Consider the following 288358-nt stretch of genomic DNA (forward strand, 5'->3'; position numbering starts at 1 on the left):
TTCCTTCTTTATCGCATTCACAAGATTTTTCAGAAAACTTCACCTCTAATATTGACATTTAGGTAGGGCTGCTCAATTAATCGAATTTTAATCACGATTACGATCTGGGCTTTCAACGATCATTAAAAATGACTGAGCCGATTATTAGCCCCTCCCTCGTGCTTTACTCTCGCGCTGCTCCGTGTGGCAAATCGAGCGCACCTCTCTGCATTTCGAACACGCGTCACAACAATTAAGAGGACCCGAGGGAAGCTCGGAAAGCTAAGCAGAAGTTATTTGGAGAGGAGAGTGACTGCCGCTGGTTGAAAAGAGAGGTTAAAAACAAAACAAACACAAAAAAAAAACCATTATGGGTTCGCAGAGTCAGATGTGGATCAAGTAGACATAGTGTGTAAACTCTGCTACAGTGTGGTAGCTGCACCACAGGCCAACACTGCAAAGTTCACTAAACATAGATGTTTACATTTTTCATTTATTTTTTATATTGCAAACATTTGCACTGTTATCAGTATTTGCACACTATTTTATATTATTTTTTAAAGTCATTATTCAATACATTGTTATTGTTAAATAAATATCGTCAAATAATCGAGATCTCGATTTCAGTGAAAATAATCGTGATTATCATTTTTGCCATAATCGAGCAGCCCTACATTTAGGTTGAGGTTAATGAAATTTGAACTTGCCCAAGATTCTTAGGAGATACACCTATAGTGTGAACTTTGCTTTGAGTTATCGCATTCACAAACTTGTGCATTCATGCCACCCATGCATCAGGCGGAGTGACGACAATACCACATCGGCTTTTTACGGCCGAGGGGTAAAAACTGCAACTTCTGTATTTACTCTGGTTATCCTTGTCTCATATTGAAAATCAGAATCAGAATACTTTATTAATCCCGAGGGAAATTAGGGATTGATGTTTGAAACGTGTGACAAATATGGAATTAAACTGTGCTCACAAACTGCTGGTTTAACTTGTCACTACTATCAGTTATTCATGCACTGAATGTTTGATCACTTGATGGAGAGCTATGTGCAGGATTTTGTTTTATTCAGAAAGACAGATGAAGGAGATGCTGAATGAGAGACTGCACTGAACAGAGAATGACATCACGCCGTGCATACCTCTACCAAACAGTCCCAGATCTCCACCATTCTTAGCGGAGCTGCAGTCGCTAAACTGAGATGCCAGGGACTCAAACTTCTCCTGTCCAGACTTGATCTGTTCTATGTACTCTGCACAGAAGACAGAAGATATTAAATGCATTCATCAGACTTCGTAAAATCTCCTCTCCATGCTGCCTTACTTACTCTGAATCAAATCCAAGGCCTCATCTTTAGATCGTGTAATGTTTTGTTCCCTCCAGGAAGATGGACGACGCGACTGATTATGCTTCACCAAGAGATGAGAGCAGCGTACCTGAATTTTAAAAAATATATACATATACAAATATATCAGTATTTGTGTGTTAACACTCCAGATGTTGGAGTATCAGAACCACTTTACAATTTGGATGGCAGAATTTCAACTTTACAGCAAGTCATGCAGCCCTACAACTACATTTGACTGGTTCTTCCTTTGACCTTCCACCAGATGTCATGAACATACAAGAACACCAAACATTATTACATAAGTCGCAAGTGTAAAAGAAAAAAAAAACAACTAAATTGCTTAGTCCTAGAATAATAAAATTAATTACTGTTTCAGTCCACCAGGTGGTGCTGTTGATGGTTTTTTCCCCCCTGTCTGCTTCATAACTAAGTATTGTGATAAGATAAGATACATACTGATCAGCAATGACGATAACCATTAGCTAAGTAAAAGCACACAGTTGTCCATCAGTCTTTATTAATAATTATGTGAAATATTAAATACTGTTAATGACTGGATTCCATTTCTCTGCACCGTTCCTCCTATCACTATTTAAATGCATACGTGTCATATTGCAGGCAGCTCCCTGATGTCTTACAGGAACATTTCAAATGTTATCCTGGAGAACGCTATCCCCCGGCCAAAATGATTTTTCACAATAGTTGTCGAATCATAAATAATTTGCAGGCATTACCAGTACCCTAGCTGGAATCTGAACATGCCATGTAAAACGTGTTTCAGTACCTCTTTAGGGAAAGTAGCACTGACTCATCACGTGCATAAAAAAAACAAACAAAAAAAACTAAACTAAACATTACACACAACCTTATCTGGCTCGCCACGTCCGTCTCCCACTGGACGTTCCCACTGGCTGGCATTAGTGATGTGGTTGAAGTAGTACACTTTGCCTGTTGAAGTAATGACAGAGAACCAGTAAATTCATTAAGCTTTATTAAGATCTTTTTAAACACATGTAAACACAACACGGACTCTGCAGCTACCCATTCACCCAGTACAGGATACTGTGCTACAGCAACTGGCCTCACTTCACACGAAAATGTCTAAGACTTGAGTTTTACACAGGGATGGCCGACGCTGAACCTAACAAGTTATCCTGGAGTACACCTGAGAGTTAGGCTACGTTCACACTGCAGGTCTTAATGCTCAATTCCGATTTTTTGATCAAATCCAATTTTTTTGTCTGCGTGTTCACACTACAAATAAAATGCGACAGCAAACGCGCTCTAGTGTGAACGCTCAAAGCGGCCCGCATGCGCAAAAGAAGACGTCACACACAACGCGCTCTGTTTCGACCCAGAGCAAACAGTATTGTTTGACTGATGGCCCTTAATATAAAGACTTCAGACTTTATTTTGTTATTTACATAATAATGTAGATAACTTAATAATGATCCTTATTGCTGTTTTAGAGAGGAGCGGTGCTTCAAAGGATAGCTGCAGATTTCTGTCAGAATCTGCAGATTATACAGTACAAATAAAATAATCACGTTTCTCCAACGTTGTCTTCCCAACAGTTTCACTGACATCTACACGGGATGGCCAGGAAGCGTTCGCGATGTCTTATTGGGCGCTTCTCCGGCGCTGATAATTGGCGTCTGTCTTGTGTCGGTGACGTAAAAGACGGATTTAATGCGACATGACCATTCAAACAGCAGTCGCTTTCTAAAACATCAGATATGTATCAGATTCAGTACCACATACGAAAGTGACCCAGATCGGATTTGCGCCGTTCACACTGTCATAGCATGATCGGATATGGGTCGCACAGGGTCAGAAAAATCGGATTTGATGCACTTTCGCCTGCAGTGTGAACGTAGCCTTAGAGCCATCATTTAAGCTGCTAAATGTCCACCTTTCTTTGACAGCTGATCACTGATGATGTGTGTAAGCCACTGTTGTGAGCTGCTAAAAAGACCAGTAACCCATGGCAACGGACAGTTAACCCATAACAACGCATGTTAACGCATGGCAACGGACAGATAACCCATAACAACGCATGTAAACGCATGGCAACGGACAGTTAACCAATAACAACACATGTAAACACATGGCAATGGACAGTTAACGCATGGCAACGGACAGTTAACCCATGGCAACGGTAAGGTAACCCATGGCAACGGACCGGTTACCATGGCAACGGACCGGTTACCATGGCAACGGACCGGTAACCCATGGCAACGGACCGGTTACCATGGCAACGGACCAGTAACCCACGGCAACGGACAGTTAACCCATAACAACGCATGTAAACGCATGGCAACGGACAGTTAACCCATAACAACGCATGTAAACGCATGGCAACGGACAGTTAACCCATAACAACGCATGTTAACCCATGGCAACGGACAGTTAACCCATAACAACGCATGTAAACGCATGGCAACGGACAGTTAACGCATGGCAACGGACAGTTAACCCATGGCAACGGTCATATAACCCATGGCAACGGACAGTTAACCCATAACAACGCATGTAAACGCATGGCAACGGACAGTTAACCCATAACAACGCATGTAAACGCATGGCAACGGACAGTTAACGCATGGCAACGGACAGTTAACCCATGGCAACGGACCAGTTACCATGGCAACGGACCGGTTACCATGGCAACGGACCGGTTACCATGGCAACGGACCAGTAACCCATGACAACGGACAGTTAACCCATAACAACGCATGTAAACGCATGGCAACGGACAGTTAACCCATAACAACACATGTAAACGCATGGCAACGGACAGTTAACGCATGGCAACGGACAGTTAACCCATGGCAACGGACCGGTTACCATGGCAACGGACCGGTTACCATGGCAACGGACCGGTAACCCATGACAACGGACAGTTAACCCATAACAACACATGTAAACGCATGGCAACGGACAGTTAACCCATGGCAACGGACCGGTTACCATGGCAACGGACCGGTAACCCATGGCAACGGACCGGTTACCATGGCAACGGACCAGTAACCCATGACAACGGACAGTTAACCCATAACAACGCATGTAAACGCATGGCAACGGACAGTTAACCCATAACAACGCATGTAAACGCATGGCAACGGACAGTTAACCCATAACAACGCATGTAAACGCATGGCAACGGACAGATAACCCATAACAACGCATGTAAACGCATGGCAATGGACAGTTAACGCATGGCAACGGACAGTTAACCCATGGCAACGGTCAGGTAACCCATGGCAACGGACCGGTTACCATGGCAACGGACCGGTAACCCATGGCAACGGACCGGTTACCATGGCAACGGACCGGTAACCCATGGCAACGGACCGGTTACCATGGCAACGGACCAGTAACCCATGACAACGGACAGTTAACCCATAACAACGCATGTAAACGCATGGCAACGGACAGTTAACCCATAACAACACATGTAAACGCATGGCAACGGACAGTTAACGCATGGCAACGGACAGTTAACCCATGGCAACGGACCGGTTACCATGGCAACGGACCGGTTACCATGGCAACGGACCGGTAACCCATGGCAACGGACCGGTTACCATGGCAACGGACCAGTAACCCATGGCAACGGACAGTTAACCCATAACAACGCATGTAAACGCATGGCAACGGACAGTTAACCCATAACAACGCATGTAAACGCATGGCAACGGACAGATAACCCATGGCAACGCATGTAAACGCATGGCAACGGACAGATAACCCATGGCAACGGACAGTTAACCCATAACAACGCATGTAAACGCATGGCAACGGACAGATAACCCATGGCAACGGACAGTTAACCCATAACAACGCATGTAAACGCATGGCAACGGACAGTTAACCCATAACAACACATGTAAACGCATGGCAACGGACAGTTAACGCATGGCAACGGACAGTTAACCCATGGCAACGGACCGGTTACCATGGCAACGGACCGGTTACCATGGCAACGGACCGGTAACCCATGGCAACGGACTGGTTACCATGGCAACGGACCAGTAACCCATGGCAACGGACAGTTAACCCATAACAACGCATGTAAACGCATGGCAACAGACAGTTAACCCATAACAACGCATGTAAACGCCTGGCAACGGACAGTTAACCCATAACAACGCATGTAAACGCATGGCAACGGACAGATAACCCATGGCAACGGACAGTTAACCCATAACAACGCATGTAAACGCATGGCAACAGACAGTTAACCCATAACAACGCATGTAAACGCATGGCAACGGACAGTTAACCCATAACAACGCATGTAAACGCATGGCAACGGACAGATAACCCATGGCAACGCATGTAAACGCATGGCAACGGACAGATAACCCATGGCAACGGACAGTTAACCCATAACAACACATGTAAACGCATGGCAACGGACAGTTAACCCATGGCAACGGTCATATAACCCATGGCAACGGACAGTTAACCCATAACAACGCATGTAAACGCATGGCAACGGACAGTTAACCCATAACAACACATGTAAACGCATGGCAACGGACAGTTAACGCATGGCAACAGACCGGTTACCATGGCAACGGACCGGTTACCATGGCAACGGACCGGTTACCATGGCAACGGACCGGTAACCCATGGCAACGGACCGGTTACCATGGCAACGGACCAGTAACCCATGGCAACGGACAGTTAACCCATAACAACGCATGTAAACGCATGGCAACGGACAGTTAACCCATAACAACGCATGTAAACGCATGGCAACGGACAGTTAACCCATAACAACGCATGTAAACGCATGGCAACGGACAGATAACCCATGGCAACGGACAGTTAACCCATAACAACGCATGTAAACGCATGGCAACGGACAGTTAACCCATAACAACACATGTAAACGCATGGCAACGGACAGTTAACGCATGGCAACGGACAGTTAACCCATGGCAACGGACCGGTTACCATGGCAACGGACCGGTTACCATGGCAACGGACCGGTAACCCATGGCAACGGACCGGTTACCATGGCAACGGACCAGTAACCCATGGCAACGGACAGTTAACCCATAACAACGCATGTAAACGCATGGCAACAGACAGTTAACCCATAACAACGCATGTAAACGCATGGCAACGGACAGTTAACCCATAACAACGCATGTAAACGCATGGCAACGGACAGATAACCCATGGCAACGGACAGTTAACCCATAACAACGCATGTAAACGCATGGCAACGGACAGTTAACGCATGGCAACGGACAGTTAACCCATGGCAATGGACAGTTAACCCATAACAACGCATGTAAACTCATGGCAACGGACAGTTAACCCATAACAACACATGTAAACGCATGGCAACGGACAGTTAACGCATGGCAACGGACAGTTAACCCATGGCAACGGTCAGGTAACCCATGGCAACGGACCGGTTACCATGGCAACGGACCGGTAACCCATGGCAACGGACCGGTTACCATGGCAACGGACCGTAACCCATGGCAACGGACAGTTAACCCATAACAACGCATGTTAACGCATGGCAACGGACAGATAACCCATGGCAACGGACAGTTAACCCATAACAACGCATGTAAACGCATGGCAACGGACAGTTAACCCATAACAACACATGTAAACGCATGGCAACGGACAGTTAACGCATGGCAACGGACAGTTAACCCATGGCAACGGTCAGGTAACCCATGGCAACGGACCGGTTACCATGGCAACGGACCAGTTACCATGGCAACAGACCGGTAACCCATGGCAACGGACGGTTACCATGGCAACGGACCGGTAACCCATGGCAACGGACAGTTAACCCTTAACAACGCATGTAAACGCATGGCAACGGACAGTTAACCCATAACAACGCATGTAAACGCATGGCAACGGACAGGTAACCCATGGCAACGGACCGGTTACCATGGCAACGGACCGGTAACCCATGGCATCCTCACCCCTTCCTGTTACGTGTTGCATGTTGTCCATTGTTTATTTACCTCTCACCAGTCGGCAGCGTCCGCCATGTTTGTCTGTGCTAAATGTCATCTGCGGTGTGCTCAACAGCTATTTGGTCAACAGGCTCTAGAAGAAAACAGAATCAAACTTACGTGAACACAGTCTGTATCCACACTTTTGTTTCCTCTGTGACAGCCATCCTGTTTGGTAATCTGCAAACTCAAGAGCTTGTTGACCACTGTATCATAACCAGAGTGGTTACTTTGTAACGTCCTCATTGTTTAGTGTTACTGATTTGCCAAAATCACCGTCTCAAAGCCTTGAATTTCTCCGTTTTGAAGCACAACTTCTAGCAGTTGAAATACAAGGCTATGGGAATGTGGCATTCCTGCCACATTTGCTAATTTTGTAGCTCTTATGGACAATTTCAGCTTTAACCCAAAGTTTTAACTGCACAAGTGTTTCCAGATTTTCTGGATTTGAAAATTATAACAATAAACACTCAGTTGTCAGTTTATTAGGGAGCTCAAACTAATGCAGACTAACAACAGTCCTGCAATAAAGGCAACTTTTCATAGTTTCATCTTCATTGTAAAAAAGAGGAAGTGTTTGTGGTGCTGTTTTCATGTACTGCATTATACAGTAAGGTGTTCCTATTTGCTTTTCTTTTTTTAGCTTAACCTCATTTACAGAAATGAGGGAACAACTGATATAAATTAGGTGTACCTAATAAAGTGAGAACTGAGTGTACATCCTCTGCTCTTCTTGCTTAAAAACACTCTTAAGAAATTGAGATGTAAACAGAAGCAAATGTCCAGATTGACCTCTTGGTCGTCTAACATGTGTGTCCCCCTGTCTCTCACCCCCCCTCTCCATGCCTACTCACAGATCTCCGAAACCAGCCTTTCCTGCGAGCGGACGCGTTGATCCGGAGCGGTTGGAAGAGACCCTAAACCACTTATTCGTCACTTATCCCTCCCTATTGTAACCCTTCCCTTTGTCCCAGTGGCGCATCTCAACCCTGAGGCTGCAGATCACAAAGACTGAAAAGCGAGGACAGGACAAAGCCCTTGTTTTAGCCCGGTAATTTATTTATTTATGGATGCCCTTTTACAACCACTTTAAATGAGCAGGCATGATTACAGAAGCACAACGCGCTACTACTCCTTCGTCACCGCGAGCAGAAGGCTTTCCCTGCTCTGTCGGCACTGACCTTTGGGAGGATGACCAGAGCACAGGTGAGGCCATCTGAGGACTGGAGGAGGAATTGTGCTTTCACTAACAAGTGCCTGCTAGCATGTGGATCTTAATGTGGACATTCCTAAAACCCATTAATATCCGAAGGTTACGCAGTCATAGCAGGATTTAAACTGGGAGGCAGCCAAGATAAATTGCCGACTCTTCTGCTGCTGCTGGGACGCCTGCCTTTAAGACACCTGCAAAAGCCTCCTGCAAATAACAGAGGAGGTGCGATGTTATAACAGACATTCGTGGACTGTTTCGCAGCGTTACGCCAAGTCTTCGAGACGCCTTCAATCAGACTTAATATTGTTTATTTTGATTGTATCTGGGAGCAAAGACCATCACTGTACTGGTTGTTCTTGTCAAGCTAGACAAACCAAATTACTCCAAAGTTTGATGTTCCGCTTAAGAAGTGCCTTTTTGTGTTATTTCTCGTCAGTCAGCCATAATTTGTTTATTTTACATCTTTCATTTGGTAAAGATTGTATTTTTTACCGCCTTGTAATATAACATTAGCCTTATAATCCTGACAACAATATGCAAGTTGAAGGCACAAAAAAAGCTTAAAGGTATGTTAGTTCCTTTTTACCTCTAGTACATCAGAACAGCTGACACGAGAGTCCCCAGAGTTTTGTGCCTTGACCAAGTGGTGGTTAAAAACAGAATATTACGTGCCTTGATAACACTTCCTGTCACACCATGCGTGACAGTTAGGAGGTGACAGACGCATGAAGGAGACTCCAGGTGGACTACTGTTTCAAAGGCACACTTGCTGTTTGGTTAGCCTGCTCTAAATGTATTAACAGATGAAGGATGAAGTGCATTTAAAGCTTCTTTTTCTTATCCGTTTTAATACAGATTATTCCTCCTAACAGCTTTAGAGACTTGCATGACATTGGCACAAAGGGAGCAATACATCTTAACACTACTTAAATTTGGCTCAAGATTGTATAAAACACTATTCTTGTGTGTACTGAAATCAAAAGAAACATACTTTTTTTTTTTAAGAAAAAGCTATTCTTGGGATTGTCTGTTGACTGAAAGACAACACTTCCTGTTTAATAAATATGATGATTTATGTAACAAGACCAAAGACTTTCATTACAATTCAGAAGCCTTTCCAGATTAAGCAACATCCAAACAAGTGCTTTCTACATGTTTGTGTTTTATTTCTTCATTCTTTAATGATAAGTGAGGCTATTTCCTAATGTACTGAAGTATGAAGTAGACTGCTTCTCCTCTCCATCTTTCCAAATGACAGACACGGCCATCGTACATTTCTACTATAAAAATCCATTTAATTCCTTATATCAAAAAGAAATCGAATTATAACAAAACAATCAGAACCACAAACGTGGGTTTTTGCCAGTTAAAGAAATTCTCCAAATGAAATATGATTGTTCCAACTTACATGGCGATTTAACAGAGCAGGATGTTAAAAGCAAATAAGCAAGAAAAAAAAACAGAATTTAAAGAAAAAATGTGATGAATACTGTTAACATTTGAGGACTAAAGCCAGAGTTTCCTCTTGGTTAAGTGTGTCTGTGTGTGTGTGAGCACCATGCAGTGATATGGTAGGTATGGCTGACAAGCTGAGGTGATTAAAAGCAATACGGTGAGCAGTGAGACATAGAGCCACACTTCCCAGACTAAAAATCCGGATGGTTAGCAGCAAAGCAAAGGAATGGAGAAAGGAATGCTTATCAGGAAGCCGATCAGTCTCCTTCCTGAGAATGCACTTAACAATGAGCATTAACCTAAATTACATGTCCATGTAATTACATACAGTGAAGGAAAGAAAAAAAAAATCCAACCTCCCACAGAAGTACGTACCATCAGACGGTCTCCCTGGCCTTTCCTGAAAGTATGTTTACAATCAAAAGACGAGGAACAAAAGTTGAAAGCAACCGTTCTCGGCTAATTACTGGTCGCAGGTTCTTTTTTTTTTTAGAGGATGACCGGAAATTCACAGAAGCTTGTCTCTACTCCAGAAGAGTTTCAGAACAAAGCCCCAGCTCCTGTCCAGGGTGTCCTGCAGTAGGCTAATCCAAGGCCACGGATATCATCCCAGGCTTTTTCATCCTGGAATGTGGACTTAATTACAATCATCTTCATCCAGCGCACACTAACACACTGCCATGATTCATTCATCGGTGACACAAAGTATGTCAATTATACAATGACTTAAAAAAACAAAAGAAAAACATTAAAAAGTACAGACTGCTATTTGTTACTGATGTTTGTATTCCTGGGTATATTTTCAAGACACTTTGTTAATAGGTTCATATATATGGAAATATATATATTTATAATATATATATATATATATGTAACTTTAGTCTGTGCAAGGAGGTAAAAGACAATCACTTGAATGTAGCTCTTTGCAACAACAGATCAGATGCCGAGTCTCTTGTGCATACACGTGCAGTTAAACATCACGTCGCCTTTCCCTCTAAGACCTCCAGTAGCAAACATACATATACACAAAATGTGAACCAGCATCCAGGAAGCATTCGTGGTGAGCACTGACGCATCTCCTCTCTTTCATGAACAACGAAGACTTGGCAACATTTTCTAGGATGGAACAAAAATGTTTTTTTTCTCTTTTCCCCTACACAATTTATACAAAAATAAAAAAATTAAAATTGTTCCACTGCCATTTGTATCTTTTACATTTGCACAGAGGTAGTGGCTGAATGCGTGAGAAAGGTGTGTGTGTGTGTGTGTGTGTGTGTGTGTGTGTGTGCGCGCGCGTGTCACACTGGCTCTTTCATTTGCACTAGTTAATTGGTCTTTCATTTAAGTTTTCTTTTCAAAATTGCCACCAGTAATCATAATAATGATTTTTTTTAATGTGAATAAACTTGTAATGTGAAAAAACATATTAATTAACTAAAATAAAAATAAGAACTAGACTAGACTTTTGACATTTCTGAAAATGTAATTAACTGAAACAATTTTGTAAGATTGGAGAACTAAAAAAGCAAAATAAAAAAAAAAATAAATATAGGGAATATTCTTAGTTTTACCATCTGTTAGTTTGGTAAGGATTTAATCACAACTTGCCTAATGAGGCTTTAAATGTGTTCATTGAGACTTTAGCTAAAAGACTGCAGTCAACTGTTTTCAAGACGTAATGGCTGTACTGAACTCTTCATCCAATAATAAAACTAATAATAAATAATAAATGATAAAGAACAAAATAAACACAGAAACTAATAAACTAATAAAGTAAAACAAAAACATTTCAAACAATAAAAACTAAACTGAAACAAGAAAATCCACTTTGGAAACAACCTAAAACTAAACTGACTTAAAGCAGAGTTAAGTCAGAATGACGTTTTACACAATCTAATTAGTAAATACAAAACTTTTTAACTCTGTATTTAACATTTCCAAGGAATTCCGTTACAATAGTTGATACAATATTTTGCATTATTGATACAATTTATAATCCTATTTACCTTTTAATACCCACCCAGTCTCTGACAACATATTTAGGGTAGAGTGACCGTATTGTATCAATTTATTATCACGCATGAACCATTGTGTGATCCAGTTTATATTACAGTGCTATGAATCAAAAGTAAGGAGAAATGACTCAACTTTCATCAGCTGTGATGTAACAGTTGATAGTTGCTAAACTGAGATGCTTGTGACTTTTTCAGTGTAAAAACCAGGATGAGTTTCACAGCACTGGCTTATTTATTGACCTGTTTCCCTAACATCACTGTGATGATGGTACTGGAGAAAATAGTCTCAGCCTGCTGAAGACCACAGGTGAAACATCTGTGCAATTCACAGACATGCCAAATCTGAAAGTGGATGACTGGACCATTTACATGCATTTACATCCCCCTCTATTTATATTTATATTCTAACTCTGTAACATGGAACTTCTCTCGATATTCTGCAACTGGAAACTGAATTTCCTGGAGGAACCCATCCGAGGGATTAATAAAGTTCTATAGAATCTAATCTAATCTAATCTAATCTAATCTAATCTAGAGGCCTTAATTCCCCCTTGATAGCAATACCTACACATTAAGGATCACTTTCTTTGATTTCTCAAGTGTATTTAACACAATTCAATTCAATTCAATTTTATTTATATAGCGCCAAATCACAACAGCAGTCACCTCAAGGCGGTTTATATTGTGCAGTAGATCGTACAATAATAGATACAGAGAAAAACCCAACGATCATATGACCCCCTATGAGCAAGAAATTCAGCTTCTGCTTGTCAGAGAGAAGCTACAGGAAACGTGTAGGAAAAATGTAAACCCTCCACCTACATGCAGAGGACAAAAACAAAAAAATGCAGATTTAGGACATTTTCAGTGGTTTCATGTTTCAGACCTGAAATCCATGTCCATCTTTTATATACAGTCTGATAAAACAAACCAAATCAGCCTCTAAACTGTTTCGCCTGTATAGAATAGTTTTTGATGGCCAAATTAGTTAGAAAAATACTATCTTTGGACCTTACCTTGGATTTTATGCTATGCTAATTAAAAGTAGTAAAGAAGATAACACTTTGTAATGCATACTTAACCCTGGAGAACCCATGGGGTCAAATTTGACCCCATGGTTTCCCTAGTAAACCAGTGGGGTCGGCTCTGACCCCATGGGTTCTCCAGGGTTAAACATGTAAAAGAAACAGTTATATTTTGTTATTTTCACTGCAGGAAACAGCTCGTGAAAGAGGTCAGGCCTGTTCACAAACAGCTGATTCTGAGAATGGGAAACATATAAAGGCAACTGGGAGGAATCCAAGTACACTGCGTACGAGAAGTGACAGGAGATGGGGTGAAACAAGGGGAAACAAACAGGGCAAAGATAGCAATGGTAAAAACATCTGCCTTTGGAGAACACAGACTTTAGATTAAATATTTACAAACTGCAGAACCAACAGTAAATATTTGTGGGTAAATAAACACACACACACACATTTGAAGAGTCAACCCACAGGTAACATTTAAATCTTTCTGGAGTTTGAGTAGAGAATACTATGAGACCTAACATGACAGACAAAATATAAAAAACAAACATTATATTGTACTGAAGGAGACTTTAAACTAGTAATTGAGACACATCAACAATAAGGTTCCTTACCGTGGTCACTATTCTAAGTCACTATACTAGGTCACTAGGTCACTATACTAAGTGCAATAATCCTTTCTGTCATCGTTGTATTTTTACTCAGTTGTATATAGTATTTGTATTTGTATTCTATTTTTATCTTATTGTATATTTATTTTATTTTATTCTACTGTATATAGTATTTTATTCTATTCTATACAGTTGTGTACTGTATTTATTCTTATTGTATTCTAATTTTTGCCTCATAACTTTTGCACTGTCCACTTCCTGCTGTGACAAAACAAATTTCCCACGTGTGGGACTAACAAAGGTTATCTTATCTTATCTTATCTTATCTTATTCAAGTGGTCATTTTCTCATAGATTTCCATAAAGTCAGGATTCATATTTAATCTAGAGCATCCTCTTTATAGCACGAGGCTGTGACCACTGAAAGCCTTTCATCTGTCCTTTACCATCCATTTCATTTTGTACAATCCACTCTTCCAAGTTTGTGTGGTTTATCCATCTGACCAGGTGAATCTTCGTGCACAATCTTTTTAATTTATCACCACACCGTGTTTATGTGCTGAAAGAGAAATTATTTCCTTATTAAAACCGATTCTGAAATACGATTTCACTAATAACTGTGGCAGTTTGTCTTGAAAGAACAAGTGTAATCTCCACATTTTGACTTTTATGTCAAAATTTTGAGTCTATTTTCAAAATGGTCAATAATATTTTTTTTCTTAAATTGTACCCTGAGCTGAATTTGTGGTTATATTAACAAAATTTCTGGGTGGTGTAGAGGTTTGTGCTTTATTTTGGGGAAATACTTATATTGTTATACATCTTAGTGTCATATTAGTCTAATCTTTAGCACTAAATAGCTTTTATGTGTGCCTGTTGCACTGACACCGTTTATGAAGACAGCTTGTGAATCAAGGTAACTAGAATGAGCTGCTAAATTAGCACTCCATCATGTTGTCCAAGTATGCAAACTTCTGGCTCCAAAACACTAACATGACCAAAACGACACAAGCTTATGCTTCAAACTGCATAGCATGAATCAAATTAGTGTTTTGTTGGAACTGATTTCTTTTACTCTATTTGTGCATTGTGCAGGGTGTGCAGCAGAATACACACTCGTGTGCAGACTGGAGTCAGGATGCCCTGGAAAAGTACTGGAGGCTGTAAATTCTGGTGTGTGTGTGTAGGGAGGAGTTTTCTCTCCATCTCTCCACAGGGAGATGCCCACTGCTGGAGATGTATGATGAGCGAGAGCCAGACCAAATCCCAAATAAGGGAAAAGCCAAGTATAAACCACAGCTACTCCCCAACTTTTTAACCAATCATATTAATATTCTGTTTGTGTGACTCATGATAAAAGTGTTTACTGCTTGGATGCAGTGACCTTTGTCCGTTTGGCTCACTAAACAGAGGAAGAGGCACAGCAGCCATCTTAATTTGAACCTTTACCCGCCTAATAAATTTCGAAAACTTATACTTTGACTTTACTCATCTTCTCTCAAAATAAAAGGACCCCACAGTTTTCTCTGTGGTTACTTACATATATTCTTTTATAACGTGATCTACAGGAGTTTTTCTCTGCTGGCCTTTAGAAAGAACACGGCAGTCGATAGTATCAATACCAATGCAGGTATTGGTATCGGATCAATAATAGCAACGTACGATCAATACTTTATTTCTATCCTCCAAGTTCAGTCTGTAGCCCACTGAATGAAAACACACTATGAAAACTGTCTGAACCTTTTTGTGTTGACTGTCACATGTTAATAGTCTTTTGCACATTTAAACAACAGAAATGGGTCAATTTCTGACTTTCAGGCATATTTACACGCCAGATCTCCAAAAAGGTGTTTTTTGTCTTGTTAACTAATTTAAGTGCAATGTAAAAATCCCAGTGAGTTAGGGATCATTAAAATATGTTCAGAATAATGATGATTAATAAGTCATGACACACTCCATAATCTCCCCAACAAAGCTGCCCTTCTTATGTTAAAAGTATGTGTATATGTGCACATGTGTATTGGCATCAGCAGTCCTGGGACTGTATTTGATATCAGATCAATACCAAAACTTGCTGTATCTCACAGCACTATAATGCATATGGTTTGAGGAACTTCCACACAGCCTTTATAACATTTTCTATAAGAGAAACGTTTTTTGTCCAGATGTGATGGTGTCAAATGGCCCAATCATGATTAGCATGATTATTTATAAAAATTCAGATTAAAGATTTAGACGTTAATTTTATGTACATGCCTCGTAGTGAAGTTGACACGCATGCTTAAGCAATAATTGACCAATAAAAACTTGTGATTTGTTATTTTCACTGCAGAAAACAGCTTGTGAAAGAGGTCAGGTGTGTTTACAAACAGAGCTGATTCTGAGAATGGGAAACACATAAAAGCATTGGGAGGAATCCAAGACAACTTACGTATGAAAAGTGAAAGGAGATAGTGGTGAAATGTTGAAAACATTTGCCAAGGGAGAACCAGGGCTTTACAGTCAAGACGTCTAGAGACTACAGAACCACCAGTACATGTCTGTGGGTACATTAAAAAGATACATTTAAAGATATGACTAAATTGCAACACTAAGGTTTATGTAGAACAGACTTGGGCACTGAACGAGGTCAAACATATGTGTGGTGTTAACCACTACACCAATCAATGGTTGACACCAAACAGTTTTTCATTTCTATAAATCAACTTGAAAACAAACCTAACATCCCAGAAATTAATGTCTATTATTGTGCTTTATGACAGCCTAAATATGAGTATTTGACAGCAGCTTTTACAGATTTTAATTACATCAGTTTTATGCGGTTTGTTTTTTCCATTTGTCCTTTAATATTTTTCACTTGGAACCTTTTTTCCCCTATAGATGTCCTTTGTTGGGATGAGAAGCAAGAAGTAGTTTTCCTTTAATGCGCTGCATTGCTCACATGTTTGAAAGGTCTTTATTTTTATAGGCTATGAAAAAGAAAAGCCTCGCATACAAAAACTAAGGATCTATACACACCTGTTTTGAAGACCCAACACATAACACCAGATCAGAGGTTTAAAACCGATATACAATCTACACTTTAGTCACTTCCTGTCTCTTCCTAAAGAGTTTCTAAACTGGAAACGCTTGAAGGTGGTTAAATCATGGAAATAACAAAAACCAGACTTACAAAAGGAGATTTTATTTTTGCCTCAATGACACAACAGTGTTAACAGTTCATCTGAACATTGATGGTTTTAAAAGCTGTGGAGATTATTGTTAAAACCTGCAAGCTTTCAGCGGTGCCATCAAGGCATATCCAAAGGCCAGAAATCATGCGTTTTCAGAGTGGATTGTGTAAAGAAATAATTCCATTTTTTGAATAATGGAAAACACAAAGATTAACTCTAGTAAACTCAGAACAACAGTGCTTTCTCCATCTGCAGGGATGCTGCTAATATTAGAAAGTATTTGAACCTATTTTCCAAAACAGTTAAGGAACTGCTTTGGCACACATACAGTGGAAATGGGAAATCTTATAGGGAAACATACAGTAAGTGGTCCTTTAGAAGTCATGCACATACTAAGTAGACTTTAAATAATCCTCACTCATATGAAAGTTTCCATAGGGCAGTCACTTCAACAGGCACTGTCATCGTTAATAAAAGATCTTAAAGAATAATAGTTTAATGGTGCTTGGAACAAACGGATCCTGCCTCAAATGATGCGATGCAGGCTTTAAGCTTTGTTTACTGGGGTGCTATGTGCCATTAAAATAATCTGCAGGATTGACTGGGTTAGACTTTGTATGTGTGCTTGATGATGGAAGAGGAAAGTACAACGTGTGGAGTCTTCTTGTCAACCAGTGCGTAAGATGATGTGGACTCCAGAGTCAGTAAAAACAGGGCCGCTCATGTCTCCCACTTTGAGAGCAAAGGAGGCGTCTTCAAAAGGCTTCTGCATCTGACCTAAAGCAGAAACACACACTGAGCCATTATCCAAATAAAAACTCATACAACATGATGCACATCAGCACGTGCATCTATAGGTAATCATTCATTTGTATGACTATTTCATATTAATGACATATTAGCTAATTTACATGATTAATTACATTAATTTCTTTTATTCAGTTCTACAGAGTTTGTGCAGCTAGATAACAGGCTTGTACAGGCTAAGCCTACACTTGAAGCCACTTAGGTGTTCGATGGCGGGGGTGACGCGGTGCCACTCTTATGAATGAAACTTGAGAAAATCCAATAAATCCAGCTGTGCTTATCTTGCCCATTTAACACCTTTAATGCTTTCAATTGGTTGCATTTGTTGTTCAACAGTTCTCTTAGTTTCCAGCGTGTCACAAACCGTTTGCTCCTTCCGAACAACAACACCCTCTGATAATTACCTGTGCATACCTTAAGTAAGACACCATAAACATTCAAAAAGTGACCCCTAGTGGCACACATAGGTAACAACACAAAAACAGCTCCTACAAGCCTAACGTACAGTTTCAGGTCAAACAAATACTAATAAATGCCAATAATCTTTTTCACTTCGCTGTGGACAAATTTGGGCCAACTCTTCTTTGCAAAATGTTTTAATTCAGCCACATTGGAGGGTTTTCAAGAACCAATGGCCAGATCAGCTCAACACAAAGCTACATTCAGAGGTGGACTTGCTGGTGTTTCAGATGATCATAATAAATGAGGTCATCACTTAAAATAACTGGCAGTCACCAGTGCTACCCCTAAAGCCTTAAAGCCTCATGGCTGATGCTCCTATGGTATAAATTTGAAAATTGAGACTTCCTTCTTTATCGCATTCACAAGATTTTTCAGAAAACTTCACCTCTAATATTGACATTTAGGTAGGGCTGCTCAATTAATCGAATTTTAATCACGATTACGATCTGGGCTTTCAACGATCATTAAAAATGACTGAGCCGATTATTAGCCCCTCCCTCGTGCTTTACTCTCGCGCTGCTCCGTGTGGCAAATCGAGCGCACCTCTCTGCATTTCGAACACGCGTCACAACAATTAAGAGGACCCGAGGGAAGCTCGGAAAGCTAAGCAGAAGTTATTTGGAGAGGAGAGTGACTGCCGCTGGTTGAAAAGAGAGGTTAAAAACAAAACAAACACAAAAAAAAAACCATTATGGGTTCGCAGAGTCAGATGTGGATCAAGTAGACATAGTGTGTAAACTCTGCTACAGTGTGGTAGCTGCACCACAGGCCAACACTGCAAAGTTCACTAAACATAGATGTTTACATTTTTCATTTATTTTTTATATTGCAAACATTTGCACTGTTATCAGTATTTGCACACTATTTTATATTATTTTTTAAAGTCATTATTCAATACATTGTTATTGTTAAATAAATATCGTCAAATAATCGAGATCTCGATTTCAGTGAAAATAATCGTGATTATCATTTTTGCCATAATCGAGCAGCCCTACATTTAGGTTGAGGTTAATGAAATTTGAACTTGCCCAAGATTCTTAGGAGATACACCTATAGTGTGAACTTTGCTTTGAGTTATCGCATTCACAAACTTGTGCATTCATGCCACCCATGCATCAGGCGGAGTGACGACAATACCACATCGGCTTTTTACGGCCGAGGGGTAAAAACTGCAACTTCTGTATTTACTCTGGTTATCCTTGTCTCATATTGAAAATCAGAATCAGAATACTTTATTAATCCCGAGGGAAATTAGGGATTGATGTTTGAAACGTGTGACAAATATGGAATTAAACTGTGCTCACAAACTGCTGGTTTAACTTGTCACTACTATCAGTTATTCATGCACTGAATGTTTGATCACTTGATGGAGAGCTATGTGCAGGATTTTGTTTTATTCAGAAAGACAGATGAAGGAGATGCTGAATGAGAGACTGCACTGAACAGAGAATGACATCACGCCGTGCATACCTCTACCAAACAGTCCCAGATCTCCACCATTCTTAGCGGAGCTGCAGTCGCTAAACTGAGATGCCAGGGACTCAAACTTCTCCTGTCCAGACTTGATCTGTTCTATGTACTCTGCACAGAAGACAGAAGATATTAAATGCATTCATCAGACTTCGTAAAATCTCCTCTCCATGCTGCCTTACTTACTCTGAATCAAATCCAAGGCCTCATCTTTAGATCGTGTAATGTTTTGTTCCCTCCAGGAAGATGGACGACGCGACTGATTATGCTTCACCAAGAGATGAGAGCAGCGTACCTGAATTTTAAAAAATATATACATATACAAATATATCAGTATTTGTGTGTTAACACTCCAGATGTTGGAGTATCAGAACCACTTTACAATTTGGATGGCAGAATTTCAACTTTACAGCAAGTCATGCAGCCCTACAACTACATTTGACTGGTTCTTCCTTTGACCTTCCACCAGATGTCATGAACATACAAGAACACCAATCAACATTACATAAGTCGCAAGTGTAAAAGAAAAAAAACAACAACAACTAAATTGCTTAGTCCTAGAATAATAAAATTAATTACTGTTTCAGTCCACCAGGTGGTGCTGTTGATGGTTTTTTCCCCCCTGTCTGCTTCATAACTAAGTATTGTGATAAGATAAGATACATACTGATCAGCAATGACGATAACCATTAGCTAAGTAAAAGCACACAGTTGTCCATCAGTCTTTATTAATAATTATGTGAAATATTAAATACTGTTAATGACTGGATTCCATTTCTCTGCACCGTTCCTCCTATCACTATTTAAATGCATACGTGTCATATTGCAGGCAGCTCCCTGATGTCTTACAGGAACATTTCAAATGTTATCCTGGAGAACGCTATCCCCCGGCCAAAATGATTTTTCACAATAGTTGTCGAATCATAAATAATTTGCAGGCATTACCAGTACCCTAGCTGGAATCTGAACATGCCATGTAAAACGTGTTTCAGTACCTCTTTAGGGAAAGTAGCACTGACTCATCACGTGCATAAAAAAAACAAACAAAAAAAACTAAACTAAACATTACACACAACCTTATCTGGCTCGCCACGTCCGTCTCCCACTGGACGTTCCCACTGGCTGGCATTAGTGATGTGGTTGAAGTAGTACACTTTGCCTGTTGAAGTAATGACAGAGAACCAGTAAATTCATTAAGCTTTATTAAGATCTTTTTAAACACATGTAAACACAACACGGACTCTGCAGCTACCCATTCACCCAGTACAGGATACTGTGCTACAGCAACTGGCCTCACTTCACACGAAAATGTCTAAGACTTGAGTTTTACACAGGGATGGCCGACGCTGAACCTAACAAGTTATCCTGGAGTACACCTGAGAGTTAGGCTACGTTCACACTGCAGGTCTTAATGCTCAATTCCGATTTTTTGATCAAATCCAATTTTTTTGTCTGCGTGTTCACACTACAAATAAAATGCGACAGCAAACGCGCTCTAGTGTGAACGCTCAAAGCGGCCCGCATGCGCAAAAGAAGACGTCACACACAACGCGCTCTGTTTCGACCCAGAGCAAACAGTATTGTTTGACTGATGGCCCTTAATATAAAGACTTCAGACTTTATTTTGTTATTTACATAATAATGTAGATAACTTAATAATGATCCTTATTGCTGTTTTAGAGAGGAGCGGTGCTTCAAAGGATAGCTGCAGATTTCTGTCAGAATCTGCAGATTATACAGTACAAATAAAATAATCACGTTTCTCCAACGTTGTCTTCCCAACAGTTTCACTGACATCTACACGGGATGGCCAGGAAGCGTTCGCGATGTCTTATTGGGCGCTTCTCCGGCGCTGATAATTGGCGTCTGTCTTGTGTCGGTGACGTAAAAGACGGATTTAATGCGACATGACCATTCAAACAGCAGTCGCTTTCTAAAACATCAGATATGTATCAGATTCAGTACCACATACGAAAGTGACCCAGATCGGATTTGCGCCGTTCACACTGTCATAGCATGATCGGATATGGGTCGCACAGGGTCAGAAAAATCGGATTTGATGCACTTTCGCCTGCAGTGTGAACGTAGCCTTAGAGCCATCATTTAAGCTGCTAAATGTCCACCTTTCTTTGACAGCTGATCACTGATGATGTGTGTAAGCCACTGTTGTGAGCTGCTAAAAAGACCAGTAACCCATGGCAACGGACAGTTAACCCATAACAACGCATGTTAACGCATGGCAACGGACAGATAACCCATAACAACGCATGTAAACGCATGGCAACGGACAGTTAACCAATAACAACACATGTAAACACATGGCAATGGACAGTTAACGCATGGCAACGGACAGTTAACCCATGGCAACGGTAAGGTAACCCATGGCAACGGACCGGTTACCATGGCAACGGACCGGTTACCATGGCAACGGACCGGTAACCCATGGCAACGGACCGGTTACCATGGCAACGGACCAGTAACCCACGGCAACGGACAGTTAACCCATAACAACGCATGTAAACGCATGGCAACGGACAGTTAACCCATAACAACGCATGTAAACGCATGGCAACGGACAGTTAACCCATAACAACGCATGTTAACCCATGGCAACGGACAGTTAACCCATAACAACGCATGTAAACGCATGGCAACGGACAGTTAACGCATGGCAACGGACAGTTAACCCATGGCAACGGTCATATAACCCATGGCAACGGACAGTTAACCCATAACAACGCATGTAAACGCATGGCAACGGACAGTTAACCCATAACAACGCATGTAAACGCATGGCAACGGACAGTTAACGCATGGCAACGGACAGTTAACCCATGGCAACGGACCAGTTACCATGGCAACGGACCGGTTACCATGGCAACGGACCGGTTACCATGGCAACGGACCAGTAACCCATGACAACGGACAGTTAACCCATAACAACGCATGTAAACGCATGGCAACGGACAGTTAACCCATAACAACACATGTAAACGCATGGCAACGGACAGTTAACGCATGGCAACGGACAGTTAACCCATGGCAACGGACCGGTTACCATGGCAACGGACCGGTTACCATGGCAACGGACCGGTAACCCATGACAACGGACAGTTAACCCATAACAACACATGTAAACGCATGGCAACGGACAGTTAACCCATGGCAACGGACCGGTTACCATGGCAACGGACCGGTAACCCATGGCAACGGACCGGTTACCATGGCAACGGACCAGTAACCCATGACAACGGACAGTTAACCCATAACAACGCATGTAAACGCATGGCAACGGACAGTTAACCCATAACAACGCATGTAAACGCATGGCAACGGACAGTTAACCCATAACAACGCATGTAAACGCATGGCAACGGACAGATAACCCATAACAACGCATGTAAACGCATGGCAATGGACAGTTAACGCATGGCAACGGACAGTTAACCCATGGCAACGGTCAGGTAACCCATGGCAACGGACCGGTTACCATGGCAACGGACCGGTAACCCATGGCAACGGACCGGTTACCATGGCAACGGACCGGTAACCCATGGCAACGGACCGGTTACCATGGCAACGGACCAGTAACCCATGACAACGGACAGTTAACCCATAACAACGCATGTAAACGCATGGCAACGGACAGTTAACCCATAACAACACATGTAAACGCATGGCAACGGACAGTTAACGCATGGCAACGGACAGTTAACCCATGGCAACGGACCGGTTACCATGGCAACGGACCGGTTACCATGGCAACGGACCGGTAACCCATGGCAACGGACCGGTTACCATGGCAACGGACCAGTAACCCATGGCAACGGACAGTTAACCCATAACAACGCATGTAAACGCATGGCAACGGACAGTTAACCCATAACAACGCATGTAAACGCATGGCAACGGACAGTTAACCCATAACAACGCATGTAAACGCATGGCAACGGACAGATAACCCATGGCAACGGACAGTTAACCCATAACAACGCATGTAAACGCATGGCAACGGACAGTTAACCCATAACAACACATGTAAACGCATGGCAACGGACAGTTAACGCATGGCAACGGACAGTTAACCCATGGCAACGGACCGGTTACCATGGCAACGGACCGGTTACCATGGCAACGGACCGGTAACCCATGGCAACGGACTGGTTACCATGGCAACGGACCAGTAACCCATGGCAACGGACAGTTAACCCATAACAACGCATGTAAACGCATGGCAACAGACAGTTAACCCATAACAACGCATGTAAACGCCTGGCAACGGACAGTTAACCCATAACAACGCATGTAAACGCATGGCAACGGACAGATAACCCATGGCAACGGACAGTTAACCCATAACAACGCATGTAAACGCATGGCAACAGACAGTTAACCCATAACAACGCATGTAAACGCATGGCAACGGACAGTTAACCCATAACAACGCATGTAAACGCATGGCAACGGACAGATAACCCATGGCAACGCATGTAAACGCATGGCAACGGACAGATAACCCATGGCAACGGACAGTTAACCCATAACAACACATGTAAACGCATGGCAACGGACAGTTAACCCATGGCAACGGTCATATAACCCATGGCAACGGACAGTTAACCCATAACAACGCATGTAAACGCATGGCAACGGACAGTTAACCCATAACAACACATGTAAACGCATGGCAACGGACAGTTAACGCATGGCAACAGACCGGTTACCATGGCAACGGACCGGTTACCATGGCAACGGACCGGTTACCATGGCAACGGACCGGTAACCCATGGCAACGGACCGGTTACCATGGCAACGGACCAGTAACCCATGGCAACGGACAGTTAACCCATAACAACGCATGTAAACGCATGGCAACGGACAGTTAACCCATAACAACGCATGTAAACGCATGGCAACGGACAGTTAACCCATAACAACGCATGTAAACGCATGGCAACGGACAGATAACCCATGGCAACGGACAGTTAACCCATAACAACGCATGTAAACGCATGGCAACGGACAGTTAACCCATAACAACACATGTAAACGCATGGCAACGGACAGTTAACGCATGGCAACGGACAGTTAACCCATGGCAACGGACCGGTTACCATGGCAACGGACCGGTTACCATGGCAACGGACCGGTAACCCATGGCAACGGACCGGTTACCATGGCAACGGACCAGTAACCCATGGCAACGGACAGTTAACCCATAACAACGCATGTAAACGCATGGCAACAGACAGTTAACCCATAACAACGCATGTAAACGCATGGCAACGGACAGTTAACCCATAACAACGCATGTAAACGCATGGCAACGGACAGATAACCCATGGCAACGGACAGTTAACCCATAACAACGCATGTAAACGCATGGCAACGGACAGTTAACGCATGGCAACGGACAGTTAACCCATGGCAATGGACAGTTAACCCATAACAACGCATGTAAACTCATGGCAACGGACAGTTAACCCATAACAACACATGTAAACGCATGGCAACGGACAGTTAACGCATGGCAACGGACAGTTAACCCATGGCAACGGTCAGGTAACCCATGGCAACGGACCGGTTACCATGGCAACGGACCGGTAACCCATGGCAACGGACCGGTTACCATGGCAACGGACCGTAACCCATGGCAACGGACAGTTAACCCATAACAACGCATGTTAACGCATGGCAACGGACAGATAACCCATGGCAACGGACAGTTAACCCATAACAACGCATGTAAACGCATGGCAACGGACAGTTAACCCATAACAACACATGTAAACGCATGGCAACGGACAGTTAACGCATGGCAACGGACAGTTAACCCATGGCAACGGTCAGGTAACCCATGGCAACGGACCGGTTACCATGGCAACGGACCAGTTACCATGGCAACAGACCGGTAACCCATGGCAACGGACGGTTACCATGGCAACGGACCGGTAACCCATGGCAACGGACAGTTAACCCTTAACAACGCATGTAAACGCATGGCAACGGACAGTTAACCCATAACAACGCATGTAAACGCATGGCAACGGACAGGTAACCCATGGCAACGGACCGGTTACCATGGCAACGGACCGGTAACCCATGGCATCCTCACCCCTTCCTGTTACGTGTTGCATGTTGTCCATTGTTTATTTACCTCTCACCAGTCGGCAGCGTCCGCCATGTTTGTCTGTGCTAAATGTCATCTGCGGTGTGCTCAACAGCTATTTGGTCAACAGGCTCTAGAAGAAAACAGAATCAAACTTACGTGAACACAGTCTGTATCCACACTTTTGTTTCCTCTGTGACAGCCATCCTGTTTGGTAATCTGCAAACTCAAGAGCTTGTTGACCACTGTATCATAACCAGAGTGGTTACTTTGTAACGTCCTCATTGTTTAGTGTTACTGATTTGCCAAAATCACCGTCTCAAAGCCTTGAATTTCTCCGTTTTGAAGCACAACTTCTAGCAGTTGAAATACAAGGCTATGGGAATGTGGCATTCCTGCCACATTTGCTAATTTTGTAGCTCTTATGGACAATTTCAGCTTTAACCCAAAGTTTTAACTGCACAAGTGTTTCCAGATTTTCTGGATTTGAAAATTATAACAATAAACACTCAGTTGTCAGTTTATTAGGGAGCTCAAACTAATGCAGACTAACAACAGTCCTGCAATAAAGGCAACTTTTCATAGTTTCATCTTCATTGTAAAAAAGAGGAAGTGTTTGTGGTGCTGTTTTCATGTACTGCATTATACAGTAAGGTGTTCCTATTTGCTTTTCTTTTTTTAGCTTAACCTCATTTACAGAAATGAGGGAACAACTGATATAAATTAGGTGTACCTAATAAAGTGAGAACTGAGTGTACATCCTCTGCTCTTCTTGCTTAAAAACACTCTTAAGAAATTGAGATGTAAACAGAAGCAAATGTCCAGATTGACCTCTTGGTCGTCTAACATGTGTGTCCCCCTGTCTCTCACCCCCCCTCTCCATGCCTACTCACAGATCTCCGAAACCAGCCTTTCCTGCGAGCGGACGCGTTGATCCGGAGCGGTTGGAAGAGACCCTAAACCACTTATTCGTCACTTATCCCTCCCTATTGTAACCCTTCCCTTTGTCCCAGTGGCGCATCTCAACCCTGAGGCTGCAGATCACAAAGACTGAAAAGCGAGGACAGGACAAAGCCCTTGTTTTAGCCCGGTAATTTATTTATTTATGGATGCCCTTTTACAACCACTTTAAATGAGCAGGCATGATTACAGAAGCACAACGCGCTACTACTCCTTCGTCACCGCGAGCAGAAGGCTTTCCCTGCTCTGTCGGCACTGACCTTTGGGAGGATGACCAGAGCACAGGTGAGGCCATCTGAGGACTGGAGGAGGAATTGTGCTTTCACTAACAAGTGCCTGCTAGCATGTGGATCTTAATGTGGACATTCCTAAAACCCATTAATATCCGAAGGTTACGCAGTCATAGCAGGATTTAAACTGGGAGGCAGCCAAGATAAATTGCCGACTCTTCTGCTGCTGCTGGGACGCCTGCCTTTAAGACACCTGCAAAAGCCTCCTGCAAATAACAGAGGAGGTGCGATGTTATAACAGACATTCGTGGACTGTTTCGCAGCGTTACGCCAAGTCTTCGAGACGCCTTCAATCAGACTTAATATTGTTTATTTTGATTGTATCTGGGAGCAAAGACCATCACTGTACTGGTTGTTCTTGTCAAGCTAGACAAACCAAATTACTCCAAAGTTTGATGTTCCGCTTAAGAAGTGCCTTTTTGTGTTATTTCTCGTCAGTCAGCCATAATTTGTTTATTTTACATCTTTCATTTGGTAAAGATTGTATTTTTTACCGCCTTGTAATATAACATTAGCCTTATAATCCTGACAACAATATGCAAGTTGAAGGCACAAAAAAAGCTTAAAGGTATGTTAGTTCCTTTTTACCTCTAGTACATCAGAACAGCTGACACGAGAGTCCCCAGAGTTTTGTGCCTTGACCAAGTGGTGGTTAAAAACAGAATATTACGTGCCTTGATAACACTTCCTGTCACACCATGCGTGACAGTTAGGAGGTGACAGACGCATGAAGGAGACTCCAGGTGGACTACTGTTTCAAAGGCACACTTGCTGTTTGGTTAGCCTGCTCTAAATGTATTAACAGATGAAGGATGAAGTGCATTTAAAGCTTCTTTTTCTTATCCGTTTTAATACAGATTATTCCTCCTAACAGCTTTAGAGACTTGCATGACATTGGCACAAAGGGAGCAATACATCTTAACACTACTTAAATTTGGCTCAAGATTGTATAAAACACTATTCTTGTGTGTACTGAAATCAAAAGAAACATACTTTTTTTTTTTAAGAAAAAGCTATTCTTGGGATTGTCTGTTGACTGAAAGACAACACTTCCTGTTTAATAAATATGATGATTTATGTAACAAGACCAAAGACTTTCATTACAATTCAGAAGCCTTTCCAGATTAAGCAACATCCAAACAAGTGCTTTCTACATGTTTGTGTTTTATTTCTTCATTCTTTAATGATAAGTGAGGCTATTTCCTAATGTACTGAAGTATGAAGTAGACTGCTTCTCCTCTCCATCTTTCCAAATGACAGACACGGCCATCGTACATTTCTACTATAAAAATCCATTTAATTCCTTATATCAAAAAGAAATCGAATTATAACAAAACAATCAGAACCACAAACGTGGGTTTTTGCCAGTTAAAGAAATTCTCCAAATGAAATATGATTGTTCCAACTTACATGGCGATTTAACAGAGCAGGATGTTAAAAGCAAATAAGCAAGAAAAAAAAACAGAATTTAAAGAAAAAATGTGATGAATACTGTTAACATTTGAGGACTAAAGCCAGAGTTTCCTCTTGGTTAAGTGTGTCTGTGTGTGTGTGAGCACCATGCAGTGATATGGTAGGTATGGCTGACAAGCTGAGGTGATTAAAAGCAATACGGTGAGCAGTGAGACATAGAGCCACACTTCCCAGACTAAAAATCCGGATGGTTAGCAGCAAAGCAAAGGAATGGAGAAAGGAATGCTTATCAGGAAGCCGATCAGTCTCCTTCCTGAGAATGCACTTAACAATGAGCATTAACCTAAATTACATGTCCATGTAATTACATACAGTGAAGGAAAGAAAAAAAAAATCCAACCTCCCACAGAAGTACGTACCATCAGACGGTCTCCCTGGCCTTTCCTGAAAGTATGTTTACAATCAAAAGACGAGGAACAAAAGTTGAAAGCAACCGTTCTCGGCTAATTACTGGTCGCAGGTTCTTTTTTTTTTTAGAGGATGACCGGAAATTCACAGAAGCTTGTCTCTACTCCAGAAGAGTTTCAGAACAAAGCCCCAGCTCCTGTCCAGGGTGTCCTGCAGTAGGCTAATCCAAGGCCACGGATATCATCCCAGGCTTTTTCATCCTGGAATGTGGACTTAATTACAATCATCTTCATCCAGCGCACACTAACACACTGCCATGATTCATTCATCGGTGACACAAAGTATGTCAATTATACAATGACTTAAAAAAACAAAAGAAAAACATTAAAAAGTACAGACTGCTATTTGTTACTGATGTTTGTATTCCTGGGTATATTTTCAAGACACTTTGTTAATAGGTTCATATATATGGAAATATATATATTTATAATATATATATATATATATGTAACTTTAGTCTGTGCAAGGAGGTAAAAGACAATCACTTGAATGTAGCTCTTTGCAACAACAGATCAGATGCCGAGTCTCTTGTGCATACACGTGCAGTTAAACATCACGTCGCCTTTCCCTCTAAGACCTCCAGTAGCAAACATACATATACACAAAATGTGAACCAGCATCCAGGAAGCATTCGTGGTGAGCACTGACGCATCTCCTCTCTTTCATGAACAACGAAGACTTGGCAACATTTTCTAGGATGGAACAAAAATGTTTTTTTTCTCTTTTCCCCTACACAATTTATACAAAAATAAAAAAATTAAAATTGTTCCACTGCCATTTGTATCTTTTACATTTGCACAGAGGTAGTGGCTGAATGCGTGAGAAAGGTGTGTGTGTGTGTGTGTGTGTGTGTGTGTGTGTGTGCGCGCGCGTGTCACACTGGCTCTTTCATTTGCACTAGTTAATTGGTCTTTCATTTAAGTTTTCTTTTCAAAATTGCCACCAGTAATCATAATAATGATTTTTTTTAATGTGAATAAACTTGTAATGTGAAAAAACATATTAATTAACTAAAATAAAAATAAGAACTAGACTAGACTTTTGACATTTCTGAAAATGTAATTAACTGAAACAATTTTGTAAGATTGGAGAACTAAAAAAGCAAAATAAAAAAAAAAATAAATATAGGGAATATTCTTAGTTTTACCATCTGTTAGTTTGGTAAGGATTTAATCACAACTTGCCTAATGAGGCTTTAAATGTGTTCATTGAGACTTTAGCTAAAAGACTGCAGTCAACTGTTTTCAAGACGTAATGGCTGTACTGAACTCTTCATCCAATAATAAAACTAATAATAAATAATAAATGATAAAGAACAAAATAAACACAGAAACTAATAAACTAATAAAGTAAAACAAAAACATTTCAAACAATAAAAACTAAACTGAAACAAGAAAATCCACTTTGGAAACAACCTAAAACTAAACTGACTTAAAGCAGAGTTAAGTCAGAATGACGTTTTACACAATCTAATTAGTAAATACAAAACTTTTTAACTCTGTATTTAACATTTCCAAGGAATTCCGTTACAATAGTTGATACAATATTTTGCATTATTGATACAATTTATAATCCTATTTACCTTTTAATACCCACCCAGTCTCTGACAACATATTTAGGGTAGAGTGACCGTATTGTATCAATTTATTATCACGCATGAACCATTGTGTGATCCAGTTTATATTACAGTGCTATGAATCAAAAGTAAGGAGAAATGACTCAACTTTCATCAGCTGTGATGTAACAGTTGATAGTTGCTAAACTGAGATGCTTGTGACTTTTTCAGTGTAAAAACCAGGATGAGTTTCACAGCACTGGCTTATTTATTGACCTGTTTCCCTAACATCACTGTGATGATGGTACTGGAGAAAATAGTCTCAGCCTGCTGAAGACCACAGGTGAAACATCTGTGCAATTCACAGACATGCCAAATCTGAAAGTGGATGACTGGACCATTTACATGCATTTACATCCCCCTCTATTTATATTTATATTCTAACTCTGTAACATGGAACTTCTCTCGATATTCTGCAACTGGAAACTGAATTTCCTGGAGGAACCCATCCGAGGGATTAATAAAGTTCTATAGAATCTAATCTAATCTAATCTAATCTAATCTAATCTAGAGGCCTTAATTCCCCCTTGATAGCAATACCTACACATTAAGGATCACTTTCTTTGATTTCTCAAGTGTATTTAACACAATTCAATTCAATTCAATTTTATTTATATAGCGCCAAATCACAACAGCAGTCACCTCAAGGCGGTTTATATTGTGCAGTAGATCGTACAATAATAGATACAGAGAAAAACCCAACGATCATATGACCCCCTATGAGCAAGAAATTCAGCTTCTGCTTGTCAGAGAGAAGCTACAGGAAACGTGTAGGAAAAATGTAAACCCTCCACCTACATGCAGAGGACAAAAACAAAAAAATGCAGATTTAGGACATTTTCAGTGGTTTCATGTTTCAGACCTGAAATCCATGTCCATCTTTTATATACAGTCTGATAAAACAAACCAAATCAGCCTCTAAACTGTTTCGCCTGTATAGAATAGTTTTTGATGGCCAAATTAGTTAGAAAAATACTATCTTTGGACCTTACCTTGGATTTTATGCTATGCTAATTAAAAGTAGTAAAGAAGATAACACTTTGTAATGCATACTTAACCCTGGAGAACCCATGGGGTCAAATTTGACCCCATGGTTTCCCTAGTAAACCAGTGGGGTCGGCTCTGACCCCATGGGTTCTCCAGGGTTAAACATGTAAAAGAAACAGTTATATTTTGTTATTTTCACTGCAGGAAACAGCTCGTGAAAGAGGTCAGGCCTGTTCACAAACAGCTGATTCTGAGAATGGGAAACATATAAAGGCAACTGGGAGGAATCCAAGTACACTGCGTACGAGAAGTGACAGGAGATGGGGTGAAACAAGGGGAAACAAACAGGGCAAAGATAGCAATGGTAAAAACATCTGCCTTTGGAGAACACAGACTTTAGATTAAATATTTACAAACTGCAGAACCAACAGTAAATATTTGTGGGTAAATAAACACACACACACACATTTGAAGAGTCAACCCACAGGTAACATTTAAATCTTTCTGGCGTTTGAGTAGAGAATACTATGAGACCTAACATGACAGACAAAATATAAAAAACAAACATTATATTGTACTGAAGGAGACTTTAAACTAGTAATTGAGACACATCAACAATAAGGTTCCTTACCGTGGTCACTATTCTAAGTCACTATACTAGGTCACTAGGTCACTATACTAAGTGCAATAATCCTTTCTGTCATCGTTGTATTTTTACTCAGTTGTATATAGTATTTGTATTTGTATTCTATTTTTATCTTATTGTATATTTATTTTATTTTATTCTACTGTATATAGTATTTTATTTTATTCTATTCTGTACAGTTGTGTACTGTATTTATTCTTATTGTATTCTAATTTTTGCCTCATAACTTTTGCACTGTCCACTTCCTGCTGTGACAAAACAAATTTCCCACGTGTGGGACTAACAAAGGTTATCTTATCTTATCTTATCTTATCTTATCTTATTCAAGTGGTCATTTTCTCATAGATTTCCATAAAGTCAGGATTCATATTTAATCTAGAGCATCCTCTTTATAGCACGAGGCTGTGACCACTGAAAGCCTTTCATCTGTCCTTTACCATCCATTTCATTTTGTACAATCCACTCTTCCAAGTTTGTGTGGTTTATCCATCTGACCAGGTGAATCTTCGTGCACAATCTTTTTAATTTATCACCACACCGTGTTTATGTGCTGAAAGAGAAATTATTTCCTTATTAAAACCGATTCTGAAATACGATTTCACTAATAACTGTGGCAGTTTGTCTTGAAAGAACAAGTGTAATCTCCACATTTTGACTTTTATGTCAAAATTTTGAGTCTATTTTCAAAATGGTCAATAATATTTTTTTTCTTAAATTGTACCCTGAGCTGAATTTGTGGTTATATTAACAAAATTTCTGGGTGGTGTAGAGGTTTGTGCTTTATTTTGGGGAAATACTTATATTGTTATACATCTTAGTGTCATATTAGTCTAATCTTTAGCACTAAATAGCTTTTATGTGTGCCTGTTGCACCGACACCGTTTATGAAGACAGCTTGTGAATCAAGGTAACTAGAATGAGCTGCTAAATTAGCACTCCATCATGTTGTCCAAGTATGCAAACTTCTGGCTCCAAAACACTAACATGACCAAAACGACACAAGCTTATGCTTCAAACTGCATAGCATGAATCAAATTAGTGTTTTGTTGGAATTGATTTCTTTTACTCTATTTGTGCATTGTGCAGGGTGTGCAGCAGAATACACACTCGTGTGCAGACTGGAGTCAGGATGCCCTGGAAAAGTACTGGAGGCTGTAAATTCTGGTGTGTGTGTGTAGGGAGGAGTTTTCTCTCCATCTCTCCACAGGGAGATGCCCACTGCAGGAGATGTATGATGAGCGAGAGCCAGACCAAATCCCAAATAAGGGAAAAGCCAAGTATAAACCACAGCTACACCCCAACTTTTTAACCAATCATATTAATATTCTGTTTGTGTGACTCATGATAAAAGTGTTTACTGCTTGGATGCAGTGACCTTTGTCCGTTTGGCTCACTAAACAGAGGAAGAGGCACAGCAGCCATCTTAATTTGAACCTTTACCCGCCTAATAAATTTCGAAAACTTATACTTTGACTTTACTCATCTTCTCTCAAAATAAAAGGACCCCACAGTTTTCTCTGTGGTTACTTACATATATTCTTTTATAATGTGATCTACAGGAGTTTTTCTCTGCTGGCCTTTAGAAAGAACACAGCAGTTGATAGTATCAATACCAATGCAGGTATTGGTATCAGATCAATAATAGCAACGTACGATCAATACTTTATTTCTATCCTCCAAGTTCAGTCTGTAGCCCACTGAATGAAAACACACTATGAAAACTGTCTGAACCTTTTTGTGTTGACTGTCACATGTTAATAGTCTTTTGCACATTTAAACAACAGAAATGGGTCAATTTCTGACTTTCAGGCATATTTACACGCCAGATCTCCAAAAAGGTGTTTTTTGTCTTGTTAACTAATTTAAGTGCAATGTAAAAATCCCAGTGAGTTAGGGATCATTAAAATATGTTCAGAATAATGATGATTAATAAGTCATGACACACTCCATAATCTCCCCAACAAAGCTGCCCTTCTTATGTTAAAAGTATGTGTATATGTGCACATGTGTATTGGCATCAGCAGTCCTGGGACTGTATTTGATATCAGATCAATACCAAAACTTGCTGTATCTCACAGCACTATAATGCATATGGTTTGAGGAACTTCCACACAGCCTTTATAACATTTTCTATAAGAGAAACTTTTTTTGTCCAGATGTGATGGTGTCAAATGGCCCAATCATGATTAGCATGATTATTTATAAAAATTCAGATTAAAGATTTAGACGTTAATTTTATGTACATGCCTCGTAGTGAAGTCGACACGCATGCTTAAGCAATAATTGACCAATAAAAACTTGTGATTTGTTATTTTCACTGCAGAAAACAGCTTGTGAAAGAGGTCAGGTGTGTTTACAAACAGAGCTGATTCTGAGAATGGGAAACACATAAAAGCATTGGGAGGAATCCAAGACAACTTACGTATGAAAAGTGAAAGGAGATAGTGGTGAAATGTTGAAAACATTTGCCAAGGGAGAACCAGGGCTTTACAGTCAAGACGTCTAGAGACTACAGAACCACCAGTACATGGCTGTGGGTACATTAAAAAGATACATTTAAAGATATGACTAAATTGCAACACTAAGGTTTATGTAGAACAGACTTGGGCACTGAACGAGGTCAAACATATGTGTGGTGTTAACCACTACACCAATCAATGGTTGACACCAAACAGTTTTTCATTTCTATAAATCAACTTGAAAACAAACCTAACATCCCAGAAATTAATGTCTATTATTGTGCTTTATGACAGCCTAAATATGAGTATTTGACAGCAGCTTTTACAGATTTTAATTACATCAGTTTTATGCGGTTTGTTTCTCCATTTGTCCTTTAATATTTTTCATATGGAACCTTTTTTCCCCTATAGATGTCCTTTGTTGGGATGAGAAGCAAGAAGTAGTTTTCCTTTAATGCGCTGCATTGCTCACACGTTTGAAAGGTCTTTATTTTTATAGGCTATGAAAAAGAAAAGCCTCGCATACAAAAACTAAGGATCTATACACACCTGTTTTGAAGACCCAACACATAACACCAGATCAGAGGTTTAAAACCGATATACAATCTACACTTTAGTCACTTCCTGTCTCTTCCTAAAGAGTTTCTAAACTGGAAACGCTTGAAGGTGGTTAAATCATGGAAATAACAAAAACCAGACTTACAAAAGGAGATTTTATTTTTGCCTCAATGACACAACAGTGTTAACAGTTCATCTGAACATTGATGGTTTTAAAAGCTGTGGAGATTATTGTTAAAACCTGCAAGCTTTCAGCGGTGCCATCAAGGCATATCCAAAGGCCAGAAATCATGCGTTTTCAGAGTGGATTGTGTAAAGAAATAATTCCATTTTTTGAATAATGGAAAACACAAAGATTAACTCTAGTAAACTCAGAACAACAGTGCTTTCTCCATCTGCAGGGATGCTGCTAATATTAGAAAGTATTTGAACCTATTTTCCAAAACAGTTAAGGAACTGCTTTGGCACACATACAGTGGAAATGGGAAATCTTATGGGGAAACATACAGTAAGTGGTCCTTTAGAAGTCATGCACATACCAAGTAGACTTTAAATAATCCTCACTTATATGAAAGTTTCCATAGGGCGGTCACGTCAACAGGCACTGTCATCGTTAATAAAAGATCTTAAAGAATAATCGTTTAATGGTGCTTGGAACAAACGGATCCTGCCTCAAATGATGCGATGCAGGCTTTAAGCTTTGTTTACTGGGGTGCTATGTGCCATTAAAATAATCTGCAGGATTGACTGGGTTAGACTTTGTATGTGTGCTTGATGATGGAAGAGGAAAGTACAACGTGTGGAGTCTTCTTGTCAACCAGTGCGTAAGATGATGTGGACTCCAGAGTCAGTAAAAACAGGGCCGCTCATGTCTCCCACTTTGAGAGCAAAGGAGGCGTCTTCAAAAGGCTTCTGCATCTGACCTAAAGCAGAAACACACACTGAGCCATTATCCAAATAAAAACTCATACAACATGATGCACATCAGCACGTGCATCTATAGGTAATCATTCATTTGTATGACTATTTCATATTAATGACATATTAGCTCATTTACATGATTAATTACATTAATTTCTTTTATTCAGTTCTACAGAGTTTGTGCAGCTAGATAACAGGCTTGTACAGGCTAAGCCTACACTTGAAGCCACTTAGGTGTTCGATGGCGGGGGTGACGCGGTGCCACTCTTATGAATGAAACTTGAGAAAATCCAATAAATCCAGCTGTGCTTATCTTGCCCATTTAACACCTTTAATGCTTTCAATTGGTTGCATTTGTTGTTCAACAGTTCTCTTAGTTTCCAGCGTGTCACAAACCGTTTGCTCCTTCCGAACAACAACACCCTCTGATAATTACCTGTGCATACCTTAAGTAAGACACCATAAACATTCAAAAAGTGACCCCTAGTGGCACACAAAGGTAACAACACAAAAACAGCTCCTACAAGCCTAACGTACAGTTTCAGGTCAAACAAATGCTAGTAATAACTGCCAATAATCTTTTTCACTTCGCTGTGGACAAATTTGGGCCAACTCTTCTTTGCAAAATGTTTTAATTCAGCCACATTGGAGGGTTTTCAAGAACCAATGGCCAGATCAGCTCAACACAAAGCTACATTCAGAGGTGGACTTGCTGGTGTTTCAGATGATCATAATAAATGAGGTCATCACTTAAAATAACTGGCAGTCACCAGTGCTACCCCTAAAGCCTTAAAGCCTCGTGGCTGATGCTCCTATGGTATAAATTTGAAAATTGAGACTTCCTTCTTTATCGCATTCACAAGATTTTTCAGAAAACTTCACCTCTAATATTGACATTTAGGTAGGGCTGCTCAATTAATCGAATTTTAATCACGATTACGATCTGGGCTTTCAACGATCATTAAAAATGACTGAGCCGATTATTAGCCCCTCCCTCGTGCTTTACTCTCGCGCTGCTCCGTGTGGCAAATCGAGCGCACCTCTCTGCATTTCGAACACGCGTCACAACAATTAAGAGGACCCGAGGGAAGCTCGGAAAGCTAAGCAGAAATTATTTGGAGAGGAGAGTGACTGCCGCTGGTTGAAAAGAGAGGTTAAAAACAAAACAAACACAAAAAAAAAACCATTATGGGTTCGCAGAGTCAGATGTGGATCAAGTAGACATAGTGTGTAAACTCTGCTACAGTGTGGTAGCTGCACCACAGGCCAACACTGCAAAGTTCACTAAACATAGATGTTTACATTTTTCATTTATTTTTTATATTGCAAACATTTGCACTGTTATCAGTATTTGCACACTATTTTATATTATTTTTTAAAGTCATTATTCAATACATTGTTATTGTTAAATAAATATCGTCAAATAATCGAGATCTTGATTTCAGTGAAAATAATCGTGATTATCATTTTTGCCATAATCGAGCAGCCCTACATTTAGGTTGAGGTTAATGAAATTTGAACTTGCCCAAGATTCTTAGGAGATACACCTATAGTGTGAACTTTGCTTTGAGTTATCGCATTCACAAACTTGTGCATTCATGCCACCCATGCATCAGGCGGAGTGACGACAATACCACATCGGCTTTTTACGGCCGAGGGGTAAAAACTGCAACTTCTGTATTTACTCTGGTTATCCTTGTCTCATATTGAAAATCAGAATCAGAATACTTTATTAATCCCGAGGGAAATTAGGGATAGATGTTTGAAACGTGTGACAAATATGGAATTAAACTGTGCTCACAAACTGCTGGTTTAACTTGTCACTACTATCAGTTATTCATGCACTGAATGTTTGATCACTTGATGGAGAGCTATGTGCAGGATTTTGTTTTATTCAGAAAGACAGATGAAGGAGATGCTGAATGAGAGACTGCACTGAACAGAGAATGACATCACGCCGTGCATACCTCTACCAAACAGTCCCAGATCTCCACCATTCTTAGCGGAGCTGCAGTCGCTAAACTGAGATGCCAGGGACTCAAACTTCTCCTGTCCAGACTTGATCTGTTCTATGTACTCTGCACAGAAGACAGAAGATATTAAATGCATTCATCAGACTTTGTAAAATCTCCTCTCCATGCTGCCTTACTTACTCTGAATCAAATCCAAGGCCTCATCTTTAGATCGTGTAATGTTTTGTTCCCTCCAGGAAGATGGACGACGCGACTGATTATGCTTCACCAAGAGATGAGAGCAGCGTACCTGAATTTTAAAAAATATATACATATACAAATATATCAGTATTTGTGTGTTAACACTCCAGATGTTGGAGTATCAGAACCACTTTACAATTTGGATGGCAGAATTTCAACTTTACAGCAAGTCATGCAGCCCTACAACTACATTTGACTGGTTCTTCCTTTGACCTTCCACCAGATGTCATGAACATACAAGAACACCAATCAACATTACATAAGTCGCAAGTGTAAAAGAAAAAAAACAACAACAACTAAATTGCTTAGTCCTAGAATAATAAAATTAATTACTGTTTCAGTCCACCAGGTGGTGCTGTTGATGGTTTTTTCCCCCCTGTCTGCTTCATAACTAAGTATTGTGATAAGATAAGATACATACTGATCAGCAATGACGATAACCATTAGCTAAGTAAAAGCACACAGTTGTCCATCAGTCTTTATTAATAATTATGTGAAATATTAAATACTGTTAATGACTGGATTCCATTTCTCTGCACCGTTCCTCCTATCACTATTTAAATGCATACGTGTCATATTGCAGGCAGCTCCCTGATGTCTTACAGGAACATTTCAAATGTTATCCTGGAGAACGCTATCCCCCGGCCAAAATGATTTTTCACAATAGTTGTCGAATCATAAATAATTTGCAGGCATTACCAGTACCCTAGCTGGAATCTGAACATGCCGTGTAAAACGTGTTTCAGTACCTCTTTAGGGAAAGTAGCACTGACTCATCACGTGCATAAAAAAAAAAAAAAAAAAAACTAAACTAAACATTACACACAACCTTATCTGGCTCGCCACGTCCGTCTCCCACTGGACGTTCCCACTGGCTGGCATTAGTGATGTGGTTGAAGTAGTACACTTTGCCTGTTGAAGTAATGACAGAGAACCAGTAAATTCATTAAGCTTTATTAAGATCTTTTTAAACACATGTAAACACAACACGGACTCTGCAGCTACCCATTCACCCAGTACAGGATACTGTGCTACAGCAACTGGCCTCACTTCACACGAAAATGTCTAAGACTTGAGTTTTACACAGGGATGGCCGACGCTGAACCTAACAAGTTATCCTGGAGTACACCTGAGAGTTAGGCTACGTTCACACTGCAGGTCTTAATGCTCAATTCCGATTTTTTGATCAAATCCAATTTTTTTGTCTGCGTGTTCACACTACAAATAAAATGCGACAGCAAACGCGCTCTAGTGTGAACGCTCAAAGCGGCCCGCATGCGCAAAAGAAGACGTCACACACAACGCGCTCTGTTTCGACCCAGAGCAAACAGTATTGTTTGACTGATGGCCCTTAATATAAAGACTTCAGACTTTATTTTGTTATTTACATAATAATGTAGATAACTTAATAATGATCCTTATTGCTGTTTTAGAGAGGAGCGGTGCTTCAAAGGATAGCTGCAGATTTCTGTCAGAATCTGCAGATTATACAGTACAAATAAAATAATCACGTTTCTCCAACGTTGTCTTCCCAACAGTTTCACTGACATCTACACGGGATGGCCAGGAAGCGTTCGCGATGTCTTATTGGGCGCTTCTCCGGCGCTGATAATTGGCGTCTGTCTTGTGTCGGTGACGTAAAAGACGGATTTAATGCGACATGACCATTCAAACAGCAGTCGCTTTCTAAAACATCAGATATGTATCAGATTCAGTACCACATACGAAAGTGACCCAGATCGGATTTGCGCCGTTCACACTGTCATAGCATGATCGGATATGGGTCGCACAGGGTCAGAAAAATCGGATTTGATGCACTTTCGCCTGCAGTGTGAACGTAGCCTTAGAGCCATCATTTAAGCTGCTAAATGTCCACCTTTCTTTGACAGCTGATCACTGATGATGTGTGTAAGCCACTGTTGTGAGCTGCTAAAAAGAAAAAAAACAAAAAACAAAAAAAAAAACAACCAAACTGCTTCCTGCCATGACTGTAAATAAAGGTAATGAGAGAAAAGCATCAGAGATGCTATCAAAAAGCCACAATAACCAAACTGACTAAAAAAAGCTTATTGTGTGAGTTTACAACTATGAGCAAAGCCTTTTATATTAGACATTAAAGGCCATCTGCACAGGAGAAAATAAATATCGCAGGATGTCTTCATAGAAGAACCACCTTTGAATCCTTCACGGCCTTTCAGCAAAAAGGTGTAAAAGGAAAAAAAATGCTGCTGAGGCCGTACACTTTTAAAAGAAGCACCTTTCTCTAGTTTAGGATTCGATTGTACTTAACAAACACTGAGTCAACTATACAGTTTCTTCTGTTTAAAAAGTAATTCTTATTTTAAGACTGTTTTCACGGACCACTGATTCATTTATTAGGCCAAATGTGACCTTAAAGCTGCAGTCCAACATCATGAAACCCGACTGTTTTTATCTTTGCAAATAAAGACTTCCAGGTAAACTGCTAAATGGTATACGCTCTGACACACAACCCTGCTACCGCTAATGTTCACTGATCGGCTCTTTTGCAGTGCTAACATTTTCATGTGTGGTTTCATAAGACCAAGATGGTGAAAGCCCAACTGCCACACTGCAAGTTTCAAAGCTGGTGCCCACAAACCACGGGGTGACATTAAAGTGGCTCTGCCCAGCTTTTATATGCTTTGGGTGCTTTCCATGACTCAAGCATGCCTCCTTTCTTCCTCTGGTCAGGCTCCATCTTCATATAAAGCAATTAGCTTGTTGTCCAGTACTAGTTGGCAACTAGTTGCTAGCACTGTCACTAGGAGACGGCTCTTCCTAGCCATCTCAGAGAGATGTGAAGGAGGTACGTGTCGATGGAGGAGCTGCTGTTGCTAAATGAGAACTTTGTGGTTTTATCGTCAGTGTAGAGTGAGTCACGGTGCACAGCTGGGCCACCTGTCCAACTCACAGACTCCCACACAAGCCCTCACTTAAGAACGATTTCAAAGCTTAAAGCAGCTTCTCCTTCACAGTCTGAAAGTCATTCAAATCTAACAGGCCAATTTAAAAAAAAAAAAAAAATAATAATAATCTCTCGAGCCATCTTTAGATATGCTAAAAAAAACAAAAACAAAATATTAGTATTTTTTATTTTATATCTTCCAAATATTTACCTTTGATTTATTTACTTGCGTTATTGCTACTTCCTTACTTATCTTTATTAGTCGTTGATATAACAGGCTACAAGGTAACAAGACAGGCAGCACTGTAACATATCACTGTACTAATTTCAGCAACTGTATTACATCATTTCACTATTTGCATTGAAAAGGTTCTTCAATTATCTCAGCAATGGGCAGATTGAACGAAAAGAGAGGAAAAAAAATCAAACCAGCAGTTTTCTTCCTGTGCTGCTGTCAGCTGAGTTCAGATTTTTGCAGGGAGGAGGAAAATGGTGGAGCAGTTTACAACATTTGAGAAGTGGTGATGTTGCCATTTCATTGAATGAAAGGATGAGATCACGAAGCGCAAACTGCATCCAGAGCAGAAACTGCTGCAGTATACTGTTAATGCAACATCTTTTTACAAACATCTTCACGGTGAAGAACCCAGAGTCGGTGTATCCTGACCCTTAGTCAGCAGCCAGAGCCCAACAGGTAATAAAGGAAGTGATGAGCCATCAGGCTCAGCCTCCATTTCTACCTGTACATGTTTCAACAGTAGAATCAGTGTGTGTCTGAAGGCTCCTTGAGTTGGTTTTCAACTTTGCCACGTGTTATCACTACAAAAAAAAAAAAAAAAAAAAAAAAAAATCTTACAGCCTCCGTTATGATAGGGGTTTTTGTCACTGTGTGGGATGTAGCCTAAGGCTTATAATGCATCACAACATGCTGTCAGTCATGTTGCGGTGGAGTAGCGCAAAGTATAACGAGAAATTACTTTCTCCAAGGAGTAACTAGGTAATGCAAAATTAAACAAAAACAAATTAAATAAAAGTGTTTTAAGACTTTGAGCAACGACCCCAGCAATTTTCACCTCACAGTAACTGTTTTGTTTTTCTTTCTTTTTTAACTAATTAGCTTCCTTGAGGGATGCTAAAATATTTAGGTTAACTGTATATTAAATATTACAGTGTTTCTCCGTGTAACTGTGCTGTATTAGAATTTACTGGTCCTTACAAAACACCACAGCACGAGAGCTATGACGATAAACTGTGTCACGTGAGGAGGGAGGAGAGAGGATGCATAAGTTTAGCATTCTGAAAAGCGTCCTACTGCTGGGACTCGTTCAGTCTGCAGGTGAGGTGCTGGGGCGGGCTGACGTCATGCAGGGCCCTGCCGCAGCCAGGTTGAATGAATCAGCTTTGGCGCGATAATGAAGCTAAAGTGCCTAAAACAAGCTGAGAAAACGCCACAATTAAATAAAGACAATGACAGCAGCGACTAACCCCTCGCTGCTTTTAGACTGCAATGATTAAACACGTCACTCCAACCTCGTTTCAGCACTAATGCACGATGCTGAGGTTGCTAGCTACTGAGCTAAGTTCACTATACACTGCAGTTTAGCTCACTATTTAGGACACTTAGCTTCTTTTGGCTCGTGTTTTATCACCTGAACTGCGGCTCATTCTTTTCTCCCATCCGGGCGGTAGGTTCTCCTCGTCTGCCATGTTGCTTTCTGCAGCAGCGTTTTCAAATTTGATTTCAATCTAGAAGCCGTGTGACGAACCAAGCTGCAGCTAGGCAGATTACGACAGTTGGCCTGACGTTTATGGTAAAAGTTGTTTCCAGTATTAGGTCCGCCATTGGTGGGGGTTTTTGTTCTCTGATAGGTCTAGTGAGAGCGCCAATCATCGTAGTCCTCATTTGATTGGTAGGAAGGCGAATTCGCAACTAAACCAGCTTTACGGTAAGCAGGACCGAGAGGTTTCCAGAAAATATCAGCGAAGGAAATAATTGTTTTTTCTGCTGCACGTTTCAAGGTAAGGATGACAGCTTCAACGTGCGGTTTTTATACGGTATCATAATGTTTCGAATTTTGAACACATAAAGCTGCCCATGAGTGTATTTAAATATAAGTCCCGTTTGTTACATTAACGTGGTGTTGTGAGCAACAGCTAACGTTAGCTAAACAAAACAACCTGGCTGATTTCAGTAGATTTCTGTGCCTGTGATTTCCAGCGCGTCTTCTATAAAACAAACTCACTATGGTTATCACCTACTTTATCATCTAATACCTTCATTTGTCTAACGTTGTCTCATCTCTTCCTTTTTTCTGCAGACGTAAAGATGATCGAAGTGGTTTGCAACGACCGTCTAGGCAAGAAAGTCCGGGTCAAGTGCAAGTATCCTTTGCTGAAACTCTGAAAATGATGCTGAATATTGTCTCTCAACATACACGTCAAAATAATGTTTTAGGTGCAGACATCTGGGATGTCTTGAGATGAGTTAACATAAGTCAGGATTTTTAACAGTACAGCATTCATCTGCATCTGCTTTCAACGCACCCCTGCTCTGAAAGTATGGACTTACTTTTAAGACGCAAGCAAAGCTCATTTATATTATAGAATGGTGTGGAGAATAGTTTTACAATGAATCTATTAACATATGAGTTTCTAGAGTATGTTATAAGACTAAAATTCAGTGTCACTGTTTATCTTGGCATTTCTTATGACTTATTTCATTCCGTTAATACAGAATCCCACAATTGCAAGTCTGTGGGTGATTATAATAGTCATATTTGAGATTTCAGCTTGTAAGTGAACTTTATTTAAAACGTCAGTGTCTTACATTTTGGTCTTTCATGTTCTTTTACCTTTTAATATATGACGCTATTTATGTTTATTATCATCAAATGATGCTTAAAAATGGTGCTTGCCCCCACTTGCCAACTCTTGACAGCAGATATAATACCACTTGAATGAACGCCACTTGACAATCAGCTAAAAGTCTGATGATTTTCAGTAACTTCTAGGTGTCGCAGCTTGAAGGGATCTTGTTTGATCAAGTGTTAGATGTGTTTTGCCTATAATGGGTTCAGGAGCAGTCTGTCACGGGGCTACAGAGAGAGTTGGACCAGTTTAGCTAGAACACTTTAGCCATCCTGCGTGTGTTTTGATTGAGGAAAGCAGAGCGTCCAAAGCTGCTGCGCCGTCCATCTGCAGATCAAAAGAAACAAAATGATATTAGCAGACAACGCTCAGATTTTTTTAACCACGCATTTGTTAACACTCTGGATGTTTTCCAAGCTGTTACACTGCCCTTCCTTAACTTTGGTGTTTCAGCTCTGAGGATACCATCGGAGATCTGAAGAAGCTCATAGCTGCCCAGACAGGAACACGGCATGATAAGATCGTGTTAAAGAAATGGTGAGCTGCTCAAATGGGATTTGATGTGCTTGATGACAAAAGCTCATCTATTTGGACCTAAATGTTGTCCTTTGTTTTCCACAGGTACACCATATTCAAGGACCACGTGTCTCTGGGTGACTGTATCCTTTAAAGGTTTTTTTTCCTGTAGTTATACTTATGTGGTTTTAGTTAGATTACCTTTAATTTAATAATGATAATGACCATGACATTATTACACCCTCACAGAACAACTGCAGTTCTTTTTATTGCACTCACAATGATCCATAACATAAATGTATCCATAAATTGTTTAAATCGGTTAAAAAAATTTTTTTTTTTTCTTGATTTAAAGATCAAGATTATTTTTGTTGTACTTAACCAAAAACTCTCCAGATGAAATCCACGATGGGATGAACCTTGAGCTGTACTACCAGTAAGCAAGAGGGGAACTACGAGTCAGATGTACAGATGTAAAGATGTTTCTTGCTACAAACACAAACACAGATGCGCCGCTGGAATTGAAGGTCTCACACAACATGATGGAGCGAGAGCGACTCTCACACAGCAACAAGTTTTAATTTTTCCTCTCAAATTACTTTGTGAAAGAGACGTTGAGGTTTTTTTTGTTTTGTTTTTTGATATTTTGGAAATAAAACTGATATTTACCTGACTGAGAGTGAGTGCTGGTCTTTGTTGTCCATTAATTATTTTCTCATACTGGGTGAGACTGGGAAACCTTATGTATCGCTAACTCTTCTCCAAATTACTCTTTGCTTTCCAGCTTGCTGGATGAAGGTAAAGTGTTGGGCAAAAGCATGTAAAAAAACATGGAGTTAGTTGCTTTTGATGTTGGTGGTAGAAAGTAGAAGGGATTAATTGGTGCCAATGGGACTTACAAACTTCTCAGTGGATCTTGGCAATGATATTTGCCTATGGCTGTGCATCCAACACCATTCACGTGGGGATGTATATGAATAATTTCAGTGGAGGCAAATAGAGACCATCAGGTTTTCTAGGGGCCTTCTGCTCCAACTCCTCCACAAACTTTTAATTAGACGTAGCTTTACCTCTGTACATAAGACCAGTATAGCTAATGAGTTTATCGCATATATGCGTTGCAGAAGCTCGATTTACACAAATGCTGTTTTCAACAAAAAAAAAAAAGTCCTTTGACTTAAAAAAGTGATACTAACTGATTAATCAGCTTTGGCAGCAGTTCTCAGACTGTGAGCTGGGGTTGGCAACCAGGGGGAATTGGTATGAGTGCTAAAACTCCCTGTACACTATATGTTTAACCTCGATATGTTAAACCATTCTTTACCACATTACTCTGGTACTGGACCACATTTCAGAGGAAATTATAAGACCTTTGTGCATCTAACATGTACTTTTATTTTAGAAACCTTTCTGTAGTGTACTGATCAGATAAGACAGCTATAGTACAAAAACCACCTGCTTGTATTCACTGCATCAGCGTGAATTCATAAAAGGTCTATTGTGTAAACTATTTTTGCAGTTCTACATGTCAGGAAGCCCGTGGCATTGATACTTTGACCTTTGTTGCAGCTAAATAAATGCTGCTACTACAAAGAAGTGCCATGGCCTGCAACTCTGTTTTAGATTTTAGATTTAGCATTACAACACCGATGTGGGCACAAAACCAGGCCCATAATCAAACATTTTCCTAGTTTGGTGTGTAAGAACATGTCTGCACTGAACAAAGCCATCCAACATGTTTGAAGTGGAAGCAGCACTTTTGGCAAAGTGAGAGCGAAGTCCTGCTGCCATGGAGACCTAAATCACTTACTTATAGACTCAGTCTTATTGGACATGGATAATATTGTCTGTCCCAACACTTCAGAGCTTTAGCCAACAGTCATTCTAGGTTAACTGACATTTCTGGCAATTGATGTAAACCTTTTACTAAAACTGCATCAAAGAAGGAAAAGAATGAGAGGACAGTCGTGCACAGCTGTGGAAAGACAAACAACAACTGCTGAATAAGGGAAGACGTCAAATGTGATAATTAGAATCCCTATATACTAGTATCATTTCCAAATTGTTGCCAATACAAGAATTTGAATCATTTTTAAAAATAAAAGGCAAGTTTTACCTTATTTGACGTTGAAGAAGAGATCAAAGTAACGTCCAAAGTAATGTGATAATTAGAATCCCCATTTATCATTCTCCATATGCTGTCAATACAAACAATAGCAGTAAGGTTTACAATAGCTCTTCATAGTATTATTATCACTTTGACCTTCACATGTATCTATTGAAGTTGAGGGAGAGGTCAGACGTGACACAATATTCTAAATCTTTATGCATTACTTTCTAACAATACACACTATATACAGCAAACCAAGCCTAAAATACTCTGTTGTAATACTATTACTACTAATACTACTACTAATAATTAATACTAACACAGCAGTTAGTTACATGCATGCACTGTAAAGAAAGAGTAAGGGCACTTGTTCACACATACTGTTCTTCACCTTTTCCCTACAATTGCAGAAACAAATCATCATGTACTCGTTTCTCTTGTAGTGGTTTTAGTGTCAGTCCTCCACACTGGCTAAACCTTTTAACCACTAAACACCTACTTTGCAACCCCCAACCTCCCACTATGTTTCTCTGTGTTTGGTGGTCTACTGATGTTCTTGGTCTCCTGGTTTCTTACGGGTTGCAGACTGCAGTCCAAATAAAGAAAACTGTCTTGTTCACGGCCTCTTTTTAAAACCTTTTTATTTGTTGTTGTTGCTCCCTGAGCCTGGTTCTGCTGGAGGTTTCTTCCTGTTAAAAATGAGTTTTGCCTTCTCACTGTCTCACTGTTATTTTTGGGTCTTTGCTTTGCATTATACAGCGCCTCGAGGCAAATGTTGGAACTTTATAAATAAAATCGAGCTGAACTGAATTGTCAGTTAGCTTTAGGTTTAGCTTTAACTTTAAGACTGCACCACATGAAGTCACATTTGCTGCTTTGGTAATCGGAAATCCGCTGCATACACGATGTACATTAAACACCCTTTTTTCAGTTTTTAATTTAATTTCACATGAGATCACACAAACACTTAAACGTGAGCTTAAAAACAACACAGAGGTGGTGTTGTAAACTGTAAATTTCGAGTAGATATAATGATATGGTTAAAATCCATACATGAACCAGACATCATCAAGCTGGCTGAACAGAGATTTTATTCACATCACTAGACACTCATCACATAATCACAAGTAGCTACTGGCATTCTCGTTCATACACACAGCCACACTCCTGCATGTTGGTTAATGCAGTCCCTCACACAGACCCCTACACATCGAGAACGAGTCTACATATCACATCCATAGGAACATCAGCAGTAGTCAGAGTAATCCTCCTCCACATAGTTGGCTGGAAAGAACCCCACCTGGAAACACAGGAGCAGTGCAGGTCAGACAAGAAAACAGCAAATAAAAAATATATATATTTTTTACATTTTTTCCGTGCTCTCACCCGGCCGTACACCTCTCCTTTCCACCAGCCACTGTGACCCTTCTTGGAAAGGATCTTGATGGTGTCTCCTTCCCGCAGCGAGAGCTCGGAGCGGTCCCTGGCCGAGAAGTCATACCTGGCCCTTGCGACGCCAAAGCTCCTCATGCTGCCCCCTGTGAGACAGAGCCCACATTGCAGCATGGAACAGCTTAAAGGAATAGTTTTGGGGAAACAGTCTTACCCCATTCCTCGCAGAGGAGTTTTCATGAGCGTTATCATCACCACTCATGTTAAACAGAGTTAAAGCAGATTTTAACTTACAATAAAGACTGGAGATGGCAAAAAGAACTCATGCGGCTATCATAAAGTCATTTCTAGACTCTTGCTTTTGTTCAAAATAAAGAAACGTGATAAAAATGAATATGAGAGCTCCATGATCTGTAGTGATCTGCACTTCCAAAACTAGGAGGTGGGTTGCTCTGTCATTTTGCACAGACATTTGCAAGTCACAGAGGACGACTTTGGTGATCACAGTGAGGACTGTAGGAGGTGATGGAGATCTTCTGTACCTGGTGTGAAATTGGGCATGTTGTCAGACAGGTTGCTTTGCTCCGGTTGTTTGAAAGGTATACAAAGTGTGGTGTCCAGGTCCTTAAAGTACTCCTTCAATGAGGTCTGCTGGTAATACTGAATCATCTCCTAATATGGGAGGGGGGCGGGAGGAGAAAAGAAGCGTGAGAAACGTAAGAGAGATGTTAGTTGTGGTTAGAGAGGAGGAGCTGAGGTCAGCAGCAATCCAGCACTAAAGATAATGTTCAGCGGTAGGTTTGGTTTCTCTTGCTCTGAGGCAGTGCTTCAGCTTTATGACTGTGTATGACTTACTACTAGCTCCTTGAAGGCCTTCTTGTCGTTGATGCGGTAGAGGCCTTCACTAGAGGTGATCTTAATGTGTCTGATGTCCATGTTGAACCTGAGGGAGGAGAGAGGTGAATATTAAAAGCCACAGTCTGGGAACTCAGTCCACGTGGAGGCTGAACGGCAAACATAGCGATGGCTCTCCAATGACAGAATCGAGAATTTTTCACTTCTGCAAAGATGAATGGATTTTGTTGGCTCATGAATTATAAACAGATCATGCATTAAATGCTTTGTCAGTCTGGATTGTTTCCCTTGGTTTTGAGAGGAAGTGATACTTCGTTTACTGCACATTTACACATTACACGTGTTTGGTGAAACAGCTCCAAATTTCCAAACCGTTTTATGGATGGGGAACTTTTTAAAGAGGAGGTTTATTTTACAAGAGGATGACAATGCAGTATATTTCCTGATGACGTTTTGTATGATTTTATTAAGTTAAATGCTCCTTTGATGCAAAAAGATGTTCATCCTTCCATCCATTTTCTTCCGCTTATCCGGGGGCCAGGTCGCGGGGGCAGCAGCCCAAGCAGAGCAGCCCAGACCTCCCTCTCCCCAGCCACCTCCTCTAGCTTGGCCAGTCGAGATATATAATCTCTCCAGCGTGTGCAAAAAAAAAGTGCTCTTTCTTATTGTTTTAGGGCAGATATGCAGCTTATCCTTTAACAATTAAGGTTTGAAATGCAATCGGACCAATAATAGAATATTTAAAAAAATTGCTTGTAATTTGGCCATCTTCAAATCAACAGATAGATAATCAAACAGTACTTTAACTGATATATGTCTTACTTAATGCTGATAGCATACTCTCCTCCATCTTTCTGCCGCACAAGGAAGGTACCATCAGAGCGGGACATTAATAGGTTTTTGGCGGCCGTGCGGTCCATGTTTCCCGCAAACCTTCAATCACACAGAGAGAACGAGAGCGTCAGTTTATTTTGAGTGAATACTGTAGCCTCTGCAACATTAATTCACACAGTTATTTTTTGACAACAGTCACAAGACCAATCAAGTTACACTGCTATCAAACACACACTTTGTCACTACAGCATTACTTGGCCTTCTTTGACAGTTATAGACATGAGAGCAGACAATGATTCAAATATGAGTGTCATTACAAAGAAACAATCATTTCACAAACAGCACCAAAGTGTTAAAAATTTAGGATCCAGACAAAATGTGAAAAATGGTCAGTATGGCAAGCTTTGAGCCAAATTTGAAGAAATCCCCTGAAGACATTTGTGAGATATTTCATTAAAGTGGGTAGCCCTAAAACAAAACACCTCTGGCTTCGCTCTTCGCTGACAGCTAGTGAAAGAAGCTTTGCCTTTAGGGGTTTTTACCAGAAAGACTGTATAAAGAAAAATAGTAGGCTACACTTAGTCCAATGCTTTAGTTGAAAGCCCATCAGTTCACACCTTAACCACATCTTAAAAAGCTATCAAATTAAATGTATCAGTTGCATTTCCCTGCACAAGCGTACATAATTTTGAAAAATACTTTCAAACGAGCTTTAAGCTGATGTTGTTCTCTACAAACTCTGATCCATTATTTTGATAATGGAAAGCTCTGTTTATAAGAAAAATTATGTTGTCTGACTGTACATGATCAGTCGTGTTCACTTTCCTGTCCTCAATGTCATACTTTTCATTACCACCAGGTGTCGCCAAACTGACACATTTTCTAACACGCTGTCCTTCAGGAGGGCAATGGTGTGATTAAAAAGCTGTTTATAATCACTACTTTAAGGGCTCAGAATGCCGTCGTCATCGTCATCAACACGAGCCTGGGGGTGAATCACATATCACCACAGTGTACGGTACATCCCATCAGTTTGAGCGTTACAGAGTGTTCCAAACGCTGCCATTAAAACGCCTGTAATTTTCAGTATCGGGTTCTGCTTTTGCGTCTGTTAACTAGTACTACTCTATGTGTCGGCTCAGTGGTGTTTCCCACTGAGTTTTGCAAACACTGCAGCACTGTAAAAAAAAAAAAAATCAGACCATGGTTAACCAAGGTAAGCAGAAGCTCGGCGAGCGAGCAATTGTGCCCCGTTCCTGTCAATACTCACCAGTTGAAGCCAGATAGGTCTTGGGGTGGCCTCTGGAAAGTAGTGAGATCACAGAAAAGTCACATATAAAAAGGCTGATAACAAGTTTTCATTTCCTTCTGCTTAATGTTTGTTTTCTTTACAGGAATATGCAAGCTGACAAAAACCACTTGGCTGTGCTAAATTTAGTCAGTTATTTGTTTGCTGTTCTGAGCTTATGCCTTTCTGGGAAATTAAATCTATTTGAAAATGTTGTTTTGTTTTCAAAATGGAAAAAGGTAGGGTGCTTACTGGCTGCTGGATTGTACTCACAGTGAGGTAGGGCTGAACCTTTTGGCAAGGGAACCATCCCATTAGACCACTGGTTAGATTTCTTCCCTATGTCACATAATAGAAAATAACATGATCAGACTGAGTCAACCGATCAGTCACTGAAGGGTAAATCAAGCAATCGACCCCAATTGTAAAAATATTTACTCATATACAAAAGATAGCAATCTGAGGTAAGTCACACATCAAAAATCTGTAAGCAGAGGTTTAATGAGGAAGTACTGTGAAGCATGAAAGAGCTGGCTGACACCTGATTTGTGAATCAATTTTTTTTGGTTAACTATTAACAAAATGTTAAAAACTATTTCACTACGACATGTTTTAAAGTCCTGATGGATAAAATCACAGACACTGTGTTGAGCCCATTTATGCAGCGCTGACAGTGAGACGGTTCAAACGCATGAAGGTTTTTCACTCTTCTCAGCGCATGCTTTCTTTCTCATGAATGAAACTTTCAGTAAACTGTGCCACAGTGAGCCAGCGGGAACAAAAAGCACGGCCGCGAAACCTGAGCGGCTCTGTGGATTTCTGCCGTCAGATTACGCTTATTTTCCAAATCAAAACTGTCACACAGCATCGCGACTGCATGCAGATACAAGTGCAGGTTTGGCACGAGGGAGGAAGTGGAAGACTGAGACGCAGAGAGGAAAATGTCAAAAGAGACTGAAAAAAGACAAAAGCCTCTCACACCTACACGGTAACCACAGGAAACGAGCCTTGAAAAGTCTAAAAAATAATGCATGACCCCCCCTCACCCCTCCCCTTCTTCAGTTTACTGAATGCAGAATGGAGTGCATGTATATGGCTATGTTTTTTAGGCCTACCTCCCACCAGGGCAGCTCTGCGTCAGCGCGGGTCAGCTCAATGACGTCCCCTCTGGAGAGATGAAGCGCTTGGCCGAAGCCCACAGGAGGCGGCGGCATGCCATAATACTCCTGATTTACCTCCATCTTAGGATATCCTGACAGCAGAAAGAGGAAAAAGGAGAGGTTGTGATATTTGGAAGAGCTGCAATAAGGCAAGTACTCCTGGAAAAACGAATCAAACTGGATCAAACTATTCTCTGCATATTTTTAAAAACTTTTAATTTCAGATAGACAAAGTTTACCAAAAACATCCCCTATCCCCGCCTACCATGATGCTCCGTTTAGATAAATTAAACTGGGCTACCATTAACCACACACGAGTGGGGTTCCCATCAACATGCATAAATTGGTTGAAAATAGTCCACAAACTAGTTAATGGTTGTCGCTCTGATATTTTCTACCTTAAAAGAGGGCTCAGAAAAGAAGACTGTGAGAACATCTCATTCGCTGCAAGTACTGAACTCACGGCTCAATCGGTAAGAATAAAAAAACGAAGGGAATGAGGGGAAAGCACTTTCATTCAGATGTAAGCGAACCATCCTCATTTATTTACCAGCCCTGTTATGCAACTTGAATAAATCGGGTTGGGGGTATAGTACACTGATATGTTTGACAGGTGAAGCTAAATCACTTGCTGTGATGTTTCTGGGCAGAACTGGAGGGAGATAAACCAAGATATTGACCTCAGGACTCTGATTGACAAAACAAAAAGAGTAAGAATGAAAATATTTACAAGAGTGTTGCTTTTATTCCAGTCATTACAACCAGTGAGTCACAGTTCAGTCATGACTTTTGAAATATTACATAAAATGAAACCTAAAAATCCGTTGGTCACTCCGTGGGCTTTCGTAAATTCCTAAAGTTGAGACATCGCATTACAAACATAAAAGAAAAAAAAAGAAAAAAAAAACAAAAAAAAAAACAAAAAAAAACAAACATAAATCTCTTTGAGGTTGCATCAGAAAGAAAAAATCTTCAGAATCAAAAAGGTGGAGCTATCTGCCATGCTTATGCCTTCTTAGTAAGGGAAATAATCTTCTTCTGGTCAAGAGGCAAAAAGATAAGGTATTAAAACGTGCATCTAGCGATAAGATTATCAGCGTCAAAGAAAATGAATCAGACAGGCTGCAAAGTTTAGTTCCGTCGCATTTCCAGAAGACCAGCTGATCTCTATGCCAGCTCACAACAACAGATGACTCAGCAGGCAAACCTCATAAAGTGGGGTTATTTAATCCTGCAGCTGCAGCAAGCCACTCTGCAACCCACCTCCACCCCACTCTTTTTCATTCTGTGTCTGACGATCTCTACTCTGTTCTGTGCTGAGCTTTTGTTGCTGTTCTTCCTGCTTTATGCTTTACTCTTATGCACATGTAAGAACAGAGACAGCCATACCCTCTAATATAAATCAGTGCTGATGTAAACAATAAGACCCCGTGCACACAGACACACTACAGTAAAAAAAATACCTTCTTTTGACGAGGAAAAAAATCAGGTTGCTCGGTCAACAGCCGCAAGCAGTTGGGGAGACCAGAGATTAAGTGTGCAACACTCTCAACCTTAACTGAATTAACCAGCCACCTGATGGCTCTCAAAAAAGTCACAGTCAAACTTATACTGACTGCAATCAGTCAGACAGATTAGTTACAGATTGTTAACACGCTGCGATCTATTTTAGTCAGCATGGTTGCCAAGCGCCTATGTCACTTTGCACTTAGTGTCTTATAGAAAATAGATCACCGTTAAACACATCACAATAAAATACAACCATACAGGCAGGAAAAGCAGACTGGGAATACTTGCTGATAATGTGATATATAACTATCTGAATTATTTATGGTGAACTCTGCTGCTAATAGAGGAGAAAATGATAATTGCCCTGCTGAAGTTCTAGCTGTCCGACATAATAGGGTATGGGTCTTTATCAGAGAAGATCACAGAGAGATTAAAGCTGATGGCAGAGAGGCTTTTAAAAATGGTCACTATATATAGATTTGGTTATAACTTTACAAACAAAGAAAGCACTTTTATGATAACACAACTCACAAGATATATGAATTGTATGTAGGTTATAACTAGGGAAGACACATCGCTACAGCTTTATATTTGAGTGTTGAACAAAAACATAACCTCAGAACCTGAAAGTCTTGTGCTGTATGCTTTCAACATGCTGGTAGAAGTAGGCTTTATAAGCTGATATATCATGAATTGCTTACCAATGCTGGAATGACCAGAGGACCTTTGAGCTTTATTCTGCAGGAGCAAAAGAAAGAAACGGTGAAGCAAAGTTTTGCGCAAGTCCCAAAGAACATCCATCCATTAAAACTGGCACGTACAATAGTGGGAATAAAAAGCCCAAAGAGGCTTTATCCACCAGCTGAGCTGGAAGTTTACAGTATGAAATATATGTAGACATACCTTTTTTGCAGAAACAGAATGATCTGTAATTTTAAAAGCAGAATTGATCATTAGACTAATTAGTAGCGGTGTTTAAACACATACATATGCATGTGTGCACGTATACAGACCTGAGTTTCGTCCACAGGCGGGTACTCTGCCTAAACATTCTTTATGTGCTGCCATCTTACAGCGAGTGCAGCGATAGCCCTGAAAAAATATCCCCCTGCAGACACATTGAGAAATTTTACCTTTAGAGGAGATTCCTTTTCTTTTTTTTTGTTAACTTGTTAATACAGTTCCACAGGAGCTAACTTGTTAACTAGTTGGAGGAATAATAGAATAACAGAAGTACCTTAACAACATTGAGCAAGCTTTACAGGAGGTGGTTTCCTCAAAGCAGTGCATCTGGAAGTCATGGTTATTTGCTGTGGAGTTCTCAGGACTCATATTTGACCTGTAAGCATAAAGCGAAACTGTTTTGACCTCAGCTGGGGGGAAGTAGGCATTCAAACAGCTGCTTTTCAGTGCCAGATACTTTGGTACTTTCACTCTGGTAAAAGTACAAATCATAAGGTATCCATTTAGAGAGACTGGCGATGAAAAAGCAGTCAAAGCCAGTGCAGTGAGACTGCAAATAATGTAACAAATAGCAGGTTGATGCGTTAAATCAACAACAGAAATCCATAAAACTAAACGTTTCCATGTCCAACCTTTTTCAGATCCGCTTCTTATTTTGTATGTTCGACAACACAAAAGTCCGTCATTACATAAATGTAATATTTTGGAGGAAAAAACAATTAACAACCTAAAACCTGCAGTAACTTATCCCAGCTCTGGTTTGCTGACATATTGAGGTGTTTTGAAAGAGCTCACTGTTTTTTTTTAGTCTATAAGTCTGAGTATAGTTTCTGGAACTTTAGCTGCTAAATATTCTTCATAGTTCTCTGATTGCTGTTTTTAGTGCTCAGCTGTACGTCCACATTTAATACTCACAGAGCCATCTCAAACTGTTCCAGCCATTTTTTCTTCAGTTCTCTGGTTTTGAAGAATAAATCATAGCCAGACCTTCCGTAGCAATCCAGCAAGAGGAACAAATAGGACCACTGTTCACATACAAAAACACACACACACAGTCAGTCCTATTGAGATGCCTTATGCCGATCTTGTTTTGTGTGTAACAGGTGTCTCAGTGCAGATTTGGAGACCTTTTTATTGTCCTTCTCTCCTGTGGTTTCATCTCGTATCTGGTAGCTGTGTAGTTCAATGATCTCTTTCAGCTCAAAAGTTTCTCCACTCTTTTTCTTACAAATAAACACGGCTTTATCAAAGAGGAACGCGTACCTGACAAACAGCAGAGCGCACACAAACGCAACGTCAAAAAACAGCTTGTAACATATCAGATGAGACATGCGTCAGCCACACACGCACCTGTCCTGTTTCGATCTTTTCTCTGAGCTGCAAATCTTTAGTTCTCCATCGATTTTGGGACGACCGTAGAGAGCTAGAGACTGAGTCTGAGGAAGGAGGACGAGAGGGAGGATGAGCAGAAAGGAAATACAAACAACAACCAAAGAGAGACTCATTAAAAATGAAATAGTGTAACCGCACCATGTTTTCTATGGAAAGCTGAAATGTGGTGATTTGCTTGATGATCTCATTGTCTCGTTTCACCTCATTAACACTCTGCGCCAGATCCTGGAAACACACACACATGCATGCACGAGGATTAAGTATCATACATTCAGGTTACATACAAGTAGAAATACACAAATACACACACTTACTCTCATGGCATCTAGAGCTGTTCGCAGGTTCTCCTTCTCTGTTGAGTCAGTGGTGTGTTTTACCAGCTCCTGCAGACACAAGCAAGCCACGGCAAATTAAAGCTGCTGGATAAAACCAACTGGAAACTGAAGATACAGTAAGTACCATGTATGAAGTATAAACACATGCCTGTAATAGCAGGTGGTATTTGAGGACTCTCTGCATGGGGACCATGAGTAAATCTCGTAGAGAAAAACGTCCACTGTTTGCTCTCTTTGAACACTCCTGAGAGAGAGACAGACAGAGCGAACTAGCATTAAACAACAAGAAATGATGATCAAATAAATTTGCATGAAGTTATTTAAATATGTCTAAAATGGAGCGTGTGTTTCCTCCTCACCTCCAGTTTCATCCTGATATCCTCCCTCGCATTTGAAAGCTTGTCAAGGTGTTTTGTTGCCGCCTCCACCTGACTGCAGTAACGACCGTACAGTAACAGCCTGGCGAGAGATGGGATACATAAACATATTTTTCATACATTTGTTTGTAAGATAAACAAGTGGATCTGTGTGTGTGTCTCTGCACGAGCGATATACCTCTCCTTGTAGTTCACAAACACCTGGAACAGATTCCTGGCTCCATTATTTAGGATAGAGTTCTGAACTTCTTCTAGCAATTCAGAATGGGTCTTATTCAAATCCTACACACACACACACACACACACACACACACACACACACACACACACACACACACACACACACACACACACACACACACACACACACACACACACACACACACACACACACTATGTAAACAAAGGTTTTCCATGAAGTGGGTATATCATGCAGGTGTAGAGGTAAACACCTTCTTTACCTGTACGTTGATGAAGATACTTTCAATGTCTTGTGGCTGGAGAAACCTTTGAAGAGGCTTCATAAAGTGCTGCACAGAAGAGCGAGTATGAGTGTTATTTTTAATTTGTTTTGTGCATGAGTTCTCTATACTTGTGTGCTTGTGATGTATGATGAAGGATTGAAAGAGGTGTGGAACAGGTGTATAAAAAGTGATGTTGTTACTTACGTAAAAATGTTTTTTGCAAATTTGTGATTTTAATTTCACAGAAATTCAGATTTCTTTTTTTTTTTTAAATGTGTGAGCTTTGAATTTCAGAAATATTAAAACATTTTTGTGTTAAGTTTAAAAGATCTCAGAAATTCACATTTTTTCTCCCCCAGCTCCTTTATGTTTTTTAAGATGGGCTCTGTCATCGTCATTATGAGTCGTTTTTTTTATTGCCATATGAATGCACCGATCTTCTTTGATCAGACTGTGGGTGTGTGCACACCTGTAGTATAGATTGCAGTGTTTCTGAGTATTTCTCTTCCGTCTGTCTGATCTCCTGCAGGCAGCACTCTCTCTTGTCCACACCAGTTTTCTGCTGCTAAAGGGCACAAAAAAAAGTCAAATGAGGGTTTTTTTGCTTTTGTTTGTACTTGCCTTATACAAAAGAAATGGGTTATGGTGTTTAAGTAGCAGTAGTTATTTAAACATTAACAGAGAAGTTTAAACAACCCCTATCAAAGTCAAACAGAAAACTTTGGCACATAGGCTCTGAGGCACTGCGGTTCCTTGACCCACAAAGACTTTCAAAAACCAAAGGAGGTTTTAAGAACATTAATAAGATTGGAAAGACAAAGAAAAATTATTATTCCTGCTACACAAAATTGTATTTAATATTTCAAACTGTCCTTCTTGCTCTTTTCTTACTGAATAATTCTGACTAAAAGGTTTCTAAAAAATCTAAAATAACATGCTTCGGGTGAAGGTGTATATATTAGACATCTGCAAGTAAAACTCTAATCTGATTAAGAGTCTTTGATATGCGGACTACTCTGCCTACCGAGTCATAGCCTCACATGAGGTGATAAGAAACACAGTGAAACCCAGATTTTAGTGCAGAAGTACTTTGTTGGAAGACCTGCAAAGTTTGCAGGTTGCAAGTGAAGGCTACACCCTCCTTTTTGTTGCAGGTTACAGGTCACATGGGAACCACTCACAGTTTCAGGCGGTTCATCTGTCCTCATCAAGTCTTCATAGATCTCATCTCCTTCGTTCTCCTCATCCTCCACAAAGTCGTACAAGTCATCATCTTCATCCACTGTATCACTAATACACAAAACACATGCAAAGTACTTACTGTTATCACCTTTGGCTTTTTTTCTTAAATATATCTGTGCTGTATACGGAGCGTCACTAACCTGTACACCACCTGTACACCACCTGTATAGCTGGTGGAATATAACATTTCTCCACTTGCAATAAACCATCACATCTCCCAGTTTGATTCAATTAAAATTCAAAATGTCCTGACAAGACTCTTAAATTTAATTCTTAAAAGTAAAATAATGCAGAATTTTTGCTGGTAGTTTTCTGTTTGAGTATTTTGAACTTTTCTACAGGTCAAAATGTGGCATTATGAAAGCATTTCCTTGTGAAGATGTTAAAGTTTTATAGGAAAATCCTCAAATCATACAGCCACACAACAAAAAGAGAGCGAAAAATTGGCAGCTATTTAAAACAATCTCTCTCCCTCCATTTAGACATTATAGAGAAAAAGGCTTACTCTATCTGGTCAGACAGGCCGCTGTAGATCTCCTCATCAAGAGTGCATCCCTCTAAAGGAAAAGGCCTGTTGAAGGGAAGGTGAGTGTGTTAAAGCAACAAAAAAAGAGAGTGAAAATTACAACTGAATAAAGGTTAATATAATATTAGTAATTAAGCATGAATTTAGGTTCCAGGCTGAAGGACAAAACCCCATTACTGTGGTGCTGACTTCCTGATGAGCCGGCGTATTTAATGGTAATGGAAAGGATTTAAATTTTTAAGTGCCCAGAAATCTAACAAAAACCTGTTGTGCTCAAAATATAAAGATTAAATGCCACTTAAATTAATGAGTTACAAAACTTGAAACTTTCGGGAACGTTCTGTCAAGTTAAGAAACAACAGTCTTATCTGGCACTGAGGAAGTGCTGTTATCTGCTACACCAACTTTCAGACTAAGAAAAAAAACAGCCACAAGTCTCTGGTCCATATAACCAATTTCAGTTGTATAAAAATTATATTCTCGCTTTTAGGGTGGCATGGCCACAGACCAACAAAAAAGTAATCCCAAGTAAGCACTTTCACATCCACGTGGTAGGATAAGGGTATAATTTCATGTTGTGCAATAAACCATTTGAGACTAGTTATTTAAAACTCCATAATTTCCACATTTCTACAGAAAACAGTTATGATTAGGACATTTATTATAAAAAAAAAAGTTGACCATCTTAAACAAGTTACTTCTCCCTTCTCTGCCAACGCATCTGTTTTCTTTCTGCCAGCAACGAAATCGTCTGTGTGATTTCTATAAACCCCAAATATTTCAAGGAAGCAAACAGACAAATAATAAATGCTTCACACTAACAGATAACACACACATCAGATAATTAATAAAATACTACAAATTTAAAAATGCAGATAAAGCTTTTTACAATTGCATTTAAAGGCATTTGTTGCTACGTTTGGCTCTGGATGATGTCAGTGAGATCGCATTAAAGGTAGGTCGATCCAGATATCGGCACCAACAATAGTATTGGTATCAAATCGATAGTAGCATGATAGAGCATAGAAACAATGTATCGATTCTAAGTCCAGTATGTAATCGACTGCTTTAAATTAATTCTTTTTTTGGGAAATGAGAGAATATACCTCAGACGTGCACCATGAAAAATGTCTGAAACTTTTTGTGTTGACTGTCACATCTATTTTATTTATAGCTTATAGCCCATTTACACAACAGAAGATGACCCAAAGTGCTTTGGAGACTGGCACATTTAAATACCCCAAAAGCTGAAAGTTGTGTTTTGTTGTGTTAACCCATTATTGTGGAAAGTAAAACTCACGGTGATTTGGTGGTCATTAAAATGTGTTCAGAATTTGCGAACTGATGATGATTCATCTAAAAATTCATGACACACTGCTCTCCCATACATGAGCTGCCTTTATAAGTTACGGGTATTGCTACTGGTATTGGCAGTACTGGCCCTGTATTTATTTGGCATGAGATCAAGACCAAAATTTCCAGTATTGCACAACACTGGATCAGATATCCTGAATATGATTAGGATATGAGGGCTTATCATAAGAAAGTCGCCTTAAAAGGAGAGCTGGATGGAAGGTGATAGTCTAAGAATACAAGCATGGACTTAGCAGTTAGCACAAGTGGTCCCTTTAAACTTCAATTTTAGTTACAGGCAGGAATGTACTTACTGAAATCCTCTTTGGACAGCAATGGACGAATGAGACAGGGTGGACAACGTATCTATGACCTTACACAGACAGAAACACACAAAGAAGTATAGTACACAATTAACAATCTTGTACAGAGTGTGGGAACACACACTGGCAGAGAAACTGTAAAACTGTTTAACACTTTAAATGTGAACACTAAATAATGGCCTAGTTTCACTCTCGCTCTGTTTGACAGTTCAATTAAAAAGAGCATAATCACGGTGGGTGTTGAAATTTCATGTGAAATGTGATCAGAAACATACAAAAACAGTGGTTAAAATGAAAGTGAACGCTCTTTGTTTAAAGGAAAGCATGTATTAGCGAGTTTAAATGTTGGTTTATAACTTACTAACCAAGTAAGTAAGGGGCAGTTTGTTTTTGTCACACATTTTGAGCTTCTTTGACACGCTTTTTCACTTTTCAGCATGTTTTCTTTCTGTGTGATGCCACTTGACTTGTTTCAGCTGAAACTTGTCTTCCAAAACTTCTGGTTAAGTAAAAAAAAAAAAAAAAGGACTAAGGAATACATTTCTCAGTCAGCATTTTTCGGTCTAATTTCTGCTTTCATTCAAGACAGAAAAAAAGAGAAAAGATGCAACAAGAAGTGAAAGTCTGTGGTTCTGAGAAGTCCTGTGGAAAAGAAATCAGTGAACTAATTCAAACTGCTATCTTAGTAGCAGAGAATTCAATAGAAAACACTAATTAGCTTTCTGATGAAGTGGTGGTTAAAAAAGATCCAAACAGCTGTGTGAGAGAACAGATGTTTCCCATACTAAAATGTTTTATGCTTAGCTAAGCCCATCGTCTGCTGTCTGCTTGCTTTCTGTTTAAATGCATCAACCCCTTCTTTCATCCTTATATCCACCATAGGTTATCAGAAGTTCCACTTAAGAGAAATGTCTATGTTAAATCTTGAGATGATGGCTAGAAACCACTGAACTAAGCTGTATCAAAAGCAATTTGTGATGCAAGCTCTGCTATAACAGCAAAGTAGAGCTCACACACCGACGGGTAAGCGTTAGCAGTTTAATAAAGCAATAGATTATAATAAGATATCTCTCGGAGCAGGTTTTGTGCCGATGGACTTTATTTACTTGTGTACAGGATCTACCACACCCATGTTTTCTACATTAAATTGTTATGGGTGACTGAGTGGAAGCTGCAAAGTGAAACGAGAAGCTTAGTGACAGTAACACACTGTAAAGTTGATGAAATGACCCCCCCCCCCCTCCAAAAATAAAATGTCCTGATGACTCATTTTGAGGACATGGCTTCATCTTAGCTTGCACAGACAAAAAAAAGTGCTCATTTCAAATCCACTCTTGGTTGCTTTAAATCGCTGCACTGCATAGAAAGTGAAAGAGAACTGTTGAGTACTGCATTCATGCCTTTGCTCTGACACTTCACATTAGAAAATCACCAAGCTACTTCCTGTTAGGGCTTTGTGGGTGTCTGCAAGCTGCAGTAAGGCGTTAGGACTTCATGCTTCACTTTAGACGTCTGCCGTAATGACTGAGCTACGAGTGCATCATGAGTTCCCCTTTCAGGTACAATTTTGGGTTCTTCAGATCTTTAAATTTTTATTCATCGTGTAACCATCAGGAAGAGATTTCATCCGTGCAAGATACAGCAAATAAACGACCGTAAAAAGACGATGACACAAAGTAATAAACACTTATCCTCTGGGACAAGAGAAGCAAGGAGTGCCACAAATGATGGCCTGGACCTGATCTCAAACTCAGTCAAACAGAGTCAGCCTGAGGCAGCATGATGGGACACTGAGGCAAGCTAAATCTACAGGAGAACTGTAGTGCGATTCTCCAAAGTGCAAGAGTGCCTGGAGAATTTGTTTCAAAAGCAAACGTAAAATGTGGTCACAACATGAATGTAGTTTTTCCTGTTTACTACATTTAGTGTAAAGCTAAAAGCTTTGGAGCTTTTAGCGTTCATCGTGATAGCGCAGTGGAGAGAAGAAAGGAAGGGTGAGGAGAGAGAAGACACGTGCTGGATGGTTCGGGGCAGATTCAAACCCAACTTTGTTTAAAGTTAATCAGTAATTAAAATTAACTCAGGGAATATGTCCGAAAGATAGATTTTTGCATGGTCATACCTTTCCAAAGTCCCGAACATCAAACAGATCAAAGGCTTCAAATAGTTCATTCTTCTTCAGATGAAACTTGTCTTGACAAACTCCCAGGAATGTCCGGATATTCTTTAAACACAGGAACTAAAAAAAACCAGAAACACAATCATCACTTTTTTTATAAGTTATATTATTCAATTCAGTTCAGCTGATCTATAAACCAAATAACCATAAATATACATGTGCAATTTTTACATGATAACAAATATGGGCATTGGGCCATACCTCTTGTATCTAGGCTTTAATATGTAGTAGTGCAATATTTAAACTCATACTTAGTTGTTTTTGTTTTAGATGCATTCTGCTTGTGCAGTGTGGATCAGAGTGAAGCTGCATTTCGATCGCGTGGATGTCCCGCACATATTGCACAACTGACAATAAAGTTGACTTTGACTTGAACATTTATGAAAGCATGGGTTGTTCTAAAGAGCTCGCTGAATGTGTTGGTATCGTAATAATTTGTGAGTTTTCTTCCCTCCTACATGCTGCAACTCGGCTACAAAGATTCGGTGCACATAAGGTTACAGAGCGAGGTCACAGAGTGCTGAGAGACACACGGATACATGGTGCACTAAAATTTCCAACACTCTGCTGACTCAATAACTGCAGCGCTCCAAACCACCTCTGGCATTAACATCAACACAAAAACTGTACGCTGGGAGCTTCATGTAATGGGTTTAAATGGCCGAGCAGCTCCTGTGGTCCAGTACATTTGTCCATACAGTGTATTCTAGCCTTACTCTGGATCCTGAGTAATCTGTTTTTCAATCAGTCAAGTTAAATAAATGTGTATAATTCAACAGACTTATTTCTCACTGATTTAAATATGTAAGTAAACACAGGTGTTGGTAATCACATTAATTAAGGCTCTGTACTTAATCTGAGAAGAACTCTTGATTAATATTATTAGTAAGATCTGAAAAGCTCCATACTTTGTGTCCGAATGGCAGCCATGAAACAGGTCTACTGGGTTTTTCCTGGTCTTCAGCGGTGTTGACTGTATTTCTTATCTTACTTATCAGAAATCTATATTTTCCTGTTTTATGTTTGACCAAACTTCCCCCAAAAACACTGTTATAGTGATTTTTCACTGGAAGGCCATCAAAACCTCCAATCTTTGTTAAACACAGATGGTTTAAGTTACGAAATGTCTCGTGTTTTTTAGAAGTGACAATCAAATGAAACGAGCAACTGATGATGCCACAATGGGCTCTGGGAACGTGTGATCAGCCTTTATGACTGTGCTCAAATACTTAGTATATATTTAGTGTAATATTTAGTAGTTCAAAATATTAACAGAAATGTTAATGAACAGATCCATGAAAACAGGAACTATATTAACAAGTTAAAAAAAAAAAAGATTTCTCTCAATAGTTAAAAATAATTTAGAAGCAAATCAAAAGCAGTCGAAAAGAAAACACGTCTTTTTTAGCTACAATTGTAACAAATCAATAAAAACTTGACAAGTTTAGAAAATTGAAAGATTACAAATTAATAATAAATATCTTCAAAGCCAACGAGCCTGTTTGAGAAGGAACAAGCTGCTGTCTTTCTTTCAACACTTAGATTCCACATACGCTTTGTTACAGCCCTGACCAGACTGTAAATACTCATCAGCAGCACGGACCACGTAACCATCAAGCACAATGAGCTAAAATGTGTGCCACTAAAAAGAAGCAGTTCGAAGGACATCTAAAATATGACTGCAGAAGAAACCACACGGAGCAGAGTGTGCAGTGCAACTGACATGGTGGTCAGACATATGCCGCTTTACATAACTTCCTGCTCTCTCTCTGTGTGTGTGTGTGTGTGTGTCTCTCTCTCTGTGTCTCTTCAGCAGTGGGAAATGCGGAACTCTAATTTGAGAAAAGGGGAAACGTTTAGTTCTGACTGATACTGCTGCACACATCATGTCGCCCTGCCAGGAGATCACATTAACATGCAATCAAGTATTTGTTTTTACACTACTAAAATAATCCTTATTGCAAGAGCACAGACAAGATTGTCTAATTGTGTAATTGTGTCAACAGGTGTGTGTGTGTGTGTGTGTGTGTGTGTATGCACATTTGTATACGCCTGTGAGTCTACGTCACAGTGTACACGTCCGGCCTTCTGTTAATCAGCGGATGTTTCTTAACCACTTTTGACCTCATAGGATTTCCCAGAGTTTCCCATGCATATGTCAAAGGCCATTAACTCCTGCACTGTTTGCAGATCTCCAGTAAGGAGGGCCTTCTTAAGATTTCAGCTTAAAAAGGCCCAACATGCTCTACTTTAGGTTATGATATTCTACCATCCTGTCTTTCAAATGTTTTTAACTCATATTTGCCACCCTTTTAATTATCTCATGCTGTTCAACCCTTTTGTTTTTTGTTTTGTTTTTTTAGCTAATGTGTTTTTTAGCTTGCATGCACTGTCAAAAACAATTTTTTGGACAAAGTTGAAAAGACGAGGAAATGTAGGCAGGAATCAACAGGACTTTTTGAGAGTTATATTTAAAAAATGCATAGCTTAAGTATGTATTAAAAATGAATATATTAGCAATATATAAGAAATCACGCCCTTATGTCTGTGTTGTAAATGTACTGGAGCTAACACCTGGCTAACGTAGTGTAGCAGAAAATGTAAGAAGATAGGAAAGTATTCTGCCTGCTACAATCCAGAAAAAAAAAGGTTCACCTAACCACATGCCATACCTCAAAAACATTGCTTGTAGTTTGTGAAATCTCTGCAAAAACTGAAGTCAGCTGTTTCTGCTCCCATTTCACACAAACAGCCTGTTTCTTATCTTTATGCTAAGCTAAGCTAACCATAGAATGGTATCAGTTTTCTCATTTGACTGTCTATAACAAAGGTATACACAAAATATTAGGCATATTCAAAGTGAGGAGAAACGATAAGAGGTGAAAGTATTTTTATCATATCCCTTGTGGAGTATACTCTGTAGAAATATGATCAAATTAAAGCACTTTCCAGCTGCCAGTGCGATTACGGTGCTTCGAAGTCGTTCATATGAGTCCAAAAGTTTCTAATTGTCAAATAAGAAAATAGTTGACATATCACAAAGAGTCTTGCTTCGAGCACAAATCCTGAATTTTCCTGAGCTGTGACTATTCTGGATTACAATGCAGCAATTTGGTATCATCAAATCCTATAAAAGTGAAGAATAAATTTTTAAATTGGAAAATGTTGACAAAACCCCTGTGTATAAAGAGATAATTAAATAACAAAAATTTAATTAGAGTTTTTTTTAAACATTTATTTATTATTTCTCTTTGTCTTCTAGTTGTCTCCTTTTGTTCTCCTTCATTATCATTATCCTGATCACTACATGCTCCCGGATGTACCGATAATGACTGAAGCATTTTCCTATCATGCAGCATCAGGGCCTCAGTAAGCCATGGTGGTAACAATAGCAATGTCCTATGGAAATGCATCAGGAAAAAGTCTGGGTGTGTGCGTATGTGTGTGTCTCTGGCATTGTGTCTTACCTGCGACATCTGTGGGCGTAGGTTGATCTCTCTCAGGTTGACAGCCTGAGGCAGCAGGTTGTTGAGCAACTGGCAGAGCAGCACGCCATCTCTCAGAGCCTGAGCCAGGTCGCACACCTGTCATAGCGCACACACAGAATTAATTTGAGGAACTGAAACGAGTTTGTGTATTCACACACAGGTGAATATGAATGTGTCGCTGCTTATTTACCTGTGCACCCTCCAGAGTGACCCTGTGGTTCTCTGGAAGAACTCGGCAGTCGATCAACCACATCGCGCACTGCCGCCACAGCTCCATCTTGGTTTTCTGAATGAAAAATAGAAAAAAGGGCAAACACACAGACAGAACTTAGACATGCGGCGTTCAATCAAATGGAGAGCAAAATGAATGTTCAATCAGAAAGGCGCACAGCAGACACTCAGCAATCCCTATCACGCCGTCATTCAGTGAAACACCTTTGTTGAAACTCAATGCAACAAAAAAAAAAGTTGCCGCTGTCTCAGTAAACCTGATCGTACGAGTCCAAATCAACACAGGACCATTTAACCATCGGTCCTTACCTTCACTGGTTCCTCCCGGCACTTCTATGTGTTCTTTCTGATGTTAACCTCCCTGTCTTCCTTTCATTATCTCATTTTCAGACTTCGGCGCTCTTGTTCTGTCGTTCTTCCGTGGTGGGTGTTCTGCAGAGCTGCACTGTGTTGAAGGCTTTTAACTTTTTTCCCGCAACTTCCTTTTTCCTCTGACGCACCCTCTCTCTCTCTCTCTCACTCACACACACACACACACACACACACACACACACACACATACACACTCAAAAAGCTGCTGCTGCTGCTGTTGTGACAACTGGCACAAGCTGATAAAAAAACAGAGTGAGACTTGATGAAAATGTATGTGAGACATGAGACAGAAAAGCAGCAAGTAAGCCGCTGGACTGTCAACAAAGAAACATTACTTGTCTAGTCATCTACGCACTGATATTTCGCCTCAATAAGGATTTTTTATCCACTTTTGTGGCAGTAAAACGCTGCAGGAACCAAACACACATCAATAAATCTGTGAAATTCAAAATTACACTGCAGAGTTCATATTTAATCTGTCCTAAAGCTCAACAGCAGAGAGACACACTGTCTATCAAAGGAAAATCCTCGAGCTGCCTAATGAATAATGAAACATCTCCTCAAACACTCTGACAGCACCCAGGGGTGATTTTACCCTCATGTTGGCACTTAAAAAAAAAAAATTCACAGCTGAGACGCCCCAAAATCAAAACTCATTCAGATGTAACATCTCAAACTAAATCTTTACGAATTTCTTTTTGTGCGACTAAAAACAGTGGAAGTACCGTCTAGTGATATCAGTAATTTAAGCCTTCACTCATTAACAACAAAGCAGGAGAGCAGTATTTAGTCAAGTACAATTTTGGGATATTGCTATCCATATAAGTACTTCCACTGGTACTTTGCATTTTTACTCCATCCAATATATGAGAAGGAAATGGAATGGCTTTTGCACATTTTACTTTCAAAACATACAACTGTTGATTTCAAATTTCAATGCCATCTATGTTTTTTTGACGGTTTGTCCAGTTCAGAGTGACAGGAAGCTGGTAAACCATGAAGAGCTTGCCAGTCTACAGGACGATTGACACAGAGAGTCAGACAACTGCTCACACTCGGCTTCACACTTACAGTGAATTTAGAATCACCACTTAACCTAACGTGCAAGCCCTTAAACTGTGGGAGGAAGTCAAAGTACCCAGACAGAGAGCCTATGCAGTCACAAGGATAATATGCAAAATCCACACATTGAATTTTCATGCAGTGTTGTGCACATGACTACAAATTTGTCACATAGTAAATAATAGATAGAGCCACATAAAAATGTAAACACTGTTGATTTTGGCAATTTGGGGGGCATTGTAGTTACTGTTACTTATCATAATAAAGATAAAATTAGATTACAATCCTTTCCTCAGAACTATAAAGTTGCAATATTAACAGGTCTATTCAAGTCCGGAACGCTTTCCACTGTGAGTTATCTGTATTTTTAAATATCAGATTTATCTTTCTAAATTTATGCTGGTGGTATGGCTTCTTGGAGACTGCTGAGCTTTTTTTCAAATATGCATTTATTTTTAAAATGGCCGATAACTTTTCACTCAAATCTCTGTTCTGAGGTGGCAGGAAATGTGTCAAAATGATCTGAGTGTCTAGGCTAGAGTTGGAAGGGGAAAAAAGAAAGAAGTATGGAAGAGCTGTTTTGCAAGAAAAGTCGGTTTAACTTATGGTGAACAGCAACCACTGTGGCCACAAGATGAAATTGCAGGATTACAGTAATAGCATTACTGATGATTGAGCAACATTAGGCGTTACACACATTTGACCCAAGCGTTCACAGAGGGAGGGTTTTATGGGTATTTCTTCTTATGGTGGCATAGTCTTGGTTTAAAATATATGGACGGGACAGTGAGCTGATTCATGTAGACCAGGAAACAGAAGAGAAGACGTGACTGATGAAGGGTATTGTGATGTAGCATAACTTAAGCAGCAAGGAAGGTGATAAGTAAATAGCATTAGCAGACAATTGAAGTTCTTTTTAAGCATACTTTATTGCTAGCATCTCCCTTTTACCATAAAACAATCAATCAGGCATGCAAAAATCCCACTGGCTTTATACAAGACTTTGCCCATACCTGACCTCGTTAGTCCCTACCATTGAAACAAAATAGGTCAAACCAAATAATACAATTCTAAACAAAGAACAGGAATAAAGTCATACATGAAACTGACAAACTCATTTACTCAACTAAATGGTTTGTAAAGTAAAACACTGCATACAATATAACTCAAAAGGCTACTTTAAAGAAAACAAACAATACTATACAAAATGAAAACCCTCCATTTGGTTACACCCAGTGATCCAATCATTGACCTCATGACCCTATATAAACAGGAAGTAGTGGGCGGCCCTTCCCATACACCCGTCTCACATACAGGACCTGAATGCACAACATGGACACCATGGTAAGTATAACCAAAGCAACATAAAGAAACATAATTTACTAGACATGTGCCTGTAAACAGAAGAAAATTCAGATGATCTGATGGTTAGTAGTGTTTGCTTTAAAACACATGCATGGATGTAAAGAATGTAACTACTGCTACCACAAACAAAACCCGGGAAATTGTGTGTTAAGAGAAGTTACACCAGCACTGTCTAAATTAAAGCATTATGGCTGACTGTAAAATAACAGAACACAGAATAACAATATACGCAAGTGACAAATGGCAAATGAATTCTGTCCTAGCCACTTTGTCACATTCCCCCCCCCCCCTTAAGTCCGTTACTCTTCATAGGAACGGGAAAGAAAGTCTGCCACAACATTCTTTTTCCCTGCCCTATATCGAATCTTAAAACAATATGGCTGCAATGAAAGATACCACCTCGTGATCCTTGCGTTGGTGTCTCTCATTCTGCTCATCCACTGTAAAGCTCGATGATCGGTTTCAAGCACAAATTCACCTCCCAGTAGATAGTATCTCAGAGTGTCCAAAGCCCATTTTATTGCCAAAGCTTCTTTTTCAATTGTGGAATACTTCATTTCTCTGGGGAAGAGCTTATGGCTTATGTACTGCACAGGTCTTTGGTCCTCTCCATCACCTTGCAGCAACACAGCTCCCAGCCCAACTCCTGAAGCATCAGTCTGTACAATAAACGGGCACGTAAAGTCTGGACACTGCAACACAGGCTCATTACACAAACAGTTTTTCAAATCCATGAATGCAGCCTCACACTCTGGAGTCCATTTAATTTTGTTGGGGCATGATTTACGAGTTAAATCACTAAGAATAGCTGATCTGGTAGAGAAATTAGGGATGAAACGACGATACCAGCCAGCTAAACCCAGGAAGGATCTCAACTTTTTCTTTGTAGTCGGAGGAGGACAAGAGGCAAGGTTCTCGACCTTACTCACCTGAGGGCGGATGACCCCACCCCCAATGACGTATCCCAGGTACTCCACCTCGGTCTGTGCAATGTGGCATTTCCCAGGGTTGATGACTAGTCCAGCTGTTCTGATGCGTTGCAGGACATCAGCCAGATGTTTCACATGGTCCTCCCATGTCTCGCTGAACACCACAATGTCGTCAATATACGCTGCTTTCAGAACCAAGTCCACCAGCCTCTGGAACGTGGCTGGAGCTCCATGTAGTCCGAAAGGCATAGTTCTGAAACGATAAAGTCCGCTGGGAACCCTGAATGTAGTTAAATCCCTTGAGGACTCTGTTAGGGGGACTTGCCAATAACCTTTACAAAGGTCGAGTGTTGTGAGGTACTTGGCATTACCCAAGCGCTCAATCAATTCATCCACTCTTGGCATAGGATATGCATCAAAAGCAGAGACAGCATTAAGTTTTGAGAAGTCAACACAAAATCTCTGTCTTGCATCATTTTTCTTGGGGACGAGTACCACAGGGCTACACCACTCACCTCTAGATGGCTCTATAATCCCTGTTGCAAGCATTTCTTCCACCTCCTGTTTCAATGCTGGCATTAGCTTTGCTGGAACTCTGGAGGTGGTATCCCTGATGGGTGGTTGATTCGAACAACGCAGGTGTATGTCATGCTGAATAAGATGGGTGTAGCCTGGCTTTGTGCTGAAAAGCTCCTGTGGCATTATGGCCGCGAGCTCCTCCTGCTGTTCTGGTGATAGATGGCTCAAATCCGGAAATAGCTTTTCTTCAGTACTGGTGGGAAAGAATTGCTCTTGAGGCTCTTCTTCCTGCAGTACAACACGAGCCCACAACTGAAGTGATTGCTCTGGCTTCTCAATCCACTCCCTCAACATGTTGACATGAAACACCTGTTGCTTTTTCCGACGATTCGGCATGTTGAGCTCATAAGTGACAGGACCTGCTTTCCTGTTTATCACAAATGGCCCCTGCCATTTGGCTAAGAGACTGCTTTCAGTGGTTGGCAAAAGGAGCAACACTTTTTGTCCTTCTTTAAAGGTCCTCCTGCGAGCTGTCTTATCATAGTTCTGTTTTTGACGTCGCTGGGCACTTACTAGGTGACAATGAGCCAGTTCCTGAAACTGTTCAAGCTTGTCCCTCATTTTCAACACATAAGAGAGGGAAGAGCACTGTTTTTCAGGGCTAGCTTCCTCCCAAGCTTCCCGAAGTACATCCAGTGGACCTCTGACATTATGGCCGTACAAGAGCTGAAACGGAGAAAATCCAGTTGATGCTTGTGGTACCTCTCTATAGGCGAAAAGCAAAAATGGAAGCCATTGGTCCCAGTCTTTTCCCGATTCTCTTACGAACCTCCTCAGCATTGATTTCAGGGTTTTATTAAACCTCTCAACAAGTCCATCAGTTTGTGGATGATAAGGGCTCGTTTTGATTCCGGTAATTCCCAGAAGTTTGTAGACTTCTTTCAACAGGTTGGAAGTGAAGTTTGAGCCTTGGTCTGTCAAGATTTCTTTGGGAATACCCACCCTTGAAAACATCTGTATCAGAAAATTAGCTATTTGGCGGGCTTTGACCCTTCTCAATGGGAAAGCTTCAGGATACCTTGTTGCATAGTCACAAATCACTAGAATGTACCTATGCCCTGAACCACTTCTCTCCAATGGGCCGACAATATCCATGGCAACACGAGAAAAGGGGACGTCTATTACAGGCATAGGAATGAGTGGGGCTCTGTCTCCTTTCCTACTTGGGGCTGTCAACTGACACTGTGGACATGATTTGCAAAACTGGGCAGTGTCTGAAAATTGCTGTGGCCAAAAAAAACGAGTTACCATTCTGGAAAAGGTTTTAAGATGTCCTAAGTGGCCTGCCCAAGGAACTGAATGAGCCAACTGCAAGACTACAGGCCTTAAGCTTTTGGGAACAACCAACTGGTCACCAACTTTGCTACGACGATATAGTCGTTCATTCTTAACAATGAATACTTCCCGTACTCTGTCTGTAATCTGTGCTGATTCTTGGGTGCTCTTAGCAAACAGAGGTGCTAAAGAGGGGTCCTCCCTTTGGAGTTGGACAATATTGCTCGGGACAACCAGGAGCTCATCGATCTCTGGTTCAGGAAGTGACTCAGCAATTTCTGTCCCCCTCACTTTTTCCTGTCTTCTCTGCATTTTACTTTTCTTTATATGCGGCCTACTTGGTCTGTCAATATCTGGAATTTCACTGTCTGCATAGGGCAACTCACTCAAACCTGGCTCTGACTGAGAAGCTTTATTACCAGACCTAGTGACTACTAGCAGACCTTCACATGCAACATGCAGATTCTTCTCTTCTCTGTCCTTCTCTGTCTTTGCTAATAACTCCCCAAGAATTGGCATGTCCCGGCCCAACACAATCTGGTAGGGAAGTTTATCCATTACTCCAACTGTAAGTACGTACTCCTTTTCATTAACTTGAAGGCAAACATTGGCAATAGGATAATCAACATTATCACCATGAACACACCAGACTTTAACTTTACCACAAAATGTGGTGTCGCTAGGGAGGCAATCTTGCCTGACAAGTGTGCGGCTACTGCCTGAATCCAAGAGGGCAACACACGGTTTTCCCTCAATGAAAACACAGATGGTGTGCTCCTGATCACTGGAGGGTACTAGAGACTCTGTTTCTTCCTCTAGCAAGTCAAAACACTGTGGTGAAAGACACATGTAAGTCTTACTGACTTGCTGACCTGGGCAATCTGCCTTAAAGTGACCTGCTTGACCACAGGCATGACACACCAACGGGCCTCTCTGCTTTACTTCTCTAGCGCGGCTACTGCTAGTGATTGGGGAACTTTGTTTAGGGCTTTTAGCTTTGTACCCATTCCCACCCCTGGACCTACCCACAAAAACATTGGCTGAACTGGGTTTTCCTACCATGTACCCTTTTTGTGGGCGTCGGGCTGCAAGAAAAGCCTCTGCCATCTCTGCAGCTTCTTTTGAAGTGGTGGGGTTGCGCTCTTTCACCCAGGTCCTCAGCTCTGGGTTAAGAACTCTGAGAAACTGTTCCATCACTATGACATCTCCTATTTGGTCCTTTGTCTTCTCCTTTGGAAGCATCCACTTTTCATATAGGTCTTTAAGGCGGGTTCGCAGCTCTTTGGGTGTCTCATCGTCCTTCACCGTCATGTTGCGAAATCTGGTTCGGTAAGTCTCAGCACTTATTTCAAATTTTTCAAGAACGGCGGTTTTTACCTTATCATAGTCCATTGTTTCTTCAGTGTCCATAGCAACATATGCCGCACGTGCTTTACCACTAAGAAGTGGAGCCAGATGCAGTGCCCATTCTTCTTGTGGCCACTGACATCCTGTTGCAATCCTCTCAAAAGTGGTTAAATAATGTTCAATATCTTCATCCTCACCATAGGGCTGCATCTTCGGGCCTTTCCAACCGCTTACTCTGCCCAGATTGGATGAATGTGGTGCTGCGGAAGATTCAGGGGGGTTTCCTCGCTGTTGAACAGGTTGCTGCACCTTTTGCCGCACTGAGGAACTCAGAGGCACTCCGGAATCAGCTACTGCACCTTCCCACAGCATCTGATGCTCCCGGTGCTCCGACTGGACCTCCTGCTGCAGTTGGCTGAACTGGTGTTGCATTCTATGCCACCGTTCATCCTGGCGTTGTCTGTCCTGCTCCCATTTTGCCTCACGGTCAGCCTGCTGTTGCATCAGGCCTTTTAATAAAGTTGAGAGCTCTGAGAGACTTTGTGCTTCCGTGCTGTGCTCACCCGTAGCTTCTGGCAGGTTGCCATCATCTTGGGCCTCCTCTGGGGGAAAATCTGTTGGCCCTTGAGGTTTCCTTGACTTGGCTGATTTCTGCATTGCTATAACCTATTGGCCTGGAGCCACTGCTGCCACCATTTGTGATGTAGCATAACTTAAGCAGCAAGGAAGGTGATAAGTAAATAGCATTAGCAGACAATTGAAGTTCTTTTTAAGCATACTTTATTGCTAGCATCTCCCTTTTACCATAAAACAATCAATCAGGCATGCAAAAATCCCACTGGCTTTATACAAGACTTTGCCCACACCTGACCTCGTTAGTCCCTACCATTGAACAAAATAGGTCAAACCAAATAATACAATTCTAAACAAAGAACAGGAATAAAGTCATGCATGAAACTGACAAACTCATTTACTCAACTAAATGGTTTGTAAAGTAAAACACTGCATACAATATAACTCAAAAGGCTACTTTAAAGAAAACAAACAATACTATACAAAATGAAAACCCTCCATTTGGTTACACCCAGTGATCCAATCATTGACCTCATGACCCTATATAAACAGGAAGTAGTGGGCGGCCCTTCCCATACACCCGTCTCACATACAGGACCTGAATGCACAACATGCACAACATGGACACCATGGTAAGTATAACCAAAGCAACATAAAGAAACATAATTTACTAGACATGTGCCTGTAAACAGAAGAAAATTCAGATGATCTGATGGTTAGTAGTAGTGATGGGCAGATGAAGCCCCATGAAACACTGAAGCTTTTCATCCAATTGGTTCACCCCAACGGGAAGCTTCATGAAGCTTCATTTGCTCTAGCAGGACACCTACTGGACGTAAAAATAATAGCTGGCATGAATTTGAAGAGTGTGGCATTTTGCACACAGCCTGTAAATGTCAACAACAAAAGGAGTGTGTAAAACATGTATATTGTAGTGATGGCAGTATACTGTGTATATTTATAGTGGCAGTATGGGAAATGATTATTTGGAAATGCTTGAAATGGAAATGATCATTTACTGTGAGGTGAGGTGTGGTTGGGGTGTGGACAGTAGTTGTGCTTTTGTAACGTTGAGGTATGGACAGCTACACACTGAGGCTTTGAGCCTCAGTCCTGCCTGTTCACATTTTATTCTGTAAAAACTAAATTTTCCACTGCTTTTACGTCCTTTTTAGTGGGGAGAACATAGCTGGGATTTAATGATTTAACAAATCTTTTGAATCCTTTGTCCTCCACAATGCTAAATGGCTGGGAGTCCTCGATCACCATGCTGACCAGGTCTTCATCTATTTGAGATTGTTCTCCTGAGGAAAGACAATAAAGACAAAGCACAAATATAAATATCACACACGTAACATATTACAGTTGTATAATATTGTTATATCATTTAGTAACATTACTGCATGCTATATTATCATTGCATTTGATGGCTCACCTGGTCTTGCTCCACAATCCTCTTATTCTCATGCAAAGCTCTGTAGTGCCTAAGCATGGATGAGGTGTTGTTGTTATATCCCAGCTCCCTGGCACATAGCAAACACTTCACCTTGTACAAAAGTCAAGACAGCTCAACATAAATTGTATTGCACCATCAGTATCATGACAATACATCTTCTGTAGAAATTTACATACCTTGTTGGGAGGAATAAAATCAAAATGTTCCCACACAGGGGAGGACATCCTCCTCTTCTTAGCTGGCTCCATTCTCTCCTGACTTTCTCTCCTCACTCTCATAAACCTCCAAACGGTCTCCAAACTCTCTCTAACCGCAGCTCTCCATCAAACACCCACATTTTGAATGAAGTCTGAGGGGTTTATATCTGTCATATCTCGCGGCAAAGTTCGAACCACTTCATGAACCAGTCACGTGGTACAGCCGGGCAGCGAGGCTTCGGACGTCATCATTTTCAGCTCCTCCCATAAATGAAGCAAGCCTCGATACGCGCTTCGCGGAAACGCCCCCTCCATTACTCGACACACGCTCCGAAGCCTCGATACAGAACGGCCCATCACTAGTTAGTAGTGTTTGCTTTAAAACACATGCATGGATGTAAAGAATGTAACTACTGCTACCACAAACAAAACCCGGGATATTGTGTGTTAAGAGAAGTTACACCAGCACTGTCTAAATTAAAGCATTATGGCTGACTGTAAAATAACAGAACACAGAATAACAATATACGCAAGTGACAAATGGCAAATGAATTCTGTCCTAGCCACTTTGTCACAGGTATGACGCACCACCCTCATGTTTTAGTCAAGGCTATTACATATCTTAAATTTCAAACGGGTGCTAATGATGTGATTATGATGGAACCCTAAAGCCCTGGGTTGAGAGCTAGATAAAAAAAAAGGCAGCAGATCTTCTGGAGGTTTGTAAGGCTGTTTCACAGCTCGTCCAAGAGGCTTCTTCAGCTCTAAAAAGCAATATGGAGAGTCCCAGGTATTTAACCCCTAGTGGGCGTTGTCCCCTTTGGAGGTGAACCAGGTCGTTGAGCCACTATTGATCATGTTAGTCATAACATGAGCTAAGGTGTGGAAAAAAAAGACATGGGCCATTACCATCACTAGTGGTTAAGGGCGAACCTACTGTGAGACCTTGTCCCCAAGCCATCATGAGACTTATTGAGGTCACCTGACACAAGGTGTGAGTGGGGGTGAAGCATCTGGGAAGACTGCATCATCGGGGGCTGATAGCTGGTGTCATAAATTACCACCTGTATTCAACGCTGGTTGTTCACAGTGGACATAGATCAGGGGTGTCAAACATAAGGCCCGATCCAGCCCACTGGATAGCTCTGGAAAATGTGAAGGACAGCATAAATTTTGGATTTTTAACTCTACTTTTTTTTAATGTTTTACAGTTTTTCCTACAGGTAAAGACTCTCCCATGGCCATTCATACTGCACCAAAGTAATCAAGTAACAGATAAACAGTTAAATTCAGAAATTTAAATGACAGAAAAGGTCTCGTTGTACAATAATTTTTGCTTGTTTTTTGTCAGTTAACAAAGACTTTCTCTTTTATAACTAAATGAATTGAGTGCATTGAGCTACCAGAGCTTTTTCTCTAGTTTTACACATTTATTTTATACAGCTGACAGATTTATTTCATTCACTGCAGCAGCATTTCTTTGTTGTGTAGAAAGACTGATGTGCATTCTTGAAATTGCTCTTCTTTATTTTTAATCTCACTGATTTAATGTATATTTAAAATTCTTTACACTGACAGAAAATAGACTACCACTGGTCCGGCTAACTTAAGTGGGCTGTATGTGGCATCCTCAAAAGTATCCTTTGTCCTTTAGGTGCGTTTGTACTGCGGAGTCCTCTCCTGTTGACGAGGCTATTCTATGTTGAACCTTGTGTTTATAGAGCAGGTGTTTCATCTACATAGAGGTCCGAGCACTCCTCACTGCCCTGCACAGCAAACACTATGTTGTTTAGCTTGTGTTTTACCCTCGGGACAAACCAGTTTGTATCTGGTTGTGATGTCATTTTTGGAGAAAATACTTCATTCATTCAGGGCTTCTTCAGTCCTCAAAACAAAAAGTGGATTTCTCATCACCCACTGGAACTCAAAGTAGCTGTGATCAGGACCTCTACACCATGGGAGAAGAACATTATCTCTAAGGGAGGACAAAAAGAAGAGGAGTACACACATGTTGGCCTAAATCAAATCAGCAAAGATGCACAGGAAAAAATGTCAGAAACCAAAATGAATACCAAATGGAACAACTGTCGTCCTTTATGTAGCAAGTTTGTCAGAGAAACTACAGTTGCCTTTTTTTAAGCTCTCAAGACTACTATGACCTGGATGACTGAAACTATGGTAAATGATAACCTTTACTCCACTGAAGATTAGGAAGTTTACCACCTAAACAGAATTTAATGCTGTCGAGTCACAAGACTACAACTTTTTCCTGATCCCTGGGGTGTAACCGTATCAGTAATACAATATCGTTAAAACTGAGTTTTTCCTTCCTACTGTCACCATGTGCTTGCTCAAAGGGGCTCATCTGATTGTGGAGGTTTTCTCTGTATTATTGTAGGGTGTTTACCTTAAAATCTCAAAAAGCACTTTGAGATAAATAATTGAACTAAATTCTCACAGGATGTTAAAAGTAAAAAAACAACTCACAATCCACATTCAATCAAAACGGACATCAAACTCATATCTTGCTGGAGAGACTGGTCCAAATGTGGAGTGAAGCCTTGAAACCAGACTATGCAAATAAATGATGGCACCCAAAATGTAAGCAGCAGCGTCTGACTATTCACACTCTGTCCACAGACCTGCTGCTGCTTCTCATAATGTTAAATTCATTATGCTTTTATCATGCTTCATAGCATCCTCTGTGCTCCACTCCCCCCCAAAATTAAGATTCATGTTAATTATATAGCACTAGGTTGTAAAACAAGACGCAAGATAATGTTGGAATAAATAATTCATCCAGAAGAAAAAAGCTTTTATTCATGGTGAAACGCACAGGATGATTTCAGCCTGAGGAAATGAACTACTGTGAAGTCTGGTGGTACAGTGGCAGATTGTGGCTCTTGGTATTCTTTGGGCTCACCTCACTAAAAGTCATCCATACTTAAAAGACAGATGTGTTCAATGTAACCCTTTCAGTCTTGGTTCGTACAGGCAACAATAGAGGGGGATGTTTCCTGTCAAGAACCTGGCACTGTACCACCATCATGGAAGATGTTGAAATCCCTTAAGTTCCCCTTTATGAATCAAAAAGCGAGGAGGGTTCTCGATCAAACACTGATACAGCCTCCCTTACATATGCGCCTTTAAACATCCTCGCTGGGAGGAGCTACGGTGAGAGAAAGAGATGAGAGGGAGGGAAACAGGAAGACATGCTGGTTTAATGAAAAGCACCCGGCTCAGCAGGGATTTCAAACCTTTATGTTGAGAGGCCAAACAGCTTCAAAAGTCTTGTTCTAATAAGACATTAATCCTGCACTGTTTACTTTCCCCCTTTGCAGGTAGCCTTTCACTTTCCAACAACTATTCTGGCTCTGTATTGGCCAGCATTGGCCTTGCTGAATGCAATCAGCCTTATCAGCAAACAAGAACACACTCACTGGTGCCAGTTGCCAAGATAATTATCTGTGCCAAATCAATATTGCACCATATGATGATATAACACGATCACATCAAAGTCATATCATAAACAAAACAGCATTTTGTATGAAACTTCAAAAATACTTAATGCTCCATAGTGTCTGTAGAAAAAGTAAACACCCAAACTGTCCCCATTTAATTTCCTTAGTTACTGACACTCTTTACTTTCAGATTAACATACTGCGGCTTTACATATGCTGAGCACTTGCCATCAAGTTGAGTAAATTGCCTTTTGTTGTATAAAACTGGCAGGTCTGTGTCACTTTTCACTTCAACACTGGGTGTCACCCTCATGCAAAGCACCAGTATTCCTGCAGGGACTGTATCTCACAACATGCTACCTTAACAGACAGTCAGACAGGTTGGAAGACATACCGCTGGGCCTGCATGCCTATCTCTGACTTGACATGCTGACAGCTGCCTAACATTTAATATCCCCCTTCTTGTTTTTTGGAACTCTGTATCTATCTCACGGCATGTCTCTACCTGCGCTCTCCACCTACCGAGAACTCAAGAGGATTCCTGTGATGTGATTTGCCGTTTTGGGCAGGGTGCTGTGTTCCCAGTGTAAAATCTGATTGGCTTTCTGTTGACCCCGCAGGTTTGAGGGGGAGCGGGCTTCCACTGTTACCACAAACAGAAAGTGAGAGGCAGACTTAATGATATAAGAAACTTTGACAAGGACTACTCAAAGAAGGGAGGAAAAGTAAGGAAAGAAAAAAGCAGAATGAAAGAGAGATATTAAAAAGAGAAGAGAGAGAAGACTCCCAGAGTGAGACGGGGGACCCAGTAAACAGGTAGGCGTTGCATACTGTAGCTGCTGCAAGGCAAACTGGACTGTCTGCTTGTGTTTCTAGCTGGCTGCTTTCTGGAAGTAAGCTGATAATCAGGCTGATCCTTCATTTGTGTTTCTTCTAAAACTCTTATGCACAGAAACATGTGCAAGCATGTGCGTGTTTGCATATGTGCTGGTATGTAATCCGTATCTTCCCCCCAACTTGCTGTTCAGACATGAATAATCGCTCCATCGCCTGGTGGCTGAGACAGATTGGCCTGCCCCAGTACACCAAGATACTTGAAAATGAATATTATGGTCTGGAGGTATGAACAGTAAATATTCAAAATGCATATTTTTTCTTTTTTTTTCTTGTACCCTAATCATTGCCTTTTTTTAAATGATGTTCCCGGCCTGGCTTTGTTTGTTTGTTTACTTGTTTACAGGGTTTGCTGAATGTGACGGACGGAGAGTTGAAGGATGCAGGGATAGAAGATGCAACACACAGAGAAACCATCCTCAACCAGCTTTCAAAACAGAGAGAGCGAATGGACCCACACTACGGTGACATGCATTCGCTAGATGCATTTGCACGTACACACAAGGGCTGGGAAGTTTGGAGATTATGTATAAATATGCTGATTAAATATTGAAACGTACTGGACGACAGCATATAAAGTGGAGCATTATCACATCACAGATTACAGTTTTGTCAGGCTTTCTTTTGGTAAATCATGTATTTCAATAGTTTATCCCACTCCACTTATATCCTGGAAGATTTTGGTTCATACTGACATGACAAAAGTAAATGTGGTCATGGATGTGCAGCCAATAAACATGCAGCACATCCATGACCACATTTCCCGTTTCATCACATCCTACAACATGCTCTATTGGATGCATCCATGCTTGCATCCATGTCTTTTTATGCCAAATTCTGACCTTGCATCCAAGCAAAAATCAAGACTCATCAGACCAGGCAATGTTTTTTCTAATCTCCTACTATCCAATTTTGGTGAATTCAAGCGCACTGTAGGCCTCAGTTTCCTGTTCCTAGCTAAATAGAGTAGCACCCTGTGTGGTCTTGTGCTCTGAAGGGATTTAAGGTTTGACATGTGTGGTCAGAGATGCTCTTCTGAGTACCTCGCCTCTAATGTCTGGTTATTTGAGTTACTGCTGCCTTCCTATCAGCTCAAAGCTGTTTGGCCATTCGCTCGTGACCTCTGACATCAACAAGTCGTTTTCACCCAGAGAACTGCCACTTGTAAATTCTTGAGATAATTGTGTGGAAAAATCCCAGGAAATCAGCAGTTTCTGAAATAATCAGACCAGCCTGTCTAGGAGGCAGCGACCACGCCGTGCTATATATGCATCAACATGTGTACCTAACAAAGTGGCCAGTGAGTGTATGTCTCTGTTACGAAAGAACACAGACAGAAAGATAACATCTTATCTTGGGTTGATTCATCCTTAACTTTCACAGAGCAGAATCTGTTAGAATAATTAACGCAGTGCGTGACGAGTCGGTTTATGAAGTCAAATGTTATCTTTTTAGGGTTTTTTCTGGCTCTTGGTGCTTAGTATAAATGAAAGTAGGTGAAGATCTCTGAACGAATGATGAACTCACAACTTATTTAATATCTGGCACAGTGCATGCTTGGAAATAAACAAATATGCTGAACAGTTCTGTGGATGAAAAGACAAAAACTAACAGACTTTAATCACCAATTAATTTAAATTAACATTGACTATGTTTTTTTAAAATTCCAGCTTCAATTCTAACGGACAGTCAAGGCAGCGGTACGGATCTTGTCTTCTTCAACTCTTCTTTAACTCTGTTTTCCAGCATGTCAACCTGTGCCATTAAAAATGTCCTTCTGTCCTCTGAGGTGGGCAAGTCATAAAGCGCAGAGTGAGCCGAAAATATTCGCTGGGATCGTCCATGGATCTGGTGAGCTCGCAAAGTTTGCACTGCAAGCTGTGAACATCACAAAACAGCTGAAGTCCTAACGCAATGCAGACAGCTGCTCCAGAGGCAACACTAACTGGGGATTTGCCTTTGCGTGCAGGAGAGGCCGAAGGATCTGTTTCGTCAGAGTGTTCTGCCCCGCCTCCAGCGCGCTGACAAGAAACATCGCCTGTCGGCCTCCTGCTCGCAGCTCCGCCCCCTGGACGAGGACAACATCAGTAACAACACCTGTCAGGACAGCAAACACAGGTAAAGTGACCCCCGCCTCCACCTTCTGGCTAATGATTACATTTGACCTCACAAAGTCTAACTCAGAGTTTGTAAGGCGGGGCAAACAATCAGTTATCCATAAATGGGCCTGAAAAGACATTACGAATGAAAAGCCTTTATGAATATTAAATGACAGGATGTTACGTTGCACTGAGTCCCACCTCCCACTGACGAAGGTCAAGAACTCAGTGACAAAGTGAAAGTATGCGTCTGCAAGTGTTCAATCCTTACAGTCCAAACAATTACAAAGAAGAAGATTTAGCTCCAGACTATCTCCAGCAACAAAATCCAGTTCATTCAAATTACAAAAAGCATGTATTTTCACTCTATTCCTGGTAAGTGGCAACCTTGACCCAAGTCATGTCCTTCCTAAACCCATTGTTCCAGTTTGTTTGAATCATCCAGAGACCTTATGAAGAAGATCTCCATAAAAGAATCAGTTAACTGTTATTTTCTCTCAAAACAGGCAGCGATGGAGTTTTTCAGCAGATCTGAGATGGACAAACAATAGTTTAGCATCCTATGTCTGAGGGCAGCTGTAGATGTGGATATTTGAACATTTGAGCACGGAAAACCAAACCCACCTGCACGGCTAAATACAGCTTCAAGTGTGTGTGAAAAGATAGTTTTATAATGTGTGAAGTGACCATTTACATATTAGCATATCACCTCCTTTCTATAGGTCTGCTCATCACCTCACCTGTAATCAGTTTTACTGATCCAAAGGCTATTTATATCCAATATATAACATCCAGTCATGCACTTACTTTTTAAATTTTGAGATGCCTGTGTGTAAGATTTCTGTTGCTCCTCCTCAGTGGATGTGACAGGTCAGGAGCAATTTATCTTTCTATTATCAACATCTGTTAAAGTATAAAGAGGCATAAAACAAACAGCATTTGTTGTGCTTAAGAAAGACTTAGTAAAATCTGTTGATGAGGAAAGCATGTGCAGGAGTGCTACAATAGCAGGGTGATCGGTTTCCAATAAACTGAATGTGGGGCAAACACTGTGTCTGTGTGGGACAAAGTGGGACATGTCAACAATGTTGAGAGACAGACAGGTACATAGACAAGGTATGCTACTCTATCTATCCATAGACTAGCATACCTTGTTTTGAGCAATATCTGACAGTTTTAACCATTTTCATCCAAGAATGAACACATATACTACGTTTACGTTATTTTTTTCCCATCATATTCAACAAAAAAGCTTTTTGGTGACTTGTAGCGTTCCCTGATGGTACTAGACAGGATAAGCTTCTTCTGACTAGAAAAGTGCATGACCTGCAAAAACAAGTCAAAATGTGGGACAATGCTTCATGATGTTCCTAGGACTAGGGACAAACATGTTGTCCACTCCCACATAAAGAGGCAAATCTAGTTACTCCACGTAACACTGGTTACTAAATACTGCTTAGATTATTCATATAAAATATAAACTTAGTAATCATGCCAGATTGTAAAAGGTACCAGCTACTCAGCAGTATATAAAGTAAATAAAACAAACAGCAGCTGCAACATTGTGAACTGCTCTGTTCTTTATACTAACTATGTTTAGGCCATATTTGGATGGTATTGCTTTTCTATGCAGGGACTTTTACTTGTGCAAATATTACAGACTGTAGTGCAGTAATGTGTATGTTTTGGTAAATCGTCTTAACACTTCTTTCACCCCAATTCCAAATTATTGCTTAGGTCATTTTTCATGCAATACTATTAGCAAATTTCCATTTGTTTCTTCTTCTTCTTCTTCTAACAATAATAATAATAATAATAATAATGATGATAATAACAATAATATCTATTTTCTACTTTAATTTTTTTTAAAATTTCTATTCATGGTAACCCCCCAGCCTTCAACTGCTTCTTTTGTTTTTAAATCCTATGCTCGCCCTTGACCGTGTTTTGCCCAATACCGACCTTCAGTTTGTGTGATAAAATAAAATGTTGGCCAAGTTGACATCTAAACCAGCTCCACATGTAGGATATACCCCCATACAGCTCCCCACCTTCCTGTCGTCCCAGGTGCTGCTGTGTCAGCTCACCTTGCGTCGGTATCCGAGGAATGCCAGACAGATAGCGGCGTTTCAGCACCGGGGCCAGGGGCGGGGAGGAGGAGAGCTGAGGGCAACTTGTGGGAACTCGTACTGAGCACGACTCAGGCAGGAGGGAGAAGAGAGGAGGGGGGAGCTGGGAGGGACCGCAGCACAGACGGACACAACGTTAAACTTCCCAGCTGTTGTTTGTTGGTGTGAACTCGGACCGCAAACAGTAAAACATGTCCGCGGAGAGTGAGCTGTGAGTCGGGCTGACAGGTAGGACGGACCGCTGACCGCCGTCAGTGCCGTTTTTTTTAAACAACGAACAACTTTAACTAACGCGAGATGTTGGAGGTTAAGACGGGTGTTTTCTCAACAGTTAATTTACCTTTTATTGCGGATTGTGCAAGGCTTTCTGGACATTTTCTGAACATGCAGTACTCAGAACTCAGCACACGAAGTGGTAAAGCTAGAACCAAAAAGTCGAGAGTGGTTACTTTTGGGTTGTTGTTACCTGTACCTCTGCCAGCGAACTAACGACCTGTTGCACAATTTTAAGGCACTGGCAAGTTTAGACGCTGTCGAAGAATGTTCAGGTTGACAACAAGAGCTGTTAGAGGATATAATGGCAGCTGTCTCCTCTGGTGTGCCAAATTTCCAGAGAACTTTAATAAAATTGTATCAAACATAGAAATATGTGGTGTCAGGTTACATTTCTCAATAGCTGGCTGTCCAGCGCGTTGTACAGGTGTTTCTGCCCAGACCAACGCCCCTCAGACCGGATGTTGAACTAAGAACCACACAGAAAATCTTACAACTGTGATTTATTCGGATGTCCTTCAATTTTAGTTTTTTACCCCCCGGTTTTATTTATATAGCGCCAAATCGCAATAGCAGTCATCTCAAAGCACTTTATATTGTGAGGTAAGGACCTTGCAATAACAAAGAGAAAACCCCAGAAAACCCCCCTATGAACAAGCACTTGGCGACAGTGGAAAGGAAAAACTCCCTTATAACAGGAAGAAACCTCCTTCACTCTGTTCAAAATGTCCATTATTATTATTATTGTTGCTGTTGTTGTTTTTATTATCAACATGGGACACCCCTCAACATAACTCGTATATTACACTAAACCTGCTACCTGTACGAAGGCTGTGATGGTGTTACGGTTCTGATGCTTCCCTGACCTGAATCCATTTGAAAGCCTCTGGGATGTCATGTATCGGTGACTCCACCGAATAGACCCACACACCGAGGTTGTTGTGGGTTTGCACAGCCAATACACACTACCGTGACACATTACGACAATACAGGGAGTGCAGAATTATTAGGCAAGTTGTATTTTTGAGGAATAATTTTATTATTGAACAACAACCATGTTCTCAATGAACCCAAAAAACTCATTAATATCAAAGCTGAATGTTTTTGGAAGTAGTTTTTAGTTTGTTCTTAGTTTTAGCTATTTTAGGGGGATATCTGTGTGTGCAGGTGACTATTACTGTGCATAATTATTAGGCAACTTAACAAAAAACAAATATATACCCATTTCAATTATTTATTTTTACCAGTGAAACCAATATAACATCTCCACATTCACAAATATACATTTCTGACATTCAAAAACCAAACAAAAACCAATCAGCGACCAATATAGCCACCTTTCTTTGCAAGGACACTCAAAAGCCTGCCATCCATGGATTCTGTCAGTGTTTTGATCTGTTCACCATCAACATTGCGTGCAGCAGCAACCACAGCCTCCCAGACACTGTTCAGAGAGGTGTACTGTTTTCCCTCCTTGTAAATCTCACATTTGATGATGGACCACAGGTTCTCAATGGGGTTCAGATCAGGTGAACAAGGTGGCCATGTCATTAGTTTTTCTTCTTTTATACCCTTTCTTGCCAGCCACGCTGTGGAGTACTTGGACGCGTGTGATGGAGCATTGTCCTGCATGAAAATCATGTTTTTCTTGAAGGATGCAGACTTCTTCCTGTACCACTGCTTGAAGAAGGTGTCTTCCAGAAACTGGCAGTAGGACTGGGAGTTGAGCTTGACTCCATCCTCAACCCGAAAAGGCCCCACAAGCTCATCTTTGATGATACCAGCCCAAACCAGTACTCCACCTCCACCTTGCTGGCGTCTGAGTCGGACTGGAGCTCTCTGCCCTTTACCAATCCAGCCACGGGCCCATCCATCTGGCCCATCAAGACTCACTCTCATTTCATCAGTCCATAAAACCTTAGAAAAACCAGTCTTGAGATATTTCTTGGCCCAGTCTTGACGTTTCAGCTTGTGTGTCTTGTTCAGTGGTGGTCGTCTTTCAGCCTTTCTTACCTTGGCCATGTCTCTGAGTATTGCACACCTTGTGCTTTTGGGCACTCCAGTGATGTTGCAGCTCTGAAATATGGCCAAACTGGTGGCAAGTGGCATCTTGGCAGCTGCATGCTTGACTTTTCTCAGTTCATGGGCAGTTATTTGGCGCCTTGGTTTTTCCACACGCTTCTTGCGACCCTGTTGACTATTTTGAATGAAACACTTGATTGTTCGATGATCACGCTTCAGAAGCTTTGCAATTTTGAGACTGCTGCATCCCTCTGCAAGATATCTCACTATTTTTGACTTTTCTGAGCCTGTCAAGTCCTTCTTTTGACCCATTTTGCCAAAGGAAAGGACGTTGCCTAATAATTATGCACACCTGATATAGGGTGTTGATGTCATTAGACCACACCCCTTCTCATTACAGAGATGCACATCACCTAATATGCTTAATTGGTAGTAGGCTTTTGAGCCTATACAGCTTGGAGTAAGACAACATGCACGAAGAGGATGATGTGGACAAAATACTCATTTGCCTAATAATTCTGCACTCCCTGTAGTGTGTCAGCCTGTGGTTTCAGTTTTTATCTCAGATTTTTGGTTTGATTGTGGTTCCAACCTTCAAGGGGTTAATGATTAATCGTCCCAACTGACCACTGTGACATCATTTTGTTCTCTTTGAATTACTCAGTGTATGTCAGTAAAGATTTTCAGTTTGAGTATTTCCTTCATCAAACGCTGATGTGTGATTTACAATAGAGAACAGAATGCTTTTATTGTCACCATCCAGATGTGCAATGAGATACAGAGCGTCTCCTCCTCAGTGCAAACATGTGGGAGATTTAAGTGTTTCCTTTCATTTTTTTTTAAAGTGTACTTATCCACTGCCACAGGGTTTAGACACAGACTGAAATTACCTCTTAGCACAATTAAAGGCTATTTCTCTGGCCTGTGTTTTGGATTGAGCTTCATACCCAGTTAATTAATTGTTTTTAGGTCTTTGGAGCTTCTCAGTTTGGGGGATTTGCTGTTTTGCTTTGTGTTATGTGGAAGTTGGATTTTTGGCTTTAGGAAAGTGTGATTACTAGTATTATTATTATTTTGCCATTTTGTAAAATTTATAGATCAAATGACAGGTGGATTAGTTAATAAGAAGAAAACTCCTGAGTGGAATATTTAAAAGGCATACAGGATGAAGATTTCTGATGTTACAAAATTGTTCAGGGAGCAAGTTTTCAAGGGCTGCTGTCAGTCTGGTGGACGCCTGCTCTTGAATTCAGTGAGGACAAACATGGAAGAGAAAGCTGCTGTCAGGCTTCATTGCTAGTGAAAGCAGGTAGGATGAGGTCATGGAGGTCATATGATTTTTTTTTCTGGAAGGTTGGTGGACTTTTTTTTAACAACCGTTGAATAACTCTCGTGTTAAAGACTTAGTTGTCATTTAAAAATATGGATATTCTAGTTTTTTAGATTATATGTCTGAAAAGAACATTTTTGGTGATTTGGGGATATAAAATTATGACTTGTTTGCAAAGGTTTTTGCAAAGGTATAGATCTGAAAATAAAGACTCAGTTTGATGAGGTTAATTTAACAGTAAACTGAACAAACAATTAAAAGACACAAAACAGGACTCATCAGAACAATTGCACTCGTATGATTTGAGGATCCTAAATTTGTTTTTGTAATCAGAATATACTTCTCTGCATAAACCAAAGAAAACCATAAAAAATGTGGCGGGTTTTGTTTAGATGTTGATAGTGGTGATGTCCAGGCTCAAATCACCTTCCATCACTGTTTGTGCACAAGCAATCCCTAAACAGATCATTTGTTCCAGTGACACAGATGGACCTTTTATGGAATAGTTAATATAATCTGTGGGAGGTATCTTTTTCCAGCCCTGTTATAAGTTGTCTGACCTCTTCATCTGCAAGCCTTGTGTATACAGAGGCAGGAAGGTGGAAGCTTGGGGAGGAAGGAAGGAAGAAAATGAAGGCAGGCTGTTAAAAGTTGTTCAGATTTTCTGGTGTTAATCGCACACCCAGACCTTGGACCTTCCATCCTCGTGCTGCTTATGTTGAGAGGAAAAACATGGCACCATCATCTGTGGCTCTCTGGGGTTCAGACGAGTAACTCCGAATCACTTCTTGTTTTTCAGCAAGAGGAGAAGTGTCGCTGCATACTTCAGCCAGCTGAAGGTAAGAGCTTAAGCAAATGGCCTTTCTGGCTGTTTTCTTTTTCATTCTATAAATTTCCCTTTAAATCCTCGTTCATGCAGAATATGAGCACGAAATCAGCAGTGTATCTCTGGCCTCTGCGGGGGCTGCTGTGTTTTGTGCTGTAGGTGTTTGGAGGTCGAAAAGAGATGGACTCACTGAAGAAGGAGCTGGAAGAAGAGCTGAAGCTTAGCACTGACGACCCAAGGAGCCACGCGTGGTACCACGGACCGCTGAACCGAGAGGTGCACATCAGATCTACACGTTTAAGCAACAGATTTACTTCCCCTCTGGAAATATGGTTATTTGCTGTACTGTGAAAAGTTAGACTTTCATGTTTGTACAAAATAAATATCAAGTTACACCTAGTAGCTCGTTATTGTGTGTCAGCCTAGCATGAAGACTGTAAACAGACAGTGCAGAAATAGACACAAAAAACCAACTTCCTGCAGTTGTGACTTCATCTGGGGTTGTCAGGCATTCAGTGAAACCTCAAGGAAGTTGTTTCTTGTTCTCGCAGTTTTTGGATTTTGCAGATCAAACAAGCAAACAGGATATAATGAGTGTAGCTGCTACTGTTATTACATTTGGATAAAGGTAGCATTGACGTTTTCTTCAGTATACAGACTTATTGCCAGTTTTCATTCAAGTGCCACTTCCTGTTTAAAAACAGGTGAATAAGTAAATGAAGGCTAAGTTTAACAGCATAGCTCACCATAAATATCCTTTACAGTAATCATACATCATTCTTGAACATCTAAAACACTTATCTTTAGCTGACTGGCAACTCATTGTATCTATCACACAGACATGAGAGTGTGTGTGGTAATTGTCTGGCTGTCAAAGCTAACCTGCTGACTCTTCTCCAGGCTGCCGAGTCTCTGCTGGAGAGGGATGGGGACTTTCTGGTCCGAGAATCGAGCTCCTCCGCGGGCGACTATGTTTTGACCTGCTTTTGGAAGAACAGCCCCATGCACTTTAAAGTCATACGAGTGGTCCTCCGACCAAAAAAGGTGTGTCTGTGCTACGTGTGCTCATGCTAACCTGACAACAATCCATGTCTCAAACAACACACACAGCACATACCATATGTCTGGCCGTAGATCAATAGAAAAAACAAATATAAATAAAAATAATTCATAAAAATATTAATGCTGCTAAAGAAGTTTGAGATCTTGTGTGATGTTTGTATATATATACACATATAAATTGTAATTATTATTATTATTTTTTAATCAATACCAACTTAAAAGTAACAGTAATGATTCTGGGTCACCACAGCTGCAAGCTACACTAGCCATTTTTTGTTGTTGTTAACAATACGTCTTTACTGCCTTTGCTTGACACGTTGTGTGTAAGTTTGTGTGTGTGACTGCGCCTCCATCTGTGTGACAGGGCTACTCTCGGGAGCTGTTCCAGTTTGAGGAGGATCGCTTTGACAGCGTTCCCGCTCTCGTTCGTTTCCACGTGGGCGGGCGCCGGCCCATCTCCCAGGGTTCGGGCGCTGTCATCTTTCACCCAATCACACGGACCCTTCCTCTGCGTGTCATCACCGAGCGACAGGCCACGTCCAAAAGCAGCTGTAATAAAGTTGCAGGTGGAGAAAAACAGACCGAGCACGGCAAAAGACGCAGCCTCAGCTCCACACATGCCGACACACTGGAAGTTGCCAATCCGCTGCTGAGGTGCGAGAACGTAATTGGTGTGGTGCACATTCATACACAGAACTGAGATTTAAAGCAAAGTTACTGAGCGTTGTTTGATGTGTGGCAGAAGTGGAAGTCATCCTGCTAACTTGGAGAACGTGGGACGGAGGCCTTCACTTCAGACTGCACAGTCTGACAGCAACCTACGAACTGGTACAGTATTGCAAACATGCAGCGTATTTGCAGAACAGCAACATTAATGTCAGCTGCTTGATGTACCACTCGTGCTGCCAAACCAGTTCTGACCCCCTCAGAAAAAAGGAATATGTTTAAATTCTTTTTTGGAATTTAAACATTTGATATGTTTTTGTTTTTCTGTGTTGGATTGTGATAAGGGTTTCAAAGATCATTATACACATACAGTGGTGGGGAAATGATTATTTAATCCCCTGCTGAAGCTGTAAGTGTGCTCGCTTCCAAAGAAATGAACAGTCTCTTGTATTTATGGTAGTTTTATGGAGAGAGGGGGATTTTATCCACAAATCCAGAAAGAACACATTATATAAAAGTTATGAATTGATTTGATGAATTTACGTTAAGTGAAATAAGTATTTGATCCCCGACATGACTTAGTATTTGATGGCAAGCTCAAAGGTAAGAGGTTCCATGTAGTTGGTCACCATACATTTGGACACACCTCAGGAGGGATCTTGACCCCCTCCTCTGTACAGAAACACTCTAAATCCTTTAGGCCAACTCGAAGCTTCAGCCCCTCCATCACTCCATGGCCTTAATGTGCTTCTTCTTTAGCCACTTCTTTGTTGCCTTGGATATGTTTTGGGTCACTGTCATGCTTGGAGACTCATCCACGCTCCATCTTCAGTGCTCTGTCACCTTCTTCATACAGGTGTTCCACAGAACCTTCAGTCTGAGGACACTAGCCCTGCCCAAATCTCCCCAGTGTTTCGGACAGGCAGCGAGCCCCTTCTGAGCCCACAGCCACGACACGCACGACCTTCCCATCCAGGTAACGTGGAGAGCCACGCGCATGGAGAACTTCTTTATCTAACAAACAAAGCTCATGCTTCCCTCTCTCTGATGCAGGTGGTGGTGCAACTTTAAGAGGTTCAGATGGGCAGCTACACCCCAGAGCTCCTCCTAAGCCTCTCAGGGTTTCTACTGTTTTCTCCAATACTGTACCTCCCCCACCCAGAGACCAGGATGAAGACCCTTCTTCTTTCTACAATGAGCTGGTCATCCGGGTAAAAGAAAAAAATTTCACAGCTGATGTCATCTTTCTGTTGTAACTGTTTATGTTTGCAGAAATGAGGAAGGCCTTTCAAGCTACAACTAAATCCTCCGTGGAGACTTAAGCCCTCCTCTTGTTCTGTTTAGGTGCCACAGAGCCGGCGGAAAGGTCATGTGGATCAGCTGCGTGCGGAAGAAAAGTGGCAGAGCCGTGCCCGCCTCACAGAGACTTCCTTTGGCTTTTTGGAGGCTGAGAAAAGAAAAGCCTCCTCACAGCTGCTGTTTGACAAACAGTTCCAGAAAAAGGCAGAGAAGGAAGTGGAGGACTGGTGCTTTGAACGACCACATGTTTGTATACATAATAATTACCTTCCAGTTTGTAGTTTTCACATTTCCCATTGGTTCTGAGGCTTCTGGAACTATTAAGTTCTTATCTGTACATAAATCTATTTTATGCTCCCCTGGGAGGCTGTTGATTTCCAATTATTTGATTATGATTTATGAAAAGAGTACTCTTTAAATTGTTGGAGTTGTGTAATCCATCACAGTGCTATCAAATCTGCTTTACCTTAGATATAGTTGCATACGTCTACAGGCACAGCAGCTCCAACTTCCACATCAGTGTTTGGTCAGCTACACAGAGCTGACAGTGTCAGAAACTGTATCTGTACCAGTCTTGCCAGTTAAAAGTAATAGGGAACTCCAGGCCTCGAGGGCCGGTGTCCTGCAGGTTTTAGATCGCACCCTGGGTCAACACGCCTGAATCAAATGATTAGTTCATTACCAGGCCTCTGGAGAACTTGAAGACATGTTGAGGGGGAAATTTAGCCATTTGAATCAGCTGTGTTGGATCAAGGACACATCTAAAACCTGCAGGACACCGGCCCTTGAGGCCTGGAGATCCCCACCCCAGACGTAAGAGGAAGTTTTCCATTGTTCCTAAGATCATGTCAACATTGACCTTGACTGTTATTAAAGGTGACACTTTTTTTGCACTATTGCATGCATATTTCCTGTTGTTTCTCTACTGCAGTTTTAATTACTGACTTACTACCTTTTTGCCACCAGGTGTCAGAATCATATTGTATTTGCCAGTTTGTAAAGCCTGACTCTGCCGTCTTAACTTCATATTCACAATAAATTCAATCCATGCACATTAGTGTGCAGTTATATAGAACTGCACACTAATGTGCATGATGTGTATCATGTGTGTATATGATATTCTTCTGCCTTCATTACAGATGGAGTCACAGTCGTGTTTTCAGTTGGATCAGTTTAAGTCGCTGCTCCTACCTGAGAATAACCGACCTCTGGAGAACAGCGTCCTGGTGACGCTGAAAGAGCTCTTTACCCGATCAGACCCTAAAACCATGGCTTTGCACATGCTCAGCATTGACTGCCAGGTGTCCCTGGTTTTTACTCTTTTCTCATTTAAAACTTTAGCTGTGTTGAATTTAACAGTAGTTTCTAATCTTGAGTAGTTTGATAAACACTTTATGTACACATGAGCTGTTGAAATTCTTGGATCAGGAATCTGACTGGCCATTTATCGCTCATTGTGCAGGTTGCACGCATCATCGGGGTGACCGATGAGCAGAAGAGGCTAATGGGAGTTGGCTCAGGGCTGGAGCTTGTCACTCTGCCACATGGACACCAGTTAAGACAGGATTTATTAGAGAGGTACACGCACACTATTTTAAAAATCAATCCAATGTTACACTTTGTCAGTCATCCTTGGAGGTGTTGGTTTATCTCGTGGCTGTACACAGAAACTGTAAAAGGATCAGTTTTTATTTGTTTGTTTCTTTGTTTGGGGTTTTTTGCACATCTTTTTTTTTTAATTCTCTGGGTACCACAAAATTCGTTTCACCTCAACTGTATTTGCTTGGACTCTGGTTGGGTGAAAGCCAGTGTTCAGAAATGAAAAATGTCCCTTACCAGTTACTGCATTCAATCTTCTGTCCACTCAGACGCCTCTAATCCACTCAATGTGAATTTTTTAGGCATCATCTAATAGCACTGGGAGTCGCAGTGGATATCCTGGGCTGCACAGGGAGGGTGGAACAGAGAGCATCTGTTTTACACAAAGTAATCTTATTGGCTCAGGCCCTGAAAGAGCACACCCACAACTTGTACTCTTTCTCAGCTGTGATGAAGGCTCTGGAGATGCCTCAGGTGGAGTATTTATGACAGAGGACTGTGATTGCTGGATGTAAAATGCGGTTCAAGTTTTCTTGCATATATTGAATATTTGTTTACATACAAATGTGCAGATAACGCGACTGGAGGCGACATGGAAAGAGCTGAGGAGGGAGTACACAGAGAGCGCAGTTTTATTTGAGAAGAATCTCAAACCGTTCATGAAGTCGCTGAATGAGGGAGATGGTGAGTGGCTGTGTTTACATCGTCTATGCAAGTTACTTTTGTTCAGCGCGGTTAGAAATATTTGTTTCTTGTGGTTTGATCAGGCGTTACAAAGATACAGTACTGTGCAAAAGTCTCGAGCACCCTTCATTTCTTTAGATTTGGCTTGTAAAATAGGGAAATAGGTGCAGCAATTTATTGAAACCTGTGCAAACATGCACGGAAATACAGTATGTAAGGCAAAAACAGAATTTGTACATTTCTAATGAGCGTATTCTTCAACCTGGCCTAGACTCTCTTAGGCAGGTTTTCTTGTAACTTCTTTAAGTAGTCTTCAGGAACAGTTCTCCAGGCTTCTTGAAGAACAATCAAAGCTCTTCTTTGGAAGCTTTTTGGTCCCTCTTTTCTTCTCTCTGTCATGATTTTGCTGCAGTATCCCTTCTCCTTATACTAGCAGTTGGCAGTGATTTTCAGTCTACCTCTAGTGTAATTTGGCACACCTCAGCCCTTTCTCCTCATTTCCCTTGCGTAAAAATGGCTTCTTGACAGCTAACTTATTTCTGATGAGGCTTCAGCAAACAGTAAATGGATCAATTCATCACTCAGGTCCTGTCTCAGTCCTCTGCTGTATTTTTTCTGTTTCTTAAGGACATGAATATCAGACTGTTTATCTGCTGTAGACAGTTTTTTTTATGCCTCCCACTTCTTCTTTTGTCCTCCACTTGCATAGTTTTCCTTCTTTCCTTCCTCCTTTCTTTTTTAAGGAGAGACTGCAGAAAATGCTGAGATATGGCACGTTTACAGCTAACAGCTCTTTGGGAAAAAACTTGCTGGTGCAAAAATACTACTCTGTGCCTGTCAAACTGTTATCTTTGGCATTTTTCATAGATTCGGCTAAAGAAATAGGAACAATTACCTACTTTTCCCCCACAAGCTGTACAAAGTGCCTAAAGATACAATTTTAAAGTGCATCTTTGCTAAGTTGTCTGTTACATGCAGATACAACACTGATTCATCACATGAGTTAGGTGATGAATCTTAACATTGACAAACAAACAAAAACTCCCATTCATCTGAAAGTGGTCAGGTACAAGGCCTGGACCGAAAATGAGTGAAAAAGCTACCAACGCCCGAAACTTTGAAAGAGCATCAGAAAAACCTGGAGAACGATTAATGATGTCTGGCTCCTTAGAGGCAAAATATAAAGAAATGAGTGGTGGCTCAAGACTTTTGCACAGCACTGTAAATTCACAACACAAGGATTTCTGTGTAATATTCAAATTCATTTAAGGTCCAGTTATGCTTGTTATGCTCCTCATATATAACTCTAAGGAGGTTCTGCTTGGTGAGGTCCAGCTAATTAGAAGAAAGTCTCTCAGAGAGAGAAAGAGACTGGAGCTGAGGGCTTTTCTCTGCCTGAACCAGCATGGGATTTTTCCCCCATTTAAAGCTTTTCTAATTTAGTAATAATATTTTTTTTTAATTATTCAAAGAAAGTATAATATGTCCTCTTGAATGTATAGGTTTATTAATAACAAGACTTTCTCATTATTGTTGCTAAGCATGTATAGGTTAGAAAAAGAAATGAAATAACTTCATGCAGCTGGATAATGAAGACCTGTCTAGAAGCCCTGCAGCATCATTCATTCTCTTCTCTGGACAGTCTTAAGTTTGAAAGCCTACCAAGAAAATGAACTTTATGTAACTCTGCTCAGTACTGTGCACATTTGGTTAAACTTTAATATAATTGGAAATAGTTTATCTGGATTTCAGGAGCAGGACCACGCCTCCATACACTTCCTGTTCTCTGTCTATGACCCTGTGTGAAAGCTGTGCATTCTCATTTTCAGGCCCCACTCACTCTCCCTCCCTTTCTCAATGCAGCCACTCCTCATTACTACATGAGGATCTGCCCGGCCTTCCCTAAACCGCAGCCTCAATTCATGGTCAAGCCGTCTGCCATCATCTACTGGACAAGCTGTCAAACCTAAATGACAATGTGGTCCCAACTAGTGAAATTACATATAGAGCACAATCAAATCAACAATCACAATCAAGACCAATACTAATATTTGGCGATTTGATGTATTTTGGCAAACACACAAAACATAACTTTCACTAAAATTTGACATATGTAATCATTTATCAGTCCTTTCTTAGATAATGTGACAATGCAGTTTTTCCTTTATTGTCGCAACAATTTGTGAATTAGTCATTTACAATCTGCACAGTTCTCCTTGCATCAGCTGGCTGTTTGTGGTGTCCCAAAAACATCAAGTTGCAGAATGCCGTCTCACAGACAAACTATGCAACATCAACATGAATAGCATGGTCAATCGCGTTCCTTTTTTTTCCCCTTTACTAAATTTTCAGTTGCCAGCTAATACAAATATTGGCAAATATCTAATATTGGCTGATACATCAGTCAGGCTTTAATTATATATGTTAAGCTCTTATGAATATGCAGTTGATGTAGTATTCCCTGAAATGTGTAAGCAAACACTGATGTGTAAAATCTTTGCATTACCCCTGTGAGATTAATGGGTGCAGTGCTTTTGTTTGCAGGCTCTGTGGTCCAGGGCCCCATAGCCTTGCCACATCTGGTTCCACTGCTGATGCTAATGGAGGGTGAGGACCCAGTAGAGGACAGTGAAAGAGGCTGTCAGCTACTCTATGATGTCCTCCAATCTGCTCGCAGCGCTGCGTTGCATGCCCATGATTATCAGGAGCACGCACACGCTCTGCTCTCAGGTATGCACGTTCATCCACACAATACAGTACAACATTATCATTAGTGTTATTAAGGAAACAAAAATGTCAGTGCACGTGAGTCCAAATGAGGGGGGAAATAATATTCAGTAAAACGTTTAAGGCAAATACAGCTTGTGTAAAGATGCTGGGAGGCAGCTGTGTTACTGAGCTGAAATTCAAGTCGAGAAAATGTTGAAGCCAAAACTGGCAACCTGGTGATATGGTGAGCAGAATATTCACTGTGCATCAATTTCCTTCAGCTTTATTAAGTAAGTCGAGAGAGTGTTTTGTGAAATATGGAAATGAAGTGGATTGCTCCCACAGGCTACAGATAATTGGTTCATCTGAGTAGCTTTTGCACCGAGCCCATTGTAATATAAAATAAACACTGGCTGAGACAGGAAGTGGAAAAGTAAAAAGCATTATGCTCAAAAACTGTGTACATTGTGAAACTTGTATCTTGGTGGTATCTGATCTGACTAAGTGTCCAACGCACTGTTCCAACAGGAGGCTGGGAGCCGATCCCCGAACTGCTCGAGGCTTTCCGCACAGAGTTCGCCCTGCGGCTGTTCTGGGGTCAGCTGGGCGCAAGAGCAGAGAGGAAGGAGCGATATGAGAAGTTTGATAAGGTTCTTTGTGTCCTCTCAAAAAAACTGGAATCTAAAGACAACCCGAACCTTTAACCTGAGCCTCAGCCCTCCGTTTCTCTGAGCAGAGAGCGAAATCGGCACTTTCTTCACTTGAGGAAAACGAGAAAAGGTTTCAGCCGAGCCTCTGCGTGCTGTGGAGGTAAAGGAAGAGACATTTCTACTGGGAGATAAAATAGAGAAAAAAATGTTTTGTTTTGTTTTTTTCTTCCTGTACTTGCTGAGAAAAGACTGTATGTCGAGCTCGTCAAACAACAGCTTAACAACTTTCTTTTTCTTTTCTTTTTTTTTTTTTAAACAGGAATGTGTGCACACACCTTTATTGTGAAATAGGCCTGCGCCAGATTTCAAAATTGCTTTTCCAAAAACTGGAATGTGTTTACAAAATGTACATTTCTGATCCTTTTTTTAAAAATCATTGTTTAAAGAAGCCTGACTGGATACTCTATTTTTCACTTCAGTGTTTCGAAGCATAAATAAAAGTTTTCCTTTGTCATTTGTTTCTTATGAGTAACACTGCAATAAAACGAGACAAATGTTTTTCCTTTTTTATGATACAAGTAAATACAAACATTTTCTTTTAAAAAATGACAATGATTCCTTTTGAATGTTGAGAAAACATTTACTCGTGCGGGTCAGAGTGCTGGAGAAGACGTGCGTAAACCTTATGTGGCTCATCTTTAAACGTTTCAGATTTGATCTTAGAAATATTTGATAGCTGTTGGGAGGGATTCCAGTGAGGAGGTGAATCATAAAACTCATTTCCTTTCCACTGATGCCGTGATTCTTCATAATATTGGCTGAACGGGGCCATCGGCATTTCAAGTTTAAAGAAAAAAAGAAAAGGAAAGAGTTTTGCTTTTTAAAGGACCTCATTTTAGACAATCTGACCAGGCAAACATTCAGGAAACATGCAGTTTAAACAATTTGAGAATATGAGAAACAGAAAGCAAACAGCTGACCATGAGAGCTGTAACCCTTCCAGCGTGAGTCCGACCACCGCCAAAAACTGCCTGTAGACCACATTTGTATTAACAGATATGATAAAGCCAGTGAAGCTGCACCCTCAAACACAAGCAATTCACAGGGATCAAAAATTAATAAACTCTGCATTTTTTTTTCACAACTTTGATCTTTCATTGCCAGCACTTTTCCTTTCGCTTCGGACAAACCTTTAATTCACAAAAAGCACCGCAAAGCAAGTTCCCTTCCAACCCTCTGTCACAGAGAAACTACAATGTCTGGTGTGAAGACAAAGGATAGGTTCACATGGTTTAAAAAGTCTGTCTTCACAGTACTCAGATCCTGCATAAGCCCCCTTTCAGCCACCTTCCTTTATTCTGACAGCTTCATGGACACTTCTGTAAACGTCACTATGTTAGAATGTGTAACATCACTTTTTACGCGACACGAGCCTGAACGCATGCCACGGGTTAACCGAGGAGCGTGCGCCGAATTAGACCGCGCACAGGCTCTTTGTGAGTTGCTTGACTCACCAGAAAATGCCCCAGACAGCAACAACCATTGTGCTTTCGTTATCTGGCCAAGTCAGTTATTAATTTCCAATAAGATTAAGACAGACCTCTGCAGTTTCCCCATTCCCAATCTAGAAGAGAAATCTCGCTCGCTGTCAGGGCCTGCGTGTGACGGGCAAGCTACAGGTCTCTGAGAGGCACCGTGCAGACAGAGACGCTGTGCTCTGCATGACAATCGCTGCGAGATCTAAATGTTCAAAAGTATAGTTACACTTCCATAGCGTGACTGTCTCCATCATTGTCGCGGCATGTCTGAATCAGGTCAGGAGGAGTCAGCAACAAAGTGAAAGTGTTTGAATAACCGGTTGGTGAAGCCATGGAGAAAAATGACTAATCTTCACATGGAGCCCGAGTTCTGTTCCAAACAGACCATAAACACACGTAAACCTATCCTTTCCTCTCACCGTCTACTGGGAGGGTCATTGTGCACTCCCTACTGAGTAGTGGTTTTCAGTTAAAATAATTAAACATCACATTTCTAAATAATAATAATAACAATAATAATAAAAAACCCTCACATTATCCTCTCACATGAAGGAATTGGGTAAATAGTTGGTGTTAAAACAAGAAAAGGTTCAGCAGGTTAATTCAAATCATTAGTGGGAAAGTCAAGTGGATGGATACAAACATTGCCATAAACATATCAAAGTATGTTACAGGAGTGGTCACTTCACACGTGACAAAATGTTCAGGCATACATTCAAAAGTTTTGGGGTTTTTTGTTTTAAAAGAGCTGAGATCTATAAAAGTCAAAGTTTCGTCCGTCTGCGTTTAGAGGCAACGTCTGCCACGGCGAGCAGAGATGGAGTGTATGATATTGCGATCAGCCTCGATAACAAACTTTATAATCACTCACTTTCATCTCTCCATACACATCACTAGCTGAGATAAAAGATGTAGAGAGCAGCTCCAATTATCTGGAATGACTTTGTGTTCACCTTTGGCTGTTAACTTCCATCACAAGCTCTGTGATGGAAGTTAGGATGCGAGTTTGACATAGGATGAAGGTATATAGCCCTCGTCTCCACTGGCTCTAAGGACTCTCATCCATCCGTCGCCTTTATCCTCTTCCATTATGCTCAATAGCTCTCCCTCTTTAATGGAAACGGTGCCCTCGCTGTTGCCTGCACATAAACACCCAAGTAAGAGATGTATAATAGGCTAAATGGAGACCTATTTATTAACAAGTTTCATGTCAGTCATAAAATTCACCTTCAAAGCTGTACAGAGCCGTGCACTGGCCAATAGGACTTTCTATTTCATCAAACTCTTCATCGAACTCTGCGTAGATGTTCGCATCAGGATCATGTGTTACCCTGCTGGACATGCTCGTCCTCAGATGGAAAAAAAAAGATTACTCATTCTGTTTCACTTTAAATGTTCACACGCTAAGGTAACTGGTATCAGTGTCTAAAAGGCAGACATCAAGCTACAGCCAGCAGTCAGTTGACTCAGGACACAAGGCACCCCTGATTCAGACAACTGTCATGTGATGGCCATGTGACTTTTTAAAATTACATCAAGCAATAGCTCCTAAGGAGGTGCCTTGCTTTTTTGAGAGGGGAAAAAAGTCACATAAACGTCAGACCACCACAGCCAAGTTTAAAATGTGAACATCTTCAGTGGCCCAGCCAAACTTTTTTGTCACAAATCTGATCACCGAACTAGAAAATTATGATTTTCTATAAGCATAAATATGTGATTTCAGTTTTAAATGTGTTTTGGACAGTTTCTTCTCTTTTTATGACAGGTGGTCTACATTTCTTTAGTACTGTGCTATTTACATCAAGCTAAGCTAAGCTAAGCAAACTGAAAGTCTCCTCGTACGTTTCCTTTAAACTTACCCATACTCTGTGTTGTTGTTGACAGGAAATGGAGATTCCTCTCCTCCCAGAGCTTCTGAGAGCCACGTCTGTCAAGAACATGAAGATTTGAAATGTTTATGAAAATTTCCCCAAAATACAGTACGGTATTAGCTTGCGTGTGCATATGTATGTGCGCGATAACCTCGTATTTGGCGAGCTCTCCCCTCAGGCGGCCCATGTCCTTGGTCATTTCCAGGATCCGAGGTTCCAGACTGGAGGGGTCTCCCATCTGTGGATTCTGCTCATACACACCCTTCATCTTCTCCAGGGCTTCACTGACAAAAGTGATGAAACAAGAAGAGAGAGGTGTTAATGTTTGGGGAATGTGATGTTTAAGGAAGTCTTTTTGAGAACACTTGTTGAGCTGCTGTTTTAAATCACTGCAAAGCTGTTGAATGGGGTCGGGGTCAGAGCTTGGTGAAGTTATTTTGTTATCTATTAATGGAGCTGACATGAGCTCTAGGTACTATTACGTTCGAACAGAAAATAACCTTTTTAAGCTTCCACAAAGTTAGAAGTACACATTTATTTAAGATATGAAATGATGACTTTGCATTTCTATCTCTCTTATATATTTGCTGCTGTTTTGGTTTAAACAAGAAGCATGTGTGGGAGATATAGCCTCGGGCAGCCGCGTTTCATTTCAAAGTTAGTTCATGCACAAAGGAGCTCGCACTCGGCTGTCTGTCACAGTCAAAAGCATTTTTCAGAGACGTCTGTCATAGTGTTGCCGACGCTTTCACCTTTGGTCCTGTGCCTTCTGCAGATCTTTGTGGATATCGTCAATCTTCGTCTGCAGCCTCTTCTTCCTCTGCTCCGGAGGAAGGTGAGAGTAATCTTCTGCAGGAGTTTGCTACACAAACACACACACGACACCAACAACAACGGAAACGCACACGCAAACAGTTAAATCTCCTGAGCATCACGTATACAACAATCATATGAATTCTGACCACCGGCTGTCTTCATCTTTCCCACCTCTAGACAGACATCTTCACACACACACACACACACACACACACACACACACACACACACACACACACACACACACAGGTTAATGCAGCAAATGCAGGTTGTTAGTTAAGGAAACAGAAACGAGGGAGAGACATTTATAGTAAAAACCCAGTAAGTAATAATGCATTTACAGTTTATACTGGATGAACAGTTTACAGACAGAACAAGGCCGACTCTCTCTCCTGTGATGGTATACAAGTACGCATTTAAGTAGCAGAAAAGATTCAATTCATTACACATAGTAAATTTTAAAAGACAATATAACAAAGAGGCACAGCAAACAAGTAAAATATGACACACAATGCAAATGCAAACTACAGAATACTGTTTTATATTATACGTTTTTAGGAATGTGCCTAATTGGGAAAAATATGACCCTGTATGATTTATGATACTGGGACTTTCTTGCTGGTTTTGGTTCTTAGTTTACGAACCAAAAAGTGTTTTACACGAAGAGCGAGGACTTCTGTGAAGGTAGCAGGTGTTGTGTTAAGCTACACTGGAAGGTAAAGTGCCAGCACTACTGATTCTACAGTAAGACAATAATAATAATAATAATAATATTGGCACACCAGTTTAAAAGAAATATGTTTTAAACTACTAAAAAGTAGGAGAAGGAGCGTAGTTAGAAAAGGTAAGGAGCTCCTTATGCCTACATGCACAAGCATTTAACATTAAACAAATGTTAATCTGGACTTTGGACTCAATAATCTAGTCCAATCTATTTTTGGAAACAGCTGGAGCAGCAACAATCAATGTTGGGTCTTTACTGCTTTATGCGCACTCGTTATACATGATAGTTAATAAAAACCACTTTGGCTGTCTTCACTGTTGTTTTTAATATATTTGTGAAGTGAACCTCCAGGTTAAAATGTCATATTTTGTAACTTTTTATTAAGCTTTTTCCTGGATTGGATAGTCAAGCTATAATATACATATACTGTAAATAGTATGTAAAATAAATCTTTAAATTAAATTGATCTGAATTTACTTCAATGTTTCACCTTAAATGTTACATACCTGTATGTCATCACAGAGAGAGAAAATTCAGAGGACGTCCTCAATAGAACAAAAACAGTCGATTTTCCCATGAGATAACAGCATTTGATCGGGGGAATTAAAGAGTAACTGCAACCACACTGAGAACCCTGCGTGCACTGCCCACTAGGCCTTTTTCCACACACCACACCCGACTGTGATTACAGGTGTAATGCCATATCACTTATTTCCTTTCAGATCTCTTATCTAGCATAACCCACGCTGGTGCCACCAGTACTAATGCTGATAACAGCGACTGTGTTTCAAAACTTTCCATGTCCAGAAACAGTAAATGGACAGTAAACGCAGCGAGCTGCTGCTCTTGGAGAATCGCCTACAAAAGCTAAATCTCATTTAGGGTGGAGCATCTAGAAATGCACCAGCAGGTGTAGAAGACGACTGGGATCTGCAGGTTACACAGCATTTTCTGGTTTATATAAAATTATGACATGATGTGCTGTTCAAATGTGCATCCGTCAGCGCTGGGTGGAAGCAAATGACACATGAATACATTTACAATATTGGCAATAAAACAGCCATTCCACCATCAGAGGCGTTCTAATAAAACTGAGAAATATTTTATTGAACTGATGAGACGGGAGCCCAGAAACAAGCTTCACTACCAGCCCAACTCCCACAATGCAGCCCGACCTTTACAGAGCTCTTTATTGTGGCAATTAGTTATTTCATCACTTCCTTACTTGCGCTTTCATTTTAAAACAAGTGTGCTTATTAATTATATAATAAGAACGTCTTTATAATAGCGTAAATTAAATGGCATGTGGCTTTAGGAGCGCGGGGAACTGGTGTTGTTTGAAAATTACCCCACAAAGCGAAGCTTCCTTTCCCACGGTCAGTGATAAATGAAAGCTGCACTCGCGCTGTCTCGCCCTCTCTGTACCTGGATACTGCCTGGAGCTACCAAAGGACACGTTTCTATTATGCTAACAGCACCTTTCTTCTCTTCTTCAAACAGGCTACATGCTCACACAATTATAAAGGTACGGCCGTTCCAAGCATCTGGACAATGACAACATTTGTAATTTCTCCTCTGCACGCCACCACAGTGGATTTTACAATCAAACAATCAAGATGTGATTGAAGTGCAGGCTTTCAGTTTTAATTCAAAGGGGTTTAACAAATGTATTCTATTAGATGTTTAGAAATTTTAGTCATATAGTGTTTTTCCATGTAGTTATTTTTGCAGTCAATGATTGCCTGGAGTCTGAAACCCTGTTTCCTCCCTTGAGATGCTCTTTAGTGCAGCCACACTCAGTTGCTGTTTGTTTGTGGGTCTCTGTGCATTCAGTTTTGTCTTCCGTAACTCAAATGCGTTCTCTGTTGCTTTGAGATCACGTACCTGACTTGTGTATTTAGAAATATCCAATTTTTTTGTCTTGAGAAATTCTTGGTTTGCTTTTGCAGTGTGTTGTTGGTTATTAGCTATCTGCTCAGTGAACCTGCTGAATCTGAGCAAAGTATGGCTCTGTATACTTCAGAATTCATGCTGCCACTTCTGTCGGCAGGCACAACATCAATAAACACTAGTTTCCCAGTTCCGCTGGCAGCCTTGCATGCCCATACCATAACACTGCCCCCAACATGTTTGAGAGATAATGTGTATGCTTCAGATCATGAGCGATTTCTCTCCGGTAATCTTGGTTTTATCTGTCTAATGATTTTTAAGTTAAATCTTGCCTTTCTGTTGTTGAATGTAACTAGTAGTTTGCGCTATGTTGTAAATGCCCCGTATTTTATTCACGAAGGTGTCTCTTGTTCTTGACTTAGATAAGGCTACTCTGAAGCATATCTAACACATTTGAGAACACCTGGGATTCTGAATGTTCGTGACTTGGTTAGATATTGAGAAGTTATTCTTACCCATTAAAAAAATTATTTAATCATCCATTTCAGTGGTCTTCTGTGGTCTTTCAGGGCTTTATGTGCTGATAGGTTTTTTTTTTGGTCTCTCTGATAGGCTGAAAAAACAAAATAAACCTAATGATGTTCCATCACATCTCTTTTGGTTTTGAACCGAGAGCTCCAGTAAACAACTGAACACAAGTTCAATGTTTGTGATCAACTCAATTTATTTTTAAATCGTAAGATAAAGAGGAAACTGCCCTCCTGTGGCTATGCTTGTCACTCAACAATTGCTTTTGAGCTTTGGGAAAAAAGAAATGTCTGTAATTCGAAAACACTTAATGCCATACTTTTGTTAAAGTAGGGGATTAATTAAGTCTGCATTTCAATCACATCTTGATTTTTTTTTTTTATTTAAATCCTCAGCTGCGATGTATCAAGAAAAATGACAACAATTTAGTCACTGTGCAAATAGTTATGGACCTAACTGTAGTTTATATACACATATGACTGGAGGAAATAGTTCCCATCTGTGGAAGGAGCTCTAGTTTACATCTATACTGGTCAAAATATTTAAGGAACACTTTTTAAATGAGAGAAAAGCATCAAGTCATTTAAACTTCTTGGCTAATGACGTGCTCAGTTAACTAGCGGGGGGTGGTGGTGGTGGTGGTGGTGGGGGGGGGGGGGGGTTTAATCAGTTTCAGCTGTTCTGTTTTTAAAGAAGGTAACAACAGGTGCACTAGAGGGGCAACGATGAGATACTACAAAAACAGGAATTGTTTCACAGGTGGAGGACACTGATATTTTCCCCTCATCTTTTCTGACTGCTTTTTTAACTAGTTTTGCATTTGGCTAAGGTCAGTGTCACTACTGGTACCACGAGGTGATACCTGGACGCTACAGAGGTTGCTCAAGTAGTCTCACGATAGCTCATCGGTATGTGCCATTGCGTGAAGGTTTGCTGTGTTTCCAACCACTGTCTCACAAGCATGAAGGAGATTTCGGCAGACAGGCAGTTACTCTAGGAGAGCTGGACAGGGCTGTAGAAGGTCCTTAACCCATCAGCAGGACCAGTGTCTGCTCCTTTTTGCAAGGAGGAACAGGAGGAGGAGGCCATTGGACTGGAAAGGCCATGACAGTGTTATGCTGCCCATAATATTGTTAAGGATGACCGATTTGGTGGTCTGGACAGGCATATCCATGGAGGGACACAAAGACCCATACAGGCTAAGCAACAACACCCTGACTGCTATTAGATATCCTTGGATCACCTGGCAGACCCTACATCAGTGCAGTGGGTGCTGGGGTCCTCCTGGTGCGAGACCATGCCCGGCTTCATGTGTGAGAGCATGCAGGCAGTTCCTAGAAGTTGAAAGACTTCATACCATTAACTGACTTCCAAGCTCACCTGACCTAAATCCAACAGAACTGGGACATTATGTTTCAGTCCATCCAGTGGTGCTGGGTTGCATCTCAGACTGTCCAGGAGCTCAGCGATGCCTTGGACCAGATCGTGGAGGAGATCCCCCAGGTAATAACCCATCATTAGGATGTTGTCAGGCATACAAACGAACTACTGAGTGCCATTCTGAGCTCTTGCAATTAAATGAAATTGCAATTAAAATGGACTCGCCTGCCACCTCATTTTTTCAGCCCACTGTAGATTGATAATTTTTTATTTCCATCACACAATGTGGCCACCTTTCAGTCCTAACACATTACCTAGTCCATTACAGTATAGATATCCAGTATGACTTTTTCCCCCATTGAGATATGATGTATTTTCAAAGTGTTCCTTAATTATGAGCAGTGTAATGTGTTGCAGCATCCCCCTGCAAGCAGTGACTGGAAGAGTTGGAGGAAGTACAACATCAACCAGCTATCCGGTGACATTTATTTCCTGAATGACATGACTTGGAGCAGATGCCTCCCTGTGTCAGGAATCTAAAGTCAAGCAGGAAGTAAATTCCTTGCTTTGTAGGGGTCAAAGGTACTGAAAGCCAACTGAACTGTAGCTAAGCGCAAGAAAGTGGGGTCAGTCACGAACAGAAGCTGTCAAACGGAAACAGATATGCCCCTCAGCTGCGATGAGCGATCAAAATAGTAAAAACTAAACTTCTTTGCAATTGATTATGTCCTCTTAACAGTTCTCTGTCTCTTTTATTATTGTGGTGGTCTATAGGGGACATTTTTTACTGAGTGGCTACTGGGATAACTTGACAGCAAGGGTGTCTGTGCTTTCTACCCACAAAGGTCAGTGCAGCATTAATTAGTGTGGAGTTACTGCTTATATATCACTTCCCCTTGAAAAGAATCCAGCACCAGATCAAATTCTACCGGTATACCCTCTATGTAGTGATCATAATTGTTACCATTTGCTTGTGAGCTTGCATTATCTAGACAGAAAGAAACAAAGAGGCAGGTACACATCAAACACATGGCATGGAACGCACAGATACAATATCAACAAAAGCTTGTGTACATGAAACAGATTAGGACAGCAAAACAAGGGCGTGAACACGACAGCAAGCGAGGGGATGGAGGTCAGACGTGAACCAAGACGGGGGCGTCACTCACCAAGCAACATTTGTTTAATGTCTTTAAGGTGGAAATCCTGAGTTTGACAGAGGCTGAGGGTTGGGGTGGAATAAAGAAGGAGGGGAAGATGGAGAACAGAACAAGACAAGGTGGAGGAGCAAGGGAGCGGAGAATAGGAGGGATAAAATAACAATGGTAATGAGAAAAGAAGAAAGGGGAGAGAGCGGGTGAAAGAGGTGCACAGCTTGAAATAATGTGTGTAAAGAGGGACAGTGAGAAATATGTTTGGGGCATGTCTGTGCAGCAGCCTGGAATCAGAATCGGCCCCCTAGGCAATGGGGTAGTGGGGTACGACATGAGTGGAATGTGAGCTGAGTCTGATGTATGCGTGTGTGCGTTTGTTCGAAACTGCTGTTATAAGACTATGACAGGACCGTATTTGCAATTCTTGATAAGGTTGACAGGAGCCAGAGTCCCACACTGCATCGAGCACCTGCAGGTTTTCTGTTTCTAGAGTTTGGAGATTAACTCTGTAAAAGTGTTGAGAGACTGACTAACACTGTATTGTAAATGGACTTTGAATGGGACCTGCTGATGAAAAGAAAATACAGAATGAAGCTCTTCCTGCAGTCTGCTGGATAATAGACCTTTTTCATAACTTGACACGTCACAGCAGGGAAAACACAGATGCCTTAATGATGGCTGCATTCCACTTAAGGGAGGTCCTGCTTTTGTTCCATGCAGTGGCTTAATGGGACACTGAAAGGAAATGGGCTGTGCTTTCTGTATTACAGTATAAAAGGTCATAAAGGTCTGTAGAGAAAAAAAGGTCTTTCATCACAATTTCAGAGACTTGCAACACAAAAACAAACTGCCTGTCAGGTTAAAATTCTCTCTATAATACTAACAACAAGGTTTATGTTACATCCTGATGAGATTTGTAATTTCAAGCTCCATATTTAAATAACTCAAGGCAAAAGAAAAAGAGTGTCTTTGTAAGTTGATTAGCATGCCCAATCGTGACTCTGTGTCTTCATTTCAAAATAATGTAAAAACATGTACTATTTTAGGAAAGACTAACAAAACTAACTAAGTTAGCTACACATCTTTTTAAAAATGTTGGGATCATCTTAGCCCAGATTAGAAATGATATTCAGGTTTTTACATGCAGAAGAGGAGAGTGCGGTACAAGTTCACCTTGTGTTTCTTGCTGAACGGCCAGATCAGGCCACGCACTTTTGGCGGGTTGAGGCTGGACTCTGAGGTTGCCGATTTAATGCCCTGGGAGTAGTCTTCAAAGTCCACATCTGCAGGTGGCTCGAAACCAGATTTGTGCTGCTCGATGACCAGAATAGAGTCCTCCAGAGAACAAAACAAAGAAATAGACTCAGTCACATCAAAGCAACAAACGGAGACCTTAAAAGGGTTGGCAGTGACACTGGATTTTTAAGTGCAGCAATTAGAGGCGTTTAATCTTTTTATTTAATTATTTATTTTATTTTACAAATTTTACAGCTAAAAAGCAACATCAAAGTCAAAAACCACCATTCCTTCCACTAGATGCTGTCTACATACGCTGATCAGAAGTAAATGCATTTAGGTACATTTTTACCCCTCTGTAAAAACAGTGAAGAGGTGAATTTCTGTATAAGTGACTCATTTCCAATTTGTAGCCTGAGAGTTTTTTTTTTTTTTTTCCACTTAACGTTTTACATGACAGATCTGGATTTTCCAGACGTTAAGAGAAATTCTGTAGCTTAATAATTAGCCGTTATCTGTGTGACAGTCAGACAGTATAAAAGATGGCTGCAGCCTTGATGTCATGACCCCAAACACACTCAGTGGCTAATGGCTTGCGATTGGCCAATCCACTAACCAATATCGATGCAGTTTCATACCACAGATAATCCTGTATTTTGGAATACAGTATGAGAAAAACTAATAAAACTGTTTAATTTTTTAATCAAAATCACCCAAAAACAAGTGACTGAGCCCATAAACTCTGCAGGAAAATGTTAACAGTGACATCTCCAAGTTTTGCTTAAAGTTGTGTTTTCGTGGAGATGACTCTAAACCTGACAGAAAAAAAATATGACAAACATTTCACACTTGCCTGTTTCTCATTAACTTTTGTCCCAGCAGCAGAAATTCCTTCTAGACACTTCGAGATGATGGGCAGCACCTTCTTCTCAATATCTGAAAACTTGCAGTAGCCATCCGCAAGGCTCCGGATCCTCCGCTCATCCATGCCTTGCAATTTCTGTTCACAGCACAAATTAAAGGGCCTCCTTTCACAATCAGACTTGCTGATTTCTACAATGGCCACTCATCAATGTATGAACTCACTGAATTGTTTTGTTTATATTGACATATGTCATATTAGCTTTGTCCACTTGTGCTACATCATCACAGTGTTTTTATGAATACGTTTGCCTTACATTGAGGAGCTGCGGTATGTCGGTGTAATAGTGGTTGTTCTGTTCCTTGTTGTATTTCTGGAGTTCTGCTGCATAGTCGTTCCTGCACTCCTCTGCCGTGTGAGTGCGAGCATGGGCATGCTGCTTGGCCTTTCAGAGTGAAGGGCAGATGGAACAACAGAAACAAGAGATGGGAGGATAAAAGGGTTCAGCAAGAAAAAGAAATGAAGAGAGACAAAACAAAATGCAAAGTGGAATGCAGGAATAGATGCACGGAGGTGATGGGAGGATACACAAGGAGGTGAGCGGGAGACAGAAAGTAAAAGTTCATGGAGGGAAAATATCACAAAATCCAAAAGTGGTAAAAACAAACTAAAAACGAAACACTGCTCAAGTAAAGCTAGCGCGTGCATGTGTGTGTTTACTTTTTCGACATCGACTTTGGTGGCATAGACCTCGCACTCCGCTTTCTCTGCTTGTTGTGAGGCTTTTTCCGCCTCCGCCCACTCCTTGGCATAGCGCTTCTTCGTCTGTAGGCATAAACACACACATATTAAACTTAAACACAAACTTTATTTTTAATAATTTCAGCCCTAGTAGTATTAACAATTTAAAAATGAAAGAACTGAGTTCCACTTGAGATACTAAGAGTAAAGTCATGGCCATATTTTACTGCCCCTCGGGTAATCTGTCACCTGAAGAGTTACCAATAAATTATTAACAGTATGACAGCAAAAATCATAATAACGTAAACTCCAATGATGTCATTGAGATATTGCTGTAACATCTGTAGAATAAGAATTACTACCAAGAATATCTTCATCTTGAGGTACCACTTGAGTGATCTGCTCAGTAACAAACTAAAACCGCGAACAACACAAGACTCACATTTTCTAGGTGCTTAAAGCTGCTCTCTAAATTCTGCTGGGCCTTCTTGACATCAGCCAGGTGCTGAGGAAGGAAGAGGATGCAATAAATGTCAGGCGGTTCAAGATGATGACAGCAAAGTGTGCAAATCAGTCTTTAACCTGCCAAACTTTCCCGTCAGTTCTTCCTTTCTTTTTCTCCCCCTCCCTCCCTATCTCCCTCTCACACTCGCTTCCTCCTTCTCTCACCGTTTTCCGTTCTTGTTTAAAATCCTGAAGCTTCTTCAAGAGATCAACACAGATGCCAGTTATCAAGTTTTCAGCAATGAGCTCACGTTGCCCGGCGTAATCGTTGAGCTCGTTGAGGATCTCCTGGAATGAAGCATGGTTGCTGAACCTGCGAGAAGATGGCAAAGGGATAAAGTGTTGGCTCCAAAGGTCAAGATTTAACGTACTATTTGGTAAAAAAACAAAACAAACCCTACTCTGAACAGCAGTTGTAAAAAAAAAAGTAATAAACAAACTATTAAAAAATGGACATAGTGATCATAGCATCACATGTCACATACTGGTTACTGAAGTCCTGTTGGAGTGTTTTTGCATTGCCGTCTGTGTGTTTTTAAACCAGACGTGGCGAGCAGCACGTCTGACTGAGAAACTGAGTTGCGCTACATGCTAATGAGTGAGGTTATAATGGACATCATAGTTTCAGGTATAAGGCACTTCTTCATTTGCTTTGTTTTTCAGACTCAGAATGATATAGTTTCGTATATGGTTTGCATATTCTCTATGTTTGACATGCAGCCTTTATTACTTCAAGCTAACTACCATGCTACCAAGCTATAGCTATCTACTGATTAGCATAGTTTTGGACCATCTGTTCAAAATCTTTTAAGCCTCCAAACCACAGTTAGCACAATTTTTAGTATCATATATAATTATGTGCCATGCTACTCCACTAGCTCAAGCTTTTTATCCGAATGTGTGAATGCAAAGAAGAAAAAAAGATGCTAAACGTGAAACTTGAAAATGTTAGCCCACATGATCACAGCATTCTCTTACATACAATCTTCAGTCATTTCTGCAAAAACTTTGCACCATTTGCAACTTATCTGCAGTCATTAAAGTATATAGTTAAAGGTTATATCAGAAAAACCTCAAAAACCAAGAAAATGTTATATACAAATAAAAAAATAAGAGCTGAAATGGAGAAATGTAACAATGCAACTCAAACTGGAGCTGGAAACGAGTTTTTGTTTTCTTACTTGCAGTCTTGATCTTCCCTGTTTCCTCGTTTGGCATATTTCTTTGTGAGATTTCTGTTGGAAAAGTGTAAAAACATCCACTTGACTAGCATGCATAGGGTAAGAGCACACACAAAAAATAAATTCAAGATCCCATTTCATATAAAAATGAATAAACATTCAGAAGGACCACACCTGAGCTGCTTGGCGTAATTTTGTTCTATCTCCGACCGCTCCTTCACAAATTTGATGTAGCGGTCCAGCAGGTCAAGGCCCGACTGTGTATGCTTGTCGATGACATCATACTGATCCTGAAAGAAGAACAGCACAGAGAAACATGTTTTATATCAAAATATCACCTTTGGTTTCTGGACAATTTCAATGGAAACTTCTCCTTCCATTGAAATTGTCCTTCCTTCCTCATCCTGTTACTTCCCTAACTATACAAATGCCATAGCATGTCAGTAGGTCAGATTGCCTTTTAAAACTCTGTAAGCTGACCATGCACAAGCAAAAACACGGCTTCAGCAAACTATGACACAGGACTTAAAAGAGTTTTTCACCAACAGCCACTCTGATAAAGCAAACATCCACAGCGCCGTGTGCTGCAGGGCTGCAAAAAATTATTGTTTTTATCATTGCTGCTGAGTATTTTCTCAGTGAGACGACTTGGTCTTGAAAATGTCAGGAAATACTTTTAAATGCCCACGAGAATTTTCCGAAGCCATAACAGATGTTATGAAATTGTTTCTTTTGTCTGACACAAGGTCACGAAAGCCCAGAATACACAGTTTGCAATCACAAAAGGAAGCAAAAGTTCTCACAGCGCAGACATTGGAGAATATTTGGCCTTTTTGCTTGACTTACACAATTAGTTCACAAAATGAGACTCATTGCTCAACCCGGGATGTATTTCACAAGGCGCATATTCTGCATTTAATTTAGGGTTGCAGTTAACTTAATATTCTCATTATTGATTGTTCTTCCTAATTTTTCTTCTTCTATCAAGCTAATATTAGGTCTTTTTCTCAATGTAAGTTGGGCTGTAAGTTCCCACAGTCCAACATGCCTTCATGTAACTCATTTTTTGCCCATTAAAATTTTTAAAAACAACAAAATTATTTCCTTCATAAAACAATAAGCAGAAAACATTCACTTGTGCCATTTTGCATTAAAAAAATAATTAAAACAACAAAAATTGATCCCTTATTAAGACGAACACTGATTAATTTCCTGTGGCTCAGCTAATCGTTTGAGCTTTAATTAAATTGCCTTTCGCAACTCATTTAATCAGGCTGTCGATCTGCCACAAATAGAAAATGGAGGCCTAAGAATAACTCACTGCACACGGATACACACAAGTATGAAGGTGTAGTAGAGAATAAAAGCGCTCCAACAGTACTCTCCTGTCAGCATTCCTGCCTCGCTTTAGACACATCTGTGCAAATCAATCCACACACACACAAAAACCTGTTGGACCGGTAAGGGAGCCCTGCTGGCTTTTATTTACACTGTTTAATGACATACAGTGAGAAGCACCTCGGAGGAGAAAACAATCTGATTACATGGAAACATGAGAGTCTGGGACACGTAATAAAGTCCCACGGGTGGGTCCCTTGTTGTGTCTCTTGTGAAGCACAAAGGAGGGCTCCACCTTTTTCTTTGTTGTGGTGTGTGTGTGTGGTTAAGTGCATGCGTTGGTGCTGGAGGGCCTTCTGGGACCAGAGACACAGATACAGAGTCCTCAGAGGAGTGGGAATCTAAATGGAGATCACACAGTAACACAGTTTGATATGAGAGGCCATGAAGGAGGCGAACGGGATAAGAAAATAGGAAAGTATGATAAAGCAACATAGTTTATGCCAGGAAGTAAAATGACCGTGGAAATCAGATTGAATTATTTAATGCAGGTTTCGATGCAAGAGATTAAAGAGTGTATGACGAGTTCTTGACACAGATTAATGCGTGCATTTCCCACTTCTGTTGCACTACCTCACTTTTACTGGAATACATGTGCATGCTTGTGTGACAAAAGGAAACTGATTGTAAGACAAAGAGTGTTCAAGAATGAGATAATGATTAGCTCAGCGTGAACCTCCGCCCTGTGACTGACGCTCCCAGGGGCCTATCTAAACCCTGGAACCAGTCTGACTGGTCCTGCCCTCACAGTACTGCCAGCAGCAGCCGTGCTTCCTGACTGCAGCTGATCTGGTGTCAGGTTTTTACCTCATCTACTCATAAAAGCCACCCAACAACATTTACTGTAATAACTACTTGTAAGTCAGCTTCTAAGTTATTAATAGCTTTTGTCAGAGTGGTAATTTACTCAAATGGGTTGTACGACTCGTGTTTAAAGACCACGTCCAGGCAGGTTTACTACGCATTACTATGAATTCTATTACTTACTTTGCAATTATTTTTTTTTTAAATCATACAACTTTTGAATGTGAATTTCATGTTAAATTGTCCGTGCAAATAAAGCTAATTATCTAAATGTTATACCCATTTTCAGAAAACTGAATACACTGTCACTGAAATATTAGATACATGTTGAATTTAATTGACATATTGGAGTCAAAGATTTTCAAAGAGGCTCTTTTAGAATTGTTTTTGTTGTTATTTTTACAAAATACGATAAATGTAAATTTAGAATATGGACAGCAAAGAATTAAAGAAAAAGCTGAAAGCTTAGTGGATGTCAATTTTGCCAAAGTGGAAATCTGTCACTTAAAGCATGACTTATAGAAATCACCCTTTAAAGATATGCAGTGTGGGATTCTGTGTATTTACTGGAAAACGTAATGCACAGTTAAATAAGTTAAGTTAAATATTTTAGCAAATTGCAGTCAATGTAACTGAGCATTTGCAGAGGAATCTTTTTCGTTTGTTAAGCCACTTAAATACTGTTCTCTAAATCATTCAAAGATTAAAAAAAAGGCCCCTAACTCAAAAGATGAACCAGTGCTGTGTTTACATATAACAGGCAACTCAACCAAAGAAACCATTTAAAACTTAGACTTTGCTTTGCAACGAATTTGTTCCCATTTCGTTAGTTGAAAGATAACCTACTTTGACAGGTGTAAAATTGGTCAAGCATGTCATGGTTCGGGGCTGCATTTCAGCCAGTGGTGTTGGGCATCTTCCAAAACTCCAAAAGTGATGGAATTATGAACACAAAAAAGTATAGTGAGATTTTGATTGACCATGCAATACCATCTGGAAAGCATCTTATTGCCAAATGCTTAATTTGTCAAATCTCAAACACACAGCCAAGGCACTAAAATCATATCAGGATAGAGAAAACACACAATGAAACACTATCAGTGATGGATTGGCCTCGCCAGAGACCTCAACCAGCAGTGTGGGCTCATCCTGACAGAGAGCAGAATAAAAGAGAGCCAGAATACCAAAGAACAGCTTTGAAAGTCCTTTAAGAAGCCTGGAGAACTATTCCTGAAAACTGCTGAAAGAAATGACAAGAAAGCTGCCTGCAATACCTTCTCTACTACGCCTTCATACTTGTGTGTATCCGTTCAGGCGGTGTTAAAAAAAATGTAGTCAAACCACATATTGACTTTCAAGCTTGTTAGAATTGTACAAACTCTGCTTTTGCTTTATATACTGTATTTCCATTCATGTTTGCACATTAATAAATCGCTGCACCCATTTGCAACTTTCATAGTAGAATATAAAGAAATGAGTGGTGTCCTAAAACACTGTACTACACTGCTCTGTGTGCAAAATAGGCGTTACATCAATAAACATGCCGTAATTTCCAGAAATGCATAACATACAATTAATATTTCTTATACAACCACCATTGCTTTACATGCCAATACAACTTGGGATCAAGATAAAGGAGAAATTGGGCACAATGGAGGAAGCAGTGATGTAGCTGATTTATATCTAGGTCCCTGAATTACATATCAGCAGGATGCAGGCAGGTCAACAAAGAGAGACTATTCCACAGCAACATCATTCTTTAAGTTTGATTACCTGCTCTGTGCAAACATGTACAATATTTGTTATCAAAATGACCTAAATGAACGAGTCAGTTTCCACTATTTTCCACAGCTAGCTTGTTTTAGTGTCATCATGTGATCAGGGAGATTTCTTCCAACTGAACTGGCAAAAAGCAAAACGCACGTACACGGACACACAATCATCCTGATTGCGAAGTAGATGGTTTTCAATGTGACAGAGCTGCATGTCCTCAAGCAAGAGTTTAAATCCACATGACCTGAGATGTTTCACTTCTATTAATGGGATAACTCATGCTTTAAATAATCAAAATCTTTGATAGGACAATAGAAATGCTGAACCTTCTGCACAAAGTACGCTGCTTACATCATGCGTTCTTGTTACAAATTGCAAGATTTTTTTCTCTTTTGAACAACATGCGATTGACTTGGCTCCGCGGTGATTCGACACCTTCTGGATTGCGTCATATTTAATAAGAACTGGTGGTGGTTTTAACTAAGCAGCCAGTAAGTCGGTCATTACAAAGCTATGCCGTGCAACAAAATATTGTCTAAACCCACAGGACTTTATTTTGACATCAAGCACAGAGTCGAACGCTCACCAAAGACAATTAATATGTCTGAGCGTATTTTAGAGGGCATGTGTCTGAAATCAGGCCCAATAAATCTTTTATGATTTAATTTGATGAGATAGTGACGATGCACAACCAAGAAGCCGGAACAGCTGAAAGTTCTTCCAGAATTAAAACAGCACTATTAAATCAGCTGAAAAAGAAATGCATGACATGTTTCCAGGGTTTGTCTCTCCTCATCCCCAAGATATTCAGTTTACACAAACAGAGAGAGAGCATGTTAACCTAAAACTGGATCAATCCATCTATCTTCTCTTGTTTATCCAAATCAGGGGGAGGGCTTCAACCTCTCCAAGCTATCATAGGGCAAGAGGTGAGGTACACCATGGAAAAGTCCCCAGTCTATTGCAGAGATAACACACAGAGAGACAGATATCTACTGATGCTCACATTCACACCAAGAGCCAATTTAGAATCACCAGCATGTCTTTGGACTGTGGGAGGAAGCTGGGACACCTGGACAGAAAGCATACTGCTACAGGGAGAGCATGCAAACTCCACCCAGAAAGGCTCAGGACACTTCTTGCTATGAGTCAGCAGTGCTAACCACTGCACTGTGCAGGCTCAATTTCATATTTCAGTACCGCTTATCTCAATTTTAATGCAAAAAAGCTATGGTTTCAAATCCTCGAATGTGAGAATCATACCTGTTTCTATGTTCCATGAAAAACCAAATATCTTCTGATTTTGGAAAGAATTCTCAAATGTCACATCATGCTTTTGTCTACAAGACATTTACTCACTAAACTAATAAATAAATAACGCTTTTCTCATCGTTTCAGGTCTAGGCCTCTAACTCTTGCTCCAGTATCAATGAAGCCTCATACACCCAAGTTTATGGTATGCAGCCAAACCCACTGCAAGCAATTGAATGCAGTTGAATGACTTTCAACTCTTTTGGAACAGACACACATTAGATTCAGGCCATCAGCCTCACTAAGTCTAACTCTATCTGTGCAATCATTTCAGATCGCTGTGCCCAAATGTTTTCATTTTCTTTGACCTAAAATACAACAATGTGTAGTCAAAGGCACATGCAGCCACCTTCACTCATCTGATTAACTAGGAACTACTCTGATAATCAATGAACTGTTCAAGAAGCAGAGATGGTGAACGATCTCTATCTGGAGCTTTCCAGATGGGAGGATTTCCTGTCGTTCTGTGACACCGGGCAGGACAGAACTTTGCTTTAGGATTTTGGGGAAGAGGATTTCTGATCTTTAGAGCCAAACGCTGAGAGAGATCTTTATCAGTCAGTGCCTTAGATCTTGTGGCTTGTAGCCACAGTCCCTTAAATGCCCTGTCACCCAACTGAAGGCGCTGGTGTTGGTGTGCCGTGACTGATGAGGGAGCTGACTGTACTGATGATTCAACAACTGAGACACGGGCAAGAGCAAGGAGGTTATACTTTCCTAAACATTGCACTGTTTGTATCTGCAGCCAGGACACTTCCTGTCACAAAGGAAAATTTCAGGTTTGAGCTCATATGAAAGAAGAGGATAAAACAGTGTGTGTGGTGGAGCACACCCTAAGCTCACTGTGTGTACACAAAAGTGCACCAGAAAAGAGTAATAAACCTCTCCTTTCCCCTCTGCTTATGATAAGGTATGCAGCAGGAGTTGCGAAATCCTGTCGCTGCAGGCTTTACAGATAGACTCCCGCTGTTGTCTTGCTTAGCCAAGGCCAGCTACTGAAAAACAACCGTGTGCTACGGTGAATATCGACGAAAACAATTAAGAGGGCACCGCACTTAAAGAAACAGTGAAAAGGCGGAACGCTGTCCTCTAAGGACTTATCCCAGAAGGCTCCTCCGCTTCTTCTGAGCCAGCTGTCAACTTACCCAGAGCTGTGTTCCCCAGTCCATGTCGCAAAAAAGTTCAGATGCGAGAAGATTCGCAGAGCAGGACTCTTCGGTGTGTTAAAGCAAAGGCAAAAGGCGATCAGGCAGAGATTGTTTTTTTAATTATTAGTATGTTCTTTAAAGTAAAACTCTTCTCGTAACAAAACTTTGAGGCACGAAAGCGGAGATGGTAGAGGAAATGTTTGAAGGAAGTCTACGCCTTCTCCTTGGCACGGACGCGACTGTCCTGTTTCTTCCAGCAGGCAGCGAGCGCAAAAAAAAAAGTGTTCCTGAAACAACTCTGGGTCCGAGAGAGGGAGGAGGAGGAGGAAGCGGCCTTTCTGTTTGTTTTATCTTAAAGAAGCAGCTTGAGGTTGTTGTTTTTTTCATAATAAAAGCTGGTGTTGGGCTCCAAACTTTAACCCAATGATGTATCCAGTGCTCGTCAGATAACTCACAACATTACACATAAGATTAAACCAAATAAACTAATTAACTTTTTCCCCCACAGCACTGATAGAGGAAGTAAGAACATTCTTTAAGCTACTTAAAACTTTTTTTTTTTAACCCTCGTTGTAACATAAAACAGCACCTTCCTTGTGGGGCCCTTTTTTGTGTTTAAAAAGTATAAAAGTTTTTTAATGGCCAGCAGGGGGCGACCTCAAGGAGCGCCCTTGTATAGCCCATTTTGGGGAAAAAATTCTCCAGCTGTGTTGTTCTATGACATCAGTGCACACGTTCCAGATGTGTTTATGATCTCACTAGTTTCTGATAATGTAACGTGGTGTTAATTTTGTAAATTATAGTCAAATTTAAAGAAAAACAGATGATATAGCAGTCTAAACCTGTGACTTCTGGGGTTTTTTTTAAAAAATAAGAGTCACTTCACTAACTAGTGGGCAGTGTCACTCGGGCTCTTCTTTTTATACCACTGCAAAAGTCTTTAGACATTCCTCTATGTTTTGCTATGAAAACGCAAAATAGGTGCAGTGATTTACCGAAATATGTAAATGAACATGGAAATGCACCATATAAGGCACAAACAGAGTTTGTGCAATTCTAATGAGCTTCAGAGTCAAATCTAGTATGACCACCTTTATTCTTCAACACAGCCTGAACTCTTCCTGACATACATGACTGATAGTGTTACATCCAGGTATGCTTTCACTGCATTGGCAGTCAGTTTGGGATCATTGTCATGATGAAAGTGAAGCATTTGCCATTCAGATGCTTTCTAAATAATATTGCTTAATGGACCAAAACCTGACGGTACTTTTCTGAGTTCATAATTCCATCAATTTTGGAGATCTCTCTAATACCACAGGCTGAAATTTCGCCCTAAACCATGACAGAGCGTCCACCATGTTTAACAGATGTCTACCTCTCTCCCAAACTTCCCCGTTTGTCCCCAAAATTTTTAACTTTGATTTGTAACTCCATAGGGCAATTTACACTTGGGAATATTAATAAATATTGCTAATATAATATTTAATACCTGTCTAACTGGGTTATCTTTGGCAGATTCAACTAAAAATTGGGAACATATAATGTGCTTTGTGAGAGGCCGCTACTAATAGTAAGTAAATGAAAATGGTGAAGTACAAGGTATGGACTTTAAATGAGTGTGAAAACAGCGAATATCAAAATAAGAATTAAAAAACCATCAGAAAGCCATCGACGAACATGCTAGCATTATCCCTGTTAGCTAGTTAGCCAGATGAAATTAGCTTTAAGCTCAAAGCTCTGCTGCCCCTGATGTTAGTCTCCTGGCAAGCATGTAGACTCTTTGAAAAATGACAGAAGTCAAGAACAGAGATAGTTAAAAAAAAAACACCATTTATTATATTTATGAAAGAGCTAGCACAATGAAAATGCCTTTCACCTTTTCCAGTAGCATATCATTGGGTTTCTAATAGGAGCTGAATGGCACCTCCTCCTCCTCCTCCTACTAACTGCAACTTTTAAACTTAGTCTACTCTATCTTAGAGGATAGAGAGAAAGCACCAGTCCTGTAGCGCTAGTATCGATCAGATGCCATTACCAGCGTTAGTATCAATACTACTGATATTTGGGTCGATATGTTATTAAATAACATAATATTGTAATAAGAAATTTCAAAAGTAGATGTATGCAGATTTAAACTATTATTACAGTTTGTATTTTTGAAACAAGGCACTAAACTAAAAAAAAAGGAAATAAATGGGTGTTTTAACTGTTTCTTTATTGCTTGTAAATTAATTTCAGCAAGAACAACTTGGGTGTTAGAGATGGTGTCCCCACACATCCCAGCTCTTCTCGTGCAATGGAGGGTGGGTACTATCATAATCTTGTTTATCTTTAGAAAATCAGGTTAATTTCTGCATGAACACTTAGGTCTTAATCGAATTTTCATGGCAATGGTCTTGAGGGAGTAGTTCCAGCCCTTCCATGTATGCCAAATCACGTGGACGTTATCATACCCAATGGCACCATGAGGCGCATACATGCCGTTTGGGTTAGTGATGTGACACTGATTGTACCAGAACCCACCCAAATAATGCTGAGCGCAGTTTTTATCCCACAGATCCTGATCTTTGTCGTACGTGGTGAACTTCATGGAGTTGTGTTCAGATAAACTGTCCCCTAGAAGAAGAAAACAGGGAAAATGTGAGTGCAGTCAAGACTAAGAAGGTTCTATAGTCTTTTTTACTTTTCTCACACGGGTTTGTATTTGTTATTTGGCTTTTTGTGTTTGACAGAAGTAGTTAATTTACTTGGAGATAATATGTAGAGGAAAATAGTTTGGAACTTTTCCTCAGCCTTTATTTTCAGCAGTTAATTCCTAATTATTATCTTAACAATTGTCTCTTTAGCTGTTTTTCCTTTCAAAGGAAGAGAATGACTCTGTACAGACCAAATACTGCACTTTGCAAACCATTAAGATAAAAAAAAAAAACATTATTCAAATTAATAAGCTACACTGGCATATCTCTTTAATAGGATTTTTCCACTTAAACAAAATTTTAAAAATCAGTATGTTCTTTCATTATTATAATTTTATTTTTGGCCAGGTTTAAAAATGATCCACAGTCTCTTGTGCTCGACACACTCCTCACCTGCTGCACCGCCAGTGAAGCTGCCCAGGTGAAGCTGATACCCAACAGTCTCAGACTCAATTGAGAAAGAGGAGTACTGTGCGGACCTCCTTTCTCCGTTCCAGTCCTCCATGTCGACCCGCAGCTCGTTCTCCTTCCTCATAGTCAGCAGGAAGATGTTTTCCAGACCTGGAAAGACACACACACACAGCTCTGTTTCACTTTGCATCGTGCACCAGCATCCTATTTCTGACACTGTTTCTTTCCCAGGCTCCATCATTTCATCTCGCCACACCAAGTTTAGATTAAAAGCAGCACAAGCGCCTTGTATTTAATGCACTTCTCCTTCCTGCACTCACCCAGCCAATATTCTCCAGCCACATTCCCAAACCCTGTCTTATAGTGCCTCCAGGGCCTGAAGAAGCTTTCTGTCCCATCGATCCTCCTCTGAAATACCTGAGAGGGAGAATACGAAACAAACTGAGACCTTTAATGTTTACTAACATTAAATGCTATATATTTATCTAACATTATTAGTTGGTCACATCTGCATTCTCCACTGATGCCAAAAACATATATCATAATTAAAGATGTAATTTTTCATTTTTGCCCAGGTGCCACCACTCCAGAGGGTTTCGTGAAATTCAGCTTGGTATTTTTGTGCTGACAAACAGACATGTTTGTCAGCACAAAAATACATGTTTTATTCTGCAGCACGGTGACACCCCCCCACCCCCCAAAAAACTTTGACATTTATTTGAAAATATGATGATAGGATTTGATACTGACAGTCCATCTCCCTCCATCAGTGTCCATGTCGCAGTAGACATGCAGGGGAGTAGTGGGACCTCCTGGGTAGATTTTGTAGACTCCACTGGAGCTTGTGTTGTCATTGCGATATATGTCATCACAGTCAATGGGAAGGTAAAACTGGGAGCTGGAGTGGACTGAGGCCACAAGAACGAGCAGAGCTACGAGGAATGTCTCCTAGAGGAGAGGAAAGAGATTATAGCACCTCCAGTATCTACACTGGTTTCCTGTACCCTAGAAAAATGTTTGTCTTATTTATCACGGAAAATCATGCAGATATTTTGTTCTTTTGATCGCCTCTTAAAAATACTTATATTTCAGAGTCTGTACTTTTTCACTTGTACCTGAGAAAAGAAGATCCTTCAGTACTTACCAGCTTTTACTGGTATATTTTTTAACACATGTTCCTGTACTTCTACTTCAGTAAGCAATGTGTGTAATTTTGCCACCTCTGCTATGATACCACCAGTATCCAGCAGTGATGACATTTGGGGTTTCCCTGCAGGATGACTCTGATGTTTGCCATAAAGTTTTGCAATTATTTGTGTAACTTCTCTGGAGAACAGGGTGTTACACGGGCTCAGTGAAGCAAAATCTGTTTTATTCCCCCACATTTGTTCTGTGCATGCGTCACAGAGAGTGAGGTCACAGGTCAGGCGTCTGTAAACTGATGACACGTTGTCAGCGGAACTGGGAGTGCCTGCTAATGGTTAACTAAAAATATCAGGTAACAGGATAAAGTCAACAGTAGAAAGAGATTACAGGCAGCACACGTAGGTTGTCTGTTAGGACGAGGTAGTCTGGCATTTTTGTTGATGTCTGCAGCCTTCAACCCCAATATTGAAGTATATATGGTATATTCTGTCAGATGCAGAATATAGCATACCCTATCATCATATCATTTTAAATTTAACATTTTTTTTTTTGGGGGGGGGGGGGGGTCGTTAATGTGTAGCTTGCATTATTCTTACCTGCATCATCGTAATGTGGAGGTGGGTCTCCTGTTCAGGTCAGTCTATGGTAAAGGATCTCAGAGGAGGGACAGTTTTAAATAGTCCAAGCAGGGTCTGTCTGTGGAGTCATGTGACATGGGCGTTTGTCTGTAGACACCCACAGTCTGATAAAATATACTGGTCAATTTTTGTTACATACATATCTAACTCTGATTTATTTTTTTAATGAGACAAACCAAAACATTCTGGGTAGCACTTTTTTTTCAGCACAGCACAATTGTTAAAAAGTGGTAATAGCACGGTAACAAGTTAGAATCAAGAAGGAAATAATGTGGAAATTTCTAAATTATTAATTAATTATCGGTAATAACATGGTAGGAACAGTGATTACAGTTGACTCCACTGAAATGTGGCCAGAAACTGGGGGTGATAATGTGAAAATAAAGATTTGGTAACAAGGCAAAACCAGTTAGTAATAGTAGCAACAATGCTGATGTTTTAGCATACTTGGATAGTATTACTATACTATAGTGCTTAAATTATACCTTTGGCTCCCAGCATTCTGCTTTAGTTTAAAGAAAATATGTAAATATTATGTTTAATACTCTGAATTATTAAACAGATATTTGACATTATCAAATCAATATTCTGAAATGTGTCCCTTATACTATGAAGACGTTACTAAGACCATTTGAAAATGTAGGAAGAAAAAGATCCAAGGATTTTTACTGAATTTTGACTCTTTGCCCTGAAGATGCCCAGAGAGCTTTCTCTTTTACTCGCTGAAGGAAAAAACTCTTTTTATAGTGTAATTTGAAAAACTCGACTCAAACAGGCATCCAATCAGCCTTGTGTGAAGTCTTTTAGCCATCAAAGCTAGAAAGGAAGAAGGTTATTTGTAAGTGAAAAATGACAAACCTTCACTGTGCAGGCAAACAAAGGCAGAGGAATACGTTACAATCCTAGTTTTTCTACAGGCTATACTGCTGACTATAGAAGCTTGCTTCTGCCACTGGAAAAAAATGCTGCCCTTGAAAAATTAGATTTTGCAATTTTCAGTTGCTTTTTCAGAACTGAGAGCTTGTAAGTAAAAGTTTGGGGAAACCTAACTCAAACTTTTAAGACACTAACATGAGCTTTCTTAATTGACTTCTGAATGCAAAGCAAATTTTCACCTCTGTGAAATTAAAAGTTAAGTTTTTACCAAGTGTTAATGTGAAAGTAACTAAGATTAGTGAGAAACAAAAAACAAAGTCACATTAGCTTTGTAGGAAACAGTTCCATCACTTTGGGAAAGTGCCCTGAACCGCTTTTCATTAAATTTTGAAACGGTCTGGCTCCTGCCTACCTGGCACATCTTCTGCACATATCTCTCGGATCCTCTGTCCGGTCATTTCTTGTTGTGAAGACTGAAGCACCCACGGGACGAGCGTTTCCTGTTGTGGTTACAAATAATGGAATGAACTGCCTCTCTATATTAAGCTGGCTCCTACACTTGACATTTTAAAATCCCTTTTGAAAACAAACATGTTCTCCACGGGATTAGAGTTAGCTTCTACTCAGTTATTTGACACTTAATAATCTTTTTTTCAGACTTTTTTAGTTTTATTTATTCTAAATTGCTCTAAAAATGAACTTGAATTGGACCGGATGGTCTGGCTCTTCTGTTGGACTCGTATTTTCTCGGCTGTGATCTGTGCACAGCTTGACATTTGAGTCCATCATTCTCATGTTGATGTTTAGCGATGTTGTTGGATCTTGGGTATTTCATAAACAGTAGAGTGTGTCACATGTGGCTCAGCAGAGCATTGCTCATTAGTTTTATGTTTTAATTGACTAAAGGAAAAGGATCACAGACACAGGGACCTAATTTATTTTCCTTTGCAGAATTTCACGAGTAATTAAACCAATCTCAAACTGTTGAAACTTTTTCCTTCAGTTGTAAATCTGCTCCCTCGGCTTCTGTTCTCTTCGCTGGCAAGGCGTTTCACTTCTGCCAAGCTCATCAGCAGGCTTCCAGGAGGATTGGGATCTACCTGAAGGACCTGGCAGCCGTTGATTTCCTCTGCGTCTGTCTCCTTATGTATAATACCAATTTTGCCAACAGCTCTGTTGCTATCCCCATATTCGACCGTAGCTTTGGTGCCTCGGCCTTCCTCCTCATCACGCTAGCATGGTGTTCCCGGTCTGCATCCTTGCTTACAGGTAGGCAGCAGTGTCACACTGTGTAAGTGTAAATGCACTGTAAAAAATCAAACTTGCAGTTGTTGAGCTTACAGTCATTTCTTTCACAATTCAACAATAAAAGTTCAGTTGGCCCATAAACTCAAATACATTAAGGGTTTCAACTAATCATTTAACGTTTTGGAGCAAAAGTTGGTCTCAGATGAAATTTATTGCTGGCAAAATGAATGAATTCAAGTTTTACATGAGTTGAAGCTGTTGGCGCCTTTCTGTGCCTGAGTACGCATGCGCATCTCATATTTTTGGATGCTACGGGGTCTACTTTGCGCTTTTGCAAGGACTGAAAGCCACCTGCCCGTCTGCCTTAATGAGAACGTGAGGCTAGGAGCTGTTCATCTCAAGTTTCTAAAGGCAAGTAATGTTTCTTTTATTATATCAGACAGTATATGTTTGAACAGTCTCAATTTGTCTGTTAGAAATATCACAACTGAAGTTCTTCGTATTTTTCCGAAACTTAGCATAGCATTACTTTCTTGGCTAAGAAGCCTTGTGGCTTATGGGTATGTGTTTACTATATCATTTAAGATTCCATGTCACAAACTACGTGCCATGTCACAAAACAATGAAAATCCGACAAACTTCGCTACTAAAGAGTCGCGCTCATATCTGACAAGCCTCCGCGACACCCCCTATGCGTATTTCATGAAGTGCAGTCTGTGGCCGCCATACCACCGAACGAAACAAAATAGGCTGGCTCACTCGTGACCAACGGCAGCAACCCCCCCACCGCTATTTAAATAAAATAAAATAAAGTTCGGGGGCGCCTGCTGCCATGTCGTTTAATTTGTTCGAATCACATCTAGCCAATAAAATGTGTGCTTTAGTTTCTGTGTGAACGGGGTGGTGGAGTCCTCATGGCCAGCGAGCTCCACTAAATGAAATATGAGATGTGACAATATAGTTTATATCGATATAGTCTACATTATCATTATACTCGTGGAGCCGCAAGTTTGCCTCTCTTTCGTCCACTTTTGTCTCTACGCTGTGTTACTCCGCCTCTCTCCTTCACTGAACACAACTCCCCCTCCCCCATCGCTTCACCTGCAGGCAACGACAAGATGGACACGGCAGCTATCAAAGAGGAGCTGGTCGGTAAAAAGAAAACATTTGAAGATTACTATTTTAGTACTGTCAGCGTAAAGTTAATGCCATAACTGCATTAACGGGGCAAATCTCCGTTAACTAGTTACCGCGGATCACCCCGTGCGTGGGGCTGGGTGGCGTTAGTGAGCTAACCGGGCTAACGCGTTGACGCACGGCCTAAAATCCTTTCATCTCAAAAATCGACAGTCTGCCTTATGTATGAATTCTGGTTGTGCTTACTGACCTCGAACCAATTTTATGTGGTACACAGCTTAAAAAAATATGTCAAAAAATGTTTTGGTACGACTTTGGTAAGCTATGAAGCTGCACTGCTTGATGGATTGTTGGAGCATTACGGCTACCGAGGAGCCTCGCAGAGTGATACGTACTCTGCTTCAACGTAATATTACCATATTATGTGTGTAAGGACCATAAATGGCGCCTGTAAGAGACACGGTTACAAAGAGGATTTCAAACTCCAGGCTGTCAGTTGCGCAGTAGAACTTGGAAACAGAGCAGCTGCAAAATCTGTCTTTGTTATTATGCTCAGCATCTTTTATTTTACATTTTGACTGCACAATTGTGAGCTTTTTGTTATGCACAAAACAACATTGTTTTGGTTTATTTATGGAGCACCATTAATAAATGCACTGATAATTTAAACAGATGCTTCAGGAGTTTTATCCCACTCATACTCTCAATCCAATGTTTGTCATTCTAAGTTGTAAAACCAATCACACAAAATTATCCTTGGCTTACATAATACATCCCAGTATACTGTTGGTGCATTCCATGTAGAATACAATTTGTTAATAATAAATTAAATAAATTAAACATTTGATGTAATGTATGTTTTGTAAATTACCGTATTTCCCGGACTACAAAGCGCACCTGAATATTAGCCGCACAAGCTAAAATCAGGGGAAAATCCTGTTTTGTACATACATTAGCCGCACCTGACTAAAAGCCGCAGGTGTTTCAATGTTGACTTATCATATGTAAGAGAATATGCACAAAGGGAATTGTCAGGAAAGAGATGGCTGCTTGGAGACACACCCCTTTTATTAATATTTTGAAAAACAAGTTATGGGTACATATTTGCACATGTAGTACATAACAGTAACCTACAGCACACCAGAAAAATAGATTCGGACTACCTTTTAGGCTCAGGTGCAGTGACACGGCTTTAACAAGAAGAAAAGTCAGTCATTCACCATCTTTCTCTTCTTCCTGCGCTCTAAAACCACCAAAGTCCTCTTCTCCAATGTCGGAAACGAACAGGCTCAGGATGGCTTCGTCATCCACTCTCCGCTTCTCTCCTTCGTTGTCACTTTCAAAACCAAAGAAATCCTCGTTGTCAGTGTCAGAGTCGAACACCCTCAGAAGGGCCGTGGCGGTGTCCTCCTCTCCATCATGCAGCAGTCCAGCCCTTCAAAATCCGTTGGTGATCGTGGATGTTTTCACACTTTTCCACGCTGTCAGAATCCACCGGTGGAGTTGGGCATAACTTGCTTTTCGCAAGTTTATCGCCGCTCGTCATCCACGACTCCCGCTGAACGCGTAGCGCTACTTTGAAGTTTGTTTTTCGCGCTACTTCGTACGGCACTACGTTTCCTGGCGGACGGACATGTGACTAACATACCACTCTTGAATCCCGATCCTTCCGCCAGGCAACGTAGTGCCGTACAACAGCGGAACAAACAAAACAAATCGTCTTACGATATCACAAAAATCATGGAAAATCCATAGAAAAGCCGCACCTGACTAAAAGCCGCAGGGTTCAAAGCTTGTGCAAAAAGTAGCGGCTTATAGCCCGACAATTACGGTATATGTTTTACTGTGTTTCACATGGCATTTTACAAGGCAGAATCAGCTCACTTTAGTGAGCCAAAAAAATTAGGACAGGAGAAAAAAATTCTTAAGTAATGTCAGGAAGCTGGTATTTTATTTTAAAACTAATTGCTATTTTTATTTATTTAGAGAATTAAAAGCCAACTCCAGACCACTGCTTGTCCTGATTTATGAGGGACTGATGAGGAGTTGGTAAGGAGAGGAATCAGAACAGGAGTGCCTGCCCCCCGCCCCAAACACATTATCAGGTAATGTAACTTTGGTAATTTGAGATTAATTCAGGTTTCTTTTGAATTGTTGACACTGTCCTCTCCTCTCTTCTCATTATAGCTTTTGTATGCAGTGCCAGTTCTGCTCTTTTGTCTGTTCAAGCCAAGAAGTACTCTTAAGACATCACCAGCTACGACATAGAAGAGGATTTCATTTGCCCTGTGTTTACAGTGACTGCGTCTGTTCGTTCAGGACACGAGGGGCATTGAAGTCTCACCTTAGCAGATCACACAACAGGGCTAAGAAAAGGCAGGAGATCTCAACATTTTTTTGTGATTTTTGTGAATTTAAGGAAAACTGCTCACAGCATACATTTATTTCACATATTTTAAGGCACTTAAAAAAAAATCAGACTGTATCCTGTCCTTTCCAAAAATGTGACTATGCTACCAACAATTTAACAACCTTTACGTCACACACAAGCAGAAAGCACAAAAACTCAAAAGATATAAAAAACTGTATTAGACTGATTTCTCATGCAAATGCATGTCCTAGTGAAAGTAGCTCCCCTGATAAATCCTTAAATACCTCTCAGGAGCCAGAGACATTACCAAGTGGTTCAGGTGTAGCATCAAGTGATAAAGAGGACAATGAGTTTGTAGATTACCAATGTCTTGAACATAAAATAGCTAGACTTTTTCTATGCATGCAAACATTGTTACATGTTTCTAAAAGTGCTTTGCAGAGAATTATTGAGGAAATTAGTGACATTTTAAAATTTTCTCAGGTTCATTCATTTCAAAGAATCAAACAGGTGCTTGCTGAACAGAACATTGAGGCAGATGATGATGTAATTAAAAATATAAATGATGCACTTTTCAAAACCAACCCATTAATTATCTCAACAGAACCAAAAGGTGCATTATCTACTGATTACAAGAGAAATATTTATTTCAAGAATAATTTTCATGTAATTGAGCCTACAGAGTACATCTACAAAGCGAGAACTAGAAATACATTTGTTTATGTCTCAGTAAACCAGGTCTTGGAGAACTTATTGAAAGAGAAAAGTTTCTTTGAAAAGTTAGCATTTGATAAAGAAATTAGTGAAGGTTACAGATCATTTAGAGATGGGCAGTATTTCAAAAACAACAAGCTTTTAGGATTGCAAGATACTTGCATTAGTTTAGCTTTGTATATTGACGACTTTGAAATATGCAACCCTTTAGGAACATCTCGAAAAATTCATAAAATAACTGCTGTCTATTGGGTTGTACTCAACTTATCTGCAAGGTTTCGTTCTACATTACACTCAATACAGCTTGCTCTTCTTGGTAAAAGTGTAGACGTTAAACAGTTTGGGTATGATGCTTTTCTTTATCCACTCATTGAGGATTTAAAATGTCTTGAAAGCACAGGGGTGTATGTTGAATCTTTAAATAGTTTTTTAAAGGGAGCTGTATTTTGTGTCTGTGCAGATAACCTTGGGGCTCACAGCCTTGCAGGCTTTTTGGAGTCCTTTAATGTCGACAAATTTTGTCGATTTTGTAGTATTGATAAACATCAGATTGCAGCTCTTGATCCTACAGAATTTCCATTAAGAACTGTGGAACAGCATAACATTTTTCTAGAAGAGCTTGAGGATGGTCAAAGACAAAGTGTGTGTGGTGTCAAAGGTTCCTGTGCCTTAAGTGCGTTGTCCTATTTTCATCCAGTCACTGGATTTCCTCCAGATATATTACATGATTTCTTTGAAGGTGTTGTCCCTGTGGAATTGTGTTTGTGTCTTCAAGATTTAATCAGAAAGGGTTTTATTACATTTGAAGGATTAAACAAACGTATAAAATCATTTCCATATAAATTCTCTGATAATCTCAACAAGCCACAACAAATTACAAAAGCCAGTTTTGGAACAGGAAGAGTGAGTGGCAATGGACATGAAAACTGGACACTTTTGCGTTTGCTGCCTTTTATCATTGGGACCCGTATACCAGAACATGAGCCATCATGGGAAGTATTGATGGACCTTAAGGAGCTTGTTGAAATTGTTGTCTCGACAACTCTATCAGAAGAAATATTGTCATACTTGGACACCAAAATATTGGATCATCGACGATTACTGATAGAGACTTTTCCTGATTTTAATTTGAAGCCAAAACACCACTATATTGAACATTATAGTCATCTTGTGCGTTGTTTTGGTCCCTTAGTTGATTTGTGGACTATTCGATTTGAATCTAAGCACAACTTTTTCAAGAAAACTGTGCATGATGTCCAATGTTTTAAGAATATACTACTAACACTTTCTTCAAAGCATCAACAAATGATGGCATACTTGTTAGATGGTCACAGTCTTTTTAAACCAAGTCTGCATGTTGATAATATTGACACAGTTGACATCTGTTTCTTGAATGAAAATCTTCAGAAGTGCTTGAAACTGAAATATCCACAGGTAAAAGCTGTGTCATTTGCTAAATGTGTTTATCTGTATGGGACCCAGTATGTTAAAGGCATGATCATTTCATCAGGACAACTGAGTGGACTACCTGAATTCTACAAGATACTGAACATTTTGGTAGACTCTGGGAAAGTGTCATTTGTTGCTACAAAGCTCTCCTCTTGGTTTATGGAACACTACAGATCATATCGGCTTGACAGCAGCTACAAAGATCTGGAAATACTTGACCCAGAAGATTTGAATGATTACCACCCTTTAGCTGAATACTGCGTAGATGGACAACTGATGGTGACACCTGTTACGTGCCTCCTGCATTGAAAGTGATGGTATGTATTATTCATAAATAGTTTTCAGTTGATTACTTTGAATTTGTCAATTATTTAGAATTGCGCCCTTTTTTTTTGGTTTGTCTTCACAGGCCCTGTTACTGCGAGTCCACGTCAGTCCAAAACTTATCAGAAAAATCCAACTGTCCACTGTTCCAGAATCTGTGAAGCAGCTTCAAGATGAACTACAAGCAAAGCTTGGACTTGAAGGTGACTTTGCAATACAATATGAAGACCCAGATTTTGGGAACGCACTTTGCAACCTGATGGATATTAAGGAGCTACCTGCTGGACGGGCAGTGTTGCACCTCATTTGGGAGGAAAATGCATCAGCCTCGCCACCACAGACTCCATCTGATCATAGCGCTATCTCATCTATTGATACAGCCAGTGTGAGTTCAGCATCTTCTTTCAGCCCATCCTCATCCACAAAGACCTACATGCGTAGCACTTCACAGTGGCCAAATCCATTTCCTATCCCAACCTTTTCCTATGATGTAGCGTTAAAACTTCGCAAGGGCAATGAGGTATATGAGAAAGCAGGGGCAAATTTAAGTGTAACAAGAGACATCAAGATGGAAATTCTAGACAAGTTGGCACAAGAAATGTTTGCAATCAAAGCGTACCCTGACAAGAATGAAATAACATCTGTTGCACAGGAGCTAGTTTCCAAACATCCCTGCCTCAAAGAGCCTGGCAATGGCACAGGATATGATGGTTGGGCAACAAGCATTAAGTTCAAGCTTGGCAACTACCGTTCCAAGCTAAGTAAAGCTGGATGTAGTGAAGTTGCAGTCAATCGAAAAAGAAGAGGGGAAGAAGATGACAGTGGCTCAAATAGATTTTCCTTAAAGAAACCAAAGCGAGGTGAAGTCAACTTTATCCCTGATGGCCCAGAAAACTACAATGATGAGTCTCTTGAAAATGAAAGATGCATTTTGGAAGATGAAATGAAGAAGAGGGATAAGAACATGGCACTCATCACCCAAAAGATGGACATCACATTCTCTCTCAGGAGGAAAGAAGTTGTGGAGATGCAGCCCTTGGTCAAGGAAATGCAGCTCAGATGGCCAGCTCTCTTCTTGAAAGAACAGGTAAGATAATCTCTTAAATATTTAAAGGAAAACTTCCGTTTTTTTTTTTTCTTCTTCCCTTTTTCCCCAGTGTGGTCTTATTTCTAAAATGGAAAACGTTCATTTATTCACCCAGAAAAATTTCAAGGCATTTGGAGTTGTTAGAAAGAAATTTTAATCCCAATGTTACGAGTCAGTCGTTTTGCAAGAGAGAGCTGAGCCACGGTTATGGGGAAAGGATTCACTGAGACAACTAAGAAATGCCTGAATTAAGCCAAAAACCACTCTGGAGGGTTTTTAATCTAAGGAAATAACATTAAAATGTGTTTAAAAGCTCCAAAAAGTTGATTTTACATGATATAGGACCTTTAAAAGCATCTGTTTGTATCACTCCAATATCTTGTAGAAAAGGTTGAAGGCTCGCGATGAGCTAACAATGCTAGTGGTAAAATATAAAAAAAATACTTGGCTCTAAAAATATGAAGCTAATTTTGGTATTACCAACAACTATTGAAGTGAAATCTATTTACTTGTCAACTTGCTGTGTATAATAACGGATTGCTTTTATTTCGCTCTTCTCTGGGCACCCAAAGCGCTTTACAATTCCACTACTCACTCACTCTCACATTCACACATCGGTGCAGGGAAACCACAGTTGTAGCCACAGCTGCCCTGGGGTAGACTGACAGAAGTGACGCTGCCATATCGCGCCTCTGGCCAACACCAGTAAGCGGTAGGGTAAAGGGTCTTGCCCAAGGACACAACGACCAGGACAGAGAGAGCTGGGGATAGAACCAGCATCCTTCCGGTTACAGATGAGCTTCCCAACCCCCTGAACCACGGTCGCCGCAATGACGTGTCTTCACTGGGCATCTAGAATCTTTTGGTGCTGACCCTTAGCAGGCAACAGCCATGAAACTCACAGAACAGGATTGAGAAAGTCACTTACGTGTTATGAAAGTATACAAATTTGACCACAGGATGTTATTCTTACTTCATTCCTACATAACTATAAAATTAATGGAATTTTTTCAATGAATTTAAAATACAATTTATTGATTTATTTCTTTTCTGCAATGAATCCTGTAACAATTGAAACCATTATTTTGTCTTATCAACATTTGATTAGGTATTCTATAGACTTACTGTAAGATCTGCCGATCAGATTTTTCTTGGGTTTTTTTTTTTTGTTTTTTTTAATACGTCAGTTATAATTTGTACCACCACTACCACTAAAGGAAAAAAAAAAAAATCCAATCAAGGCCTGACCAATAGATCAACCGAGACTAAATGTTTTGAAATTAAGCTCTTTTAACCAAATTTGAAAACAATGTGATTTTTATATAATGTACCTTTAAAAGTTTTCTTCTATATTTTTTTTGTTGCTTTGTAGATTTGTGCGGAATTCTCACGCATTACCACCAAGGATCTCATGGGGACCTTCTTGACTGCCCTCGACACTTACTCACTTCGGCTGATTAAGCTGTATCGAATTAGAAAAGCTGCTTTCCGCAATGACATGGATTCCCTGTTGCAGAAGTTTGATGAACAGGTAATATATAAAAATGTATTTGTGTCTGGTTTATGAGGAACCTGAAGTTCCCACTGTAACGAAAGATACTTTATTAAATATTTACTAAATTGATGTAAAAATTGTTAGTTTTCAAAAAGTGTGTCCTGAATGGGATTATAAGCTAACAAGCAGCGCTGTGTTTGGCAGATTGCAGGTCATGACAGACAGTTCAACTCTCATCCCACTCATGGCACTTTTTGTTATAAATGTTGTAATAAGTGTGCTACATTTGTTGCACATCAAAATTACTTAAAAAATAAATAAATAAAAAAAATCTGACAAAAACATGACCAATTATCTGTAATAACTCATTTCAACATCTTATTTCTTAAGGCTGTATTTTGAGCAACAACACTTAATGTGTTTTAAAAACAAAATGGTAGGTTTATAAATGAGACTGAGTCTTATTTGATTTCCTTGTTTTAGGTCTCAAACATAGTCCAGCATCGACGAACCATCAGTTTGGAAGGGTTACCGATATTTGTTCGCGACGACGAGACCAAACTCTTCTTAACATGTCTGGTGAGTATGCAAATCTACTCAATCTTCAGTTTTGGTTTTCAGAGACTTATATGTACTGTTGTTTTTTATTTTGCATAGGATACAGATCCAGTTGAGAGGGCAACCCGAGGTGTTACGGTGGGCATCCTCACTGTTCTGGAGGACTACGTGGGACCCAACTCGCAGTCCACAGTGGTCAACACTGCCATTGTTTTGGAAGAGGACATTATTCTTGATGATCTGCCAGACCTTCCCACTGCCTTTGCCTACTTGTTTGGCCTACTTTATGGGCTCAACATGGAGTTTCCCAAAGAACTCAAGTACACATTTGAAGCTGTGCAACACATTTTTATGGAGTTGACATCTACCTGTTCCCAGAGGATAAGAAGCTTCAAAACCAAGCTCTTAACCAAAGTCTAACCTATTTGACAACATGTTCAACTCAAATACAACTTGTGTAAAACAGAATGCAGCAATTTGTTTTGATTTACAGTTTTTGGGTTTTGTGGCAAGTTGCTCTGAAAAAAGTTCATTTCTGTCTTTAAGAAAACTAAGGTGCAGAAAGTTCTGAATCAATGTCTTCTGTTCTAACTTTACTTAATGTGGCTTGCATGACTGATTGCAGATTTCATGTATAACATGTTATTATAAAATGTTGAAAGGTTTTATTCTAACTTGAGCTGTTTTAAAAAAAATTTATAATCTGGTTTTAGGTACATTTGTATTAGTTTTATAACAAATGTGGCACGATACTGAACTTCACAGGAAATTGGAGTGTTGATTACTATTAAAAGACAAGTGGTGGAAAAATTTGTTTGAAAGTTGTTTGCTGTATGGAAACCAGATAGAAGTTGTTCACATCCTGCCATCTGATGTTTTGAATCCGTTTGTTAGTGACTATCTATCAAGATAGGTTTGATATTCTGTCTGACAACACCACCTTTAAAATTGGATGAGTAACATTTGTTACAAAAATTTGACTTTTTTTGTGTTTTTGGAAGGACTTTATTTGTGGCTGAATGTTGTCAGTATGTTAAAAATGGCTGATCTCAAAAGTCAACATTGTCAGTGGTGCAGTTGTGTTTGAACACAAAGTTATTTGAAAATCAACTGTGTAAACATTCATTGGTACAACAGGGAGCACCTCATGAAAACTATGAAAGATACTTTTTCTAAACTTTAGGAAATTGATTGGCAAAACAAAAAAAAATATGTTGTGTAAACTTTAGGAAATACGTTGCCGAAACTAAAACTAATACCTTTTGTAAACTTTAGGAAATACGTTGCCGAAACTAAAACTAATACCTTTTGTAAACTTTACGAAATACGTTGCCGAAACTAAAACTAATACCTTGTGTAAACTTTAGGAAATACGTTGCAAAAACAATAAAATATGAGTTGAGAAAAAGGACAATTATTAATTTTGTCAACACAAAAACATTAGCTAAAGCAACTTATCTCCTAAACTTGAAATTATAAGTTATCCATCAGAACCTAAAAACGTAAATGCAGTCGGTTGCCTTGAGTTTTTAAGTTTTAGCAACGTTTTTCTTTTTACAGTGTGGTTTGTACTGGTCTGGGATTTTCCCCTAATATAAATAAAAAATAAAAATTAATTAATAAATAAAATCCACATGATGAAAATGATAAAAATAAACACACTTGATCAAATTCCATGTTATTATTAAGGTTTCTCAAGATTGTCAGCCTTTTTGGAATTCACATCCTGCAGACAGTGCAGGGCGCGCACATCATCTGTACAGTAAACTTGTTTTTTCTTTCCTGCTCCAAAGAGGCAAACCTGGCAACCTTTGATCCCCAACGTCATGATCTGAAGTCAGCTCACCCAGTTCTGCAAAATCTTAACATATTACCTTCCAGCATATCCCAGTCTCCCTGATCTGCTCCCTGAAGCAGTGACTGGTCACACAGAAACACCTGGTGCTTTATATACAAAATATCTACAGAACATCTGTCTCATCTACTTCACTGTCTGCAAGGTTTTCAGGACCCAGTTCAACCTGAGAATAATTTGTACAAATATATCTTCCAATCATACAATTCAAAATATATAAATCATCCATTCGTTTTCTTCTGCTCGTCTAATTCAAGTTTGCAATGGGGCTGGAGCCTATTCCAGCTGTCATAGGGAGAAAGGCTAGTTACACCATGGTTTTAACAGCTGTTCAGTCTAATGCAAGGCTAACACACAGAGAGAAAGACAATCATTCACTCTCACATTCATACCAGTTAGCTACAAATGCATGTCTGTGGGAATATGGTAAAGAAATGTAATTTTTAAATGTATTATCAAACTTATCAACGTCATACCATACATAAACATTTATACATTATTCTTTCATTTACAATATTGTGGTTTCAAATACAGATAATGTAGTAATGCTAATAAATATCTATTTATTTATAATAGTAAAGTAAAACAAATTAACTGCTTATAAAACAAAACAGCTTAACATTACATTAACAAACATTTCTAAAATATTTGCAGGAAACAGGATGTTAAAATTTCATGTAATATATTTCATGGAATGTACAGTAGTAAATGTGAATATTATTATTCCTCACATAGCCTTGTTATAGTGACAAAAATGTAACTGTAACTGATTATATGTAAAAAATGTTGGGCATGTAATGTACCAGTGTGTCATGTTGTCACGTTTACTGACTGATTTTACAGTCCTGTTTCCCTGGCAACATTCCTAATTTTCTGACCAAAATCAACTGCAGTGGAACTGAAACTGTTACATCACTCGTAGGACGTACAGCAGCAGGTGTGGTGAATAAAGGGATCGATATTGTCTTATACTGTACAAATGCCAGTGCTTTCTGGATGTGGCTCCTTTTTATTTGATTTCCTGCACAGTTCAAACACTGGAGTTGTGATCCAGCTTTTGTGGTGCTTGGGTTACTAGACAGCTAGCTGCTCTCTCTTTTTTCCTTCCTATCTGCCTACCAGAGGAAGTCAGGTCAGCGGTGGCTTGACATTAACGACACAGTTATTGATGGCTAATCTCAAACACAGAGATGCAATCAAACCCAGGGCCTTGTGAATGATGTTCCAAGAAAAGGTCAATGAAAAAGTGGATTCTTTCTGCTGTTCTCACATGTCTCTCTGTCTTTCTTTCATTTTATCTCAGTCTTGCTGCGGGGCTTCTGATGGTGTATTGGCTCAGAGAAAAGGGGTGGGGATGAGGGGTCGGTAGAGAGGCTGCTATTTTCCTGCCAGGTTTTGTTCGTTTCGACAAATAATCCATGTTAATAAATGGCCCTTGAGGATGTCAAATGCGGCTGGAGGAAAAGGGGAGATAGAAAGGAAGGAAGAAAAGGAGTGTTTGTGTTAAATTAAGAGTGTTCACATATTGTCCAAAATGTTGTATCCAGCTAGAGATATTGGTTGAAAGTGCACCTAAAAGAGCCTTTAAGTTTGAGCTCCACAAGATTTTGAGGGATTCCCATTACCTGTTTGCTCTTTGAGTAACTGTTGTAGTTTATACAGAGGCATGTTTCAGGTGGAGCACATACAGTATTTCCTTGTTGCTGTTTAGTAAGCAACTTAAGTAAGCTACTGTGTCAGGGCTCTGTGTGCGGGCAGACGGAAAGGAGGATCCAAACGCAGGACTCAGACACTAACTTGAAACTCAAAAACCTCGGCTTTATTGCTGGTACGAAAACAAAACATGAAGTGAACACGGACTATGGAGAACAGAAACACACAGGCATAATCTGATGGTACGACACGACACCGAGCATGGGAAAACACAGGGCTTAAATACACAGGGTAGTAATGAGGGAATGGGCAACAGAAGGGAGACACAGTTGGGGGAGATCAGGGCTAACGAGACGGGGGAGCTAAGCTGCACACACTAACATAAGACAAAGACTTTCACAATAAGACAGGAAACAAGAATTACTAAACCAGATGCAGACATGACACTGAGAGACAGACTAGACACTGAACAGAAACTGCAACACACATGAGAACCCAAAACCCAAGAACTGATCCCTCACCAAGAATAACAGAAACAGATCCATAATGATAATAATAAACAAAGCACCAGAACATCAGAAAACAATCCATAATGCAAAAATAAACCAAAACATAATAAACTCAAAATACTGGGTCCAACGGACCCAGAACCGTGACATACTGTGAGCAAACAAGTTCTTTATTTCCATTCTTAGTTGATAACGCAACACTTTTCCAGGTTTAACCCAGTGAGATCCGAGTCATCACCTCTGATGACCCCAACCTGTACTTTCAGAATACATAGAGTGCTCAAAAGAAATTTATCACACCACCACCTAAAGTAAGGTTTAAGCCAGCATTGGTAATTCAGTTTAATTTATGTTTATATAATGGCTAATCATCTAGTTTGTTCAAGCTATTAAATCTAATTGCTAAAACTGTTGTTGTCCAAAAGCAGAAAAAATAGTAAAGTAAATTATTATTATTTTGATTGAGATGAAAAATTATAGTTATTTACTTACTGGAGAGGAAAAATCATTTCAGTGATTGGATGTTATGCTTGATTAGTTTCTGTTAGTCCAGTGTGGCGGCTCAGATTTGAGCATAAAAATGTGAGTTCTGTGAATATTCCATAATTTTTAGTTTTAAACAAGTTTTTGACAGATTTCTAAAATATTTGTGTTTTTCGGTTTTTCAAAGTCTTGAGAGTTACTGGAACATGACCATAGTTCTCAGTTAAACACTTCAGAAAGTTATATCCATAGACAGTATTAGCCAACGCTCAGAAGTTTTGTGATGTATCTGTCCAAAATTACAGATCGTAAATCATTGTGATGGCACAAAAGACCAGTGAAAATATCAGCTTTCATCTTTAATAGTTGTTGACATATTCATGTTCAAACGTTGCCACAGATTTCAAAGTGTAAAAAATAATTTGCAAGTGGGTCAAAGGATCATTTTTCAGAAATATATATTTTGAAAACTATTTGATATATGAAGCTAAAATCTCACAGGACTCTTTGTATATGTTCAGACCTTATACCATATTGCAAATTGAAGATATTTGAGCTGAAAATGTCCTAAAAATTGGCTGCATAACATGGAATTACCCACATATCGAAAACCCTTTAAAAAACTCATCTCAAAATAGTCCAGCTTGTCCAAAAAAACCCAACAAAACAAACAAAAAACACACATGTAAGGGTTGTTATCACTCAGGATGACTTAGCTCTGTGATAAAAAGGTAAAAGGTAGTGCAAATATGGTAAGCAACCTGCCTTTTGTCACTGTTAATGTTTTAAATGTTCTATATCAATGTTAGTTATGTTTTATGTCCTATGATGATTTATGTTGATTTTGCAGACAGTATAATAAAAAAATCCTTATGTTGATCCCTTTTTCTATAACTGGGCCTCTTTTTTAGCATCAGAAAACACACTTGAGGCAGCTGCAATAGTAAAGTGTGGTTGGGGTTAATCAACAGCACACTTCCAGGTATTTCCAGGAGTTCCAGGTACCTCCAGGTAGTACCTGGACCCTGCATGTAGTCTCACCTCCTAAGCAATGCTGATATTCAGGTCTAGGAATTCATTCTCAGAGCGAATGATCTGATGATGGCTGCACTTTACATTTTAACTTTAGTGGCCAAAACCCATTACCTTATAAAACTGTCATGGTGGAATGTCGAGCAAGCAGCTGCTTAATTATGCATTCAGTAGATGTGGAGCAGCATTACAATTCATCTGGAGTTTCAAGCCTGCAGATCAATACAAATTCTCTTTTTACTTCTGTTTTTAAACTCTGTCAACTTTTAATGGTAATATCTGAATATAGACCGACTTAATGCTCCAATAGGTTCACCAGCTAGTCTTTGACTGTGTTAGCTGGGCAGGTAACATACATGTAGCTTACAACTGAAGATGCAAATGAGTGAAACTGGAGGCAGCAATGTGACTGAAATATACCATTCACACAGATAGCTCCACTCTAAGTAAACATATGCAGCACTAAGTGTTGTGTTAACAAATGTGACAAAAATGAGCAAAATTCAAAGTGAAGACACATTTCCTGTATGCTTTTTGAGTTATTTTGACACACAGTGTTGTTTCAGATATATTTTTGTGCAAGTTTTTGTGCCAGCAAACTAAATAGTTTTTTCCACAGTTAATTTCAGAAGTTATTTTAGTGTTATTTAACTGCAGTGACCTTGGTGCTTTTCCAAGTGTACACCACTGTATTGTATTATACAGTACTTTTTTATTCTTTCTAAGTCACACTCGAGTCCTCTTTTGCTTGAGTCCACCCATAACTCATCTGTGTGAAATCACGTTATATCAAGTTCCTTGACCTTGTTTAACAAGTGATCTTTAAAAAGCTGTAAAATGACAAAGTGAACTGCAGAGGCTGTCCCTCAGGTCTGCAGTGGCAAAAGTAGTGACTGATGCCAGTGTAAATGCTCGGGCTCTAAAGTACTGTATTTGTTATGGGTGCGTAATGTGGTCTCTAATGTTTGTGTGGCAGAGAGTGTGTGGGGACGTGTGTGGATGTGGGGACATCAACACTCTGGCTGAATAACTACATGTAGTCAGCCAGTCAGCGTTCTTTTGCAGAGCGGTCACTTGAACACTAACTAAGCTGCACCCCTGTGGGAAATGTAAACGCACAGGATTTGCCACGGAAGCTGTGATTTTGTCTTCGCTCAAGAAAAAAAATAAGTTAAATAATGTGCAGAAAACCAAGGAAACAAACAAGTGAGAAAGTGCATGAAAACAGTTTAAACACATTAAAACACCTGCGATATCTGACAGTATTTTACTGTGTTTAATGGGACAAATTGTGTATCTCAACGTGTATTTGTGTCTACATAATGCCACACATGTCGCCCTACATTTAAAGCATGTTGAACTCTTGTAGCTCCTTCTGTGCTGAGGGGAAAGGAGGTGATATGTTCGAGTGCTCGATCACGGCATTACGAATAGGCACCTCTCAATGTTGACGAAACATTACCACGAGCACTATCACGTGTATGATAATGACATAATAAGAAACCCTGAGTGCAGGGTTTCTCTGAACCACTGGATGGCACTGCTCCTCCTCCCACAGTTTCATTTCACCCACCACTCCCTCCCACCATGTAGTCTGTTTCTCTCTCTCTCCCTCTCTCTCTTGCCCTTTCCTTACGTCTCCTTATCTTGTGTAGGAGGAAGATTAGAATCGCCAGAGAGCACAACGAGGATTACCAGATCAATATCGGGGACAATCTTTCTCTCCCATCTCTTTTACATGGTCTATCCCTCCGTTTCCTTCTCCTCTCAGGCTCTGTCACTCACTCACTCTCTGTGGTTAATTCCTATTTTCACCCTCTGCCCTTCAAGTCACTCATTGCTTCTGGGTGAGAGAGAGAGGCAGAGAGAAATAGAAGGAGAGAGGGATAGCAGGGGGTTGGGGGTGAGGATGGGGGGAGCACCGATAATAAAGGAGACAGATACAGCTGAGTGAGATGGGGACAGAGATGAGAGATTTAGTTTCCTTTCACTCCACGGATGCTATTGATCCACTCTAACCTGCTTGCACACACACTCACAATGGGCAGCACTCTTAATTCATTACACAATGCTAAACAGGCTGAGCTGAGGCTCGGTGAGGCAGCATATAACCTATTTTATACACAGATAGGTGAGTGGCGCTGATGAAAAACACCTAAAGGTATTTTTCTGTCCTCTCAGACCGACTTGGGGCCTGAAGGAGGGGAGAGGAAAACGGAGAGGAGAGACGGAAAAGTCGGAAATAAACGCACAGGTGCACAGATCCATACAGGTTTAAAATAACAAGTGGAACGGAGGAACCTTGTTTGTCCACTTCCAGGGTACACGGAGAGGTGGTAAATGAAATCCCACGAAAAGGAGATTAGTCAATAGACTCAGGTAAACACTTATAGATATAGTGCAGCGCGTGTATGTGTGTATGTCGTGGGGAGGGCGGTGGGGTTGGGGGACTCATCTTTTATGTATGAGTGTTTGTTTAGCTGCACTTGCAGCTGTGCCTGGGTTGCTTCCCATTCTCGGTCAGACACGACTTTCTCTTGCCATAATTAAACACAGTGCTCCATTTAAAACTGTCTGACTGTCAACACGCAATGTTTACATTATAAAATGTCCCAACAACACATTCACAAACAGAGGAACATGACATTTGGTGAAATGACAGTAAAAAAAACCAACAAACAGGAAATTATCTCATTACTTTTGCTGGGGCTCAGAGTTAATCGCATGAATGGACTTGCACACTTGTCTGTTTGCTTGCGTGTTTGCACATGGGTTTGCATGTGTGAACACCGTGTGTGTGTGTGTGTGTGTGTGTGTGTGTGTGTGTGTGTGTGTGTGTGTGTGTGTGTGTGTGTGTGTGTGTGTGTGTGAGACCAGCTTGCATCTCAGTTGGGCACAGGAAATGGGTGTTTGTTTGGGAACAGTTGATGGTGAACCACTCTGTCCCAGGCAGAACTATATACCAGGAGGTGACCAGCGAGCACACACACACACACACACACACACACACACACACACACACACACACACACACACACACACACACACACACACACACACACACACACACACACACACTTCCTTTCCTACTTGCATAATGAACCAAAGAAAGGTCTGTCTAAACTAATGGCCATATCAGCAAGTTCAAATAGTCAAAAAGACTGATGTGAGTCACACTCGCAGATCCACACACACAGACACAAATGAAATGTGGCTTTGCAGATGTGCATGTGTCTCTACGTGTGTGAGAAACTCATTGATATGTGTGAGCAAAGGCGTGTTATTGGTTCCTACGGGCTCGTTTGGGGCTAATTAGAGAGAGTAATGAGATAAGAGGAGTGGGAGAGGGAGGCGATGCTCTGATGGATGTGGGGAAGGGGACGGCATCTCAATGAAGAGAGACTCTGTGGGAGGGAGAGAGATCAAATTAGAGGATGAAAGGGGAACAAGAGGCAAGGTAGCGAGGATGGAATAATGCAGGGAATCAATAATGTGGGCTGAGCGGGAACCTCGCCTGTAGTGGTTCAGTGAAGGGGAGGTCCCGGACAAAGGACACAGTATATTCCAGGAGCTCAGGGTTAAAGTCCAGTACCAGGTAATAAGTCAGAAAAGCAAACATTTCCTGCATCTGGTGATATACACACTGAAGTACCTCTCTGAAGACCGAGAACTGTGAAAAAACAAAACAAAACAAAAAAAAACAAACAAATACAGCCAAGCGTTGAGTAGCTTATAGAACAGCTTTTAGCGGCAATAATTTAAGTAATTGCTTTCTGTTATCTCTTTATCAGTTTCTGTGGAGGAATTCTGGCCCATCTTCTTTACATAAAGAAAATAAAAGAGACTGCGGTCATTTGTTTATGCACAGCTCTCTTCACATCACAGGGTTTCAGGTTGACGTCTGGACTTTGCCTGGGTCATTGCAACACCTTGATTCTTTTCTTTTTCAGCCATGCTGTTGTAGATTTGCTGCTGTATCTGGGATCGTAAACCTGCTGCATGACCCAGTTATACCCACATCTTACCTATCAGACGGATTTCATGGTCGACTCATTGACTGAAGCTTGTGCCCACGCTACAAAACAAATCACACCTCCACCACCGTGCTCTGCAGTTAGTATGAGGTGTTTGTGTTTATGAGCTGTGTTCGGTTTTCTTCTGTTACTTTCCATCCAAGTATGAACAAAGTGGATAAAATCATCTCTGCTGCAGAAATACTTTGCTTCTTCATTTTAAGTGGCTTAATATGAGGTGAGTCACTAATATGAGTACTGTGAAAAAATAAAAATAAAGAGCTTGAAGACAGCAGAGTTTGTTTATAACAGACCTTCCCAAAGTTTGGGGCCCATGGCAGGGGGGGCGTGGCATGAAAAGGGGGGAAAAAAAACAAAACACTTGGACACTGCTAGCACGGGCGCCTACAGAAACGCAAAGCAGGAGATGAGGCATCACTGAATATGTTTCCAAACCAACTTCATTCTAAGCCAAAGACTATAAAATATGGTGAAGCATATCTGCCCTTTGGTTTCACCTGCACAAGTGCCGAGGTAGGTCTCCCTGCAGAATTGGTTTTCCCTTCATCAGGAGCAGCGCTGGGCTGTTTAAATCACGGACAAACAGTATCCCACATTCATGATTTTTAGTTCACAAACACTTCTTGTAATGACTACTCCTGACATTTTGGAGATATACATACTATACTATACTTTGTACAGTAAAGTTACAGCGGGATACAAATGATATCAGGCTGATCCTGCCACGATTTGTTCCCCTGGTTCAAATCACGGACAAACAGTATCCCACAGCTGTTTATGTTTTTAAACCCATTTTGCACAGAGAGGCATTTTTTGAAAAATGTATTGATAGCAATGTTGAATTTTATTACACAGGGAAAAAAAACTACACGTAAAATAATCACACCGTGACGCCTCTGCCTTTGTAAATGGAGGGACAGTAACTGCGTGTAAAAACTGCAGATAGTCAGATTAACAGTATTTTGTCTCTATCTGCCATTCTGCAATTCATCTCATGTAAACAATAACGTGGCACACAGCGTGACATGAAAAAAGGCACATACCTTTGACGTTGCGTGACGAACTCTGTATTCCTCGTCCACATGTAAACGCAAAACAGGAGTTTTTAAAAAATCTCAGTTTTGCTGATTCCAAACGCTGTTTACGTGTGGACGAAACAGCTGCGTTTTCAAAGATACCCGTGTAGGTGCTGACGTAGCGTAAAAGAGTTAGTAGTTTATTTTATTATTACCTGTAATTTATTGCAGATTACTTGTATTTGCTTAATTGTTTACTAAATGTTTGAGGTGTGAAATAAACCGCAATGAAGCAAAATATGGGGGTGTGTGGTTGGAGGATGTGTGAACCACTGAAGTTTATAATAAGAAAAACTATATTCCTCTCCTTAGACGAGGCTGAAGAGTCAGGAGAATAGAAGAGTGCAGAGGTCCTTCCTTGTTACACTGTGAGGCAGAGCCATAGGTGTGAGGTCAGTGAGACTCTGTAGCTGAGAGACAGAAGTGACAGAGTGACTCATGCATCCAAGCACTGTTTTCCAACTACCCTGATGCATGTAGTAGGCCTGTGTATTATTCCAATAGTACACTTGTTTGGCACAGATAACCTACACCTTCCATGTAGTTCCTTTTTTCCCTTCTGGTATTGTAATACATGTGACCAGTGCTAGCTATCTATCTATCTATCTATCTATCTATCTATCTATCTATCTATCTATCTATCTATCTATCTATCTATCTATCTATCTATCTATCTATCTATCTATCGAGATGAGAAAAATTCCATCCATGTTAAACATGGAGCTGGTAGATATTTTTAACCTATACTGCAACCAGCCACCAGGGGACGACTGAACAGGACGTGGTCATGTTATCCATCTTTATATACAGTCTATGGTTTCAGCTTTCAAATTCACTTGAATGAAGCGAGGCGATATTTCGAGCTTAAGAGCTGGGTTCTTGCCAAGACAACAACAGCGATGAACTGTCCTGCTTTATGTGAGCTGATATTTTTAGACTTTTAATGTTACACAGCAAGTGGAACTGTATTACATGCAAATTGGTGGACTCTCTTCGCAGTTCGTGCAGAATACGCATATTGTTATGCAGGACACAATCAAGCTTGAAAACTCTGTCATCATAACTCATACGAAAGGTGACTGCTGCTGTCAGCACGAGGTTTATGTTTCCCCAGTGATTCTACAGTGTTGTCTGTGTGGACTTTATTTCTTGCATGCCTGTCATTTATATTGTCATTCAAGTACAAATAAATTTAAATATAGAGGCTTTGGTGTTCAGTGTAATTTAATTTAACCCTGAACTATTCAAAACCATTAGATTAAATTACACCTAGACCTATTTAATTGTATTTTAAAAAGTTTTCTTTTCTCAGATGTCTGACTTGAATTAAACAAAAAGTTCTCGGGAGCAGGTCCAGATATGTCTGACAACTACAGAGGCGTGACAAACATGAATAACTTGAATAAATGATTTGTGAAGCATAACAAATGCTTCCCTAAAGGGCAAAGAAGCTCACTGAATGGTTTGATGAGTATGAAAGTGATGTGAGTCATGCCTTCGCTGTATATACATTGGTTAGTTCAGACCGAATTATAGGCAGCAAGTGTTCACTTTTCATCTCAGCCTCGAGTCTGTGGAACAAATGAGATGTGCTGGATTCCTGACTACGGTATGAGAGATGATGTCTCCAACTTGGCATGTCAACAAGCTGCATGAAGCACAGCTGCAAAGATCAAAAACGCATAAACCCTACAGTCATTGACCCTTCATCTCAGTAAAGATACAGTATGTGATACCAAAACAAACCAACGCAGTTAAATCATCCAAAGTCAGTTTAACAGAATTAAACAGATCTGCAGCTCTAAAAGGGGACTTTTGCATCCAAATTAGGCTTTTGGATAACTGAGTCAGAAAATTTATAATTAAACTTTTCCAACTTGTCACAAACTAAATGTTTTGCTACTTTCAACTGAAAAGAAAAGCAACATAAAATCATTTGCATTATACAGTGTTCACTTGTATCTAATGCTGTACGGTGTCAAACATAAGGCCTGGTGGCCGTAATCGGCCTGGCAAAGACTCCAAACTGGCCCACTGGACGTCTTTGGAAAATGGTTGGGCCCATGGTAAAGAAACAAAAAAAAAGAAAGAAAGAAAAAGAAAACTAATGTTCGTTACTGTTGATTAACAGAAACTATCTGTTACAGCACAGTCTGACAGCACTTTTTCTGCAGTTCTACTCATTTATTTCTTACAGCATAAGCCAAAAGAGTCATGCTGACACATTTCTTTCATTTAGTGCGGCAGAATTTCTTTATCATGTAGAGAAACTAAGAAATACAGCTGAAATAACATCTCCGCTAAATGTGCCGTTAAACTTCTTTTCACTGACAGAAAGGACAGTTTCGCTGGTGTGGCCTACTTAAGATCAAAATGAACTGCATGTGGCCCACGATGTAAAATGAGTTTATAGAGAATATGATCAAAGATCACTGGCATATTCTTGAAGTGGACCATTATCTGTAGATAAAACACGGGCATACCTCTGGAGCACAAAACTGAAGCCAACAGCTGAATATATTTAGTAATGGCAGCAGGGGGCGACCTCTGTGGGTGAAAAATAGTCACAAGTTGATCTATAACAATGGAATATGCCCTTTAAATTTCCTGATCAATAATTGTGCTTAATCACTGGCTTCACATCTTGTTGAAGACAACATGATGCTAATTTTGTAAATTGTATCGCTCATAACTGTTTTGAAGAAGGATAAAGAAACATTTGTTTTACCCCATATGGTGAAACTATATTCCTGGTTTCTTTGCTGAATTTTCTTAATACTTCCAAAAGCAAATGAAACATTTACATGAACAAAGATTTATGTAATGTAAAATTATTATAAAATCAGTTTTTCTTCAGGCTTTGTTGATATAGTTCAGCAGAGCATCATTGCTGTTGCCTTATTTATGCAGTTTGGTGTAAACGATCATCCTGTAACCTCAACATCATATAATATTCAGTCATTCCTACAACTCTAATATTAACTATGAATTCAAACCTGGGATTGTGGGATTCTTCTGATTTCTCAAAAACAAAGTAGGTAAATTCTCATGTTGTTGCGGCCTATAACAAGGTGGTGGCTTACATCCTGATCCCGAGGAGCTGAACCTTGGCTGCACCTTGCTTCTTATACTTTTGATATATAATATGCAAAGCTGGAGCGTCTCTGCCTGGATCAATGAAGATATATTTCATGCCCATCTTAGTTGTAGCATTTATTATTTAGCAGCATTTCTTATAGTGACACAAGTGACTGCAGACAACACGCCTCCATGTGTCACAATTTGGCAGCTTCTTCTTAGGTTGCAGTTTTGTGAATGAAACTTCCCCCCACTTTTCCTGGAGAGCAAACACACACCTCCTTATGAACGAATTGTTGTAAACAGACCGAAACAATTCGGAAAGCAACGTCCTTGTGTGCGAACCAAGGACATGATTGTGTGATTGGCAGACAGCCTTGTCTGCCTATCAAAAATAATTGCCTTTTTTCATTAGGCTCTCCTCATTGAAAACCTATACGGTTTGAAGTGTAATCTCCAAACACCATTCAGCATCTAGTGTTTACTGGCTAACGGATATAAATAAAGACATTTTTAGACTAATTGAAAATGAGATGTTGCATTTCAAGGGGATGATCTAGATAAAATAAATTTCCTAGTCTATTGCCTCTGTATAGTAATTATGCTTACACAAAACAAATTCATAGCTTGTGTATCAATTGCTGCAACTCCTAATTTAGATCACCATTACTTTCAAAATTCCCCAAAACCAGCACAGCATCACATAATCAGACCTGTGAATTTCAACCATTTCTTGTGATGTTCCTTCTCACAACACAACCAACCAAACATCGGTGAGGGGACATCATTAGTGTTCTTGGTGGAAAGCTTCCCACGGAGGTCCCTGAAGAGAAGATCCAGGTGACAATAAGTGACAAAGACAACGCAGCTGACATCTCTATGAATGTTCGAGAGAGAGACTGAGTAAGGGGTTTACCGCTGGTACTGGAGCTTGATTCTAATTGGCTGGATTTCCCTCCCCAATGTGCAAGGGCTTCTATTAATAGAACAGCAGACGAGCCCGGGTGGAACCTTATGCCTCTCTTTTCTCTCTCAGACCCCAGCATCCTCTTCATTGCTCATTTACACCCAAGCAGGAAAACTATCTGCCACTTCCCTGACCTCTTCCTCCCACCAGCCCATGCTTTCCTCTCAGGCTAGTCTTTCAGCCTGTGTCCTTGTTAAATAGGCTGATCTCTCCATTATTAATTAAACATGATCATGTCTCTCTGTGTGCTTTGCTTTGCATCGGTGTGCCCCACTATCTCCCAAATCGGGATTGCGTTTCTCTTCCAAAGGTCTCTCTTTTTGTCTTTCCTTCCTCACTTTAACTCTCCTTATTCTGTTTCCTTCTCTCCCCCTTCTGTTCCCCTCAGGTGGTCTCTTTTTAACAGCACTAAATTATTCAACAGGCTGATTTCCGCCCAGGAGACAAAAAGCCAGGGGATACATGGACAGATAGAGATGAATAAATAAAAAGATAAAAATGATATATCCACCTGTCTATTCCTTGCGGAGCAGCATTTTGTCCAAGTCGTGATTGTGTGTCTAAATGAACAGTGTGTGTGTGTGTGTGTGTGTGTGTGTGTGTGTGTGTGTGTGTGTGTGTGTGTGTGTGTGTGTGTGTGTGGGCGTGTGAGACTGCATCGCTGTGTGGAATTCGGGCAGGTCTTCCGGAGAGGTGCTTCCACTATGCAGAAAATCTGAGCCAATGATGGTGATAGATGGGGAGAAGGGAACCTTGCAGCAGGGACCATGCCAGACTGACTGGGGCCCTGCCAAAGACAGCAGGGAGGTGGCCAAACAAAGGAGCAAGAGATAGATGGTAAAAGTGAGACATAAAGGTGGAGGTGCACAAAGCAACTGGAGTAAATTTTCCAGGAGTCTGTCTGCCTGCAGTCTATCACTGAGATGTGCATTCAACAATATGTTCACTTGTCTCAGAAAGCGGAATAAAAATGTGTGCCAAGCTGTTATGTAACGTGTCTGCAAGGATAACATCACAACCTGCAATACCAGACAACGACCGTGGTTTACTGCATGCAATAGGCAGCAGTGACACAATACTGACACAAGAATCCACACATATATATGTGTGTGTGTGTGTGTGTGTGTGTGTGTGTGTGTGTGTGTGTGTGTGTGTGTGTGTGTGTGTGTGTGTGTGTGTGTGTGTGTGTGTGTGTTTGAAAAACCTCCTGCTACCTGTGTTTTTAAAAAGTGCAACCATTATTGGATGTGAAGATGACACTAAATTATGGGTTGGTAATTTCCTGTGTGGCTGCCAGGAAAGAGCTGCGCAATTTGGTACTAATTATAGGGGAAATAAAAGCAGTGACCATTAGGTACAGTTACTTGCTAATCTAATTTTACTGGATAGATAAAAGCCTGATATTTCCCTGTTATTAGTGCCAAATTAGTTTTACATGGAAATTCTTGAAAATTAGAACCTTAACCAGCTTTTCTTTGGAGGGTAACATAGGAGCACACAAACATTTTCTGTTAAACTATTTGAGATAATAGCGTCTGCAAAGAAGATGACTCACACCTCACTTATGCTGTTCCCTCTTATTTTCTTAGAAACTTGAATGTAAATGATAAATATAAGAAGGATTCTGACCTTCAGGTCTGAGAAAGGTCTGAAGCCTGGTTGTACATAAATCTGTGGAAAAATAACTATAGGACTCACTTTTTGTAAATAGAAACCTTTTTTCGTGAGTTTAGTGTAATATTCACTAAATGCAACTTAATGCTTGCTTTGTTGGTTAAATTTAAGATCAAATAAATGTTTTAGAGTATACTTAATTTGTGCTTGACAAACATCTGAGAGTCCAGTGTTCTTGGTTCCTCACTCAGATTCATCTCTCACTTGCTATGTCCAGTTTCAAAAAACAAGATAGTAATGGGCAAAAAGGTCAACTCAAGATTTCAGAACTGGTTTGAGGCTATTTTTGCACAAATCATGGTGGTGGCATTCATCTTTAGAAAAAAAGGCTAATTTTAATTCAAATATTCTAATTCTCAGTTTAAAATGCGGCGTTCCTCAAGACTCTATCCTTGGCCCACTCTTGTTTTTTAATATATATGTTTCCTGATCAGATCAGTCATAATCATGACATTGCCGTTACAGCTATGCAGATGACACATGTCCCTCTCCAATCCCAGTAGCCTTGACAATTTATTTACCTGCACTTTTCCCTGACAGTAAATCCAATGTATTAGTTACCTTTCTAAAAGTTCTACTGCCTGAGCCTACAGGAAAATTAACTCACTGACCAAAATGTCAAGCCTTGCACTCATGACAGGGGAGTGATTTTTGATACTGCGCTCACTTTCGATGCACATGTAAAAAAAAAGAAAAAGTTGTCCAGTCATGCAGCTGTTGGCTTAACCAAATTCCCAAAATTAGATCATTCTTGTCTGTCACAATTTCCAAACCTTATGCATGCTGTTATATATTTTTTCCTTTTATTGACTTGGATATTGCCAGAGGTGTGGACTCGAGTCACATGACTTGGACTCGAGTCAGACTCGAGTCATTAATTTTATGACTTTAGACTTGACTTGAAAAAATGTTCTAAGACTTGTGACTTGACTTGGACTTTTACACCAATGACTTGGGACTTGAATTGGACTTGAACCAGTTTACTTGAAAAGACTTGATATTTTACCCCAAATATAAAATTTAACATGCATATTATATAGAGATTGAAAATGTGACGTCATTCACGGGTAGAACCGCAAAGGATTCTGGGAACTCGTGGCAAGCGGTACTAGCGCGCGCAGGCTTTCAATTAAAATCAGTTATACAGCGATAAAAAGAAACACAAAAATGTCAAGAAGCTGTTGTATTATTAACTGCAATAGCCGGTCGCATGACAGCCACGGGAAGCCGACGGGTAAAGAGATCGGTTGTTATCGGATTACGTCGTTGAAGAGAAATTGTTCGAGCCATGTTTCCGAAGTAACAAAGAGGCGACGGATGGCCTGGATTGCAGCCATTCAAAGATCAAATATAACGTCCCAGAACACTCCAGCTCACAGGTTAGTCTGCTCCAAGCATTTACACGAAGGTCAGTGTTTTTTAGTAGTTAATACGTCATTTTTCATAACATAATTGGTGATATAGGTTACAAGCAAGTCTGGCGCTGAACAGAAATTGTCGCGCTATGCTCCTTTGTTTATTGTGCATAAATAGTGAATTGTCCTGACACAATATTGCGTTTCGCTTCTGTTATTATGGTACATTGACAAAAACATATACTTTTATTCACAGGATAAAACAGGTTTTTTGTATCACTAATTGTCCAGTACGATTACAGCATACAGTATTATTGTCACTGCTACATTTCCCTGATGGGTACCAGAAATTATTTCCACTACTAATTAATTACCGTTGAGCTCAAAGGTTATATTAATAAACTGTTAAGGAATGTGTATTTATGACGACGATTTGTGAGACTGGTAAACTTATGATACGTACGATGGTCTTTCGTTCGACACGGTGCATTTCAAGGTCCTGTACCCATCCGTCGGTAAACTGTACCTGGGCTTGTTGCTGTGACCTGAAGTTACTAAACTTCATGAGTGTATGCACTCACTCCAAGAACCGTATGATTATAAATATGCATATAAATATGCTACGATGAGATAGCTGACTTCATCTAACTAGCAAATGTTGTCCAGGCTACGTTGGTGATACAGTTTTTTTTAATGTGTATGATATTTTTGTCATGCGATTTTAAAGCTGGTCCTACAACCGCATCCAAGAATAACATGCAGCTTATCTCAGAACTGTCGGTGAAAATTATTCTTGGAGCTAGGTTTAATTGAGCTGCATTTTAAAGAGGTGCAATTTCACAATTTGTGTATATTTTCTAAGTTCACTATTTTGTCATGTGTTGAGAAAAACACAGATTTTAAAATTACATGGTCTAATATTTACATTTAGCATAACTGCAACATTATTATATTTTTTTTTTTTTAAAGACTCGAAAGGACTTGAAATTCAAAGTTTCAGACTTGTGACTTGACTCGGACTTTTACACCAGTGACTTGAGACTCGACTCTGACTTGCCTGACATTACTTGAGACTTGACTTGAGACTTGAGGATAAAGACTTGAGACTTACTTGAGACTTGCAAAACAATGACTTGGTCCCACCTCTGGATATTGCAATGCTCGACAAACAGTGTCAGTCAGACGCCATGTGTAGAAATGTGCTATATACATTTATTACAACTATTATTGTTATTGTTGTTGTTCTATGTGAAAACATAAGATTTAATGCTGCATCAACAGACTGAATGATTGTTCTTCTGATTGCTTATATGATAAATCCACACATCAACCTACAGCTTTATACCGGCTTCCAGGATTGTTTGTGTGTGTGTGTGTGTGTGTGTGTGTGTGTGTGTGTGTGTGTGTGTGTGTGTGTGTGTGTGTGTGTGCGTGATTTTTTTTTTTGTTCCTTTTTAGCCACAAATGACCCTTTGGTTCGCTTATTTCAGAGCCAGCTTTTAAAAAGCAAAAACACTCTAAACTACATGCCCATATCCAAGCACCAGACAAAGCTAATTGGCATTCACATCATGACTCAGTAAAAGCAAACAGGACTTAGTTTGGATATGATGGGAATTTGAAAATCCCCCCCCCCCCCCTCAAACAAAAAAAAGAAAAAAAGAAAAAACAGGACTGGAAAGGCTACCACATTGAATATACATCATTCAAACAATTAAAAGAACCCTGCCTCTTTTGCTTATCCACATCGTTTGATGGAAATGGAAATGATCGGTGTACAGAGGATTGAATTTAAAGACAACCTGGAAAGTCAAATTAAAAAAATGATGATCCAGGCTAGTTTATTTCATTTCAGTCAGCTAAGTCAAAACAGTACTCTATTCCTTAAGTGACCAGATCAGTATTACAAAGTGTAATTGACTTGATACTGTACTCTGTTTGAAAAGTAGGGAGTAAAACTGCTGAATGGCTCAGTATGGAGTGGGAAGCAGGTGAGCAGGCAGGTGTGGAAGGTCAGGTGACTGAGCTAGAAAGCATAAAGCCTACCGCTGCATAGCAGGTTATCTGTACAGACCTTTTTTATTTATTTATTTTTTCAAAACTGGCCAACAGTAAAATAACAGCATGGTGTGAAGACTGCATACAAAGTATGCAGGTTTATTAAGCACAATCTTCACCAGCACACCACCTGCCTTGTTTTCCAGATGGATGGCGTGCCACACACCTACAAATAGAAGTTCCCTATAGTTATTTCAGAGGCAGTTCCTTACTAATAAATAACATGAAATGACTTTGTTGGAAATATAAAAAAAAGGATATTGGCAGTGCTTCGTGTTTGAAGGCAGAATCTGTGGAATAATACATCCATCTGATAGCAGTATAAATCACCACAGATGCTCGAAGCTTCTGTTTCCATCTGAAAAAGGTGAAGGTTTCTTACAGCCTGCCAGTGGCTCATTTCCAATCTCCACCCTAAGGGCCCAATCAGTAAACCCTCACAGACTTAACTGAAGTCACCTGATAAATGATTGAGTGCCACAGGCTGCACGAGCTTGAGAAAGTGTAAACAGAGATCAGGCAGTATTTGTTGACATGTACAGTTTTAAGAAAAATCCCGTTGGCTCATATCTGATTAAACAATATATGACTTTCATCATCTTGCCATCACAAGAAAAGCAACTGCACACAATTAAAGCTATAACATTGCTTCATAGTTCCATCTTCCTTTTCCTTGTAATGCAGTGGAGTGGCTGATTATGCCCTTGTTTGTTTACTGTTTAATTCTCCCAGGCTTTCCCTGGTAAACGTTTAAAGTCACAGCGCTATGAACTGTGGGTAATTCCCTCAGGCAAAGTCTGTAGAAACGCAGACTTGTTGAACAGGAAAGTGTGCATAAAGGGCTTAAAACGTCTGCAATAGAGAGTGCTCATGCATTGCCGATTTAACAGTGGGATAGCCCAGAGCTCTCAAGGACTGAAGGGGAACGTGTCTCAAAGTCTGTGAGTGTGGGCATTGAGATTGAGCCAGCATGCTTGCTCCAAAAGACTTAATTAAGAGACACTTTGCATTTGCAAGTGGAAAGTGAATTGGAATTGAGTCACTATATTAAGTCATAAGAGAAAAAGTGCAGCAGTAAAATCATATTCTCAGACAACAGGACTTGTCTGCACGTGGCCGGAATTATCGTGATGCTGAATATTTCTGATAGTGTCAATAAAAATGAATTTAACTAAGAAATCACAACTGTTAAATGTGATCAAATATATCATGGTCACATTCCCATGTGTAATGTAAGTAAATCTGTTAATGCAGTTAAACCTCTGTGCGCCATCCTGTCCCTAGAGTAGTTCTAGGAGAACTCCTGTTAGAGTTAAATTGTTAAATGTTTGTCATTTTTATGTTTACCATTTGTACAGTGTTTTAACTCTGATGAAAGGAATTCCACTGTCCTTCCCCCCAGATTCTCGAGGTTCTGGTGGGGGGCTGTAATGTCTTATTGCAGATACATCCTATCTGGAAGATCTGCTTCTTTTGATGTAAGCTTCCTGCGTTTACGACCCTTTGGACAGCAGGAGGTCTGACACACACACACACACACACACACGCACGCACGCACGCACGCACGCACGCACGCACGCACGCACGCACACACACATTCTCACAGAAGTTCACAAATGTACATAAAATGCTTTGTCTTAGAACCAAGGGGGCGTGGCTTTGTTCTGACGTGTTTTGTGTGAACTGTGTCTCAATAAAAAGGGCAGCAAGGGAGGTCGTCGTCGAGGTCATTTTCGTGGTGGACACAGGCCTCCCTTGCGCAAGTGTTTGATCGATCGACTGTCTTGTTTTCTTCATGATGAATAAGTCTCTAGAATTAGCGGGGCTTGTGGAAACACAGACCCAACAACTCCCACTTAGAGAAAGTCAAACCCCAAACTGCCATGATCCACCAGTGGATGTCCTGGGGTGTGGTGCCTGTTTACCAGTGGTCACCTGATCTTCACACCCACGCACACGCACCTGTGGCTCCTCACGGCTGACAAACACCAACCAAACTTAAGGCCTGGCTGGCGTTCCTCACTGAAGTGTTGTACTTACTAGTGTTAGTGTAGCCCGGTTTAGTCTCTTGTTGTTCTCCCTGTGCTCCTGAGTGTTTCTCTGACGTCTGTCTCCATCTCCCTTGTGTAGACTTTCTGGGATCTGAACCTGTCTTTTCTGGACCCTTCCCAGTTGACCGTGAGTGAGAGTCCACTGTCTGGATTTGGACTGTACATAGTGGAGTGTGAGCGTGTGTTCCCCTTTTCCCAGGTCTGGACCTGCACTTGGAATCCTCTTTTCCCCGCCTCACTTTATATATGTACAAACCCACTTGTTTGATTGCATAGTTCAGAGTTCTGCCTTTTGAGTTCAGCGCCGGAAAACGTGACAAAAACTACAAAGCTTACAATCTGATTGGTCTCCTTTGGGTTTCCTGTATTAGCTGAAAAGAAACCATGATGTCAGAACATCTGGTGAAGCTGATTCATAAAATGTACGCTGCCAACCGTTAACATTTTGGCTGTTTTGCATCTTGGGATTTTTTTCTTATAGTGCAAACATTTGGTATGAAGGGAGAAATTAACAGTTTTTTTTCCAGGCTGTGAACCCCTCTTTTTACCCTCTAAAGAGGAGAATGTTAACATGCGAGTCTGCAAGAATTGACTCACTTCGGTAGCCAGCCTCAAGTGGCCAGCCGAGGAACTGCAGTTTTTCAGCACTCACAGCAGCTTGTTTCTTTTAGTCCTGCTGTTTGCAAATCGAAAGATGGAGCAGTTTTGCTCAACCAAAGACTAATATGATCACATTTTGTTACACATGCTTGTTCAGTTGTTTCAGTTTTGTCACTTGAATTATGCTTCTTGCCATTACAACCTGAATGTAAAAACCTCATTTAGCCCTGTGTATAATTGTTGTAATTAAAAAGCATTGCCTTGGTGATTATAATCAGCTAATTATTGCTGTTGGAAAGGCAGTGAAGGGAGGTGGTAGGATCACACCTGTTCTCTCCAGAGAATGGAAAAAAGCTCAGCCTGTGTAAAAGAAGCCAGTGATGCAGACTCAGTAATGCTGAGTGTTGTCAGCACGGTCTGTAGAATGAATCCACAAATTTTAGATTAGTGTCCATACACAAGAAATTTCATTTGCTTTAATGTCTCTTCATTTTTGTGCTAAAATAAGTGGATGTTTCTGAGCAGTGACCTGAACTCAAAGCAGTTAGACACAATATAATCACAGTCACCATGGCAACAGAATGGCCATTTGTGATGTTTCCACTGTCTTTATTATCCTCCATCGCTTTCTATCAATCCAATATTTTGTTCATCTTGTTATCCATGAGCACGCCACCGCCTGTGACTCCTGCCTCGTCTGTACATCTGCTGTGTTACAGTATGCATTTCGTGTACGTGAGCTCATCTGTGCGAATGCGAGTGTGTGTTTCTGTGAGACTGCCAGTTTTAAGAAGCAGCACTGACTAATTTCTGGCTGTGTAATCTCTTCATTTTCAGCCCATAATAGCCACTTAAATTATAATGAGCAGGTTAACCTTTGCAGCTGTGCTTGTCCCAAGCTCGTTCAACTCAAATCCCGTGTAACACGGCTGGGCTCTTTTTGATTTCAAGCTGAGGTCCAACATCGGAAAACAAGTTATCATCAAATCTTTTTTAATTTTTTTTTTTTATTTGGGGGGGGGGGGGGGGGGGGGTGCTTTATACAGCACACAGTGCTATTATTTTCTTCAATCTTTGACTCTACTTTGTATTGTGAAGTTTTCTATTATTATTATTATTATTTTTTAACTGAGCCATCCTATCATTTCAGATCCTGACATCCTGCCCTTGTGTGTTTTCCTTCTCTGTGATTACCTGCGATACACTAATTTGTATCACATGGATCTTAGTTACAGGTGTACCATCCTATTCCGAGTTGTCCCAGCTGCCTGATTTTTTTTTTGGGATAATAAAAAGCGTGATATTTTTTTGTGTGTTTTTGAGTCGTATTTGAATCTGCCTTCCGCATTAACTTGTTATACTCCCTAAAATAATTTTAAAACTAAGAACATTTGCTAAAAATTAGTAAAATGTGCATCAAGTTTTATCTTATCGTACAGCACCAATGTATCATCTGGGAGACCTCATGATGACAGAAACATTAGTATTTAAAGAGACATCCACATACAGTAAGAAGGAAACTGACGCTTGGTAGCTACCAGCTGAAATTTCAAGGCCCAGCTCCTTACAGTACTGTGAAAAAAGTTTTCTCATGACTCTTTGCAGCAATAATTGAAGTAGTCATTTTCTCTATGACTTTATCAGTACCTTGTGTTGTCATGGAAGAAATTTGACCAACTCTTTTGTATATCATTGCCTTCTTTTATTGAGGTTAGCAGGGATTTGTTTATACACATCCACAGTATTTCGATCAGGTTGAGGTCTGAACTTTCACTAGGCAACTGAAACTCTCTGATTCTTTCCTTTTTCAGCCATTCTGTTCGAGATTGTTGATATGTTTGGGATCGATGTTGAGGCGTTCGCAACTGGCTCAGCAGCTACAAAACAAGCCCAAATCATCACCCCTCCACCTCCATGCTTGACAGTTAGTTGGGGTCTTTGTGCCAATATGCTGTGCTTGTTTATTCCTAAACGTGGCGTTACGGCAGACTACACTTACATTCTTTTCAGAATTTGCTAGCTAGTTATCCTTTTAAATTTCAATGCACAGCATAAGAGTAAACGTGTAGTTTGACCCATCAAATGAAAAAATAAACTGATTTTTATCACCATCATGAGAGAAATAAAGTGCAGACAAACTGTCCCCTGATATGCTCACCTGGTTACTTACAAAGCTAAACCTCAAAATCAGATGTATAATTTCTGTGAGAGAAGATTACCATCAGCTCGATATTCAAATTTGCCCAAATTAAGAAATATGTGTGTCCAACACATAATCACTCTAGTAAGTGTAGAAACTGAGAAGGAAAAATGGAGACACAGTTTACACTAACCACAATTTACCAAGTTTCCTTTGGTACATGGTGGAAATCATTACTAACATGTCGATCACATAATTTTCCCTTAGAAATGCTCATTTGGGGTTTTTTCTTGCAGAAAAATTCAATTTTTTGACCCTCATTGGGAATGCTAGCACATAAACATAAGAGGCATTTTCCATATATTGTTATTAAGATTGGAGGAACCAGTTGTTTATATGTGGAGTTATGGCTTTTTCAGGTGTTTTTGTAAGCAGCATTTGTATTTTCTGTCACAGCAACATGTGGGAGATGGTCTACTGACTCATGGAAGCCAGCTGCCCAACCACACTGCTGCATGCCTGAGGATAGAGCTGGGCGATATGAGATTTTTTCATATCACGATATGTTTTTTTCATTTCAGGCGATAACGATATCTGTCACGATATAAGCCAAATAACTATATTTGTAAGATTTAAATGTGCCGTTGCTCACAAGTAAAATGTGAAATAATCAGCAGCTTGTTTTTATTTAAATATTTATTTCCCATAATAAGTTCAACAGGGTAGATGTACTTAAGGAACATGAGACTTTTTCAGATAAATAAAGGCAAATATTGCAAACTACACAAAAGGCAGCCGCTAAAGCGTTTAAATTTCAAAATAGAACAAATGAAACAGACTAAATTGTCAATTCCACTTAGAAACAAAATATTAATTCTAAAAATAAATCTTAGTTTGTTTTACAGAAGAACAGACAAAACTGACTAACTTTTGTCAATATCAAATAAACTGAGAACTAAAAGGAAATTCTCAATCTCTCCTTGTTGTATAGCTGAGCTTTTCAAACAGTTTTAACAGTTACTTTAGTCTGACAAAAGCCGAATGACGAATTAGCGCTTCCAGTCAGAGACTGAGGCTACGTCCACACGTACACGGGTATTTTTGAAAACGGAGATTTTCCGTTTTCGTTTTAAAAAATAATCCCGTCCACACATAAAGGCAGAAATGAAGGAAAACGCTGCTATGAACATGCCAAAGCAGCAGGTGGCGCTAGATTCCTAACCGTGCAGAAATGTTGGCCAATCAGAAGTCTAGAAGCCTCGGTGGGAAAAAGTAAACAAAGCTGGGGCATAGAAGCAGAACAGAGTCGTATGTGTGGACGGACAGTAACTGTGTGTATATGTAAGCATTTAAACACTGCAGAGAGTAGAATTAACAGTATTGTAGAAATTCATTTCACCGAAACAATAACGTGGCGCACAGTGTGACGCATGCACCAGTTTATTGTATTTCCAGACTTGCTTTCGGCACAATTTACAGTGCACGCTACTCTGTTTTTTGTCAGACTTGAAATAGCCGAAATACCTTCACACTACGGAACTTCTTTGGCTCTTCCGTTCGACAATCTCTCCGGCATTGGAACCATCGTCTGTTTTCTCTTCGGTCACGCTCGGTTGATTTTTCTAGTCGGCACACTCATTTCCTCCATTACCCGCTGGCTGCTTCCCAAACAAACACACGTGCGGCTTGGCACTTGTGCTGTACGTAACAAGTCACGCGACGTGACGCTGCGGCTGTGATTGGTTCGGCTCTGCGCTACTTAATTTGGATTGGCTGACCTTTTTTTTTTTTTTTTTTTTAAGAGGACAAGAGCGGCGAGGTCTATCGCGATAGCTTAATTTCTCTATCGAGTAAAAGTTATATCGCGATACATATCGTTATCGTTCTATCGCCCAGCTCTACTTGAGGAGCTAATTGCAATCAGTGCACTGGTTATAGGAATGGCATTCCAGACACTGTGCGATCGTCACTGCCCTTTAGTATCCATTACACTCTTTATTTTTCACTCTGTATTGAGCTCTTCCAAAGCCATGTTAAAAAGTACCTCACACAACATAGCAAGCAGATCCTGAAAAGCTAACGTTAAGAAGGAAAAATTTAGCAGACTGTCACATGATTGGATGCTGCTTTGTTCTGGAAGATGTGCACTGAAGAGCATCTGTGGCTATTTGAATATACTGCTTACACCTGCCATCCCATGAGGACATCTTTGGTTCCCTGTTTGTGTTTTTTAATCCTCTAAATTCACGAGGCTCCATCCAACCAGATGCCCAAGTGGAGAAAGGTAGAAGGAGAGAAAGCACAAAGCCTTTTTTGTTTTGGTGTATTTGTGTATACTATGTTGTGTAGAGATCAGGACAAAGAAGTCTTGGCAAAGTTTGACAGTAAACTTTATTGAATGAACAACCATGCTGACTGAACACGTCCACGATCACATCACAAACCCGGAATATCTCAGTCAGGGCCATCGTCATAGCTCGAGGTTTGAAGCGAGGTGAAATTCAGTTCATGAGCTGTGTGTATATATATATAATTTTTTTTTTCCAACAATGCGACCTCTACTTCCAAAGTCACTTCTTGATATACGAGTGGAATGAAACGTAACAGAATATGGATGAGCTCAAAATGTCTGACTTCCTTCTTTTCTATCAGCGTCCCTGCTGCAGAGGCAGTTAAGCCCATCGTCGCGGTGATGAACACTCTTGTCTGTGACCTTTAGACTGGTGTTTGACAACCATGTACTGTGTCTAGTTATTAGCTCAGTGAGCTCACATCATCTAGAAGTCATTCAAATTCAAACACAGACAGTACTTATTACCTTGTTGAGATGTCAGTCGCTGTTGTGTGCGTGTGTGTGTGCATGCGTGTGTATTTTTGCAAGTTTTGAAGTGTCCTTTAAAAACCTTTCTCCTTCATCTCTACTTTGTTTTTTTCATTTTCATTTTTATTTATATCTTTTAGGTGTAAATCTATCCATCGCTCCTGATAACGTGAAACAGTGTGACATTATAGAGGACCTGGTGACCGTTGTTCCAGGTGTACAGTGCTCTCTCTCTGGGGTTGTAGTCCATCATGCTGATGTGGGAGTACTGGTTGTGGAAGGGGATGTCGGTGTATTCGTACGTGGAGGTGTTGGTGTGGTAGGCAAAGTGGACCTTTGCTCCGGCCAGATGGGAGTTGGTGACGTACAGGGTGCCGCAAATCATGAAAGCCTCCCCAGCACTCCGCTTAGGAAACCCCGTGTCCCAGCTGTGGAGGACTTCAAGCGAATGAGGGTCGAGGCGACTCACCTGGAGGCAGAGAGGACAGGGTTGGCAATGATGCCGTCTCACACGGTTGTGAATAAGCTGAGGTAAATCTGTAGCTGCAGAAATGGTGAAATTTGTTGAAAGCAGCGTGTTTGTCGTAGATTGTACATGAGAGAGGACTTTTATTTTTTGTTTTCTAAAGGGCCTCACAGTATCACAGACCGTCTGCATAAAAGATGGATGCAAACTGTGGGCTTGAAAAGAGAAGCCAAGGAGCCATAAACCGGTCTTCTATCTGATGGAGGTGGATGAGAGAATGACCCTACATTTCAACTGATTCAGAAAACACTCAATCACTAGTTTCTGTCTTCACTGAAAACAGCACAATGTTCATTGGTGCATTATAAAGTAGATGATGGCGAGGATATGATTTAGGGCACAGCTAATTACTAACTGTCTCCCCAAAACACAACTGTTGTGTCTTGTGAAGGGTGTTTTTTGTGAGCGTGTGGCTTTTTTGTCCATCTCTGTCGTTTGTTTTCATTGTATTTGTATTTGCTTTATTCAAATTCCACTGCATATCGTGTGCTTTTGCTGGATGTTTCTATTTGCTGGTGTTTTCTTAAGATCCAGTACCATACATAAGATCCTGGCTGTCACATGAATTTGATGTACAGCACAGCAGCTTCTTCTCTCTGTTTCAGTGTGCTAGTCATAACACTTAAATCAGTCAAAATTTGCTGTGTGGCAATGTGTCTCATGTGTCTCTGTGAAGGAAAGTTAGAGAAAACAGAGACAGACCATAATGTTTCCAGCGTTTGGGATGGAGGTGTAGACAGCCCAGAGTCCTGTCTCATCTGCCATGAGGTCGATGTCAGAGGATCCTCCCCAGCTGTAGGGGAAGGTGTTGTTGTATCCTGCACCGCTTAGGCTACGCTGGAGTAACACACTGCGAGAGCGGAAATGGTACTGAACCTAGAAAGACACACACACACGCATATGCACGTACATACACGTACAGCATCTCATTTTACTCGACCGTCAATCATCAGCATCAGCTGTTACTGATCGTGACCCAGTCTCGTACCAGGATGTTGCTCTGGTGCTTGTTGTAATAGAGAGACCCGTTGTAGACCACGTGGCCGGTTCCCGCCCAGGGGTGGGGTAAGAGATGCTGCACGAAGTTTTGGCCTTTTGTGAAGTCCCCCATGGTCCTGTACTCTAGCACACGTCTGCCCTTATAGTAGCCATCCATCGACCACACCTGTTGGAGAGAAGGGAAAGGAGCGCAGATGGCTCATCTATAGCCAGCTCGTAAAATGAACTCCTGCTGAGCAATAAATTCTGTTACGCTTTGAGAGTGATCCATCATGCCCCCCCCCTCCTGCTGTCCAAAAAACTGATTAGATCACGACATAATGTACTCAGACTGTCGCAGTTGGATGCTGCAAACCTCGAGTCGGTCAAATAAAATAAAAGCAAAGGCAACAGTTTGGTATCACCCAGACCTTCAGGTGGGGAAGATAACAAACGCAGGTTCAGCAGGCCTGCCAAAGCTCTGGATTTGTCAGCATGCTGAAGTTGTGCGCGTGAGGCCGCAGCAAGAGAGATGCTCAATATACAAAAGGTTATAGGGCTTTTCTTCAGCTGCTTTTCCTGCATCACAAATAGCAAAAAGTGTATGCAAGTCGGTGTTCGGCGAAGGTTGCTCACCAGAAATAACAAAACTGCTTTTTGTCTGCCTCCATCTAGGGAACGCCTGCTCCCCCCTATCATATTCCTATTTCAGGACTAGACAGTGGAAGCAGTTTTGGCTATGCATTTCCACAGTTTATAACATTCCCGGAGATAATTAGCAGCAATAAATTCTGATCTATCCCAGGTATGGATGTTTGATGTCCACCTTTTTCCCACCTCCTCAATCAAGCTGACCTGAATTTAAATCACCGCCCGATGAGAAGTAAAAACCCAATAATCTTAGTGTAATGAGAAGAGCTGTAAATATAGGACAGTGGAAGAAGTTGTGGGGAGGGAGCAGAAGATGAAAAAGATCAGTGGTGAAACAAACGACCAGAGAAGAAATGGGATGGGTGGAAAATTGCGCGTCGGCAGCGTGGAGGATTAATTACCCGGGGAGGGGACGAGAGGTGAAGCAGATGAAAGAAAAGAGCAGAGAGCACTGGGAAGAGAGAGCATTGTTGGTGAAAAAGATGCTCGTTATCCCCCCCCCCCCGCAAAGACTGAAAAGTACTGAGGCCAGATAAAAAAAAGGGGGGTGGGGAGGGGGCAGATGAAAAGGAACCTTTTTGTTAAGGGGAAAAAACCCTCTCCTGCAGTAGAACAGCAATTTTTTAAATTACAGTTCATTTGTAGCAGCAATATTTAAAATTCACATTGAATTAGAGACTTTCAGACAAAGGTAACTGATTGCGGTTATTTTGAGGGCCTTCAATAACAGAGTTTAATTGAGACTCGGCTAGTGGTTTGAAAAGACAATGAAGCAGACTGATTGGCCTTTCCCGCTCCTTCCAGTGCGCTCTCTTCTCTCCTCCAAACACTGATGAAGCTTTCTCAGTTTTAATTCGCTTTTAAATAGGTTTCAAAGGAAGACGAGTCCCTTTGTTTATTGGCAGCTGTAATCTTCTCGTGTCTGAATGCACCATTTACTTTAAATAAACAAGCTCCAGATACTGATTATATAGCAAACGGTGCGCACGGAAAGTGACTTGGGATTTTGTTTTCTTCTTCTGCTTCTAGAGCTTACGTCTAAGTTTTACAAATTAGTGAGCTATTTTCTTTCTGCTCCCCTCCCGGCTGGCCTACTCACATACGCCCTTAAAGGATCAGTTGTATCCTATTACAGTATCCACATGCTATGAAGTGATCCCTCCCCATTGTGACTACACTAAGGGGAAAGAATATCCACAGGTCCTGCAAATATTCATTCGGGAGCACGTCTGACATTTCAAGTGGGTCTCTTCATACTGGCAGTCACATGTTGGTTTACATTAGTGGGTTGGACTGCATTTACAGGGCATTTTTAGCATGTAACTGATGTACTGATACACTATTGCCAGTAAAGGCACCGATCTCAGCATCAGGTGCAATTTAGGGATCAGCATCTCTCACAAGGATACTCAAACATGAGGAGCCAGAGGCCGAATAAACACTGCTGTGATCAGTGGACTGATCCTACTCTGAAACTACTGCCAGTTAGCTTAGCTTAGCGGTTTGTAGCTTCATATAGAGTAGGCTCTTGTATTTATATTTTCTTAAGAGGGAAACATACAGTACTGTGCAAAAGTCACTCTCTTTTTAAAAATATTTTTCTAGAGAAATGGGAAATAGATACAGGGATTTATTGAATCACCTGAAAATATACATGGAAATATATATTTTCCATGTAAATTTGCTAGAGCCACTGCCTGAACTTTCATAGACAAAGTCTCTTCTTTAAGTAGTCTTAAAATATTTCTCCAGGCTTGTTAAAGGACATTCAAAGCTCTTTGGTTTTTTGCTGCCTTTTGTTTTGTTCTGTATCAAGATGATCCCACACTGCTTCAATAATGTTGAGGTCTGAGCTCTGGGGAGGCCAATCCATGACTGATAGTGTTATTGCATGATTTGGCATACCTCAACCTTTTCTCCTGTTCCTTTCTTTAAAAACGGCTTCTTGATACTAAACCTTTCACTGAGACCATTTCTGATGAGGCTTCAGTGAACAGTAGATGGATCAACTGAAGCCCCAGATGCATCTCTCAGGTCCTGTGTCAGGTCACTGCTGGATTATTTCCTGTTTCTTAAGGATGTGAGTTCATCTCAATGGTTTTTAAGCCTGCTGATTATTCATTTGTTGCCTGTTATGTTTGGACAGAACTTCACCCCTTGGGTGAAAAAGCATCCAGTGTCCAAAGGCAACCTTTGAAAGACCTTCAGAAAACCTGGAGAACTATTGCTCAAGACCACTTTAAAAAATTACAAGAATGTTTGGCTCCTTGGAGGGAAAATACAAGGAAACGAGGGGTGGCTTGAGACTTTAGCACAGTACTGGAAATACCAATACATTAGTTACACTACTAATACTGATGCATTACTTAAAGTACTTACGCTATTTAAGTGAAAGGTCATTGATGCATTGTATTTATAGGACAACTAGACACAGGTAATTTGCAGAACTTGCCCATTGTTAGGCTCTTTACATCTTACCCTAACAACAATGAGCATATTTGCCAAAATGTCAGACTACTGCTTCACATTCAGCCCTAACTGTCTGACAAAAACGCAGCTCCTATTTAACCTGATCAACCCTGACAAATCAAAGGCCTGCAAGCAGAGGGCTACAGTAAATACCAGAGGGCTGTGAACCTGGCTCATCTTTAACCATATCTCAGTGTAATGTCATGTTAAGCACGCTTGAGCTTTGATGCAAACATAGTATTATATTCTAACCCTGTAATTTAATTCTGGCTTTAACAGGGAGGCAATGAAGAGAAGATAATCCAGGAGAAATGTGATCTCCTACTCTTGTTCCCTGTTAGCTCTCCTGCCGCTGCATTTTCGATCACCAGGAGGCTTTTCGGGGAGCTTTAAAGATAACTGTATAGCATAGAAATACAAAAACGAAGCCTAGAAGTAACAAATGCATTGAATTTCACCATCGCTTACAGAGCATCTTCCTAAAAACCCTCACCAAAAGAGGATCTACTGCAGCATTCACAGTGTAGTTTTCAGCAGGGTGAACCAGATCAACAACTACAATTCGAAGCTAATCGAAGAATTAACCCTGATTTAACCCACTGCAACTGGGGAATTATGCACTAAAATGCTTGACCTTTTCTTTTTCGCTTCTTCTTCTTCTGCTTTCTTTGGTTTCACATTTTTCACCTTCACCATCAGACGGCTCCCCTATTAGTCTCCCTCTACAGTTGCTCTTTTGATCAGCCTTCACTGCCTCTTCTTCTTCTTCTCTTTGTCTCGTCCCCTCCTTCTGTTCGCCCCTTGTTTCACTTCTTCTTTCCCTGCCTAACACCTCTTCAGCAACCGTCCTCATGCCCCCCTCCCACCCCCAGCCCCCTCCATTTGCTATGTCTCTCTCGCCCTTTCGCTCGTTCTCACACTATCAGCTGAGGCATCTTGACAGATCAGGGGATATCCACACCTCAGCAGCTGTTCTCAAATACAGCGACAGGTGTGTCCATGCGTGCGTGCGCGCACGTGTGAGTGTGTGCCGCGTGCATATGCACACACACATACACATGCACATTTGTGCACTGATGAGCTAATGAAGAATTCATAAATGCCAAAGTGGCACCCTGTAGTCATGGATACCAAAGGATGTATGAGAATGACTTTACTCATTTTGACTCACAGTGTGTGTGTGTGTCTTTTTGTTAAAGAGAACAAACTTTTACAAACAAACTAATTTGGTCTGTGATGTTTGTGATGATTCAATATGTGCACTACTACAAACAAAGCCTGAGAAAATATTATCAACATCATTGTTTGGAATTTTTTGTCTGTTTTTGATGAGATGAGAATAAAAAGACGCCGTTTTGGGGGGAAATCGATTCAATAAGATGATTGTCCGTTAGTTGGCTGGTCTAATCATGAAGAATAACAGCTTTAACAACAAGAACACAATGGCTGTCAAAGTCACATCATCTTCTCCGCTACACCCACACCACTCTTTTGTGCCTCGCTTAGGTTTGATTCTTTTTCTCAGAACACAGCAGATGAAATTAATGCCAAAACTGCTGTGTGCTTGGAAAAACGTTTGGAAGGAAAGTAAAGAAAACAGAATTTGCATCATTAGGGTGTTGAATTTGCATTTAAGAATATTAATAAATCACAAATTTGTCAGAGCGTGATTTTTCCTTCTCTGGAGCTTTGTGTTTCACACCTTGTTTTCACTCCCTGATTAGTTTCATTTTCACTCCTTCATAATTTTGCAGTTAGTTTTAGAAGCCAAAAACTACAGAATCTGGTCACATTTACTAAAATTAAGTGGATAAAATTGTTTCTTAAAGAGTAACCAGACAACTTAACAACACACAATATCTTGTTTGTAACTTTTGTTTAACCGAAGGTCTTTTTTATTACTACTTTAAAATCCAGGTTATTGCACAGAGCTTTTTTTTTTCCTTTTTATAAATAGCTACAAAGTTAACTTTTAACTCTGAGGAGGCCTCACCCACCGCTGTCTATCCAGGGCCTTGAAGTGGAGAGGGTGAGCAGCTGTAGGTACCTGGGCGTCTACATCTCTGAGGACCTCACCTGGTCACTGAACACCACACAGCTGGTCAAGAAGGCTCAGCAGCGGCTGTATTTCCTGAGGAGGCTGAGGAAATTTGGTATGCCGGCCAAGATCCTCAGCAGGTTCTACAGCTACATTGTGGAGAGCACCCTGACCAGCCGCATCACTGCATGGTACGGCAGCACTACTGCTATGGACCGCAAACCCCTGCAGAGAGTGATAACAACCGCGGAGAAGATCACTAGGACCCCGCTGCCCTCTCTGCAGAGCATCTACCATCGCAGAGTCCAGAGGAGAGCTGCCTCCATCCTCAAAGACCCCTCACACCCCAACACGGACTGTTCACACTTCTGCCCTCGAGATGAAGGTTTAGAAGTGTGAAATCCAGAACATCCAGACTCACTAACTCCTTCTTCCTCACTGCCATCAGACTCACTGACACATTTTGAACAGTAATAATATTTTTTTGACCGTCTGGTCATCTTACATATTAAGCTATTGCTCTTTTGCACACATCTGTTTCAAATCTCCATATTTTGTCTCCTTTTCTGTCTTCAGCTATTTATTTATATATTAATCTGTGGGTGGTCAGCAAAGAAAAAATTCCATTGCACAAAGAAATGCCTTTTCTCTTGTGACACATGACAATAAACACTTTGAATCTTGAATTTTGAATCTTTTAACTTTCAATTACCGCAACACAAAAAGAGAGAAGACTAGATCGAGTGGCAGACGAATGGAAACAAGGAAATGGCAGCTGTTCTACTGGCAGATTAATGGCTTCCTTATAAATTACAGTCAGTTATTATGCTAATGTTATTTATCATTACAAGTAAACTAGATTCAGTCACAGCCCATTACGTATTATTATTCTGTTTCATGTGAGAAATGTTTGCCCAAATCAGTATGCTATGTTTACATATTAACCCACTTCCCACTTTATTTGGCACTGCTGTTCAGCTGTTCAGCTTGTTAATTAATCAGCCAATCACATGGCATTCCTTAAGGAATGTCAAAATGGTCAAGACGACCTGCTGAAGTTCAAAGCGAGCTTTAAAATGGACAACAAAGGTGATTTAAGTGGACTGAATGTGGCAAGGCTGGTTTGAATATTTCAAAAGCCGATGAATCGGCTGGGATTTTCACATGTTGGAGGTAGAGTCAGAATTTGTAGTAAACAGCATGAAAGCAGAGAAGGCATGCTTCTAAAGCTGCTTAACATGCACCCATATGTAAAAAGCATCAGTTGGCGTGTCATATAATCAAACTCAGAGGACACTCTGAGGTGCCAGAGACTTCTACAGTGCATCAGTATTTGCTGTAGTGGAAATGAGAACAGGCTGAACTTACTCAACAGTTTGAAAGCTCCACTTTTTTGTTCACAACATGGGAGCAAATACTGAAGCTTTTTTGTGCCTGTGAACCAAGTGTGCAATTTTAATCCAAGTGAGTCATCTTGACTCTGGTTTTTAGTTCTCTTTAATGCATCCAAAGAGTGCATATGCAGCGTCACTCAGTAAAATGTATTCACCGTTTTATAGCTGCGCCCTTTCCAGCTGTGTACGGAGCAACTGTTTTGTTTTGTTGTGCCAGTGCAGGAGTGGTTGTAAAATTTTAAATGCATTTTTTAGAGCCTGGCAAACACATGCAGAAATAATTACTTCTGTAAAAGGAAACAGCCCTGCAATAGTCTTGTGAGGGAGGAAATGTAAAGGACTTAATGATAAACATTACTGTCTTTGTTCTACAGGGCTCCATAAGGCTGAGAGGGGGGAATAAGATAAAAGTGATTGAAGCACTTTACAGCATATAATAGCTTTGCTGGCTTATTTAAAAACAATACAAATACAGAAAAAAAAACCCAGTGCATTTATAAAAGTGCACTTCTTGTGCTTTCTCCACGCTCCGATTCAGGAACATCACCTACTGTGCAGCATGAAAAGACCAGAAAAAGCTTCCAATTGTTGGGACAAAGGTGCAAATAGACAGAGAGACTGAGAAAGAGCCGCCACCCATAACTACACCAGTCACACCTGGAACTGGAAAACAGACAGCAATAACTGGGATACTGCTGCTGTGTATAGCGCCTTCTCATCACCAGGGAGACATTCTAATAGAGAACAGGCAAGGGTCACCATGGCGATATAAATCACACCTGGCAACTGGGAGACAGTCGCCTTGACAACTAGCTTAATATGCACTCCCTGAACAGAATGTGTGTGTGTGTGTGTGTGTGTGTGTGTGTGTGTGTGTGTGTGTGTGTGTGTGTGTGTGTGTGTGTGTGTGTGTGTGTGTGTGTGTGTCTCGCAGTGAGCGGAGACAGAGTGCACACAGGAGTCATGTTAGAAATGAGGCTGAAAGAAACTGAAAAATACATCAGCGAAAATATAGAAGCGGGCAACTTTATGACCACTTTCACCTGCCGTACTTGTCATGTGCCCACAAGAGCACACAGTCTTATTTTGATGATTACATCAGTTCCCTTTACTCCATCTAAATCCAAACTTACAGTACATCTAAGCTCACACATGACTTCACACTAAAAATTAATTTCTTATGGGTGCATGTGTATTGAAACTTTAATATGACATTCATGTATCCCCTCACAACACGAATACTAACAAGTACATACACATATATTTGCATGCCTATCTTTGTGGGGACCCTTATGAATGGAACACCTAGCAGAGAAAATTTTTGATTTAAAAAAAAAAAACTGACCTGCTAAGAACTTAACCTAACATGATTTAACATCTAAATATATCTCCAGAACATTAGCGGGTGACCCGATGCCGCTGCGACAACTGCATCGAGCGGATCATGTGTGAGTTGGAGCAAATAAACACCGAAATGCAGGTGGTGTGAAAATGTCTCCTTTTTTGAGGTGCAGTAATTTAAGTTAAATCAATGAAGCTCGTAAATTGTTCAGCGGGGCAGTGAAAAGAAGAAACTGCAAATAGTTACATTTGGGAAATACTGGCCACTATGCTTGCATTGGCAATATGAAGGAGGCGAGATAGAGCCAGAGACTATTACATAAATAAACAAGAAGCACTCCAAGAGCACAAACCTCCATCAAGGCAGCTCGTTCTCTGGGCTGTATTTGCTCTTAAAGAAATAGTATTTTATTTTGTATATATTCATTATAAAAACAAAATGTGTGGGAGTAGGCGATGGATAACGAGTGTTGATTTGTCAATAACTTGAGCCTATTATATAATATGATACTACATCATATTTCTAACTAGCAGCTTGTCTCTTTCACTTGATAATACTTTTGTTAGAGATATAACACATCTCAGATCTACCAACTGGCATGATATTTGGATGCAAACTATATGACAGAAGAAACCCCAAATAGCCGTATCATTTCCTAACTGTTGCCAATACAAACAAAAGCAAAAGCATTTTACACACAATTTAAAAATAAAAAAAAACAATTTTGTGAAAGTTTGACCGTTTGACCTTAAAAAAGAGGTCAGAGGTCCAAAGTAACATGATATCTAGAATCCAGATATATCATTCCCTATATGTCTATATGCTGTCAATACAAACAACAGCAGTAAGGAATATAGTTTTAATAAACACAGCTCTATATAGCATTATTATCACTTTGACCTTCAGATCAATCTTTTGACCTTGAAGAAGAGGTCAGAGGTCAAATTTGAGATGATATTTTATAATGTATATGTTGACAATACATGCTACACTTTGTTTCTAAGTTTCTAAGAATCATAGTTTCTACAGTATTGAGCTTTTTGTCAGTTTTTGACCAATAAATCATTAAGTTGACCTTGCCGACCTTGGTGGATGTAAGTATGTGTGACCTCACTCTGCATTCCTGCAAAGTTTTATGAGAATTCATTCAAAACTTTTCGAGCTATCATGTTTACAGAAAGAACGGCTCCCACACGCACACGCACAGGAGAAGGTAACCAGTCACCAGTCTGAACCTCAGCCAGGAAATTGATTGGTGCATTTCCAACTAAAGAAGAAAGCAGAGGAAGTTTGTACTACCAGAAAAGGTGCTTATATAAACCAGGAAACTATTAGCCAGTCATGTTGCCCACATGTGACAGCAGAGTTTCACTGGTCTTAGTTTGTTCAGCTGCTCTGGTGGGCCGTCAAAGACATCACTCTGGATTGAGTAATAATGACTCTGTAACATCATGAATTTTGCAGAGATTTAAATACCCAGCAGCAAACAAACAAACATTCCTCCAGCTACAACCATAAATAAATAAATGTAATTAATTAAATAATCTCAGAAATAGTGATAAACACTCAATAAAAACAGGATACAACAAGATAAATGACAGAAAGAAGTGAAATGCATGAGATAGAGATGATAATTTAAGGGTTGAGGGCAGTCTGCATGGTGGTCAGAGCAAAACCAAGTTATCAGACTTTTTAAAGCTGCACTTTTTATGTTTCAGTGAAATTAAAGCAACATCTCTGTCCACTTACATGTAAGTACGGGGTTCTGTAAGAGTTACAAATAATTACAAATATATGGCTACTGAGTGGCGAGACTTGCTTCTAGAAGGACTTTCCCCGAGCCAGACCACCAAATGCCTCAATCCCAACCTAAACCTTGTTCTAACCCTGACTGTAAACCTTTTTTTTTAAATATATAAATGGAACAAACTGAAGAAGAAGAAAAAACAGAAAAAAGACAAATCACACTGTACACCTACCCTGCTGTCAGAGCTGGGAATCATGGCATCAGTCATCCAAGAGCCAAAGCGGGATCCCGAGGCCCTCACAGTGATGGGGTTGCTAACGGCAGTCAGACGACCACATCCTGTTAACAAATGATAAACGGACCATGTAAACGCTGAGGCGGAGATCCTCCATCCTAGATCTGTTGTTTATGCATAGAGCAGCCACATGGAGAAGATAATGCAGATGGAGCACCAGTTTGTGCTCATGTTATCCGGATTGGTCTGAGTAATGCTCGTCGTCAAGGTGACTTGGCCAGCTGGTTTATGAGCAGCCATCACCTGCCACCAGTCTTAACTCACTTCAGCAATGCTTCATAAAAACTTGAAAATGTGTTGACGCCACAGGCGTGAGCTGTGAAAAAGCAGCTTCTATTTCTCGAAAAGATAACACAGAGGAATACATTTGGGTGTTTTAGTCATTTAGATAATAACTTTAAGACATTTTGTTTTTCAGGTAAATGAAACTGCCCACTCACAGTGATACCGCATTTACATTATTCCAACTATAAAACACCGTTTTTAGGTTTGAAAAGTGTAGTTGGTTATTTCACTGAGAGTTTTAATAGAGCCTTTTCAGCCACCTGAATTAACATCAGTTATAATGGCTCTCAACAGAGACAGCTATTTAGATCAAACCCAATGTCAAAATGCATTTCTACATCAACATCCACTTGTATGCTTTCCACAAACAGGCTTATTGTGTCCCGGCTTTTCAATTTTCCTCAAAATGGGCCTAAATAGGTGCACTTCTGTTTCTGTCCCCATGTTAGACTTTGTTGTTAGAGCACTCTCTGCTGCTCTTAAAGCAATACTTTGACATTTTGTGGAAAATATTTATTCACTGCCCGTTGGAGTGTTAGATGAGAAAATCAATACCACTCTTATGTCTGTCCAGTAAAAATGAAGCGACTGCCAGCAGCCTAGCTTAGCACAAAGAGGAAACCGGGAATGTCCATCTGTTTCCCCATAGCTGTCTCCGCATGTTACTACCCGATGGCTATCCGTCTTTTTTTCTTTTTACTGAAGAAACACCCTCAACTCTTACCAAGTAAATAAAATAAGAATCCTTCCTAAAAATCTCTTTAATCCTAAACCATAGTCTTACTTCACTACAGCTATTCCATGTGCTCCTCTGCAAAAGCTGCACATATTCCAACCCGATATCATGACAAAGCTTGCAACAGACACATCGAGCTTTGCCTCTCTAAAACGTGAATTGTACATGCATGCAGAAGTTGCAGTAACAGCAGAGGAAAATATTTTATTTCAAGCCAACATAAAAATTATCACGGGAAAGTGCTTAAACAGACTTTATTAACACCTTTGCATGTATATACACATTAGCCGCCTAGCTTAATCTGTTCTGCCAATTAAGGACCCTGGAATGTACTTAATACATTTGTTGCTCACTACTGACTTCGTGGCTTAAATATTATCTCCCCCTGCTGGTAATGCAACTTCTGCACGCAGTGAAGTCGATTTCATGTTTTGGAGAGACAAATTGTGGAATGGACACAGTGGACCGGCATGTCTATTATACGTTTTGCCACGATACTGGGTTGTATGTCCACTTTGTACTCCTCTGCTTCCCTTTGTTCCTTTGCCAGTTGGTCCTGTTTGCTTCTAAGTCAGCTAGGCCAACTTCTTAATTTGTATTCCCAATGTCATCTTTTTCAAGCTCAGATTTTCCTTATGTATGTATGCATCTTTCCCTAAATATCCTGTTTAGTGAAGTCTTGACCCACTATTGAGCATCATCGCATGAGCCAAGGTGTTAAAAATGACATCACCAGGGGCTTTGGGTGAAACCACTGTGAGACCTTGACCCACCCTATCATGTGAACTACTGAGGTCACCGGATGCAAAGAAACCCTGCTAGAAGTTAAATTCCTCAGAGTCGCTTCATTTTGGTTTTAGAACTGAGGAAGTCTCTTGGATGAGAGGTGAAACATTTTCAACAAATATAAAGAAGTCCAGTCGCTTTCACAGTCGACTGAGAACCTACACAGATTCATTTAGTGTAAGTGAACTAGTTGGGTATATCCTAGTTTGGTAGGCCTGACTTTGCAAATTGTGTACCAACTTGATGAAACTTGGTCCTATTTTCTGTTACACTGTTACATTTTTGCAGACTGATGAATCGTTGTATAAATAAATCTTTGAGTGTGTAAACCTGCGGAGTGCTCCTTTGCGTGCTTCCACCCCCCGCGCGCTCACGTTCTTCGCTTTCATGTTCAAATTGCAAACGCGTGAGTTACTTTCAAAAGCAGCACAAGTCATATTTTGTTATTGCTTTCTTTCCAGCACGTACCCAGTTTATTCATGCAGCTGTGCAGCCTGGTCTCCAGCAACAGGACCCTCTGCTGAAGCTCCTCGTAGTCGTATGCTCCAATCTCTTCCTGGATGGCTGTCAGGACGATCGACAGGTTAAGCAGCTCCATCCGCAAGGTGGCCAGCGTCTGTAGATCCAGTCTGTACTGCTCCACCACTGACAACAGGGGCCGTAGCTGAGACATCTGACCCTTTAACTCCTGCGAATGAGTTAAAGAAAGTGAGAGAGGCCATTTGCAGTCATTATTTTTCTCTTTCAGTTGCTGTAGTTCGGCGTAGTGCCACCCTTTGAGGCACACTTGAGGCAGTTTATGTGTCCGGACTGGTCAGGGTGCCCCGTAAGGGTGACCTCATCCCAGCATGTGTAACAGGGTTGGTGGTTTGTTTCTCATTCGGCTGATTACTCTCCTTGTCATCCTTAATCTCCCGTTGTGCTGCCTTCCACCTGTGAATGTTTCAAATGAATCTGTTCACCTGTCCCTTTTGTTCACTCGTCGATGCTAAAAACTGAGCACATGTTTGAGACAATCCTTGTGTCACAAGGCAGCCCCCCGGTCTACCTGTTGCTGATAAACTTGTTGGCAGGAGACAAATGAAATGAACTGAGACACATAAAGCTCTCATTTCCTTTGGGTTTGGTTCAGAAGAATATTTACTTTGCGTCCTTAATTCTTTCTGTGCATTTGGCAGCTGAGATGCTGCACATCATATTTCATTTCTGCCTCTGTCGCCGCATCTCTTTGCTCTCCCCGAGGAACAGACGTGAGCGAGGGAAGCGGAGAATCACGTTAACCGAATGGAAAGCGCCCCCAGAACATGCTAGAGGGACTGCGCAATCCATCTGGCCTGAGAACGCTTCACAGTCCCACAGGAGGTGATGGAAGATGTGCTGGAAGAGAGTACGTCTGGGCAAGTCTTTTCTGGCAACGTGACCCAAATAAGCAGCATAAAATGGATGGAGGAAAACTCTCATTTTAAAAAAATGCACTCTGGATCATATCGGGCCAGAAAGGCCCCCTTTCCCCCCTCTAATCAGCTTAAATGGAGATCAATAAAAATATGGATAGCATATGAAACAATTGTGCTTGCAGCAAGAGGGACAATAAATTTTTATTTGCTACTTTTATATCTCTACTTTTAGCCTTGATACTTAGATGTATCTTCTCTTTCAGCTTGCTGAACAAAGAGTTGGATTTGATATGGAAAAGAGAGAAGGATAAAGAGAAGTGTCAAAAGCGAAGACAAAAATGTTATCATCTTCTTATAACATCTCTGCACCCCCGCACACAAACACAACAACATATCCAGGAAACAGTCAGCAGTTGGCAGTCAGTCAAACACTTTATGTATCTAATCCCTCCCCTGCTGTCTTGAAATCACGACCTGAATACTTTTCCAACATCGCTACGACGCATTTTTCCAATTTCTACATGTCACAAGAGCACAGCGTGAAAACTCTGTAATTCCAAGCAGCTTCAGCTCACTACATCATCACCGCTCATTGATATTGGCAGTGTTCTTTGCATATAATTGCAAGTTGATTAAATATTCATTAAAACCCCAATTTTGACAAAATGCCAAAGGTGCCACGGTTTGTTAGATAGCGAACCACTTTACCTGGCTAATCCCTCCCCTGCCACGTCTCCGCCTTCATCTCGATTTCTCTAATCTCTCCCTTCCTGATTCACACTTTTATCTCTCCTCCAGTCTCTGCTTAACCTTTACTTTCCCTCTTACTTCTCCTTGCACAGTCCTCTCATGTCCTCCCTCCCACCAAGAAATATTTAGGTGCAATAAGGCTTACTTTCCTGTCTCTTTCCTCCTCTTTCCTCCACCACCTCTCTCTGTTTATGACTCCCATTTGACATCCCATTCTCCACTCCCGCCCTCCACCCTTGTTTCCTTCCTCCATGGGTTAAAAATACTGTTTAGTTATTGATAAACTTACTGAAGTTCCACATAAATATTCAGGAGTCTTTCCTCTCAGTGCAAAGGCAAAAGCTTATGACTGTGAAAACCCCCAGGAGCAACAATCATATGCGCGCACACACACACACACACACACACACACACACACACACACACACACACACACACACACACATGCACGCGTATGCATAAACCAACTATATAAAAACTTAAAAACAGACCCCCCCCAGCTGTTAAGATATGCTCGGCAAGAGATGAAAGGCAGAATGGATTTATGGGGAGGCGGTAATATGCCCTATTGGGGTAAGTAAGGGTTAGTGTGTGTGTGTGTGTGTACTTCTACTGCTTTTTATGAGCAGGCAAAAAAAAATCTGTGTGTACAGTCACAGTGTGGAGCTTGCGTCCCTTTTGTAGACAAAGTCCGCATGAATTAAATATTTTTAATTCTTAATTATTAATGAATTCTAATATGAAGACTTGGTTTGGGGTTATGGTGAGGATTACAGTCGGACAAGATGGTTTGTGGAGGGTTATTTCTTGTACACACTAAAAACAAAACTATTCGTCCTGGGACCACAGAATATTAAATGTATATTTCATAAATCCATGATAAGACAAACTAACCAATGAAGGACTGTGAAGTACTGGATCTTTTGTCCTATTTCCTCCAACCACCCCCAACCAGTCACGACAGACGGATCCCAAAGCCTATTAAAAGGGAGTTTTTCCTTCCCCCTGTCGCCAAGCACTTGTTCATTGAGGGTCGCCTTAATGTTGAGGTTTGTCTGTACTTTACAATATTAAATGCTTTGAGGCAACTGTTGTTGTGATTTGGCATTATAAAAATAAAATTGAACTGAATTTATTGAAAAGATTCACCTGTAAATTTGGAATTACTGACATTGACAAGATGAGCAAGCAAATATTTCACAAATATAACCCGAGATATCAAGCTTCTGAATGAACTGGGATGGCAGTCTTTCGATCAGCTATCACCTACTGAATTTAGGTTATACTTCCTGAGGCTACACATACACACATGTGTGTGAATATTTGTCTAAGTTCACCTCTCAGTTGGAGAGCACGGTGGAAAAGCAATTACCTTTCCAATAGTAGATTATCAGTTTTAATCCGAATTAGCACAGGCCTTACCTCATTAGCCATTCAAACAGGACAATAGAAGTGTTTTCATTTGAATTAGTCACTGAACACACAATTAGATCAGTGATCCTAAACTTGACTGAATCAAGTTGATACAACAGTTCACCGCTTAGTTGAGTCAAAAAGGCTTCCTTCAAATTTACACAGCTTTTCTTTCCTTTTCCAGTGTAAATATGCTGTATTAAAAAAGTTTTCTTTAAATAAACACGAATAAAAATGGATAATAACGTTAAATTCTGCAAACTTAAGCTGAGTGCACATAAATGCCCTTGCAGCTGCTTGCCTCATTGTTCGTTGTTCTTTATTTACATTTTGTTATAAAATCTAAATTTAATAAAATCCAAAAGGTCTCCAAGATTAGAATGTAGGTTAATGCCATTCCCTGTGTTTATTCTGCATTTATTCATCTATTAAGTATACCTTTAAGGTACTATGACTGTGAAAGGCTGTATTTCAGTAGAGTAAAAGTAGATGGTCTAAAGATGGCAACAACTGAGGCCACGAGGTGTGCTCAGTTTTCTGGAACTCCGTCCATAACAAAACAAAAAAACCTGATTTATATTTGGCTGCTATCCTCCATCGGGTTGTCTTTTTTTGTCAACAGCTGTGAGCCTCAGAGCGCTCCCGGGAAGTCCTGCTCTGACTATTTGCGATGCATGCTTTGTCTCCCCCACTGTGTCAAAAAGGTGACATTTTGTTTCATTTTCAGGAAGAGGATGCAGAAGCAAGCCGAATTTGTGCTGCGTGCCAAAGTCAAGGTGTTTGCACGAATGTTGTTTTGCAGACGTTACAGCAGAGCTTGACAGTTTGGCCCCGTGATCTAATTTACTGTGCATAATGTGTGCTGTGTGTGACCCCTCAAAATGACTGTCGAATTACAATGTTTACTTTGGATCTGTATCGTTTTTAACTGAGGTTTAAACATTTTCTATTTGACATTTATGTCACCTTTCTTTTAAGCATTTTTTTCCTCCCATGTTGCCTTTTCAAAGCTGGAAGTGAGGTAATTTGATAGAAAGAGCAAATAATTCAAATGTTTGGCTGTAAAAATACTCATTATTTTTAAGTAGAAATCTACTTCTGTGAATAGTAGCACTGACCAACAATTTTTAAGATTGATTGCTATTATATCAGTTTATTACATTTATATACATGGTCCAATTAACTGAAATAGTAATAACTTCCTGTTGAACTTGTTCTCATTGTGTTTTAAGATAAACCTTTAATGTTATTAACTTATGTACATTTGTTAGTTATTTGTTTTCATGCTTGTTGTATTAGTTTATCTCTGTTCACTGTAATATAGGGCTGTTATTTGTGTGTGTGAATATGGGGTTGTGCAGTTTTATGACAGCTTTTTCATTATTTTACACTGCATTTGAGAACTGTGTGAATTGAAATTAGCACTGGATCATGTCAGAGCATGGCCGTGTTTGCAAAGCTGCATCTAGACAAGACTTATGGAACAATGTCTATTGGACAGACAAGAACAAAGTCGAGATGTTTGGCCGTATTGCAGTGTGGTATATGAAGAAAACCACAAAAATAATAAATGACAAATGACAATAAATGACACTTGAGGCATCGAGGTGAAAGTTATCTTCAGTTGCAAGTATCTTGGTGTGACCAATAATAAGCTGGACTGGAAGAACCATATGGAGGCGGGGTACAGTAAGAGACAAAGGCTGAGGCCTTTCCACTCCTGCTGTGCAGTGTGGACAATACGATGGTGGCCAGTGCTTTGTTTATGCTTTGGCCTGCTGGGAGGAAGGAGACCGCACAGCAGACAGGAACAGAGAAAACTTATTAAGAAGGCTCTGTGGTCACGTCTGAATTTGAAACAGTTCAGCACTGTTGTGGCAGAGAGAAGAATGCTCTTAAAGCTAACATGACCACGCCATGCCCAGGAGGTTATCACCAGTAGCACCTTCAGTCAGAGCGCTCCAGGAGGTCCTTTAAACCGACCACTTTACAGCAGCTGTTTAATGCACAATAATATGATTTTTGACCACATTTCCATATTTCAAATGTGTTGGCTGTTTTATTTATTACTTTTATCTGTCTATCTAAAGTCACACAAGAAAATAATTACTTTTTCACATCACTTTCCATTCATAAAATCCATTTACATCCGTTTCTGATCAACTTAATATAAATTAAAAAACCTGTAAAAGCAGCAGATTAACAAACCTTAAATGTGGAAAAATGTCAACCATACTTTACCATATAGTTTTTGCCTATCTTTTCCGTGAGATGAAAGTCCCTAAATCACTGCTTAAAGTTACATCCATGTGTAAACAGTGAGCTGGGTTATGCTAGGCTTCCACTTCAGTGTCATTAAGCTGCCAAATGAAGCCGTTTCACAGCTGATTTAACTGTTTAGATCATTCAACTCTCCCTCCTGAGATCCACGGCCTGTCATTCTCTGTAGCTCTTGAAATAATCTTTCACTACCCCTCCCCATGTTTTGTTGTTGGCACAGACGCCTGCCAGTGGCATCATGGCAGAAAGCACCAAGCCTAATGAGATTAGTACTCCTAATTTAGAAAGTGAAATACATTCAGATTTCCCTCAGTAAAACACAATACTTATCCAGGAAGGCAATCTTATCTTCTCTCCTGCAAATTTAAAGTACCAAGGAACAAACTATAAAAGACAAATGCAGAAAAAATGTTCTGTGCTTTTGTGTGTCAATATTATTCTAATCTGGTCATTAATATTAAAATTCAGACTCTTTCCAGACAGATTTTTTTTTTTATGACAGCTTGAAGCCTTAATGTGTGCAGTGATGCTGCAGTTTTACTGGCACCTTCAGAAAAAAGGCTGTGCGACACTTTAACACAGCAGACATGAAGCCAGCAAATTGACAGCTTCAAGACAAGTTTTGTCCTCTTGATGAAAGATGCTCGCGTGTCTGAGAGCAGGCAAGAAACTTCAGCTTGGCATGCGTGAAATCAATGTTTTCACACCAAAGGTTATATGTTCCCTGCAGCGACTGTCTGCATTGTATGCGACTTGATGTGTATGTGTGTGTGTGTCTGTTTGTGTGTGTGTTTCTGTGTGTGTGTTTACCTGCAGGCTCCTAGCTGTCAGACTGCGGGGACTGGCCACATAAGTGTGTAACCGTCCATCCACTCCTCTCAGCAGTGGCTCAGAGTCTCGAACATATTGCAGGTCTCTGGATGTCCGCAGGTCAACCACCTCCATGGACTGACTCACGTTCTGGACCTGATGTACACACACACACACACACACACACACACACACACACACACACACACACACACACGCATATGCATAATGCTGCTGATGCCATCAGTGATTACTGTTTGTCCCTTCCATTAATATTTATGATTGGCTTTGGATGCTGTCTGATTACTGGCACCTGTTATTTGTTTCCAAACACCTGTTGTTTGCCTACAAATATGGCTGTGTGGTGATATGATGACAAACAAAGGGCTAGTTCACTGAATTTTTAACCCCCCATGGTAACTAGTATAGCAAAGACAAAAAAAAGTTGTTGCACGCTGGTTTGAGTGTTAATGTTAAACCAACAAAACAAATGCTGTATTTCAATAATCATTTACTTATTATTTTATGTTATTTTTTATATTTTATAATGTATATGTATATAGGGACTTTTATTGTGAAATGAAAGAGCAGGAAGAACCACGTAGTTGCTGTCTGTAGCACAGACAGCAGAAAAGATTCCAGGTCTGAAAAGTGAAACCAATGTGGAATTCGTCTTTTTAATGGCCAACAGAGGGGACACAAAATCCTATGGAAGTCTATGGAAAACATAATGTATAAAAAATTAGATCAATTTTTAAATGTTGATAATTCTATGTTTCAGAAAGAAGTATTATCTGGAGTATGCTCATTAGCTATCGACTTGTAAATGACAATCAATGAGCATTTGACCCTTCTACCACACAAAATGATCCCTATGAGCAACGCCTGCTTCAGTCAGAGGAGTTATCAGATGATGATGATAAATTGGTCTCTTTAGAGACCCTAAAAACAACAGCAAATAGAATAACAGATCTTTTCTATAGAAGATCATTAACTTGGTTATTTATGTATTTAGCTAATCGTTTAAAATAAACATTTTAATGTGCGTTCATAATTTTACAGCTGAGTGTGCTCTCAGTGCTGCTAGTTATCTCTAAAGTGGTTGCTGCATATTAGAGTTCTGAGACTAGCTTACTGTCCCACAGCCTAATATACTGAGTGGAAAGATGTGATAAAGATGTGGAAATTGCTTCAGTTTACTGGCTGATCAAAGTAAAATTATTTTTATTGATTGAATAGATATACTTAAAGTATGCGCTGTGTTCTCATTGCTGCAATTCTACCCGTGTAAAACTAAGTGAATTTAAATCAAGTATAAAACCATTTATACACTTTTTGCATCACAAAATCAATACATGCCCATTTTAATGACAATGCAGCACACAGTCTGAGCTGCTTTAACCTACACCTTGGCTTCTTTCCTGACATTAGTAAGGTTTACAACTACTTATACAAATACTCCATTTTCTACGCAGATAATATATATTGCTCTGAAAACATGCCGTAAGTGAAAGAACCTGCTCCTGACCAGGTTATGTGTTCAATGTAAGTTACCATGGTGAATTAGCTCGGTAAAAAGTGAGCCACTTTCTTGACAGAGTACACTCTGATGTTAAGCCTGCTAGCCCAGTAATCTTACTTTGTAGTACCCACCCCTGGTGATGCAATGCCATCTAGGTCTACACCTTTATGGATCTAGTAGTGACACGGGCCACCAACCAAGACGGAGGAGGCAGCAGGAGGAAGACAAGCTGTCAGAACTGATAGTGATGCCAGTGTTAGCTAACAGCTGCAGATGTTTTCAGACACTGATGTTACAGGTGTTCAGGGATTCATTGGTGATTGTTTTAAATTTTCATTTTCACTGAAGAAGAATATCGTAGCTGCTATTAAGTACTTCACAGCTTGCTGTTTTCAACTTGAGACAACACTACCCTGGCAGAATTCACGCACTATGCTAGAGGTTTCTCGTGTGATGTCATGTGCATATTCCTCAAGAGCCATCCACCATGCTGGACATGATACAACTGCCTGTTGTGAAGTGAAAAAATGTGCATTCACCAACTGGTTGCCAAGTGGTTTCTGGACGTTGCTGACAATCTCTAAGAGAAATCAGTTATAAATAGAGGGTTGCAACACAAACCTCTTTCCGATTGCTCTGGTCGTTAGCAGGCTGCCACAGTCACGTGTTGTTTGCATGGAAGACTGAAATTACTTTCAAGCAGTAGTGAAACTGTGAAAAGTGCAATACAAACTGTAAATGGTCGCTTTAATCTAAAAGTTGTGCCACAGTGCTGTTTCCAACACATTTCAAGGGCAGACTTTTTACTCTGAAGACAACTAGTCTCCATTTACAGTTTGTGTCGCACTTTTCACAGTTTTACTACCTCTCAGAAAGTAGCTAGCAAATGTTTGCTAACATGCCAGCAAGGTCCATACAAACTATTGGTGACCACAGCAATCTGCTGGTGATAAAGGCAATCATTAGAAGGTTTTCACCAACAGACCAGAGTATAAACATTTTGCTAGCAACCGGTGGTTCAAAAAGGGTCACTAACCAGTCTCTGGCACTGTGTGAATGGGGCTTTAGTCACCTGACCCTACCTTTGATATATAAGTGGTTAATAGTGATGGGACTCCAAAACCCCAAAGTATACATAATATACTACATAATGTTTATATGCAACAAAGGGACAGAGTTACAATTAAGCTAGCAACTCTGGATGTAAACTTTGCAGCACTGTACAGTGACACAGTGATCCTTGGAGTTAAATTCTACCAACAAAATTAACAGGCTGGGTTTTTTTTGGCAGATTTAACAGATCTCGAATGTTAAAAGATGAAAACAAAAGGATCACCAAAGTTATCCGAGATAACCTCTGGGGTCCGTGAATATCTGCAGCAAGGGTTACAGCAATTCTTCCAAACTGGTCGAGATATTTGAGTCTAAAGCAGTGACCAACAGGCTGGCAGTGCTAAATACAGTCATTCTGTTCATGTGGTTCAAAATTTAAACTGCAAACAGTATGGTGGGCAGTTTTATTGTTCTGTGGTTTTATGTGTTTATTTTATTTAATTGTTCATTTAAATAATTGATTAATTTTATTTACTAATTTAATTGTGTATATGTTTTTAATTTTCTGTATTAAAGGAAGGTGGTGAGAGTTTTTAAAGTTGTAGTAGTAGTAGAATATATTATTATTAGTAGTATTATTAGTATTATTATTATCATCGTCATCATCATTATCATTATTATTATTATTATTATTGTTGTTTCATAAAAGTTGTAGGCACCACATTAAAAAACATTTTTTACACGTAACACGTAACATTTTTAGCTCCTAACTGAAAATAGAAATAGGTAAATAAATAAAAATGGATAAATAAAAGAGTGTGAGGAAAATATGCTTTGTAAATTAAAAGCAGTTCCCCTCTCTTAGATCTCATTAGGTCCATTTAAACAGAAGTCCCTCTCCTTTCGTGTCCTGCTCTAAAAAACAACCCCCACTCACGCCCCGTCTCATTAACCAGGCAGAGGGTGTACCACACACTTGAAATCTCTTTTAATGTTGAATGAAAAACAAGTGTTTAAAAAAATCTACTATAAAAATGACCCAGATATTTCCAGATATTCAGGAGTGATATGCAAACAAACAAACAAACAAACCCGCCCACACATCTCCTGTACAACACGTTCTGTGGAGGCCAGACAAGCAAAAAAAATAGAAAAATAAAAAATAAGCGCTCATACCACCGCACACAAACTCACAGCGGGATCTAGGTGTCACTTCCACAGACATGCTGAGCTGATTAAGATTCATAAATACAAAAGACTCTCAACAAGAGCAGAGCGAGGAGAGAAGAGGGAGTTATTTCTGATAGTGTTCATCTACCTTTTTCTCATTTCTCTCTCGTTTTGTGTGAAGCGAGAACAGGATGTAACAGCACCAGTGTAGGACAAAAAGAGTAGTAATCTTTGTGATATTGCCATTGGTGTGCTCCGGTTTACTACAGCGTTGGTGAGAAAACGTGCCGTCGTGTGCGAGGCTGAGAATAGCGAATGCATTCAGAAATGTTTGCTTACTTGATGCCGTTCAATAATTCATCAATTTCTGTCACAAATCACTTTTATTACCCTCTCTTAGGACACAGGCATGAACTGAATAGCCCCGTACACATGTACACACACACAAGCAGTTACACGCTTGTATGGTCGTATGCTGAGCTGCACCCACAACACAGAACAAAGTGTTTCTTTCCCACCCATCTGTCAGCGTTTCTTTGAGTTTAAACTCTTTTGGCATGCTGAATGACTGGCAGTCTACAGAGGATTTGGCTACTGATGTATCAGGAATACATCTGTCAGCGAAGCCCGTGTGTGTCTGTTCATGTGTGTTTCTGCAAGTGTCAAAACAAAGAGACAGTCCAGTGAATATTTTCATTCCAGTACACCGCCTCTGCCCCGTGCCGCATGTCAATGCTGACCACTGAAACGTCAAGGCGCGAGACGAACACTCACAAATGCACACGCACCTGCTCGGTCAGCGAGCGTAGCTGTCGACTCCGAGGGTCTCGTTTACAGAGGTTCCGTGCCGGGGCGACCACCGTGCACATGCACCTGCCGTCGGGATCCGAGGCCGTGCTGTAAACCTGCCAGCCTTCCTCTGAGCCCGGGTACAGCCCCTGCACACAAACACGCCCGGTGTTAATGAAGTCACTGCGGGATAACACATTACCAGACGAGAGGGTGAGCAGAGGAAAGCACAGAAAGCAAAACAGAACAACAAACAAATTCATCACCTATTAGCAGAGCAGATGATGTACACAACAAGCTGGAGTACAACTATTTCCATTACCAAATAAACACCTCACCATTGCTCCTTGGCTTAACTACTTTATGCTTCTGTGACACGCAGGCCATGGGACTGTTTTTGTCAGTAAAAAGACTGTAAAACGTCTGGCTCAGATTAGATTAACCACAATGGAAACCAAGTTAAAATGTGTAAAACTGACATTTAACAATGCACAGGTTTGACATTTGAAACCATCAAATCAAACTGGGAGGGATTAAATGATTTATGGTTAAAATGCCTTTTTGGTCTGCATGCTACAGCCAGGTAGCAGGAAACAAATGTGTAAATGCACTAATGCAGGAAACTTATTGGTAAAACAATGAACATCCAGAGATGGATGGAGCAACATTGACATTCATTTGAAGTTGTTGATGAATGTAGGGTGATGATGTTCAACATTCACGGTCTTGTGAATGTCGAATATCTTTGAGAGACACATTTTGTTCTTCAACTGTGAAAACAGCAAGAAACGAAGAAGAAAAAGAAAGAAAAAAAGCAGAGGTTCAGGTATTGGTGGTTATTTATTTCTGCTTTGTCAGTTTGATTTAAATTTAGCTTAAAAAGGGTTTTTAGAGGAATCTGAAAACCGGATGCTACATTTAGAGATTAAAGCGAAAAGCTTCAGTGCTATGAGCTCACTCGTATGCTTTGACATTGCATAATAATAATACAACAAAACAGAAAGCAAATATCAGTGATTAAAATTTAAGTTGATGATTGAAGTTTTTAGAGATTAAGTGGTTGCTCATAGATGTTTGGTTGTGCACTGGTGTGGACTGTTTGCAGGGTAGAAATCATCTTTTGTGCAGATTTGTGGGAGCTCTGGGGAGTCGGTGACTTTCTGCCAGAGAGAACAGCAGTTCCGTCCGTGGAGGCAGAGAGTGGAAACTCTCCAGTAATGCTGCTAGCTTTCCTGGACACAGACATGTGGGAGGCGTCACAGCTGATTTTAGCAACAAATGAGAAATTCAGAATTGGACATGGATGTCTCTGGTGAAGTCGAGCCCAATGAAAACACAGAAAGCGCACAATCTCCGTTTGACAAACATAAAAAGACGCTGAAATCACGAGATGCATCATGGTGAGATCACGCAGAGATTTACGTGCTGGCTACGACGATAATGACATAAAAGGAAAATATCTGTTCAGCCCTGATGACTGCAGTCTGACCTGAATAAGACTGAGACGCTGAAAAGAAGTGTGTTGGCTGAAAATAAAAAATACATGAAAAACCCTACAAAGGCTACGAAACGGAGATTTAATAGAGACTACATTCTCCTAAAAAATAGAAAAAGAAAAAAGCACAGAGCGGTAACTCCTCTTATCTTTATTTCTACCTTTACACCAAAATATGAGGGGTTTTTTTTCCAAATGATGAATGCACATCTCCCATGATCTGTTTATATGTATGCCTACTTTTATCTTTCAGCACATACTGTAAATGGGAGGTAGGAAATGTATTCATTCTTAAGCGAAGCCGTTATTGAAGCATGTGATTCAAGGTAAAATCATTCATAACACCCTCAACAGTGATCACAGTGACTGAGGGAAAATGTTTTTGATAGATTTGATAAATCCAATTAAGCCTGACTTTCTTTTAGATAATATTCTGGACACCTTGGAAACAGTAGCTAGTACAAATGATTTTGATAACACAAATCAGAGCCTGATCAATATATTGGTTGGGAGTCGGGACTGATAATGAAAATTTAAAAGGTAAGAAATTGAGGTGGAAAAAATATTTTAACCATGTTACGAGTGTTGAGGCTGCATAGTGTGTCCACCAGAGGGCACTCTGCAACTTCCTTGTTGGCAACACGTAATTGGAAGGTAACAAACACAAGGAGCTTTGTCTTATTATCTCAGTGAGGACTCATAAACAGCTGAACACGTCTAAGATTAAATACACAATTACTGATTTTAGGAAAAGCCCTCCTAAACACAAAGTTACTTTTATTGCCCCAAACGCAATTTCATTGTTCTTGACAATGACAATAAATAAATAAATACTAAATACTAAATTATTAAAGGTCAGATTGTGGAGTGTGTTTAATGTTAATGCCTTTGAATAGTTGTTGATCCGAAGCTTGATTTTAAAGCAAACTGTGAAGCTGTGTGCAAGAAGGGGCCCCAGCGACTCCCATGTTTGAGAAGGCTTTCTTGTTTCCGCACTGATAAAACCACGATGATTTCATTTTATCCTGCTTTTATTGAATCTGTTTTATCCTTTTCTTTGTTGTCGTGGTTTGGATTCTTATCTGTAAATAACACAAACTCACTCAATCAAACTGTTAAGTGGTCTAACAGGCTGACTGGTTAACCACAGCATCCCTGCACACCAGACAGTTCCAGTTTCTTCCTTCTGGTCGAACGCTTCTGTTCCCAAAATGTAAAACAACAAAAGTTAAAAATAGCTTTGCTGTAGCAGCCATTACTCAAATGAACAAATGAGAGTTTTTGCAGTTTTTTCCCTTAGCGGGGGCGACATGAAGCCCAAGGTATTTTTAGTCATTGTTTTATAGTAGTATGTACAATTGTTGTCTGTTCTGCCTGTATTGAGAGCGTGAATATGACGATGGAGAGCAGAGCAACGCAGCAGGAAACGTGGTGTTCCAAGTTATTAAGAATGAATCTCATCATAAAAATGGCTGAACCGCTAAATGACGTTAGCTCATCCAAGGAAAAGCACCTGTGTGTTCATTCACATGGACAACAAAATGCTCATTTTTTCATCTAAAGTGGTTATCGGCTTTCATTACGTTCACAATTCTTATAAAACTATCAGCTGCAAAAATACGTCGACTCCAGTACTGTCCTTAAGTGCCTATTATAGGTCCTCCTGCTGCAATGGAGTGGGCGTTTTTCACTGAGCTTTCAATTTCTACTTAACAGTCAAACGAAAATATTGCTTTTATAGTGCTTTTTTTTTTTTTACCCCACTACATTTATCTAACTATAGTTACAAGTTATTTCTCCTGTTACAATTTTTCATAACCGTCCTGGTGAGTAAAGACTATGTCAGGTTTGTGATAAACTGCAGGATTGAACTTTCTTTTGTGTATGAGGAAAATTCTCTTTTTTACATTAAGAAAACATAAAAATTGAATTAGCTAAACAACGCTGTCACAAAGCTAACAGCAGGGAAACAGGAAACACTGTAGTAGTGTGTGGTTTGGCTGTTGTAGAGGTGGGGGAGAGACCAATGCCATTTTGTTGATTCAGTAGTTTCAGGTAAGCTGATAAAAAAGGAGAAAAGCTGTGTTAGCAGATTTTCTTCCCTATGGATATGAACAAGTACTTTTATCTGCTCTGTGGATCACTTAATAAAGCAAATCTGACTGAAATCAAGACTGGCTTCAACAACAGTTAGTAGTACGAGTTGGCTATTAATAGATAGCACCTCAGCAAGCTAATGTGTGAAACAAGCCTGGTACAAACACACACACAGATATAAGGTCATGTTCAGCTCTTGTTTAGCCAGTAAGTATAAACGTATTATTTAACCGTACCACGAGATTCCAGCAAGAAATTATAATATGACAGGATTTGTCCTGTTCTTTAATGTTATTAGGACAGGGGTGTCAAACATGAGGCCTGAGGCCTGCTGAAGACTCCAGTCTGGCCCATGGGACAGCACTGTAAAGTGTAAAGGAAAGCATACATTTGGGGATTTTAACGATATTTTTGTAGATTTTAGAGCTTTTCCTACTAATAAAAATGTCCCTCGTGGCCACTGATACACACCAAAGTAAATAAATGACAGAAAGTTATTGGTTTTTTTTTTTTTAATCTTTGATAGAAAGACATTCTGTCATTTAACAAAAATGTTCAGTTTTATAATTACAGGAGCTAACAGGACTTTTTCTTTAATTTTACACATGTATGTCTTAAAATCTAAGGCCAAAGATTAGTGACGACAGACTTCAGCATCATTTCTTCATCATGAAGAAAAACTGAGATGCATTGTTTCAACTGCACTTCATTTCCTTATATTAAAGTGTTTCAGGTTCTAAATGTGTAATAAAATGTCTTTGCACTGACAGAGAGGAGAGCTTCACGAGTTTGGTCCACTCAAAGTGGGCTGCATGTGGTCCACAGTGTAAAATGAGTTTGACATCTCAGCTTTTAGGATCTGATTTTCATTGATTCCTGAGCTTTCTGAGCATTAAGTACTTGTCATGTTTTACTTCTGGTTAATGTTTCATATTTGCTTCTGTCAAGCTTATACATATCCAGTGTGTTCTTTTGTCTATTCTTCATTTCCTGCTTTACTTTGGTAATCCTTTGCCTCTTGTGTTTTACAGTTGCTTTTACTTCCCATCTGTCCTCATCTAGCTGATTGTACAGCTGATATTACTCCCTGCCTTGATTAGCCTTCTGTGTATAACTTGTCCCGCATCCCCTTGGTCTTTTGTTGAGCTGCCTGTAGTCGTACCTTCTCTCTGTGTTCCCATGTTGTTGCCTTGTTTTTGGAATTCTGCTATTTAGTTTCTTGGCTCTCGCTACAGCCTAAATGAACAGCTCGCCTTTTGTTATTGGAACTCTGCCTCCCTGCATCTTGCATTTGGGTCCTCTCACTACACATCTCACAGTTCTAAACAGTCTATGTTTAACCAGGCCCAAGTTCAATAACTAATCAAATCACTGTGGGTCAGTCTGCATGTTCAACATGAAAGGATTCTGGAGCCTGCATTTATGACATCCTTTAAAAAATCACTTCAAAATCAATATTTATTTTAACATGCACCACTTGAATCTACCCATGAGGATCTAAAATCCAGTTATTAATTGAATATTTGATTAAAGTGAAAAAGAAAAAAAGCACAGGGTCAGAAGATTAGTGTTGATAATCCACAATCAGGTGCTCTTCAAAGACGAGGCCAGCGGTCGAATAGAGATTTTAATGTTCAAAAAGAAAAACAACGTTTGTGCTTATTATTAATGGCAGTCCTTGGTATTGATTTGGGGAGTGGGGGACGAAATCAGAGGGGCTTTGGTTTAAGACAAAAAAGTATTAATTCATGAATCAAACAATGGGTTTCAGATCAGAGAGTCTCCATCGTGATATGAAGAACAAACAAAACAGAGATTTCATTGAAAGGGCTTAAGAGGCACACCGTGTGCGAATTCTAGCATTTAACCCTAGAACACTATCGCTGGGTGATTTACACCCGAGAAAATACATTTACATGATTTCTCCCTCCTGCAGCTGTTTGCGTGTCGAGGAGCCTGTGCCTTCACCAGGGAAGTCTCAAATGTCCCAGGAATGGGTGGACCAAAGACCAGCTTTCCAGAGTCATTATTTTGTTTTAGGAGTTTTATTTTTCATTTTGTTAGACATAGCACAGTTAAAAGTAAAAGAAGACCACTCTAATTTGTCATGTGTTGTCATATTTTGATATATTTGATTACTTTTCATTGGTTATATTATATCGGGTAAAAATCACCCGGCATTAGTGATCGTGTTACTATTTATAGCGATAGTGTTCTAGGGTTAAGAGGCATTTCAAGTGGCTCCTTTACAACTCTGTTTGTACGCTGTACATTTGCAGCTATTTAAATGTCAGCACTCCTGCTGGTGTAATAGTATGTACGTTTTGCTTTTTGTTATTCAGACAGTAGGAAAATAAAAAAAAAGTTATTATTTGCCTCACCACAGGGGAATCCTATTTTTAACCTTTTGTAGCCTAAAGAATGGCACAAATCCAACCTGCTGAGGTGATTTTAAAAACTGCAGCACAGAGGAGTGGACAGGCAATTATTAGCACTTGAAAAATACAGTCTAAGCTGTTATATAATCAGACCCTTTTTTTATGTTTTGGGTTATTTGGGACTCATTAGGTTGAGGCGACACCGATTGTTCCCAGAGGGCTGACCATTTGGAAGCAAGTAACAGCAGAGGAAGTTAAAAACCATAAAGACAAAAACACAGAAGACGCTAAATCACGAGCTCATTACTGTGAGGTTTATCCAGGTCTGCAGCTTGACCTACTTAGTGATAACACTTTAGAACAATGTAAAGGAACGGCTGAGTTTGATCTGACACTCACAGCCTGTCGCACTGAGCTGCCCTAAAAACCCTGAAAAAGAATAATGGCAGAGGGGGAGGATGAGAGAAGGAAGCTGCCGAGAGGATGAAGGCACGAGAGGGAAATATGGAGGGGGGACCGTGGTGGCCTGGAGGGAAACATCTGATAAATCTATCAGCTGGGTTCAGAGGGGTAACCTTCACAATGTTCACAATGGAGCTGATGACGCGAGCGTTGAGGTTTAAAAAGAGGAAGATGTGAATGAGCTGAATGTATGAGCATCGGCTGTGCCTCCCGCTCGATGTAATTAAACAGAGGACATATGGCACCTCGGGGCTCATTTCACACGAGGGAAAAATGATAAAAATCTACACAGGCAGCTCGACTGATTGTGATCAGAGCAAATACAGAGAGCGCAGAGCAAACAGAGCCGCATTTCTGCAGTTGACAAATTGTTGATAAGAGGCTGAGGAGACAGGAGGACGTACGCAACTCAGAAAAATGTGTGTAACATCCTATATAAGAGAAAAATCGGAAAGTCTTACTGACACCATGTAGCTTAGAGTGTGTTTACCCAGACTAGCACTGCAATGAATAGACTGTATAGAAGCCTTCTTTTTTAAAAGTCATATGCTCTTATGACATAAGAAAAATATGCATAGTGAGTCAGCAGTAACACATAAACACTGAATGCTCTGACTGAGCATGGCAAAACAGGTTAGCAACAGAAACGCTGCAACATTAATCTCAATATAATAATATTATGTAGCAAAAAGTAAAAGGCCAACAACTGAAATGTGTTGTGGCAACAGGCTAAATGGGTAAATAAATGAATAGAACAGTTTAAAAATGACCAATAAAAACTCAATCAAGCTTAAACTAAATGCTAAAGAGTCAGAGGATAGTGAATAGTTACAACAGCTGCTTAAAACAATAAAGAATCCATTGAAATGCTTCTGTTACTCAGTATGTAAGCTGAACAAAGCACCAATTCATTAGCAGCCCTTATCTTAAAAAACAAAAAGAAAAACCTTTTAATACAATTTATGTTTTAATTACCATGCAGTTTAAAATTAATTCAGCAAAGTTGAAGCACATTTGGAACCTGACAAGTAGTGCTGATTAAAGAGCATTTGAGTTCATTTGATAAGACTCCAGGGAAGCACAATTGGCAAAAAATAAATAAATAAATAAACACTTTGGCGAAAGTGATGTAGCTAACAATTAAATTTATGTGCAATTAAGCTGGATTACAGAGACACAACAGCCAGATTTCAGACATTTCCCATTTAGAAACTGTCTGTCAACTATTGCAGTAGCAACACTGCCCATCTAACATCTCCATCTGCTTCAGCCACGGTCTCTGTGTGTGTGTGTGTGTGTGTGTGGGCACCTGCTTGCATGAGACTACATGCACTTTGCTGAACTTGCAAAGTGCCACCACGCAGCAGATGCGAGGTGCCAGAAAGGTAAATCATGCAAACCCTGAGTGTGCGCACAAACGCACACAAACTGCAATGCACGGACAGGATACACATACGGGGTGAAGAAACCAGGGTGCGTGCAGTGATCCCCCATGTCTCGGGTTGCCAGGGGGGTTGCTAGGGCAACAAATCACCGGCTGTCCCATTGGGTGAGTCAGCCTTCCCTAGGAGAAATATCACCCCAGTAAGTCTGAGAAAGAGCAATCCTATTACCGGTCTGTGGGTGTAGCAGTGTGTGTGTGTGCAGCAGTGTGTGCATACTGTACATGTGTTCTTTATGACTCATAAAAGCTTATTTATTTATTCATTAGTGCTATTTATTCTTCAGTTGTGCCACCTGCTGTAGTGTATTTTCTAATTGTGCTCTGACTCTGATCTTGTGAGCGCTTTTTTTTCCTCCTCTACCTTCTTTCATGTCTTTTCTGCACCAGTGAACAGATCAAATATCTGCTGCATGCAGGCTAAAATATCCCCGAAGATCTTGATAATTGAATCTGACTTACTTCCCCCGTCATCGTAGATATCTTAGAAGCTGGGGCTTTTTTTCTTCTACAGTGAATGAGCAGACATTTATCTTGGAATAATTACAGATCATGTCACAAAGGAGAGCTTATGTCATTATATTTACTGAAAGTGGATGTTGCTGTGTAGAAAAGAGAAGTATGTAAAGGTGCTGCTGAAAATCACAACTCAAGTGACAACAAAAACGCGTCTCTATCGTTTGATGAAGACGAAGTTCTGGAAGTGCACAGATGCAGCGTGTATGCGTGCGTGTTTAGTCATATGAATATGAATACGTACGCTGACGATCCGTTCATGCGTGCCCTCTGAGGAGATGATGGTTCCATTGAGTCCAACCAGCGACGGTAAGGTCTGGGACATCCAGTTAGTTACCATAGCCATGGTGCTGAGCACCGCTCCAATTTTCAACATGGGAACACTCATCCTGATGCATACACATTCACACACCGCACACACACACACACACACTAACAGAAACTCTGGCCGGCTCTCACACACAGTCCAAACTGTTCACAGCAGTCATTCTAACAAGAGCAGCTGCACAGCATGGTGTTACAGGTTGTGCAGTTGCTCTGTAGTGTTTGTTTAAAAAGAAAAGAAGAGAAAAAATCACGAATGTTCCCTCTGAAGTCTAAGACACTGCCACAGGTTAGTAGATAAATCCAGATGCATCCATGCAAAGACGCATCAAGTCCAAACATCCAGCTCAGGCTGCAGGAGGTGCTCCTGGAAACAGCTGGTCTGAACTGTGCGCGTATGTGTGTGTGCGTGTGTGTATGTGTGTGTTTCCTGGACTCCTTCCTTCGTCTGGCAGTGAGGCGTTGTGGCTGAGCCAGCGCTGCTCTCTCATTTATCCGCTAACTCTCTGCCTCTCCCTCCCTCCCGCCTTTCCTCCACCCTCTCTCGCAGACACACTCCTCCATCTCTCTCCCAGACTCTCACCTATTCCTTCCACTTCTTTATCCAAGCGCCACAGTCTCCTCTCAAACCATATTTCATTCAATGAAAAAAAGCACGCCACAAAAAAAGTGCTAACGAGAAAAAAAAGAATATTCATCTGACACTTATCCCATTCTCTTGCTTTTTTCACCCTTTTATCATTTCCATACCCATTTTCTTCTTCTTTTACCTGACCTTTAATTTTCCCTTTTCATCCTGACTGCAGTCAACACCTTTCTTTTTCCTTTCTGTCCAATGTCCCCATCTTTTCCTTGATATTGATTAAATGCAGACGCCTACAGGAATGCACAATGATCTGGACTGACCTCTCCCTTAAGTGTGTGCGTGCGTGTGTGCATTTGTGCTTCATGTAAATCACACACTGATGCAACACTGCCACCACGTGGCCCTCGGTGCCTGCCGACAACCAAACTGTGTAAGAGATTTTACACTGGATTTGATCAAAACTTCAGAGAAAGTACAAGATGTACAGATGCTTTATTTGATCTGGCTCTGCAGCATTTCCATGGCAGCAACAAACTCCAAAAATAAAGTTCAGCCTGTGTGCCACTTCTGTCACTGTGTTTACAACGTTTGCATCCACCTGCTGGGGACTGCAGATTAAAAGGAGTTGGTACAGCACTTATGCACAAAGCCTAACTGTGTCCCAGTTAAATAATATACTTACTGTATACACGATACACTATACTACCTAAGTCTAAGTCTCTATGTGCATTTTGAAGGCTTTTATTCCTGGTACCCACTCTGTCTATCAGCAGCATTTGCAACACTGCTACTCTTCAGACTATTGTTCTGTTATTGATTGTTTTTGCAATGAAGATGAGTTTTTCTAGCTTGATATGTTTTATTTTCCCAGTGGTTTAACTTACAACCACAGTTTGTCTTAATTTTTGTGAAGCGGTGAGCTGTGTTTCTTTAAAAAAATGTTTTCTGGCACTTTTTTAAACCAAATGACTAACTGCCCTAATCACTGGCTTATTTATTTATATGAATGAATAAATGAAAGCCTTGCAGGCCGTAAAAAAATTAAGTGCCATTATTATGCTAACTAGCACAATTAGTAGTTCAAAACAATCCCATTTGTTAGTCTTACGCTGAGCCATGACATTTTGTTTCCCTTCTCTTCCCTGTGATTGGCTGTGCTTCACAAACACAAGGTTTGCACAACAGATTGGGGGAGGGGGTACATTACATATTAGACCATGTCATGTATCATCTATTTAATAACATCTAAGCCAGGATGCAGAAGCACTGTAAGATTTAGTAGCTTGTAGAAAAACCTTAAACCTAACCTTAAAAAAAGCTGTGTGACTTTGTCATAGAAAAAATATTGAAGGAATTTTCAGCCCACTCTTCTTGACAGAGTTAATTCAGTTCACTGGTTTTATGCACATCTCTTTTAAAGTCCACAAAAGTATTTCAGTCAGGTTGAGCTCTGGACTTTGACTGGACCATTGCAATGCCTTGATTCTTTTCTTTTTCAGCCATTAATTTGTAGATTGGGATCATTGTCCTGTTGAATTTCCCAATTTGGGCCAAGCTTGAGCTGTCAGACAGACAGCTGACTCCAGAATACTTTGTTAACAGAGGAGTTCATGTTTGAACGAGTGACTTGTCCCGTGGCTTCAAAATAAGCTCAAATAATCAGCCCTCCACCAACAAAGCTGACAGCTGGTATGATGGGCTTGTGCTGATAATCTGTGTTTGGTTTTCTCCAAACAGCTTCTTCTCAGAAAGAAGAGGCTTTCTTCTGGTAACCCGTCCAGCCAGGCAATACTTGTTCAGTCATTTTTAAACTGTATACTGTTGTGAACTTTAATATTTAACATGCCAACTGAGGCCTGGAAATCTCTTGAATTTTTTGCAGTTTCTCTGAGTACTGACCTTGAGGTAAATTTCCTAGAAGCGTCCACTCTTGGGAAAACTGGCAACTGCCTTGAATGTTTTCCACTTATGAATATTCTTTGTCAGTGTTGAACGATGGACTTCAAATTGCTTGGAAATGTCCCTATAACCCTTCTCAGATCGATGGGCAGCAACATTTGCGTCTTTGTGTTTCCTCACTGGCAGTGTGTTAACACACACCTGAATGCTCCAGACCAGCAAACTGACGAAACATCTGCTTTTATAGAGGCGCTCGCACCCGCTCATGATCAGTTAATCACGTGTATTTGATCAGCAGCGCCTGGCTACTCTTAATTGTTATGGAAGCAGTAAGTGTTCTGCATTTTGGCTGATGTTTATAATAACCCATATAAAGTCTTTTTTCTTTTATTTAATATAACCTGACATATAAAACCTTAAATGTGAAAGACGCTGTACATTTTTTTTTTTAAAGCCTGCATATACATCTTTTTTTTTCTTGCAACAGTGGCTTGAGTTGAGTGTTGTTGTGAGCTGCTGCTAAATGAATCCTTTACCCATGAGACACATTTCACTGTATTTTTTTCTGACCGTATTTAGGACAGCACTTAAGTGGCAATTTTTGATGAAGTCTACAAAATACGGTAATGAATGTAAAGCTTAAAAAAAGAACTAAACACAAACTAAGTATACTGTACTGTAAATTCATCGTGTGTATGAAAATGTAATGCAAGGATCAAACACAATATTGGAATAGTGTCAAATAGGCCTCACGCTAATCACCAGTCAAGAGGAGGATCAAAATCATTGAATGATATACATTTTTAACAATGGACATTTGCAGTTTGTAATTAGTTGAGTCTAATGAAAATAGGATAATACTGACACATCAGGCTGGTGTTTTTGAGCTGTAAAAGGCCACCCGTGATGCTAAACAGACTGCAGTGCACAACTAGCAGCCCTGTAACAACTTCAAGAGCTATAGAAGGACATGGCTCTTCCCCGTCTCCTGCCTCGAGCAATTATGTGTCAACAATTTAACTAACCAACACTAAATATTTTATAGCGCCTTTGTTCTCATCAGGAGTAACATACTCGTTGTTTTTTTCTAGATAAAGAGTCTGCAGAATACACATGGATTATACATAAAATCTCCTTCAGCAAATATTCTAAACATGAATATTTCAATCAGCTGCACTTAAGGTTACACAGTCATGAGGAGGAGGAGGGCAACAACAGAGCCAACATGACAAGTGAGTGGTGTAAAACACCTTCAGGGTGTTTCTGGTCACTGACTCAGGTGGCTGCCTCTCTGCATTTTTACAAACTAATCATCGCCATCTTTTCAGTAGAGTGGAACGACAAAGTTTCTCAGAACAATACAGTACAACAGATCAAAACAAGAAGAAAACTCAAAACTATAATATAATAAAAAAAATAACTCAAACAATGAATATAGATGATCGTGATTTCTCTGAGCATAAAACTTGGCAAAACAAATCTATAAAAATATAATTTTTGGGAGGTCGATTTTGATCTAAACTCCTTTGTCAGCAATATTTACTTTATCTAATATGTTTTAAGATGTGGATCTATATAAAGCATTTTATTTCTTTCAGTCAATTTCTTTCATTTTATTTTAGTCCTGTTTTTGTGACTTATAAATATGTTTCCCTTAAAAAAAAATGCATGCTCTAACTGTTAGCATGTAGGCAATATGGCTAAACTATTTTGGGGATGTCCAGCAAATACCAGGAGATATAAAAGACACAAGGTTGGTTAACAAAATGATAAATCAGAGTACATCAATTCTTTCCAAGAACCACTTTAAAGTTTAGAAACTTTTAAATTTTGACTCATTTGACACAAAGGTTGAATGGATAAGTTGGGGACACGGTGTCTCCTTACCTTACATGAGCTGACAGTGACCAGCAGCAGCAGCAGCAACCACAGGGCTTCAGGTGGACTCATGGCTGTCCTTTTCTCTCCCTCTGGTATTCCTGGTCTTGACCCAGCTTTGACACGCACCAGACATGAAAGAAAACTTGGTACTGTACACCTTCCTTGCTTAGCCTTGAGGTTATGACTAATTTGACTAGTCTGGAGTGACTGAATCCCCTCAGGCTGTGGAAGAAGAGCACAGTGCTAGTGTTCTTGCTGTGGAGAGCCACTCAGGAGCTGACTGGAGACAGCAACTGTCTTTGAGGAAGATTAGAGAGGAGGCGTAGGGAAGGAGGAGTTGGTGAAAAGGATGATTATTTGGTGCTTAACACAGCCAGTGAATATACAGTTAATTAGTGAGTGGGTGCACTTGTTAGTAACAGATTGCATGTGAGATTGTACTGCTGATTCTGGTATCATAAACTTACTCCCTGGAACTCAGGAAAACTTTTTCTATTAATTTGGAAAAAGGGGCGTAATTGTACGGAATCTTAGTTTTTAAAAACTCTCAAATTCTCCCAAATTTGGGAGTTTTTAAAAACTCCTAAATGTAATGATAAAAACTGTTCACTGGTAAGGTTGTCAAAATAAAAAAAATCATTACTCAGATAATTTAATAATCGATACTAAAAATTGGTATAATACCAACAGTGCTGTCTTGGCTCCTGCAGTTGATACACGACTTCAGCCCCTCATGACACAGGAATAGTGATTCATCTCATATCGCATGACTATATAAGAGTGATATATAAAAGAGTTTTTTACACTCATAGTTCACAACACTGAACATTTTCTAAAGTTAAGCAAAGCCCTCACTTTCACAAAACTGGAACATTAAACAGTTGCTAATGCTAATCTAGCTGCCGCGCACATTAACGTTAGCCTTTTAACTGCTAGCAGTTTAGCCCTGTGTTAAGCTATGATTAAGGTAGCAGCATGTTAAATCAATATTAGATGTGACTGAACAGCATTTTACAGCATAGTATAAAAGATGGACGTTGTACTGTAACTGTCACGTATGCTGGTGTGGTACAGTAACGTCACCCATTGTTTTCTAATAATAAGTCTAATGACTTGTGATTGACAAGTGTTTACCCAATTAGGGTTTGGGTACATACCACAATTTTAAGAAAACAGACTCAATGTTTTATTCAATAAGAACAAAACGGAGTGACTAAACATATAAACCTAGCAGGAAAGTGTTTACAGAGGCCATGACAGAAAGCCTTTTTCCCATAAACGTCTATGGGACCCCAGGTCTTTTTCAACCACAGCTATCGCCATCTGGTGGCCTTTAGGCAGAATGCAGCCTTTTAGGCACTGATGTATTGGGTTAATTTTTTCCACCTATAAGTTATGTCCATGTGTTATAATGTCTATGGTTTTGAGCATTAGGTTAAAGGCTAGGCTAGCCCCAGTTAACGAACATGATACAAGTCAAGGCAAGCTTTGTCATGTTGGTAAGTAAAATGTTAGCATATATTCTGGTAATTATTCCCAGTACACACCTCAGATGGCTTAAAACAAATAAGATAAAGAGAAAAAAACTTCCTTTCCTCTGCATTGTTCTCTCTCTGGACACTGACATCTATCTTCAGTACACAAACCGAACAGGAATAAATTACTAACTTGTGCTGGCTGTCTTCCATGTGAACCTGCCACTCTGGCTTTAAACACAATGTAGGTGACTTTCATGTCACACAATCCATATTTCATTGCTGGAAATTAGCTGTTAAATACTCTTGGATGAGCTCGCTGTGTTCACTCGCTTCCCCTCATTAAAGTTTCAGCATGATTGTAATGCAGATTTCAAGACGGCACAGCAGGCAGAGAGAGAGAGTAACAGGAAAGGCCAACTGAAGAAGACATGGGTGGCGAGAGAGAAATATAGTGCACGCATGCTCGGCCTGTAGTATAAACCCAATAACAAATAGTCATACACCTTACGCACAACCTCATTACTCCAGCTGTGTGTGAAATTAAAGACAAACTTGACTTCATGCCAACCAAACAACAGGGCCCAGCCAGAAATTCATGAATCACTTTTCACTCAAATGTTCTGGTTAAAGAAATTATTATTATTATTACTTATTTTTGTATTTTTATTATTTTCAGTGAAAGCTTTTGAATGCTGCTGATGTAAACCCAGCAGTGGCTTTATTTTCACCTTCGATATTCTGCACTTTGGAAATGATTCAAAATTTAATTGGGTTTTAAATTCATGTTTAGAGATGACATTTCAAGCATGTTAAGGTCACTGCAATCCAGTTAACGATAGGTTTAACATTTTACACATCAGCCTACACAGTGACCTTTCAAAATAAGGGAGTTCAAACATGTGCTCGTTACACTCACAAAATGTAGTTTTACTATACGTCATGAAGAGCTCCATAAGTATCTCAAGTATTTGGAAAATCGGCTCATTTTTCAGGTCTTTTTTTTCCTGCACTTGTGTTACAATCTTCACTCCTCAGAAGCTGTGTGCAGTGAAGATATGAGCAATGTTGTTTTTGTTTTGTTTTGTGAAAGAACAAGAACGTGATGAAAATGCAAACAGCCACAAATGCAGCAGCTAACAGGACATCAACTCTTTGTAAAGACAGCATGCTTATATAAAGCAAATTGTGAGAAACTGACCCATGTGAAAGAGCAAAAGCTTGCTTTTAAACAGGTAACAAAAGCAGTGATGAGCAGTCAGGCTTGTAGGATTAATCTCCATTTCTAGCACTACTTTTTTCTCCAGCAGAGTCAGCCTGGCCACATTTTCCTTCCCAGCTTTGCTCTTGGCTTCGTGGTAGTAATTAATCACTATAAGAAAGTGTGTCTTCTGTGGAGCTGTAGCCTTTGGTTTATGTTAATTCGATGCATTGCTTATTCAGTACATCTCAGGCCATGTTGAAGATTAACTAGAAAGTAATATAACGAATACTGTAACAAATAATTATCTGCTGAGAGAAAGTAACTTAATGTATTTTGTAATTTATTATGTGATTCATTCAATTTTCAGAACAAGTACCCCCACACTACCCCAAAATATGGACACTTCCAGAGACATAACTACCTCAGTGTGATCCTCTGTTTCTTCAAATCCCATTTCAAAGTCTTGAGATGATCGTAATTTACTTTTGCCGTCTTGGCCTCTTGGCAGAGCAAAGGGACTGATCTGAAATGGTAATGATCGGATCACAGATAATCCTCCTTTATGAAACTTGGAATAACCCAAATTTTAAAAATGGAAATAGTATGAACAGAAATGGTAAATGGGCTGATTCCTCTATAGCGCTTTTCTACTTTTCCGCTCTATACAACATGCCACATTCACATTCACCAGACACATGCACTGTCTTCTATGCTTTTAAGTGCTTACTTACCATTCACACTCCAATGGATGCATCAGAGAGCATCCATTGGAGTTGGTTAATATTTTGCCCAAGGATATTTGGCATACAGACTAGGGGAGCCAGGGATTGAACCACCAAACTTCCAATCAGCAGATCACCTGCTCTACCTCCTGAGCTACCCCATGAATGAATGGCTGAGCCCATAAACTCACCAGGAAAATGTCAAGTCCAATGGCTGTCTATGATAATAATAATAATAATGGATTGCATTTATATAGCGCTTTTCTGGGCCCTCAAAGTGCTTTACAGTTCTGCTATTCATTCACTCTCACATTCACACACTGGTGGAGGCAAGCTATAGTTGTAGCCACAGCTGCCCTGGGGCAGACTGACAGATGATGACTTCTATCAGACCACACATCTTTTTGTGACAACTGTAGCCTCACCGGTGGCCATTAAAAAGAATGCTCGTTTAAGACACTTCTGCTTTCACCTGAAACAAGGTTCCCCCTTTTTATACTTTTACTTAGAACATGAAGAGTGAATGTTGCAGAAGCAGGTTTCTGTGCAGCTGTGTATGAATGGCATTTTAGTGCATAAATCAATTTTTGTAACATTTTATGCTTTCTACCCTTATGGTCAAGATACTTTATTATAGGTGGATTTCATACCAAGAAACTAAGAATGCGCACAACTAGACGTTTAAAGATTGCTGCTCTTGCTAGTCATCACGAGAAATACTAGCCAATTAAGAATTATTCTCATTTTAGTATCACGCAGCAGTTACCTGTTGTGTCAAAGATAGATTATGACGTCCCACCGACCACCAACTGGAGCTCCAATTGGAAACAATGAAGTGACTGTAAACAATTGTCAGATATGCTAACTACCATAGCTCTGCAGTACTTGAAGATACAAAATAAATAAATAAATAAATAAATTAGATTTTAAAAACTAAAAATAAAGGTTGAATGTTGGTAAAAGAAGGAATTGGTAATCACTTGTAACGTAACACAACCTAGCAGACCACACACAACTAATCTGATATAGTGTGTTCAACATTGTACATGACAGTGTGCATAATTCAGCTAAATTTCAAATGCAATTTGATTATTAAGGAATGTGATTAGCAATTTTATGCAGCTTTTATGTAGCTAATCTTGTTCATTAGTTTTTATTTATTTATTTATTTTCATGTTCTATCTTTTAAATGTGTCCACGAGTGCGATTTAGTTTAAAGGAAATAAAAAATAAGTTACCAATAAGAAACCATCAACATTTGCTGAGACCGACACACCTGCAGGCTCTAAGAACAGTTTCAATTTGACATGTATTATGAAATTGCAGAACTAAAGCTGCTCCTGGAGTTGTCTTTGTTAAGCAAATGTATTCACTAAAAAAAACAAACAAATTTCATCATATTAACTTAAATGTACATTGTGTACTTTTATTAAAATATGTTAATCAGTCACTTCCCCACACATATATGCATAGAAAGATCTCGAGGCAATCACACACCACAGTTTGTTAAGCAGAAAAAAATATTAAACATGGCTTCGCAATGTTGAAAAAAAAGAAAAAAAATGCACTGCCCCAGTACCCATTTTTAAAAAATATTTACTCCAGAAGGAGCTCCATTATAGCACCATGATGAATTAAACTCCAATATACATGACATAACAGATTGGCATAATTGAAAAATTACAACAACAACAGATAAAAACAACACAACAAATTGAGGTTTGATGACAATGCTGAAGAACATGGAGAATGAATGTTGCAGAAACATGCTTCTGTGTGACTACATATGGATGAGATTTGAGTGCACAGCTCATTATTTGTAAGAACAGAAGGACACGAATGAAACTGTGAGAGCACCACTTACTCCTTCAAAAAGAAAAGAGGACAAAATGAGTGTCGCTGAGGGGTTTTTAACAATCATTACATGTATGCTGTTCTCTTAATCACAGCATGTAAGCCCACAGTGAGAATGCATGACAGGGCTGTGTGAATGAAGGACAGAGTATGCAAACGAGTGTGTGTACAGAAGAAGGAACACTGTTGTAGGTATATCAACTTATAAATATGTGGTTTTGAATCATTTTTTTTTTCTTTTTATCCCTGCATGTAAAAAATGTCCATGGCTCGTTTTCCCTGTAAATTACTCCCTGACTCTGTTAACCGTTGAAACAAACCGGGCCAACTTCGAAACCAAATTTCTGGTTCTTATTTCCAAAATCGGACACAGCTACATCGATGATGGGAAGCGTGTTGGACAGCGGAGAGTCAAATTCCAAAACTGTCCTCTCCTGCCCTGAGCGTGTCTAGAGCAGACAAAGACAATTGAATAAAGTAAATAAATAATAAAATCATTAATTAATAAGTTATCCTCAAAAGCGTGTCTGAGTTCCTCACCCGACACCCGTCGTATAGTGCAGTGATGTAATGTGTGTTCTCGTATGTCAGCTCCTCGCCGTCGCTGCTTCTAAAGCGCAGTGCGTATTCGTGGTTGTACGTGGCGGTGTGCAGCCAAGCAGCAGAGTTAAGGCAGTGGTAGGTGAATATCTGCTTGGCTGTGGCACTTAGCAGCTTCAGGAAGGTCATCTGGACAATGTGGACTGAAACGCCATCTGACCCGGAGTAGGAAAACTGGAGCACCAAGATCACACTGACTCATTAACAACACCATACAAAGTCAAAACAGTGCAGACAAAGCAAATATAACTGCAAACAGTTTTGGGTGTAACACATTACAAAGTAACACATTACTGCAATCACATTACATTTTTCAGTAGCACGGTATGTAAAGCATTGCTATGTTAAATTCGGTAATCACCTTACGGTTGCAAGTATCTTGTTACTTGCGTTACAAAGGTTCTTCGCTTATCTGAATGCTGGGCAAATAGAGAGAAAAAAAATCAAACAAACATGTTGTTTTCCCTAAGGGAGAGACCAGCAAAGACAAAGCTCAATTCCACCCCTAGTATTTGCGATCTTATTCTTTCGGTCACTATCCAAAGCTCATGACCATAGATGAGAGTAGGGTGGCTTCATAAGGCCACCACCTGATGAAGCCAACAGAACCACATCATGTATGAAAAGCAGACAAGATTCTCAGACCACCCGAATAAATGCCTTCTCCCACTTGGCTACACCTAGAAATTCTGTCCATAAAAATTATGAACAGGATCGATGACAAAGGCGAAGAGCAGCCTTGCCGGGAACAAGTCCGATTTACTGCCACCGGCCCTCTCATCCCCAGACTGCTTCCTCTACGGAAGACATGTCAGAGGGATTAAGGAGGTCCTCGAAGTATTCCTTCCACCGCCCGACTATATCCTCAGTCGAAGTCAACAGCGCTCCACCAATGATACACAGTGCAGGTAAAGCACATCTTTCCCCTCCCAAGTTGCCTCACAGTTTGCCAGAATCTCTCCGAGGCAGTCCAAAAGCCTTTTTCCATGGTCTTGCAGAACTCCTCCCAGTTTTTGCTTCAGCCGCTGCCCACTGGCCTGTCAGTAGCTATCGGCTGCCTCCAAAGTCCCCCAGGCTAACCAAGCCTGATAGGACTCCTTCAGCCTGATTATTCCCTTTACCTCCAGTGTCCACCATCTAGTTTGGGAGTCACCACCACAACGGGCACCAAACACCCTGAAGCCGCAGCTCAGAGTAGCAGCTTCACCAGTGGAGATGCTAAACATGATCTATTTGGACTCAGTGTCCCCAGTCTCCCTTGGAATGCTACCATAGCTCTGCTAGAGGTTGGAGATGAATATCTTGCAGACTAGGTCATTATACAGGGTGGGCCATTCATATGGATACACTGTAATAAAATGGGAATGGACAAAGAAGCCATCTATGTCCACTGTGAGCGACCATCTTTGAACAGAGGCGGGGGTTTACGACACCAACTCTCTGCCATCTATAATCCAGTTCTGAGATCCCTTCCCAGACGCCTTAACGCCCACTCACATCCTGGGCCATCTGACCTCAGGAATTCGCATGATAAGGTGGGGCCAGGTTTCACAATGAACACACCCGAAACTCTGGCTGATTGGGACCCACGCCCAGTTTCCCACCTTGGCTCAGGCGATTAGAGGATCATCAGGGGGTCCTTTTGTCCCTCTGTGGGGGGTCACTCCCACTAGGTTTATATCTGGGACTCTCCACCATTTGACCTTAGAACTGAAGAAGCTTCTCGGATGAGAGGTGAAACGTCTTCAAGCAACTTAAAGAAGTCCAGACGCTTTTCTTTGCAAGCTCCTTTGACCGCTGGGCATTTAAGTAGGTTACATTGTTGGTTCTACAAATGTTTGCCCTAGAAGTGTAAATCAGAATATGCACACAAAAACTTGTTAACCAAGCTTCCTAGCCTTAAGGCCCTTTCACATCGGACGCAGCACACGCAGCGCTGTGTTCTGAAACCCATTCGTGTCTATAATGGTTTCCTGCTGCGCCGAGCAAAGTGCAGCACAAGTCAGAGAGACACATGTTTTGAAATGACAAGAAACGGGCACATCTAGTACACGTAGAGTACTAGTTTTACAAACCAACTTTCATACCTCTTAGCTTTTTTAAACTGTTATATTATTTTTAAATTTAAATTTACCACACAACTGTTGTTTAACATTAATCTGAAGTTTTCTTTGAGCTTGTTTTTCCAAGTCTACTACCCTTTGCAGAATTCTGAACTCGTAAAGACAAGAATGGAGCAGCACCTGCGTCCCTCCAGGCCACAGCAGTTCATTTGACGGAGCAGCACACATTCAGATTTTTGCCCTCACCTGAATCCTCCCTCACTAAAACTTAAAAAAACAAAAAGCATTTTAATTTCTCCTCTTTAACAGTCTTAGCTGGGCAGCTTTGGCTGCACAATTATTCTCTGTCTTCACCTGCAGACTTCTTCTTCCTCTTGTTGGAGTTAGCAAGTTTTGCAGAACATGCTGCCTATTCCGCTATTAACCGCTGGACTTTCCTTTTACTTGACATGATAAGTACGAAAGTACCATAATTAGCATAAAAATGTATGTTTATTTTGCAGTTGAACATCAAGGACACAAACCTATTCAAGCTTTATTATTATTATTGTTGTTGTTATTATTATTGTTATTATGATATTATTATTATTATTATTATTAGCTTTTAATGCAGCCAATTTTCCCATGAGAATAGCCAGCTAAGGTAAACACATGCAGATGTGAATATGGTTGCTATTACAAATACTATGCACCTGTCTGCAATACAGACAGATAAATATTTTATTATTGACAGGGTTGCTGCCCCTTACATCAAACCAGAAAAAACACATGGTCCCCATGGATGTTCATGAGAGGTTAGCTTTGACTTTTAAATAATTTTAAGTTTCAGGATCTTTGCAGTAGAATGCAGCAGCTATAGTCACAAATTGGCTTGCTGCAACACACCAATGATTCTTTAGGTGAGCCAAGCGATTTTAAAGCCAGAGTGTGTTTCCATCCCATCTCTACAGTACCACAGTAGGTGGACAGGATTTCTGGAGAAGTTGGAACTATTTCTTAGCAGGAGTTTAAAGCCATCTGTGTCTTTGTATTCATTTAAAGCTGAAATCTAAAATTGTGGATAACAAAAAACCTCGTCACATATCCCACAGTATTTATTATTTCCCCACTGGCCCATGCAGTCTGCGCAGTCCACTCAGTCAAATATTTTGGGCTGCACGTCTGCAGAGGAGTATTCATCCACCCACACAGATTTATGTACATGATGAAATGTGCGTCACTCTGACGTTTGCATGCAAAAAGCATGAACTGGCCTTTAGTGAGGGAGACAGTTCCTGGTGTACCCATCACTGATACGATTGCTGCCAAAGTCTAAGTCTAAATCAGATGGTTTGGAATTACTCATGAAGTCTGTAAGATGCTTAGACCAGGTTTACTTGGTTCGACAAATTAACACGATTACAAACCTTTCTAAACCTTAAATCTGTGGGTAACAGGTGACCTGTACCACTTGTAAAAGTGTTTACAGTCAGATCCAGAGCCTTGATGAAGATACTGTTAATGTGTGTAAATTCACCCCAGATGTTTTTGTGTGTGTCTTTTTCACTCTGTGGCTGCTGGATCAATGTTTTAATACTACATACAGAACATTCAGACATGAATCTAACAGATATTTCAATATGTTAAAAACAACTAAGAAAAAAGAAATGACATGAAAGTCACTCTTTGTGCGAGTGCTTCTGAGTAAAGGCGTCAAAGACTTTTTCACTGTGTACTGATTTCTGTGTAGAAATGTGACTATAAGTGTGATTTACTATAAGTACCTCTGCTCACTGTAAAAAGTAACTTGACTCTCTGTAAAAGAGGTTGCATTATTGAGGCATCATCCACCGACACTCCGCGTTAACTACAGTTCAATTAAGTTCAGCTCTGTTTGATAAAAACAGTGTTACTGAGAGCCAGAAATATGTGGGGCTTGGGTCTAAACATGCAGGGTGAGGACTCTGAGTTAGACAGCCAAAGCTTTGGCACAGGACTCACAGCTTTGAGCCATCTGCCTTACTCATTCTTATAACTAACTTGTTCTCTTTGTTATTTAAAATTAATGTTATTTTAAGTAAATTTACTGGTCCTTACATAGGCATTTTGTACCCTACTTTCTAGCTAACATTCAACAATCCAATCAGTGCATCAAGGTTCAATAATTTGCCCAAGAAAACTTTGGCATGAAGACTGGAGGAGCCAGAGATCGAATCACCAACCTTCTAATGAGTAGATAATCTGGTCTAACTCCTAAGCCGGATGAGGTGAAAAAAATAAGACATGCCTTATTTCACTATTAATTTAACTCAATGTGAGGCTACAAACTTTAATAAATCACGTTTAATCATTTAAATCCTATCCTCTCAAAATGTTAAGCTCTGGAAGAGAATCCCAGACAAATATTTATGTGGAGAGGCCAGCTACAAAAACATCCTTCAGTTGCAAACTGACACTGTGTGTCTTTAGTAAATACCAGCAGCAGCTTTTCTTATGCCAAAAGAGGATTTTGTGCTGGCACAGTCTGTTAGTAAATCTGCCCCAAGTGTCTCTAAAATTCAGAGTTTCTTTTAAAGCTTTGCAACTGGCACTCATCCAGATGTGTTAAGCCCAACAAATATGTGCAATAATCATCAAACTATACCTTTTTTCCTTTCCTGAATTGACTGTACCATCTGCCAGGCTTTTCCTCTTTCCAGGATGCTAATTTTACCTAAAAACAGACAAACAAAAGAATCACCTCCAAATTCACACAGTCAGCAAACTGGTGATGACTAAATAGTGTTTACATCATGCAGCTTTTGATACAGCCTCCTGCTTATTTTTAATGTTAATCGTATTGCTCCAAAAAAATAGCACACTGTGTTATTTATGTAAACGAACCGACTGGAACTTCTTGTCGGGGTACAGACACGTCTCTCCCTGTGCGGTGAAGTTACAAAACACCTTGAAGGAGTCTCTATGGCAACCCTGGTTGGGATCTATCCAGTATTCGCCTGGATAGAGAGACAAAGAGAGGACCTCAGGGGGGCCAAGGCCACAGCAGACAGAAGCAGCAGAAAAAATCTACAGATTATCTTGAAATGAGACAGCTGTGCTCAACAGATGGCCAAGAACATAAACTGATGAAGTACCGTTGGGGAGATCTGGGTGGAGAAGCCAAAGCTCTTTGCAGGTGCGGGCGGGGCTGTGGTATGTCCCTTGCGGGGTGCGCAGACCTTCTACTTCGACTTTCATCGAGGATAGAGAGGCAAACACTTCCTCCATGCCTTGGCCCTTCTTTTCGTTTAGCTGGCTGTCCTGCTCCGCCTGATCCCCTTGCATCATTTCCTCCTCTCCCCCACCTATGGCCTCCTCCTCCCCATCCTCTTCATCTTCAAGTGCAGCACCATCCACCCAGGAGTGATTTCTCCTCCTTCTGCCTCGTTGTGGCAGAGGGACCACACCAGCTGCTGGTAGTCCCTGAGACGGAAGTAGATGAAAAGACAGAAAGAAGAATGGATTGAAGTAGACAAAAAAAGAAGAGAAGAGTCCAGATGCACATGGATCAATGGCAAAGTAAACAAAGGTCATACGATTCTTGAATGAACTAAATATTACTCACTGGGAGTCCTGGAGGTCCTGCGGGCCCAGTGTCTCCTCTAGGACCAATTGGACCCTAAATGAGCCACAAAATGATCAGTCTTTCAGTTTCAGTTATGAGTAGTTATGGTGTAATATAACAGCACTGAATAATTCAGTTGTGTGAAATGATGAATCTCAGAGTTACCTGATTTCCTTTAGAGCCCTTCTGACCAATCACACCCTATGAGAGAAATGAGAGAGCAAAAAAGAGGAAACACGGATGCACTGTTTCAGAAATCTCCATGCTTATGTGTTTATAAGTCATGTAGGAAAATAATCGTGCAAACTCACAGACAGACCCGTAGGACCAGGTGGACCGTGAGGACCTGATGAACCAACTGGACCCTAATATTACACAGTGGGGTGAACATAGTCAGCAGATTCCTTTTACGTGCAGTTAATTATCAGAATAATACTGGAAAGCTTGGGATTAATGCCAAATGATATTTGTTTAAACCGATTAAAAGTATATAGACATTAAAAATAATGATCATGTTGTAGTTAATAAACAGATCAGTGTCCGCAATCATCAGTCATACCAACAATTTATCAAGTGATAAAAAGTGACAGAAATATGTTCTTATGATATTTATGAATTGTTCTTATTGTTAAAGCAAGTTGTTTCTTTGGTTTAGCGCTACACACTTCAAAAGGTGCAGCTTTTACTTTGAAGGTGAACTGTCTCTGTTCACCTTCAACAGGCCGATCCGCGCTAACTCGCTAACGGAGATTTTGCCGCGTTAACGCGGTTGTGGCATTAACGTCATTTTAATGAGATTAACACTGACAGCACTAAATAAAACACTTGTATCTAAGATTTTGTTCAAGGTTGAAAAAGTATACCAAGACACTCTGCCTTAAAATCCTGTCGCTTTAACTACATTTACATAATTATTATGTGGCATTAAACCTTTCATATAGTGTCTAAGTACAGTAAACTTGACTTCATAAGTTAATGTGCCAAACATGTAATTTAATATTTGCTAAATTAGATATTACTGCCATTAAATTAAAATGATGTGATACTTTTATAAGTGGTTATAGTAATTATTATCACTATTATCATAAATAATAACATTTTGTAATTTTATCCCATTGGAAGGTGGTTGCTAGGTAACATCATGACATTATAATATCTGAAATAGATAAGAACCTTCAGGGACTAAATATGCATTTTCTTTACATTTATATAACTGGACAAATTTCAGTTCTTTACTCACTCTATCAAAAACAGATACTAAACCATTGTTTATAGCAAACTTTATACTTTGCATATCATCATAAAGCTAAAACTGTGACAGCAGCATCTAGATGTCTCCATGATTTGATACTGGACTTTCATGATACACCTCTACACATCTTGTGTTATTTGCTTGCTTGGAGAGTGTGTTCAAGCATTTTTTAAGCACCTCATCTCCCTTTGGACCCAGTAATCCCTGGTTTCCTGGTAGTCCTCTGTCACCCTTCTCTCCAATGTCTCCTGGTGGCCCTATCAGACCTATTACACCACCATGACCCTACAAAGATATCAGAGATGAGGTCAAAGAAAAGTCCCAGTAAAGGATAACTTGAATATTTGTGAGTACAGTATGAACACACCTTGTCTCCCTTCTTGCCGGGGTCTCCCTTCAGTCCTGTTATACCCGGTGGACCCTGAGGAGATGAAATGATGAGTCAATTCAATCCACTTCAATTTTATTTATATAGCGCAAATCACAACAACAGTTGCCTCTAGGTGTTTTATATTGCAATGTAATGTTAACCTTTATAGTTCGGTTTTATGTGCTACACACACGTATTTTTTCTTTTAAATTATCTTTAGAATAATATGCAAAAACATCAAACTGTGGTTTTAATGCAAGATGGAAGCGTGATTTTGTTGAAAACTTCTCAGATTTGCTATTTGATGGGTTATCTTACCATGGGACCTGGTGGTCCTGTCTGGCCTGGTGGTCCATTTAAACCCTGCTCACCCTGAAAGAAGACAAAGAAATGATTGAAACATCATGTATTCCATGCTTTACTCACTCCTTCTGTGCTTTTCCTAAATTAACTCACTGCAGGCCCGGGGATCCCTCTCAGACCCTGGGGACCAGGCTTGCCAGGATGCCCCTGGGCTCCCACAGGGCCCGTCTTCCCAATGGGACCTTCCAATCCCAGAGCACCCTGCAGTGACAGAGAGCAAGTCAGCTTTCAGGCACTGCCAGTATTTAGAAGTTATTATTGAAAGACTTGTTTCAAACTCTCACCTTCGTTCCTTTCAGGCCTGCTTTTCCTTCCTTTCCTGGTTTCCCCATGTGGCCCTGAAGAACAACATTTTAAAACATTTTAACCTGAATCTGTCATAAGGGTGCAGTCATGCACAAACACACACACACATACGCACAGTGAGAATGCATTAAGCAAAAATACTCCCAACCTCTGCCCAACAGCAGAAGTTTTAATCTTCAGATTTAACAGTAAATAGAAAATGAGGTTTCTGCATGCAGACAAAAGAACATCATAAGAAAAACAGACAGACCCTTCGCCCTGGAGGCCCAGGTGGTCCAGGTTCCCCGGGTGCCCCTGGGGGTCCCTGGTACATTTAAAGAAAAAGGTTAGCTGGTCGGTCATTATGTTGCGTTTTCTTTTGTGTTCATACAGCAGTCTACAGCTTACAAGGTTTCCAGGGTCTCCTGTGTCTCCTTTAGATCCAGAGAGGCCATCAACACCCTGATGGGGGAACAAAGATTGTGGGCAGAGGAACACATAACAGCTTTAAAAGCAATAAAATGGGAAAAAAATAAGAAAAAAACTAGCCTGGTAGATGTCTGACTGAGAAAACAACAACTACAAAGATGTTACATAATGAGGATTTTATGTACTTTAGTTTCCAGTGGAAATATAAGAGCTCACGAGGAGCTTTGTTTCTCCACAGATCATCTAAAATATATGTTTGCCTGGTGTTTTCAAATTTAGCTCGGATGTAATTTTAAAGTTTGGTTTATTCCACATCTCCCTCTCTATGGGTCCTCATATATTTTTAACATTTTAGTTTGAATTCATTCAAATTCCAGGAAACTGCAAGTGCAATGCAACCGACAAAGATGAAACATTGAAGTCCTTTAAAAAAATAATGACTTTTTATCCTAGAAAGCTCTTTTTTGGTGAGTCTTTGTTCTGTAAAGTGGATGCATCAAACAGAATGAGGATGATAGATCAAACAGAAGAGAAGGAAGAAGAAGAAAACAAAGAGCAGACACTCACGTTGGGTCCAGCTTCTCCCTGCTGTCCAAGGTCCCCAGTCAGACCTATAGGACCCTGCGGAGAGTGAAGGAGAAGCGCTACTACACCAACATGTTGTACATCATAGAGTGTATTTCATAAATGATTGAAACAGTGCATTCGCTACAAAGTATACAACACTTTTAAGTTTTAAAGTGAGATTATTTCTCTTTCTAATCATGTTCTTTATGAAATACTCCTTGAAATGTTCCGTAACATAATTTTTCTTGCTTAATTGGACTTTACTTTGATTTTCTGACTGTTTATATATTATGGAAATTAAATACAGCACTGCGTTGTGAAGCTTCTGTCTCTAAAGTCTTAAGCTAGTAGTAAAGTCTTTAGCTAATTGCTAAATGCTTTTTTTGCTAGCCTTATTTTTATAGTTCTTTCTGAGGCCCATATTCATCAAGGTTTGATCTGCTGTGCATTAAGAGATGCTCTACTGAATACCTTGATTGTAACAAGTAGTTTTTTGAGTTATTGTTGTCTTCATATGAGCTCTGATTATTCTCTCTTTTTGGCATCAACAAGGCGTTTTCAGAAAACTGCTGCTCACTGGATATTTTCTCTTTTTCAGACCATTCTTTGTCTGGAGATGACTGTGTGTGTAAATCCCAGTAGACTGGCAGCTTCTGAAATGCTCCAGCCTAATACCAGCCTATCTGGAACCATCAACAAATCTACATTCGAAGTCACTTAGATCACTTTTGCTATCCATTCTGATGCTCAGTTCTACATGCCTAAATGCACTTCCCAACAGTTCCCGACATGTGACTGGAGCATTGAATATGTGAAAAGATTGTGTTAATAAGCAATTGAACAGGTTTCCAACAAGTGGTTGGAGTAGGAGTAGGATTTCCTGCTTGTCTAGTACATTAAACAGTATAGGAAGGGAAGAATGTTAGGGTACCACAAACTATATTAAACGTAATCAGGCAATCAAAGATTTTCATAGTGTATTACAGTGGTTTGGGTTGACTAGTATTATAATACTGATAAACACTTAAATAGTATGTTTTTTTTGTCATGAATGTCGCTTACAGCATTGCCTTTGGCTCCATCCTCCCCTGGGGTGCCTCTAGCTCCTGGAGGACCAGACATTCCTGGAGGACCCGTATCTCCCTTCTCCCCTTGTTCTCCTTTTGCTCCCTAAAACAACAAAAGAACAGAGTAAGTGATCATCTTGGGTATGTCAAAGGAAAAGAGAAAAAAATTGAGTATTATAAATGGATTAAAGGATGTCCGTGCCTTCCAAATAAGCAAACAAACTCACTGGCTTTCCTGAAACACCAACTGCTCCAGGATCACCTGCCTCACCATCCTCACCCTAAGAGGGAAGGCAAATTACGTGTAAGATCATCTGGAAAGAGCATCAATATCTAAAAGCTGTTTTATTTGTTATTTTCTTTACCTTCTCTCCAACAACACCTGGCTGCCCAATCATCCCGGGACGACCAGGTGGCCCCTGTTCACCACAGAGACTTTTTAATTTCATCAAAACGTAAATCAAGCGCTTGACTAAATGCAGATCCACAAATATGCCTGTGAGACTTACCTGCCCCCCAATAGGTCCTTGAGATCCAGAAGGTCCTTGTTGTCCAGGTGGACCCTAAATTATGTGATGAGACAGAAACAAGTTTACTGATTATAGAAAATGGAGTGGAAAAAATGTGGCAAATAATAAAACAGATTAAGAGCTCACCATCAGTCCCACATGGCCACTCTCGCCTTTTTCTCCTGGTAGGCCAGGCATGCCCTTGGAGAACACATACAGCATTATATGACGAGAGTGCAGACTTTATTGTTTGCCTTCATAAAATAAGAGTCTCACCTGTAATCCTATTGGTCCTGTAGAGCCCTTGAAGCCTCTGGGACCTTCATCTCCTTTGGGGCCATACATGCCCTGTTGGCCCCGAGGACCTGGCAAACCATCTAGACCCTGTTATGCAGGGGAGAGTGAGAAATGTCTTTATGACTGAAATTGTTTATTTAACTTTCTGAAATGATGTAATTCCCACTAAACCTGTTTGACTGAGAGAGACAACAAACTGTGAAGTATCAGTACAAAGTACCAAATGGAAATAATTTATGAAGGGATTGATCTGATGGGTAAATTATTTATACGTCAGATGTTTGGTACCCATACTACTGGTAAGAATACAATACAGTTTCATCATGAAATACACACCACGGTAAATAAAAAACTACAAAGTGAAAAGCTAGCTGAAGAATTGACACTGACAGTGTAAATTGAGACATTTCAATTTTCAAAACCCTCAAAATGAAAAAATGAGAGAAGCAAACTCACCGGAAGTCCAGGCTGACCTATCGGCCCCTGGGGGCCAGTAGGCCCTGGAGGCCCCTGTGAGGAGAGAGGGAAGATGAAACAAACATGTATGATCATGTTTTTGTGCACTATTGAGTATGTACGTCTGCGGCTCCAGACTCACTCCTTCTCCTTTGTCTCCTTTGCTGCCTTTCTGTCCAGGTTTTCCCTGCTCTCCCTGTGGACACATACAGAGGACACAGCTTATAACAACAGTACAGACACATACTCACCCATCCCCTCCGGCTCATACAGGTGCATTTGGTTTTACCTTATCCCCGTCCTCTCCTGCAGGTCCCGCAGTGCCCATTGCCCCAAGCATCCCTACAGGTCCCTGGTCCCCATCCTGACCTGCCGGTCCTATTGGACCCTTCTCTCCCTGGGACACAAATACACACATTTAATTCCTGTTATTCTGTACAAAAACATATCAATAGTAAAAACTAACAATCCAACCAAAGACAGACTACTTTGATGGATCTTTGTTTTTCATCCATGCTGCTTATGAAAATGGACCAAATGGGCAAATATAATATAAGAACATAGAAGATTAGATGTAATTACAGGCTCCCCCTTCTCTCCCATTGGTCCAGGTCCTCCAATTGCTCCGGCCCTACCAGGCTGTCCAATGGCACCAGCTGGTCCTGGAGGGCCCCTCTCACCCGTTGGCCCCTGGAAACAATCAGTACACCATGTTGACACTTGAATGCTTAAAAAACAGGGGTTTTTTTTAGTCATTGTAGGAAAATAATAGCACTTGACATAAATAACATATATGCCAAATACTATTTGAAAAGTGCTTTTGGCTTTTTCTTTTTAGGTTTTACTTCAACCACACATGCACATTGGAGCTACAAACTGTGTTTGCTAAGGCAGCAACATGAATGACTTGATGTTTTCTGGTTTGGCTGTTTTAAAGAAAATGATTAGCTTTTTATTGGGGCAGGAGAGTATTTGTCATACAGTCACCATTTCTCTCAGGACCATTTTAGTTGAGATCGGACTGTTTTATCCATCTGCAGCAAATTATGTTTGTCAGTATATTCTGCCAAAAAGCAGGAAAGCAACAGCAAGAATCCCTGACAGAACAATGGACATTACTTTGATTGTCAGCAAGGGTTGAGCCACAAAGTGGCTTGCACAGGCAGTAGCGACTGTATCTATCAGTGTGCCATGAGTGTGATTTACCAAGAGGAAGCAAAAAAAGGGTAACAGCTGTGCCATTAGCTAATGTAGGACTGCATTAAGATCTGCTGGGATTACTAACCACGCTTGACTCTGATACTTGGGTTTGTATTCAAGATCTCTCAAGTGGTTTCTCTCCATTGTGTCATTTCTGTCTTTGTTTAATTTTTTATAGTGAATATGTGAATCGGAAATCACCTGATCACAGTCTAGCAAAAATGGTTAAAATGTTTGAAATATTCTACTTTATAACTATGCAACAAACAGAAACCCAGAAGACATGCTGTAGACTCACTATGGCTCCTGGTGACCCACGAGGTCCCGACCCACCTTTCAGACCAGGAGGTCCCTGGAAATATCACACATCATTTTGAATTTATATCTTATATTATTCCTAATCTTAAGAAAGTAAGAACTAAATATTAATGTGTGTGTGTGTGTTACCATAATGCCCGGGGCTCCTCTGCTCCCTCTGAACCCTTTCATGCCTGGAGGTCCATTTTTCCCAGATGTCCCATGTAAACCGGGGTCCCCCTGAGAGGAAATGAAAAGCATAGTGAAATTGAAGCATGCGTTGTGTTTCTATCATACACTGTGGACCTGCGAATGTGGACTGACCTTTCCACCTTCCTTCCCAGCAGTCCCAGGTAAACCATGCTCTCCAGGTACACCTGGTGCTCCTGGGTGACCTCGGTCCCCTGGTGGGCCGGGCTCTCCTGATTTGCCCTGAAAAAAATATAACAATGTGACTGGCTCAGTAATACCAATGAAAACATTCAGCACATGAAGGATTCACACTTTCGTGCTTACCTGAGGCCCCACCACACCTGAAGGTCCTGGGGGTCCAGTCTTTCCTTGGAATCCCTGCAGCATAGAAAATATGGAAATAAAGCATGTTCAGATGAGTTTTTGTGTGTGGGGAGACAAAAAGAACATCTTTAACCAACGACCCATGACCTCACTCACCGGCTCTCCTCTTTGGCCTGGGTGACCTGGAAGCCCATCTTTCCCAGCTGGACCCTACACACAGAGACACTTGGTGAGAAATGAAGCTCAGGAAGTTAAATATGAGGTGGTAAAATACCCTTCACCTTCAACCTTTTAAACAAGTCATGAACCTGGTAATAGTTTAGAGTGTAGAATATCAAATAATCACTTAGAGGTCAAATTCATCTTTGTTTTGTTTACTGTACAGAATTTCAGCTTGATCTACAAACTCGGTTTCCTCCTAACTTGGTCTATTTTCTTCTTGCAAGAAGAAGTTGTAAACAGCAATGAATCAGTTCTAAATGTACATCTATGTCAAAAAAAGTCTCCACAGCACCATTTGCAGTCCTGTGAAAAACTAAATGCACTCTTAATGCGTCCACAGGATTTAAGAGGATAAAGAGCAATCAGGAGCAGGTAATCAAATGCACTTGATTAAATGATCATCAACAAGCACAAGCACCTCATAAAAGCAGATGTTTTGGTAGTTTAATGGTCTGGTGCATTTGGATATGCGTTAACATAATACCACAATCTTCCTGGGAGTGGATGTCCTAGCAGATTCACCCCAAGATTAGACTCTGCAGGCCTCAGTTAACAGGTTACATCTTAACATTCATGACTTTCTAAAAGAACGTTTGCAAAGTTCATCCATCCATCCTCATCCGCTTTGTCCGGGGCCGGGTCGCGGGGGCAGCAGCCTAAGCAAAGAGGCCCAGACCTCCCTCTCCCCAGCCACCTCCTCCAGCTTATCCGGGGGAATACCAAGGCGTTCCCAGGCCAGCCGAGAGATATAATCTCTCCAGCGTGTCCTGGGTCTGCCCCAGGGCCTCCTCCCGGTGCAAAGTTTTATCAGAATAAACCAGAAGACTTCTGGAATGTTGAGAACAAAGGGGAGATGTTTGGCTATGACACATGCGCACAGCGCCATGTTTGGGGAAAAACATCTCATACCACCTGTCAAACGCAGTGATGGAGGGCTGGGGATTTGGACTCATTTTGCAGTCACAGGACCTGGGCATCTTGCAGTCAGTGAGTTAAACATGAATGCCTCTGTTTATCAAACTATTCCAGAATTAAATCTGAGAAAATCTGTGACAACTGAAGTTTGGCTGAAACTGGGTCATGTAACATGACCACGATCTAAAGCACAGCAGTAAATCTACAACAGAACGGCTGGAAAACAAAAGAATCAAGGTGTTACAAAGGCCTGGTCAAACAACACGTCTGAATCTAGTTCAAATACTAAATTGGGACCTTAAATAGAGCTGTTCATAAATGAATGCTCGTAAACCTCAATGAGCTAAAGCAAAACTGTAAAGAAAAGTGGACCAAAATTCCTCCACAATCCTATGAGAGACTAATGAAGACATGCAGAAAAGGATTATTTCAAGTTATTGCTGCTGAAAGCGGTTCTGAATCATGTACTTAATTTTTCACAGGACTGCATACACTCCTGAGAAAAAAACTTTTTTTCACATCACTGTATGTGTGAAATTTTGTGAATGTGTCTACATATCTCTGTACTGCACTCACAACTGCTCCTTTAGGTCCCGGCTCTCCATTCCTTCCTTGTAGCCCTTGAGGTCCCTAAAAAACAGAAAATAGCCTATAAACAGCAAAATCTAAAGATAAGATAATATAGGTTAAAAGTATTTTTCTTACCCTTTCTCCAGATGGCCCTGGTGGGCCATCATGTCCTGAAGCACCCTATGAAAATATAAGAGAGAAGAAGAACAAGGAGGCGGTAATGGGTAAAAATATTAAACCATAGCTAATGGTGACAGGATTTTGCCATTGGCTAACAATACAGTCAACAAACCTTTTCTCCTGATTTACCAGTAGGCCCTCTCGCTCCCCTGGCACCTCGTGCACCCTGCCAAAGAAGAAACTTCAAAGTTAGGGCAAACAAACCTGTACAGATCTGAGAAGGAAGATAGTCAGTGCGTCTGCAGAGGCATGTACATTACTGCTGGGCAAGTGGCAACCTGTGAGGCTCAAAAACAAAAAAGTCAATGGGGAAGTGCCAAAATGTAATTTTTTGAACAGCCACTAGAGGCTTCCTGTTAAAGTGGGCCGGTGAATAAATTTAGAGCAGATGTAACCATATTTAAAGCTTCAATTACAGTTTTTTATAGCTAATTTAGTCCTTCGTGACAACAGTAAAGGCCTGGAGTTTTTGATAACTCACCTGTTTAATTCATTTTGAAGGCTTAAAGTTAGAGTCACAGCCTTTCTGCACACTTTTGACAGATGTGCAAATGCAGGGAGCTGTAGCAGCGAGCTTTCTGCCAGCCTTAAACTCCTCTAATCTGAGTCACCAAACTGTCTCTCTCGCCTGTGTTTGTTGTGTCTGATGCTTGTTTGTTACTTTGGCCTAATTAGCAGATACGTGTGGCTATGCTCTTCACCCATAAATTCAGAATTTTGCTAACCAGGCTTGATCGCTGATGAATCGACACTCTTTACACTCTGGAGCATGGGAGTGACAAAACACTGATGTTTTAAAACAGGGCTTCACAAACCGATTGGTGACATCATCACGGCGATGACCATATTTTCTACACAGTATGGCTCAATTTCTTTCAAGAGAGGAGAGGACAGGAGAAGAAACCATTTTGGGAAAGATGTGAAGATGTGCAGATGTGATGGTAAAATTCTTCATGCATCGGATTTTATCTGAATGGAGATGTGCTCCATCTTTCTGAACAGTGTGTCCGTAAATGTGGCAACGGCAATGTGCCAGTTTTACTACACAGGTAGTACTTTCAGATGTTTATATGTCGATCTTTCTGTGGAGAGATTTTGTCACTGCCATAATATCTGTGCAACATACAGCCACAGAAATTTGCAAATGAGGTCAAAATGAGTTCAAAATGAGGGCTGATTCTGATGATTGCTGCTTTGTGAAAACTCAGCCATGTTGCAGCTGATGTGACATGTTGATAAGAGGGTCTCTTCAATGCAGGCTGTAGCTGAAGACGTACAAAAAAAAGGTTACAAAAAAGAACAAAATTATACAGACTATGATCAAATCAGCCAATGTTCTTGTCCCTCTTCAATTTATATTAAAAACATCATAGTATTTTTTTCATTTGTGACTAAGAATTTTGTATAAAGTATTTACATCTTTTACTTTACGGTACTGTGAAATTCAAATACATGCTATTCAGAAATCGCCACTAATTGTCTTTTGCAATATTAAACCTTTTTATTAGTCTATGTTCCAATATAGGACTTTGCAAGAGTGCAGGATTTCTTTTTTGTTTCACTTTTTAACTAGCCAAAACTTTTATGTTTGTTTCAAATCACAGAGTCTGATTCATCTTGATGGTAAGAAAGGCCACTGAAATTTCCAGGCTTTTATCTTTAATAGTTTTTGAGATACTCATGTTCAGACATTGCTGCAGATTTCAATGAGAGAAGAAAAGGCCTGAAAATGGGTCAATTTTTTTTTCAAAAAAGCATGCCTTGAAAACTATTTGATATATGACGCAAAAATTTCACCAAAATCATCATATTTATTTTTGCACCATAAAACTTTTATGGAAATGAACGATTCAAGCAGAAAGCCCGTGCTGATTTGAGCCAGAATGACCCCGACATAAAGTGAGACAATGGCATCCTTGACCGTGTCCTTTCTGCCATTACTCAAATATCTGTTTTGAGACGATACTCACATTTGGTCCCCTCTGGCCTGCACTTCCTGGTTGTCCTGCAGGGCCCTGATTTAGAGGACAAAAGAAGAATATTGAAGGAAATAGCATCATCATTTTTCAGAGAAAATATCATCACGATGTCAAACCCTCCACTTACTTTTTTCCCTTTTTCTCCCAAAGCTCCCACTGAACCAGGAAACCCATCAGATCCCTGGGAGGAAAAAGACGCATAGATTTGCTTTGCGTACATTATATCTTCAACATCTGGTTTACTTTCATTCAGTTTAGTTCACCTTTGGCCCCTGTCGCCCTGGAAATCCTGGCAGTCCCGGTACTCCCAGTTTACCCTAAAAAGAGAGGCAGCATGACTCCTAATACATGTTGTGCAATATGAGTTAGGATTATTCACTGATACTTTTACTGATCAGCTATGATTTGCTCTGTACCTTCTCTCCGGGAATACCAATAAGTCCAGCCTCCCCCTGGGGACCCAACTGGCCTTTGGGACCTTCAGGTCCATCTTCGCCTCGAGACCCTGGTGCTCCATTGTCCCCAACATCCCCCTTTGCCCCCATCTCCCCCTTGGCCCCTGGAAAACCATCCTCTCCCTGCAGGCACAGCAAAGGAGAGGAGACAGGAAGACAAAGGAATGTCCAGATAATTTAACAGACAGCCTAAACAGATGGTTCTGGAACAAATACCTTGTATACTGTATTTTAGAACAAATTGCGCTGTTTCTCTGTCTTTGTTACCTTCTCTCCTTTGCTGCCCTTTAAACCTCTGAGCCCATCTGCTCCCTGTCAAACAGGAAGATAGACAACAAAGCTGGAAGTCAACAAGTAAAGAGAGAACACATGATACAATGTCACAGTTGGCTGTTCCTGACTTTAGCTTATGGTGAAATCCAATGTGGAAGAATAATACATTTTGAGTACGCTGACAAATCCTGATCAGTCACAATAGTAAAAACTGATTCCTCTCGCAGCACATGTACAATCTCTTTTTAAAGCTGGTGTGCTGGAAGCAAAAATAGGAGAAAATGGTGAGGACCTGAGTCACTCATAGGGTGAAACTGAGATGACTGGGTCAGAGCATCTCTGTAGCAGCAGGTCTTGTGGCGTGTTCCCAGCATGCACTCCTTTATACCTTCCAAATGTGTTCCAGGAAGGGACAAACTGGGAACCGGCGATTGAGTCATCAGCGCCCATGGCACATAAATGCACACGTAGAGCTACAGTAGTACAAACTGCAACAAAAACACGTTGCTGGCTCTGACAGAAAGGTGACAGAACATGCAGTGCATCACAGCTTACAGAGCTGCATAAACCTTTCAGAGAACCCGTGCTGACCCCTCTCCACTGCTACAATGGGCACTTGAGCGTTGTTCACCTGGGGCAGCGATGGCAGCAGGAAGCAATGTTCTGCTCGGAAACCTTGGCGTTCATGTGGATATTACTTTGGCGAGTACCACTTCCCTGTACATGGTTAGAGACCACATACACACTTTCATGGCAGATGTATTCCCTAATAACAATGGCTTCTTTAAACAGGGTAATGCTTCCTGCTACAGATTATTCAGGAATAGACTGAGGAACATCACAAAGTGTTCACTCTGTGTTTATCATTAGTTATTATTAATCTCTGGCTCTCTTCCACAGTGTCTTTTGTCCTGTCTGCCTCCCCATCTGTTGTTACATAGGGCCTGCTCCTGCTGGAGGTTTCTCCCTGTTAAAAGGAAGTTTTTCCTTCCCACTGTCGTTAAGCACGTGCTCGTATCTGATTGGGGTTTTCTGTCATTGTAGGGTCTTTACCTTAAAACAGTGGTTCTTAACCTTGTTGGAGGTACCGAACCCCACCAGATTCATATGCGCATTCACTGAACCCCTCTTTACTGAAAAATAAAATATGATTTTTTTTTTTTCAAATTGAAGACATAGATCTGTTTTTTACTGGTGCACAAAATGAGCCGTGCATGTCACGGCGGAAGCTCTGCCGAACCCCTGAGACCGACTCACCGATCCCCTAGGGTAAGATCGAACCCAGGTTAAGAACCTCTGCCTTAAAATATATAACGTGCCTTGACACAACAGTTGGGATCAAGTTGAATTGATTTCAAATTCTTTAGACCTCAGTGGGATTTTTCTCTCTGACAACCCACTCGCAAGTTACAAGACTTAGTGGTCAGAGAAGTCCATGCTTTGATGAGTCTGATTTGGACCTGCACTATATCAGGTGTGCAGTTTTGATATTGTGGATATTGTATGCTATAAATTCACTGAATTGTAAAAATGTTTTCTTTTTAGAACTTCATATATCTTCACAGAGAAGTTTCCTCTGTCAGTGCTGCTGTAGTGTCAGTTGATACTGGTATCATGTGGTTACATACACATAAGATTAACCCTACTAACTGGAAACCTCACTCTGCCTTTTAACATATCCAGAAATTAATGGATTCATATATCCATATATCTCCAAACCAGGTTGCATTTTCTACCTTAACTCCTCGTTGCCCAGGGTATCCAACAGGCCCTTGGACACCTGGAGGACCCTAGAAATGAGCATATTCACATATTATAGTCAGTTGTAATACCATGAAAACAACATAAATCCTCAGAGACAACAAACTTACTGGCAGTCCTTTTTCCCCCGGGGTACCTTCTCGTCCAGGGTGACCCTGTAGACAAGACGATGTGTGAAGTTGAGGGAGTGCATCATGTCACAAGCGATCACAAAAGTAAAGAAATACAAGTGTGCATTTACTGACTGGGGGCCCGTCATTTCCTGGCAAGCCTCTCATCCCCTTCTTCCCTTGAGGACCCTGTGAGACAAAGATGAGTCAGTCAACTGAGATTCTCTTTGCTCTGAGGAAAGAATCCAAGTAAAAGACTCTCACTTTTTCTCCTGGCAGCCCTACTAACCCCTGAGGACCAGGAAAACCCTGGAGCAGAGACAGAGGATTAGTATTTCCTTAGATACATGTATGCAGCTGAGTTACATTTGTGAGTGTATGTTCACTGCTTTTACAATGATTCCAGGGTTGCCCTGCTGTCCGGGTGCTCCTACTTCTCCTGGCGGTCCCTGTCACAGAGGAGACATGATGTCATCAGAACAGATCAACATAGATCTGGGGTCTTCAGCGTTTATATTACTTACTATATTTCCCTTTGAACCCTGAGCCCCATCAATTCCTCGAATGCCCTGTGAGAAGAAAAAGGATGGCGGTTAAAGAAGGAGACTACATTTTTTTTATATCCTCAAATCTACTTATGTGGCCTCTAACCAAAATATTTAAAGCACATGAGGTTTTTGTTCAGAATAATAGGACTCTGGTTAAAGACGTGCATTGTTTTGTGGGCCGACTGTGAGCTGCTACTTCCTGTGTAAGATAATTCCTTTGCATGAGGTGTACTTTCTGCCACCAACTTTCTCTGTCGTATGAACTCTTTACTCCTACAAAAAAAATAATGTCTGAGTAAACAAAGAAGCCATGCAGCTGCCATTGTTTAGATTTCTCTGGAACTATAAGCTGAAACATTATCAGATTAAGTCCTAAGTGAAAAAGAGAACTGAAAAAATGAAACAAACATTTTACATATTTAAATATTTTGATAAATATTTGCTGATTTGTTTCTATTCTTTTTTTCTAATTCATTTGTTGAGGAAAATGAGCAAAAATCACATGTTTGTGTGAGGAAAACATACAATACAGTCCATAAGTATTCGAACAATCGCTTAAAAAAATCAAAAAATCGAGATGGGATTGAAGGTCGGACTTTTAGCTTTAAGCTTTAAAGTATAGCATTAACTGTTCAGGAATAAGGCTTTTTCTTTTTCATAAAATCCCATTTTCAGAGGCTATTTCAGCAAAATTTTGTGTTTCCTCCCTTGAGATGCCCTCAGAGCTGTGCAGACTCTTTTAGATGTTGTGTGTCTCTTACCTGGCTTTCCTCTTCTTGAGTATAACCCCTGGTTTTCACCTTGTAAAGGTGTCTCTGGACTGTAGGCCTTGACAATGATTCATTTACATCCTTGATAATGTTCCTAGTTGGCTTTCTTTACCAAGGAAAGAATTTAGCAATCCACTTCAGTTGTCTTCCATGGTCTCAGGTTTCAAGTCTTTTGATGTCGATGAGGTGGTCAGTGCATTCCTACATTTTAAGAATCTACCAGATTGTTGGTTTGGTTATCTCTGATAGGCTTATTTTGATTTTTCATCCTTCTTGACTTGCATCAACATTTCTTTGGGCCTTATATCGAGAATTCCAGTGAACGACTACCAAGAAAAGATGAACAACGCTGGGAACCCACTCCTGTCATGAGCTTAACTTGTCATGGCTAACTGAGGGAACAGGACTCACGGCCATAAGGCTGCTTGTCACTCAACTGTCCAGTAACTTTTTAGCATGTGAAAATGGTGGACTGTGTATAAAAATAGCTGTTATTCATAAACAGTTGTAACCCCTGAATTAAAGACAAAAGGCTGCACTTCAATCAGATCTCGATTGTTTTTAACATCCACTGTGGTGGTGTGCAGAGGTAAAACTATTGCTTGTGAAGCAATAAGCTACAATTAAACACTTCAGGTAACTTTTGATCAGTCCTGCACATTGTTTTAGAGGCATTTTTGTCCTTTTCTTTGTACAAAACAGCTTCAGACTGGATTTACTCACATAAACTGTGCACGTCAGGTCTGTCGACAGCATTTCTAACACTTTTGCTCTTGCACTGAACTCTGTCGATAGATGTTCTTAAATTTTGTCCATCTGTATACAGTCTGTTCTTTAGAGATGGTTCTGTAACCAATTCCAGCTTGATCAGCATCAACACCTTTCTGTCTGGAGTCCTCCTGCTCACACCTGGTTGTCATCCCATGTGAATCTAATTTCAACTTCCAGTGTACTCGTAATAGTAGAAGTGTCCCTTTCACTGATATGTAATATTCGATGGCGTTATAATCTAATGATATTTCAGGTCATTATTAGAATTTTTAAGTGTCCTTCAGCTGTAAGGAGGAGGGTGTATTTCCCCTACATTTGTTTTTCTAAAGCTTGTTACATAAAACCCCTGGGACTGGAAACAATTTAAAAATGATCAACTGCACCACTGGTTTAGGTATACCACCTTTCCTGCTTGAGGCTTTTAAAGCGTAATGAACCAACATCAATGAATACATTTAAACAAAGCAAAGAGCATTGTCGGATGCCGACAAGCGTGAACGTGTGTTGCTACAAGTGCAAACAGACGTTACACAAAATGAAACGGCTTCAGGCCAGCAAACAGTCTCTTTCTCAGATAAGAATTACATAACACAATGTTAACAAATGGAGAAGGGGTGCAACTTTGTGATTAGGTATTATCTCCTGCAATTATCTGATAGTTACACCACAGCTGGATTCATGCAGCTGATGTAAAAGAGGGTTTTTTTCATGGCTAAACACAGAGTTGGCACAGAGCTGTAATCACTCTTATCTTACATTGTCTGTTGTTGTTAGCTGTAGATCTTAATGTGTGAAAAGGTGGTGCATTAAAAAGGATAAGGTTCACACTCACTTGCATGCCTGGGGGACCGGGCCGACCTCTGGGGCCAGTCATACCTCTGGGTCCCTGAAACACAGATCAGTTAATATAAATAAGATAATGTAGCATGCAGTAGAGATTGTGCACCATCCTGCAGCCACATTTTAGCACCGCTTTCTGTTGCAAACTTAAGTCTCAAACTGACTGGTTCTTACATAGCACTCAAAGTGCTTACGTCATTCGTACGAGCCCTTTTTTTTTATCTAACGTTAATACACACTCACAACCTAAGGTTAATTTTATTTTAATCACACAAATCGACAAGAGCTGCAATGGTAAAGAGCAAACTGCCTCCCGGACATAAACAATTGCATCATACTACTAACACTATGTCAGTTCTTTGCAAGTATCTGCACAAACAGCATGTTAACACAAAGGTATCCCAGAACCCAAAGTGAAGCTGAGTGTGTGTTCATTTCAGTCCAGCCTAAAGTTCAACAAGTAACAAAGGCAGTGATGAGCAGTCAGGCCTGTAGCCTGTGTTTCTACCTGTTCATGAATCACTGTGGAGATCGCTTTAAAGTGACTTTGGGCTAGTTTTCATCTTTGTTTTCAGTTTTCAGCTTTGTGTTTGTACGTGAACACTAACAGAAAGATCACGTGTGTCTTCATTAGGACGGCGATTTGTGTCGGTGTTGATAATTATGTGACGGTGTGTTCCAGGTCATGTTACCGAGAAAGTAATCTACTTTCTCCAGTGAGTAATTAAGTAGCATACTTTATTACATTTAAGAAAAGTTTAAAAAAATGTGTAATACATCACTCACTGACTCCAAAACTGGCAAATGGTCTAACTGAATATGCTGAATGGCACTAAGGTGTGTTTTTGTAAACACTCACAGCATCACCTGGTTGTCCTCTCGGCCCAAGTGGCCCCTGAGAACCCTGTTTTTAAAAAAAAAGCAAACATGAATAACCATAAATAGAAGCACCTGCACACATAAAATACACCTACAACTGCCACGACCTCTCACCTTTTCTCCCAGCTCTCCAGGAGGACCTACAGGGCCTGGCTTCCCTCTGTCGCCCTGAGAAATTACACACATGGGAGCTGACAAGTGCTATTCAGAGTTATCTACTTAACAGGAACTTTTTCAGCCACATAACTTACGTTATGCCCTTTGTCTCCAGGGAGACCAGGCAAGCCATCAAATCCCCTGTCTCCCTTAAAGAAAGATGAAAAGGAGAAAGTTAATGTCTCAGTTTAAGGAGACGCAAAAGTGAGGTGTGACTGGGACTTTAGCTCACCTTTGCTCCAGTCTCCCCTATTTCACCACGACCCCCGTCTGCACCTGCTCGACCCTAAAAAACACACACAGACCCAGACATGGTAATAGTTTAGTCACAGAAATAACTACTTTAAATCCATGCTTATAACAGTTTCAACAATAAAAACTGTAGTAAGTATTCACACCCGTTTCCCAAGTCGCCCATTCTGACCGGAGATACCTGGCTGTCCTGGAGGGCCCTACAGGAAAAATAAAATCATCAAAGGAACGAGATCCAGGTGATATGTTGCCAGTGGTGAATTGTGTTAACAAACACAGTTTAACTGGTGCTCCAGTGTGTTTAAACTAACTTACTGGTGGTCCCATCTCACCAGTGGCTCCCTTCAGCCCAGAGGGGCCTGGTACACCCTGAGAAAAGAACATATTGATATTATTGACGTATTTATTTAATAGTAAGAATTTTTTTAAAAATTGCAAATTGCAAATATATATTTAAAAAAACAAAAAAAAATGGAAATTGGAAGTGTTTTTTTAGGAAGAATACACACAGACAAATGAATGTTTCAGTTACATAAGCAACCACTCAACCTTTTAAATGCACATATGCACATACTACATGAATCAAATCTATGTTTATGCACTCTCGTATACCAGGTTACAGGCGAAAAATGTGAACGATAGGTGCTATCGTATGCTGCAGATATTCACATAAATATATTTAATACATATTACAAGGTCACACAATCGTCACTGCATAGGTCATTAATGGTTAAATATAAGAGATGCACTCAGATTCTAGCCCTAAGGGCCTAAACCTGCATTCTTTTTGATCTCCAGCAGAGGGCGACTCAACTGGTTGTAAAGACTTCCAGTTGTATAGACATCTATGGAAAAAACGGCCCCTGATTCTGCTCTAGGTGACTTCAGTAAATGTTTTTCTTGCTTAGTTTATGAGCTCAGTTTCATGATATTGGTCATAGGGAAGACAACATGGAGTAGATTTTGTGAATTAAGGTCATCTTTAGATTATCCAGGATATGCTCACTGCCCAACGACTTGTCAATCACAAGTCTGCAAACTTTCGTAAATTACTCCCTATGTCCTGCAAATGCTTCATCTGCCAAGTACTGTGTGAGAAATAACTTTTAAAATCCTCTGGGCTGCCAGAGTTTACATAAATAATGAGGGATGCACTCACCAGTGGCCCAGGTCTTCCCCTGAGGCCGAGTGGCCCTGGAGGTCCCTTCATAGCCAGCTAGGAGACAAAGAAGAACCAGTATAGAAGAGATAGTCTGGTTTTAATAATCTTCAGAGCTATATATAAGCTACACTTCTGAGTAAGCTGTATGTGCAGCATGCAACCGGTTGTATACCTTGGTCTGCTGAAGGATGGCCTGAGCTTGTGCTTCTTGTGCAGAAACCACAGAACCTGTCTTTGGATCGCCACCTGAGTGGAACTGCACACAGAGGCAAAGACACACACATAGTTGAGCGGACATGATACTCACAAGTTAAACTAAATACTCCTCCCAGTGGCCACTGCATTGCACTGCTGCTCTGGTCTTGCATAAGAAGGTGCAGATGGAAGGCATTTTGAAGCCAGAATAAATAAGCTGTAAAACGTTTCATTGTTTTATGATTCTGACAGCAACATGAATGCTATGCTGTGGACCTCGCAGCCACCAGATCTCAGCGCAAGTGATTAATTTTTAAAGAGATCAGTAAAATAAATGATCACCCTCAATCACCTGATTTGACACAGAAACTGCACCAAATATATTTTGCTGTAAACAAAAACATGCACTATAAAGCTTTCAGAGGCAAACAGATCGATCATTTCTGTAACTACCTCCAAACAACCCATTCCTCTGGCATTACTGGCATTCAAACATTCCCATTTGCCCTAAGGCTTTGTTGAAGGTTAACAGGACCAAATAACTGCTGCAGCAACATTAATGCAGCTTGTTAGCCTCGGGCAACGCTGTGCTATCTTTGTCTTACCGGTATAAGCATGATGTTTCCTGGGGGACCTGGTATCCCATCAACACCATTAAGGCCTGGCCGCCCCCGAGGACCCTGACAGGAGAGATATGAGAACGTTTATGGAGACTTGTCGATGTGTGGAGCACTCAGCCATTCACTCAGCATACAGAGGGCAGTCCTCACCGGCTCTCCAGCGTCTCCTCGAGGTCCCACCGGTCCCGTGACTCCAGGTGGCCCCGGCTCTCCCTGCAAACACACAGATAAGCAGTCAGCAAGTCACTATGACTGAATCTATTTAATTCAAATAATTAAAACTTTTGTTCTTTTTCTTAAATAGTGAATGAAATTGTGTTTCATGTTATATCTCATGCAGTGAGCATTGCTAACCTCGGGCCCTGGAGGTCCATAGGGTCCTGTGATTTGTGTTCCCTAAAATTTCACATGAAAAAAAGTTTTTACATTCAGGTTATTTTGGTAAAATACAACCACTCAAACCAGTTAAAACAGGATTTGTATGCACGCTATACCTGATACCTGAGCAGATATTAGTTAACAACAGCAAATATGTGCAGAAACCACAGAACCGGTGGTTTATATACTGTATATATATATATATATATATATATATATATATATATATATATATATATATATATATATATATATATATATATATATATATATAAAAACACCCAGCACGCCCCTGCGGGCGGTTTATCCTTCAAGCTCGGGTCCTCTACCAGAGGCCTGGGAGCTTGAGGGTCCTGCGCAGTATCTTAGCTGTTCCCAGGACTGCGCTCTTCTGGACAGAGATCTCCGATGTTGTTCCCGGGATCTGCTGGAGCCACTCGCCTAGCTTGGGAGTCACCGCACCTAGTGCTCCGATTACCACGGGGACCACCGTTACCTTCACCCTCCACATCCTCTCGAGCTCTTCTCTGAGCCCTTGGTATTTCTCCAGCTTCTCGTGTTCCTTCTTCCTGATATTGCTGTCATTCGGAACCGCTACATCGATCACTACGGCCGTCTTCTTCTGTTTGTCTACCACCACTATGTCCGGTTGGTTAGCCACCACCATTTTGTCCGTCTGTATCTGGAAGTCCCACAGGATCTTAGCTCGGTCATTCTCCACCACCCTTGGGGGCATCTCCCATTTTGACCTCGGGACTTCCAGGTTATACTCGGCACAGATGTTCCTGTACACTATGCCGGCCACTTGGTTATGGCGTTCCATGTATGCCTTGCCTGCTAGCATCTTGCACCCTGCTGTTATGTGCTGGATTGTCTCTGGGGCATCTTTACACAGCCTGCACCTGGGGTCTTGCCTGGTGTGATAGACCCCAGCCTCTATGGATCTTGTGCTCAGAGCTTGTTCTTGTGCTGCCATGATTAGTGCCTCTGTGCTGTCTTTCAGTCCAGCTTTGTCCAGCCACTGGTAGGATTTCTGGATATCAGCCACCTCCTCTATCTGCCGGTGGTACATACCGTGCAGGGGCCTGTCCTTCCATGATGGTTCCTCGTCTCCCTCCTCTTTCTTGGGTTTCTGCTGCCTGAGGTATTCACTGAGCACTCGGTCAGTTGGGGCCATCTTCCCAATGTATTCTTGGATGTTCCTTGTCTCATCCTGGACTGTGGTGCTGACACTCACCAGTCCCCGGCCCCCTTCCTTCCGCTTAGCGTACAGCCTCAGGGTGCTGGACTTGGGGTGAAACCCTCCATGCATGGTAAGGAGCTTTCTTGTCTTTATGTCAGTGGCTTCTATCTCCTCCTTTGGCCAGCCTATTACCCCAGCAGGGTACCTGATCACGGGCAGGGCGTACGTGTTGATGGCCCGGATCTTGTTCGGGCCATCAACACATATATATATATATATATATATATATATATATATATATATATATATATATATATATATATATATATATATATATATCAACAAGGTCCGCGTCAGGTGCTGAGGAACCAGGGTACCCTGACGAAAAGTGGGCTACTGGAACAAGAAGGCATCGGTGGGCAAGAGACGAAAAACCAAGGGCTCAGAGAAGAGCTCATGAGGATGTGGAGGGTGAAGGTATCGGTGGTCCCCGTGGTAATTATAAATCTTGCAACGAGCTTAGCTTCTGTCTTGCTAGCTTGCGCTGCGCTCACTGGATCTGCACTCGACAGTGCAGCCTAGGCGGAGTAGTCGAACGCAGATCCACTGAGCTCTCAACACAGACAGCATGTCAGAAGAAAAATTGATAAAAATAAATTAAAAATTTTGTATCATTCGATACATATGCATACCGAACCGAAGGCACTGTACCAAACGGTTCAATACCAATACGAGTATTGTTGCACCCCTAATATATATATATGTATATATACATATATATATATGGCCAAGCGGTTCCTATAGGTGTGCAGGACTCGACTACGGACTTTATTCAGATGCCAGTCTGTCACTGCTCACACACCTGCATCTGATCCAAAACTCTACAGCTCAGCTGTTAAAAGGCACACATGAGACCACATATCACCCACTGACTTTCTTGCATTTGCTCCCAGTTAGTTTTAGAATAGATTTTAAGATTTTATTGTTTAGTTTAAAGAGTTTTCTGTCTCATTCTCTTGTGTCAGTTTCCCCCAGCTTTCCCTGGGTATTGTATTGTATTTGCTGTTTACTTTCTAGTCTCACATCCTGTTTTATCTTGGTAGTTATTTGTCTCTGGTGTCTGATGTCTAATTTTGCTTTCCCCCGCGTATTGTCCTCTGTGACTATTTGTACCTGTGCCTTGTTGCCCTCCTGTGTCCAGTCGTCTACAGTCAGTCTTTGTCTGACCATCTGTTAATCCTTCCAGCATTTTTTAACTTGCCACCGGTCATTTATCTCACCTATTCTTGCATCCCTTCAATGACTTTTAGCGAAATTCAGAATCGACTTTAAAATTCTGCCGTTTCATATAAAGCTCTACATGGACAGGTCGCTGCTTATATAGCAGAGCTTCTGAAACCTTATCACAGCAGCTGGCCTCTCATCTCCTAGCCAGGTCTAAAACATGTAATAGACACGCCAGTCCACTGAGTCGGTTTTACGTTGTGGAGAGGCAAACTGTGAAATGGACACGAATGCAGAAGTTGCAGTACCAGCAAGGGGAGATAATATCTTTAAGGCAAAGAATTCAGTAGTGAACAAAACAAGGTGATTAACAGGGCCGTTAATCACCAGAAATTATCAAGTGCTTTAGAGACAGGTGCATTTGCATTTACAACAAAAAACTGTTTAAAAGTATATGAAATACATGAAAAACTGAGAGGTGTGTTTTATGTTGTTAACTCGTTATTGTGGAAAGTAAAAGTCACAGTGTTTTAATGGTCATTAAAAAGTGTTCAGAATGTGTAAACTGATGAAGTATCATCTCTTATCTTACCGCTCCCAAATACCCTGGCTCTCCTTTCTGTCCTTTCTCTGGTATATCCTGACAAGAAGAGTGAGCATGATTATTGCAGATGACTGCAAGGCAAGTTTTCTGTATGTTTCCATGTAAAATTGGATAAATGTGTTGATGGTACCTGTCCGTTAATGGAGAATTCCCGCTCTCTCTCCGCAGGTCCATAGCGGTCATCATATTCTTCCTCATACTCATACTCGTTCACGTGGTGGTAGTTTGTCGTGTTGTCGTAGTCTTCGTACTCTATGATCTATCCGACAGACACGCGCAGATACAAACGGTGAAGGACAGAAAAAAGCAGATGGAGCACAAAGAGACACAGCAGGTCTGAGCTTGTGATGCTGTTCATGCTGCACAATCTCACCTCGTACTCTGTGACGTTTGGACTGGCAGTCACCGTGGAAACATAGGAGTCATCATAGAGGTCGCTGAAGTCAAACTCTTCGTACTCTTCGACCACGTGTTTCTTTGGCGGTCTCTCCACCTAAAGCGTACAATAGAATCAAAATAGATAAAACATTTGAGGCCTTTTAGGACATAACGGATGTTTAAACTTCCTCTCCCAGCCTGTCACGACAACTCTAAAAAAGGTGCAGCGTACTCCAGTTTTTTAGTGGTGCCCTAATTCCATGTGTTCTATTGGCTTCCTGGTTGCATTTCTAGTGGTGCTACATTAAAAACAAACTGAACCCAGTAAAACAGGATTCTTTCCGTGTGTTTTGAACTTGAAGCCAATGGGAAGAGGAAGAGGATTTGAAGCCTTTCCCAGAAGTGTGGTCCGTTGGCAGACGGACCCTGGCGAGCTACTCTGAACCACAAGAGCCATGTAATGTGCTTCACTACAAGCACAGGAAGAAACAGAGAAGGAGATAAAATGTAAGAGTGGGAGAACTGGTAGCATTTATGACTTTATTTTAAGATACAAGGGAAATAAACAGCCCCGTGGTGCTTCTCAAAATGCAGCTACAATAAGAGGCATGAGTGCGTGTGTGGGAGAAAAAAATTTATTACAGACTGGCAACTAAAACAGTGTGAGCTAATGATCTTTCCCTCCACACAGTGAACATATTTTCATAGCTTTTAATTTATGACACCTAGAGGATTTCAGAGAAGAGAAATATGACCAGCATAGTGTAATTAAACCATTCGTCTTTTTCGTCTAAAATGCCCATAAATACTGGTAAAAGTTTCCCTGCCGCTTGTAACCTTGGGGGGACACCTTTAATTTTAAAATGACAGAGCAGATTTACAGCATTCAACACCTGAGATGCCTCACGGTTGTGTGTGCCTGTGAAACTCGCCGCTCATTTCCCTTCCTTCTCTCTGACTCACCGTTAAGGAGGACTTACCTCTTCGGCCTTTGTTAATATGCTGTTGTAGGGTAAAGGTTTGTCACAGTCTGGGATGTAGTCCTGACAGTACGTCTCCGCTGCTCTGGGGTCGTCGATGATCAGTAGCTGCTGGATGTCTCCCTGTGTCCCAGAAACACACACCAAGCTGAACTCGGAAAAGTCTGTGACTCCACTTTAGCTGTCAGGAATGCACGTTAAGGATGCCATTACTTGTAATCACTGAAAAATATCAGTGGCCCATCCACGTGTCTGTAACATCTCTATCTTCTGTGTTCATTTAGACGGATCAAAGTGACTTAACGGGCTGTTTTTATCGCCGCTCCGCACGTAATCGTCTCCAGAGCTTCAGTCTCAAATGGAGTCAGTTAAGACAGACACAAGCTCTTTCTTCTTCTCTCTGTTTTACACATGTACACACACATTAACGGATGGCGAGTCCAAGCCAAACACGCCTGGGAGTTGTTCACTTAAGCAGCTGGACCACCTGACAAAGCAAAGGTTACAGTTTGCACATTATGCATCTATGTCAAAACGACCGCAGATGCTTTTAAAGTGTGCACAGATTTGTTTATTTTAATGGCTTATTCGTCTTTTGCAATATCCACAAATATTAATAAATACACCAGTAAATAATATTAAGAAAATACGCTGTTCAAGAACTTAAACTGCACTGCATCCACCCACACAACCACTGGAGGGCGATGCAACTGGGAAAAGGCTCGATTCATTTCTCACTATTTGACTGACAAATCAAACAAGCGGCAACAAGCAGAGACACCTCCTCACCGCACACAAAGACCTTATTGTGGGTCCTAATCGTTTGTTTGGGTTTTTTTGCATGTTTTTATAGTTTTTATCAAAGACAAATGAGCTTCTGGCTTTACTAAATACACTGGAAAAATCCCCAAAAAGACATTTCCATGGTGACCCTGAGAGCTCAAATGCACTGCAACTTGAGAAAAGAAAAATGCTGCAAAAGCACGCAAAACATATCTGAAGATGAATAAAACATAATGGAAGTAGGAAATCTCACTAAACGCAACTGAGTAAGGAATTGATTCAACCTCCACTGTTTCTTGTGCTTTTGCAGCATTTTCCTATTTGTTGGTGGGGGTTTTTAAGTTGCGGTGAGTTTGGCCTCTATGGGCCACCGTACATCACAATTAGCAATGACCTTCGCCACGGCTCACTTGACATGTCACTTGTAACCCCCTCCGTGTCACCGATCTACCTCAAACACATCTTCATCCAGCAGCCGTGTTCCAAACACGGTAACACCCTCAGTGCTGACGTGGGGGTCGTGACCTCTGAGCAGGTCAAGGGTGTTCAGCTTCTCACAGTCCAGGTAGAGAGTCACTGACTGCCCATCCACACTGTAGGCTATTCTGTGCCAACTAGTAACAAAGAGAGAAGAAAGTTACTCTATCCAAAGCTCCTGCTGGTTGAGAAGGTGTGCCTGTAAGCACAGAGAAAGATCTGAGCATATTTTCAATTCAATTCAATTCAATTTTATTTATATAGCACAAAATCACAACAACAGTCACCTCAAGGCGCTTTATATTGTAAGGTAGACCCTGCAATACAGACAAAAAACCCAACAATCATACGACCCCCTATGAGCAAGCACTTTGGCGACAGTGGGAAGGAAAAACTCCCTTTTAACAGGAAGAAACTTCGAGCAGAACCAGGCTCAGGGAGGGGCGGCATCTGCTGTGACCAGTTTGGGTGAGAGAAGGAAGAATGAAGCCTAAACAGTAACAGATTCACATATGATGTTTTTACTAACATTAATAGTCTCTTTTCCCCCTCATATTAATACTACTAAATGCTTCTTAAAAATTCTACTCCTCTGTTCATTGTTAGGTTCTTCTCTCCTGGGACTAAAGACGAAAAGCACATGCACATGCATGTATTACCACACGTTATCTGCATTAAACAAATGAATAAAGAAAGAAATAAGAACACAGAATCGTCATCATGGGTGGCTGTGTATGTGTGTAGTTACCCACTTGCCATCAGCCAGGTTGACCTTCCTAAAAGTGGGGTAAAGGTCTGGAGGGGGTTGGCCCTCATGGTCCTCATACAGGAATACAGGAGAACGGCCGATCTCTATGCCCAGCTGCTGTGTGCCCTGACAGATGCAGACACAGAGACCAGAAGGAAAACATGTCATGTTCATGAAATGATCATAAGAAAGAAAGACCTCCAAGATTTCCTTATATTTGATATGCACACAGGAATGCATGGATTTGTTTCCTGCAGCCATCATAGGATGCAACCAACCAGAAAAAAGCAGGTTTTAGGTTTGGGGCCTTTTTATTTTTGTAACTGCAGCATAAAAATCTGCTGGAGAGAGCTAATGTGCTCACATTCTTCCAGCTAGCATAAACTCACTTAAATTAGATTAGTCCAAAATTATAATTTTGACAAAAATGATCTTTATCAGAGATGACCAAACTCCCATTCTGATGACAAGCTGTGTTCCAGGTGCAGGTTGCAGTGCCAGTGCAGATCCAGTGTTTCATATATTAGTATGGTGACATAACTTCATTATAAAATGTATCGTGGACACAGTCAAAAATGCAGACAGATGAGGTTCAGTGGTGCATGTGTGATGCATACCTGTGAGTCATACAGGGAAAGGAGAAAGACCTGTGAGCTTTTCAGAGCTCTAACTGTTGTCACCACTGAGAAATTCACAGGGAATGGAGAATCTGGGAAGAAAGCACGAAAAAGAAAATATATATATATAAAAAAAAACCAGATTCATTTTCATTTCTTCTGCCAAGCAAGTCTACAGACTCGTACCAAAACTCACCAGGGAAAAATTGCATGGTGGGAGCACTCAGCTGAATCTTCTTATTGATTTTAAAGGAGAGGTCTGGCTCCTCTCTCCCCTCTCTGCTGATGCACAGCCCTGCCTCTAACGACACGCCCTCCATGTCCTCCGATACCTCCAGGACCTTCAGGACATCGACAGGAGCGACTGCCAAAAGACAAGAGCGCTGAGTGGGTTTGATTATGGCCTGAATTTTCAGGTATTTGTCAAGTCAGCCTAGCCAGCATCTAAATTACAGCTCTTTCAGACTCAAAAGTGACACTCTTATGATGCATGCTTTTTACCATAATCGCACACCGGCATGCACAGCAGTGTGCTCTGCTGCCAGCGTCGAGTGGCAGACGTTTGACACGGTCAAAAGTCATGTGGGAAAACGGGAAAATGTATGCATAGCAACTCCCTCTTTCATTTTCTAAGACTGCAGTTGCTGCCATGCTCATGCAATACATGCTCATCATTGGTGTTCCTTCTCTCATTAACCCCACTGAGCAGACAGACAGTAACCAACCAATTAAAAACAAAGAAGTTCCTCAGCAGTTAATTGAAAATCAAACTGAAAACCTTGTGTTCAATGTGTTCAATTGCTGTTATGTGTGTCACATAACAGCAATTGTTATGTCTGTCTCCTCTAAAGTTTGTGGGGTGATGTTGGCACAACATATAAGCAACCCGATCGAGACGGAGAGAGCACATCCCCCCGTCATCGTTAAACTCTCTCTTGTTTGTTGCAGAGGCTCTGTGCACAAAAAAGTTATACCAGACTGCAACAATGAATACACACGTTTTGATAGTGACCTACTCTGCTGTTGTGCAAAAAAAAAACAACCAAACACTCCATGTAAGAGACAACTGGAATATGCCCAGAGTTGAGGTTTAAGTAAAAATGCGTAACATATGCACTCACAGACATTCAGATTCTTTTGCGTGATGTGCACACAATAGCTGCAGAGCTCTGGGAGGACACTAAGCCAAGAAAGATGTGATATAAAAGACGAGGCTGGGCGGATTGGGCGGGTTGGAGGGAAGGGGGGGTCGGCGGAGAAATGTGCAACATATTGGAAGTAGGGAGATGAGAGGGGAAAATAGGAGAAATAATAGATGGTAGGGGAGAGGAGGGCATGCCTCTACTGGTGTGGCTCCTTTTCACACGTATTCTGAGGCTTACGTAAACCCTCCATCTGCCACGCACCTTAACCCAATCACCCTCCCAACACACACACACACAGGCATGTGCATGCACACAAGAGGTTGGCATAATGTCTGAGTCTGAGTGCCAGATGTATTTGTTGCCTCTCTCTTCTTTTTTCTTTTTTTCTCGGTTTGTCCGTCTGCTTTGTCTGCCAGGCTGCCTGCTAGCACTCTGTCAGCTTGTAATTCAGTCTTCCTGCCTGGCATTGTATCATTTACAGATACAAGTCCATGCTATTAAAACATGCCAGTGATTTTTTTTTGTCCCTTTAACTGGCTGAGGAAATGACATCTTGATTACTTGTTCTGTGTTTAGTCCTCTGACTGGTAACCGAAGCGTCAGAGCTGGTGATATCATGCCTTTTGTTTAAAGTGAGCAGAAAACAAAAACAAACAAGAAAACTACAAAAAAAACCTTCCATGTAAGGGAGTTTACAGTCAGTGTGAGTACTTTGTCACTGTCTTGGTATTTTGTTTTGTTCTGCAACTCTGTGTTTTTAGTTCCCTTATTTCCCCTGTGCTGTGTGTCCCCCTGTGCCTCCTCTTTATGTCAGTCCTCATGCTTTAGTATCTTCATGTTTCAGCATCATATATCTTTTCATTTCTTCCTGTTTTACTATGTTTGTCTTTCCTCACGTCTTGATTTGCTTTTACTTCCTGTTCCAGTTTCCCTCTTGTGTGACTGTCTGCTTTGCCATCCTCGTTTTCACCTGTTGCTGATTACCTTCTCCTGTGCCTTATTCCCCCTCCTGTCACTGCATAGACCGCCTGTTTATGACCCTCAGCTTGACATTGGTTTTTGTTCTTCCTTTGTGACTTTGTTTATCTATGAGATCTTTTTGCCACTATCCATCCATCCATCCATCCATCCATCCATCCATCTTCATCCGTTTTATCCGAGGCCGGGTCGCGGGGGTAGCAGCCTAAGCAAAGAGGTCCAGACCTCCCTCTCCCCAGCCACCTCCTCCAGCTTATCCGGGGGAACTCCAAGGCGTTCCCAGGCCAGCTGAGAGATATAATCTCTCCAGCGTGTCCTGGGTCTGCCCTGGGGCCTCCTCCCGGTGGGACATGCCCGGAACACCTCACCTAGGAGGCACCCAGGAGGCATCCAGGGGGCATCCTTGTCAGATGCCCGAACCACCTCAGCTGGCTCCTTTCAATGTGGAGCAGCAGCAGCTCTACTCTGAGCCCCTCCCGGATGGCCGAACTTCTCACCCTATCTCTAAGGGAGAGGCCAGCCACCCTTCGGAGGAAGCTCATTTCTGCCGCTTGTATCCGCGATCTCGTTCTTTCGGTCACTACCCACAGCTCGTGGCCATAGGTGAGGGTAGGGATGTAGATCGACCGGTAAATTGAGAGCTTCGCTTTTACACTCAGCTCCCTCTTCACCACGACGGACCGGTGCAGCGTCTGCATTACTGCAGCTGCAGCCCCAGTCCGTCTGTCGATCTCCGGCTCCCTTCTCCCATCACTCGCGAACAAGACCCCGAGATACTTGAACTCCTCCACTTGGGGCAGGAACTCATCCCCGACCCGGAGTGGACACTCCACCCATGGAGAACCATGGCCTCAGATTTGGAGGTGCTGATCCTCATTCCCGCTGCTTCACACTCGGCTGCGAACCGTTCCAGTGCGAGCTGGAGGCCCTCACCCGATGAAGCCAACAGAACCACATCATCCGCAAAAAGCAGAGATGAGATTCTGAGGCCACCAAAGCGAAAGCCCTCCGCCACTTGGCTGCACCTAGAAATCCTGTCCATAAAAATTATGAACAGAACCGGTGACAAAGGGCAGCCCTGGTGGAGCCCATCACCCACCTGGAACGAGTCCGACTTATTGCCGGCAATGCGAACCAAGCTCTTGCAATGGTTGTATAGGGATCGAATGGCCTGTAGCAATGGGCCAGACACCCCATACTCCCGCAACACCTCCCACAGGACACCCCGAGGGACACGGTCGAATGCCTTCTCCAAGTCCACAAAACACATGGTTGGGCAAACTCCTATGCACCCTCAAGTATCCTGGAGAGGATAAAGAGCTGGTCCAGTGTTCCGCGACCAGGACGAAAACCGCATTGTTCCTCCTGTATCCGAGGTTCGACTACCGGACGAACTCTCCTTTCCAGCACCCTGGCATAGACTTTCCCTGGGAGGCTGAGTGTGATCTCCCTGTAGTTGGAACACACCCTCCGGTCCCCCTTCTTAAAGATGGGGACCACCACCCTGGTCTGCCAGTCCAAGGGTACTGCCCCAGATCTCCATGCAACATTGTAGAGGCGTGTCAACCAGGACAGCCCTACAACGTCCAGAGCCTTCAGGAACTCGGGGCGGACCTCATCAACACCAGGGGCTCTGCCACCAAGGAGTTGTTTAACTGCCTCAGTGACCTCGCCCGCGGAAATTGGCGGGTCATTCCCCTCATCCCCAGACTCTTCTTCCTCCTCGGAAGATGTGTCAGTGGGATTAAGGAGGTCCTCGAAGTATTCCTTCCACCGCCTGACAATTTTCTCAGTCGACATCAGCAGCGCTCTGCCAGCACTATACACAGTGCAGGTAGAGCACCGCTTTCCCCTCCTGAGATGCCTGATGGTTTGCCAGAATCTCTTCGAGGCAGTCCGAAAGTCTTTTTCCATGGCCTCTCCAAACTCCTCCCACACCCGAGTTTTTGCTTCAGCCACTGCCCGAGCCGCATTCCGCTTGGCCTGTCGATACCTGTCGGCTGCCTCGGGAGTCCCACAGGCTAACCAAGCCTGATAGGACTCCTTCTTCAGCCTGGTGGCTCCGTTCTCCTCTGGTGTCCACCATTTGGTTTGGGGATTACCACCACGACAGGCACCAACCACCTTATGGCCACAGCTCAATGCAGCAGCTTTGGAAATGCTGAACATGATCCATTCGGACTCAGTGTCCCCAGTCTCCCTCGGAATGCTGTTGAAGTTCTGCCGGAGGTGTGCGTTGAAGATCTCGTGGACTGGGGCCTCTGCTAGACGTTCCCAGCACACCCTCACTACGCGTTTAGGTGCACCGGGTCTGTCCAGCGTCCTCCCCCGCCACCTGATCCAACTCACCACCAGGTGGTGATCAGTTGACAGCTCAGCCCCTCTCTTTGCCCGAGTGTCCAGAACACGTGCACTTATGGACACTCTTATGTTCGAACAAGGTGTTCGTTATGGCCTAACTGTGATTTGCACAGAAGTCCAATAACAAAACACCGCTCGGGTTCAGATCAGGGAGGCCGTTCCTCCCAATCACGCCCCTCCAGGTCGTTACCCACGTGAACCCATTGAAGTCTCCCAGCAGGACAACAGAGTCTCCAGTCTCCTGCGGGAGGATGGGCCCATGTCTCCTCTTTGGGCTGTGCCCGGCCAAGCCCCATGGACTAAGGCCCGGCCACCAGATGCTCGCCCTCGGGCACCCTCCCCGGGCCTGGCTCCAGGGAGGGGCCCCGGTAACCCTATCCCGGCAGGGTAAACTGTTCCCTCGATGTTCTCTTCATAAGGGTCTTCTGAATCGCTCTTTGTCTTTTTGCCACTAATCGAATAAATTGAATGTTATTGTTATTTAATTCCTTGTGTCCTATTTTTGGGTCCTCGCGTCTTCAACATACCTTGCCAATACTAAAATGTTGAGTTTTTGGTTGAGACTACTCATTTGGTTCACTGGTACAATTTGAATTTGAACTGGAAATCTGGTGGTTCCAGATGTGTGCAGATGTGTTGCTCGTTTGCAAACTGAGGTGAGCTGAAATTGCGATCCTTTACTGTTTCTGCCCTCATCTAACCACACGTTGAATCCTAGCATTTACCATTTATGGAAACATCTGTAAAAACTGATAATGCACTGACAGTACAATGACAGTAAATTACATTTTCTGCTTTTTACTGGAATATTTCCATTAAAATGTTTCCAGCATCCAACCAGAAGACTCCACGGCAGATCTTGGATATGCTGAAGAGATTATTTCTGAAGAGATTATCAGCAGAGGGAGGTCTGGATTGCCTTGCTCATGCTGTTGTCCCAGTGGCCAAATGTTAATGTTAGAAAATGGATGGATGATTGCATTTGAAATAAAAACTTATAAACCATCTGCAAAATAAAAATATACCTATAAAACTATCCTCTACCTGTATAGCAGTGGTGTTAAGCTTAGTTTGAATAAAGGTCACCCCATCATATGAGACATACTGTATGAATGTTATTGTCATGCTTTATTGCATAGGCTTGTACACTTGCATGAAAAGCCCTCAACCTGTCAACAAAAAGGTGCTGTGCCATTATACCATTTATCCATAAAGATAATGCATTCTGATTACAGCTCTAAAATGAAACTTCTCCACAGCCAACTCACAAGTCTGTTAGATCATCAAGTTTGAATATGACAGCTGGTAGTTGCATGCTAACAAAACCAAACAAATCCTGATGCAAAAGCAAAGTGATGAATATTTAATCGTGTTTCTGCACACTCTTTTTTTATTGCTCAGCCGTGAAATTGTATTCAAATTTTTCAAATTAATTTTACAGTTTCTAACAGCCACTTAGCCTTTTCCTCTGTTTTGATGAAAATTGCTCTTACAGCTCCATCATTTTGGGATCTGGCTTGAAGAAGCGCACTCTGCTGTAGTCGACTGGCACTTTGTGATGCCTTTGTGTGCAGTTTTCAAGTGACGGTGCAAATTATCCTTGAAAACAGTGATTGTCTTGTGGCAAATGAATGCACAGGCCTCTGAAATTGTTCACCTTCAGGATCAACTTCCCTTTGCAGTGTGGATGCGCTTTCTTTTATGTCTGGTGTGTGCACGTGATGCAAAACCATACACACAACACCTAATTTGCAGAGGGCCAGATTTGGCCCACAGGCCCTTAGACTCACATATGTACTAAAAAGGTCAACACTATATAAAACTGTTTTATTACTCTGCTCCAATGTTAGCATGCTTTACTTACAGATAAAGATTGGTTGCAAGGTAGCTCTTGTTGTGCACACAGGCTAGAATGATAGACTTAAGGGATGACACTGACACCTATAAGCAGGCAGAGGGGTTTCAGTCATACATCAGCAGCACTGACATCTGAATGCAGCTGAGGACAAGACACGACATGGAGAGTTTGCTTTTACTCTATATGCACTTAGCTAATGTCAGCTAATGTTTCCAGATGCTCTTGATGTGTGAGTGTGTATGGGTTCAAAGCAACATCTGCAGATACACACACACACACACACACACACACACACACAGACAAACAGTCACATCGTACCTATACTGTGCTGTACATACAAAAGGAGATGTTCTGCTCTCCATCGGGTTCTGCTGTTATCCTCAGGCGCTAAGCTGTGGTGTGAGGGGCACCGTGAGCAACAAGCACATACATGCAGAGTATGTCAAGTGTAAGCCTCCACAAAAAGCAAAAAGATTGTGGTTTGAACAGAAAGACAAAACAGCAGAATGCTCTTTACTGTATAAAAATGTTCTTTACTGTACTCAAACTAATCAGGGGATTCAGGTGCCGGAAGTCAAAAACCTTCCAACACAGCTTAGAAATGAAAATCAGTGCTGTGGAGGAGTCAAAGGGTCATATTAATGCTAAATACAGTTAATATTCACTTAAATGTATCTAATTTAATTTATCCAGTTACTTTAAATAAAACAAAAAAGGTCAAAAGGTCAGTGCTAGAAAGCGGCACTTTTGAGTGTACCTCCAACAGGTGCACACGTATATACAGTGGGGCAAAAAAGTATTTAGTCAGCCACGGATTGTGCAAGTTCCCCCACCTAAAATGATGACAGAGGTCAGTAATTTGCACCAGAGGTACACTTCAACTGTGAGAGACAGAATATGAAAAAAAAATCCATGAATCCACATGGTAGGATTTGTAAAGAATTTATTCGTAAATCAGGGTGGAAAATAAGTATTTGGTCAATAACAAAAATACAACTCAATACTTTGTAACAACCTTTGTTGGCAATAACAGAGGTCAAACGTTTACTATAGGTCTTTACCAGGTTTGCACACACAGTAGCTGGTATTTTGGCCCATTCCTCCATGCAGATCTTCTCGAGAGCAGTGATGTTTTGGGGCTGTCGCCGAGCAACACGGACTTTCAACTCCCGCCACAGATTTTCTATGGGGTTGAGGTCTGGAGACTGGCTAGGCCACTCCAGGACTTTCAAATGCTTCTTACGGAGCCACTCCTTTGTTGCCCGGGCGGTGTGTTTTGGATCATTGTCATGTTGGAAGACCCAGCCTCGTTTCATCTTCAAAGTTCTCACTGATGGAAGGAGGTTTTGGCTCAAAATCTCACGATACATGGCCCCATTCATTCTGTCCTTAACACGGATCAGTCGTCCTGTCCCCTTGGCAGAAAAACAGCCCCATAGCATGATGTTTCCACCCCCATGCTTCACAGTAGGTATGGTGTTCTTGTGATGCAACTCAGTATTCTTCTTCCTCCAAACACGACGAGTTGAGTTTATACCAAAAAGTTCTACTTTGGTTTCATCTGACCACATGACATTCTCCCAATCCTCTGCTGTATCATCCATGTGCTCTCTGGCAAACTTCAGACGGGCCTGGACATGCACTGGCTTCAGCAGCGGAACACGTCTGGCACTGCGGGATTTGATTCCCTGCCGTTGTAGTGTGTTACTGATGGTGACCTTTGTTACTTTGGTCCCAGCTCTCTGCAGGTCATTCACCAGGTCCCCCCGTGTGGTTCTGGGATCTTTGCTCACCGTTCTCATGATCATTTTGACCCCACGGGATGAGATCTTGCGTGGAGCCCCAGATCGAGGGAGATTATCAGTGGTCTTGTATGTCTTCCATTTTCTGATGATTGCTCCCACAGTTGATTTTTTCACACCAAGCTGCTTGCCTATTGTAGATTCACTCTTGCCAGTCTGGTGCAGGTCTACAATACTTTTCCTGGTGTCCTTCGAAAGCTCTTTGGTCTTGGCCATGGCGGAGTTTGGAGTCTGACTGTTTGAGGCTGTGGACAGGTGTCTTTTATACAGATGATGAGTTCAAACGGGTGCCATTCATTCATTCACGAGTGGGGGACAGAAAAGCTTCTTACAGAAGACGTTACAGGTCTGTGAGAGCCAGAGATTTTCCTTGTTTGAGGTGACCAAATACTTATTTTCCACCCTGATTTACGAATAAATTCTTTACAAATCCTACCATGAGAATTCATGGATTTTTTTTTCACATTCTGTCTCTCACAGTTGAAGTGTACCTCTGGTGCAAATTACTGACCTCTGTCATCATTTTAGGTGGGGGAACTTGCACAATCGGTGGCTGACTAAATACTTTTTTGCCCCACTGTATGCTTTCTGATTCGCTGCCGCTCACAAACAAAAGGTTTAACCAGCTTCTTTGCAAACAGCCAGACCCAGAGATCCCATTTTAATGATGTCACACACGGCCAAGAGTGGAAGTAACAGTCTGAAGTCTGATCTTCTGTCTCACACTGATTCCTTGAACATACAGTAGACCAGCGATGTCAGACTCATTTTATATCACGGAGCAAACACAGCTCACTTTAATCTCAAGAGGGCCAGACCAGTGAAACTCCAACACGCCTACTACACATGTCATTCCTGAGATATCTTGACTATAAGAAGAGGGTACGGTTTCAGCATCATATCTCAGATAAAGAAATCTTTCAGCATGGCTTTTTGAGCTTAAACTGTAAGAAATGAAAAACTTTATCTACACGGGTGGATGACTGGATGAACACAAGTTAGACTGCAGCACTAAAGCCAGACGCAAACAACACACCAACAACTAAATTGGCACCATGTTGGAAAGACTATGGATTTTCTGGTAACCAGATGTTTGAAGACTGGCAACTTTTTTTTTTGCTATCTGTGTGTGTTTCTGATTAGCGTACCATTATCTCAATAATAGCAAAGAATGCAATAGCACACACTTTGCAGTTAAGGTTTCCTACACTGCACCAAAACACACACACACACATAAAAAGAGGGCACTCAAGGGCACAAACCCCCCACAGAGCATGTGCCCTAGGAGCCTGTCATTACTATCCTTTTATTTTTTTGTAGACTCAAACGTCTCATAGCTCCAACGTCCCTCTAAAAGGTTCGTCTCCACAGAGACAAAACCAGGAAATAATAAGAACAGGGAGGATGGAAGCCAGGGGGAAGAGAAAGGGGCAGACTGTAGAAAATAGGATAGGGAGACCATATGTTTTCTTTCCGCCCAGTTCAGCTGGCTTTGATCAAGAAAACACACTGGATTGTCTCTCCTGCTGTCAGACACACACACACACACAAGTCTGTGCATAAATTTACACAAGCGCTTCGATGAATCCGTAATATCAGCGTCAGAGAGAGGGAAGCCTACAAACAGACCTGCGACAAGTGCTTCCGATCTCCTTCGAGGAATCTGCGTCTTATTTGTGATCTTCTCCCTTCTCTTTACCTAAATGAGAGTTTCACTCTCACTGTATGTACAGTGTATGTACAGTGCATACAGTCTGACTCTCATGCAGGCTTCCTCTCAAACGCCGATCAAAGACTGCATCAATATTTGTCAGTCGCAGGGCTCCGGCTCTTCTCGGGTCGATACTTGTTGCTTTATGTGGCTCTGGCCCCTATTATTGTTGGCTGTTGCATCATATGGTAGCTTTGATTTTGGAGAACAAAGGGTGAGCATATTTTTAAACATGGAAAAAATTAAAGCTGTGCCAGAGTCATAAAAAAAATATACAAATGGTGAAAAATCTATCAGCACCTTAACATCAAAGCATGATTTTATTAAAAAAAAAAAAAAAAACAGATAATAGAGAAATAAATATGATTCCTCGTGTCAGATTATAAGTTGAATGCATTCACTGGAGAGCTGCTGTCCCAGAAAAAAGAAGGAATCGATCTCATAATTTTTCTGTATTTTATCACTTGACCACGGCTCGCAGCTGGCTCAAAGGTTAATCCTGTACATGCATCCTTCATTTTAAAGTGCTTTGTCTGATATTTCAAAATAAAAGCCTGAAATCACCAGTGGTTCAACACGTGTTTCTTGGGGTCCTTTTAGAAACTTTTTATACAACCAGTTACCCAGACGGTTTACACAGCCGGGCAGTAAAATACCCAGGCATCAGCTGATTTGAACTAAACGAGTTTAACTAAAAGCTTTTTTTTTTCTTGTATTAATGTAGGGCCTTTAAAGTCTTCATATTTTGAGTGCAATTCCTGTGTTTCCTTAGCATTGTGTTGTTTGGGACAGTGGTTGCTGCTGTCACCTAACAGAAAGAAAGTCCTGAGTTAGAAAACACAAGCCAGCTGTGGGCTTTCTGTGTGATGTTTGCATGTTCTCCCTGTGCCTGTGTGGGCACCCTCTGGCATCCTCCCACAGTCCAAAGACATGCATGTTAGGTTAACTGGTGGTTCAAAACCTTCCCTCTCTCTCTGTATTGGTGATTCAGTGCACTGATAGGAGTGAGCCGAACCTTTTGTTTTATGACAGCTGGGACAAGCTTTAATTGTATAAGTAGATGAAAATGGTTGAGAATGACATTTCCATCTGAGTAATTTTTCTGTTTTGACATATCAAGCATACTCATGTGGATTCTTTTGTTTTGCTTTTTGGGGACTGGTTCCCCTTCATGCACTAATTGTAATTACCTTAGTCATGCTAACATTTAGCTAAAGACAAAGCACAGCAGAGACCGATGAAAATGTCTTAGTTTTGTTATTATTAAAGTCATACACATATACATATATCCTTCTTGTTTTGGAGGAAATACTTTTCCTCCAAAACAACTTTTTTCTGTGTAAAACAAGTATTAAAAGTCATTAACCTTTTAAATTAGGGTCTTAATGTGTCTTTCTGTTTGCGTAATACCAGTTTCAACTTTCCACATCAGACGTTGCACACTGGACCAAAATTCAGTTCCAGACTATCTTTGCTGTCACACATCATCCTGAAATCAGCAGTGTTCATTGAATAGAAAATGTCTGTACAGATTTCATGGCAATCCATCCAGACATTTTGCTTTGATCTTAAACAAAGTGAACATAATTTTCTCCTGAGGATATATACGGCATTAACTGAGTACAGATGGGGGAAAACTCTGCATTTAGTTATTGAGAGATTGAGTGAATGTTTTCAGGGATTTCTTCGTGGAGTCTTGCATGGCAGATTCTCTTTAAGGTAAGGCAGAACGATACAGTCAATCCTCATCGTCTTATCCCGATATTTGCCTGTGAGCGCTAAACAACAAGGCATTTAAAAAAACAAAGTTGGATAAATATAAACTCACATCTAGTGCCAGATAAGAAGTTCAGGTATTACCAGTTAGTACAAAGATAATACTCTAACTCTAATTCATCCACTAGTTGCCAAAGTGTTTCAGTCTAACAGGGCAGGCCGACCCCCACACTGACACTCCCAGCCCAACATCTTTCACCAGCAGTCATTTTAACATGAAACAGAAGGTAAACCCAGGTGTTGCTCAGTTTATCCAAGGTTTACTTCTGAAAGCAGAGCCTTTACTAAGGTGCTCAGTACCACCTGTGTCTGCCTACTCCTTAATAACTGATGCTGAGAAAAGGGTGAATCTGTTGCATTCCCATAGGTTATGTCAGTGGTGTAAGTCAGTCAGACTGTAACAGCAAAACCTCAAACTGAAAAAATGGCTAAACAGACTGTGTCAGGCTGATAGTTATCAGTTACACAGTGAGGAAGGGTAGGCGTCAGAAACACCTCAGGCCACGCTGCTCTGAGGTCTGAGCTCATAATTTAAACAAAACCTGTTGGACAGCCAGGTGCGTGACCTTTTCCTACCATGAGAAAAATATCAAGAGTGACCAAAGGCTGTTAAAAAATACAAGAGTTTGTTCGTTAATTGGAAAAGAGCTGATGAGGTAAACAAAAGAGTGTTTGTTCATGTGTTTTCACTCTTTGTGAATCTGTGTTTCTCTTCGCTTCAGTGGGATATTTTCTAATAAACTCTTATTTACAAGAACATCTTGAGACACGCTCAAGATGCCTCCAGGTCAGGTTTATAACCTGAGTTTGACCTGAGATGACCTTCTGGTCCAGAGGTTACATTAGTCAGCTTAGAAATGACCTTCACAGATAAGGTATGTGAGTATGTGTGTGTTACTACTTTACACTGCGATGGAGGATAATGAACCTTGAAATATGGCATCGTAAGTTTTTTCTTAATCTCCAACACAAAGGCAGATGCTATTAAAGGTTATTGAGACATAACACAAATAGTTTTATGCTTTCTCAGCATCTTCTCAGACGGAGCACGTGAAGACAACATGGTGGAGTGTTTGCCAAGTCACCTGCTCGCTACTCCTGGGGGGATTTCAAATGAAACCATCATTAAATGAGGAAAACAAGAACAGTTAGAAGATGAAGAACACAGTTCAGCCTGGACTTTTTTAAGCCTATCCTTCATTTTCTGAAGCATTTTATGTCCCTGAGAAGCACTTTAAAGTGTGACTGACTAAATTAGCTCATCTTCAGCTGTTCCCTTAGTTTACATGATCTTTATCCAATATCCAACACTGGACTTGTTTTGTTATAAGTGCCATTTCCAGATTTAAGAATGAAGCTCAAACACAGGTGATGATGTCCTCATGTCTTTAAGCTAAAGTGAACAAAAAGCCGTTCAAGCGCTCAAAGAAAAATGTTCCAAAACACCTAAAGACACACTGAGGTGAATTGTTGGCTGATGACTTAAAGGTCAAAAATTCATTTTGAAGCAGGACTGTGTTACTGAGCAAAAAAACTTGTTTTCACAAGTTTTAAGAAGCCACGGGAAAGTATGTGGCCTCACTTGACTAAGGTTCAGTCAGTCTTGGCTTAGCAGGTTAAAACAAACTATTTCTTTGCACTTCACTGAGTTCCTCAGAGGAGCTGTATGATGTCAGTAACCATAAAATGGACTGTTGGAGGCTTTTCTCATTCTGTAAAATAAAAAGAAGATCACTTGAGCTTGTGCTGGTGATGAACATCGTCCACCCTGGGCTCTAAAAGCCCTGGACAGTTAAAGTCCTCCACATATGGTTCTGGTGCAGCTCCAGGAGCTGCTGCAAGGATCTCCAGTTTAAGTTCAGTACAGCTCACTTTAATTTGCCTCAGTCTGTTCCTCATTACCCAGCTGTATGGGCTAAACACCCCGTAAGCTGTGCTATGAGAGAACAGACAGATGCAGCAGGTATGGACTAACAAGTCTGGACATATAGGCCGACATCTTACCAATGTCTAGCAAATGTGCAGTGGGCTCGAGAAAAGTGATTCAGTTCAATAAGCCTTAGGTCTGCATAACACAGAGGAATGACATTATACCTCAAAAGGAGGCCAAAGAAAATGACTAGAAGACGTATTTATGGATAAGAGTTTTAGGAAGTTTTGAACCAAACAAGTGGCTGACGGTGCATTTTCTGTAAATGCATGAAAACAGGATCGAGGATGGGCTAAAAAGGACACTCAGACTTGGCTCATGAGACTTGGAGGGCAGGCGGTGACAAGTTATGTGACAAGGTTAGAGGAGGAGAGATAAGGAGGGAGGATCCAATTCAACTTTTTTATACATCGTTTAATTGGGTAACTGAAGTTAGAGGATCAGTTATTAACACAAGATAAACTAATAAACAAGCGCGGATGCTTCATCCTACCTGCTCCTGAGGTGTGCAGCGAGGCGACGAGCAGCAACAGCAGCCACGTCAGGCGCACTTGGCTCCATCGATCCATCATGAATTTATTAATGAAACACTTCCGTCGCGGCTGCTCTTCGCTCCTCTGGACACGGCTCTGACTCTGCACCAGAGAGCTTCAACAGTCTGGCAGCGCCCGTGCGTCTTAATGCGCAGCTGTAATTAAGAGCGCGCATGCATAAAAGCGGACTCAGCTGATTACAGGTGATACCCAGGAGCCCGCACACCGCTCTCTTTGCTCTTTGACTTCTGGGTGGACGGATGAAAACGGCAGACCGGTGATGAAGAGCCCCTTGATCTGGGGGAAGGTGTTTCTAACTTCACCCGCAGAGAACTTTCCTCACTTTCTCTCCCCTCCCTCCCCTCTCCTCCTCTGCAGGGCGACCCCTCCCTCCCTGCCTCCCCGGAGACTCCTTCTAGGCTCGTGGGGCTGTGCTCAAACCATAATTACTGCGCGTGTCACTCTTAGCATCAATACTGGATGAGTGATTTAGGGATTATGTGATGTCTCTGTGATTTGGCGCGCCTGTGTGCCCTGCGTGCACGAGCACAGATTGCAATACAGCGATGGCACGCACGAGCACATGCACACTTTTTTGTTATTAGACTTTAATATTAATAATAACCTACCGGGGGGGGGGACTGCTCTCTTTTACAAACACGAGTGTGCCACTTTGCACTGACTGCTCCCCCCCTCTGAAGGCACACATACACAGCATGCTAGGACAGGACAGCGGTGCTGCCCAACTAATAAAAATATGCCGCTGCAGATTCCAAATTCCAGTGCCTGTCTGTCTTTGCCCACCCCACGCTCTCTTCAGACGCACACCATAGCCTTCTCACATGTGCACGATAAAAGAAAAATAGGCTCCCTGATTTCTGCAGAAACTTATCAAAAGTTAAAGCAGCTCACTGGGAGTACAAGAAGTTTATGAATGAAGAAGTCTAACAGACTGCGAACTCCGCACATGCGCACACACATGCTTCATTTGCATTTGTTATGTCTAAAAGATGTGTATTTTTCTTTCCTTTTTTTTGTGTATGTACATGCAAATTTTTGACCAAATTTCAACGGATATTGTCATAAAAAGTGCACAAGGGTGATTTTCTACTATAATTAGTATTATTGTTATTATTGTTATTATTTATGGAGTGATCTGGCTGCAGGTTTTCCACAAATCTGGAATCCCATTACAGTTTTTGTGATTGGGCTTAAAATAAATTCAGTTTTATTCTATTTTATTTCTACAGAAACACTTTTGGCAACATACTGTAAGTTATCTCAGAGAATTACAAAGTATCAGAAGGAAAGAGCAATTATTTCCTTTGTAAGCACAATTTTCGGCACGTTGCTTATGATCAGACTCTCAGAGGGAAATGATCTCATATTTAAAGGCACTTGTGATATTATTAGTCATAATTATTAGGAGCTCTTCAAGTAACAGCACTGTTTTGGCAACAAGACTCAATTGGATTCTGGCACACATGCATGCTGATTTTCTGGAGAAGAGAATAGATTCCAGGCATATTTCCCAAGTCCCTGTACCTCCTGCTTCAGGTAGGTTGTCTTAAATGTATGACTGGAAGCTACTGTCTTGTGTTGAAGTGCGTGTGTGTATATGTTTGTGCTCCAAAATAAAAAATAATCCACACCATTGTGTTAATGGTCTTATTTCTTTGTCTTAGAACAAAAGCTAAAGTAAATTGATCAGACTCAACAACTTAATGCACAGCTGGAACCTCAACTGGAATCTGGAGTAGTCACAATGAATAACCCATCTCCCCCCACAACTCCTCACTACAGAGGGGGCTGAGCTCCTTCTCCTTCTTTACCCTCTCTGCCATGAAGAACGCATCAGGAAATCATTCATACCATTCTCTAAAAAACACTCCGTGCTCTCCTTTTTGTGACAGGTAAACACACCTGTCAGGCTTCCACAGTTTCCACACACATTTACAAATTTTTGTATCAAACATTTTTGCTGTTCTTCTTAGATTAGTGGTGTACATTTATTAATGCCATTTACACTATTTGCTAGAATTCTCTTTACACTGAAAAAAAGGGATTGGCCAGCTTTTGGATTTACATAAGCATCTTGCGTGTATTTAACACAAGTGCCTCATGCTTTAAAGCTAAGTGTCACTATATAGTGTAGAAACTACATGATATGCAGAGAGGCTAGATTAAATTGTTCATATCATGTTCGAGTGCAGTCAATAACTTACTACGACACTGCACGGGATTTCAGTCTCACGCGCTTTGGATCATGGTTTCAGGAAGGCATCCATCTCAGTCAAGTTGAGCAGTCGCCTCTACTTTTTTTGGTATACCGTAAAAGGTAAATTGGGTGGTTGTTACATTAAAAAAGTCTAACTTGTAATTTGAACACAATAATTTCATGTTTCTATGAACGTAATTAAATCATGAAGGATCTGTGTGAAATTCAACAACTTAATTTGTTCTTGTTGACATGATACAATCTAGTAAGAGTGGTTCGTTTCTGAACTCATGAAATTCACAAGATCACGCGAGATGTCAAACTGCAGGAAAATCACTGGAGTTATAAGAGGCAGACAACTACACACACACCACATGTATGCTATTGCTATTTATTGTGGATTAACCTGTCAAGGACAAAAGCATACAAAAAAATTCTGCATCAAGCCTTGAAATCATAGCTTTCCTACTTTTGTTAAGTCTGGATTGGTAGCATGGTGGTTAGTGCTGTTGCTTCACAGTAAGAAGGTCCTGGGTTCAAATCCACAATCTGGCTAGTTTGCACTGGGTTCTCTCTGGGTATTCTGGTTTCTTCCCACAGTTAAAAGTCGTGCAGTTGTTAGAGTTAGGTTAACTGGTGATTCTAAATTACCTGTCAATGTAAGTGCAAATAGTGGTTTGCAATAGACTTGTGAGCTGTCCAGGGTGTACCCTGCCTTGTAACTATCACTTCAGGGTTATTTCCCAACCCCCCTGCAACCAGGATAAAGATAGAAGGAAGTTGTATATCCATTCAGTTTTCATGGTAACCAGACTCTAGACTTTGTTGAACATTATGTAATATGAAGACAACATGTCGTACTTAAGTGACCAAGTAGTACTGGGGTAAAAGTTATTGAATAGTGTTGAAATAAAATGACAAAATTGTGAAGGATTAAAATATTCCAAGAGCTCAACTTACTTCATTTAAACATGTTTCAATCGCGTTTTATGAACACAAAATGCACGTTTATTGAATATGAAAAAGTTGTGTTGATTTAACTCAGTTGTTTAAGTTTCTGCCAAAGCAAAACATTTGTGTGCAACCAATGTCCACTATTGAATCAAGTAAATCCAACATGGCCTTTTTTTCAGTTTACTGTATATAACATTTTGCACTGCCTCACATATAAGGCCTTCAGTATGGACAATTGGTACTTTTGTCAAAGTTGTTTTTATTGTAGATTATACTATTTTTATCCTTTGTGCTGCTAGCGCAACACTGCCCTTTATATTTTGATTACATTTCAGTAATTTAAGTTTATCTATTGAAAGTAATCATGTTGACCACTGGGAGTCGCCAAATTTCTTGGTGGAGGTCTACACAAGCTGACATCTAAACTTAACACAAAAAGTACAAAAACTTGTGTTTGGTGGATTATTTCTTTGTTGTAACAATGCTTCTTAGCAACAAAAATTACACCATTAGAAAGTCTTTTTATTTCCCCTAAAATGGTGTCACATTTATTAGAAAAATGCATTTGTGGGTTGAGCAGCAAAGTTGAGTATCTGAGTTGCGCCCATGAAGAACTTGCCAAACTTCTCTGCCAGTACCAAAAAGCTTGTTCTGCTGTTGACTTTTGTTTGAACTTCTGGTACCCCAGGTGCTGACATTCAGGCTCCTGACTGACACCAGCAGCAGAACCCTGCTACAGTTGGTGTCTGCTCCACGCAGACACATGGCACAGACACATGTGACTGATCTGGACATGGCTCATGCCACAGGGTAACCTGAAAATGGTGTTCTGCAAAGCCAAGCTACAGCATTTTTTGAATCTCCAAACTGAAGGCCAGGTTCCATATAATGGATGTGAGACACACGCCACAAAGTGGGCGTGCCAAGAAGACCAATTCCTCAACTTGTCAGCACTTAGGAACTGTAGGCAGTCTTTTACAGATTTGCAGTGAAGGTTTCCAGGACAAAGAGAAAACCAGACAATCCAGAACAGACTGCACACAGCTAATCTCTGGTCTCATAGAGCTGTCAGGAGGCCTGCCATAACTGCCCTTCACTGTCAGTCCCGTTTACACTGGTGTCACCAACATGTGCACTGGAACCTGAAGCTGTGGAGGAACGTTACGTTCAGTGATGAGTCCAGATTCTGCTGGATCATGGGGTCGAAGTGTGGAGAAGACACAGAGAACACTATGCTGATTGCTGCACTGATAGAATAACAGCTTTTGGTGCAGGCAGTGTGACAGTGTGTGGCAGCATCTCCCTCACTGGAAAAATAGGGCTCGTCTTTACTGGAAGCAATCTCAGTGCAGAGAAATATCAAGATGAGATGGCAACCAGTGGCAATCCCATATCTCCACAGTCTGAGACTCAACTCTCTCCTCTAAGATGACAAAAACCTGCTCACACACAGTGGGGTTTTTCAGAGACTGCCTCCAGAATTTGGGATTGGAGAGGATGGAACGGAGCGATCTCAACCCCACTGAACACTTATGGGATCACAACCTGTTTGTGCCAGAGTGACCAAAACAACCGTACTGGGTGATGTGACAAATGCTGGTTGAAGAATGAGACAGTAGTAGTTGCAATGATGAGGTGACAGGCTGCTGTGGTTGTGTATGGTTCTTCCACATGCTACTGTCCTTTTTTTCAGTTTTAACAGTTATATTATGCCTGCAAAGCTGTTGGATAATCCCAGTCTTCATGCATTGTGTGGTGTGTGGCCTGTCCATGTGACTCCCTTTCTGAGTTTATCCTCTTATAATGGCTTTCATCTGAAAGTATCACTCATCCTGCTGAGCTGCTTGTCTGCTAGTATCAGTTTGAGCAGAGCCATGGAGAGACATGGGCAGAAAGTGGTGCTGATCACAGGCTGTTCCTCCGGCATCGGCCTGAGGATTGCCGTAATGCTGGCCGAAGATGAAAAGCAGCGCTATCACGGTGGGTACATGAGTGAGGAAGGTAGATGATACCTATATATTAGATTTTAACTGGTCTGGCATGTGAACAGGCTACAGTTGTGTTAAAAGACATAGGGAAACAGACCAAGTTCAGTGAAATAATTAAAAACTAATATAATTTATCACAGGAGCTTTATCCTCTACTGTCTTTTTTTTAGTGTTGTTAAGTTGTAAAATGATCGTGTTTGTAATGCAACACTCTTAAAAAACAAATAAGTCTCTTACAAAGCTATTGGCTGAAATTTTTACTCAATGTAGAACCTGGAGGTCAAAGTTGACCTTCTTTGGAGCTCTTTGCTTCAGAAATGCAAAAGCGGAGGTGCAAATACCAATGATTTGAGGATATTTAAAGGAAATGGTTCATGTCCTCATCAACAGTATTCTGCCACATATATCATATATATTTACTGAAGAGAACTGCTGTCATTTTCTCAGGTTATCGCCAAAAAACCTGTTAGCTCTACAAAACAGATCTCCAGTACTTGCACAGCTTGTTACAGACATGTGTGCCAGCATGAGAAGCAATTTTTTGCCAGTCTGCACTGAAATACAGCGCGTCGAGTTTTGCCAGAGAAACTAAGACTCTGCAGCATCAGACCAGATCTAATCCAAATCAAAGCTGCGTGCACTCCTTCAAAGGCTGCCTCCTACGCCCTCTCTGTTACATCCAATACCAAACTGTAGGAACACACGGCCTGTGTTAAAAATCATTACATCACCCAGTCACAGCTAATTATATATGTATGTAATGCTGCCTTTCTACTGTTCCATTTCTCCTGCTAGTCATATTAATGCCTCTCTGTGTCTTTTGATACTATTAAACAGTCATAAACAATGATATCATAGCATGGGAAAAATGCATACTTATACTCTGCTGCTGTAACAAAGTTAATTTCTTAACTGTGGGACTATTAAAGGCTATTATCTTGTCTTATCTTATGTTAAATGGTAAATGAACTGGTTCGTATATAGCACTTTTCCAATTTGATCGAGCACTTAGAGTGCTTCATACAACATGTCACATTCACTCAATCACACAGTGATTAATGTATTGGGAAACTCAAAAGTAGACTTTGGCATCCAGACTAGAGCAGTGAGGGATCAAATCACCAACCTTCAGATTACATGTCCTGCTCTACCTCTAGAACCATAGCCAAGAATTACTTGTTCAGAGGATGAAAAATGTAACTAGAAAGATTATGGACTTCGAAGCGGTCAGTGATTGTCAGTGGTGCTCAGGGTATTGCTCCAACATTAAGGACAGAAACTGCATTTTGCAGTGAAAGGAAACACTCTCCTAGCTCGCTACATGATGCTGTGTAGATGTCTGTGTTGCCAATTTAGACCTTAGTCTCTCTTAAAACATCAGACAACAGGTAAAAAGAGGAAGCCAGCCACAGTTAGTGTAATAATTGCTTTATTCAAGGATCTCACGGACGAGGCTGTGAAGGCTGACCGGGCTATTTTTGGAGCAGGCAGGTGATGTGTCATGGCAAGGTTAATGCCAGTCTGCATACTATGCATCATCACAGAAAGCTACTTAAGGTTTATCATTACTATGGTGGCTATCTATAGCATAAATTCCCCTTCTGCTATTTAGAAAGTGACAACTAATAAATAAGACATGTTTGAATCATGAAAAGTAGGCATGTGCGCACAGGATGAAGGCCATGTGTGTGGACTTTATCCTGTATGTTTACCTATAGGATATTATTCCACCTGACTCACAGCTGTTGATCGCATTGTGAACAGTAAGAGCTGTGAGAACTGTTTTATTGATAGCTTTATATATAGTATTTTGTGCTTTGCGGCCACTTTCCAGCCATCACCACCTGAACTTCCCTCTCCTCCATGTCCGGCATCACTGAAACAGGGAAAATGCATTTTCTAAAGTGCTTTCAGCTTCCCTGCCAGCCACCCTGGCAGTGCCCCTCGAGCCCGCTGCACCAACCCTCCCCTCCAGCGGAGCACACCCCTCTGCCACAGGCATGTACACAAGGACAGGCTCATTCAGATTGAAAATTCTCACGTAAAAGCTCAAAAATATGTGTAAATCCTATGTTGATGCTGCACCAGAGCCTTTCATTGGGTGAAATAAAAAACACTGTTTTTGTGCTCATTCATACCTTGTCAGTTTGAATACCGCCGTAGACACTGAACTTAGTCTGACTCTGCAATGTTGTCTGCATATAAGCATTTTACCTGCAGTTTCCTAATCATTTATTTACAGATGGAAGGTTGCATTGGTTCACGGTGCGTAAGATACATCTTCTAGGTTCTCAGGGGTTACGGGGCTGTTTTGGTCTGGTCGTTCAAAATCAGCAAGAGCTGATCAAGCCCAGACTTGCATCCAAACAGAAGCTACCCATGGATCAGCTTTTAATCCAAAGCCATCCAGTGGCTTTGTCTGTGGCTTCAATCTTGGATTTGGTCGATTAAGGCCTTTCCAGAGGAACAGTCCTGCAAAACCTCTCCAGCCAACCTCTGTGAGCTTATAGATCTTCCAGCTCCTGAGTTCCAGTGTGATCAGGTGTTTTGTCAGCTAAGATGATGATCATCTCTGATGGCTGGAGTGAAGTCGTGACATTATGTTGCAAAAACTTCAGTTGTTTGTCAAGGGCAACATGCAGTTGCCAATTCAAGTTTGTAGAGAGAAGCCCCGTCCTTGTTTTTGGCTTGAGGCAGGGTTTCTCTCCAGTTTTCACAGAGGAGGTCTTCTTTATAGCACGATGGCTCTAGCTGGATGGGGTGGCAGTGGCTAAACTCAGCAAACCAAAGTTTTTGCCACTTCTCAGCACGACTGCATTTCCATGTCCTTGCGAAATCATCACTGGGAACTTGTTCCTGCTTTTGATATGACTGTGTAAACATTTATTGTTTCTTTCTTTTGTTGTAATTTTAATATGTGTGTCTGAAACAGATGACAGAAACAAATGAGACACTGAGTCTCAGTGGGATTACCTATAAATAATGGTTAAATAAAAATGTCGCGTTTCTGTGGCAATCTTGTTTTTGCAAAGCTGATAGAGATGAAACAAATCACAGAATGAGGCTAAGATAACAAAACATGTGAACATTAATCCCAGCTTATTATTTTTTGTCTTTTTTCTCTTTTCTGTCACCATGTTGTCTGCAGTAATAGCTACGATGCGTGACCTGAAACGTAAAGATAATCTGGTGAAAGCTGCTGGGGATTTGTACGGCAAAACTGTTTTTGTGGCTGAACTGGACGTCTGCAGTGACGAGTCGGTGAAACAGTGTGTCGACAGCATCAAAGATCGACACATAGACATCCTCAGTGAGTACAACGAAGGCATCACTATACTTTGATACTATACTATATCACCTTTTCTTCAATTCATCCTTTTTCTCCAAACCAGTAAGTAATGCAGGCATCGGCCTGGTGGGTCCAGTGGAGAGCATCCCTATGGACGAGATGAACAACGTCTTTGAGACCAACTTCTATGGATTCGTTCGTCTGATCAAGGAGGTGATGCCTGACATGAAGAATAGGAGAGCGGGACGCATCATAGTGATCAGCAGTGTGATGGGACTCCAAGGTGAGCAGACGTAGACGTATGAAGGGAGAGGAGGTGTGGCGGGGGAAGTAACACGTCTGTCAGCTTCAGTTTGACGGTTAGGCGGGTGGACAGCAGGCTAATGGAAGTGCGGACATATGAAGAGACTAATGTGTATGACTTCAGAAACATGTGTGAACAGCCGATCTGTGAGGTTACATGTACGCTTTGTTTTTCACAGGGGTGGCGTTTAACGAGGTATACGCAGCTTCCAAGTTTGCTCTTGAGGGCTTCTGCGAGGGTCTGGCTGCGCAGCTTTTGAGTTTTAATGTCATGTGAGTACAACTGACTGTTAAAAAGACAGTAATCAGTGGCTGTGAATAAAAGATGAACAAACAAACTTTGAGGTTACCCATTAGTCACTGAATTTCCATTAGTTTGGGAAGCCTCAAGCTGAAAGTTTTTTCACCGTCACACTGTTGACATTTTGAAGGCAAAGCATGGGGTGGAACTGATTTAGGAACATTACATTTCAGTGTAGTAATCTGTCAAGGTAGGCCCGCCTGTAGAGAGTATAAAAGATGGATGTAGACTCTGTGACATTATCCAGGGATTTTGGACTCCACAAAATGCTGCAAAAAAAAAACTTCTTGGATGGCCTGTACCAAACAGCAAATCAAAATATTACTCAGATTATCCATTAAATAAAGCTTCAAAAGGCTCCAATAGCACACACATGGTGCAGAAGTTCGGTTTAATGCACTGAAGTAGTGACCGTCTAGCAGGCTGTAAGTACCTGTGCTGGGATACCTGTCAATCAAAGAGGCCTCCCCCTAATTCCAGCATCAAGTAGGATAAGCTGCAAAAGTTAAAAAAAATATACAAATAACTGCTTCATGTTACTGTTTTGGTTGGTACACTACTACTTTGGTGCAAACTGAAATGTTCAACAAATATTCAACATTATCGTGACATTTTGTCCAAACATTTATGGTCCCAAGAGGATCCGTCTAATAACCTCGAGACATTTCACAAAAAACAATAAATATCAACGTAATGGCCGAGCTAAGGAACATTTCAGGGATCAACAGGCATGTTAGATGACTTACTCTAAAAAAAACTTACATGGCAATCCACTGTCCAAAAATTTTGTTAGTTGAATTTCAATCTGAAAAAAGGGATTAAACAAATAACTGATAAAACCAACAGAACAGCATAAGAATGTTTTGGTTTGGGGGTTTTTTCCCTCCTTTTTTCATTCAAAACAGTTTAACTATCCAGTTGTGTCAAAAATCCGAGCAAACTTGTGTTTAAAACAGTGAAAGCTCATTTTAATCTATTTAACTAAGCCATGTGGTTTAGTTCTTTGTTGTGTGTTTTTCTCTCCGTAGATTATCAATGCTGGAGCCAGGCCCTGTGCACACAGAATTTGAGTTAAAGATGATTCAGGGCATGAAAGAGAAGGAGTGGCCTGGTGTTGATCCCGACACAGTGAATTACTTCAGGAATTTCTATCTCCCTGGTGCTGTGGATATATTTGAGATACTGGGACAAACACCTGATCACATTGCCAAAGTAAGTTCATAAACTGTGTCATTATGACTCACTCAGTCTAATCCATCTGACTCCTTTTGGATTAATCCTTTAAGTCTGACTGCAGATGGTGTCTTTCCATTTGTCTTATCTTTCTTTGTAGCGTACAATGAGCATGATCGAAGCCAGCAATCCATATTTCCACAATCTGACCAACCCGCTGTACTCACCCATTTTAGCGCTGAAATATGGCGATGAAACTGGACACCTGTCTCTCCAGGCCTTGTACTGCATGCTCTTTACCCTGCGTCCTTTGATGAACGTCGGCATGCCCGTCCTGAAGTGCCTCACCTTTGGGTTCGTGAGGAAATGGAGAATTTCACCAAACTAGTGTGCAACAGTCTGAATAATAACACAAACACTATGAGTGTCTACTTTTGGGCTTTTGCAAAAAATGCATTTTGCTAATATGAACAACCCAAAGTTGCAAATCAATCGCAAATAAAGAAGACGATAAGAAATCTAATCTTACACTAACATTTTCAACGAGTTTTGTCACTTTTCACATTTCACGCTGTTGATATGCAGTCTGCATTGTAGTGAAGAGAAATACACTATACTCCCAAAAGTATTCACTTATCCTCCTTTGCATTCATATCACATTAAGTGACATCACATTCATAATCCATAGTGTTCAATATGATGCTAGTCCACTCTTTGAAGTTATAACAGCTTCAACTCTTCTGGGGAGGCTTTCCACGAGGCTTAGGAATGTGTTTCTGGGAATTTTGATCATTCTTCCAGAAGCACATTTCTAAGGTCAGACAATGATGTTGGATGAGGAGGCCAGTCAAGGTTTTCTACACCCAACTTCAATGTCTTATCGGACCGAGCTTTCTCCACTAGTGCTCAGAGATGTTAGAACAGTTCCCAAAATCAGCTGGAAGCATGAAATTATCCAAAATATCTTGGTATGCGGAAGGATTAAGAGTATATTTCACTGGAACTAAGGTGCCGAGCCAAACTCCTGAAAAACAAAGCCACACCATAATCCTCCCTCCACCAAACTTTACACTTGGCACAGTGCAGTCAGACAAATACGGTCCAAACTCACATTTTCACCACTGCATCCAACGCTTTGCATTCTGCATTCTGTTAATGTAAAGCTTGGATGGAAACCCTTTCCATGAAGCTCTCTACATACTGCTCTTGAGCTGATCTGAAGGCCACATGAAGTTTGGAGGTCTACACACTCTGCAGAAAGCTGGCGACCTCCGGACACTATACTCCTCAGCATCCACTTTTACATGGCCTCCCACTTCGTGGCTGTCTTGGTTTGGTTCCCAATCACTTCCACTTTGTTATACTACCGCTAGGAGTTGGCTGTGGAATATTTAGTAGTGAGGAAATTTCACAACCTTATTTGTTGCACAGGTGGCATCATGTCACGGTACCATGCTCGAATTCACTGAGCTCCTGAGAGCGAGCCATTCTTTCACAAATGTTTGCATGTGCATGTAGTAATTCAAGAATTTGGATCACTGAGTGAATACTTTTGACAATATAGTGTATCTATGTTCTCCTTTATAGGATGTTATGTTTCTGAATATAAAGAAACTGTAGCCCAGTTCAGTTTAATTGATGCAGATTTTAAAGGATGTTATCCTATGCAGACTGCTAAACGAGCAGGATTCACGCTTACAAGACAACATAGCATTGCTTTACTTCATTGTTTTATCCTCATCAGTCCAAGACACTCTAATTTGTTCAGAGAGAACTCCATCACGTCTGTAGCCTGATCTGTAGCCACTGCATCATTGTTTGATTTCTTTTTCTCATCAGTATATTAAAGTAAACATCTTTGGGATTAAACATGGCAAATTATGTCTTTCAAAACTGTGCTAGCTGCTTCTCGCAGTCTTCAGAAAACACGGCTCTGTACAAAACCCGTCTATCTTTCCACTAATAAAACTGTAATAGTAATCTATTTTAATAAGATTATGCAATAAAATCACCTCGTGTCACCTATTATCATTAAGGATTTTTAATTAATAAATAAATAAAATATTGATTAATTATTAATTTATTAAGTTATTTAAGTCATTCAAAGTTTTTGTTACATTATTTGCATTTTTAGCCCAGTTAAAATACTTTGGCCTCGTTTGGATTTTTTTGTAGGTAGCTTGCTAGTTGGGTAATTTTTTTACTGCTAATAATTTAAGACGTTCAAAGAATTTCAGCAGGCTGAAAAAAATTAGTTTGGCAGCAATTTGATGCATTTTATTTTTACTGATATAAGCTAAACGTGATTTTGTAAGCTTAACAGTTAGCACGGGCGCTGTGGTAGGCTTGTTGTGAGCTAGTTAGTGATGCTACACACTTGTGTTGCTCTCATTGTCAATATGTTTGACAATATTTTTGAGTCTCCACAGAGGCCCAGAGTTGCTGATAATATCAAAATTAAATCTGGAAATGTAATGTTGTCTTTTGAGATTTTAGCATAAGACTGACAATGATATCAAACTGAAGATTTAAAGTTTTATATCCATTGCAGATTGAGAGCTCTGGAGCCTGAAAACTTTAAATAAAATGTTCGACTTATAAACACAACAGCAAAGGTTTCATAGAAGCACAATTTATTATTTTCATTTTACAGCAGGACCCAGAATCTGCTTTGTTATCAATAGCTATAATTACCCTGGAGGGGGGTAATGGATGAGGGAGATCATCAGGACCAAGCTGGGCCTGGATTCCTGGGTCCAGAGGTTTAGAGCCGCTTTCTCCCTCTCTTTCTTCACCGCTATCCTGTGCCAGATGTTCTGTTGACCAAGTGAGGTAGAAATCATGTCAGAAACATCTTCACCAGCAGCCTCCTCAGAGGGAAATCGTCTTCAGGCGTCCACCATAGATCCCCCACTGATGTTGAACAAAAACAGCACTTTTTGAACACTGTAACAGCGACCTTTGCTTTGTGTAATGTTACAAGTAGGGGAGAGCGGGGTAAGTTGTCACACGGGTAAGTTGTCACACTGTTCATAACTCCAACACTAGAGGCTCTATCTCAAAAATGAAATAGCCACTTTGTGTGACTTCTTCTTCTATAGTCAACCTCCTGTTCACATGTGGTCAAGACTGCTCTAATCTGAGGTGAGCACATCTTTTTTATTTTTTTGACCTAAAAGGAAAAATAAATCACTTTAAATTTTCTTCAGTACAACTTTGTTAGGTATAGATGTTACAGATTATTATTTTACACAAAATAGAGGAGACATTAACGTGTCTTTTGATACTTCAGCTGATGTGCTATGTTGAGCTAACCCTGACATTTAGCCAAAATTAGCATAAATGTCAGTTTGGGGCAAGTTGTCTCATTAACTTTGGGGCAAGTCGTCACATGTGACAACTTGCCCCAGTACAAATAAATGCTCCAAAAAATTGTGATATTGTAATTCATTTGTATTTGTAATAAGGTTTTTGAAGAAAGGAAGGAGAGGCAGGAATTAAGGAAGGAAGGAAGAAAGTAAGATGGTTCGAAATTATCAGAAGAACAGAAGAACACCACCTGACATTATGTTAAAGGCAGTCAGGCAGGTAAAGATGCAGAACAAATCAATCACAAGTACAGCAAAGGATTTTGACATAAATTACCGCACTGCAATTACTGACAGCGGACTACCAACTCCAGAGGACATCCAGCCATATCCAAAAGCTGGCCGCCGAAAACCATCCAGCAAAGGAAGAAAACGACGCAAAGCAGCAATTCTAACCGACACGCCAGTGAAGCAGCAACTAGAAAAAGAAAAGAATAAGGCTGAATCTAGCAAAAAGCTGTTTCAAAAGAGAGGGACGCGAGGGGGGAAAACATCTGGACCTATGAAGAACAACGCAGCTAAAAGAAGAAAAATAATTCAAGAGTCATCATCAGATGATGAAGAGTGCTTCTGCCTTGTCTGTGTGGAGCCATTTTCAAACAGTCGTCCAAAAGAGACCTGGGTAAAATGCGTAAAATGCAACAAATGGGCCCATGATGCTTGCACCTCAGGCCAGGCAATTTATGTGTGCCAGAATTGTGACTATGAAGTTGAGTCTGATTAATCAGAAATAAGGCATCTGTTTTGTTCAGAGTATAAACATGTTAAGTAAAGCAAGTTATTTGCAGCATTCCATTCAGTTATGATGGATTTATGTGCAAGCCAGAGAACAGTTCAAACTAAAGTTTTCTTTCTACTTAATGTTTTGATTAAAATGTGTATTGGATTGAAATAATTGTTTTTTTCTTGGCATAATTGTTCAAATTTCCAGTTTTGGTTTGAATTTAACAATTAAAATCAATAATCATAATTAAGTATTTGTGTTCATATTTTAAGATAATCTAGTGTGACAACTTACCTGCCGATGGGGCAAATTGTCACAAGTGCACATTCTCCTTTCAACAGTCTACAACTCCGTAATGAGATAAGATATGAAAATGTAATCAATACATCATATGTGCCCGAGACTTCCGTCTTTCATTTGGTGAAACATTTATTACGTTGTGATGTATGGTGCTCAGTAAAAGTTAGTCAGTGTGAAGAGTGTGACAACTTACCCCGCTCTCCCCTATTTCACATGATCCTCAGATAATGCACAGAGACTCTGGACTTTTACATACTGATGGTATGTACAGGATGTATGTACAGGACTATTCAGTCCTGTAGAAATGATATCTTTAAAATATTATTCTGTATGGCAAAATGCACTGTAAAAGAATTCCTGATTAAAGTTTTCAGATCAGCATTTAAATACAGAACTTTGACTTTACGCCAGGTTTTATTTAATGCCGTCAAAGAACTTTATTTCTGCAGCTGACAATCAAAGCTGTCATCAAAATGCTGCACCCCAATTTTAATAGTAAAAATAAAACTTATGAGAATGATTATCCCTTAAAGACAAATCAGCGTGATGAGGACTAATAATAATTTTAAAAGGAATCTTTGGGGATAACAGGCGGCGGGGTTTATGACCTGGGACTCTCCACCATCGGGTGTTAGAATTGAAGAAGCTCCTGGAGGTGAAACGTCTTCAAGAAACGTAAAGAAGTCCAGCCGCTTTTCTTTCCAAGCTCCTTAGTTTATGACCTACACTGCAGCCAGACACGAGGGGGCGGCAGCAACGCTTGGGTTCATTTACCTACCGCTGATCGACTCATCGGCGCTCGACTGCTCGTGCCTGGCGATGTGAGTCGCGGGAAATTAGAACTAAATCGATAGCTGCCAAATCGACCGTCAAAACAAACTTGTAGCCCGGTGTAGTCACTGAAGAGCTCACCTTATGAAATAGCATGAACTACAGTAAAAGGCAAGTTGCACATTTAATAAAGTATCGGTGTTTATCAATAGCGGTGTAAGCTTCGGCTGTTGGCTGCTAACGTTTATGTTTCGTGTGGGTTTTTCAGTTAAAGAAAAATCACGTTATTGTCAAGTGAGCTAAAGTTTTAGGGAAATCTATATGGCAAAGGTTACGTCTGCCAGCTGTGCTAGCGCCATAGAAGCCGTGTCATGGCTACATTTAAGTCTTAGTCGTGTGTTGCTGTGACCAGAGAGCAGCATGGAGACCACTGTGGGAGATATTCTGCACTGTGAGGAGCAGCTGAGATCTACGCTGCATTCTGATGATAAGGAGAAGGTAACCTGCATTTGTCCTCACACCTGAGCCACATAAAATGCTGCCATGACCTCTGAGATTAATGTTGTTTTTCTCAGCTTCGTAGGAAGTTGGCTGAATTACAAAGGGAATATCTCAGGACAGCCCAGAGACTGCAGGTGAGTGTCTTTCATTGTGCTATAAAAAGAAAAATGTAAAGAGCCTTTTTTGTCTCATACATATATATATATATATATATATGTATGCATACATCTGCAAACAGCGTGCCGAGCGCTTGGAGGCAGTACAGAAACATGTGAGGAGCAGGATTGCTGAACAAAACCACCTGGAGCAAAGAGACACGGAGGCTGCATCAAATCTCCGTCTCAGTCCTTCTTCATTGATACTGAACAGCAGCGGTGACACAGCTCAGGGCTTAACTCAGAGCCAGAGACACACTGAAGGTAACACTTGATCATGGGACGTTTGCTTTGTCATATGGATGAGACTACACTGTTATTACTGTCAGAGGCACAGCATGTTTGGCCTGTAATAAAAGCAGAAAGTGAAATTCACAAATCATCTGATTTTTCGCCAGGTCCAGCTGAATCTGACAACTCAAGGAGAAACCAGGTGATCAAGTTCTCACTTCCATCTGATGCTTGCCCGCAAACGCCAGATCTCAGCCATGCTGAACCTACAGGTTATAGAACAGGTTCTTCCCTGCGCCTCAGGTCACGACGCAGCCGCCTACGCTGGGAAAGTAGGAGCACAGAGAACAATGAAAAGGGACAGGAGCAGGGTGAGGGGATGGAAAGTGCCAAAAGAGCAGGAGAGGAGGAGAAACTCACATCAGATGAAGCAGATGCTATAAATGAAAGTGAAGAGCTTTTTTCTGGTACAGATTCTGAGTCTCCCTCTCTGCTGCTTACACACTGGAGCACACATGGATATACTGAACCAGGGGATATTCAGGGAAAAGACATCCCTAGATCCCAAGAACAAAAGGAAAAAGATGCTGAGGAAAAAGGTGAAGGGGAGAATGAACCTGAGTCATTGTTGCTCACAACACAAACTGAAAACAAGGGGCAGGATGACACACAAAACAAACCGAGAAAAGAAGGGGCGAGAGGAGAGGATGGTGGAAATAGTAGAGGACGGAATGAAGAGAACATTAGTAAAGACACTGAACAAAATGTAGGGGACAAAACAGAAAGTAAAAAAAGGCATGATTATAGTGTGGAAGTAAAAGAGGAAAAGAATGAGTTGACTGGAGGTGGAAAAAGTGGGAGCCTTATGGACTCCTGTACATTAGTGGAGGGACTACTTTTCCCAGTGGAATACTACGTTCGAACCACAAGACGGATGACATTTTCACAGAGCCAGCCTGACATGCAGGCTGTAATAGAGTCCCAGCTGAGCAGGGGACGACATCGCAGGAGTCGAGGTCGTGCCAAAGGACAGAACAGGAGCACACAGAGCAGCGACCTTTCACAGCCGCACACTCAGACAGATTTCTTCTCTCTAACAACTGCATCTGGGGACCCTAACAAACCATCACAGGCTGTTGCATCTGTGTGTGCATCTGCTGAACACAGCCAGAACTCTGGTAAGATTTCAGCTTGTCAGATGGACTCTAGTTTTTCTCCCACGTCTGCTCGTCCAGCACGAGGCCGGAAGAGGAAGAGAGGCACGGGGAGAGGGAGATCTCAGACCGGACGAGCCTCTAGTTTGAACACACATCAGTCACCAGGTGAGCAAATCTCAGATGATCCCCAACCTACAGACATTCCAGTCTCTTCCTGTCAGTCTCTCCAAGAAGCTGATGGACCAGAGCCATGCCCAATCCCAAGAGAAACCGACCTAGCAACAAATGAACCACAGCACGTGCCCACACACATCACTGATCCTCCGCTTACTTCTGGAGATAATAGAGCTTCTTCCAGCTCTGCCTCTGGACATCCAGAGGAGGTCTATGAAATCTTTATGAAGAGGAACAACAAGGCTTACAGATCCCCACACATGAACCAAAGTAAGACTTGTATGAGTATGAATCAAATAGAGCCCAGCGTATATTTCGGGTAATATCAGATATTTGCTGATAGATCTGTATCTGCATTTATAATGGCTGATAAATTCAAATTTTAAGAAAGACATGAAATAACTTGTTAGGAGGGCACTCTCCAAGGTCCCAACAACCAGCTAATCTGAGCAGAGTCGGCAGTAAATGAATAATCTCTGATTTGTTGTCCCAGTGAAACAAGTGAACTTTTTAACAGCATTATTACATTACCTCAGTAAGGACTCGTAAATAACCACATACAACAAACGTTAGAATAATCTGTTTTTCATGTGTCTGAAAGAAAGAAATATTGGCTCATATATTGCATGTTTAAATGACAATTGTCTATCATTATTGGTCATATATTTGTTGGGCTCTGGTATCAGTCTTTGTCTATGTGTCTGTGCATCATTATAAAAATACCCTGAGACCTATGTTCACTCTATAAAGTGAATTGTGACGAAAGGGTGAGCGCAAGATCTATTTACACCCATTTCTAAAACAACCTTCCTCCTTAAGGTTATGTTCATGTCTATGTGCTTTATCTGACACATATTCCACGCGTTCAGATTATAAAAACATCACAGAAATTGGAGAGACTCATCTCAAAGACTTTTGGATTCATTTGACTGTTGTGGCCAAAGAGACAGCGTTAAAAACATTATTTGCGTTGCACATTTTGATACAGCACAATGTTTCGATGCAGTTATGTAGTGGTATAAAGCAATGAGTGCCTCTGCAGTGTAGTGGTTAGCACATTTGCCTTACATGCAAAACATTCTTGGTTTAAGACTGGGAGGAGATGGTTTAAAATCTGGGCCAAATCAAGCGTGCATCCATCTGCTGTGCAGTCCCTTGGGAAATAAGAGATCAGCAGAAATTCCCAAACATGTTGCTGAGACCCACTTGAATGCACAGTTTGCTGCAATATACAGCCGCAATTTTTAATTCAGTGTGTCACACTTTGCATGCACTCTTTTAATTTTTTCCATAATAACCCTTCAAAAAGAACCTTCTGTCTTCAGCGTGAATCCTAACCCTCAGTGCACAGTTGCCATATGGTGGTGATTAAAGGGGTAGAAATGCCAAAGAAATGACGGCATTAGGTTAATTATAAGAATGGAAACTGGAAACTTTTGTTGTGTGAAGGAAACCACAGCCAATGCAGAGAACTGCACTTCTTCTTTTGATACAAGAAGTGCATCTAAGATGACACAGAGGCTATTTTGTGAGGAGATGAATGTAGATGTGCACTGAAAGTCTGGCTTGGTGTCTGGTGTCAGTTTAACTGTTTTAAAGTTCCCTGAACAGACCTACTGACATGATGACTGACAGGTTGTTCCTTCAGTCAGGTCATCACCCAGTATATACATAACAAGTTCTATATACAGTGACGAGCATGTTTTTGACTGAAGCTTTTATTTTCCACTTTGTGTTCTTCAGGTACATCGAGCTGGCGATCTCTCCTCTTGCCCTCCTTGTCACCGGCTCAAACGTCTCTGCTTCGTCTTCCCTCTCTGTTGTCTGGCCCGCTGATGAACTTGGACACCCACCAAGATTTTCATCTCCCAGATGACCAGTTTGCCTCCCTGAAGCTCCTCAAGCTTCGCCAAGTCACTGGAGAATCTGCAGTTGAACCTTTCTCATCCCCATCTTACAACACACGCAGCAGCTGGCGCCGCTTTGACTTTCGATGCACCGGCGCTGATGCAGCGACGCCTCTTCCTCTCCCGCTAAGCCTCACACCCACAATTGCAAGTTCACCAGGTCATAATGCAGAACAGCTGGCTGCTACCCAGTCCATACACATCCAGAGTGTATCAGAAGAACACAGGCTTACAGATAAAGTGATGAAGCACTCCTTCACTGAAGAGCAGCAGAGCTTGGCAGAGACTCACTCTAGCCCAACAGAGCCAGTGGGGCAAAAGTGTGCTAATGTCTGTAAGGAAACTGTGATTGTGAACTCTCATATTGAACTTCAGACTCTCATGAACTCTGCAGACAGACCAGTCTGCACAGAGAATGATGATGTCATCAATCACCCAGAAAAACTTAAATTACCTGAAAAACACACACATTGTGGTGTGGTCCGTGCTTCAGAGGATCTGAGGTGTATAAATCACAGTGAAGAAGATAAAGTTACCACTGAGCTGGTTTCCTTTGAGTCACCTGTAGAGGAACTCTCCTCCAGCAGCTGCGCTGATAAACAAGCATGTAATGAAACAAACCCTCCAGGAGAACCTCTGAAGACTCCAAACAGACTTCCTGAAAATCAGACCAAATCTTCACACGGTGTCATCTCTCAGCTCATGTTGAGTTCCCCTCTGGCTTCAGCACCCTCCCTCTTTATAACCCCACACCTGCCTTCATCCACCCTAAGTACCAGCCCAAAACTACCCTCCCTAGGTCTCACCCCCCACCCTATCACCTGCAGCCTCCCTCTGACCTCCTCCCCCTCTGCCCCTTGTCTCAACCTGCCTCCACCATACAGCCCTTCCAGACAGGTTCTCTCTCCTCCACCCCTGTCTCCCTGTCCCTCCATCACTTACCTCCCTCCTAGCCCCTCTGCTCTCTCTCCATCTGGAGAGATCCACCATTTATCTAAGCCACCAGTTAGGGCCAATCAGCATCACACAGTTGAACTCACTTCTCCCCCGAGTCCCTCCGGCCATCAGCTGGAGGACTCAGCTGGGCAGTTGGACCTGAGAACAGAGGAAACGAAAGAAGAACTTGTAATTAGACACATGCACACATTGAGGGTAAAAAAACTGTTTTATCTGTTGCTGTATAGTTAAAGATTATTATTTAGCTTAAATATAATTTAAGGGTGTGTGCATCTAAAGCATCCGTGACATTGTTCTTGAGTGAGTTACAGTTTTTTGTGTGTGTTCAGGCTGCAGCAGGAGGCATTCTGGTAGATGCTTGCTGTTTTCCTGGATCCTCAGACACTTTGTGTGTAGCAGCAGCAGGAAAGTGGGCAGTGTGCCTTTGGAGTCAAGCTTCAGCATCCGAATGGAAATTAATACACACCTGGACCTTTAGTGAGGTGAGTTTCTTATGGGCCTGCATATCAGAATGACTCTGTGGAGGTTTGAACATTAGCTAGAACTACTTTTTCTTTTTTACTGTTCCACTGATTAACACCTGGTTTCAGTAATCTGCCAGGAGCCCTAGCTATACAATATAAATACATAGTTAAAGATGAGCGTAAAGAATCCACGTATTAGAATAAGTTTCATCTTTGTTGTAGCTCAGTGTTATTGCACAAACAATATAAATTATACATAAATGTGATTAGTAAACTGCAGTTTGAATGTTTGGGAGATGCATAAAATCACATGGCAGTAATTGGTGTTTATTTGCAGCCAGTGATCAGTGTGTTTCATGTCCCGGATGCTGCTGGGCTGATCTGTGTGACTCTGGGTCAGCTGGAAATCAGAGAAGTGAGGTGAATACTAAACCGTAAATGATTATCTCTACCATGTACTGTCATGTAAAAACTAAGTACACCCCTCCTGCTTCCATAGGTATTAAGAGGGTAAGGACCAGCCAGGTGCTACTGATTAACTGCACTTGATTAACTGATCATCGACAAATCAAATTCTACAGGCCTCGATTAAAATGTTGCAGTTCATGACGTTACAATTAGAAAAATACAGAAAATGAGTGGTTTGTTTGGAAGGTTTGCCAATAGAAAGGCTCTCAACAAAAGTGGAGATGTTTGGCAACAATACAGCAACATATTTGGAGAAAACCAAACACAGCACATCAGCACAAACAGCTCATACCAGCTGTAAAGCACGGGTGATGATTCTGACTTGCTTTGCAGTCACAGGACCAGTGTACCTTGCAGTCGTTGAGTTGATTAAAGTATTTAAGAATCAAATGTGAGGGAATCTGTCTGACACCTAAAGCCTGTCTCAAATTGGTTTTAACAGCAGGACAATGATTCCAAGTCTAGCAGCAAATCTATAACACAATATCTGAAAAAGAAAAGGATTCAGGTGCAACGATGCCGTCAAAGTCCAGACCTCAGCTTCAACCAAATGCTGGGGCAGGACCTTAAGAGAGCTGTGCTTGCAGACCTAAATGAACTGAAGCAACACTGTAAAAAAGAGTGGACCAAAATCCCTCCACAACGATGTGAGAGACTGACAAAATCATACAGGAAACCATTATTTCAAGTTATTCCTGCTAAAGGCGGTTCTACAAGCTGCTGAATCACGGGGTGTGTTTTTGCTTCGCCTGTGCAAATGAGCAGTTTTCATTAAGTTCAGTATAGTTTGTAAAATATTTGTATGTTGTCTGTGTGCACAGAGTGCTGTCATGCTCCAGCCTCATGCAAATATTGCTCTGTGAGGGGATTCTTCAGGCAGTGATTGGTGTGTCCCGGTCCAGAGTGGTGACCACCTCCCACTCAGCCACAGGTTCCACTCTGCAGGTGTTTACGCTGTCAGACTACAGGTAACACATCACAGTTTTCCTCTCCGCTGTCGCCTTTCATTGTGTCGATGTCACAGACTACATCTGCATTTGGGGTCCGAAGCTTACATAGAGTTGTCACGATTCGTGTCTCACTTCTCTTTTTTTCTTTTTTTTTTTCTCTCAGCTCACCAAGCTCTCAGACTCTGGTATCTCCAGGTGTTTGCGTGGGAGCGCTTGCACCAGTTGACGGACTTCCTGATGCTCTCATTGGTACAGATGAGGGCGGACACCTTTTTGTCTGGTAAACATAAATGTGATGATAAAAAGTCTAATTTAAAGATCAAGACTGCTGAATTCTGTTTCGGGTTTCTCTTTGGCTCTTCATTCGTTTCTGATGTTGTTAGAATCAGTTATTCAAACAGAGCTAATGACATCAGTAGGCTTGTGCTCCATCGGGACCACCTGACCAGTCAGTGTGTCAACTGACAACAGATGGGACAAGAGGAAGTTTAAAGACTCATCTGTTTGTTTCTGCTGCCCCCTACAGACAGAAAAAACAGCTTAAATAACACAAAACAAAACATAATCCTCCTGTCGTTTTGTTTTTGATAGAAAGAAATGTGATTTCAGCAGCAGCTTCATCTTTACCTCGAAGCTGCTCCCGCTTACAGTTAAATTGTTTCTGTTTGTTGTAGGAATCTAAAGACTGGACAGCTGCTGTGCAGAGTCCTCTTTGGAGAGGGTTTTTCTCACACAGCCTGCCTCAGAGGATATTCCTCCTGTGTAAGTAAAAGCAGTAAAAACAAAAAAACCATGCCCCTGTAACGCTGTCATTCTTTACATGATATAAGTCCTTTGCGTGTTTGTGCACAGGGAGTGTTGTTTGTCCTGCTGCAGCATCAGTTTCTAAGCTCTTTAGAAGACGAAGAAAAAGAAGGAAAAATAAAAGATCCTAAGACTGCATTTTTCTCCTTGGTCGCCATTAACCCTCTAAGTGGAAAATCCATCCCCGCTACTCAGCTGTACCCACCGGAAACCTGGGCTGGCAGGTGAGATGAGGAATGGAAGACGAGGTTTGTGTTTCTGCGTCACTTTTCAAACACACTGGCATATTTACATCTGTCACTTTGCTCTACAGGCTGTGTGAAGCCGACGTCAGTGGCTCCGGCGTGGTGGGCCTGAGTCAGAACGGCTGCGCCTGTGTGTGGGAGCTCGGGCACCCGGGGGCTTCGAGGATGGTGTGGGCTCCAGAGAGTGAAGGCTGGCAGCTGGCTCGATGGGGGGGATTAAACACGCTGGTGACTGGACATCACAACGGAGACGTGACTTTATACTGCTACAGTCAGAACTCGCGCTGCTGCTAAAAACGGACTTTTAGATGACTTTTTAATCAAATATAAACATCTTTGTTTCAGTCTGCGTTGACATAAAGACATTGGGGGGTTTCAGCGTCATGGTGGGGCACGGACACGTTCCCTTCATTTGATTTGGTTACTGCTGTAAACTGTATTGCATTTCAGGAATTTACCTTCAGCTTGAGTAAATTTAACATAAAAATCCAAAAACATGAGCTTTCATGTACTGTAAACTGAGCATGTACCATAAACCAGTCGCTGCTGTACAAGCTTTCTAACACGTCACACCCTAGAGCTCCTTTTAGGTCACTGTAACGTCAGACTGGAAATGTGTGTTTTATTACTGCAGCTGTTTTTGACTTGTTTATGTATGTGTATGTTGTATTTGTTATATAGAAAAGAAATCTTACTAAAGTTGGTTTTAAGATTTACATTAAACATTTGTGAATTCTTTATTTTCTGTACATTTTATCTACTTTAAGCCACAACTGTGGCTCAAAACAACAGACCATGTTTTTAAAAAGTATGCAGCGTTGGAAATACGATTACTCGAGTATATTACTGAAATGGATCCTGTAGTAATAAAATTACTAAAGGCCAGAAGTTTACTTACACTCATCATGGACGTGAACGTCGGCTGTCCGTGTTAAACGTCCCCTAGAAAGATGACCAGATCCTTTTTGATAATCATCAGCAAGCTTTTGTCATAATTCTGTCCTGATATTTAATCGTAATTCTTGTCAGAATTGGTGGTGAATTTAAACAAGTTGATCGGGCATGAACCCGGCTTTAAATGTTTGTCGACAAATATTTAAAAGGGGGTTTGGGAACAAGATTTTAGAGGTTTGGTGTTAGCCTGCTTTATCCAATCCAAAACCAGTTTTGATGTGTCCTTTTAAATAATTATTAAAACAGTGAATATTTTTGAGTTTGAGGTGAAACTTAAGAATTTTAAGGCATTTTTCCATCCTCATAATTTCATCCACTTTCTTCAATGCACCAGTAGCACCGGCAGCAAAATAGTCCCAGAGCATGATGCTACCCCCACTGTGCCTGTCAGTTGGTACAGCTGACTACAGTGTTCTGTAGTTTTACTCCCCCCAAACTCCTACTCTTGTCACTGTGACCAAATAGTTCAAGCTTTATCTTGTCTGACCATAAAACACGTGGGCTGTCCGTGAGTTCTTTGGACTTTATTTTGAAAAAATCCAAAATAAACTCAAGCTTGTGCACTCTTACTTTTTAAAAAGTCATAACAGATGTATGTTATGAAATGAAAGTTAGAGAAATCATTAAAAGCCCAAAATAACCGTGAGCTTACCAGGTATAAAAGCTATATAATTTAAATTTCATATTATATTATTTACCAGCTACAGGACAGTTAAAAAATAATGCAATACATCCGGTTTGGGGGGGGTTGTTTCAAATTCTTACCCCAAAATATACACTTTCCGGACACTTTAGCCCCTCCCCCTTCACCTTCAGGGCTGCTTTAATTAATCGTAGCAAAGATTACAAAAGGTGCAGGAAACATTCCTTGGAAATCGTGGCCCATGTTGCCATGATAGCATCACACAGATAGTGTAGATTTGTCCATGATGTGAATTTCACCACATCCCAAAAGTGCTCTATTTATAGATCTGGTGACTGTGGAAATGAGTGCAGTAAACTCATTGTCATCTTCAAAAAAGCAGCCAGAGAAGATTTGAACTTTGTGACATGGTGCATTATCCCACTGGAAGCAGCCATCAGAAGATGGGTACACTGTACTCATGATGGATGAACGTGCACAGCAACAATTTGCCTTCTAAATGTTGCAGCAGAAATCGAGACTCATCAGCCATGAAACATTTTTCCCATCTGTTGTCCAAATGTATTGGTTCTTAGCTGACAGGAGTGGCACATGTGGTGTAGTCTTCTGCTGCTGCAGTCCAAGATTCAATGTGTTGTGCTTTCAGAGATGCTCTTCTGCATATTTTTATTTGTAACACATTAGCGATGACTGTGTGGGAAAATCCCAGCAGATCAGCAGTTTCTGAAATACCCCGAGCCGTCTGTCTGTCACCAACAACCATGGAACATTCAAAGTCACTTAAATTACCTTTCTTCCCTATGCTGATGCTCAGGTTTATGCCTAAATGAAGAGGTTTGCTGCTGGTGATTGGCTGAATAGATGTTTGCATTACCAAGAAGTAAAACAGATGTACCTAACAAAGGGGGAGGTGATTGTTTATTTCCCTTTATGTAATAATGCCACCACAATGTTTCTCCTTATAAATATTATTTAACTGTCTCTGTAGTTACTATTCAATAGTTCTCCCCTAATGAAATATTCAGTTTTTCATTTCCCCTGTAGATTGTTTTCCATTAATCATCATTAATAGTTTACTGGACCATGGTCACATTTTTCTCTTTAAGCAAATCTTTACGAGCCACAGTCATAAAAATAGGTGAGTTCCCAGTCAGGTCGTTGGTGACCAGCAGGCAACAGTGGGGTTCAGTTATTAATGAGTTCGACCCTACCACGTGGCCATTAATTGCTCATAAATTGCCCATAGGTGTGAATCTGAGTGTGAATGGTTGTTTGTCTCTATGTGTAGCCCTGTGACCCTGATAAGCAGAAGAGAATGAATATATATATATATATATATATATATATATATATATATATATATATATATTTTTTTTTTTTAATACAGTACTTTTGTTCCATACACCGCCACGGTATGTTGAAGCAATCAAGATGTGACTGAAGTTACTGATGTTTAGGAATTACTGACAATATTTTCAGATGCTCCATTTCCACAGACAGTAATAATTGCACAATTAAATAATAAGCGATATCGAAGTCACATGGGGTAGGATGCACTGGCTAGCTAAGCAACACCAAAGGCCTGAAAGAGACAAGTGAAGTGGATGATCACATGATCCTTTTTATGGTTCAAACCAGGGGTCTCAAACAGGGGCCAGAATGGGCCCAGTACAGACTCCAATCCACTGGATGGCTTTGGACAATGTGAAGGGCAACAGAAATTTTGGACTTTTAATTGCACTTCCATAGATTTTTTTTTTAGCTTTTTCTACTGATCAAGATTTCCCCCATAGCCATTCATACCAAACCACAGTAATTAAGTTCCAGATTTCTGTAATTTTACACATTTACTTCAGTTTAAGTCTCATCCTGACAGATTTATTTCAAATACTGCAGCAGCACTTCATTATAATGTAGAAAAAGACAATCTGTTAAAATAATACTTCAGCATTAAGGCATCTCTAGGATTAATGTGTAGTTAAAGTTCAGTACATTGACAGAAAGGACAGTTTCACTGGTCTGATGCAGATGAGATCAAAATGGGTTCTACATCAATGATTTAAAGCATCTCACCAAGTCAGAAAATGAAATTCAAGAGTGTTTAAGTGTGTAATATCAGAGGACACCTGCATTTATATTAAAGGGGGAAAAAGAGAAAGTAGCTTACCTCAACATGTGACCTGAGAAGGGGTGAATCCTGTGCTGGGTGCATGAAAACAGGATATCCGTCCACGATTTCAGTCATACCATGAGTAGAAGTTCAGCCAGTTCTCAGCTGGTGTGGTATTTATTTGTTTTTCCCCCAGTTAACCACCCTGACTTGTAATACTAATCTTTGTTGCTGACAAATATCCAGATTGTACACTACCCCCCCTGAAGACATGAAGTGCCTTGTACAAGAGAATCTTTATTTAAACACAGGTAAAATTAATCCATCTTTACAACATGTCTTCATATTCATCAGTATGTACATGTTTGTACAACTTGTTGAAAATGCCATCTAAAAATAGAATTATAAAAAGTAAAACTAACAGAGAAAGAATGTACATGATGCAGACGTATTAACATGGTCCATTTCTCTACACACGACACAGAAAAAACAAACTAGAGAAGCAGACCAGAGAAGCTTTCGTCCACCCACACAGCTGGCCCGAGTCTCAACCTCCCACCTCACAGTCTGTCCACTCAGCATCGAGTTTGAAAAGCAGGACTTTATGTACAAACAAAAGATGCAGAGGAAACCTCGGAGGACCGTTCCAACTTTAAGTTCAATGTAAACCAAGGGAACATTCACGTTTTCCCGTCTAGACTCATCTGAACACACACACAGTCTGTGCTGTCAGCGGGAACGCAAGCTTCATCGAGAAAGTTACAAGAACAAGAGAGTTTCTATAAACAGGAAGACAATTTTTTAAAAGAGAAAACAGCGGCTGAAAGATGGGAATTTTCCATGTACAACATATATAAGATGAATTGTCACAGTAGGTGTGAAAGTGTTGGCAATAAAAAAGGATTACAACATGACCCATAAAACAGATGAAGACTGAAAGTTCGAGCCCGTCCTGAACTCACGGAGAAGCAGCCGGTGATTAAAGACACTTGGGGACTAATGTGCGGCGGGAGTTGGCTTGCTGTCCAACAGTTTCTCCACCATGAGCTTGGCGTAACGAATGCGGCTCGCCAGCTCCTTACTGCAACCGAACTCCTCCAGAAGAGACAGCTTGTAGGTGCGGAAGTCTCGTTTCTCATCTATGTAGGTCACTGCAGCCATCAGCGGACACAGGATCAGCTTGGTGTGGTCCTGCCAGAGACAAAGTAACAAAAGCATGAATAAAGGATCTGTATATGCCATCACAAGACAGGTAAACCAGTTAAGGACCGTAGGAAGGTGGTGTGGCGTCCTACCTGGAAGAAATTGATCTGAACCGTGCCGTTAGTGAGGTGCAGCACAATGGCGCTTTTGGTTCTGAACCAGAGGGAAAGGTACGGCAGTCGTGCCAGCTCATCTCCTTCCCGACGTGCTATGTTTGCGCCAGCCTTCAGCAGGTGCTCGCTCATGTAATTGCGGAAGTATTTCAGCAATGTTATCTACAAAGAAGAGAGAAACACTGAGTTGAGTATGAAAACGAGGGCGGAGACCATTTAAAACCTCGTCTCATACACAAAACAAAAGGTCTAACTTCTTACCTTCTTGTTGAGAGTGGAAGGGAAAGAGCGCACGCTCATGTAGGATTCAGTTGCAGTCTTGTCGATGTACTGCAGGCTGTCTCCGTCAGCGTACATGATCAGACGGGTGTAGTCGTTAAACAGAACGCCAACGCTGTTGTCACACAGCTGATATCCTGAAATGAAGATGAGAAACTCTTGTTTGAAATATTCATAAACACAAAATGTACTTAGCACAACGCTCAATACTTAAAATAACCAAATAACCTGCATTTAGACCAAAGTGTAAGACGAGGCACCCTACTTGTTAGTTAAGCAACACCTCAGTCAATCTAAGGCCAATTCCTTACAACAACGCTTGCTCTGTGGTTTCTTTTGAACTAGCAAACACGTCATCTGTGCTCCGAATTACAGTGAGCGTAATTCCTGCAATTGTTTGCAATAGATATTAACCGATGCATAAAGAGTATAAAAACTGGGACATAGATTCTGGGGTTCAAAAGTGAAGTTTAACCACAAGTCCCTTAAACATGTCTTCTATTTAATGACCACCAGGGGGCGAAAGCCCAAGGTTGCAAAAAGAAATCCAGTCGCATGGCAGTCAAATAAATCCATGTGAAAACCTGCAGCTTTGGCATCACACTAGCTCCACCCGTCTTATACCATCTGATCACTTTTGACTCCAAAATAAAGGAAATCTATATCTCTCTATATCTATATGCTCGCCCCAGCCCACCGATGGAGGCCAATGACTACCAATTTTCACAGTGAAAGTATAAATTCTCTTTAGGGTTCAATATTACACTATTAGTATTAGACAACTTCATAAATGAGCCAATATCACAGTTGTGTTTCCTTTGTTTTGGGGTTTTGTTCTGAACTAAGTGTTCAAGTGCAGATGGATGGATGTGGAGTCTAAGTGTAATACTTACCCAGTCCATATTTATCAGAGTAGTCCACCCATTTGCTGATCCAGAAGATGGGGATGCATGCAGGATCCTCTGCCTCCTCTGTTTATTAAAAGAATTTACATCTCTGTATGAAGCACTGACACGCAGATTATCCAGCTTAATGAAATATGCAGCACAGTCATAAAAAGACAGCACTCACCTTGGCGGACGAATGCCTTCTCAGAAGGCTTGGCAGCAATGATGCTGTTGAGCTGCTGCAGCATGTCTTTGAGGTGGTTCTCCGACGGTTCAACCTCCCTACACACAGATTACACCAGTCAAAACATCCAAATACATAAATGTGTCACAAAAAGCAAACCTGTACTTTATAAATATTTCCATTATTTCAAATTCAGTGGGACAAACATCTCACCGTGGTGCAGGCTCGTCCTTCATCTCCACCTTCTCTGTCCCTACTGGAAACACAAACCTGTATCATTAACATTCCTGCAAAAACTAAAATAATTCATCTCCAATATTTCAGCCTTGCTTTAAGCGTCTGAAGAGTTGGGGCTTCTTTCAACTCTCTTCCTGCTGGGAGGATTACCTTTGTTATTTATAGCTGTCAACGGGCGTCTCTGGCTGAGCTCGGTGGCTGTGGAAGGGGCAATAGAGAATCGCGGGGGCACTGTGAGACAAGTCGTGGGCAGGCGCAAGGGGATGTAGCCGGACGTGAAGAACTCGTCCGCTTGCAGCTCAGCAATGGTGGGTCTCTGGGTGGGATCGGCATGCAGCATCCTTTTGATGAGGGTGGTCGCTGCTGGGTTGATATGCTGCACGAAGACAATTGCCTTTAAGTTGATACGACTTAAACGAAAAAGCATCTTTGTATACAATTTTTTTTCTTTAAAAAAAATTAAAAAAAAAAAAAAAAAAAGAGCATCGTGTTAAACCGCCTCACCCAGGGGATTGTGTAGTTGTTTTTCTTGATGCGGTTGTAGGTCTCCTTCAGACAGGAGGTCTCAAATGGAGGCTTGCCCACCAACAAAGTGTACCTAAGAATTCAGACAAGGAGGTAAAAGTGACTGTGCAGATTTTTGTTTTTTAAACAACTTTTAACTTTCTAATACATCATTAGAAGTATGTCTTGGGAAAATATAAAACCATTAGGACTCATAAGGCTGCATTTTGTAAAAAGACAAAAAACCTATATTAAACAAGCAGATGTGCAAAGCTTGGCATTGGCATCAGAATGGACACTACAAGGTGTGAATGACTCAGTGGCCGTAACACCTCCGTTTCCAGGTGTGCTTGTGTATTCAGACTTACAATATACACCCAAGTGACCAGACATCCACTTCGTAGCTGTGGCCTTTCTTGCAGAGCACTTCAGGAGCTATGTAGTTAGGTGTTCCACACAAGGTCTTCTTCCGCTCACCATCAAACTCAATCTTTGTGGCAAGGCCAAAATCCCCTGTTTTAAAAGAAAAAAAGGGGGACATAACTGTAAAGAGGCACACTTGTGTGCAAAAGTTCATTCTTGAAGTATGAGAAATTACTGACGCAAGGACCTGGGTGTGCCTCATCCTTTTCTTCTAAAACCAGCAGGTTGCTGATATACCCAGTTGACATTTAGAGTCCCTGCCATCATGCTGAGTTGAGCAAATTACCTATCTTGACATCCATGTCGTCGTTGAGGAAGATGTTGCCCAGTTTCAGGTCTCTGTGGATCACTTTGTTGTTGTGCAGGTACTGGATACCCTTGAGCAGCTGAGTCATGTAGTATCGGGCCTCGGGCTCTGTGACAGCCTTACGACGCTTGTGCAGCTCCAGCAGGGACTGAATTGGAGAAGAAAATGATTTTAAACTGGGGCACTGAGACAGTAAAGCAGCAACAAATATCAAGTATATCGGATGGTTACCATGTAGTGTAGAAAGAAAGGATTTTAAAAAGTACTAATGCCATCAAAATACTGAGTTTAGGAACAGTGGCTCATTTGAATTATGTTCAGAGCTCCTGTGGTTTTAAACAGGCCAAGCTTCCTGCACTGTGACGGGAAGAGACCGCCAGGGTAACCGTTGGCCGTCCGCAGTTAACAGAAAGGACACTTTCTCTGCACTCACCCTTCTCCTGCAGATTTCCAGGACGACAAACACAAAATCATCGTCCTCGAAGAACCCGTGGAAGCCCACGACGTTGGGGTGGTTGAGGCTTTGGTGAATGGAGATTTCCGAAGTCATCTTCTCCCTCTGGTGCTGCTTCAGGATCAGCGATTTGGGCACGATCTTTCCGGCGAAAACCTGCTTTGTCTCCACGTCTGTGATTTCGTAGCATTTTGCAAAACCACCTTTTCCGAGGAATCTCCCCCTAGTGTATCGTCTCATGGTGCGTGGGTCGACCAGAACATCTGGGATTTCTTTTAGAGTGGCCGATTTTGGGTCGACGTGCGGCATCGGGTTCGCCGGCTTTGCAACACCAGCGCTCATTTTGGATTAAAGTGCTCTTAGCCGGGAGTAAAAAGAAACGTTTTAAAGCCCCTTTGCAATAGAGTTATTAATGATAAACCCCAAGGAAGAGAGTATTGTTAACCCTACCTTAACCGACGTTAGTTTGGCCTTGGAAGCTAGCGTGCTCCCTGCACTTCTGAATTTAAATCAAAACTAGCTATAATACGCTTTAGACGCGGTTGTTACTTAAACATTTCATTGACAATTAAAACACGGTGCAACTAGACTATAATTATTTTTTAAAAACGAAAATATTGAATAAAGTAATCGCCAGAGTTGTCCGTCGATGGCTGCAGCGTTAACCCGTCCTGCCTTTTGACAACAGTTTCTGCTACAAGTTTAAAATGCTGCCTCGGTCGTTACGGTGCTCTCTGATTGGTCCGCTCGATTTGAATTCTAAGGTATTGCAGCAAAGCATCGTGGGAGATTCAGGCAAACATAGCCAATCACTAAACGAGTATGTCACATTCCGCAGTGTTATTGGCTGAATCCCTGTTGTTGGTTTCTCCTTGTTTTCTCTAAGCGAGTACTGATGGGAAATGTAGTCGGGGTGGGCTTTAATCGTGACATACATCCGTTTTTTTCCCTTTCTTCTTCTTTTTTTTTTTTACCCAAGTAGATAACGTGGATTTAATGGTCATTTGATTTTTTTTCTTTTTCTTCTTCTTTTTTTAACTAAAAGCCCGGAATCATCGTGGATTGTTGTAACCGATTTAGTTTTAGTCGAGGCAGCGGTCTATAGGCTAATTTATATGAGACTACTCATTGCAATAACCTTTGCTTATTTATACGCTGACCTCACTAGTTTTCGATAAGTATTGTTTCGTTATTACTCGTGTAATACTACTTTTCGTAATTATCAGTCGTGAGGTTGTCCAGTTTAATTAACTCTAAAGCATAACCAGCTACAACATGTAGACTGTACATTCATGTAAAACACACAACCTATTGTTATTACTGTTTTTAGCCAGTAGGGGGCACTGTCACTCCTATAACTTCCCGAATGCAATATAAAGCTATAACTTCATAGGGTCCCAATATTAACATATGTTGATATCACTACCATAACAAATTGCTGTTGTTGAAGGCTGTAGTTATACAGTGAACCAAAGGACTGAATTTCTTTGAATGGACTGTTCAAAAAGTGTCACCATATTTCCATTAAAACCTTTTCTGGATCAAGTATGATCGAGTGTTAGTCAGTGCAATGTCTGTGTTTCATTAGTTTCATTAAAAACTTTTGTGTACATTCAGGATATATTATAGTTCCACACAATAATTGATGGGATTGTCATTGCAACACCAACTAGACTTAACTTCAGGCGGAGCATTCATGAAAAAGGTTATGTAAATAATTTTTCACTGGAAGTGTAACTATGGAAAGAAGAATGATTAAGAATTGCGTGGAGTGGAAACAAAATTTGTGGCAAACATGGTCCACCTTGAAAGTCATGATAAACCAACCACCCAGGCCTTTGCTTCACCCCAGTCTTGACTCCATGGCTACAGCCTTGCTCTGCGTCATTGCCTTTAATGCCTTTTACTTCTAGCCTGCTGCTTCTACAATTGCCACTAATGCTAGTTCTGGTAAATGACAATTATTATCACACTCAATAAATAAAAATAAGAAAAACTGTATGTTGGCTTTACAAAAACCTTAATTGCTACGAAAGCTGATACACTTTATATATAGTGCTGTAATATTCTCTGAACCCTCCACCCCTGAGGTGCACTGGTGGATCATTTATGCTGTGTGTGTGTGTGTGTGTGTGTGTGTGTGTGTGTGTGTGTGTGTGTGTGTGTGTGTGTGTGTGTGTGTGTGTGTGTGTGTGTGTGGTTACTGTAAATCTATGCTAAGCTGTCATGAGTGTTCATCTCAGGCCTGATGAAACATTTCTGTTGTGATGGAAATAGTCTCTTCTAGCATCACAGCCTCCGTCCATAGTGCACTCAGTTGTTTCTCAAGAATGAAAATAATAATAATAATAATAATAATAATAATAATCCAAGACAAACACACATGGCATGTTTCAGAGATTTCTCTTAATCACATCATTGTCACCCATCTGTTTATATGTATTTTGAATCATTGTGCTTTTATTTATTCTGTATTTTTATCATCTTGTTTCATAAGATGTGTATATTGGTTTTCTTTTTTATTGATCTGTTCCTTATCTAAATGACTGAGAAGCCTGTCCAAGAGCACAGGTGTTCTTTTATTCTTGCCACGTGCAGCTGACAAATAAAGTAATTCAAACTTTAATTTTCATGTTGTTCACTCTTCTTGGTAAAAGATAAACAAAAGCTTTTAATCCAACAGTGTGACATTTTTGATGTGTAATGATGCAGATTCATCCTTGTCAGGAGCCTCTGTTCTTTAGCCCTTGTGTGCTGCATGAGCCTCTGCTCCTCATTCATATTAATGCTTTTGTGGCAGACACGATTAATATCTGCTTAGCAACAGATTTTACAACTGACATGGTGATAAAGAGAGGAAAATAAGAGGAGAACAAGTGGATGAAGAGAGGACAGATGATGAGACCAGCGTGTTTGCTTAGCCCCTTTGTTCTACTTCATATAAGTGTCTGTGTGTGTGTCTAAAACGTCACGACACAACTTCAAGCAAAGAAAGGAGCTATTTTTATGATGCACTATCTCACGCTAAGCCGAAAATGGCGCTTGTTGTTCGTTATCACTAGAAAAAAATATGCTCATCGGCTTTGTACATCGATTTAATAACTCAGAGGAACGATTTTAAGATGTAAATCTTGGAAAGCTTGGAATGCGAGGATGTTAGGAATAAATGGAAGAGACTCCCATCAGAAATATTTTCTCAGGGGATAAATTTGAATAGTCACAGTAATTTGTAACTGATTTTCAGTGTCCATTTTCTCTAAAAAAAAAATATCACAGCATCGACAGACTGTGGGTTCAATTGCCAATTGCCATTCTGGTCACGTCCTCAGGGGCCCATGTATATTTGCGGGTACATCCAAGAGAAGAATTTAAAAAGACCAGAACTGTATCATCTCAAACTTTACTCATATTTTAACAAAACATAGATATAGTCTTTTGTTTAGTTTTTTTTTTTTTATCATAACTGGTAAAATCTAGTAGTTTTATTTGCATTTGACCTGCCTTTTCCTCCCCTACACTGATAAAACTAATGGTATCTCCCAAGGTCAGCTAGCTACTTCCAAAATAAACGAAACAACAAGGGGGGGGGGGGGGGGGGGTGTCTAGTTTTTTTTTTTTTAGAAAGTTTCCAGAAAGAGCCAGGCTGCCTTCACAAGATCATTTATCCATTAATTTATTCATTCACTTATTTATTGACAAAAAAGAAGTTTATAAATGTTCTAAGTGGGGACCTCACAAAAGTGCTTTTTCTCATAAAAGCTCTCTGGGCTCTATCACTGAAAAAAAAAGGCCATGTTGGATTTACTTGATTCAATAGTGGACATTGGTTGCACACAAATGTTTTGCTTTGGCAGAAACTTAAACAACTGAGTTAAATCAACTTTTTCATAATCAATAAACATCGGCATTTTGTGTTCATAAAACGCGATTGAAACATGTTCAGATGAAGTAAGTTGAGCTCTTGGAATATTTTAATCCTTCACAGTTTTGTCATTTTATTTCAACACTATTCAATAACTTTTATCCCAATACTATTGGTCACTTAAATACTACATGCTGTCTTCATATTACATAATGTTCAACAACGGGCAGGGATAGCTCAGTAGGTAGAGTGGTGGCCCC

General features: G+C 40.8%; 14 protein-coding genes, 1 long non-coding RNA gene and 1 other non-coding gene across 23 annotated transcripts in view; 7 read left to right on the forward strand and 9 right to left on the reverse strand.

Annotated features, from left to right (window-relative positions):
- The window catches only part of LOC113023441 (peptidyl-prolyl cis-trans isomerase NIMA-interacting 1-like), a gene marked incomplete at its 5' end in the record, with an annotated part of 3903 nt that extends 1616 nt beyond the window's left edge, over positions 1-2287 (reverse strand). The window contains 3 exons of the mRNA XM_026169436.2: positions 1129-1239; positions 1315-1423; positions 2201-2287. Coding sequence (XP_026025221.2) covers positions 1129-1239; positions 1315-1423; positions 2201-2287 — 307 coding nt within the window. The remainder of the gene's footprint in view (positions 1-1128; positions 1240-1314; positions 1424-2200) is intronic.
- A 14536-nt stretch (positions 2288-16823) lies between these two features.
- On the reverse strand, positions 16824-20730 carry LOC145429332 (peptidyl-prolyl cis-trans isomerase NIMA-interacting 1-like; the record flags this gene model as incomplete). Its single annotated transcript, XM_080302596.1, has 4 exons — positions 16824-17605; positions 19568-19678; positions 19754-19862; positions 20644-20730. Coding segments are annotated over 4 exons (417 nt in total), but the record flags the coding sequence as incomplete, so codon positions are not given.
- A 14483-nt stretch (positions 20731-35213) lies between these two features.
- LOC113024484 (peptidyl-prolyl cis-trans isomerase NIMA-interacting 1-like) lies at positions 35214-42995 on the reverse strand. The gene is made up of 5 exons (XM_026171616.2): positions 42782-42995; positions 39036-39118; positions 38147-38255; positions 37961-38071; positions 35214-35995 (listed from the first exon to the last, which is right to left on the reverse strand). Exons 1-5 carry the CDS (start codon positions 42837-42839, stop codon positions 35886-35888), a joined length of 471 nt encoding a protein of 156 aa, XP_026027401.1. The 5' UTR covers positions 42840-42995; the 3' UTR covers positions 35214-35885.
- A 461-nt stretch (positions 42996-43456) lies between these two features.
- Positions 43457-44539, forward strand: LOC113024485 (uncharacterized). The gene is made up of 2 exons (XR_013909762.1): positions 43457-43514; positions 44454-44539. It is a non-coding gene; the product is annotated as an uncharacterized LOC113024485 (transcript).
- Positions 44540-47699: 3160 nt separating this feature from the next.
- On the reverse strand, positions 47700-66978 carry vav1 (vav guanine nucleotide exchange factor 1). Of its 3 annotated transcripts, none has more exons than XM_026171622.2 (29): positions 66847-66978; positions 66497-66592; positions 66286-66402; positions 62762-62878; positions 60631-60689; positions 58943-59008; positions 58377-58485; positions 57665-57757; positions 57193-57261; positions 56910-57013; positions 56714-56813; positions 56503-56598; positions 56334-56402; positions 56158-56244; positions 55978-56063; positions 55755-55890; positions 55543-55652; positions 54902-55003; positions 54678-54772; positions 54568-54590; positions 54366-54402; positions 52111-52247; positions 51248-51334; positions 50978-51009; positions 49696-49806; positions 48874-48961; positions 48561-48690; positions 48013-48164; positions 47700-47926 (listed from the first exon to the last, which is right to left on the reverse strand). In XM_026171622.2, exons 2-29 carry the CDS (start codon positions 66581-66583, stop codon positions 47873-47875), a joined length of 2553 nt encoding a protein of 850 aa, XP_026027407.1. In that variant the 5' UTR covers positions 66584-66592; positions 66847-66978; the 3' UTR covers positions 47700-47872. The 3 variants fall into 3 exon arrangements, with proteins under 3 accessions (XP_026027407.1, XP_026027408.1, XP_026027405.1); XM_026171623.2 differs by having other exon boundaries at positions 51269-51334; positions 57665-57760; XM_026171620.2 differs by having other exon boundaries at positions 57665-57760.
- A 2065-nt stretch (positions 66979-69043) lies between these two features.
- Positions 69044-74000, forward strand: LOC145429518 (uncharacterized). Its single transcript, XM_080303137.1, has 3 exons — positions 69044-69315; positions 73359-73448; positions 73669-74000. Exons 1-3 carry the CDS (start codon positions 69179-69181, stop codon positions 73883-73885), a joined length of 444 nt encoding a protein of 147 aa, XP_080159263.1. The 5' UTR covers positions 69044-69178; the 3' UTR covers positions 73886-74000.
- Positions 74001-79737: 5737 nt separating this feature from the next.
- sh2d3a (SH2 domain containing 3A) lies at positions 79738-97909 on the forward strand. Of its 2 annotated transcripts, XR_013909763.1 has the most exons (21): positions 79738-79969; positions 80182-80273; positions 80394-80511; positions 81718-81747; positions 81837-81898; positions 82017-82165; positions 88700-88739; positions 88886-89002; positions 89627-89770; positions 90153-90442; positions 90531-90616; positions 91311-91430; positions 91508-91665; positions 91799-91999; positions 92893-93054; positions 93216-93331; positions 93655-93826; positions 93925-94036; positions 96581-96766; positions 97274-97555; positions 97715-97909. XR_013909763.1 is itself a non-coding variant. In XM_026171624.2 (20 exons), exons 2-20 carry the CDS (start codon positions 80184-80186, stop codon positions 97447-97449), a joined length of 2529 nt encoding a protein of 842 aa, XP_026027409.1. In that variant the 5' UTR covers positions 79738-79969; positions 80182-80183; the 3' UTR covers positions 97450-97909. The 2 variants fall into 2 exon arrangements, 1 of the variants encoding a protein (XP_026027409.1); XM_026171624.2 differs by having other exon boundaries at positions 97274-97909.
- Positions 97910-97949: 40 nt separating this feature from the next.
- Positions 97950-118543, reverse strand: trip10b (thyroid hormone receptor interactor 10b). Of its 2 annotated transcripts, XM_080303140.1 has the most exons (15): positions 118252-118543; positions 111995-112110; positions 111821-111874; positions 110805-110952; positions 110578-110640; positions 110115-110219; positions 109711-109839; positions 109386-109532; positions 108470-108631; positions 107107-107130; positions 101557-101666; positions 100956-101088; positions 100793-100860; positions 100161-100282; positions 97950-100072 (listed from the first exon to the last, which is right to left on the reverse strand). In XM_080303140.1, exons 1-15 carry the CDS (start codon positions 118273-118275, stop codon positions 99927-99929), a joined length of 1551 nt encoding a protein of 516 aa, XP_080159266.1. In that variant the 5' UTR covers positions 118276-118543; the 3' UTR covers positions 97950-99926. The 2 variants fall into 2 exon arrangements, with proteins under 2 accessions (XP_080159266.1, XP_026027410.1); XM_026171625.2 differs by lacking the exon at positions 107107-107130.
- Positions 118544-120451: 1908 nt separating this feature from the next.
- LOC113023328 (microfibril-associated glycoprotein 4-like) lies at positions 120452-123964 on the reverse strand. Its single transcript, XM_026169347.2, has 5 exons — positions 123107-123964; positions 122115-122312; positions 121685-121781; positions 121347-121514; positions 120452-120873 (listed from the first exon to the last, which is right to left on the reverse strand). The coding sequence occupies exons 1-5, from the start codon at positions 123113-123115 to the stop codon at positions 120602-120604; spliced, it is 744 nt and encodes a 247-aa protein (XP_026025132.1). The 5' UTR covers positions 123116-123964; the 3' UTR covers positions 120452-120601.
- Positions 123965-125341: 1377 nt separating this feature from the next.
- On the forward strand, positions 125342-129924 carry LOC113019380 (uncharacterized). Its single transcript, XR_013909761.1, has 3 exons — positions 125342-126420; positions 128396-128514; positions 128597-129924. It is a non-coding gene; the product is annotated as an uncharacterized LOC113019380 (long non-coding RNA).
- Positions 129925-129993: 69 nt separating this feature from the next.
- LOC113019382 (uncharacterized) lies at positions 129994-135467 on the forward strand. The gene is made up of 5 exons (XM_026163070.2): positions 129994-131260; positions 131353-132354; positions 133727-133885; positions 134333-134428; positions 134507-135467. The coding sequence occupies exons 1-5, from the start codon at positions 131258-131260 to the stop codon at positions 134825-134827; spliced, it is 1581 nt and encodes a 526-aa protein (XP_026018855.1). The 5' UTR covers positions 129994-131257; the 3' UTR covers positions 134828-135467.
- Positions 135468-160731: 25264 nt separating this feature from the next.
- LOC113024489 (noelin-2-like) lies at positions 160732-200242 on the reverse strand. 2 transcript variants are annotated; one of them, XM_026171627.2, is made up of 8 exons: positions 199310-200242; positions 186224-186373; positions 181691-181846; positions 175509-175728; positions 173171-173277; positions 163308-163484; positions 163022-163195; positions 160732-162262 (listed from the first exon to the last, which is right to left on the reverse strand). In XM_026171627.2, exons 1-8 carry the CDS (start codon positions 199370-199372, stop codon positions 161942-161944), a joined length of 1368 nt encoding a protein of 455 aa, XP_026027412.1. In that variant the 5' UTR covers positions 199373-200242; the 3' UTR covers positions 160732-161941. The 2 variants fall into 2 exon arrangements, with proteins under 2 accessions (XP_026027412.1, XP_026027411.1); XM_026171626.2 differs by lacking the exon at positions 199310-200242 and adding an exon at positions 194858-195754.
- A 3862-nt stretch (positions 200243-204104) lies between these two features.
- On the reverse strand, positions 204105-252857 carry LOC113024491 (uncharacterized). Its single transcript, XM_026171628.2, has 66 exons — positions 252497-252857; positions 238639-238806; positions 238443-238534; positions 237830-237951; positions 237052-237214; positions 235818-235940; positions 234833-234952; positions 234590-234718; positions 234448-234495; positions 231425-231466; positions 231221-231283; positions 231056-231130; positions 230428-230511; positions 230253-230309; positions 229409-229462; positions 229240-229293; positions 229074-229127; positions 228937-228990; positions 228800-228853; positions 228666-228710; positions 227799-227852; positions 225402-225446; positions 225273-225326; positions 225142-225186; positions 225013-225066; positions 224878-224922; positions 224743-224796; positions 223001-223045; positions 222695-222856; positions 222542-222595; positions 222406-222459; positions 222270-222314; positions 220412-220465; positions 220255-220299; positions 220126-220179; positions 218569-218622; positions 218413-218466; positions 218221-218328; positions 218047-218136; positions 217898-217951; positions 216982-217089; positions 216689-216796; positions 216542-216595; positions 216400-216453; positions 215923-216030; positions 215794-215847; positions 215647-215700; positions 215503-215556; positions 215365-215418; positions 215133-215240; positions 214071-214124; positions 213483-213536; positions 213346-213399; positions 213074-213127; positions 212883-212990; positions 212745-212798; positions 212424-212477; positions 212234-212341; positions 211116-211169; positions 210970-211005; positions 210805-210858; positions 210335-210662; positions 210084-210196; positions 209845-209913; positions 205099-205332; positions 204105-205007 (listed from the first exon to the last, which is right to left on the reverse strand). The coding sequence occupies exons 1-66, from the start codon at positions 252573-252575 to the stop codon at positions 204861-204863; spliced, it is 5235 nt and encodes a 1744-aa protein (XP_026027413.2). The 5' UTR covers positions 252576-252857; the 3' UTR covers positions 204105-204860.
- A 4671-nt stretch (positions 252858-257528) lies between these two features.
- Positions 257529-264788, forward strand: LOC113023329 (retinol dehydrogenase 8-like). Its single transcript, XM_026169348.2, has 6 exons — positions 257529-257688; positions 260845-261006; positions 261089-261268; positions 261468-261561; positions 262618-262801; positions 262923-264788. The coding sequence occupies exons 1-6, from the start codon at positions 257583-257585 to the stop codon at positions 263148-263150; spliced, it is 954 nt and encodes a 317-aa protein (XP_026025133.2). The 5' UTR covers positions 257529-257582; the 3' UTR covers positions 263151-264788.
- Positions 264789-267051: 2263 nt separating this feature from the next.
- Positions 267052-276678, forward strand: palb2 (partner and localizer of BRCA2). Of its 2 annotated transcripts, none has more exons than XM_080303138.1 (12): positions 267052-268423; positions 268501-268560; positions 268665-268845; positions 268980-270413; positions 271887-273202; positions 273337-273489; positions 273872-273891; positions 274761-274907; positions 275053-275169; positions 275564-275651; positions 275742-275917; positions 276007-276678. In XM_080303138.1, the coding sequence occupies exons 1-12, from the start codon at positions 268346-268348 to the stop codon at positions 276230-276232; spliced, it is 3996 nt and encodes a 1331-aa protein (XP_080159264.1). In that variant the 5' UTR covers positions 267052-268345; the 3' UTR covers positions 276233-276678. The 2 variants fall into 2 exon arrangements, with proteins under 2 accessions (XP_080159264.1, XP_026027416.2); XM_026171631.2 differs by having other exon boundaries at positions 267054-268423; positions 273809-273891.
- A 3244-nt stretch (positions 276679-279922) lies between these two features.
- plk1 (polo-like kinase 1 (Drosophila)) lies at positions 279923-285495 on the reverse strand. Of its 2 annotated transcripts, XM_026171636.2 has the most exons (12): positions 284687-285495; positions 284216-284594; positions 283762-283930; positions 283421-283565; positions 283053-283146; positions 282699-282924; positions 282525-282567; positions 282312-282409; positions 282134-282211; positions 281223-281377; positions 280941-281123; positions 279923-280836 (listed from the first exon to the last, which is right to left on the reverse strand). In XM_026171636.2, exons 2-12 carry the CDS (start codon positions 284576-284578, stop codon positions 280642-280644), a joined length of 1749 nt encoding a protein of 582 aa, XP_026027421.1. In that variant the 5' UTR covers positions 284579-284594; positions 284687-285495; the 3' UTR covers positions 279923-280641. The 2 variants fall into 2 exon arrangements, with proteins under 2 accessions (XP_026027421.1, XP_026027420.1); XM_026171635.2 differs by having other exon boundaries at positions 284216-285495.
- Between the last annotated feature and the right edge of the window lie 2863 nt (positions 285496-288358).

Source organism: Astatotilapia calliptera, chromosome 6 (assembly GCF_964374335.1).
Source record: "Astatotilapia calliptera chromosome 6, fAstCal68.1, whole genome shotgun sequence".
Classification (NCBI taxonomy): domain Eukaryota; kingdom Metazoa; phylum Chordata; class Actinopteri; order Cichliformes; family Cichlidae; genus Astatotilapia; species Astatotilapia calliptera.

Coding starts and splice junctions, on each gene's coding strand:
- LOC113024484 (XM_026171616.2), bottom strand. CDS start 42,839: ATGGCAGACGAGGAGAACCTACCGCCCGGATGGGAGAAAAGAATGAGC. Junction 38,072..38,146: donor GGCCTTGGATTTGATTCAGA/GTAAGTAAGGCA, acceptor TCTTCTGTGCAG/AGTACATAGAACAGATCAAG. Junction 35,996..37,960: donor TCTGGGACTGTTTGGTAGAG/GTATGCACGGCG, acceptor TTTCTGCTTTAG/GTCAGATGCAGAAGCCTTTT.
- vav1 (XM_026171620.2), bottom strand. CDS start 66,583: ATGGAGCTGTGGCGGCAGTGCGCGATGTGGTTGATCGACTGCCGAGTT. Junction 60,690..62,761: donor ATGTTCGGGACTTTGGAAAG/GTATGACCATGC, acceptor TGTCTGTGTAAG/GTCATAGATACGTTGTCCAC. Junction 58,486..58,942: donor GGCCTGTCTGACCAGATAGA/GTAAGCCTTTTT, acceptor TTTGTGTATTAG/TGATACAGTGGATGAAGATG.
- LOC145429518 (XM_080303137.1), top strand. CDS start 69,179: ATGAAAACCCTCCATTTGGTTACACCCAGTGATCCAATCATTGACCTC. Junction 69,316..73,358: donor TGCACAACATGGACACCATG/GTAAGTATAACC, acceptor CTCCTTTGGAAG/CATCCACTTTTCATATAGGT. Junction 73,449..73,668: donor ATGTTGCGAAATCTGGTTCG/GTAAGTCTCAGC, acceptor TCCTCACCATAG/GGCTGCATCTTCGGGCCTTT.
- sh2d3a (XM_026171624.2), top strand. CDS start 80,184: ATGAATAATCGCTCCATCGCCTGGTGGCTGAGACAGATTGGCCTGCCC. Junction 80,274..80,393: donor ATGAATATTATGGTCTGGAG/GTATGAACAGTA, acceptor ACTTGTTTACAG/GGTTTGCTGAATGTGACGGA. Junction 93,332..93,654: donor AGACAGGATTTATTAGAGAG/GTACACGCACAC, acceptor TGAATTTTTTAG/GCATCATCTAATAGCACTGG.
- trip10b (XM_080303140.1), bottom strand. CDS start 118,275: ATGGACTGGGGAACACAGCTCTGG. Junction 108,632..109,385: donor CAAAAGTTAATGAGAAACAG/GCAAGTGTGAAA, acceptor TGTTCTCTGGAG/GACTCTATTCTGGTCATCGA. Junction 100,073..100,160: donor GGCTCTGTACAGCTTTGAAG/GTGAATTTTATG, acceptor GTTTATGTGCAG/GCAACAGCGAGGGCACCGTT.
- LOC113023328 (XM_026169347.2), bottom strand. Junction 121,782..122,114: donor CTGATGGAGGGAGATGGACT/GTCAGTATCAAA, acceptor TCTCCCTCTCAG/GTATTTCAGAGGAGGATCGA. Junction 121,515..121,684: donor GGCTGGAGAATATTGGCTGG/GTGAGTGCAGGA, acceptor GTGTCTTTCCAG/GTCTGGAAAACATCTTCCTG.
- LOC113019382 (XM_026163070.2), top strand. Junction 132,355..133,726: donor CTCTCTTCTTGAAAGAACAG/GTAAGATAATCT, acceptor GTTGCTTTGTAG/ATTTGTGCGGAATTCTCACG. Junction 133,886..134,332: donor TGCAGAAGTTTGATGAACAG/GTAATATATAAA, acceptor TCCTTGTTTTAG/GTCTCAAACATAGTCCAGCA.
- LOC113024489 (XM_026171626.2), bottom strand. CDS start 195,001: ATGAGTGTTCCCATGTTGAAAATTGGAGCGGTGCTCAGCACCATGGCT. Junction 175,729..181,690: donor TGACAGCTAGGAGCCTGCAG/GTAAACACACAC, acceptor ACTCATTCGCAG/GAGTTAAAGGGTCAGATGTC. Junction 173,278..175,508: donor CAGCTGCATGAATAAACTGG/GTACGTGCTGGA, acceptor ATTTGTTAACAG/GATGTGGTCGTCTGACTGCC.
- LOC113024491 (XM_026171628.2), bottom strand. CDS start 252,575: ATGATGGATCGATGGAGCCAAGTGCGCCTGACGTGGCTGCTGTTGCTG. Junction 212,991..213,073: donor CAGGCCTGAAAGGAACGAAG/GTGAGAGTTTGA, acceptor CTGTCACTGCAG/GGTGCTCTGGGATTGGAAGG. Junction 211,170..212,233: donor TGGGTCCAAAGGGAGATGAG/GTGCTTAAAAAA, acceptor GTGTAATATTAG/GGTCCAGTTGGTTCATCAGG.
- LOC113023329 (XM_026169348.2), top strand. CDS start 257,583: ATGGAGAGACATGGGCAGAAAGTGGTGCTGATCACAGGCTGTTCCTCC. Junction 257,689..260,844: donor TGAAAAGCAGCGCTATCACG/GTGGGTACATGA, acceptor TGTTGTCTGCAG/TAATAGCTACGATGCGTGAC. Junction 261,562..262,617: donor CTTTTGAGTTTTAATGTCAT/GTGAGTACAACT, acceptor TTCTCTCCGTAG/ATTATCAATGCTGGAGCCAG.
- palb2 (XM_026171631.2), top strand. CDS start 268,346: ATGGAGACCACTGTGGGAGATATTCTGCACTGTGAGGAGCAGCTGAGA. Junction 273,892..274,760: donor CTGGAAATCAGAGAAGTGAG/GTGAATACTAAA, acceptor CTGTGTGCACAG/AGTGCTGTCATGCTCCAGCC. Junction 274,908..275,052: donor TTTACGCTGTCAGACTACAG/GTAACACATCAC, acceptor TTTTTCTCTCAG/CTCACCAAGCTCTCAGACTC.
- plk1 (XM_026171636.2), bottom strand. CDS start 284,578: ATGAGCGCTGGTGTTGCAAAGCCGGCGAACCCGATGCCGCACGTCGAC. Junction 282,568..282,698: donor GACAGCTATAAATAACAAAG/GTAATCCTCCCA, acceptor TTGTGTTTCCAG/TAGGGACAGAGAAGGTGGAG. Junction 280,837..280,940: donor TTCAGATCAATTTCTTCCAG/GTAGGACGCCAC, acceptor TGTCTCTGGCAG/GACCACACCAAGCTGATCCT.